Source organism: Dipodomys spectabilis, unplaced genomic scaffold (genome assembly GCF_019054845.1).
Source record: "Dipodomys spectabilis isolate Male_0828 unplaced genomic scaffold, ASM1905484v1 ptg000233l, whole genome shotgun sequence".
NCBI classification, from domain to species: Eukaryota; Metazoa; Chordata; class Mammalia; order Rodentia; family Heteromyidae; genus Dipodomys; species Dipodomys spectabilis.
This window is the reverse complement of record NW_024870910.1, coordinates 4,188,335-4,476,692: the sequence shown is the minus strand read 5'-3', so window position 1 is coordinate 4,476,692 and position 288,358 is coordinate 4,188,335. Positions and strand designations below refer to the sequence as shown.

The 288,358-nt window shown below is 43.9% G+C and overlaps 1 protein-coding gene and 2 long non-coding RNA genes across 4 annotated transcripts; 2 read left to right on the top strand and 1 right to left on the bottom strand.

Annotated features, from left to right (window-relative positions):
* Positions 1-65,757: 65,757 nt before the first annotated feature.
* On the top strand, positions 65,758-69,470 carry LOC122123989. The gene is made up of 2 exons (XR_006150478.1): positions 65,758-65,822; positions 69,299-69,470. It is a non-coding gene; the product is annotated as an uncharacterized LOC122123989 (long non-coding RNA).
* A 36,256-nt stretch (positions 69,471-105,726) lies between these two features.
* Positions 105,727-109,202, bottom strand: LOC122123991. The gene is made up of 3 exons (XR_006150479.1): positions 108,937-109,202; positions 108,086-108,199; positions 105,727-106,906 (listed from the first exon to the last, which is right to left on the bottom strand). It is a non-coding gene; the product is annotated as an uncharacterized LOC122123991 (long non-coding RNA).
* Positions 108,833-245,210, top strand: Mctp2 (multiple C2 and transmembrane domain containing 2). 2 transcript variants are annotated; one of them, XM_042698563.1, is made up of 23 exons: positions 108,833-108,897; positions 129,197-129,705; positions 135,477-135,536; positions 136,784-136,892; positions 147,262-147,404; positions 148,064-148,140; positions 148,617-148,728; positions 152,674-152,709; positions 162,910-163,074; positions 165,381-165,511; positions 170,627-170,813; positions 173,588-173,681; positions 182,204-182,306; positions 184,662-184,764; positions 193,457-193,558; positions 193,956-194,030; positions 196,189-196,308; positions 215,795-215,917; positions 216,614-216,655; positions 227,896-228,005; positions 234,726-234,835; positions 241,190-241,287; positions 243,698-245,210. In XM_042698563.1, the coding sequence occupies exons 2-23, from the start codon at positions 129,256-129,258 to the stop codon at positions 243,764-243,766; spliced, it is 2,619 nt and encodes an 872-aa protein (XP_042554497.1). In that variant the 5' UTR covers positions 108,833-108,897; positions 129,197-129,255; the 3' UTR covers positions 243,767-245,210. The 2 variants fall into 2 exon arrangements, with proteins under 2 accessions (XP_042554497.1, XP_042554498.1); XM_042698564.1 differs by lacking the exons at positions 108,833-108,897; positions 129,197-129,705; positions 135,477-135,536; ... (3 more) ...; positions 148,617-148,728; positions 152,674-152,709 and having other exon boundaries at positions 162,989-163,074; positions 165,446-165,511.
* The last annotated feature ends 43,148 nt before the right edge of the window (positions 245,211-288,358 follow it).

Below are 288,358 nucleotides of genomic sequence, written 5' to 3'. Positions count from 1 at the left end.
ATCTTTCAACATAAAACCACCTAAGGACACAATCAATGAGTTCTGCCGAGTGGGTTTAATCCATTGCCCATTAATATTAGGCTCCACCAGGGTTTCTTCTTCTTGGCAATGCTAATATTGAAGTAAAATAGAATACTTCTTGGTTGTGAAGAAGCGGTGTACAGCGCCACTCGATATTTATCAGCTTCCTTAGATTCTACCTATTGTACATCAAGACCTTCTCTCCCATTGTGGCAACCCCAAATGTGACCAAAATGTTGGGGAGGAAGAGGGCAGGTGAAGTTGTGCTCTTGGTTGAAACAGCTGCCTTAAGCATTTATCTTTGTATGATGGGCTGCGATTGCACAGATCTTTTTTTTTTTTTGTCGGTCATGGAACTTGAACTCTGGACCTGGGCACTGTCCTTCAACTCTTCAGCTCAAGGTTAGTGCTCTACCACTTGAGCCACAGTACCACTTCCAGCTTTTTCTGTTTCTGTGGTGTTAAGGAATTGAACCCAGGGCCTCATGCAAGTGACGCAAGCACTCTACACTGAGCCACCTTCCCAGCCCGCGATAGTATACATCTTTAACCTTAGAAATTAGTCAGAAATCTCAACATCTGATGTATAGTTTCTCAGGGAGAAAAAAAAATATTTTCTAGACCCTAATTTATAATTCCATTAAAGATTCCAGGGCATATAGCATGAGATTACATCATCTGTTTTGTTTGGTTTAGCTGATGATTTAAGGGGAAAAGCAAAGCAATCTGGGTATACATGAGCAAGATAGAGAGGGGTATTTTTCCTAACACAATTAGAACGGAGGGGGGGGAGATGGCAGGCCATTAGATTGAAGAATGCCTTGTTTAACATGCGCTTGGCATAACATAGCCAGCAGGTTGCAAATTAGGGGATGTAGATTTTCATTAGCACGTCTGCCTAATGTACTTCTTGCGTTGAAAGACCCAGATTGGAGGTTTGATGGGAAGTATGCAAATTGGTGCTATAACTCAGGGCTTAACACAGTCAACCTTGAATTTTTATTGCGGTTCTTTAGTTAAAGCACATTTTCTATGTCATTTGCTTTTTTTCCCCATTGTTTTTGTTTTTCTAGTGTATCTGTATCATGGTACTCCCATAGGCTATTAAATTAGTATGAAAAGTATCTCAGTCTTCCCAGAGCTGGAGTCAGCAGAGATAGGAGGCTGGGCTCCCTCTCTCTCTCTCTCTCTCTCTCTCTGGTTGGTCGTGAGGCTTGAACTCTGGGCCTGGGCGCTGTTCCTCAGCAATTCAACTCAAGGCGAGCACTCTACCACTTGAGCCACAGCGCCACTTCCAGTTTTCTAGTGGTTTTTATTGGAGATAAGAGTCTTACTGACTTTCCTGCCCGGGCTGGCTTTGAACTGTGATTCTCGGATCTCAGCCTCCTAAGTGGCTAGGATTACAGGCGTGAGCCACTGGTCCCCGGCTAGGCTGGGTTTTCTCTAGCCCAGGCTACTGAGATGCCTGGGAAGATGACAGGATTGGTTTCCTCATTTGCCAAAACGGAGTGTGGTTTGTGCTCATTTTTCACTACTGACTTGAACCTCCCTGACTTTTCCATTGTAAACCAGTCTCTGGGTACTGGTGGCTCATGCCTGTAATCCCAGCTACCTACGAGGCTGAGATCTGAAGATCTCGGTTTGAATGGAGCTCAGGCAAAAAAGTCGATGAGGCTTTTATCTCCAATAAACCACTCAAAAAACGATGATGACGACGATGATGACAACAACAACAACAACAGAAACAAACCCAGAAATGGAGCTGTGGCTCAACTGGTAGAGCACTAGCCTTGAGCAAAAAGAAGTTCAGGGACAGTGTCCAGGCCCCAAGTTCAAGCCCTAGGATCAGTCATACACACACACACACACACCACACACACACACACACACACACACACACACACACACACACACACACACACACGTGATCATTTTAAAGATTTTAAGCAATTAAATTTAGCACTGCCTTTCCCCCCCACCCCCAACATACTCCTTTTGTCTTTTATTTGTGCCAGTAGAATTCCTCCTTGGAATCTATAGGGAATTGCTTTCATAAAAGCCCCACATATACCCAGATCTGTGTGCTCAAGAACTTATATAAAGTGGTCTGCTATTTGCATTTTACCTATGCACATCTTTCCATACACTTTAAGCCATCTCTAGATTACTGATCATACTCAATGCAATAGGAATGTGATGTTATCATTAGGCTACTGTTTAGGAAATAATAATATGATAAGCATCTGTACTTACATACTCAGCATTAAGTGTACATTAAAAAAAATACCTTCCATTCTGGGTTAATGGAGTCTGTGTTTGTAGAGACCCATGGGTATGGGAAGGCCGTCTCCCCTGGTTCAAATCCTCGCTCAGTCTGGCAGAGGAAAGGTGTACTTAATTTCTAATAAGGAGCTATACTCAAAACATGTACATTTGATGGGGTCTGACCAGTTTGAACAGATGGCAGCACAAACCCAGCATTAAATATTAGAAAACATCTCTTGTCCTTGGAACTAACCCTTGGGTTGCCAAACCTTTGGAAAGCCAAGGAGGAGTCCACAGGAGCTGATGAATGGCTCTGGCAGGGTCTGGAGTCATTAGAGGATGCAGACCCTGTAGGTGGGTTCAGGTAGAAGATTTGCCACTGGAATGGTAGTGATTCAATAGCTTCACCGGCAGACTGTGGACTCTGGTGCCTGGTGAAGTCCCACTTGCCTGGGACAAGATTCAAGTCAAAATAGTATTTATTGGTCCAACAAATAGGGTCATTGTGGTGCCTCATTGAATTTCTGCAGCCCAAGTACACAACATAATATTGTCCCACACCCCAGCATCACTGCGGCTTAGCTGATATTATCATCTGGCTATTTTTTTCCTTAATCTCTTTTGTGTGTGCTAGATATCACGTTGAGATCTAATGTCTCTTACCCCCTACACCATTCCTTTGTCGTCTTTAAGGAATGGCGAAGAACCGTGAGCTACTACAATACTAAATCACAAGCTTCAACTCTACAAAGGAAACCAGTCTTCTCCTTCGGCAGGCCTGGTCTATTCCCAGGGTAGGGTGGAAGAGCAGGCCGGAGTGAAGGAGGGCATGCTGGGAGGGTGAGGGGCTCCGTCTCCCAGCTGCTCTTATGATGAGAAAATAATTACTTAATGGCCGGGCAATTTGTAAAGCAGCTGCTGGTGGTTTAGAGACCCAGCTGTTCCAAAAAGACAAAGAAATCGGGCCTTTGCTTTTCCCTATCCCATGGTAGACAAATCAGCAATGTCATTTCAAAATAAACTCCTTGCAAGAGGTTTTCTTAAGAGTCCCTGGATGAGGAAGGGGCTGAAGGTGGAAGTTTTCTAGTCTGCATTTTAGAAATCAGCTGCTCTCTCCTCTTTCTGGCCACTGCGTTGAGCGGAAGAAAAAGTTCTGTTTTTCAGTGGCCTGGCCTGGGCAAGCTAGGCGTCTGGTGCGTGCAGGAGAAGATGCTGGTTGGAGTAGACATGAGGTGCCTGTTTAATATGTGTTTGTGAGCAGTAAGCTGAGCGAGAGGCTCTGCACAGTTTTCATCCTCAGCTCTACTATGGGTAAAGATCTCGATCGTCTCCATGGCGCGGATGAACAAAACCAGAGAAAGTTCAACCGCTGTGGATGTCCGGAATCAAGCTGAAATGCTGGCACAGGGCAGGAGGGAAACAGATCTGGAGCTTGGCTGCTTGTCTCCTGGATTTGTCAGTATCTGATGTTGGCCAAGTGACCACCTTTCTACCTTGTAGACTGTATGTGGGAATTCGGTGCACTACTATTAACTTTTCTGGCTTTTTAAAAGCCAGAACAGAGCTTTCGCTCATATACTACAGCTCCCACCACTAAAAACAACATGGATTCTCAGGAAAAATAAAAAATCAGTCCATCTGGCTGTATGAACACTGTCTTAAACATCAAAGCAGGACCAGTATTACCTCTGGAGAATGCATATCCTACCAAAGCAGGAAAATTGAGGGGACGGGGTAGGGTTAGGATGGGTGGAGGAGAATGATAGAAGAGGCGATTTTTGATCCAGATGCATTGTTACCAACTGGCATGTTGAATGGCGAGCTTTTTGCACAACTACTTAAAGGTAATAAAAGTATAATTAAAAGAGAGAAGGAAACATGAATCACGAAGGATGAGCTTCTGACTGCTTTCAAGAAGGCAATCACCGAACAGCCTTTATTCTCTTCTCTCCTCTGAGTATTAACTCCTGAGTTCTCAATGGCTGGAACGTGGCCTGTGCTATTGCCTGCCTTCTGAGAAGTGGCAGGCTCCATCTTTCACTGAATACCCCCCTCCCACCCCACCCCTGGAAGGAAGGAAATAAAAACCTAATCTCATCATCTCCAGATTGAACAAGATCTGCTATGCTACAAATCTGTTTAGCCGACGGGCTGCTCTCCCGACCAGCTGTCTAAATATTACCTAGCTCTAAAACCTACCTTTCTTATACTTCTTCCAGCGAATCTCCCAGAGCCTTACGGGCACCCTTTTTATCTTCTCCTTTCCAGACTTCCGAAGTTCTTTGCACCTGCACCCTTTTGGGATTTGCTTGGACTGTCTTGTGTCGTCCTCCCATTCATTCTAACACAACTTGTGTTCGCTGAGAATTCTAGAAACTAGGCTAGGAATCTCTGTGTTCACTGAGGAGTGTTGCATGCTGAAGGATCAGTAACTAATGAATAGACGCTACGCTCAGTTTTCAGATTCTGGCGTTGGTGTTTCTGTGGCGAGGATTACTTCTCCCTCAAAAATCCTCATTTGTTAACGTGATGGAGGCAATGTGAAGTCACGCCATACTGGCAGTCAGCAAGCTTCCGTTTTCGTCTTGGCCTCTCCTATTATTCCAGGTGTGATCTCAGTGTCTTCATCTACAAAACGTGAGCAGTGACACCACCCCAGAGGTTAGGAGATTAAGTGAACCATACAATTAATAAAACAAAACGCTAAAAGTTGATTAATAGCCAATGCTATTTTTTTCTATCTTGTTCTATTCTATCATAATCATAATTGAAGAGATCCAAGTTCCCATCCCAACTGAGAGGGAATCTGGCACCAATGGCTCATGCCTATAGTCTTGGCTACTCAGGAGACAGATGTGAGGATCCAAGTTCAAAGCCAGCCTGGGTAGAAATGTCTGTCTGTGAGACTCTTCTCTCTAATTAACTACCAAGAAGCTAGAACAGGAGCGGTAGCTCAAGTGATAGAGTGCTATCCTTGAACAAAATCAAGCTCAGAGACAGTGCCCAGGCCCTGAGTTTAAGCCCCAGGACCAGCACAAGAAAATACTGTTTTTATGTGCATTATTCTATATTCATAAGTATTTAGAGAAGCAGGCAATTTGTAGTTTATCTACACTATTGTTGGATATATTGTTGCCAAGAATTCACATAGTTTGTTTGGACTTACCTAGGAATTGGTAGCTGTCCCTTTGGCTTGCAAAACGTAGAAGTTATTGATATCTTCGCATGTTTAATCCATTCATGGTCAAGGGCAAAATATAAACATATCTGGACTCTGAGCTGAGTTTGCAGGATCTTCTGAAAATATCACGCAAGTAGGGTTGCATTTGATACCTTTCTAAGAATTTACTCCCTTTCTTGCTTAGATTGCTGGAGAACAGAAGCCGGCGACTTGTGCCAGTCAACTTGTTATCTTTCTCCTGACAAAAAAACAGATCAGCATTTTCTTTAATAGTGTACTCTTTTCGATGATCGGGAACATCAGCATTTTACAAGGGAAAAAAAATTAAAATTCACCATTTGGAAATGAAATCCATGCAGCAACATCTGGAAACGCAGAAGCTTCCCAGTGAAGGTCTGATGTCTAGAGTCACTGCACCTCCCGAAGGTCACCTGATATTTGAAATGACTTCCTTCCACCATGCTGTCTTGTTCACCTTCCCACCACTTGCTGGGGACTCAGCTTGGAAAATCAACAGAAATAGACATGGATGGTCAAATCCTTAGCTTTTAGTGGATATTTTGAGTGGTGGGGTGGGGAATATTTTGAGTTCAAGATGAATTGCAGGTCCATGAGTCAAAGCCAACACATCTTGGCTCTTTTTATTTCTCGACTAAACTCCACATTCAGAAGTATTTATGTAGAGTCTTTCCCGGGAGCCAAGTCCTGGGGTGGAGATGGATGATTCAGATGAGCATCTGTGTATTCCCTCTGGGTGGAGCATTTCCTTGAACAAAGTCCTCCCGGTTCCTCCTCAGAGTTGGGCTTCATGCAAGTCTGTCTTCACCCAGTCCCTTGAATCTGTGCATGCACAGCACATGACTCCTTAGACGTGTGTGCATTAGGAACTGATTTTTCCTCATAAACTTAATCACAGCTGGCGAGATTTTTATTCAGGAAGAGCACCCAAGAGCACTCAAAATGCTATTTTTAAAACCAAAGATCTTGCAAGGAATTATGTTCATTAATGTTACTTTTTTCAGTGAGTGAGTTGGGATTTATTTTTTTGTGTGTGGGGGGGAGACCTCAGTATGCAAATCACACAGCTTAATGCAATTAATCCTTCTGTGCTCCCAAATTAGATGAACTTCCCTGCCTGGCTAGCTAAGTGTCCTGATGAAAGGCACTCCGAGGTTCATGTAGTTCATTAGTGATTATTTCTGAGGTCGAAGGCAGGTCCGTGTTCCGCTTGGATGTCTAGATGACCTAAAAGAATTATACTTCAATTTCTTCTAGAACGAATGCAGTGTTCATCGTCAGGATTAATCTGTTCACTTTCTTACTAAGGAGAGTTTCTTTTGAGATCGTGGGGGCACAAGCTGTTTGGTAGATACGTCTGCCCTTCCAGGGTATGTACACGTTGTAAGGCAAGAACTGTGCGTCATGTGGAATCATGGGGAGTTTGCTACCAAACTTTACCTCTCCCCTAGGAAGGGCTGCTTGTCTTCTTCTGATTGTGAATACCAAAAGACTTCCTACTGAGAGACAACCTTCAGTTAGAAGGAAGCTCAAAGGTATCTCACAGAGTCCTATTGGATTCCGCAGAGAGAAAACTTCACACATGCAGCAGGGAGCTTGAGCATATAAAATTCAAGCCTTTGGAGTGTTGATGGGACCCAGCTGCCAATGCGACATTCCAAGCTTTTGGCTCTAACATTTAGACTGCATACTGCAGAATGAAGGGCAAAAGCCCAGGGCCTGGGTAGAGACCTCAGGCACTCAAAGAAGCCCAGGGAGGAAAAATTCAGAGGTCAGATTTGGACTGAATGCAAGGTACAAATGCATGGCACTTTCTCAGTATATGATCATCATATTTGTCAACCAGCCAACAAACCAAAAAACCCCTCATGTATGAATGAACTTCTAGAGATGAGGTGATAGTGTTCTGGTTAGTGTATAGTTTGGAACTGATTTTTTAAAAAACTCATATGGAGCCTTCCGACTGTGCTATAACCCTTCCCACTGCTATAACCGATCCATAGGTGCAGAATTGTAGAATGAAATTAAACAATTCTCAGGCAAACAATAGCTTTTTAAAAGTATTTTTAGTTAATATTGGGCCAATGTATCTCTTGTCCCTAGAAGATACTGAAGTCCGATTAATGTTGTGAGAGGAAGGTCAGGGAAGGGAAGTCACTGCAGGCAAGAGCTTTTGACGGCTTGAAAGCACTCAATGCCTCATTTTAAACAAGCAGAGTTTCTTTCTGGAAGGATTTAAACCATATTATATAAGTGGCAATTACTGGCTTCCCACAAATTACAAATCACTCTAGAAAGCGCAATCTCTCTGAAGTACTTTGTTGACTGATTCACCAGATTGCACTTCATTGTTCTTTAGAAGACAAAAACTACACTGTTTTGGTGTGTGTGTGTGTGTGTGTATGTGTGTGTGTATGTGTGTGTGTTGGAGCTTGAACTCAGAGACTCAAACTCTCCCTTAGCTTTTTATGCTCAAGGCTCATGGTGCTCTACCACTTGAGCTGCAGCACCACTTCCAGCTTTTTTTCTTTTTGCTTATGTGGTGCTGAGGAATTGAACCAGGGCCTCATGCATGCAAGGCAAGCACTCTACCACTGAGCCACCTGCCCAGCCCTCAGTTTTTTTAAATAATAGTGAATAAAAGACTCAGAGCAATGAGAAGACCTATTTGTAGTAGTAAACTTTGGCTCACTTGCCATTCCTGAGTCAAAATGATTTTGTTGCAATGATAAAGAGGAAGCTAGGAAGGGGAGAGGAGACGCAGCTGAAGACCACAAAGCCTTTCACTTGAACTTCTGAAGAGAATCTATGTGACTCAGCCGGGGAGTTTTTCTGTTAAAGACTCTGAGCCTTTGGAAAGACTGCAAGAGAAAAGGTGTTTTCTAAAGGCAAGGGTGGTTTGATCCACCCTTGCACAGCAGCGGACTATCACATCAGCGTTCAAGTGGAAGCTGAGTATGATGGGATAGGCAGCCTCCTCCAGTGGAGGACCCTGCTGGTGGCAGCCAGCCAGACACCTATGTGGGCATGGTGCTGGGCTCATGAGTGTGGCTAATGGCAAGGATGATTTTTTTACTTGAATAACCATGGCAACCATTGAGAAAACAAACAACAAATGATGGTGATGATAAAAGGAGAAAAGAATGTAACCTAGTTGCAACTACTAGGGGAGTCAATTGGGGAGGAGGGTTCTTAAAAAGCTAAAAGGAAACCTACAAGATGCATCTGCATGTTTTTGCAGCCAGGGTCCCCCATAACAGATGACTGCATAAAGAAAAGAGGATGTGTGTCTGCACACATACACATGAACACAAATGTATGTATGTATGTGTGTGTATATATATATGGTATATGTACATGTATATGTAAATATGGTATGTATATATGATATATGCACATGCAAAACATGACTCAGCCATAAAAAAGAATAATATGATGTTGAAGACCATCATGAGTCAGAAAAGTATTTTCAGGCATCTGTGGAATCTAGACTTAGAAGATAAACACACACTCTCTCTCTCACACACACACACATTTATAAAATATAAATGTCACTATGGAAAGGGAGGGAAAGAGAGATGGAGGATGGATAATATTGACATGCTTGGTGTCTATGTATGAAGATATCATAAGTAAACTCACTGAAAGTGGGACTGGGAAAGAGAAAGTCATAGATGGGGTTAATCTGACAAAATTAAAATATACGCATGTGTGAATTAACTTGGGGAAATGCCTTTGCACAATTCATATGCACGGAAATAAAAGAGAACCACTGGTAAGCCAAATGGGCCATGTATGCTGCAGAGGTGGAGGGGTCAGGAGGAGGGTGAATGTGGTTGAAGTGTGTTACATGCATGTGTGAAAATAGAACAATGAAGCTTGCTGAAAATATCCTAAGAAAGAGGAAGAGGGATAAAGGAGAGCGATAGGTGGGGTGAGTTTAATGGGTGAACATGGAATGCAAGCACGGAACTATCTTGATGAACCCCTTGTATAACTACTAGATGCTAATAAATACCTTTTAAAAGTGAAATTGAAGCCGGGTGCCAGTGGCTGTAATCCTGGCTACTCAAGAGGCTGAGTTCTGAGGATGGCGGTTTAAAGCCAGCACAGGCAAGAAAGGCTGTGAGACTCTTATCTCCAATCATCCAGTAGAAACTGGAAAATTGGAAGTGGCGCTGTGGCTCAAGTGGTAGAGTGTTCACCTTGAGCTGAAGACCGCAGGGATAGCACCCAAGCCCAGAATTCAAGCCCCACGACCGACACACACACACACACACACACACACACACACACACACACATACAAAAGTGAAATTTACATTGAGGACCAGTAATGACACTTTGATATTTATTTCCTGTTTCTAAAATTTGAATCTGAGTGAATTGTCCTCATTTCTGATATCATAAAGTGACAGATTCCTAAAATAATCATCCCATCTTAAAAAAAAAAAATTGAGATCCGAACCCAGATCGGGTATCTTCCTAAATCCTACATTAGCAGGTAGAAATTCAAATGACTAGTGATATATCACCATTCAAAGAAAAATTGTGGGTAAATAAGGAACAGTGATAAGGTAGCAGTCCAAAGATAAGACAGGCTAGAAAAGAATCATACAGAGTTTCAACAATGTACTGTTAATTAGGTCTGCTATTTACATCTAATGTGGGGTTTCCCCGGTGGTGACATTCATAGACCACTAATTAACCTGTGCGGCAAATTCATTCCACTGGCTGCCCTGGCTCAGCCGATCAAGACCAGCTTACTATATGCTGAGCTGGAAGAAGATGCTAATTCTTATTTAGATTTAATTGCAGTTCAGAGGTCCACAATTATCTTCTCTATGGAAACATCGTATGGCTTCGATATTACTGTAAACGTGTGCCTATAATTATGTACAGAATTTGTCTTGCAGAAGTTGTAACCCAGGCATTATGCCTATAATTAGAAAGAAACATATAAGCAAATTGGAAAAATGGGTTGGTAGTCTGCTAGGGCCCTTATACTATGAGGATCTGTATGGAGCAGTGAGCAGGAACTCGGTAGCCATCAACACCTCTTGGACTGCTGTCCACTGTGAAACATAATTAGGAAGCACGGAAGCAAGGTGAAAATTATGATAGAGTGTGAAAGCTTATCACAATTGCTTTTCCGGGACTTGAGTGGAATCATTGGGAATCCCACAGGCATCTCAAATTCAGCTCTTCTGAAATCGAACCCCTTATCTACTTCCTGCCCTGCAGTACCTGCCTCTTCGCTTGTCTTTTCCATTACAGATGATAGCTAGGTATTCTAGAATCCGCTGCAGCCATTTGCTATTGGACTCCATCTCCCCAACAGGAGGTGTAAGTCTAATCTGTTGTTCCTATGCCACGCCTCTCTCCGCTCTGTGATGCCCCTGGAGTTCTGACTTCATTGTTGCTGTGGGTTGGGTTCCACAGGAGTATATGAATAGTTCTGCCTCCCTTTGGCCTCTCTCCTCTGCCACCCAACTGCACTTGTCCAGGTAAGAGCATCTCTAATCACGCTACTCCACTGATCAGTGCAATTGAACATGTCTTCTTGCTCTTCTAAAGCAGTTAGGCTGGCACACCGAGTGCATCTTAGATTTGGATTAGGTGCCAGCTGCCTGCTGTCCTGTTCTGCTCCTCTATTTGGTGGCCATCTCCGTGGCTTACTGAGCATGGAATGCAATGGGCTTCTTACTTCCCTTCGGTCTGGCAACAGCATGGACGCCCTCTAAAGTCAGTGGCTGAAAGCTACTGTATTTTGCTCATGGTTGTGTGGGTTGGGGATTGAGGAATGGTTCAACCAGGTGCTCACTGAGAGGAACAGAATCAGGGAAGGTGGAGGAAATTGGTTGCAGGTGGCCTGCCTCTTCACTCGGAGCTCCTTGATGGCTCTCCCTGTTTGTGGAACTGCTCATTCACCAGGGTTCTGCACTTGAGTTAGCTTCTTGAAATATGGCTAACTAAAGTATGCGTCACTTCTTCCAGGAGGGCTGTGTCTCAGGAGGCCAGCACTGGAAACATCTGGGATATTGAAGCATTAAGACAAGAGAGCATCTTTCTACCACAGTCTACAGTGGAGCTTCTCAGATGGAAGAGCCTGAAGAAATAATAGGCTCTACCTTTTGATGCACATATGGGCAATGTCATGTTGAGGAAGAGAACACCTTATCCTTTGGATATCATCTCTTCTGCATTTGGGCCATTCTGTCTTTCGTGAAATGCTATTCTTTCTATTCTTTGCAGCAGCTGCTAGGCTTTTAAAGCAGAACTTTAAGATCGCTTACTCAGTTTGGGATTCTGTAGGAAATACAGTGATCTTCCCCCATACAATACTCTTTATTAAATGATGGTTCAGGTATCTTTTAATCTAGAGTGGAACAGCGTTGTCTGTTTAGTGATGAGTGTATCTCTCTTGCCAGAATGTAAAAACGAGGTCATGGACTATTTATTGCAGAATCCCTCTTGAATAGCATGGAGCCTGGGATGTAGTTGATGTCAAGGGCATGTGTTATTGATCTTGAGACTGGCTGAAGGGGTGAATAAGTGGTCCTATTCATATTTACAGAGATGTCTGGTCTACTTCCCGTGACAACTGTAGTATCTTGTGATTCTCAGATTCCAAGATGATCACAACGACCTCTGTCTCCTGGAATACATTCTGTGAGGATCTAGCAGTATTCCTAGAGGAAGAGCAAAACCCAGGGGTGGCCAGGCTGGTGAGGCAGTCTTCGTAAGCCCACTTTAGCCCCAAGGAGCTGGGAAGCAGCTTGATTCAATGAAGGAGGTCATATTTGCTGGAGTTCATCCGCTGGAAAGCGTTTGGATTTTTGGAAGGCTCTACATCAGAACGGTGTCTGGGCGCTTTCTTACAAGGAACTCTTCACAATCACATGTTCCAAAATGCAGTTTACTCAGTGACAAGTGATCAAAGCCAGCTAACACAGCAGCAGCACAAAGACTGGAAGGAAATCAAAAAGAAGGAACAGAGGAACTTGAAGGACAGAAAACATACACATGCACACACACACACACACACACACACACACACACACACACACACACAGAATAGACATCATAATTAAAATAGTCAAAATAATTAGGATCAGATACGTTTGATGCAAATGTTAAAAACCTTATGGAATAATGATCTCTATAAAGAAGACTCTAGTGTCCAAATGTAGGGATTCTAAGAGAGATGATTAATCTTGCAGAAGCATACAAAAGGTAAACTGAAAAAAATTTTGAAAAATTTGGGAAAATAAAACAATGACAGAAATCAAGACAGAGTTGCAAAACATTTAAGAAAAGAGAGAGAGAGAGAGAGAGAGAGAGAGAGCAAACACGGTGAAAGACACAACTAAAGACGCCCAAGATAGAAATGAGAAGTCAAATGGAAATATGGGACATAAAAAGTGTAGTGTTTAGAAGGAAAGTAATAAATAGACTATCCAGTACAGGGCCACAGCTTTCCGAATCTCATATTCATGTCATTTAAGTCCTTGAAGAAGAATAAAGCCAAACTATAAATAAGGCATATAAGTAAATACAGAATTCAGAATGATTTCCTGCCGCATAAAAACTATGAACCTTTGCATTGAAAAGACACAAAATACATCAGGAAGTAATGGTAGATACCAATGTAATATTTAATATTATAAATATATGCTGGTGATATTAGTAACCTGCTCAATAAAAGGAAAAAACCCTCATTGGCAAATAAGACAAGAGGACAGAGCCACTTCCAAGAGGAAACCAAGCTCAAGCTCATTTTATTTTTATCTTAAGCACTACTCCTTGAGAGAGAATTGTGGAGAGAATTCCTTGAGAAAAGGAGATGTGAAGTAAGGATTTCATATCCAGCTAAGGACTTTTGTGCAGATAGTTCACATTTTTTTTGTTAGTTGTGGGGCTTGAACTCAGGGACTAGAAGGTATTCCTGAGCTCTTTTGCTCAAGGCTAATACTCTACCACAGCACCACTTCTGGCTTCCTGATAGTTCATTGGAGATAAGAGTCTCAGACTTTCCTGCTTGGGGGTGGGGTGTGTGGGGGAGCTGGTTTGAACTGTGATCCTCTAATCTCAGCCTCCTGAGTAGCTAAGATTCACAGGTGTGATCTACTGGTGCCAGGCTCACTTCACAATTTTGAATGTGGGAAAATCTTGAAATATTAATTAGCCATTGGTTCTTTATTGATGAAACAAAGGGGAAATGAACTTTAATAAACAAAGAAATAACTAGAGAAATAAGCACACAGATGTGAGAGGCAGCTATTACATAGAAATACATTTTAGTGGAAAAGTTAGATTACAAAGAGACATACGCCAACGTCACAGGACAGAATGTGTATGTGGAAGCCCTCCTTAATGGAGAAATGACCTAACACACACAAACTGACAGCGGAGGAAGGAGAGAAGTAGACTGAGTTTACTGGTTGCCTTGAAAATTCCCGAAGGCCCAGAAATCATGTATTTGACACTGATAGATCACCTAAGGGAAAAATCAGTACATGTAGGTACATAAACTTAACCCGAAGGAAGGTATTTTGTTGACTATACTCTCTGACAGAGGTAGAAAATTATATCGTTCATAACAACCAACTAACAATTACTAGCTAAAGAAACAAAAATAGTAGTAAGAGTTTATTGAATTTATGTTTGTTTGGTGGTCTTTCAAATTTTTGTGATTGTTCAGAACCAAGCAAAAATATAGGATATCTAAATATCTTAGTGAAAAAGGTAGATCTGATTGAAATTTATCAGACTTTGTGCAATAAGAAAGATCATTCCTTGCCGACAGATTATAGAGAGAAAAAAATTGCTACATGTGAAGTCACTAAGAAAGCCACTGTGAATACTAATAAATATGTCAGTGTTATTTGTTAACCAGTCAATAAAACTCTAATATTAATTGCAATCAGCGAACAAGTGCTTTCCCAGCGTGGATAATCATAAATTATTTCTTCAAAAACTCTCAGTACTAATGAAAATAAGCATTGCATAATTTCGGCTTGTCCAGAAAACTACAAAAATCAAAACAGTGTGTAAAATGTCACAGGAACTCAGATAAAATTTCATCACCACTAAATCTAAGACTTCATTTAACACTTGCTGAAAGTAGTTAGGAAAAAGAATAACAAAATCGAAATATTAAATGTTAGAGGCCAGTCTTAAGGAAAGCTGGTCATCTACAGGTTGACTTATTAAATTATTTGCTAACCAATGAAGACAAAAAGAACACACACACACACACACACACACACACACACACACACACACACACACTATAGGAGAAGCGTGAGAAATTACAGAAGAAAGTTGTTGGATACCAGCTCTGTATGAATCCACTTGTGTGTATCAGAAAAAGAGTATCACGGACTTATGAGGAATGACCTCAGAGTGTCCTTGTTGGTACCCAGGAAGACATTTTTTACATTGACCCAAAGGTTTTTATTACCCCCACATTGAATCTTATAGTCATTATTATACCTTACATGAATTTGGTTGGAAGATTGGGGCAAAATGAAGAATTCTTCTTCTACATCAATGACAAGCCCTCAGCCAATAATGTGCTTTAGAGATCAGATATTATATATACGCACATTTATATATGCACACATATATGTATATGTATATTTGCAGAAAAATCATATGCAATCCGAAAAAGCCAGAGACTCAGAATTATAGGGGGAAATTCCAGCCTCCCCCCACCCCAGCCAATTAACCAACAATAAGTGCTGGCAAGAATGGCCTAGTTTTAAGAACACCAAGACGCTCTCCAGGAAAGGCATTTTCCACCTCTCTTTCTACTCAGTGACTCTCAGAGCCTATCCCAAAGCTCCCCATTTTCCTCCAGGTGAGTGTTGGCATGGAAGGACGGAGCAAGGTGCCCAGAGGAGGAGCAGCGAATCCTTCATTTGCTCACATGGCTCCTTCTATTAACACTGGGTGACAAATGCACCCTGTTATTTGCATTCATGTCGGCTTTCTCGTGTTATTTTGTGCTAATGGATTGGGATTTTGGAGCCTTCCTGGTTGGCAATATTCTTGAGGGCTGGGCGTGGGGGTGGGGGTGGTGTGCACCCGCATCTTTACACTCATAAAAAGAAGCGAACTCACGTTTCTGCCTTCTGTTCCAAGGGAAGAGTTACCTCTCTCAAGTGAGCTTCTGATGTGCACTGCCCTGGTGGGATTTCTCAGTAAATAGCAATTAGCGGTGATGATGGATGCTAATACGTTTTGAAAATAAACCCAGAAGGCCAGCCGAACACGTAGGAGGATGGAAACTCTCTATAGGAGAAGGATCGACGCACACCACACACGGGTAGTTCTCCTCTGGGAAAACAAACAGCCACATGCCAAATAGTCAGGTATGAATCAGTATAGACAGACAGACAGATTCAAATTTGGGTTAATAATAAAAGTTGAAACCTGAGAAATTATTTTTTAACTTGGAGCAGGGCATGTACAAAGCACTAAATTCGATCACTCTGGCATGCACGCAGACAGACAGACACACGCACACAGACTCTTTTTAGCCTTTGACTGTTGATTTCTCCTGCTATCTAGACATCTGCCTGCTGCAGAGGGATGTATAGGGTTGTAAGGAAGGCTAAGGCATTTGGCGTCGGACACGGTTTGACTCCTGGCTAGGCCCCTTTGCGTGTGGATCCTCGAGCTACAGGGAACATCCTATGAGATAACAGAAGCTGAACAATGGCCCGGCACGTGTTGAGTGCTTGTTATATTTGTTGGCCTTGTATAGGCTCTATACAAAAACAAAAAGAAGCAGCATCTAACCAGAAAGTCGCCAGATAATTCTCACATCACCGTGGCTTGCTGATGAACCGTGTCTCGTTGAAACATTCTCAGTGTCCAACTCCAAAATAAAACGAAGCAAGGTCAGCTGAAGAGAAAGAAGAGTCAAAGCACCAGCAGCTACCATGCACTGTCTACGGGAATTGTGTGTGTGCCCGTGTGGGGTGCAGACACACAAAACCCCAGCTTGCTTTAGAAATGGGCATGCCTACCATTGATTAACACTGCTGGAATTCAACGGGCCAGCAGGTGTTTGTGTTACTAGCTTTTTTTTTTTTCTAATCAGGTTGTGGGTGTACCCATGTTCATAAGAAGGATGGGTCTCTCTTTAAGAAGAAAACAGACTTACGTCAGCGCCATTTCCACCATCTTTGGCACTAGGCTCACTGGTGAGATGACTGGCATAGGGAAGGCTGGCTCTGTGCAGGGCGGATTCCTGTGCACCTAAGACCCCAGGGCACGGCTCCCATTCATCTCCCCGGGGCCCCATGCACAGGAGTAGCTGCTGGTGGAGAAGGCTTTCTGGAGCGGTCCCCAGCCCTACCATCCAGCAACCCGCTTTGTCTTGGCTTCTCATCAGCTGTCTTCCCTGAAAAAAAGAGATCATGCCCGATCTCTCCATGAGACTCGGGACTTGGCAGGGCAGCCTCCTTCGGGAGACCTGATCATTCAGACAGTTGCTTAATTGGTGTGATGATGTGTGTCTGCACTGAGCACCAAACACCATAATTACGCCGTGAACTTCAGAGACGAGCTCCATGCAGTGGAAGTCAGCTTTCTAGGTATTTGCTTGTGTCACGGGGCTGAGTGTTGCTCACTTGTTTTAATCCCCTGAGGGGAGGTTGGAGTAATGGCAGATTTGGGAGCTTGGTGACCTGTTTGTAGCTCACTTTCTGCCACTCATTGGCAGAAGTGTAATTTGGGACATGATCCATGAACTCTGTGGCTTAGTTCTCCTTTCTGATAAATCAGTGTGATTATATTTCTGTCACCAATTAAAATATATTAGTTATGTATTATAGGAAATGTTATGTTCTAGGAAGTGCAAGAAAATATTTGCATAGTTCTTACCTGGAATGCTCATTTGTATAATACTTGGATTGGCTTGCTAGATTGTGTGAATAAAACCACTGATAGAATTGGGCGCTGGTGGATAACGCTTGTAATCCTAGCTACGAAGAAGGCTGAGATCTGAGGATCCAAGCTTGAAGCCAGCCTGGGCAGGAAACTCTGTGTGACTCTATCTCCAATAAATACTGGATGTGGCTTAAGTGGTAGAGGCTTTACCTTGAGCAAAGGAAGCCCAGGGATAGCTCCCAGGCAGGCTCAGAGCTTAAGCCCTAGGACCAGCAACAAACAAAACAAACCATCAACAAACAATAAAAGCAGATAAATGGTGGTGTGAATGTTCTTAAGATTTTTTTTCCCTTGCTAAGATTTCTGAATTTAGATCTCGTAATATTTAATTCTCAATAATGAGGACATTGGGTCTCCCAAATCTGGACTCCTTCTGTCTTGGTTAGTGAGGATAAAACCAAGTGAATTCTGTTCTCTGGAGAGAATTACTTAGTACTAATTTTACAATATTTTGTACAATTTACTTTTCAAGGATGGTCCTTCCCTATAGATTTGCTAAAAGAATAGCCTCTGTTTTCTCTTAAAAACACACTGACATTGTCCTGAGAGCAATTATGGCAGAAACATCAGTCTCTCTCCCTCTCTGTGAAAATCAAAGTCTACTTGATCAGAGAAGAGAAATATTCTCTGAAGTCTCATGTAATCCAACCCCACAGAAAACCCTGGGCAGGCGGACTGATGGCACTAAGAAATAGATGGCTCTTCCCTTTCCCTAACCCTACATTCTTGAAGTAGGCAGACACAGACACAGACACACAGACACACACACACACACACACACACACAGACACACACAAACACACAGACACACAGACACACACGGTGTATGGGAATGAGCTGCTAGCTGCTAGATTGAAAATTTAAAAAAAAGAGAGAGAGAGAAGGGCTTGCCCAAAGAATATTTGCTTTTCCAACATGTGAAAACACCTATTAATGCAACTCACAGAATTCACAGTGCTCTCAAAAGGCTTTGCGATCTAGGAGGGTAAAGAGGCCTCGATTCATTATGGATTTTTAAATTCCCAGCACAGTCGCCATCAACAGCCGGAGGAGCTGAAGGGACCTTCAGGACATGTGTTTGGGTAACAGGATCGTTAATGCAAAGCTTGCTGAGTTTGTGCTGACGGGTGGCAGACCTGAGGTTCTCTAAATCCAGTCTGAGAGGAATCTACCCGGGGAGTTCTCTGCAGTGGTCAGGTGACTTAGCATGGAGGAGAAAGGACCACATGCTTCTGTCTTCTTCCATTTCCTTCATGGAGATTCTATTCACAAAGCTGCCTTGCAGCTTGTTATTTTTGCATCATGACCCAAGGAACAAATTCTCCCTCCTCTATCCCCATCCTCTTTTCGGATCCCGGAATCCCAATGGAATAAGCAAAACCCTGTATATCTGCAGATTACATATTACCTTTATAATAGGGAACAGGAGATAAATTTCTTTGTCTGGATGAAGGCATGTGTAGTTTCTTTTGTTCGTTTGTTTTTCATAGCACTTATTTCTGGATATAAGACACTTAGAAGGCACTTCCTGTTGATAACCTTAGAATTCCCACTTTCCTCACCGTGCAATAATGCTTCTATAATCACATCTTGTAAAAACTGTTTCTTTATTGGCTTAATCAAAATGGAAAAGAAAAAATGAAATGCGGTTCAGATTTCACCTTGCCCCAACTGAACGGCCTGAGACCCGGATGTGAGTCAGGCCTACGCTAAGCCTGGTAGCCACCCAGCCAGATCTACTGGATTTAGCCATGGAGAGCTTTGACCTTGAGATTCACTGGTGTTGAGCCATCACGTGTCTCTTACTACATGCAGAAACCTGACTCTATCCAGGCTCAATGACTTGATTCATTTCTATTTAAATAGAAGCTTACTTTGGAGAAGCTGATCTTTTCTTTATTTTATTTTTTCTTCTTCAGCTGTCTTGGCAACATCAGATTCCAAGCTGGAGAGGAAGTATGTGAGTCAGAGGTAGAGTAAAATAGCTTTTCTGGTGCTGTTCCCGGGCCTCTGAGGAGGAGGACCATTTCTCCTGGAGCTTTCTGCAGATCTTCGGCAAATGGCTCCCAGAGATCCAGAGGATGAGTCTAGTGGCATCCAACCAAAGCTATCCTCTTGTCCTGACCTTGACTGCCTTTCAAAGAACGTGACCCACCAGTGCAGGACCTGTCTCTTCAGCATCCGTGTGCAGGAAGTGAGGCCCTGTGGGACTGGCATGAACGGGGACAAAGCGTCGTAACTCGGCAAGGAGACTGGATTTGAACCTACACCCCATCATTAAGAGAAATGGGGCACGTCCCCACCCCATGTTCAAAATCTAAGTCTTGCATTCTGAAAGCACCTTCACTGATTCAAAGAGAGGCCTTACTATTTCGTCTTCCCACAGCCTTCTAGCTTTAGACTACGAATTAGCATAGCACAGAGAGAACATTCTGCTTCGTTTGAAACAGTTTGCTGAAATGTACATTATTCCCCTGGTTTTCCTGAACAAGCTCCACTGGGGGCTGGATAGGGCAGGGGGGTGGCTACATCCTCGGCTTTCCCCAGCTCTCTAGGTAATTTATAACTGCGAGAGAAAACGGTGTTTTTCTGTATTTGAGGTGGCCGCCCTCCTGGGAAGATGCATGGCCCTGCTTTCCGATGTGATTCACGTAATAGATAGATGTAAAGGCCCGCCTGTGGAAGGGAGGCCGCTAGATCAGGGGGCGGCTGTCTAGTAGCCTCTGTTTCGATTCAGAAGCCGTTCCTGACACGTGACTGCAGCTCTGCAGCCATTTCTCAAGGCCTCGTTCATTTGGCCCATCAGAAAGAGCCTGTCTGAGCTCCGTGTCTCTCGACGGGCAGAACCGGGCTGTAATAGATCAGGGCCCTGGCTTATCTCGGTGCTAAATTGGCTTCTGCAGCCGAGTAACACCTGGGGAGGAAGAAGTGACTGGACCCGTCTGTGCCTCAGTTTCTTCATCTGGGAAAGTAAAGCAGGATGACCTCGGGTGTTTAGTAAGAGTTCAGTAAAAGCTGAGCCCACACCAGCTTTGGAAGAGAAATTCTGAAGACACACTTCCTTCAAGGAAAAGTGTGCTGGGACCCTCTGCCTTCCACACAGGCTGGGATTCCCATCCACCCTTGCGCTCATCCGGGTCCTCACGAGTCCATTTGAACTCACTGTCTGACAGAATCAAACGGATTCCAAGTGATGACCTTCTCAGAACTCAATGGCGCCGAACCACTTCCCCACAAAAAAAGATACAAAATCCTCTGTCCAGATGCTTTTCTGGGGTTCAGCTTTGAGGCTAAGAGGTGTCTTCACTTCCCAGAACAAAAAAAAAGAGAAAGAGAACTAATAAGTATTGGTTCTCTAGCTACACACTGGCCTTTGGGAGGAGGGATCACATCTTGCAACTTTTTCTTTTTCTTTTGTCAGTCATGGGGCTTGAACTCTGGGTCTAGGTGCTGTCCCTGAGCTCTTCAGCTCAAGGAGAGCGCTCTACCACTTGAGCCATAGCATCACTTCCAGTTTTCTGGTGGTTCATTGGAGATAAGAGTCTCACAGTCTTTCCTACCCAGGCTGGCTCTGAACCACAATCCTCAGGTCTCAGCCTTCTGAGTAGCTTGGATGACAGGCATGAGCTATTTGTGCCCAGCAACATCTTGCAACTTTGATGCCCTTAGATGGCCTGTAAATTCACACAGTGACTTCTCTCTCTTCCCCACTCTCTGGTCCAGTCCATTGAAAACCCATATCGCTTTCCAAGGTTCTTGGCAAAGATCCTGCCAGTAGAGTTTAGTAGGACAACCAGCCTTCTCCATCCATGTTGGATCCAGTTCGGGGCAGAGGCAGGAGGGGAGAGGAGAGGCGCTCACAGGACCATTGCTGTCTCCAAAAAAAGAAATCTTCTTCTCAAACATCCTCTCTAACTTCTTCAGTGTTTCATGGGTTCACACTGGATTAGGAAAACAGGAGGAGCCCACCAAATATCGTGTAACTTCTTCTACCTTATACATTTTGAAACTTCAACACTGGGTGTGTGTGTGTGTGTGTGTGTGTGTGTGTGTGTGTGTGTGTGTGTGTGTGATGTCTTGGTGTCTGGTGGAGATATAACTTTTTTTAACACCATGGAAATGCGTACAACTCTCTGGGCAATTTCACTGTTTGCTCCAACTCTTTATTTGAGAGCCAAAGTCTGCCAAGGGTCCCATTCCCATTGGAACTCTCGGGGTTTCTTCACCATGTGTGGGTGAATCAGTAGGTGGCTCCATGTTTCAGCCACCATTCACAGAGCACCGTCCAGAGATGAAGCGTTCAGATACCGCCGTGGGGATCCACTGGGCTCAAAGGATGACGTGAAATGATGACACTGAATTCCAGTCCAGGCTTCTACATTTAAGCAGATGGCCAGGCACCCAGGAAGCCTTGACTGATTCGCAGGGATTAGCGGTCCCGCCCTTGGTGTAGGGGAATGCACACATCCCATGGCTTTATGCATCTGCTAGATGACAGAGCCGAGGTGTTGCATTACAGGATCTGGTGTAGACCCACGTACCAGTTCTCCCCTTCCCCTTGCCCATCACCTCTGAAGTCCCTTGGATGCTACCTGTACAGGCGGCCATTGCCTTGGGAGGGAGAACAGGGAACAGAATTCCTGAGCTTCTCCTGTTCCTGCAACCTGGCACCTCGGGGAACCTGAAGGAGGCCACCCTCTGGTCTCATCTCAGAATGGCTCTTCTAACCCACAAGACCCGAAGAAACATCTCCCGTGGGCAAGCACGGGGCCACGGAGAAAAATATGTGGAATAATTACACCACTTCTGGTCCATTTGTAGTGGGGTTTGGGCTTCCAAGAACCCCTGAACCGAGACTGAGTCCCTTGACTGTGACATCATAACAGGTCCTGTAGCCGCATGGTATACCATGTTCCACTTTATTCAGATTTGGTCTTAGATCTGGTTTGGCCTCCACCTGGAGGTTGGATAAGTACTGTCATGAGAAGTAGAATAAAATCGATGGCTTAAAAGCCCCAAACCAAGATGGAGCCCATGCTGCTGTTAGACCCTTCCGGTAATACCAACCTGTGTGACGGATGGAAATTCAACTCATAGACTCTTTTAAAGGCTTGGCTTGTGTCCCCAAGAATTCATGCATGGGGAAACTTAATCCTCAGTGTTATAGTCTAATGGCATTTGAAGATGGGGGACTCTTGTGAGGGGGTGTTCAGAGCTGGTGTGACTGGCTTGATGGACTGATGGGCAATCAAGGAAGCGGCTTTGCTACCATGACAGGTTGTCTCCTGCATAATGGCATTATTTCTTCTTAAGGTTCTCTAGCCTATGGAACTTTAAGAAACTTCTTTTCTTTCTACATCACCAAGTCTTTGATACTCCATTGTAACTACAGAAAGATGGAGTAGATCAGAGGCTTCTAACCAGAAAAATCTTATTATTATCTTTATTTTTACTTCAAGATCTTCTAGGTCTTGCTTCATTCACCCATGTGTTGACTGTAGGAATTAAGATTTCAGAGGGATAGAATAACAAAGCTTTGACTAACATCTCTTGGAAACACAAGGCCCCCCTGCCCACCTAACTCCTTCCTTCCTTTTTCCTTCCTTATTTCTTTCTTTCCTTCCTTCCTTCCTTCTTTCCTTCTCTTCAACAATGGTCTTTGCTCAACCTGTCTCTCTCCCTAAGGGACTCTTCAGCAACTAGGAAATTACAATTTGAGCATCGTCCAATTCAAGCTGTAGTCATTTCACTCAGTTTAAAGTCTTTCCATCATTACATGTTATAATTATGTCACCCCATGCTATATAATTCAAATTAGATGGTGATTACATGCCATATATTAACATTAATCGTGCAACTAGACATAACCATATGTTTATGTGTGGATTTAATTACTATCTTTAAAAAAATCCCATCAAAGAATATGTATGTGACATGTTCGTAAAGGAGAAAAGTAGGAAGCATATTCTGATAAATATATGCAATTAAGCATATGGAGGGAATGTAAATAACTAGAAAAGTCTTTTTGATTAGCATTTGTTTACTTCTCCTGGCTTTGTGCTTTTGTTTGGGGGAAAAATCACATTGCAATATTATGAAAGTCTGTGGTAATCAAGCGGATCAGACAGGATCACATCAGCGGCCCATGATTCCTTTCCAGCACGAGCTCACACGCACATACGTTTGTGAGGATATGTAGTTAGAGCAACTCACAGAAATCTAGCTCTGCATATTCATAGGATCTCTCATGACTACAGATATTTTGGCATGCATTGCTTAGTGATCATCACGTATGCTGTCAATGGTGTCACAGAGCAGTGACTCTGAAATAAGATTGTTGTGAAGTTGGAAGGAGCTTGGTTCCATCCTCTAGCTTTGTGATTTTGAACCTGGGGCTTCACTTATTTGTGCTTCAGTAATGTCGTCTGTGGAACGACACAGTGTCCACATTGTAAGGTCACTGGGGAAGCTCAGTGTGTGGTTTACACTAAGAGGACTTAGGAGAGGGACACTCAAGGAGCTTGTTAGAGAGCAAATGTTGTTTTTGTGTCTGTAGCAGGTTGGACTCTCTCCCCCTCTGTTACCACGAGGAAGCAGTGTGCCCGTAGCCCAGTTCTGCTACTACAGCAACGTTGAGATAAGAATTTTTGTGTGCATAACTTTTCCTCTTTCGCTGGAGCTTCCAGGAGAAAATTGTCAGTTAAACTAAAGGATACAACCATACCAATCTCGTTTAATGTCTACCTCTCTGCTCAGTTACCTCTTATTGCCACATAAAAGATATTGCACCGAACAGAAAAATGTCTCACAGCAGTGAACTCTACTCAACATATGGTGAAACTTTATCCCTGTAAGTCAATTTGTAGTTTCTTTCTATTTCCAGTCCAGGTGAATCCTGTAATTACATTTTCTACCCCGTGTGAGGTGACATGAGTGGTATTTCCATGAAGAGCGAGTTATCACTCATTATTATGATCCGTGTATAACATTCATTTCATTCTTCACTAGAAGCTGCCGTAGTGTAGACTTCAGCCCGATACCAATTGTCCCGATCAGAGATCAGACAGCTGAGTGACACATGGCTGTGGGCATCGACCTTTCTGGAATGCCCAGATCCAATCCTGTGGGGCGATGATTGTTTATCTGCCCGTGTATAAAAGGTAATTCCTTTTGACACTCCATTTGTACTGTTGTCAACTCCGATCATGCTACAATCTTCCTTCTTCTTCTGTGTGTGGGGAAAATGTGTGACTGTCCCCCGCCTGGGCAGTGTGCAGATTTTTGGGGAGGTGTGGTCAAAAATAACAAGCACATTTGGTGGTACGAACTCTGCCCCTGTTGCCATCCCAGCACTGCGAGTCTGTGCCCCAGGACCCGTGGCCTCTTCTAACTGGAGAGTCCATCAGGAAAGGGTGCTCAGGCCTATGAAGGTACTGCTTAAAGCTCTAAAAATCACAGCCACACTCCAAAGAGGCAGTATGGGTTTTTGACATGAGCCTCTTGGAGGGACTTGGGGAAGTGACAGATCACGGTTGTACATAGATCATTCCACATGTAAAAAAAAAAAATCAAGTTGTTACCATGGGCTCCTAGAGAAATGTGTTTTCATACAGCAATTAAGATGCACCCTTCTAAGCTGAACACACCTAGGGTGGAACCCCGACTCCACCACTAAGTATGGGCAAAAGGATGGCAAGATGGTTGAGTGCTACCCACACTATTTTCCCATCTGTGGAATGGCTCAGCTGACCTCATGAGATACTCTAACAGCAGGGCTTGGATGTGAGCTAATCCCCAGGTTTATAGGTTAGCTATTAAAGGTCCCCCGCAAAAAGACATGCCTTGGGGGCTCAGTTTATAACTTGTGGTATTACTGGGAGGTGTTAGGACCCTAAAGAGCTGGGGCCTAGGGGAAGTTTGGAAGGATGAAAAGTGAGTTGGGAGCCCAACCCTCTTCTTTCCCCCTCTTTCCTCTCCCCATCAGTCCCCTCCCCTTCCCTCTCTTCCCGTTCCCTCTTCTCCTTTCTCTCTGGTTCTGGCTGCAGGGCCACTGGTCAGAGTTGTGCTGTTTGGATTGAAAGTGATGAATCGTGTGGTTTCACAAAGACACCGCAACTGAGCCAATGCTGTTTTAGCCAAGGAGCAAGGGCTCCATGTAAGATGATAATGACATCAACATATCCATAGAACTTTTGATCTTCAAGCCTTTTTAAAGACATTAGCAAATTAATTTTCCCAGAACTCACAGGACGCAGGTAATTACTTTAATAGTGGGAGAGAGTGAATGTGAGAATATATTGACCTGCAAATGCTACCCAAGGAAGCTATGTAGCTAGAGCTGTGGCTAGCACTCCATCCATTCCTTGTCTCTTCTAGTTCACCATTGCATCCATCACAGGACACTCAAGGTTCCTCGGATCGTGATGATGAGAATTAATCTCACTAGCACTTATTGGAAATGTTTGTGACCCCGAAAAGTCTTTAGAGTTCTGATCAAGATATGTTTTCTGATATTAAACACCATGACCTACCAAAGCAACTGAGGAGGTATATAGAGAAATCATTGGGTCAAGAAGAGAGCCAAAAGAACCTGTAGCATCTTGCCACAATGCTGGCCTGAAGAGGGACCAGCGTATGTCCAAAGGAAATGGAACTGACTCAAAGAGATTGAAGCAGGTTGAGTTTAGGATAGGAGGAACATGAAATGAAATAGTGAAGAGATAGAAAAGAAGAAAGGTGTATGGGTACTGATATGTTAAAAAAAAAAGAAAGAGAGAGAAAAGAGTTCTTTATAAAGGTTGTAAGCTAATAAAGTTGAGGGGAAAAATGATCAAATTGAATAGTAAGACTTTATTGGGAGACCATAGTATTCACATGGAGTCAAAATATTACTCCCTAGATTACTTTTCAATTAAATTCAGAAAAGATATCATTGAGTTCATATGGGCTGCTGTAACAAAACACAAGAGACTGGGTGGTTTGAGAACACCAGAACTTTGTCTCTCAAAAAGATGGACAGGAGGAAGTCCACTATCAAAGCAAATAGAGATCTGTTTTTCCAGGAAGGGCTGCTCTTTGGTTCCTGGAAGTCTTTCTCACTTGGTATGGTTTGGTGGTCTTTTGTTTTGTTTTGTCTTTTCGGTGGTGGGGCCTGAACTCTGGGCCTGGGCGCAGTCCCTCAGCTCTTCAGCTCCAGGCTAGCGCTCTACCACTTGAGCTACAGCGCCACTTCTGGCTTTTTCTGCTTATGTGGTGCTGAGGAATCGAACCCAGAGCCTCATGTGTACGAGGCAAGAGGTTTGGAGGTTTTGCACTCACTGGAATTCTTTCTTCCTCACGGTGGAGTCATTTCCCAAGGGTCTCATCTCTTAATGCCATCACCTTGGGAATTAGGAGTCACTTTAGGGTGTAAGGACACATAGGCATAATGAAAAGAAAGTTTTAAAATAACAATAGATACTTAGCAGCTGAATATTCAGGCTCTTGCTATCAATAGAAATTGGTTAGCTTTTTGTTTTTCCAGAATAATTTCACTCCTCACCCTGTTCTGTCTGAACATAATCAATTAGCTCAAACTTCCTCTTTTTCCTGGATGGGAATATCACTCATTCCTGGGCTCATATTACTGTAGTCATTTCCTCCAAATCTTTCTCATGTCAAGATAGAAATTCCTCCCTCAGGCCACACCAATAAACACTATACAATTCTCTCCCTTGCCAGGAAGTACCTTCTCTTAATCTCCCATAGGTTTAGGGACAGACTGTAATAGAAAGCAGACTTATTCTTCTAGATAAATATAATACTCCTCAGATATTTCTTAAAAAGAATCAGACATGTGGGTATCTGACACAACATCTAATGTTACATATTCTGTACGATTTATGTAAATATTTCAGCATATGCTTTCTACCCACAAGAAAAAAAAATACAATAATTTACACAGTAAAAACAATGCCCTAGCCACGGGCACTCATGACTGATATTTGTCATCGATTACAGTCCTTCACAATTTAATAACTATGGATGGCTATTCTGACAAGTAAGGCGTCTGAAGTAAAAATGGCGAGAAGAGTTATTAGCCATATGTACAATTTTCTTTGTGAGTTTCTTTTTCCTTTTTGTCTTGATACCTGCAAAACAGAATAGTGAATAAAATTAAGAGACATTGGCATATTGATTCCTGGATAAAAGCTAACATAATGTATCTATTATTCAAAGGACTACCTTTACAGATGGTAGAGCGCAAGCAAGCAAGCAAGCCACGTAAATGTGCGGCCCAGAGTTCTCAGTGCTGGGGGAAATAATAATAATAATAATAATACATTATATACACACATTTTATACATGCATTTATATAAATATACGTATGTATATATACATAAAATCTCCACACTTCTGTCCCCAGACCTTACTAGGGTAAATGTTCTTCTGTTTTGTCTATCCCTATATGAGTAACTATAAATCCACAAACGTAAATGTGTGTGTTCATGTACATATTTACACACTTGCACACACATTGCGTCTGATTTTTTTCCACTTGTCATAAATCAGGAGCCCTTTAGATTTTGATATCATTACAAATTTTCCAAAGCATTGACTTCTAATGGATGTTGAAATTTCTCAAACAGATGGATGATCATGTGCTCATGAATCCCACAGGGATGGTCGACTTTATTAGTTTCTATTTTAATCTAAACTGTATTACACACATCCTTAGGTACATGCCTTAATTATTTCTTTAGGACAAATTCCATTAAGGGAAAATTGCCAGGTCAAAAATGATGTAAGTCTTTAAAGATATTATATTATATATTATATATAAATACATTATGTATTCTTACATTGCTCTCTAGAAATACATGGAAAGTCTCAGTTGTGTCTCCTACATTGGATAACAGTGTCATTCCTAGAAGCTGGCTACTTGTAGATTTTTCACATCCCTTTGGAGTTTATGTGCTTGGAATACATATTTTACAGCCTTCATAAATTGCTCTTTACTGTTGAATATTTTTTTAATCTCATTTTTCAAGATGGGCACTCTAATTTGACATTTTTACTTTAGCAAATGTTTGCAAATTGTACTTTTGTTGTTGTTTTTGTCAGTCCTGGGGCTTGAGCTCAACACCTGGGTACTGTCCTAGAGATTTTTTTTTCACTCAAAGCTAGTGTTCTGTCACTTGAGCCATGTCTGGCTTTTTAGAATTTAATTGGCGATAAGAGTCTCACATGTTTTATTGCCCAGGCTGGCTTTGAATCCTGATCCTCAAATCTCAGCTTCCTGAGTGGCTAGGCTTATAAACATAAGCCATTGGTGCCTAGCTTGTACTTTTTATGCAAGAAACTTCAGCCCTAACATGAAGAGTGCTCTTAGAAATACATATGATTTTCATAGGCCATTAGTAATCAGTTGTTTTAAGAGCAGTTTAACATCTTGGATTTAAGAGGAGAGAGGAAAAAAATTAAAAGAGATAATGATGCAGAATTCCTCCTGTTAGCATTTCATTCTCTTTAACAACGAATTGGCAATTAAAGAATTTTTCTTTATTTTTCCCTCTCTTATCCTCAGCATCTTCCATTTATGCATGTGATTGCCTTTTAAATTCCTTTTATCTTTAAGATTTAATAAATGAATCCTATTAAGTACTACATTTACACATCAGTTACTATTTCAGGAAAGGATTATTATTTTTTTAATCTAGCAGAGTTTTGAATAAAACCTAGATTTCTGGGAATGTACTGGATTTTCCAGACAATATTCTGTGTTCTCACTGACCCTGTTTTAGCCTCCTCTGATTGGATCCAAAGGCCAGGTCATGACAAGCCAGTGTCTTAATTTACAACGTTGAATTTCCGCTCCTTCTCTCCTGGGTCTCATTTCTCACAAACAATTCCTTCAGCTGCATAGTACTGACTGAGAGAGCTGCCCTGGGTAATGGAAAGACCCAAGGCAAGACTGGCTGGCTGCCTGGCGTAAGGAACCATCCTGGACCACTCCGCTCTGCTCCACCCCAGATCCCAGCTGTGGCATCATGGCACTATCCCTTAGTGAGGACCTGTGAGAATGTTCCACACCTCTCAGCAACCAGCCCAGACAAATACTTGATTTACCAAGTAAGGCTTATGTGTTTATATTTCAAAGGCACACATACATAATCAACACATTTTAAATTCATGATGTTAGGGTGGAAGGAAGAAGGAAAGGAGGGAAGGAGAAGAGAAGAAAGGAAAGAGAAGGGGATAAAAGGAGAAGGAGAAAGGGAAGAGAATAAGGAAGGAAGGAAAGAGAAGGGGAGAAAGGGAAAGGGAAGAGAATAAGGAAGGAAGTTAGGGAGGAAGTCAGAAGGAAAGAAGAAGAGAGGGAGGGAAGAAAGAAGAAGGGTAAAAGGAAAGAAGGAAGAAGGGAAGTGAACAAGAACAGGAATGAAAGAAGGAAGGAAGGAAGGAAGGAAGAAAGGAAGGAGAGTTTCTAAATTATACAATTCCTCTGGAGATCAAGTCACTTCTGAAAAGCATGGACCACCTTTTAGTATGACAGAATAATCTCAGTTTTTCCCCCATTAAGATTATTTTAACTTAAATTTTCAATTCAAAAATTAAAAAAATATCATTTAGTTATTTTGAGCCATTCTTGGCCTTACTTTATCTCAATCTTAACACCCTCTCCTTAACAAAATATCTCTATGTTTATTTACTTTTTTTTTCTTAGCTTCTGCTGTCCAGTTATTTCTCCTTAGGAAGTTCCTGATCATTTTCGGATGAGATACAAACAAAAGTCTTAATGTCATCATGCAGTAGATTCACCTTGAGACCCAGACAGATCTGGGTGTGACCTGCACACCCACCCCAACTCCATCTGACCAACTGAGTAGCCAGGAACAGATTCTTTGCTCTGGGCCTCAGTCTTTCCTTGTGCTTCAACAACAAACAAGAGCGACTTACCTGGTAGGGTTAGGAGGGCACAATTAACAGGGAGAGGGCAGAGCATTGCGTGCCGCCCAGAGACAGGTTTCAATTGCTAGTGGATACTAACATTAGAGCTCAGGGATCAAAATCCAGTCACTGGAGGATGAAAAGGTCGGATTGCCCTCCATTTTGGAAAGCTCCAAACATTCTTACGGGCTCAAGGCCAGTCTGATTTCTGCACTGGAAGAACTGTTGTTAGCTTGCAAAAGGCAAGGGCTACAGGAATGGTTCAGATGCTGGTAAAGATGTCCCAGGAGGGTGCTCGTCCGTTTCCGTCCTTACCATCTGAGGTTCTGAGCTAAAGACAGTTGGGTGATGTCAGCAAACAGCACGCCCTGCTGCAGATCACAAAGAGCTCTGGCCTGGGCTCCCTGAGCTCCTAACTCCACCTCCTCCAGCGGACATTACTACCTTTGCTTCAACAACCAGAATGGCCCTCTATGCGCATGTGCTTGTTAGTCTGTATGGCAGCCCTTCTCAGGTTAGTGTGGGTTCAAATGCCACACGCAGGGTTCACAGACTTAGACCTGGGGAGACCCCGAGGGAAGAGGACACACGGAGTGATGATGGTCCCACGGGGATCGTCTCCATCCCTAACTGACTGTGTGACCTGGAATAAGTTACCTGACCTTTCTGTGCATTTGTGTCTCCTCTGTGAACCATGGAGGTGGATGTGTTTGCTTTGCCCATTGATAAGGATGACAGAGTTTTGCAGAGCTACCGATGGTGGATTTGTTGGGTTTGATCAGCGTGGGGCTGATTGTGAGGCTTATTTTGTGGTGGATTTTTCAAACACCATCAGTCTTTGGATCCTGACCTCTAACACACCCCTCAGGACAATGGGGGCCTTTTCAAGGTCATTCATTCCAGCCTTGATCAGCGCCGGTGAGAGACGCTGGCTTGGCAAGCCTGCACACAATTCCTAGTGTCCAGGGAACATGGCAGTCCTAAGGTCAACTTTTTTTTGTTGTTGTAGGTCGTGGGGCTTGAACTCTGGGCCTGGGTTCTGTCCCTCGGCTCTTCAGCTCAATGCTAGCACTCTACCACTTGAACCACAGCCCCACTTCTGGTTTTCTGGTCGTTAATTGGAGACAAGAGTTTCATGGCTTTTCCTGCCTGGGATGGCTTTGAACCACAATCCTCAGATCTCAGCCTCCTGAGTAGCTAGGATGACAGGCGTGAGCCACCAGCACCTGGCTTTGGGCAGGAACTTTGATTACCCCTTTTTATTCATCCATTGCTACACACCCTGGGCTGAACTCACATTGGTTACACCCTAGAAGAGAATCAGGCTGGAATGATACCAGGATCTTCTCATTGGAAGCAATGGTGAGTTACTACTAGAAGTGAATAATCTTAGGTTTTCAGGTTTCAGACTGCAAGTGTATTGTTTTTCACCATCTTTGGGGAAATCACGAGGTCGTTTTCAGAAGGCTAGCCGCAGCTAGTTTTCTAAGTTGAAAACCAATCGTTCCATTTAATTGCAAATGATTAGGGATAGCTGGGTGTGTCCAGCTGTGTGCTGCTAACCTCAGCCTTTTCTTTCCTGAGCTCATTATTATTTGTTAATGATTTTCTTGGCCACAAAACTCATAAAATTCCCTTGAGTTACTTCCTTTTTTTGTCTTTTCTGGAACTCTTAGGACGTGTATTCCATTTGTTCAACATCTGCGTGGGACAGCATCTGGAGTCTGAGGAAATTCCACCGCTGAGAGTATGACGTGTAAATGAAATTACTTTTTCATGCACTTCAGAAGAGATTCAAGAGCATCTTTCTGACCATACAAACCCTTTTGTTCTCCGGCAGCAAGTGGTTCTCATTAAAAATGTCATCCCTCAGCCCCCCCCCCCCCACCCTAATAAATTACCCATTGCCCTTGCAGCTGGCCCATTGTTTTCATGATTTTATGCACATGCGAATTCTCACAGGGAACAGAAAGCTAGAGAAAAAAAAAACACCCGGGACCTTCTTTCTCCATTCTGTGTGTGCACAACATGCCTTTCTTCACCCTTTGTTTTTGAGTGAAAACTTTCCTTTTATGGGATCCTTCCATTCTTCCAATCTTCACCGATTGGACAGTCTCCAACAGATCATGCCGGTTGTGGTCCCCCCTTAGCCCCCGTTTAGATATGAATGGTGAAAGCTTGTACCCAAGGAATCCAACGAATGCTAAAAAGCGGTATTTGATTTTTAGAGTATATTCTAATGGCTTTTTTTTTTTTTTTGGCAAGAAAATACCTAACCAGTCGTCATTTTCTTCTTTAAGTATATATAGTTTTAGGGATGAAAAAGAATAAGGAGGTGAACCAGAAACAGAGGATAGGAAGTGCGTGTGTGTGTGTGTGTGTGTGTGTGTGTGTGTGTGTGTGTGTGTGTGTGTGTGTGTGTGATTGAGTGACTCGTGAATTAACTTGCAAGGGACACAAAAGCATTCGAATCATCTCAAGGACATTCTAGTCAAGCTAGGACCCCAGAACAGAGGTATGAGAAAATTATATATTTGGTTTTGAATCTCTCTGGTCAAAAAACTACCTTCAACTGTGAAGAGTTCATCTTTTATAAATAGCTGGATTTCATACTCCCCCAGCCCCCCTCCTCTTCGAGGCATTGCTAACACATCTCCACTGGACTAAATGGAGCTCTTTATAGCCAGACTTATTTTCTTTCCTTCCTTACAGGACATGAAAAAAAAAGAAAAAAGAAAAAGAAAAAAAGGAAGCAGGGCCTGTCTTGCAGAGAGAAGAGGAGGTTCTGGCACCCGGCTTGCTCTGTACTAAGAGCTCTTTGGGCATCTCTAGGCTTCCTCGGAGTTACTTAGAGCCTAGAAAGGAAGGGAACTGGATGGCACTGGCCATGCTGGGTGCCTGGGCCCATTGTGCATGCATGCATGTTTCTAGAATTTTCTTCACCAAACACAAACATAAGCCACCATTGACATTTGCCCTGTGGAGTAAAAAAAAAGAAAGAAAGAAACATAGATTCTGGAGGCTATGGATGTGCTCTGAGATGTGTCGGGTTTCTGGGTTTCTGATGGAAGAGATCCCAGAAGTCACCCCCCACCCCACCCCGCCATGACAGTCACCGAGGAGCTGGACAGGGATTATTCCAATCCAGCAACCATTTACGGAGGGTCTCACTAAAGCTTACACACATTCAGGCTGGCTCTTTCCAACTCCTATCTCTGCCCTGAAGGTCTGAGGCCTCCATGTGGAATGACGTTTTCCAACGCTTGCCCATGTTTCTGATCTCTGTAACTGAGATGTCGATGCACGGATCCAAGTTTCCAGGGGAGGCAATCATAGCGTTTCTGGTCATACCTAGACCATGGAAAAGAAGAGAGGCAAGATGTCTCTGAGAAATCCCTTTCTTTGTTCTGTTGTTTTCCTCTGTTCTTTTTCTTCCACAAATCCTGAGCACATACCAATAAGCAGGACCATTGTAGGTGGTAGGGATACAGCAAGGAGCAAGACAAAGAATCTGCCCAATACTCTTCCCATGTGGGCATAGAGATCAGTAATAAATACACAGCTAATAGCAAACAAATGCTAAAATTTACTTGTCTCTAGATGCCCCTTCACCATTAGATTTACCATTCAAAGTGACCTCATGAATCAACTGGATAATAAAGACATTGCCATCACAGGCCAAGAAAGCCATTCATTTACCTCTCATCTGGTTAAGAATGTAGATAGTTATTTGCTCTCTGGGACCAGGTGTTTGATTATTTATTTATATCTACTGGCTGGGGTTGGTTTAGGTAAGGTGGTTATGATGAAGTCTCTTCTCTCCCTTTCTGGGATGGATGACTCAACCTACGTGTGTCTTACAACCTTTTAGACACACTTCCCTTTATCAGCTTTAAAGGAAGCATTTCCAGTGGGTGCTGGTGGCTCTAGCTATTCATGAAGCTGACAGCTGAGGATCAAAGTTAGGAGCCAAACTGGGACAGACAAACCTGAGAGTCGCTGATCTCCAATGGCCCAGCAAAATGCTGAAAGTGGAGGTGTGGCTCAGGTGGTAGAGTGCCAACTTTGAGCAAAAACAAAGCAAAACAAAAAACTAAAGGAGAGTGTGAGGCTGAACTCAAAAATAAATGTTGCATATCTGTTGAATGAAGTTAAGTGGGTTTTTTTGAGTTTTAAAACAGAGTTTCAGGGATTGAAGTAAGTTAATTTGTATTTGAATCCCTGAGAAGGCACCAAAGAATATGAAGACACACATATTTATTTAACAATTAAAAAAAAAACAAACTTCTTTCTGGGATGGGTGGGGGTTCACAGAGCACATTTTGGAAGCACTAGATTAGGAAACAACTTCAAATTTGAGGTAACCAAGTTCTTCCTTTCCTCTGTGGTGTAGTTTCTTATACCAAAGGACATGAACATTATACTTAGCTAGATTTGGGTTAAAGTTTCAGCTCAGTTACCAGGCAGGCTCACTTGGGCACATTCTTTAATAGCACCAGGCCCTGTCTAGTTCATCTACAGAGAGAGGGTAACAATCATTTTTATTTCTTGGCCTGTTGTGGGGTTTGAACTCTGGGCCTGGGCACCCTTCCTCAGCTCTTCAGCTCACATTTAGCCCTCTGCCACTTGAGCTGCAGCACCCCTTCTGGCTTCCTGGTGGGTCATTGGAGATAAGAGTCTCACGGGCTCTTTGGTCAATGACAATTACTTCCTGCCCTCTATTGGAGCCTTTGTCTCCTCTCCCTGAATGACTGAGGACAACTTCCACTTTCGACAGATAACACTTGTCAATGGCCCTCATCCAAGAATACACTCACAGTATGATTTGCAGAACACAGGGCGTAATGATTCTCATATATCATAGAGACTGCAAAGTTTATTATGCCCCGTCCCATATTGACACTGCCCCATTTGCATCTCCATTTGCTCTGTGAGAAGTTGCTTACTTCAAGGCACCTCTCCTTGATGCCTCCCCCCCCATTCTTTCACCTGCATTCTTGAGCCCATCTAGCCACACACTCCAACCCCACAATCCTGAGTTTGAGATGTCATGAGGCAGGGGTGTGAAACTAGCTGATTTCATCCCTCTGTGTTCAGTGAGCCTTGGCATCAATGGAGTGTAGCTGTGGGGTCACGACAAGAGGATCAACTAGGCCTTTTGTGGAACAAATCTCATTTCTACTCTACCCCGGTATCATTGATCAAACAACTTTGAGACTTCAGCTTCACGGAGGCCCAGTGGCTCATACCTCTAATCCTAGAGACTAAGGAGGTTGAGACTGGAGGACTGGGGTTCAAGGGCATACTAGGCAGAAAACTTTGTGAGACTCCATCTCCAAAATAAACAGCAAAAAGCAGGGCTGGAAAAGAAGATCAAGTGGGAGGACACCAGCCAAGCAAGCAAACTCAGCAAGCACGAGACTCTGGGTTCAAATGCCAGTACAAGGGACCTTAGCTTCTCCTATGACAGGAGGCTGTCATAGGAGAGAAGGCCTATTTTCTTAGAATATTGTCTCCACATTTAAGTTTCATGCTGATTTTATGAAAACATATAACAGCATTTCTTACAATTGAAGTCCTTCCTTTCTTCTTTCCTTCTTTCCTTCCGTCCTTCCTTCCTTCCTTTCTTCCTTCCTTCCTGGAAGGGGTTAAGAGGTAGGAAATGATAAGAAGGAGATAAAAGCAAAAGTAAAAAGATGTACATACAGGCTGGGCACCAATGGCTCACACTTGAGAATGGTTCAAGGCCAACCCACATAGAAAAGTTGGTGAATTGTCATCCAGCTAAGAACTAGGCTTGGCAGTATGGACCTACCATCCCAAAGATGATGAGGAAGACTAAAATAGATCATAGTCCCAACAGGAATGGAGATCTTATCTCAAAAGGTAAAAATATATAAATAGATAAATAACCAGAGCAAAAACGGGCTGGAGGTGTGGCTCAGTGCTAAGAGTACCTGGTTAAGTTCAAAGCTTAAGTCCTGAGCTCAAATCCAAGTACTGCCAACAAAAAAAGAAAGAAGGAGAAAGAAAGAGAGAGAGAGAAAGAAAGAAAGAAAAGAAGAAAAAAAGAAAGAAGGAAGAAAGAGAAATCAAGATGGCTCGGTTTGTGATGGAGTTAGGCCCCAGCAAATTTACTGTTAGTGAAATGAAAATATTATAAGTTAAAATCACCCCTGGACCTATGGAATGTGGAGACTGAACAGCGCAGTTTGTCAGGCATGGTGTCCTGGTTGTTTTCTTGTCCTCATTGGCTGATTCTCTATTGCTAGCTTGGGGCGGATGAGGGGTGGGGACAGGAGTCAAAACTCAAAATCTGCTTTATTACTGAACACGTGCAGCTTTTACACTACTGCCAAATCACAGATTCTAAGTCCAACCATTGGTAATCAGGGGCTATCTCTACCAGCTAATTCGAGGGACTGTCAATCAACCTTGATCTTCCTTCTTGGGCAACAAAGAATCATGGACATGGACATCTTCACGGAGAACATCAAGGTTAAGGCATTTGATCTCTACCTAGCTCGGGAGCCAAAACGTTGATGAATGAGTCACTATTGAATTCATCTGGGTGGAAGTGAACTTTCTGATCTGTTTATCTTACGTCAACGAAGGTAATCAGAGTCTGCCTTTATGTCAGAATCATGTGGTGATGTGCAGATGTTTTAAGCAGGTGACAGATGGGAAGCTTTCCCAAGGTAAGCTGAAGACCCCAAAAGGGTAACCAACATTGTAAGCTGTGAGTCTGGGAGCTCCCAAAGGTATCTTCATGAGGTTTGATAGGGTTTCCTCCCCTTCACAGTCCTGAGACACACATACCATTCATCCACAGGTAAGGAGAAGGAGGCACAGAAAGGCTAAGCCATGGGGCTGGGAAGGTGGCTCAGTGGTAGAGCGCTTGCCTTGCATGCCTGAGGCCCTGGGTTCAATTCCTTAGCACCACATAAGCAAAAAGAAAAAAAAAGCTAGGCCATTTTCTCAGGGTCACAGAACAAGTGATGGGCTATCTGCAAATCTGGTTCTCTCTGCATAGACTCAAACTCTAGGCCCTGAGCAACTTGGGCTCTGTTTTTTACCCATCTTGGAGCTGTTGGCTGCCCCTGGCTTATTTCTCTCAGGACATCTCTCATGCAGCCCTTCAAATTCCTCTGTGTTCTCTTTTAAGGGGAGATTACTTCTTGACTGTGTTTCCAAGCACCTAGATAATCCGTGAAAGTAGCTCAAGCCCATGGAGAAGCTGTAAGAGCTGGCCTCTTCTCAGAAATGAAGTCTTGCTATGAATGGAGATACAGACTCCTTTCCAATGACCCTCCATCTCCCTCTCTCTCTTTCTTCCTCCTCCCCCTACTCTCCTCTCCCTCTCCCTTCCTCTGTTTCCCTCTCTTCTTACCTCTCTCTCTCTCTCTCTCTCTCTCTCTCTCTCTCTCACACACACACACACACACACACAGGTTCTCTTGCTCTCATATTATATATCTCCTACTTGTCTCAAAAACATGGAGATTATTTTTATATTATGGTTTTTTTTGAGACAAAAGAGATGGAGGGCAGAAGAAGAGAAGAAGCAGGAGGGACTTGATTTCTTTTGGTGATTAGCTGGGCTACCCATGCATATAAAACAGGACCAGTTGGTGGGGGGACGGGGAGGGGAAGGCTAATTTTTCCTGGCCTACAATTCAACTTAAAGGATAATTTCTAAGATAGATCTCTTCTCTCCATGTTAATGTGAACCATGTGCCTCTGATTAATAGTAACATATGAGGGGAGAGGAGGTGAGAGAGGGGAGTGGGAGAGAGGGAGAAGAAGGGAGAGAGAGAAAGAGTCTGAGACTGATTTTTATTTTTATTTTTTGCTGCTACCTAGCTAGGAACAATAATAATTCAAAAAATATACATAAAAATCCATCACCATTCACAAAAGACTCACTTACAGTATTTACCTTCTGATCAATAGAATGAGAAATATTTTTGTTTTTTTTATTTATGAACATTTTGGTACATTTGTGTGACCCCTTTTCTCTACACTAATATCTGTTATTTTCCTCCTCTTAGTAATAAGATTTCAATGTAGGTTGGGATATTAATGGATGGAAAAGTTGCCTGTGTTCTTATTATGCAAGTCATTTAATTTTTACTAAAGCCCTTACAAGCCAAGCAATAGCCAGTAAGCCAGATATTTTGACAATATCTTTGGGAAATGTGAGCATGTGGTCTATTTGAACAAGCTGTATTTCTGCTTTTGTTTCCCTGGCTATCTGTGGTTTCTCAATTCCTTGCAAACTGAATCTTGCCCAGTGTGCAGGGCTATGCATTCCTGATTAGGCCCTAACAAGATTTAGGCTCAAAGCACCTCACCAAACAGCCAATTACACAAGAGGCTTAACATATCCACTTACACGCTCCGACCTGCCTTGCCTACTCGGAGAGCAATGACACTGTGTGTCTGTAAGCAAGACCCTTGACAATGCTCTGCTTGGTTTTGTCATCCCTCAGCTCCCAAGAACAGTGATTCGATGATTCTATTCCAGATGGGAAGTGAGTATATTCACAGACAGTGATTAACCTCCACTGAAACATTGGTACATTTGGGCTGTGCTAACTATGATTATGATTCCTGGCTTATTGTCTGAGTTGATTATCGGTATGACTTCCAATTGTAAAAATTCTTTATTTTTCCTGTCAGCCATGGGACTAGAACTCTGGGCCTGGCTGCTGTCCCTGAGCTCTTCGGCTCAAGGCAAGTGCTCTACCACTTTGAGCCATAGCACCATTTCTGGTTTTCTGGTGGCTCATTGGAGATAAGAGCCTCACAGACTTTCCTGCCCCGGCCTGGTTTTGAATTGTGATTCTCAGATCTCAGCCTCCTGAGTAGTTAGGATGACAGGTGTGGGCCACCAGATGGAATGGATCGGCAGCTCAGGGTTAGATTTTGGACTTCACTAGGGAGAGTCAAAGGAAACTAAGCAGACATCGTCTCCCAGTCTTCATGGTGCATTAATGACCACATAGCTGTACTAGGTAGGTGAGACAAATTTGTTGGTTCTAATGAGGTGACCAGGGTCACCATGGGTCGTAAGGAAATTATACAATAATTAAAGCCACGAATATACATTAAAACTCCATCAAATGATCATCTGGATGATAACATGTAGACAACAATCATCTAGATAATATTACATAGCGAAACAACAGCCAACAAGGGTATTTAGAGTAGGCTCAGGCAATTGGTGCTATAGAATGATTCTGAGCAGAACGAATGCTACCAGGTTTGGGGGAGAACGACCTACCATTATTTCACGTGTTCTCAGGCATCTCTCCTTCACGGAGGGCTAGCATTTACCAATAAAAGTATCGAAGTTCCTCAGTGGAAGACCTCTTATCTCCTTTGAATTAAAATGTTAAATATTATCAAAGGTAGAGTAGATGAGCCGTGCACCAGTGGCTCACACCTGTCATCCTAGCTACTCGGTAGGCTGAGATCTGAGGGTTGTGGTTTGAAGCCAGCCTGGGTGGAAAAGTCCTTGTGAGACTCTTATCTCCAATGTCCCACCAGAAAATTGGAAGTGGAGCTGTGGCTCAAAGTGCTGGTGCACTAGCCTTGAGCAAAAGAGCTCAGGGACAGCACCCAGGCCCTGAGTTCAAGCCTCATGGCCAAAAAAGAGAGGTAGATCATAAAAGACATGGAGCTAAAGAGAAAAAAAGAAAGGGAGAGAGAGAGAGAAGCATCTTAGCCAAAGAACATTAGGAATAAATCTTTAGAGTAGAACCAGCATGGACCCCATTTCAAGTGCAGTAACATTTTGGGTCAGTCACGCAGAAAGATAACGGGATGAGACCACAACAGCCTACCAGGACAGCAGACGTGGATAATGGCGTCCAGGCATTGGATGGTTCTATTGAAGTTTATGCCAGGAAGCAGTCAGGAATCCTTTGTAGCACATGATAGGAGGAGAGATTGAGTCAGAGCCATGGCTTACGAGAATTGGTTAGTCACAAAACAGCATGTGAAGGAGAACAGGGAAGGAATCAGGTCAGCAAGGAAACTAACAAGTGTCTGCTGGTCAGGGAAGCATGCCAAGTCTGGATGTGATCTCTGGACACAGAAAGCACATGCGTTAGCAAACACCCGGATGACTTTGTGTACTAGGAAGCGTGGGATTGCCAGCGGTCTCCACAGAAAACAGGATCTGGGGGACGAGGTTGGAAGAGGGTCTCTGGGCCTCTGGCAGAGCCATGCTGCTTTGGGGAGAGAAGTCCTGCAGCAGGAGAGAAAATCCAGGCAAAGCTCACGTGCGACAGTTCGTGGCACATTCTGTGTCTGTACTCTCAAGATTCAATGAAATAATTCTTCATCTCAATTTATCTTTTTGCTAAGGTGTTTTGGCACTTTGCAAATATACTATAGGCCCCCCTACCCCGATTTGATTCACTTCAAGCTCAACTATCACTTGATATCGATTTATGTCACTTCATTAAGGATTTCAGGTCATGGGTGACTTCAAGAGTTTTAGCTTTTATCCAAGACAAGGGTCAGAAGAATGGTACTGACCACTCTTGGTGGCTGTGCAGTGACTAACTGGTAACCCAAAATCGTCTTTGAGATTCTTCTAGTCATGGATCCTGAGGATAACATTCAAATTCTGACAGAGTTGAAGCTGACAGTTTCACCGCTGTCAGGAACTTACACTGCTACAACTTTTCAGGCACTATATCAAAAGCATTAAAAAAAAAGTATCCACACCTTATTATATTGAGGGTAGTTTTCTAAGTATGCACAGTATTATTCTAATTATTCCAGTCAATAATTACATACATAAGTTAAAAATATCTGTAGAAGTACTAAGATGTTCATGGCAACCTATTCCTAATCATCACCACCACCAGCACCACCACCATCATCATCATCATCATCATCATCATCATCATCATCGTCATTGTCATCATCATCATCAAAAGTTCTAGGCTAGGTGCCAGCAGCTCACACTTGTGATCCCAGCTACTTAGGAAGTGAAGATCATGAGGATCATGGCTCTAAGCCAGCCTCAGCAGAAAATGTCACTAGACTTCATCACTAAAACAACCAGCACAAAGTCTAGTTGGCAACATGGCTCAAATAGTAAACGCCAGCTGTGAGCAAGAAAGCTGAGAGAGTGCAAGGCCTCTGAGTTCAAACCCTATTACCAGAAAAGGAAGAGGGGAAAGGAGGGAAAGAGGAAGCAAGGAAGGAAGGAAGGAAGGAAGGAAGGAAGCAAGGAAGGAAGGAAGGAAGGAAGGAAGCAAGGAAGGAAGGAAGGAAGGAAGGAAGGGAGGGAGGGAGAAAGAAAAAAGAGAAAGAGAGGGAAGAAGGGAGGGAGGAAAGAAAGAAGAAAGAAAGGAAAGATGGAGGGAAGGAAAGTAGGAAGGAAGGAAAGAAGGAAGGAAGGAAAGAAGGAAGGAAGGAAAGAAGGAAGGAAGGTAGGCAGGCTAACCTGGAGATATTTTTTGAAATTCCTGTCTCTTTCTTCTTCCCCAAAGGTGCCATTTCAGACTATTAGGTTTTTTTTTTTGTTGTTGTTGTTGTTTGTTTGTTTGTTATCATTGTCACTGTACTTCTTGGCTTGGGTTTTAATATTTTATTTCCTTTCTAATTCAAAAATTTTACCAAAAAAAGATCTTTACTCTTGATAAGGGACTGTGGTTTGCAAATCACTATTCGATTATATTTGGACCAAGAGTTTTTTAAAGCCCTAATAACGCCATCATCTGACAACAAAATGAAGTTTCAGAGGAGGATCAAGGCAACAGAGAAGTCCCGGGGAGACCTGTGGGTGTCAGCTCCCCATTAGCTCTTCAAGCCAGTTGGATTGAAAGCTCTCAGTCAGATGCTCATACTGGCATCTCAGCTCCTGCCCACTGCCTGGCATCAAGCTTGGTCCATTGTGATAACGTAGGCCGAGAGAGAAAGTCCCAACCTGCCCTGTCTAAACTCCCCTGCTGGTTCCAACCTGCCCTGCTCGGTCCTGCCTACTCTGCGCAGATGTGTTTGGGGAAGGCTTTGCATAGCTTGCGGGGCTCTGCCTGCCAGATTATAGCTGCCTAAGGTGGAGGGGACCGTTCCAGGCCTCCTGTTTATGATTCCCAACTCTGCTGACTTTGGCCAGCCAGGGTGCGATCCACACCCAGCTGGAGAGCTTATTGCCTGGAGAAGGCCTCTCTCGACCCATCAACCTTGACCTGAAAGAGTGGGTTCTGGCACCATGAGCTAATTTCCATTTTAAAACTCAAATTCAAGACACACTTCTACTTCTGGTGGAGAATTTAGGGAACCTATATGCTAAGATCAGGCATTATATCATGTGATAGCCTAGAAATTCAGGAAATACAAATTATCCGGGGTAGATCACCTTAGGTCATTGGCCTGCAGTGTCTTTAACCCCTTTCTAGAGAAATCTACTGCTTTGAAGGTGAGGTGGGGGGAGATCTACTGATACTGACACAAAGAATTCTTTAATGGAAATGACAAGGGTGAAATGGTCATATAAAGAATACAGAAGAAATGTTAGAACTGAAGAGCCCGTAGAGGTTGAAAGGCCTGTTGAAAATCTAGGGAATAAGTGAAAAATGCTCTCCAAGGTTGGTCTTTATGGGATTCTAGAACAAAGATGACTTCTTATTTTTGACATTTGTGGGTACAGAAGGAGGAAGAATCATATACAAAGGGTGAGAATCTGGATGTCTACCCACTCCTCAGAGCAGACAAATAAACTTGAGACGCTGCTGCGTCTTTAAAATGCTGTCGTTGACAAGAACGGCTCCCGAGATCAAGCTGTCAAAATATTAATGGGATGTAAGAACGACATAAGGACACCATCAGATACAGAAGTGACACCTTCCATATGTCCCTGTGGAGGAGCCTACTTTGTATGCCTCTACAGTCGAAGAGGAAAGCAGGAAGGACAGAGAAGTGAAAAGAAGACAACAGCAGCTCCGCCATGGAGCCATCTTTAAGAAATTATGGTATGCCCGCCCTACATCATCTACATCATCACTAGCCAGCAGAGAAGCCAGCACTCCATGGCTAGTACCCGGATATGCTTTTGATTTCATTTAACTTGAATTTGGAGTATTGGTGGGTGAAGGAACTATTGTATGTTTCCCACTCTGAATTATTTGATAAGAGGGGATATTAAGGAATGGGATCTGGGGATAGGGAGGGGGAATAAAAAGGACACAGAGTGTGTGTGGGGGGTTGGTGGTGAACACTATCAGGGTACATTATTGGCATGTATGAACATGTCACGACGATTTCCATTATTTTGTGCAATGAACACACAGTAATAAAAAATCTCTATGTTATTTTTCCTATGTTTCTGATTAGCCTGAAATAAATAGACTCTGCCAAAACCACCATAATTAGGTGTGTTGCAAGGTAGATGTATTTCTAACACTTTAACTTCTTTTTTAAAGAAAGATCTAATCAGTGAGACAGTCTTTTTTAATTGTGAAGACCTGAATAGCAATCTTCCCCGATGATCCCCATCAAATAGAAGGTTTGAGAGAGGAGTTTCTCGTAGAGGGAGCATACTGCAAGAGATAGCCATGGGGGCTTTGGCCATATTGTCTTCCCCCTTGCTTCTTGGATCCATTAATCAAGTGCCGTTGGTAGGGCCTTTCTCCTGAAGCAGGTCCGTGAAAGCCTGGGGTTTCCTGGATCCTCACTTCCCCTCCTTGTGCTCCTCAAAAGTCTTCTTCTTCAACAGGTTTTCCCATGATACTTCTTTGCAGGTGCTGCTCTAAAGACCTTTCCTGTTTGTCTTTCATTAAATGGCCTCCTATGTCCTCCAGATCCTTCCAGAAAGTCCTTGGGTTGATGAGACTCTTCCAAGATGGAGTAAGACACCCTTCTCCCACCCCAAGAGGGCGCTGTGTTTGTCCCTTCTGCTTGCCCTCAGCCTGTCTTCCCATCTGCTCGCTTGACTCCACCTCCCACTGGACTCTACCTCCAATGACTCTGTTTCATTGTTTTAGTCTTAGGATCCAGGACGTAGAGATCTCTCCAAACTGTTGAACAAAGGCAGTAAAATACGCACATGTACTTATTCTTAGAAGATCTATGCCCTGTTATTTACAGCTCTCACATTCCCTGGTCGTTGGGTATGTCCATGTGCTGCTCAAGTGTCACAGTGCCCACAGCCCAACCCAGACGTGGAATCCACAGCTCTGACACAGTGAGGAGATATTATTAGGTCTCCTCGAATTTTAAAAATAGACAATAAAACAATAGACCTTACTTTCTTTAGTTAAATGTCCTGACATCAGATACTCTGCCCTTTATTATAACCTCCGCTATGTTAAAGCAGTAACTCATAGAGACACCCCCCCCCCCCCCGCCTTCCCATCTCTGCCACTGAAATGTTCTGGAAACTTCTTTTCATAAAGATGCTCAGCGAGCATATTACCCAAGCAAATGGATCTTTTTAAATTATTTGCCCATATAAACTAGCATTATTATTATTATTTCATAGGAGATAAAGGAAGAATCTGCCCCAAAGATTGAGAGCTATTAGCATTCCAGGCTGATCTGTTTCCCACAGAGACTGCTCCTCCAGTATTTTTGCAAAATAACGCCCACAACAGCCTGTGTATTGTGCAGTTGGCACCGATGTTTTGAAACTAGGCAGGCCTTGTAGACTGTTTAGTTTCTGGCAGGATTTATGTTTTTGGCTGGCTGCCATTGTGAAATGTGTTTAGTTTTAACTGACAGGCCTGGACAACACCACAGGTCATAGGTAAGGCTGGCTAATGGAAGCAAGGTGGGGGGAAATCACCCCCTTGCTGGTTTTCTTTTTACTCTCTTTACCTCCACGGGATGGGCTAATCCCCAGCACCTCTAATAATAATAATAATAATAATAATAATAATAATAATAATAATAATTCTGATGTCCTACCTGATTCTCTTCAGTAAGTACATCCCACTTGTTGATGAGACTCTTAACAGTGGACCTACGGGGAGAATGATCACAGAAGTGATCAAATATAACAATGGGAAATAAAACCTCAGGGCCTGGTGTGTGAAGAAGAGGGTTATTAAGAGAACTGCCAACACCACCTGTGGCTTCGATGTGGGAGTCCTGGTGTCACTGGGCCATCAGAAGGTTGTTTTTTTTTTTAATTTATGCCCCCAAGGAGGATTTGCAACCAACCACCTCATGACTACTTGTTTCCTTCAGTTCAGTGAAAACGATTGAGCTTTTCCTGCACTGTCTCCACCAGCATCTGTACATAGGGCAGGTTGGGAAAGCGAGCATTCCCTAGTGAGGAGTGGGGTTCTAGCATTCTGAGCCCCAGAGGGTCTTTGTGGGGTCATCCACTGGGGTGTGGGATGGGAGAGACATGCCATCAAGGCATTCTTCCCTGGGACATGGGAATGGCCTCACGGACAACATCAAGGCCAAGGGTCACCCACCAAGTATTACCAACACATCTAATCATGAGCAGAGGACAATTAGTGACAGGAATCATTTGAGAATTGTAAGTATGTTGGAGATCTTCATCTTCATATTGTCTGAGATCAAAGTAACTGGGAGGTGAATAACATAGGTGTTTCACAAAACAGCAAGTTTTGTCTACGTATTTTTTTTTTATTACTTGTTACTCAACAGTAGATTTAGCCTGATAGAAGATATTCAATACTTAAGTTAAACAAATAAATGACTGGATTAAAAGTATGTTTTAGAGGGTACTTACAATGGGGAAAATTTTAAAACATCTGAATTGAACTCTACCAAACACAATCATTGCTCTGATAATCAGTTGAGAACGTGTACCAGAGAGATGGATATAATTTTAGTTGGGGCATTATGAATTACCTCTTTACATTCTGTTGACGTGCAATATAAAGAAGACACAGGGTTTAAATGCATTGGCTAACCTGATAGATATTATTGGATAGATGATGGGTGATTGATGAATAGAACACACTGTGTTATTTTTTTCCTCTTTAGGAGTTAAGAACTGGAAAGGCGTGCTAGCAGGGGACGACTTTGGATACAAAAAAAGAAGAAGAAGAAGAAGAAGAAATCTCTGAAGCCGCGCAGCCTAGAAGCAACATGTGAAAGCGAGCTGGAATGGGGGAGGACTTGGCTCTGTTTTCAGGAGCGAAGGAGGCCATCCGCCCAGAAAGCACTGTACTTACACTGAATAAGGGCTGATTGGCCGCGACTGAATTTTGGCCATGGCTTCTGCTCACGTATACTGAGTCAATGAGGTTCTCCGGATGATGGGGGATTGTATCCCACGTATTCATCTAAGTCCTTCGTTTTCTGGAGAGGCAGGGATAGGAGATGGAATTCATAATGCCCTGGGTGCTGGCAGGGCCACTCCAGGCGAATTTTCCAGGAGCGGTGTGGCTCCCTTTGCCTCCGTCAGCTGGTCTTCAGTTGGCTCTATGAGTTCATCGGCTTCAGACTTTAAATTGGCACAGACGCATTGTGCAGATGGAGCTGTCACATCGACCCGCCTGGAACTAATTAAAACCTGGAATAGTTTAGATCAGTAGGAGGAAGTATGGCCCGCTCTGCAGGGCGGGTGGCAGGCGGGCTGAGCGAGCGAGGGACTTGACCCCGCCCCGGGAGACCAGTCCGCTGCCAGCCGCCTGACCTTAGGTAGCCCCAAGCGGGCTGGGGTGTGTCCTGGTATACTTGACAGCTCCTGCCAACCTGACAGGTAACAGAGCCTTCTTGTGGGAAGGGGAGAGGAGGGGGGGGGACTTGGTGTTTAGAAAATGCTCTCCTTAAACATAAATTAATTAATGAATTCATGAATATCTTCCCAGCAGCACCATGTTTTAGGAAGATCAACTTTGCCAAGCATGTTAGCTTTCAGAGCAAAGACACATCCAAGCGACTGAAAGCCTGTGAAAAGCATTCACAACAAGGGGGAAATTCCCTCCTGGGGGCTGTGTCCAGCTCCATCTCCCCCCATCCTCCACGCCCGCTGGGCACCATCCATCCACCCTACCCGTACCTCCTGTCCTCTAGCTCTCCTACCCCGACAGCTCCCCCTCCACACACACACACCCCTGCCCGGCGCCCCTTTGCTGGTTCTACGTGTTGACTCCCACTCGGAGAGGCACACTCAACTTCACACCTTGCCCTAAGGCCCTCACCACGGTTGGTCCCGAACTAGAGTTCCCATCCAGGTTTGGGGGACTCCAACGCCTGTCCTCAGCCTTAGCCATCTAAGCTCAGAGTCGACAGTTGTGAATTCCAAGAAATTCTCGTCGCAGAAGACGAAGTTCACGATCGGAGCCGTTTATCAGAGATGAGGGGCATCCAGGGCGGTCAACATCCTGGCTCAACGAGACGGCGGTCCTTCTTCACAGCTCTTCCGCTTGTGGAACTGCAGCCGTTCAATGGCCCCCTGCTCTTCTTGGTCGCAAGAGTCTCATAACTACCACTGTGCTCTGTCCTAGGATGTGTGATTACTGGAAATGCCCCATCAGGTGAAATCCTGGGGTGTTTATCCTTTTGTGGCTTTCGTGCTGCCTGGCATTATGTCTTCAGCATTCTTTTGCCTTGGTTGGGTACTGGAGGCTCATGCCTGTAACTCCTAGCTACTTGGGAGGCTGAGATCTGAGGATCATGGATCTAAGCCAGCCCAGGCTGGAAAGCTCATGAGACTCTTATGAACCAGAAAAGTAGGACTGACTCAAGGTGGTTGTGTACCAGCCTTGAGTGAAAAAACCAAGTGACAACCCTGAGTTTAAGCGCGCTCTCTCTCTCTCTCTCTCTCACACACACACACACACACACACACTTTCATATTGTAGCATGTGTCGGAATGTCCTTTCTTTTTAAGACTGAAAAGTATTCCATGACACATGTATGCCATATTTGATTTATCTCTTCATCTGTCAATTATAGGAACATTTGGTGTGATGCCATCTGTAGGCTCTTTTGGATAATACTGCTGTGAGTTTGGTATGCAAATATCTCTTCCAAGCCACGATTCCTATTTGAGGAATCTGAGTTACAGAGCCATCAAACAATTTACCTCAGGTCCTCTGGTATGAAGAGATAAAAGCAGGACTTCAATCCGAGGGGCTTTCCCTCCAGAATTGTCCCCATTTTCATCTCTCTGTGATCCAATCTGTCCAAAGGGCCAACGCTTTTTCCAAGGTAAGGGGTTGTGTGTTGTAGTGCTGGGGTGTGAATGTTTGCGCTGATGAAATCTTTTATCGTCTCAGTATTGACTTTTCCAAATTCCAACCTTCATGCTAAATTACACACCATTCCAAAAAAAAGGTCAGGATTAGATTAGCTTCATAGTAAGTATAATTTTTTTAAAGGAACCAGTAATTTGATGCTTTGTATGTATAAATCACTGCAGTGGTCAGATAAATATACACACTCTAAGCCAAAGCAGTACTGTGCCTAATTTTTATTTTTTTATTAAAAAAATTTTTTTTTGTCAGTTGTGGGGCTTGAACTCTGGGCCTGGGCACTGTCCCTCAGCTCTTCAGCTCAAAGTGAGCACTCTACCACTTGAGCCACAGTACCAATTCTGGTTTTTCTGGTGGTTTATTGGAGCTAAGAGTCTCAGGGACTTTCCTGCCCGGGCTGGCTTTGAACTGTGATCCTCAGATCTCAGCCCCCTGAGTAGCTAGGATGACAGGTGTGAGCCACTGGCACCTGGCCCATGCCTCATTCTGAACAGCCATTTTGTTCCTTGGCAGACTCATATCAATTGTTATTGCAACACTCATACTCTACCATCTGTACAATCAACCCTCATATGTTTTACCTTATCAAATACACACTGGCAACTCCCATTTTATAGATTACGACTCAAACTCCAAATGAAATAGCAAGCTAGGGTGCTGGTAGCTCAAACCTGTAATCCTACCTGCTTAGGAGCCTGAGATCTGAGGACCATGGTTCAAAGATACTCTGTGCGGGTAAGTTCATAAGACTCTTAACTCCACTTGACTAACGCAAAGCCAGAAGTGGAGCTGTGGTTCAAGTGATAGATCAACCAGTCTTGAGGGGGAAAAGAATCCCCAAGGGATAGCACCCAGGTCTTCAGTTTATGCCTCAAGAAAATGAATAGCAGATTTTAATCTATCTTATGTTTTTTGGGGGTGAAGGGGAGGGAAACTGCTTTTAAGTCCTATCCACTGTGTACTCTGGACCCCACTCAGTGAATCTGATTTAAAAAAGAGAAAAAGAAAAAGAAAACGTTGGCCCACAAGTTGCTCTGAACTTTAGTGACATGACTTTTCAGAAAATCTTGAAGGATCTCTAATGCCTAAATAGGAGGCATTTGTAGAAGCCCTTGAGGGAAAGATGCTTAAGGAAATTGATTTATGAGTGACCTTTTTTTCCAAAGATAATATGCATTTCATGTCTGGTGAGATGTCACACATGCAACTGTCGAGTACAGCTGCGACTCTGAATGTGCCAGGCTTTTGTGACAGGGTCTCGTCTGGGGAGTTTGTTCAGCAACTCTGGCTCCTTTTCAAAACCTTTCCCATGTCTCAGCCTCCAACTCAACTCTTCATCCCGGAAAAGTCTGGGTCTCGTTCCAGCTGCAGGGCTGTGGTTTATTTTGGGCGGTGAAGGGAGGAATTAGTCATACCTGCTCTTCTGTTAGAGTGTAGTGGGAGGATTGTGACCAGGGTAAAGATGATGGTAGTTTATCGGGCTGATGACTTGTGGGGTTCATAACATGGGCTTCCTCGCTCCCCTGAATTTCCTTCCCTCTGAGTCACTCTGCAATACTAAGGGAGAGGTGAGGTCCCATTTCCAACAATGGACCTCCTTGTACTTGGCTTTCAGCATTGCAATAATTCTATATTGTGTAAGGAGAGATGAAGTCACTCCCAGGGCAGCTCACAAAAAAGCGGGCACATAAAAATGACCAGGACCACCCAAAGAATGGCCAATCAATACTATTGACCACGAAGAGGGAAGCATTCTTTCTCCTGGTCCTAAAGTATGACCGAGCCAGCAGGCCTGACCTTGGGGTAAAAGGGATTTCTTAGACTCCGGGGGTGACGAGGAAGCTGGTGGACCTTTAGTCAGGCTGGTTATTTACAGCCTCAGTGTGTCTGACCCTGGAACCCGTAAATGCTGCTGCAGACACAAAGCACATAGAGAGCTCCGATCTCCCTTAGACAATGTGCTTTTGTAAGCGAGCCTCGGTGTCGACCTTTTCAGTGACTTTGGTGAGACGTGGTGCAGCCTGGGCGCTCCCTGCCATTGGGTGGCGGACGACGATTTCACCAAGACCCAACTTTAAGAAGAAATTCCAGACGTGCAAATCGACGGCCTTTGCCAGACCTGTGGAATAAGCATCCTGCTTATTCCGGCCCAACCAAGCGAGCAGCTCAAAGCCGATGGTGTGAATTGTTAGTGCTGTGATTCCAGAGGCCAAGGCTGTCCACTAGAAATGGAAGGTGAGCCAGGTGCTGGTGGCTCACACCTATCATACTAGCAGGAGGCTGAGATCTGAGGATCGAGGTTTGAAGCCAGCCCAGGCAGGAAAGTCCATGAGACTCTTATTGCCAATTAATCAGCAAAAAAGTGGGGGTAGAGCTGAGACGCAGGTGGTAGAGTGCTCAGACTTGAGAAAAACAACAGCAATAACAAGGAAAAAAAGTCCTCAGGGACACGTAGACCCTGAGTTCAAGCTTGGGCTGGTGTATACACACATACTCTCTCTCACACACACATATACACACACACATTCTCTCTCTCTCTCTCTCTCTCTCACACACACACACACACACACACACATTCTCTGTTAGGAAGAAGCAATCATCAGTTTCAAAGGGAACATTTGTCTCTGGAGAACAAGTCTTGAAGAACTAGGGATTCAGGACTCCAGAACGTAGAGACAGTCTACAGTCAGAAAGTCAAACTTCAAGTTTTGTTTTTGTTTTGCCAGTCTTGGGGCTTGAACTCAGCGCCTGGGCACTGTCCCTGAACACTTCTCTGTGCTCAAGGCTAACGCTCTACCACATGATCCACACCACCACTTCTGGCTTTTTCTGTGTTATGTGGTACTGAGGAATTGAACCCAGGGCTTCATGCATGCTAGGCAAGCACTCTACCACCACTGAGCCACCTTCCTGGCTCCCAAACTTCAAGTTTTGAAAGATAAGTTATACTGTCCAAAGGAGGGAGACGACCTTTTTCTTCTCTTCCTCCTCCTCCACTTCTTCCTTCTTCTTTTCTGGTGCTAGGGATCAAAACCAGGGCCTCCTGAAACCCTAGCAAAATGCTCCGCGCCTGAGCCACACTCCTAACCCCCCATCTTCTTATTCTCTGGGCCTCCATATTGCCTCTGAGAATCAGTAGCGTGAGTGTAGTGTTTTTCTAGTACGTGGACGGGGTTAGAGAACAGAACATGGAGGCCAGAAGTCCTTTCTTCACTGCACAAGCAGGAAGCTGGCCTTCTTTTTCACGTGTTTGGCTCTGCAGCTGCAAAACACCATGCTGTTTATGACTCGGAGGAAACAAAGAACGATTCACATTGCAATTGTTAAGCCCCGCTCTGTATCTTTGGTTTCTCGGTGGCGTTTAGCTTAGAAGGCTTCTTTTAAGAATTGTGGCTATTGTCCATATTTGTTATTAAACAACGCTTGCTCCAACCTGTCTCTGTGTGCAACTTTCCACACAGCTAGTGCTAGATGGGTCAAGGAGAATCTATTTAAACCCAGCAGACAAGAGTGATTTCAAGCTCTTGTGTTACTGGTAATCCCGTCTGTATATTTACTGTTGAACTCACAGATGACGTGGAAGGATGCAGAGAAGAGCAGAAATGAGGAACACTGAAGCCTGATGATGGCTATCATTTATCAAATCAAATATTAGGCTTCAGACACAGCACCGTGAACTTTTCAATGTCTACTGTTTCACTTAGAATCCACAGTAAGGCGACGAGGAATATATTCTGAGTCTTAGTTCGCAGAAGCCGTTTCCTTCTGATTCACACATTTTATAAATGGTAACAAATCAGGATTCAAACCCAAGATCAACAGATTCTAAAGTTGGCGCTCTCACTGATCCTAAGGCTCAGATGATCAAAAGCAGAATTGGCAGTCTGAATAGCTTTGGGATGAATTCATCACAGAGACTGGTCAATAAAGAAAGAGCTATACTAGAAGATATACACAAATCAGAAAATACTTTCCCTCTATTCTCTTTCCAGAAAATTGATGGAAAACAAGAAGAGAACATTGTGATATTATGAAAAAGAAGACAAGAAGACCTAGGTCAGGGAAGGATATAGAAAAGTTTAAGATCATCTAGAGAAGGAGGAGGAGGAAGAGGGGGAGAAGGAGGAAGAAAGAACTAAAAAGAAGAAAAACCTTATTTTGCTTATGCTAAGAATCATGAGGGGATGTGGTTTGTACTTTCTCAAATAGTCCCAGCTTACCACAGCTTACATTATCACCAGACTGATTTAAAGCCAGCCTATGCTTAGAAGTCATTTCGATGCTAACTACACAATCTGCTCAATATCCAACAAGTCTCACTCTAGTTACCAAATAAACAATCCCAAGGCCTAGCTGTGAAGGTTAATTTTATGTCATCGGGAATTTATTTTAACTTGCTTTTATTCATGAGTGCTTTCTCAGTTTTGCAACTGTGTCAGGACAAATGTTTCCTATCAGGCTAGGAGATGGGGCATAAATGGAATTCAGAATAATTTAAAAACGCATCTCTGGGGATAAAAATTATTTATAATTCATGCACTTTTGCCTAGGGAATAAATTCTGATAACTATTTGAAGAGAGTATATTGGACTTCCATTGGGCTGTATTTTTTTTAACCCACCTTCATACAGTACCATCAACACGGTGGCCAGGTATGTTCCTGTAACTTATCCGTCATTCATGTCACTTCTACCAGGTATCTCATTTCTATACATCGAATGACTTTGCAGCCACTGTGTGGATTGGCTGTTGAGATCCATTCCACTGTCTGACCTACATACATGTGGGAAGAAGTGGGGAGAAGTGGGAGAACTCAATACACCATTGAACAGCCATCCACCGTTGAAGGACATGGAGCAATGGGTTCATGCTCCCTCATCTGTCTTCGTTGCACCATTGAGGTCAAAAGCAGATGGATATACCCTTGACCTTCTGTCTAACTAGAGGATGGGTTTGAATTGCATTTATTCTATTTGCTTCATTGCATGGACTCTACTGAGTCCCATCGCTAATTGTTCTTAATTGTTATCAGCTCGCTACCACATTCTTCCATTAGCTTTTCTCTCCTCTTCCCTCCTCTTCCTCTTCGAGTTTTATTTCTTATGACAAAGTACTTGTCCTTGTAAGTACTTTTTATACACTTCGAAGGTACACCCAAGGTAAAATGAGATTGTTACTTTTTCATTTGAAATACCCTCTGCCTTCAGTTTCTTTTGCGAATGTTGCATTGTGCATATTTTAAGCAATGTTTTAGACATTTTATTTTGATTGGAAATGTGTCCAAAATACTTGCTACCCCTTATGCAAGTTAATTTTGCATGGGCTACAATAGATCAAAATTTGGCAATGGCTGATCTAGCAGGAAAAGCATGAAAGGTTGGTTTACACGTGGTTTTGTGTTTCATGTATCCACTGTTTCACAGATTGTGAAATTCCTTGGAGGTATGCATGACACACTTAGTCCTGCTTAGGATTTAGTTGACTTTTGTGATAACCAAACTCATCTACATATCTTGCTTGGGCAGATGGCATCTCTTGAAATAACTTATATGCAACACTCATCAGAACGCCTCAATAAAAACATTGTGTCATCTCTCTCTACAACATGCTCAAGGAGATCAAAGATGGGAAATCATTTGATTTTTAAACTTTACTCTTTATAAGAATGTCAGAAGGAGTTGGTTTGAATAGCAGACCCTCAGCCACATCTCTCAGAGACAGAATCTGAGTTAGCAGGTAAAAGATGAGTCAAAAGGGAGGCATCTTCAGTCACCTACCAAGAAATCAAGGAGGCTGTGGCACTTGGATCACACTTGGGAACCGTTGATTTTCAAACGTGGAAGTTCACCTTGCAGTCAAACCACTCCCTGTGCAGTTTAGAAAGATGATCTCGACCATGCTCTTTCTGTTCTTTGCCATTGTTGACAGAATCACTTAGACTAGGAAATCCAAAGCAACCCTAAGTCCTCAAAGCAGAGGGAACTGAACGTAGGAGACTGGTTACAGGTATAACACATGTGGAGCTCTGATGTCAAATAGGGAGCGATGAGGAAATGTGGGAATTAGTGACACGGCACTGAATTTATTCTAAAGAACTGTTCATCACAATGGGAAGAAGAGTGGAGAAACATCCACTGCACCAGGGGCAGTGGAACAGGAACACAAAAGCTCTTCCTTTCCAAATGCCTCCCTTTGGCTGAGCATACTTGGAATCTATGTGTGAGGAAGGCCTGGGAGAGGCAGCCGGGAGATGTCCCCTCCCCCCTCTACCCAGGCATCAAGGCAGACCCTGGGAAAGGCAAGGGATGCTATGGCGTAAACAGGTGTAGGCCCAGCACAGGTGCCCTAAGCCCAAGTCCAGGTACCGTGCACATCCACGACACTGCGTTTCCTTGGAAACAATCTCTGCACGTCATCCTACTAGACACTTGCTGCCCACTTGACTTACCCAAACAAACACAGATGGGGCAGTGATGCTCAGAGAAACACTGTAGTCATCCGAGATCCTAGATCTGAGAGGATTAGGTAGAGTTTGAGATTTTCACCATAGGAATGGGAATACCACCACATCCCCAGGGAAATTCACCTCACTGGCATGGGGAACTTGGTCATGGCACCTAGCAACTCAGACCTGCTGAACTGGGTGAGTCCAAAGAGGAAGAATCCTGGCCAGAAACTGCACTAGACTCCACAAAAGAGCCTAAGTGATTTCCAAATGAGCCTGTTGCAAGCTCTTAGTACTGAACTCATACAGCACAACGCAGGCCCTTACAGGCAAGATAATTTACCATGCTGAAACAGACTGGAGCCCTGCTGCAGAGCCTGCAAGATGGGAACGAATAGATCCGGATGTTTCTAAAGCTCTAGACAAGCCTCAAGCCGCTCTGGCTTTCTTTCACTCTGAATGCTGATTTTGCTTCCAGAGATAAACTTCTGTGTTCCTAATTTACCATAGGAAGTAAGGATATTTGTGAAATGACACAATACTCAACAGGGGGAGAAAAAAATCTGGAAATCTGCAGGGACAAGCCTGTCTGGAAGTTTTTCAACAGATGCATTCTACTTGATAGGGAGTTTCCTTTTTTTTTTTAAAAAAAATTATGAATGTGTTTCCTTTGCCTTCTCTACCATGCATTTCTTCTCTCGCCTCCTTCCAACTGAGAAAATTAGCATGTGATTTATTTTCCTTCCTAGAATTCCTCCCCTGTGGGCCTCGATGATTGGCAACAGGTGCTGCTCTGAACACCCGGTAGAAATATTTAAAATCTACATCACCCAGCCTCCACTAGACTAGTGGGGTGGAAATTAAGCTATAGTAGCGACTGCTCAGCTCCTCAAATTAAAATAAAAAAGTCTCCTTCAACCTGACCCAGCTGGCAATGTACCTGTTATACTAGCTCTTCCTTCCCTTCTCCCTCTAAAATCTACTGAAAATGAGAGGAAAGCTCGTGCAATGGAACACCTTAGTAAAAGCTTAGCTTGCCTAGGTACCACGGGCTTGTATTCCAAGTGATGGAAGCCAGCAATGGGTGCATTCCGTCTTGCATTGTCCACCCAAGGAGCCTGGTTCTTATTTTAAGAGACCAAGAAGTCACGTGTATAGCACACCATGCATAGCACAATGGACACAGGATAGTCTTGGAGGTTCCCAGGAGGGCTGCTAGGGTGTGAGTCTGAACACTGTGATCAAATAGCTTCTACTATCATGTATGTGTGTGTGTGTGTGTGTGTGTGTGTGTGTGTGTGTACTTTTTGGTGGTTAATTGGAGGTAAGAGTCTCATGGACTTTCCTGCTTGAGCTGGCTTGGAACTATGGTCCTCAGATTTTAGCCTTCGGCGTAGCTAGGATGGCAGACGTGAGGCCCAGGTGCCCGGCTAGCCTCCATCATTTTGAAATGGAAGGCTCTTGGCTTCCTCTTCTCCCCACTGGATATTCAAATGCATAGGGCTCACTCATGCCCACTACACATTCACATCCACAACCTCTACTGAATCAAAGCATGGACACCTTGTCTTTGTTGTATTATCAATATTCATTAACATTATGAATATCATATTTAATTTTTAGACTATATTTAAGGAAATAAATTATTAATATAGCCACCAATCTAATAATTCGATGATTAATATTATATTAATATCTACCTCGCCTTTTGAAAGCAATGTCAGCCTCCCGCCCTCAGCCTCCTTTCTTCCCATGCATTCACCCCACCAGTCCCTGTGACTTGCTTAGGAAGTGCCACGTACTGTGTTACCTGGTCCCATGCCTGTCCCCAGGGGCCCTGCTAGCCCTCTGGAGAAAATGTTTGAAAACCTAGAGCCTACGCAGGACAAACAAGTCAAAGCATATTTCATCGCCAGGATTATTTGTGTGCTGGCAGAAGACAAACACAGTGGATCATTTCACCTAAAACAAATCCCAGAGCCACAGAGTTTTGCATAAAAACTTCAGGATTTACATGAATCCCCTGGAGTCTCTCTAGCGAGAGACGCCAGATTAAAAACAGCTGCCTTTAAAAATAGAAGAAAACTTGAGAGTGAGATTCCATGGCAGGAGAATGAAGGATACTCTCATTAGAGGACTTGCGTAAGCCTCGGTGAGCATAAGTTACAGACGTGCTCACATCCTGGTGCTCTCAGGACGTGCTGAGACAGTCATGTTAGCTCCAGATTAGGAGGCCTTCCTTCGTCACACATGCAAAGCATGCAACGTGTCTCAGGGCTCTTTAAGGTTGGGAGTCACCTGGGGTGAAATGTCTCAAAACTCCAAAAAGATTTGCAGCTGGGCGCTGGTGGCTCATGCCTGTCATCCTAGCTCCTCAGGAGGCTGCGATCTGAAGCTCGTGGTTCAAAGCCAGCAGGAAAGCCTGTGAGACTCCTATCTTCAATTAAGCACCCCCAAAAACCTGAAGTGGAGCTGTGGCTCAAGTGGTAGAATGCTAGCCTTGAGCAAAAACAAAAACAAAAGCAAAATCTCAGGAACAGCACCCAGGCCCTGAATTTAAACAACAATGAAAGATTTTTCAGGTGTGTGTGCCTTTGTGTATGAGTGTGTGCATACCTATGTGAACACACAAACTCCCACACCCACACAGCACAGGCCAGACTGTGGGAGTTTGAGAGCAACAAAGGCATTATCCAAGCAAGAGATTCATACTCATTCATCCTCTAAGTAGTAAGTCGGAGTTGAAGCTCAGTCTTTTAAGGAGACAATGAGTCTACATGTGTTCTTACATCACGCTTGTCTGCCTTGGAAGGAATGAAGCCTCCAGAAACTCTGTTGGAAGGGAGAAGAGGCTAAGAGTTAGACAAAAGTGGTTCGCTGTGCAAAAATCTTTATTCTCCAAATAGTTGTGGATCCTACAATTAATCCACCTGACATACTTATATGTATGTGATTGCAGCAATATAAAGGACAGGCTTAATCAAAAAATTTTATAAATCAGCCAAGTTTTTAGTAAATAGTTAAGGACATATGGAAATTCAAATGGTAAGTGTAACAACACCTGAAAATAAAGTATAAAAAAAATCATATATGTTGGAAATGAACTGTACAACTTAGAGGGAGTGGTTGGGGAGGGGAAAATGGGAGAAAAATGAGGGAGAGGGTAACAAATTTGACAAGAAACGTACTCACTGCCTTTCATATGTAACTGTAACCCCTCTACATCACCTTGACAATAAAATTTTTAAAAAAATCTTGACAAGTCTAAGACAAAGAGGCAAAGGCTTCATAAAGGAAGAGGAATAGGGGAAAACATAGGATTTGTTTTGCAACAGCTAACATCTGACTTGGAATAATTTCAGAAATAGAGAACATATATAATAGGAGGAAAGTATTGAAGAGATTATGGACGATGCATTTCCTAGGGTTGAAGCACTGATTCTCCAGTGTGAGTCAACTTTATATCCAGCACAAGAGAGAGAGAGAGAGAGAATACATTCAGGCACACCACCCCCAAAGAACTTCATCTTACAACTTACAAGCTCAGGATGAGGGTAGAAAGTGATAAGAATGAAACAGCAAATGTATCCAAGAGCCAGGGAGCAAAGAGAGTTTGAGAAACACACAAACCCCACAGATGGGCAAGAATGAATGATTGAATGCATGAGTGATGTCTTCTGTGTTTGAGGCCTGAAAATTTTCCATTACAAAAAAAAAAAAAAAGTCTTGTAAAAAGCACATCTCTCTGTGTTGCGTAAACCCAAAAGTCCGTGTGCTACTCACCAAGTGGATCCACGTGTTTATGAGTAACAGATATGATTCATGAACTTATTAAAGGAACTGGCTTCTTCCAACACAAGAAGCTTAGCCATAAAGTGTGCATCTGCTTTTCTCTTCCTCAAGAGGCGCAGGATCCAAACAGCCCTTTGAATAATGGGGGAGCCAATCTCCCTCGCTCGACGTTTGAGGAGTAGCAATGACAGCTATTGAAGATGGAGGGTTGGTCAGCCATCCGAGAAAATGCACTTGTGGAGGTCTCTTCGGGTCGCTGTGGTAGAGACATCAAGATTGGGAATTTGACTTGTGAGGACTGATCACGCTGGAGATAGCACCATGATTTCCAGCTTGTGTTAGGGGAGGTCCCAGCCCCCAGTGACCACAAGAGGGGACAATGAAGAGGCATTACAGTCTAGTACAGTCAGACCTCATTTACATAGACATCATGCAGGGACAGGCTGAATGTAAGCGTCTTGGTCATCTGGAGAGGGTGTCCAGGAGCTAAGCATTGTGGGTAGCAAGGACAACTACCCTCACCGTTTCCATAGAGCTTTCATTCCCGTGGACGCGCCGGGAAGGCTCACTGGTTGGGACTCTGTTTTGGTTTCTTCTGATTTGTTTGGACTCCTCATTTTTGTGGTTGGTCTTGGTTTGTTTGTTCACCAGTTGTGGTCCTTCTTCCACAGAGCCGTGATGAACTTAACGGGTGATTATCTCAACACACCGAGTCTGCTTCTCTTCAGAGTGCTGTTTATCTCAAGTTGTGGAGAGGGATTTATACCAAATTCAAAGAGGCTCAGAGGGCTCAGCAAGACGGATTGCCAGGCTCAACTTTTGCCTTTGTCTTTCCTGCTGCTCTCAAGAGCCTTTGTCCAATCCTGGACATTGGCTTCCAGAGGGGTTGAATCTCAGTAGTCCAAACACATACACTACCTTCACACTCCTCAACATGGCTCTCGAGGGCACTGTGACAATCTCATGGTGCCATAAAAAGTCCAGGCGATATTGACTGTGGTTGTTTTCTATCCTAGAGGGATTCTCTTGGGTGATTGACACCCCCTAAAAGGGTCTCAGTCATTCAAGCACACTCTAGGACCCTCTGTTCCTTCTGAGTTTGTGACTCTGATACTTTTCTACACATTCAGATGGAGAGAGAGGTAAGAAACATGTATTGTTGTCAGTAAGGTACAGTGTTTTATTCCTCTCTTTCCTCCTTCCTTCTTTCTCTCCCTCTCCCTCCCTCCCTTCTTCCTTCCTTCCTTCTTTCTCTCTCCCCCCCTCCTCCTTCTCCTCTTCCTCCTCCTCCTCTTCCTTATGGACCTACAAGGTAAGCTGCTGGTGGTTATCTGGTTGCTGGTGGGGTTAGGTGTCAACCTGACCAGATGAAGGAAACTCTAACACCCTAGCAAGGCACCACTTGTGGTACTAGTGTGTGGATGGCAGTATTTCCAGAGAAAAATGGCAGTGAGTTAGTAGACTGAGTAGAGAAGAAGTGCCTTCAACATGAGCAGGGTTCATCCAAACAGCTGAGGTTTCAGATAGGGAGGAGGAGGGGGAAAGAGGGAGAAAGGGAGAGGGAGAGAGGGAGAGAAGGAGACAGGGAGAGCGGGGAAAGAGGGAGGAAATGGGAGAGAGGGAGACAGGAAGAGAGGGAGTGAAAGGGGCAGAAGGAAACAAGGAGAAAGAGAAAGAGGGAGAAAAAGGGAAAGAGGGAGACAGGGATAGAGAGAGAGAAAGGAGAGAGGGAGAGCAGGATCCTATAAACACTGGGGATGTGAAGTCTGAGGTCTCTGGGAGAAATGAGGAGTAGAAATTCGGGTGCTACAAGGGCCTAGCTGATAGTATATCATAGGGCTGTGTTATAGTCAAGACCATCAGGGTCAAATCGGCTCTAGGAAGCTTTTAGCATACATGATAGGCACAGAGAGAGAGAGAGACAGAGAGACATAGACAGACAGAGACACAGACAGAGACAGAGAGAGACAGAGACAGACAGAGAGAGAGACAGAGAGAGAATCAGAAAAAAAACCATCCAAAAAGAACCATCTAGTGAAGGTGTAGGAAAATCGAGAAGGAATGATGTCATGAAAGGCCAATCGTGCTAAATACAAATTTATGTTTGAGGCTTCTAAAATATACATTCCCACAGGGGTCTCTCTGGGAGGCAAAACTTTGTAGCCCCTGGGATAGAATGTCAAGGTTTATTTCTACAGAAACAAACTGTGAAGGAAACCCATCAGCTCAGTAGACCGCACACCTGTGTTTTCTGAAATCCTTCTCTCAAGGGAACAGTGAGTCAGAAATTTTGAATTTAACGCTTCGTTTTGCATCCCCCTGAGTACCGGTGGGGCCACAGACACAGCCATTTCCTGTAACCCACACAGCCATTTCCTGTAACCTCAGACTATAGATCCAGTTCGTACCTCACTCTGGTCACCTTTCCACACACAGACACTGCTGTCCTCCCACCACAGAACAAATGATCTGAACGGAACAAGCAGGTGAGTGAGAGGGAATAGTGAACTTCAATAGTAAGCTTTGCCTTTAGGGGCAAAGTGTCTATTCACGTACTGCAAAGAAGACACAACAAGGGTTCAAGAATCACTCATCTTTTCTTCACATTCAAACTGTCGAGAAAGGAAGATTACTCTATGTGAATAAAGACCATTAAGGTGTGGCTAGAACACAGAAACATGGGGATAATTCATAGTTCATTCCTTTCTGAGTTTCAGATCATTTTCTCACAAGTGTCCAGACAATGGCTTATTTAGTGTTGGAGAAAGAAGAAAAAGAAAAGGAAGCACACACACGCACACACACACACACACACACACACACACACACACACATCTACTTGAAAAGCAATGATTCTTTCACTTGCTATTTTACTTGAAGTACCATTCTGAGTAAAAGCACCAAAGGGACATCAGAATTCAGTGAATTAAACAAAATAGAGGCTCATTTCCCCCTCTCATTTCTGTGAAAGAGACCAGAGCTGAGACTTATCAAGAGTTGAATGTGGGCTTTTTATTATCAACCTGTGGCTTTCCTGTCAGAACCCAGTGTGGCTACTTAGCTTTATTCCCTTTATTCACCAAAACCAAGGAAGAATGAGATCAAGTGAAAAATATACCTTTGAACGGAATGATATGAAAATTATACCCATCACTTCTTTTTTTATTGGTGATAACTTGGTCACCTACCTAGCTGCAAGGGAGGCTGGAAAGGTAGAATTAACTCCAGAAAGCCAAATGTACAGACAGACATGCCCTGTGAGTTTTTATTTTTATTTTTTGGCAAGGGTGGGGGGAGAAACTTCTGTTTTAACAGCAAGATCAGGAGAATAAATTTTAGAGAAAAATTGACAGCATGAGCTCTAATGTCCATGGCTGCTTTCTTCTTCTTTTTCTTCTTCTTCTCCCCCTCCTCCCCCTCCCCCTCCCCTCCCCTCCCCCTCCTCCTCCTCCTCTTCCTCCTCCTCCTCTTCTTCTTCTTCTTCTTCTTCTTCTTCTTCTTCTTCTTCTTCTTCTTCTTCTTCTTCTTCTTCTTCTTCTTCTTCTTCTTCTTCTTCTTCTTCTCTTCTTCTTCTTCTTCTTCTTCTTCTTCTTCTTCTTCTTCTTCTTCTTCTTCTTTTTCTCTTCCTACTTGTCAGTCACAGGCTTGAACTCAGAGCCTGGGTGCTGTAGCTCTTTTGCTCAAGGCTCTACCACAGTACCACTTTCAGTTTTCTGGTGGTTCATTGGAGATAAGAGTCTCACAGACTTTCCTGCCTGGGCTGGCTTTGAATTAAGACCCTCAGATATCAGCCTCCTGAGTAGCTAGGGCCACAGGTGTGAGCTGCCAGCACCCAGCTTTCTTCTTCTATCTTGAGGTAGTGTACAAAGGGGTTTCAAATCAATGTGTCAGTTTATAAGTATGATGCATCTGATCAACCCCATTCTGACTGCCTATGCTGCTTTAAAATTCATTGCAAGAATGTAAACATATTTAGGAAAATCCATGATTCCTGTTCACCCTGAACCCTGCTACCAGTCAGGCTCATAAAAATAGAGTTTGTTATATGTGGAAAAACTCTGGTTAAAGGGTGGAGATATTCGTGGGAATTGCTCAGAACAGAAAAGTCCAATTTTCTGAGAAGAAATACATGAAACCTATGATTTGAATTTTTCTCACATTGGTGACTTCCAGATCTCTGGGCAAGGTCATAGCCATGGAGGGGCAAGGAGAAGGAGGTCACATGATTTTAGATTTATTTGCATTTGCCCTCATGAGAAAATTTAGCTTTAGTTGCTTAAGACTATTGTGTATTATCTTGTGGTGGCAAGCCTCCAGGGTAGTTCCTGCTTGTTTTCTTCTTCTCAAATACCACCTCTACCATGCATCAACCCTTGCTGGAGAATGCAGCAGTCAACAGCTTCCTTTTCTACGTTGTGGACAAGACTGTCACCAGACATACAAAAGGGTTATAGTTACCTAAATCAGGTAAAGAGTACATTTCTCTTTGGACAATGTCATTCCATTTGTTTTTATGGTGGTGCTGGTAGTGGTACTATAGTGTTCAAACTCAGGGCCTTGCATTCTTGCCCTGATTTTCTGCTCAAAGCTGGCTCTCTACCATTTGAACTTTACCACCACTCCTGGTTTTTTACTGGTGAATTGGAGAGAAGAGTCTTGGGGACTTTTCTGCCCTGCTGGCTTCAAACTGTGATCCTCCATTCTCAGTTCCCTGAATGGCTAGGTTTCAAATGTGAGTCTCCAGGAACCATCTGTCTTAGTAATTATTTTTTAATTCAGGTAGGTTTAAGAGTGTATAGCACTGAATAGGTTACAACTGTTCAACTGTGCAGATCCTACAATGGCATCTGAGACTTCACAGAGCCCTCAGAATTTATTCTCCGTGTTAATCCACTTTAGCCTTGGACTCTAATTTTTGATGAGTTTTACTGAAAGATTGACTCTTCTTTGTTCCTTCCCATCGATCAACTGCCTTACAACCTTGGATGTCTATTCATATGTATAACAAGCCAATAGGCAGAATATTGGCACTCAAAATATCTGCCTCTCAGTGCCTGGAACCTATGGGTATGTTCCCTGACATGACTGAGAGGATTTAAGGTTGCACAGGGAATTAAAATTCCTGGATTATCCTGGTGGCCTCAATGTTCTTGGAATCATGGGGGTTCTTAATAGGAGAAGAGGAAAGCAGAGGAAAGAACAGCATCGAGGAAGTACTTGGCTCAACATCACTGGCTCAGTAAAGAGAAGAACGAGGCCACAAGCCAAGGACTATGGGTGGGCCTCTTACAATTGGATGAAGAAAGGAGATGAATTTTCCCCTAGAGCCTTCACAGAGAACATGGACCTGTTGAAAGTTTTTTTTTTGTTTTTTTTGCCACATGAAACCCATTTTTGGACTTCAACCTCCAGAATTGCAAGGTAGTATAAATTAGTGCTCTGTTGAGCCATGCTTGTGTTGTTACACCAGTAATTGGAAAGCAAAACCAACTATGGTATCTTAAGCCTATAAAGTATAAATCTTTAACTGAGAATCATATGCAGGCTCACCTCTGAGCATGGCATGTATTGAAGTCAGTTTTGAATTATGTTTAGAAATGAGTACAAAGTCAGTCACTAGTTTACTAGTAAGTGCTCCCTTAAAACTAGGGGATCCCCCAAAGTTGAGATGAGATGAGTTAGAGGGCAAGCTCCAGTTGGCTTAAATACTCAGATAAATAACACCAGTAATCCTGTATTAATGTGTCCGTTTTCACGTTATAAGTTTTTACTTGTGAATACAGCCTTGGGCTTCACTGCTTGAATACGTTCTAAGAAAGGTAAAGCAACAACAAAAAGATGATTTCTTCTAAGTGTGATATTCTAGAAATTAATGAATTGACTAGGGAACCTAGGAGATGTGTACATCAACAAAAGTCTTCCCAAAGTTAATCTTCTTTCAGAAGAAGCCATTGCATAAATAGATTTTTTTGAGACATTCTACCTTTTGATATACTTTATCTATCTGTACTATTAAAAGCAAAGTAGAAAAGTTAATAGCACTTAAAAAATTCTCAGCTATTGAAAAGATGAGACCAGGTGTAGTAACACTTGTGTGTAGTCTGAACTACTTTCGGGAGGAGATGGCAGAATCGAGATTCAAAGACAGTGTGCGTAATAGCTATTGAGGCCATTCCCTCATGCCTACAAATTGAGCTGGGCAGGTCATAGGTTGGGGGATTGGGGTCTGAAGCTGGTTAAAAACAGGAGACCCTATGTGAATAGTAACTAAAGCAAAGAAGGGTTGGGTGTGTGGCTCAAGGGGTCAAGGGCCTGCCTTGCAAATATGAGTTCCTAAGTACAAATTCCAGTACTACCAAAAAACAAAAAAATAAAAGCAAGCAGAATTTCTTATGCTTGGATGGATTTCTTTTTGCTTTTTATTTGATCTCTTCTAAAAGCTTAAACAAAAACAGTAAGTAAAATACCTGGCTCATGCCTGTAATCCTAACTACCCAGGAGACTGAGATCTAAAAATCGTGGTTCAGAGCCAGCCTGGGCAGGAAAGTCCATGAAACTCTTATCTCCAAAGAACCACCAGAAAATTGGAAGTGGTGCTGTGGCCCAAAGTGGTAGCATGGTAACCTTGAGCTGAAAGAACTCAGGGACAGTGCCCAGGCTCAGAGTTCAATCCCCACACCTGACAAAAAAAACAAAAAGAAAAGAAAAAAAGAAAGAAAAAGAAAAAGACCTGGTAAAACATACATGTAAGTGGGATCATTTAGCCTACAATGTCAGAAGTAACAGCAAGGCAAGAGGAAAAGGGTGTGGCAAAGACGGGATACCCAGGCACCGGCTTCTTTGCCATCCAGGACGTTATGCATACGGTGCATATGCCTTTAAATTGTATTATGCTGATAGCTGTTCAGGGGGCATGGGCCACTTTTGCTTACCTTCCAGTCTCCCATGTGCAAGCTCCGGTGATGGTGAGAAACAGCAATAATCGCGATTTTTCTTTTACAATGGTGAGTGCTTCCAGACGCGTGTCGACTTCCATAGGAGGGGATGGTCACTGCGATGCTTTGGTTTCTCGTCTGGAAATCCAATTTAAAGTGGCAGATGGAAAAGGAGGGGGGAGGGGAGTTAGTTATTCAATCTTCTGTCTTCCCAAGGCCTTTGGTTTACTACCTCTCCCTTGGACAGTTAATAATACTTGACATTTTTAGAGCTGCCTTTTAAACAAAGACCCAGAAGGCTTAAAGCAGTGTGTTAGGGGAATGAGCTCACACACCAGGTGCAGGATACGGAACAGCAAGCCCTTCCCGGTGGAATGCAGCAGCTGGACCACAGCTGGTGGGGTATTGGCACAGGACAAAGGCCCAGAGCAAGAGGTATAAAGGAGATGGGGGCCCAGCTGAGACTTCCGGAGTGATGGAGGGTGGTGGCATGAAAGGTCGCTAGGTAGGATGTTAGTCTTAGGAAACATTCAGATAATCTTGTGGAGGGCAGAAAGAGACCCTTCATGATTTAGGATAGCCAATCATCAATCTTCCTGATCAGCCCTGACCTATCAGAAGAGCAAAGCTTGAAGACTGATGGTGTCAACCTTTCTGTTAGCCAATCATTAGTCTTCCTAATCAGCCCTGACCTATCAGAAGAGCAAAGCTTGAAGACTGGTGGCATCAGCCTTTCTGTTAACCAATCATTAGTCTTCCTAACCAGCCCTGACCTATCAGAAGAGCAAAGCTTGAAGATTGGTGGCGTCAGCCTTTCTGTTAACCAATCATTAGTCTTCCTAACCAGCCCTGACCTATCAGAAGAACAAAGCTTGATGACTGGGGGCATCAGCCTTTCTGTTAGCCAATGATTAGTCTTCTTAATCAGCCCTGACCTATCAGAAGAGCAGATTTGTCTGTCCACCATCCAACCTGACATCCTTGGTGCCTGCTTCTCGCAGGAGGACTCCAGCTGCAGAATCCTATCTGTGACCTTCAGAACAGGCTTGGGTGGTTGGAGAACAGGGTGGGGTCCTGGCAGCAGGCTAGTGCACTGGTCTGTGCCACTGTGGAGGTTCAGGCAGGAAGTTTAGGGGAAGATTGCTCTGTTAGCTTCTTTTCCAGGAAATGCATTTGTCTTCCTCCCTTCACCTACTTCAGGACTATAAGGTACGTGGAGGAGGCAGGCAGCATTTCCACCCACATTGAGTGTGTTAGTTGCAAACTCTCTCCTCTGTAAATTCAAGGCAAGGTCAAGCAAGCTGAGCATTCTGGGTCTCATTTTTATTCCCAGTTTCTAATCCCAGTAAAGCTAGAGACCACAGCAAAACATATGCACCTGCTAAGCATGGGTCATCACGTAGATCTTGACACATTTACCCATCCACCCATGCAAATCACACTTACACGCATAGCCACGCATAAGCTGACACACTTGCACATGCATGCTCACATATATACAACCAAACTCAGGAGATCTCTCTCTCTCTCTCTCTCTCACACACACACACACACACACACTCACTCACACACACACTCTGCCTCACTCCAACACCAACATACATTCCTCAACTAGTCACATTCCCCCAATGGAAGGGAGATTTCTCCAGCAGGCCACTGTGAAACACCTGTTGTTGGTGGTGACCCAGGGTGGCCATGGAACAAATAACCAATCCAGCTGCTGCCCTGGGGCTCCATCCAATTAGAAACAACGTCACATTGAAGGAAGTAAGATTTAGAGATTGGAAAAAAAAAAGCCTCATCCATCTGGGCATAAAGACTTGACACGGTGGAGGAGTCCCACAGAGGAGGCGCCCAGACTCAGTGCTCCTTTCTCAGTTTCCTGTCCCAGTCTCCCAAGGGAACTTGTGGCCAAGGAGGCGATTAAAACCAGCTTGGGCCTAATTAGGGTGAAACCACTGCCCTACCTCTCTTTCCAAATAGGTTTCTTCCAATTAAATTTCTCTCTCAAGGAAAGGTGGCTGGGCTGTTCCTAGAAGGGAGGAATTAAAAAAAAAAAATGAATGACATATGGCCACAGTCTTCCAGATCATTCCATTCTGCGAAGGCCCCACAGCTCTCTGAGTGAGATGTGGTGGGGTCTGAGCCTCCCCCGCCCCCCAGCATCTCGTTCCCCAGGGGACGGGCCAGGCCTGCTTCCAGATGGTCCCACAGAGCCAGGTGGGAGACGCAGAGCATGGAAAACTGCAACTCTCACATGTTTCATAGTTTAATGTATTATTCATTCTAACTTTGGTGAGCAAAGAATCTAAGTGGATTAAATAGAAAAAAACCAAAACCTAATGGATATAATTTAAGAGGAAGAAAAAAAAATATGTAAGACGAGAGACGAAATCCACTACGCATGGGGCTGGTAGAGATGGAGAAACGAGCCACTAATTATGTCCCCGCTCCGGTCTTCCTGGCAGTCCGTTGCTTTGCACGTGGCTCCCAAGGACAGTTGTCAGAATGCCCGGGAGGAGAAGCAGAGCTAGGAGAGCCCAGAACGATGCAGGTCAGGTCGTAGGTTTGGTGACTTGAAGTGGGCCATGTTGGATTCTTCATATTATAATAATTGGCAGAGCTTCGTTCATCCCCAGCTGTGTGGGAAGGGGGTGGCTACTCGTCGGTCTTGATCAGCAGAGCACTGGAGAGTTAGCCACTCATCTCTTATCCTAAGTTCTCAGTTTCTCTCAGGGACTAACTAGGATTCCTTAATCCCATTAAAATGTCCTTATTTCCATAGTTTCTCTCCTCAAATATATTTTTGTTTGGTAAATCCTGAAATAGCTGCTCTAACTTAAAAGAAAGGCCCATCCCCCTAAGTATGTGTGAACCTTATCGATGAATAGCATTTGTCACCTATTAGCTGTAAGAGTGTGCCAGGATTGTTCTTTTCAAAAAAATTTTTAAATGAATATATCTTCCTATTTGGTAGGTAAGAGTTTTCCCAGATACATCCAAAGTCAGATACCTTAGCTTAGTTCCTAGATTTAGATATTAGGGCTCTTTTTCCCCTCCCTCTTTCTCTGTTTAGGGTAAATGACAATCCCATTGGTGATAAGCAATATCACCATGCATATGAATGAGTCCATGCAAAGAATAAGAAAGCAACAGGGCACTATGCCTGCCATCCTAGCTATGCAGGAGGATGAAGTCTGAGGATTGCAATTCAAAGGCTGTCCAGGCAGGAAAGTCTATGAAACCCTTACCTCAAAATTAACCAACGGAGAAATTCAGAAGTGCAGCTGTGGATCAAGTGGTAGAGCATGAGCTGTGAGCATAAAAGCTCAGACACAGTGCCCAGGCCCTGAGTTCAAGCCCTAGGAGTGGCAAAAGGGGAAAAAAAGGAAGAAAGAAAGGAAGAAAGAATGGAAGGAAGGAAGGAAGGAAGGAAGGAAGGAAGGAAGGAAGGAAGGAGGAAAGGATAAAAGCAACCAATCAAGCAAACAAGCAATTTAAAATTTGATGTCAGAATCTTACTTTTTTTTTTTTTATTTTCCCAGTTCTGGGGATTGAACCCAAGGCCTGATGCACACTTAGCAAGCATTCCACCACTGAGCTACAGCATCCATTCAGAGCCCTAAATTCTTTTCTGGTGACTTGCAACCCTTTCTCTCATCCATTAGTCATAAATGCGTGTGTTTCCCCGAATAAAGAGGAACATTTCCAAAGCAATCTGTTCTGTCAAACTTTTCTTTCTTTTAAGTCAGATGATAAAGTGCTGTGTAAAGTGTCTGCTAGGATTCAGACAATCAGAACAGAGATATTTCTCAATGGAAAAAACATAAATTATTGTTTAATTTGTTGAGTGTGCTCTTTACCAGGTATCATGCAAGCTAGTACAGGGGTTTGAACCCAAGGCCTCACACATATCTCTAGACTTGCAATGGTTCTTTGGGAGATAGAGTCCTGCAGACTTTTCTGCCTGGGTTGGCTTTGAACTGTGATCCTCTGGAACTCATTCTCTTGAATAGCCAGGATTATAGGCATGAGCTTTTGTACCAGTGTCCTTACTTAATACTTAAAGTCATACTGTGAGGCTGAGGATAACTGCTTTACAAATGAAGAAGTAAAATTCCTCAGGGACAACCCCACAGTTGGTAAGTGTCCATCTCTTGTGCGTTTGCTATTTTCATAAGCGCATGCTATTTATATCAATTGTATTATCCACTCATGTACCTGTCAAATTATGGATGGCACCAGATCGATACTATTCCTAGGTAGAAAACAAACAGAAAAAATATTATTGATACCAAAAGTCAGCGAATATTGATCCACAGGGAAGGCTGCATAGATCTGTGAAGGAAACAGATCTTTAAAAAAAAATCCCAGTTCTTTCTGGCTTGGTAAAGCCTCAATTGACTGCTTTTTCTAACAGTTGTCTTTAAGAATGAGTAAGACGAGAACAAGGTGAACATACAACATTACTCAAACTCTCGATAGAAACTCTTTGGGGAGAATAACAGTATTGACCGAGATGATCTTACTGAAGAAAAAAAAAGAAAGGGGGATGGGGGGCTTTCTTCATGAAATAGTAAAGGGCTGAACTTTGAAAGTATTCGGGCATCTACGAAACACAATAATCAATGAAAATGTGTTTGTTTTCAACTCCTGGACTTGCTGAAGTTGAAAAAACAGGAGTTCTTCCATCAGCAGAGTATTGGAATCACACAGGCATTCTTTCCCCTATGGCCCTTGGGTGCCCATGATTCTCAGCTTACAAGCACAAAGCAAAGCCACCTGAAAACCCACGGTTGCAAATCTCTTGGCTTCCATGCACCAAGTAAGGAAAGTGGCCCTCAGCTCCTACTTCCTTTGGAACAGACAGAGTTTGAGGTGGGAAAGTTCACGTTCAAGGTTAGCAAGTATTAGACTCTCATGTGGCGGGGGGTGGGGTCTGCCTAAAATACTCTTGACTTACAGGGTCAGAACTTGGCAATCTGCAGTCCTTTTACTTTTCTTTTCTTCCCATATACCTACACCGAATGGTCGCTGAAGGATACTCTGGCGGGGGGGCGGGGGGGGGGGGGAACCACAGGTCTGTTTTGTTCTTGCACTACAATTAATAAATTTCTCTCTCTCTCTCTCTCTATATATATATATATATATATATACATATATATGTATATATATATATATATATATATATACATATATATTTCCAGTCCTGCTTCCTCATGAAGATTGAAGATCGGATGATTGGGAGCAAATCCTGACTCCTGGTTTGCTTTTGCATAAGTCCCACTGGATAGCGAGGTGTTTTTCTTTATGCTAAGAATCTGCTGGCCACCAGTTCACGGGTCCTGTATGTACTCCAGAAAGTTTAAGTCTTCTTGCTGCTGCATGGACTCCTGGGGTGTATAATGAGGAAGAGTAGAACTCTGCCTCTAAGCCCGGGCTAGTTCTGGCAGCAGGTGCTGAGTAAGAAATCACGGGCAGACTTACCATGCCTTGAGATGCTCCTAAATGTAGGTCTTAAGGTTAGCACGCTTAGCAGTTTTGGTCCATGAGATTTGAGAAGGTAGAGAACTGTCTTACTAAGTTGGCTTCTTAAAAATAACACCAAATTTGCCAACAGAAGAGTGTAGTGAATGAGTACCTTTTCGTCCATTCCAATGCCTTGTTTTAATAAATATTTGTTCTTGTTTGCTGCCTTTCTTTAAAACCAGTTTTTTTTTTCTTTCTTTTTTTAAAAATCTATTCTATGGGATTGTTTGCAGTCCTCATATGCTTTTGGTATAAGTCTTTTGTCTGGTGCTGTTTTGTCAGGAACAAAGGGTGGCAAGCAGTGCAATTCGGCTTGCACTTCCATTAGTAGCAGTATGGGTTCTTAGTATCACTCGATCTTTTTTACATCTAACGTCTCAGTCTGTAGCCTAGCTTCCTACACATCAAAACCTGAGTTTTATAGTCCCATAATTGGTAATTCTCCCCACCTACTCTCTTACAGGAGTAATGGTAGGTATTTATTTGCATATAAATAATGTTGGAGTCTTTCAGGCATGGTGCTTCTTCTCTGTAAAAAGAACCTTTCTAAAGTTCAATGCAACAAAGAAGCGATCTGCGCTCCTCACGCATTCATTTCCTTATTCAGGAAAGTATTTTTACACAGAGCCTCACAGATGGGCTCTCAGTGGAACCTAGATTTATGGGTGCCGGAGATCTAAAACAATGGCAGACATCAGCTGACTCATTCGTGTTGGATCATCTTTGCTTGTTAGTTGGAAGGGAAGAGATAATCAGTAAACTTGAAGACAGACCAGCAGACTTTACCAGCTGTAAGTACAGAATTTAAAGGGAGAAAGGAAATAGAAATGATTCTACAAATTTGGTATGAAGGACTAGATTCAACTTGTCACAAACTCACTTCTGGCTTCTGGGTCAATCTTCGGAAATCAGGATATTTCTTTTAAGAAAACAGACACATGGATGATGCAAAAATGTGAAATGTAAAATACCCAGATTCCTCAAGGGGACCAAAGTAACATTCTGTCTATGTCCACCCCTGGCAGCAATGTTGATTCCACTTGGTAACCTTTTCCTAAAGCATTTTTAATCTAAGCCTCCCTTTGGTGAAGAAAAAATAGAGAGATTCCATTCTCTTCTAACAGCAAATTTTTATTTGGAAGTGGTATAGATGACATCTTTATTAGTCCAATCCTGCTGCTGTGTTCTGATCTTAATAGCCAACACATTATTCAACTTCCATTTTGATTCATTTGTTTCTTTCCCTCGTTATATGAATTAGTCAAAGTCTTTGGGATGATAGTGATCCAAATCCAGGGACACTACGACTTCACATCCAGTACCTCTGAGAGGTACTATTCAAGAGACAGGGAACAAAAAGGAGGTATTAGTAAGGTCTCCCTCTCAGCAGCTAAGCTGGGAGTAGTGACATAGGCCTATCATCACAGCTACGTTACTAGTGTTGAATAGGAGGATGGCAGTCCAGGCTGGCATAGGAAAAACCTGGAGACTCTTATCAGAAAAGTAAATAAGCAACTTTGGTGGGCTTAGTGATTCAAGTTGTGGAACTCCTGACCAGCAAGTGTGAGGCCTTGAGTTCAGCCCCCAGTACCTTCAAAAAAGGAGACATCAGTTAGGAGCGTTGTGTTGGCTTCCATAGACACTACGCTAAGATGTTGTATTCCATGCTACCTTTTATGGATTTCCTATACCTTGTGCAAATCACTATAGTCTTTTCACTAAGGTCTCTGAACAACTTCCCACTTCAATGTGACATTACTTTTATGCCAGTATTTGATTAAATCTTTGTTGTTGTTGTTGGTCATGGAGTGTGAACTCAGGGCCTGGGCATTGTCCTTGAGCTCTTTCGTTCTACCACTTTGAGCCACAATGCCACTTCTAGTTTTCTGGTGGTTCACTGGAGATATGTGTCTCATGGACTTTCTTGCCCTGCCTGCTTTGAACTCCACTCCTCAGATCTCAGTTTCCTGAGTAGCTAGGATTATAGCACCCAGCTGGTTAAAACTCTTGAAATGAATGTCACAGACATTCATGTCAGGTTAGAAATATCTACAATTTAAATACAGAAGCCATAGATGGTACAAGTAAAAGAAAAGAAAGTAGCTCATGAGTATCTAATATAATAAAAATCCATGTCGGACTTTTCCCTTATAAATATTTCTGAGATATAAATAAACCAAAGAAAGTATTCCAGGTCTAACATCATTCGTATTGATTGAAATCTCAAAGAATGGTGTGTGTGGGGGGAGAATTTATTGCATAGATAAATAAATTAATTCACTAAAGAAAATGTATGATTCAAATTTACAACATGAACACATTGTGTTAAATACAATTAGCAACAGATCCCTTTCATATTAAAATACTACTTTTTGATATGCCACTAAAATGGGCAGTTGGTCTATATAAACTCAGGTGGTAAATGATCATCTGTTGTTGTTTTTTGGGCTGACACCAGGACGCTTTTGCTCATTGGCTAGCACCCTACCCACTGAGCCACGCCTCCAATCCCATTTCCTTCGACAGGTGTTTGCTGGTGCTCGATTGGTACTCTGTAGCACATGACTTATGAATTAGTCCTATGTCCTCCAGTTCAGGTGATAAGGATGGAGACATTTGTATAGACAGCACACAGGCATTTGATTTCACCACCACTACATATTTCTTTTTTACAAATGACTCTGATATTTAGAGTCCCAGCTAAGTGAACTTCTGTTTCTATTGCACGCTCTTTCGTGGTGAGTTCAATTTACATACTTGAGTCAATTGAGTGGTGTTTATATCCCAGCCATTTCTACTAAACATTCAGCAAAGACAATGGCCAGAACCATAACCAGGACTGGCATGAGGCACTGGTTGCTAAGCCTGTCCATTTCTTGTAAGTATAAAGAAGAAGACATTGATGAAGTTCGTTGGGACGAGTCCAATAAGAACTTCACCACAACACCCCCCCCCCACACACTCAAGGGAATGGTGGATGCTGTGTCCACTGCAGTTACATGAGATGCATTTAGAAAGTCCTGCTCTTGATCACCAATCTCGGGGTCTTGGCTGTCACCCCACAAAAAAAGCCAAACCAAAGTAGGAACTTGTTCTTTCCAGTGCTATTTTGTCCCCTCCTGAGGTAGCTGAATAAACTCTCCTTATTTCTCATTATTTCCATCCCAGGTACAAATCTCGGGTCCTTGTGACTAGCCAGACTTTTTGCCTTGAGTTTGTATCTGCGGTCTGTAGAGAAAAAAAACAACAACAACCAACTGCAACTTTAATTTTTAATTAAGACTTTAATGATATTATATATATTATATATAGTATTTATATACAATGATATATTATATAGGATTATATATATACAATGATATACTATACATATCATTACACTATATATATATATTGATATGGGGCACATTCCATAGGACATATATATATATATATATATATATACACATATATATACCTCCTATATATAATTGGATATAGCATATACACACTCACACATACACAGGGCTTTGATGTCATCTATTCACATGGGATGTGAAATCTCTCAGACTGGCCACCGGCACCCAATGCCCAGAGAATGTTCCCCATTGGGTGTGTAACCACTGGAAGCACAGATATAGAATGGTAATAAATAGACTAGCTACTCTAGTAAGCCACCCCTAGGAGTAGTTGGGGCTCAATTCATTTCTCCATTACCCGTGACACCTGAGGAATCTCTCCACAGTATGGCGCTTACCCTGCAGAGAATCCATCTTGCTCAGTGCTCAACAAAACACAACCCTCTGGGCAGGGCAGAAACAGAACTCCTGCTGTTGTTGGTGAATATGCCAAATCGACAAGAAATCCTGAGGATTTCTTCTGTCCCCCTGGTGGGCGGGTGAACGGACGTCGGTTTATTGCTGATGCTGGCAGACAGAGACAACCTCTCCTCATTCTTCCTTGAAGTCGCTTGCTCGTGGTTACCCCACTGTTGCAATAAGACATGATTAGCGTGGCTTTGTGCACAGACTCAGCATCTTCTCCTTGTCCCATGAGCCATACTTGAGAGTCAGAGGAGAAAAGTGACTTGGAGAGAGTGCATGGTAGAAGAGGTGGGTGTTCTCTCCATCGCTGGAAAGGACTCATTTCTCTTTCCCTCACCCTGTCTGGGGTAACATTTTCCCGGAGAGCAAAAACTCTTCAGAGATACTGTGTTGACAAATGGCTGCTCTCGACAGATACGTTGAAAAAACTCTTGCCCCATCTGTGTGTGCTTTGAAGAAATTTGGTTAACCTAAACCCTTTGAGGGGGCTGGGAGGGTGGCTCAGTGGTAGCGTGTTTGCCTTGCATGCATGAGGCCCTGGGTTCGATTCTTCAGCACCACATAAGCAGAAGAAAGCTGGAAGTGGCGCTGTAGCTCAAGTGGTAGAGCGCTAGCCTTGGGCTGAAGAGCTGAGGGACAGCACCCAGGCCCAGAGTTCAAAAAACAAAAACAAAAACCTTTGAGAAGTCAAACAATAACAGAAATCTGCTCAGCTCTACCTAAACTGGTATCATCCAGACTTTTGTTGATTTAAACAAACAAAAAACACCCACACATGTGGGCAGAGGAGTTACGTATTTGTATTTACAATCTCTAAACCTACTCTGGGAACTGCTAGGATTTCATCAGGCTAATGAGACTCTAAGAACCCAGAAATGGATGTCTCCTCCTCTCTAACTACTGAGCTTGAATAACTTCTCACTTAACTTCCTGTGAAATAGCAGAAAGACAGACTTCCTTCCGTCATTCTAGGCCCCAATGCAAAAATCCCATTTTCCCACACACAGCCTTACAAAAATTATTAGCCTGACTCTTTCCCTTTCAAATGGTAGGTTTCTTTATGCGATGAACATTCATTCCCAGTGGGTTCCAACAGTGTGTAACAAATCCAAACTCAATTGTCACACTTGTTCTGCATTTCATTTCTATCTAAGACAAAGTGCGGAAGTCGACTTGGCACTATTTCATTATCTCATTTGCATTATTTAATGTATTAACGTATTGAATTCACGTCGCTTAATTTCTATTCTCATGGCTTTGGGAGAAAGGAAAGGGGCAATCCGTTTGCTGGTTGGTACAGACCGAGGAGATGCCAAAACGGGTGAATTTCATGAAGGATGCTGAACAATGAGAAACACAAAATTGTGTCACTGGTTCCAAAACAAATAAGCTAATTTATGAAACAAAGAGTTAGGATATGTGTAGGACAGTTAGGAAGTTCTCCATTTGGTTCGACATTTGAAGGTATTTTCAAGGTAGCAGTGGAGAGGGGAGGTAAAGAATTCTCCTTGAATGCAGGCGTTGGACGCAAACAACGTGCAGTGTCTAAGAATTATGGAGCCAGATGTTGAAGGGCACACTAAGAAAAAGGAAGGAAATGGAATTGTAACCCTTTGTGTGGAAAGGGAGGCTGCAGACCATCTCTGTAGAGTCCTTTCATCATCATTAGACGTGACCAGAGTTTGAGAGTGGAGGAATCAGAAGATAGAGTAGCCAATCACAAAAGTGCTGTGATTGCAGAAAGGTTTGGAGGAAAGGTACCCTCCCTCAACTTAATTGCATTGATTTCCATTAGCAGGCTTGCATGCAAGTGCAGCCAAGAGACAGACAGACAGAGACAGAGAAAGAAAGACAAAGATCTGGACAGAGAGAGATAGGGAGAGACATACAGAGAGACACACACACAGAGACAGAGACACAGGGACAGAGAGCGACAGACAGACAGAGAGAGAGAGATCAGTGGGAATCGAGAGTAATTTATCCAAGGAAACTTTTTCTGGAATGGTAATTCTGCAACTTCCTGTTGTAATCCTGTATTCTTTGTGAATAAAGCAAAAGACTCCATTTTAGAATTTCCTTTTGGAAATTCCTCCCTGAGACAGGGAGCATTGCCACGGTGTGTGGAATGTCTGACACACACCACACACACACCACACACACCACACACACACACACACACACACACACACACACACACACACACACACACACACTGGATTGATGGTATGATGCACACCACCCTGACACTGAGTCAATTGTATGATGCACTACCTACCTCATAATGAATTGATGGTACCATGTACACTACCTTAACACTGAATTGTAGGTGTGAGGCTCTCCCGCACAGCTTACTGCGGGGAGATGTTGAACTAGAGAGAGAGAGAGCAAAGGCCAGTGACCACTCAGGGGACTATGTCACTTGTCATCAAACAGGAGAGGTGGCATGAGGTGGTAGCAGCGGAGGCCAGGGGAGGCCGAGGGGGAATTCTTCATTACAGAGGGCGTTTGATATCTCCCACCTTCCTGGGTACCGTAGGTGTCTCCGTATCAGGCTAAAGGCTGAGGAGGAGGTCACTGCCTCTTGGGATCCATTGCTTAGGGTTTGATGGAACTTTCACCCTGCTTGTTGACCCGCCAGTACACTAGCTTGAGATTTGTAATGAAGGCCGCAACTCTTAACCTAATCCAGTTTCTTTCAAGGAACTTCTAGCGATGATGTCACCTGAGACAGGGCGGATCCCTCCAGCCTTCCCTCATCTGGAGAGGAGTAGGTGGAGTCTTAACTGCTTCCATTCACTCCCGACAGACACTGCTGGGAGGATGAAATCACGTGTAGGCTGTAAGAAGGCCAGGTCAGCAGGTGTCAGGGAGAGAACTCATAAACCACCAACCGTCCAGCTGCCAAGGCCCCAGATAGCTCTGTCCACATTCCCCAGAAACCCTGGCCATGGAATAGCACAGTGTGTGTGTGTGTGTGTGTGTGTGTGTGTGTGTGTGTGTGGGTGAGTGGGTGTGGGTGTGGGTGTGTCTGTGTGTTTCTCATTTCTCTGAAGAATTCACTAGTTTGCAAAACAATCCGTCAAAGAATACCACAATTCAGACAATGGAGTCTGAATTCATACTTACAGCCAGCCCACATTCTCAACCATGGGAAAGAGTCTGGGACGGAATCCTGCTTTTAAGACCGCCTGCTAGCAGGCTAGAGGTTTCACAGATGCGGAGAGAAAAACAGAAGATGCCTAGGTCAAAGAATAGTGTGTTATTACAGCAACAGAGCCAGGTTGTTTGCATGGGTTCCCCTTTCCTGCTGTATTGGGGAGCGCGCTGCTGCTATGATAATACATCTTGCACGTGTCACTCACTTCTCTCGCTCCTGGTTTCAGAAGTTTCTATTTCCAGTTGATCCTGTTGCCTTGGGTTTGTGACCAGTCAGTGCAGAATGGTGGCAGGTGGGGGAGAGGAAGAGAGAGAGAGAAGGAGAGGGAGAGGGAGGAAAAGGGGAAGGGGAGGGAGGGGAGAATGGAAAGGGGGAGAGGGAGGAAGGGAGGCGATGGGGAGGAGAAAGAGGAGAGGGAGAGGGAAAGAGCAAGAGAGTGAGACAGTGAGGGAACGAGAGGAAGGAGGCACCTCATGGTAGCCAGGAAGCCAAGAGACAGACAGGAAGGGGTTAATATCGCTATGCCATTAAAGATATTCCTCCAATGGCCTAACTTCCTTTCATGAAGCTCCGCCTCTTAAAGGCTCCCACCCCTCCCAACAGTGCCATCAGCCTCCATGCCTTCAACACATGGGCCTTTGGGAAACACTTGGGATCCCAGTCATAACACCCACAAGGATATGCAGCACACTGCGAATGGGACCAGAAGGCTGCTTGCACACAGGGTGGCTTGTGTGACCCAAAGTCTTTGGTAGTGGGGTGTGATCAAGTCTGTCCTTTGTTCTGGAGAGAAGGGGGGGAGAGGGAGAGAGGGAGAGAGAGAGCCTCTTTCTTCAAGTCCTGCATACAGCGCCAACATCCTTGAAGGGGATATTTCTACTTGTGCAATGCACAGATGTACAAGAGACCCATGGAAGGGTGGTCTCCCAACAGTGCTTATTGCCTAACTGTCTGCAAGTCTCTTCCTTTCTGGATCTCACATTCCATATTTGAAGAGGTTAAACTGGATTGAATCTACGATCACTTGGTGGCAATGTGATAATGCTTTTCTTCCTTTGTTTTTTTTTTTTCCTTTTAAAGCACAGTTTTGTGAAGCCCCAGCTTTGCAAGGTCAAATAACCTCAGAAGGTCATGCTTACACCCAAATCACCACTGACAGTAGGCATTTCAAATGCAGGTATGTGCACATGATCACACACACACACACACACACACACACACACACACACACACACAACCTCGCACATGCTCAAAAAGGGTAGCAGCCAGCACCTCGGCAAGAGGGATATAGCATCTCCAATTTTTTTGATGGAATGAAAAGCAAGCTGTAGTAGAAACAATACCTATATCCTGCTTCTTTACCATCTCCAGTGAATCAGAAATACATTAAAAAAACATAATTCAGAGCCACGTCAGACAGCTGGTGATTGTTATCTTGCTTGAGAATTTACTTAATCTTCTCTCCTGGCTTTCATTGGGAGCTCCCTCATTCTGGGAGGGAAATGCTTTGTGGGAGCGAAGTCCTGCTGACCTTTGCAAAAGAAGGCGGGGCATCTGGCCAAGACACGGTACACCTGGGACAAGTCACCTTGGTCATCTGCCAGCCTCAACCACAAAGTGCTCACAATGGTGGCTCAGAGATCGCTCCGCTCCTGGAGGCCATGTGAACCTGCTGACACAGGCTTTCAAGGGTCACCTTCTGTATCTACATTCCCACCACAAAGTCAAAAGTGCCACGGTCCCGACCCCTTTGGGTAGGAGAATTTTCTAGCTCCGCACAGATATCATCAAGGTCTGACTCATCTCTCCCCCAAGAAGATCCCACAGTGGTACCATGGAGACCTGGAGATATTTCGGGCCGGCCCAGCTCACTCTAATCTTGCCCTGAGCTGGGCTCAAACCCAACGACTAATCAAGCCTGGTTTCCATCATGTAGCTTTTTAATCTTATTTTTTTGCCAGTCCCAGGCTTGAACTCAGGGCCTGGGTGCTGTCCCTGAGCCTCTTTGTATTTAAGCCTAATGCTCTACCACGTGAGCCATAGCACCACATCTGGCTTTTTTTTCTCAGGAGTCTGTTGGAGATGAGAGGCTTACAGACTTTTCTGCTCAGGCTGGCTTTGAGTCTTGATCCTCAGATCTCAGCCTCCTGAGTAGCTGAGATGACCTGCAAAGCTGTCCTGTGGCTTTACCTCCATGTTGATGTGGTCAGGTAGATGTTCTCTGGGCATCTCCACGCTGACTCTCAAGTGTTTTCAGGTCTCTCTCTCTCTCTCTCTCTACTGTGCTTTTTCTCCTAACAAGACTTCTGTGTTTTTGTCCCCAGGATGGCTGATGGTTATCACCTCTTAGTCCCTGAGCACCAGAGCTAACATATGCAATCTAAAACAAAGCAGAACCCCATGATAGTCTTCTCTAAATCGTGCATTGTGCAAACTACACAACCATAACAGGATACATTCTCGCCACTGACTATAACTACTTTGCACACTTTTGTTTCTACCAAGCCTCCTGGCCACGTTATAAAAATATTACCTAAATTAACACAGAGAGCAAGCAGTGCCCTTGAATTCCTCAACAAGTCACAACTACTGGGTCACGAAGTGAAGGCCTGTACTTAGACATTTGCAAATTTTCGAATGCTATCAACCCGTGTCCAGTGAAGAATGAACAGCAACGCAGCTAAAGCAGAAGCAAGTCGAGCACCCTGTCCATGATCAGTCTTTCCTTCTGTCTTCTGTAGCTCATCCTCGGAGGAAGCAACCATCACCAGGGGCTCTTAAATCATTTGGAGTGCCTGGCTTTTTCCTGGACTGGACGGAGGAACCCAGCATGCTCTTGATACCTTCTTCCCATCCAGTCCACAAGCCCCTCCCGCTGTACCCCACGATCGATGTCCCTGTTCCCCATCTCCCAGGCTGTGCCTTATTCAACATCTACTTTGTGGCCCTGATCTGAGATTATAGGCCGGGCTTGCTTTGGGGGATGGGTGGGTGGGTCTCACTAACTGTTTTGCCCTGATTGGCCTCTCAAATCTCTCTCGAGTCCCAAGTGGCTGAGAATACAGTCAGTCCATGCACTACGCCCACCCAGTCCTCATCCACTTCCAGAAGTGATTTGGGTGCCAATTGTACAGCTCATCTTCATTTCACCTCAACTACCCCCACGCAATATTCCTTTTCTAAAACAACAACAAATCCCATAGCAGGGGTTTATGGTGTATTTCCATCCAAAAGTTTTTGAGCCTCAAAAATGCTAAAGGTGAGAAACAAACCTTAAAGGAACAATGTCAACTCTTGTGTTGACACTGTGTGTTCTTCCTGCCCCTCCCCCCCACCCCCCCACCCACCCCGATTTTTTATTTTGTTCATTCCCTGAGAGAGGACTCGGAGCTCTCCGCCTTCTCCCGAGTGGCCTGAGCTACAGGCTGGGCCTCTGAGCGCCTCTCGGGTTACAAGTTTTGAACCTCAGGTGAATGCTGCTGCCTTTGATCTGTCTTCTCGTTCATCCAGCCGTGTGGGGATTGTGTTCTGTCTTCTCTTCCCGTCCCTTGACAAACTCCTTCACACATTATTTCCAGAGACAAATATTTTGAAAGTGAAGAACAAAAGGGGTTGCTAAATATGAGCTTTCAAAGGCTCCCGGTCACATGATGTCTGCCTGGCTTACCTCCTCGGCAGGTCGACAGACAGAATGGTGTTTGTTCCTGAACACACTCGGGGGGCGGGGGGGGACCGAGGAGAAATATGCAGCGAGGAGGACTGGTCTCTGTGGGTGAACACATCATATCGCCGCCCGATGTCCGCAAAGCAGAAAACTGAGAAGTGGAGAAAGAATCATACGTGAACTTTGAGAAAGGGAAATGTCACATAGACCCAAGTCCCAACTTCCCTTGTTTTTAAGAGAAGAACATTCTCTCAGGGCCTAAGATCAGAATCTCCAAAAGGAGAGAATTATTACATTTACCTGATTCTCCAAGCATGAAACGATAGGCCAGGGTGAGTTAAAATGGTCCTTTCGTTTAAGTGAGCTAATGATGGATACACTGTAAACCACTAGCTGCTTCGGTTCAGCCCTTCTTGAAATGGGGTAAAAATTTGACTTCAGAAGCGTTCAGGAATTGTACACAGTAGCTCAAGTACGTAATCCAAGCTACTTGGGAAGCCGGGATAGGGAGGACCATGGTTTGCCGCCATTTGGGGCAGAAACGCCCCTGACGTTCCTAGCCAACCCTTAACAGGACACAGTGGCAAGATGGCTGTCACCTTGAGTTTGGGAGGATCACAGTGCCAAGCCAACGGGAAGAGAAAACTCTACAAGACTTCATCTCTACCAAGCTGGGGGGTGGTTGTGGGTGTGCATGCCTGTGATCTTGGAAAACTCCGTTCCTCAATCAGTGAAAAGCAGGGTTAGGGGTGTGGTTCAGTGGTAGAGCACCAGCCTAACAGGCAGGAGACTCTTTCTGTGTGGCTGGTATCATTTACTATCCCCGTATTACAGATGAGGAAACTAAGACACCTTGCATGTAACTTACATAACTCACGTAAGATGCCCAAGGAGAAGAATCAGTGATGGCCTTCAAGTCAATCAACAATGCAAGTAGCATCCACCCATTTTACACACAGTGAGATGCCTCTAACTTCCTTCTGTTTGCTTTGTTTGTTGTTGTTGTTGTTTTTCTTTTGGAAGTACTTGTGAAAATTGCCTAACTCTGAGAGTTTCATTTTGTCGTGAGAATAATTTTTTAAAATTTCAGAATGTTATATCCTTCTCGTGAGTCTCATTGCTATGATGTTCTAAAAGCATAATAAAGATTCTAGTTCCACTGGGAGAGGCAGAAGGAAGAGATGGCATTGTTCAGATAGAAATGTACTCATCATCCGTCTTATGAAATGGTAACCCCACTTTTGTAATACCAATATTTTTTTTCAAAAATCTATTTCCAATGAACTTTTTTTTTTTTGCCAGTCCTGGGGTTTGAACTCAGGGCCTGGGCATTGTCCCTGAGCTCCTTCTTGTTCAAGGTTAGCGCTCTACCACTTGAGTCTACAGCACCATTTCCAGCTTTTTCCTGTGATCAGTTGGAGATAAGAGTCACATGGACTTTCCTGCCTGTGCTGGCTTAGAGCTATGATCCGCAGGTCTCAGACTCCTGGGTAGTGAGGATGATGGGTGTGAGCCAGTAGCTCTTGGCTTCGATGAACGTTTTGGTGAAGCATATCAGATAAATGGAGAGATGCAGAAAGCACAAACCTCTGTGGTTGGACTGCAAGAGGTTTGCCAGATTCTCACAAGATTCCTTGGCTGACCTTTGAACTTCATTATCTGTATGAATATATATTATATACACACACACACATTTTATACAGGCATACATATATGTATATGCGTACACACATATGTGATCTATAGGCTTCATCCGAGTTTGGTCATTTGGCTGCAGCTTATTTATCTTCCTTAATGTATGGCATGCATAGTATAATTGAACATTTCATTTTACTGCTGTTGATGGATATCTGAGTTCTTTCCAGTCCTGGAAATGGCTTTCGACATTAGGAAGCCTCTGGACATGCCTTTTGGGCTGCTGTGCATATGTTCTGCAGGGATCCTATACAGGAAAGGCAATGCTGGGTCGTAGCAGGGTCTGCACACTGCACAGGTTCAAGCTTAGAAAGCACTGACTTCTGTTCCTAGGAGAAGTTCAGAATAATAGTTGGTCTTGTTCCCTATCTTTGTGAATATGGGCTGCTGTCCTTTTCCTTTTAGCCATTCTCGTTTATTTATAGTGGGTTTCATTTCATGGTTGCTTTTTATTTCTTTACTTATTTGTTTATCACGTCCCTTAAACATTCTTGTTGGACACCCAGATATTGACTTTTGAGAAGAGCCTGTTCAAATTCTTTGTACTTTGTTTTTGTTGGCTCCTGTCTTTTCCTAATTGCTTAATAATAGTCTTCTTGACAATCTGCTAGCAATCCTACTTATTTTATAGACTTCGGTGTTTTTGCCTCGCTTACTTTCTTTCAGGGTGTTCTTTTCATTATGTCATTCTCTCCTCGGCGAGCTTATTTTCCTATTATTTCAGTGTTAAAACTAGTGGTTGCAGTGCGTATCCTTGACATATTATTATGGCTTCTTATAAAATTAGTACATATCCCGTTTTGCGGACAATTTAAGTGAACTATAATTATGGAGCAAAACGCCAATGCCTTAAATGTTGGCAGTATAAGATTTTTCAGAGACTAGAGGGTAAAGAGATAAAGAGAGAATGGGGAAAGAGATGTGTATTAATTTCTTCATATTTCATAGCAGAGAATCTGTAAGTGCAGACTGTAGGCAATAAAGCAAGAAACAGAGGCTTGTCTGTAGGGTTTTAAATCATAAAGGCAGCCACTAGAACAGCAGAAGTGCATATTTGTCTCTCATGGTTTGCATTATGAAATCTGAGCTGCTTTTCACATATGGAGAATTCCAACCTGGTGAGTCCAGACGAATAGAAAAGACCCCTCCCCACGATAAATGACGAAAAGGCACGTGCTATTTTCCTGCTATGACTTTGGTATGGGGGGGTCTGATGAGGGAGAATTTCTCCATCCTGGCTACCTATTAAAATTACGGGAGTGGCTTTTATTTGGGTGCTAGTGGCTCATGCCTGTCATCCTAGCTACTCAGGAGGCTGAGATCTGAGGATCGCTGGTTTGAAGCCAACCTGGGCAGGGAAGTCTGTGAGACTCTTATCTCCAATGAACCACCAGAAAGCCAGAAGTGGAGTTGTGGTTCAAGTGGTAGACCACTCACCTTGAGCAGAAAAAACTCTAGGCCCTGAGTTCAAGTCCTAGGACAGCAGCAGTAGTAGCAGGTGGAAGAGGAGGAGGAGGAGGAGGAGGAGGAGGAGGAGGAGGAGGAGGAGGAGGAGGAGGAGGAGGAGGAGGAGGAGGAGGAGGAGGAGGAGGAGGAGACAGTAGCAGTTCAGGTGCGGGCCACAGTCTGAAGCCAGATGTGCTGTGCTTGTTGCAGGTGGTGACTCCCAATGGTCACAACCACCAAGTCACTAGACCACCTTAGGACATAATGAAGTGTAAGAGGGGCGAGGAACTCTTCATTTGGGCCTCGTACCAACTGGGAAGGGGATGAGAGCTATGCTTCCTTGTCTCCGCCGTTCTGAATCCATGTCCTCTGCGCCCAGGCCTTCTCTCTGGAAGTCATTGGGCTGCCATCTTGGAATCCAAGAAGGCCTTGGGGCACCTGTCTGAGATCCATGGCTCCGTGGTGACAAGGCCCCATGGAGCAGTCCTGAGACAGCGGGCCATTCTGCCGCCTCCGACCCCACCTCTCACCACCTGGGACCCCACGGGGGGACTTGAAACTGTTTTCACTGTGCACAGTTTTCTCACCTTCTGCCCCCCAATTCTCCCTATTCAACAGAAGACGGGTGAAGATGTATCCAAGTGCTGCCTTCCCATGGCTGCCCCAGAAGCAACGTCCTTTCTTTCTCTGCCCTTCATCCTGTGTCTGTATTTGTCCGTCGGCTAGTCTTGACACGGATGACTCCTGGAGTCGGAGCTTGCTGCCTACAGCTCCACTTCTGAGATGGATTTTCAACTAGTAATACCTACCAGCTCCCTCCCTCCGACCTTGAATCATTTGGTTTGCATATTTACCTCACCTCCATGTCTTTTTGTCTTGCAAAGAAAAAAAAAAAAGACTGTACACAATGTCGTGACTCTGTGGTAGACAGGAGGAAGGGTTATGGGGGGAGGAGAGGGCCGGACTGGCTTTTTAGTAGCTCATAAAGTGCTTAAATAGTGTTTGAGGTCTCCTCTTCCTGCCCATAGGAGTGTGCTTTGCTTTCGTATTCAGGAGAAGAAAATGACAAATTTCCAATATAGACAAATTGACGTGAGTCACCTAGACATATTATGGCAATTATTATTTATGAAAATACTTCTTTGGCACAGTAGAAGCATGATTCCCCTGCCTGGAAAGCCAAAGAAAATAGTCCAAGGAGATGTGTTAGCACTATTTAAAACTTCAAATGGTCGCCAGACTTCTTGCGAGGATGTGCGTGAGGAAAAACAATATTGTGATATAATTGTGTGCGGAACAAGTATTCCAACGTGCTTCTTCTCTCGAGAGAAAACACAAAGGACAGAATGTTACCCCTCTGGATACCTCCCCCCACTTAGCCCTTTCTGAACTTTCCAGCCCAACTCCAGCCCTTCTTCTGAACGTTTCTGGAAACCTACTTGCTGCCAGTAGCCGGGCAAAGGTTGACTTTCCCTTTATAGTTTGTGTTTTGTTGGTCCTGCTGTCGATGATGAATCCGTTGCCAATATTGGAGCATGGACCGTCTCCATAAAAAGGAGTCCAGGTCTCCTTCAAAACCTAGAGTCATGAAGAGCTCAGTCCATAGTCTTACGTGGCGGGGTGAAGAAGGGAAGCTGCTGATCTGTTTCCCCGAGACCTTGAACCCCCAGACCTTGAACCCTGAAGTCTGGGGCTTTGACCCAGCCTTCAGGACCTCTCAAAACCTTTCCAAAGGATGAGCAGTGATGGTATTCTACCCTCGAACCCAGCCATGGAGATCTCCCACTTTTTGTGAAACCCAAGCTGTGAAAAAAGAAAAAGTTCCTTTCATAAAGAAACCCCTGAGGTGGTACCGGTTTATCTGGAGCAGTGAAAACCACAGAACTCCTAAGAAGGTAAAGCTTGCTTTGGAATCAATGGACGGACGGGAGGCTTTCCAACAGGCTGAACCTGATGTCCAGAACTCAGAAGAACGGGCAATGACTGCCGTCTGGTGGCCATGCCAGGCAGCGCGTCCGCAGTGTCATTTCATGAGGTCATGTTGCCATCGTCTGGCTGGTCCTGGGAACTGCATAGTGAGTTATTTAAAAAAAACAAACTCCAAGACCTGGAGCACCTATCTAGCAAGCACGAGACCCCGAGTGCAAATCCCAACGCAGTTTTCAGCCAGTTTGAGTGTTGCTCCTCTACTAAATCCTATTGTCAGAGCAAGTCCAAGTGGAGTCCTCTAAATCTTGGAATTCTTAGGCCACAGAGGAACTTCAGTGAACATGTTTCGGTCCTTTCCCTGAACGGATACAACCTTCTTTCCACCTCTACCCTCATACTTGGACTTGTGGAGCGTGAAATACAATCGTGTGCAATATAATAAAGAACTCTAACGAGTTGACATCTTCCGTGTGGCATCAGCTTCCTGGAGTATGATTGGAACTTCCTAAATGTGTCAGCTAAGTGGTATAAGTTTAAGTTTCTTGGTACGTTTTCCTTCTCTGCCTCCCTCCAAACTGGGAGTCATGAAGGAGCTTGTAGAAAGAGCCTCAGGCACAGTTTAAAGTTCCCCCAGGGAACCCATAGGAGTTTTGGCTTGGTGTTCGTCCTCAATAAATATTTCAATTGGTTTGACATTGTCCATGTTTACTTCATTCATGCTATTAACCATTCACACATATTTGATTCTGCTCCTCATGGATGTCATCCTGCGTAACAAGTGTCATCTGTCATTTAGTGTCCCCATTTCCTGACAATGATGACAATGCTTGCCAGAGTTTCCAAACAAGCACAGCGTGCGACGATTGCACTGGGATCCTATACCATGATCCAGCCACGGATTCTCAGATAGCAGCTCTTCAGTGCCATCTGTATGGAAGTCACAGCCAAATGACTCGGAAACTCATTGGATGTGCAAGGCTGCTAGCCCCAGGCTTACAATTCTGACCTGGAAGACCTGGAGACAGAGCTTTGCGATCAGCCTTCACCGGCCTTCCCTGTGCTCGGGAGGCAAGCCCTGAGCTACTTATGCGGCAGAGCACAGGCCAAGCTCTCGCTTGGCTTTTCTCGCTCAAGGCTGGCACTCTAGCCCTTGAGCCTCAGCTCCACTTGCACCCGTTGGGTGGGCTCATTGGAGATGAGAGCGTCTTGGATCTGTCTATCCAGGCTGGCTTTGAAACACGATCCTCAGATCCAGTAGCTAGGATTCCAGGTGTGAGACACGACATCTTACATCTTACATTCTTTCACTCCTTCTTTTACCCTCCTTCTTTTACTGGATCTGTTTTCTGGGCTGTGACGTTCACATGTGTTTCTCCAGAAATGCAGATTCCTGAATCTGCCTTCCCCACATCTTTAGTAACACAAACAAGAAGAAACTGGAATGCGCTAAAAGGTCTTTCCTCCAAAGATAAGGTGGAGGATGAGGATGACAGCGTTTCCTCTGGGAGGCAAGGCTTGGCGATGAGATTGCTCGTTCCTTTCAGTCATGCGTAATGTCCGTCGGCTTCTCCCTGTGAGAGCCCAGTGTTTGCAGAGACTGCGTACATCAGAGTCAATCCCTCCTACCAGTCTGTACGCAGCCTTCCGTGGCTCATCAAACTTGAGGTGTAAGAGTTTCTATTAAGGCTGGTAAGTCATGCCTATAATCCTAGCTACTCAGGAGGCTGAGATTCTGAAGCCAGCCCAGGTGAGACTCTTGTCTCCAATAAAGCACCAAAAAGCTGTGGTTCAAGTGGTAGAGCCTTAACCTTGAGTGAAAAGCTAATGGGCAGTGCCTAGGCCTTGAGTTCAAGCCCCAGGATCAGCATGCATGCACACACACACACACACACACACACACACACACACACACACACACACACACACACACACAAGTTCCTATCAGATTATGGTCCAGTACACTCTGCTTCACACTTGGCCAGCCACTTTTCTCTATCTTCAATCTGCATCTATAGATTGAACCAATCAAGGATGGAAAATATTGGATGACAAAATTGCCCATCTACACGGAACTTTTTTAAGTTTTCTTGTCATTGGTCCCTAAACAATGCAACATAACAACTATTTATATAGTATTTACGTTGCATTCATTATTAGAAGTAGTCTAGAGACGGTTTAAAGTATGCAACCGTCATGATATTTATAAGGGCCTAGAACATTCCCATAATTTGGGTGTCTGAGAACGTGGGTCTTGAAATGGATTCTCCTTGAATACTGAGTAGCTCTCTGCATGTGTCCCTCTGTCCAGCATTCAGAATGGCAGTTTATCCGTGATCCCTTGGCCTCTGTGGAGTTGAAGAAGAATTGTTCATTTTGAGCTTTTATTCTGTTGGGAGGAAGTGAGCTGCGTTTTCTAAGATGGTGTCGGCACTGAAATCAGAAGTGGCATTTTCTCCTCCTCAGTCAGTTCTAAAGGCTTTCTAAATTATCTTCCTTTTTTTGCTTCTCCTAGAGTTGATACAGAAAAATGTAGTTTAGTTTCCAAATAAATGAAACTCTTCAAATTATTTTTTTCTGTTATGATTGCTAATTCAATTCCATTGTGACCAAATCATACACGCTGTACATCTCGAACCCTTTTAAGGGGATTGAGGCTGGGTTTATGGTCCCAGATGTAATGGGCTTTACTGACTGGTCTATGTGCATTGAGATGAATGTAGATGAGTTGTGCATTTTTTGTTGTTTTTTTGGCTGAAATGTTTTATAAATTAGCTCAAATGACAGTATTGTTCATCCTTCATTCCTTACTGATTTTCTGTCTACCTGTCCTATTCAATTACTGAGTGGGTTGGCAGAGAGAGAAGAGAGAGAAAGAGAGAGAGAGAGAGAGAGAGAGAAAGAGAGAGAGTAATTATAGCATTATCCCCCCCCCCCATAGTTGGACCAGTTTTCACTTGATCTTAAAGCTCTCTTTATTTAGTACCTAAACTAACTGTGAAAGTTTTAGCAGTGAGGCCTAACAGGGTGAAAGTAGGGAGAAATGTCGTCTGCCTCCCATTAGGAGTTGGGAGGTAAAGGGTCCTGTTGTTTGTTTTTGATGAGTTGACCTCTACCATTATGAAATGACTTTCTTTATTCCTGTGTTTTGTTGTTGTTGTAGTTTTTGCTGGTCATAGGGCTTGAACTCTGGGCCTGGGCGCTGTCCCTCAGCTCTTCGGCTCAAGGTGAGTGCTCTACCACTTGAGCCACAGAATCACTCTCCATCTTCTGGTAGTTTATTAGAAATAAGAGTCTCATGGTCTTTCCTTTCTGGGCTGGCTTTGAACTGTGATCCTCAGATCTCAGCCTCCTGAGTGGCTAGTATTACAGGTATGAGCCACCGCCACCAGGCTAGCTCCTGGGTTTTTTTTTTTTTTTTTTAAATAGAGTTTGAAATCTGATTTTTTTCATGTCACTGTATCTGTTGCTGAACAAACTGGAGAGTTCTGTTTGTATAGCTTTATTGGTATATATCAATTGCCATTGTAATTTATTAGTATATATTCATTGTCGAGTAATTGTATTAAGGGCGATATTTCACAAATGGCTTACAACGTACCTTTTATGTGTGTATGGTGGTCCTGGGACTTGAATTCGGGGGGCACTGTTCCTGTGCACTACCTCTTGGGCCACAGCTTTTTGTTGGTTAATTGGAGATAAGAGTCTCACAACATTACCTGGCTTTGAACCAGGATCCTCAGATCTCAGCCTCCTGAGTAGCTAGGAGGACAGGCGGGAGCCACCGGTGTCTTTGAGCACATTTATCACCACTATTATTCTTCGTTCCTTGCACTGGAAGTTCTTTGCACAGATTTCCTGACAAGCTCTTGGCTCAGAAGGTACTTCAAGGAAATCCCTCTTGAACCTTAAGTTGCTAGAAGTTAGAATCTGGCTTCCATGGTGATTTTCTTCTTCCTGCCTTGATGTTGTAACATTGTCTAGAGACAGGAGAGGAAAGGAAAAGTCTTAGAGGGAACTTTGAGCCCACTTAGGATTGAATACTCAATGAACCTCAGATCACTTCCCGTCATCCAGAGACAAACTGAATATGAAAGGAATAATCCAAGAAACCTGAAAGTGTGGAATATTTCTTTTACTGCAACCAATGCATATTGTTCTTCCTTCCAACTTTTCTACTATAAGAACTCACAAGTATAACACCTGTTTATCTCTAGCCTTTTAAACAACAATTGGTAGCTGTGTAGGTGCATTCTGGGGGAAGAATTACCAATAAGTTTGACTGACATCTTATCCCAAATAACCTCTTTTCATTCAACCTACAGCTTGGTAGGAAAGTACACAATTGTTGAGAAGCTGTGTTGAAGCCCTGTCATTAAAAGTTTAGCTCGTAGATGAACCTGTAGCTTCCCTACCCCCGAACAACTAAGATAAATGGCTCTCTGGTCTAATTGTCCAATTGTACTTTAATACATGCTCCCAAATTTGACTATGATCTATGTGTTAGGGTGTTCCCTGCTTTGTTAATGGTAGAGAAAATGCATTTAGCTGGAGACCGTAGGTGGGAAAGAAGAATGTATTCTCATTTTGCAACATTTATTTCCTCATCCATGTAATCTGCTGGGGGATGTACGGAGAGAGCTTGTACATCAAATGCAGTCAATAAAAGCACATTGATAGTCCATTATTGTTTGACAGACTCTGGTGAGGACTTCCTCACAGAACAAGGCCCGCTCCGTGCTGTTTTCCCGTCTACCTTTGCAACAGCATCGAAATGATACATTAGAAATGGATCTATTTATCTTCCAGCTAATCCCAAATGGGGGAAACAAAGTGCTTGACACCAATTTTAAGCTTTTCTTCTTTTCCTCTCCTAATCATTTATCGCGGAAGAGAAATAGCCCAACAAAAATGGATTTTTTTCCTACTACCTGCTCAGGAAACCCTGGGTGTATTTCGCTTATTCTCCATCCCCCTGCAAACATGTCTCCACGAAGATTAATATTAAACTCAGCCTGAGGCTGAGCAATGACAAATCCCCCTCAATTTCCCTACAGATCTTTTTATTGTTTTTTTTTTTCCTACTAAGTTGAAAATTTGAAGCTTGTCCTCAAAGTACACGCAGTAGAAAAAAAATACATCTACCGGTGGCTGTAAATCAAATCTTCTTGATCTCTGATGGTTCGCTAACACAATTTGGCACTTTGATGTGTTGTTGGATCTTTTATCCTGTAACATGTTTTGCAAAATTCAGACTGCTCATTGTCGAAGTCTAGTCTATTGTCTCTAAAAGAGAGATAGGTCTTGTCAAAGGGGGTGTCTAGGGGAGGGCTGAAGATGAATGGAGAGAGCAAAGGTGGGAGAATGTAGCCAGAATATTAATGTGCATATGTGGCCATGAAACAAGGTAATTTGAGGGGAGGGGAGGGGTGAAGAGAGGTGGGAAAGAACGATGGAAAGGGGTGACATTGACCGAGTGCATTGTACCCACAAACTGACACGCTGGATTGAAAATCCTTTGCACAACTACTTAAATAAATAAAAAGTAAGTTTTAGAAGATGGCAGGGGGAAGAAAAGAAAACAAAGACGGAAGTAAACTTTGGTGGATTGGTTGTGTCCATATTTTGGGGTTTATCAGTAAAATAGTCATTAGCTTTAGATAAAATCATTATGTCACTTTTTAAAACTCCTCTTACTTTTGGTGAAGATTCAACATGATGGTTTGATGAGCTGTACCTCTGCTTTTAGGAACAACAAGTTTTCTCTTTGTCATAAATCCTGATTATTCTGTAATTCTAGCTCTTCAGAAGGCTGAGATCTGAGAATTGTGGCTCAAAGCCAACCCAGGCAGGAAAGGTCATGAGACTTTTATCTTCAATAAACTACCAAAAAGCTGGAAATGGAGGTGTGGCTCATGTAGTAGAGCACTAGCCTTGAGCAAAGTTTAGGAACAGCACCCAGGCCCTGAATGCGAGCCCCAGGACTGGCACCAAAAATAAAAGAAAAAGAAAAAGGAAAAGAAAGAAAGAAAAGACAAATAGGCCATGTGCTTATGGCTCACGCCTGCAATCCTAGCTACTTAGGAGGCTGAGATCTAAAGATCACGGTTCAAAGCCAGACCAAGCAGGAAACTCCATGAGACTATCTCTCATGAACCTCCAAGAAACCAGAAGTGGAGCTATAGCTCCCGTGGTAGAGTGCTAGCCTTGAGCATAAGAGCTACGGGACAGTGCCCAGGCCTTGAGTTCAAACCCCATGACCACCACCACCACCACCACCACCACCACCAAACCCCTCCAGAATGCCGGAGAACAGAAGGAAATTAGCATGGGGTCTGGGTGAAGTGAGGTTCTAATGTCTCCATTTCTTCCCCAGCTATTTGTCCCAACATGATCCTCAGAAACGCAGGGAAGGCTACTGAGAACCCTTATGGCAGCCCCAGGGACCAGCTTCGATTTCTCCGCCTGGGAACTTGAACCATACCATTGCCTATCATTTAAGAAGAGGACAGCTCCAGGGGCGTTCACTCTGCTGACTCGAAAGCTTGCACCTTAGAACCAGCCACCCCGCACCCCTGCAGAGAGAGAGCAAGCGCCAGTCTAGACTGCTGATATCCCATGGTAGTCATTAGAGAAACTGCCCTGGAATGTGGGCTTTATTTTATCCTGTGATCGCGAGGGAGAGCTATGAACAGTATGAGGGCCTCAGACGGTATTACCATGATCATGGCCATTTTCCATTCCATTTGCGTCCAACTGCCTCAAATACTGGAAAAGCAGGCTTACTTAAAGGGCTGAGACCTCTACACATCCCCGTTTATCAGGAATAAGACAGGAACCAAGCTGGGTTGTTTGAAAAGCACAGGGAAAACGGCACGGTTTGGTAGCAGGGGGGTGGGAATTATAGTATTTAAAAGATTGCTGGATTCTTTTCTTAAGACCTTGCACATCCAACTAGGTGCATTCAAAATACACGTCCCTATAGATGGCATTAGAACCTTCCAGTCTTTGATCAGCATTGAGAAAACTTCTCAGCAGCAGTTTTCATAAATTCCAGGGACTAATCTGTACCCAGGACGTTGGGAGATTCAATTGCTCATCCAGAGCCTGAACGACGCGCTTGACCGAGTGCTTTGAAACACAGACCAGCTGGGACTCAAGACTCTAATGTGGAAATGGTCATAGTTACCATTCGTAGAGTCCTTCCATACGCAAGGATTGCATTAGGGTTTGATACATGAGTTCACTTAACTCTCACTAAATCCTGAAAGTAGTATTCCACATGAAGAAATAAAGGAATAGTATCCCACAGAAAGAAATAGACAACTTGCCAAAAATCACAGAGCTAGAAAGTGACAGACAGCCAAAAATTTCAGGCTCTAAGTAACAGCTGATTCTTTTTTTCACCCAGCTCAAGGAGTGTCTTTTCCATCCGTCCATAATTACGGTATGTGCTAAATAAACCATGATGAGTCCAACAGGACTGGTATTACCGTGGAGGGAAATCTCTGCTGAACTCACACGAAGATTTCGAGGCATATATTCAGATTCCAGAGTTGAAAAGGGAGGGGTGCTGTTTTAAATTTAAAAACAAATTCTCTTTACAACCTGTCTGTGTAGGAGTATGATGCATCTTGATTAATGCCACCCCTGCTACCATTCTTCTCTCCCAAGTTCACCCCCCCTCCCCTCAAGTTACCTGGCTCCATTTTCACATATAGACACTGAATATTAGTGAGTATTATTCGCCCATCCTTCCTCTCACCGTTTGCCTATCCTCCTCCTCTTGAATTCTTCCCCCTGCCCACAACATATAGCTTCAGTGTCTGGGCATGCATTTTGTTAAGCGGCGAGTTTGTTAAACTATAAGTTACACTTTTAACAAAGCGTTAAACCGTGGAGTTACCCCATTGCAATGCTCCCCTGAGTTGATTTTTACAACGCTATTTGAAAACAGTCATTGAAAACCTAGGGTTAAAGGCAAACAACACATCTATCCCATCAAAGGCCTATCTTGACTCAGAGTCTGCTGACATCTTGCACTCTCTAGCGGAGAGAATTCGGAGTGGCTCACCCCTCATCTCAGTAGCCGCCTCCAGGTGGCAGTGCAGGACACCAGATGTGGCCTTTGGCCTCAGGGAGAAAGTTTCTGAGGTTCTTGGAGAAACTTGTGTTCCCTTTTATGATTAGTCCCGGCATCCCCACCCCCTCCCGCCCTGGGCTGGTTCAAACCTCAGTGTCCATCTTTTCGGTGCTAGTTTTTTCTCCACCATTTTCTTCTCTCTGAGGTCTCCTTCCTCCTTGCTAACCATCTTATCTCCCCAGAGCCCCCAAATTGGAAACCGGTAGACTTGGAGCAGAAATAAATGCATTCTTTTTTTTTGTTTTGATCATACTTCAAAGCAGACTAGCTGAAGGGGAGGAAGTGGCCGTCAGGATGATTTGGAGGGCATGGATAGGTCTAGGAAAGATGGCGGAGGAAAATGGAAAGGGGTCACATGACTCAAGGTGCCTTGTACTCATAGATTGACATCGGGCATTGAAACCCCTGTGCACAGCCACTTAAAACTCGACACACAAATAATCCAACGTGTCAATTTACAAGTGTAATAAATACAATTCAATTTTGTGTAGTGTTATATCATCCAAATTGATGTAATACTTATTACATATAATTCAAAATTTTAATACTTTTTATATAAATATTACTCTCCACCCAACAATACCAGACTATCCACTCTTGTTTTATTATTACTGGCTGTGGGGCTTGAACTCAGGGCCCGGGCGCTGTCCTTGAGCTCTTTTTGCTCAAGGCTAGCACTCCAGCACTTTAACCCACAGTGCTACTTCTGGTGGTTACTCGGACCTAAGAGTCTCACAGATGTTCCTGTCCAGGCTGGCTTTGAACCATGATCCTCAGATCTCAGCCTCCTGAGTAGCTAGGATGACAGGCGTGAGCCACGGGCGCCCGGCTCTTTGACATTTTTGGTGGAGAGCTGTATGACCTCTTTAAGTCTCAGTGTATTATCAACCAAAAAGGAGTCGTAATAATACTCTGTGCACTGAGTTGCTAGAGAGTCTGTCAATACTGTGAAGTGCTGGGCCTGGTGACAGAAGAGCATTACTTGTCATGATTGTAATTCCTGCTACCACCGGCCTCTTCATCCTCATCAAACGAGCGTAAATGATCAGCGAGTACCCTGGCTGGAAGGGATGAACAGTCAGTGGAAACATCTTCCATGGAGGTGCAATGCCTTCCCGTCCCCTGGCGCTTCCTTCCCTGAGCTTCACTGAGGCCTGTGTCCACAACAGCCGGCCAAACACCACATGTATTTCATTTCCTCCAGAACCATCGTTTTCTGTGGGACAGTAAGTGCCTGGCCGTGTTTCTCTTCTAAGCACGTTAGTACAGTCCATTTTAAACCACCGAGTACAGACGCCGGTTTAAAAAAAATCATTTTCTCTGCTCTTTATCCCTTCCCACACACCTAAAAATAAGAGTTTTATTTTATATGGTAAGATCTATGCATACAGAGCTTTTTTTTTTTTTTAAGAACCATTTTGAGACAGGTCTGACTATCTAGCCCAGGTTGTCCTTGAACTCAGAGTTTCTCTGCCTTAAGCTCCTGGGTGCTGGGATTACAAGAGTCAGCTACCTACCATGCCTAGCTCATCAGAGACTCTTTTTTTAACTCCTTAAAGTCTGGACTATTTACAAAGAGCATCCACTTACATAAACAAAGAGGGAAAAAAATTAAAAAGAGAGTGCTATTATAGTCAGTGTATTCTGCATGTGCATTAGGAGGTTGATTTGAAGTGCAGTGATCTTTCATCCTGGTTAAAAGAAACTTGCGCAAAACCCCACCACAGCCTCTGAGAGCCTGGTCGGAGCCTGCATCTCTGCCCCACAGCGGGGTCCCCCTTCATTTCCAAACTTCTGAGGACTTGCGTCATTACAAGGGGCCTGGTGAGCTCCTGTCCTGTCCTGTCCTGTCCCGGGACACGCTTGCACTTACTATACTAGATGCTGGAGCTGAGGGCGTGACTTAGCTGAACTTTGTATGTGTGTGTGTATGTGCGTGTAAATTCCCGGAGGCCAGTGTGTTCTTCTTGCGGTGGCCTGCACAGTTACAAAACCTAAGTGCCACTTAATAATAAGGGCGGTGGTTTGACTTGTCTTTTCCTGTTTGGAAAAGGACGTGGCTCCTGGAGAGCGAGCCAGGTTACTGACTCATGACTGAAGGACGGTTGGAGGGCAGAGCCGAGGACAAAAGCCACTTCTAACTCACATCTCTCTTCTTCCTGTCGCTTGCTGGGGGCATGATTCAAATGGTAGATCTTGCTTGACAAGCTAAGGCCAGTTCAAACACCAGAAACACACACACACACGTGCAAGCACACACATGCACACACAGGGCTAAACTGCCTGTCTCCACTCTCAGGCAAATCCCAAAAAAAAATCGCAGTGGATTATGCTGTGCAAAGCTGGGCATCACCAGCATCATTGATGATGTCAAGTAATAAAGCTCCTTTACCTCCCAGAATGAGATCCATGCTGGCCGGTGTGCTGGAAGATCATCCCAGGCTGAGAGACATATTACAGGGAATCTGGGCAGTCCTGTTCCAAACCTCAAGCGTGAAGAGGGAAGAGTGAGAAAGACACCCTCGCAAACGAGAAGAGACCGTGAGCATATCTACATGCTAACTACATGAGACGCTTTCTTCAGGACTGGAGCCTGAGACACAAAGAAAGGGCACGAGTGGGAAAAAGTGGTGAAATCCCAACAATGTCTACTGGCTGATGAGGACCAAGCCTTCTTCAACAAAAGGAGAATACTGGAGCGACACAGTGTTTGCATCGTTGTGTTCGTGATCCAGGGTTCAACTTCCCACCAAAGCTGGGGACAAGTGAGTCTAATTACCTAACAAGTAATGCCAGCTTCCAAAACGTAAGAAAATCATGATTAGAAAAAGAGAAGCCCCCCTCCATCTAGGTTGTGTAAAGAACGGTCGCAGCAAAGAAGTCACATTGGGTAATTTTTTCCACATGGCCATTATTTAAACAAATGTTTATTAGAATGCACGGTGTATAAATAGTATGTCTATGTCTGTCCCCACATATTACATCCTGATTTATGAGGCACAGACCTGCCCTTGAACAGAGAAAATTGTCTTTAGACTCAGGTATACACATAAATAAATATCAGCTTTCCAACTTCAGAGCAGAATAACTTGGAAGACTGTGATATCTCTATAAGTTGCAGTGTGTGTGTGTGTGTGTGTGTGTGTGTGTGTGTGTGTGAACTCAGGCCCTGGGCACTGTCCCTGAGCTTGTTTTGCTCAAGGCTAGTACTTGATCACTTAAGCCACAGCTCTACTTCTGGCTTTTTGGTGGTTAATTGGAGGTAAGAGTCTCATAGACTTTCCTGTCTGGGCTGGCTTCAAAACATGGTCCTCAGATCTCAGCCTCTTGAGTAATTAGGATGACAGGCGTGAGCCACCAGTGCTCACCCTCAGATCTTTTTACATTGAGGTGGAGAGAACATTTATTTCATGTCTCCACGGAAAAACACATTGTCTATATACGCCAGTGAATATGATATAACCTTTCTTTGCCCTTGAGCTACTTTACAAAATGGTAAAATTTAGATAAGTAACAGCAATTCAAAATCATTCTTACACATAAATATGCAAACCATCTTGGTCCATCACTGAAAAAGGCAGCTTTGCATCTGTTGGCAAATTCACTTCAAAATTCAATGACTCCATCTAAATTTGTATTAGTTTTGCTTTTCCCTTCGAATGGATTTTAATAGTTAAAGGTTCCCTCTTGTTGATATTGAGGTTAGAAACCTCTGACAAATGTTCATTCGACTACTTTAGGGCTGTTATCATTGGCTTGTTTTTCTAGAAAATTACTTTTTAACCAGAACAGGCCTATTATTATATCTACCTTTGCATTTCCCAGGTGTGTCTCTATAGAAGATGTTTAAAGTGTTCACCCAATCAAAATAAAACTGAATTTTGATCATGTGGACAGCAGAGGTGAAATAAAAATCTTGTAACCTGAGGGGGGAAAAATGAGAAAAAAATGACTCAAAAGACACCAGGCTGCCCATGGAACCTCTTCCTACAGCCGCAGAAAGAGAGAGGAGTCTGCAGGCTCAGCAGTATTTGCCTGTGAGAGGCAGCTGTGGCTTTGACCATTAGAGCTCTATACCCAGCAGTACTGCGGGTGCCTGGTTTAGGAAGGAGTACAGCGGCTTCCTCCCTGGCTGTCCAGCCTAGAGCAGTCTTTGCATGAACAGGATGCTAGGAGCTGGGCGTCTTTCATGCGCACCTGCCCGGGCCACCAGCGTCGCCAGGAAGTTCCTGCCATCAGCACAGGAAAACTGTGCAGCACTGAAGACCAGCCCCAGCCTGAACCCCAGAACACACAACCAGCCTGACCTTGGCCCTGAGAATCAGGACCCTAAGAAGTCACATCAACCACTCAGTAGCTTGCAGTTGACAATGACTGGGGCGGGGATCGAAGTGGAGTCATAATCCGCTCAAGAGTCCTGACTAGATGACAGGGAATTTAGTTATTTGATTTCAGTAGAGGTCATGCGGCCCAAACTGCTTTCATTCATTACTGCTGTGTGCTCTGATCATCACTGAGTCCCATTGTCTCATTTTTGTGCCCTGGGGTCTAGGAGAACCTTAAGTCATTGAGAGGCTTTGCTGAAAGGCACGTGACAGTGTGGCACACAGACCCAGACAGGAGATGAAGCTTCTCGTGTCACATGACCCACATGGCCCTCTAAGGAAAGAGCTAGAAGTCACCATGGCATGCACAGGGGTTGTTATCATGAACTGGGGACCAATACACACAATCCTAGGCCTCTACAATTCTGTATGAACTTCTACCTGGACTGTAATTGTCCCATACTGCTGATCTCTGGAACATTATTATTTTTTTTATAGAAACTGATCATCATCTTCAACAAAGTGGGTAAAAAATAAAGGCAACGCTGATCTCAGGAGTAAGAGATGAGCATTGATGCACAAATTGAGAACATTTTGGCTCAGATACGTTAAAAAATATGTCCTATCTTCACACTGATGCTATAGTGAAGGTCTTGCTTCTAATTCATAAATAAAGTGGTTCAAGGTCACCAGGAAATAAGTGCCAGAGCTCAAGCTCACAGGCCACACCAGACTTGTTCTGTTAGTTTATTTTCTTACTGCTTTCTAAAAAAGGAAAGAAAGAAAGAAAGGAAGGAAGGAAGGAAGGGAAAGAGAGAGAGAGAAAGAAAGAAAGAAAGAAAGAGAAAGAAAGAAAGAAAGAAAGAAAGAAAGAAAGAAAGAAAGAAAGAAAGAAAGAAAGAAAGAAAGAAAGAAAGAAAGAAAGAAAGAAATTAGTTGTGCTAGTCCTGGGGCTTGAACTCAGGGTCCTAACGCTGTCCCTGAGCTTGTTTTCCCTCAAGGTTAGCATTCTATCACTTGTGCCAAAACAGCATTTCCGGCTTTATGGTGGTTAGTTGGAGATAAGAGTATCATGGATGTTTCTGCCCTGGCTGGCTTTGAACTGCCATCCTCAGATCTCAGCCTCCTGAGTAGCTAGGATGATAGGTGTGAGCCATCAGCACTAGGCACTGATTGCTTTTGTCCTTGTTTAGATCACCTTACTTCCCAGGATATATAAAAAAACAAACAAATAAAAAACAAAAAACAAAACCTTACATGAAGCTATAGAGACTCACTCAAGTTTGAAATTCCACTATGAAGAATATAGGATATATTAGGTAAACAGAGAAACTATCAACTAAAGCTTGCACAGTAACTTGCATGAAGACAAATGGACAAATAAAAATATGGATCTTACCTGAACGAGACTTTGCACGGCTGACTTTGTTTATTCCTCCAGTGGCCCAGGAAGCCATGGGGCCCTGTGGTATAGCAGGAGCCACTGAGCTGTATGGTGGATGAAGAAACGCACAATCAATCTAACTAATAGATACGCGTTACTCATCTGAGGACAGGAATGGATAGAAACCCATGAGTGATGTATTTATTTACACCCTGGTTCTGCTTCCAAATGAACAATGCTGAAGGGTACTTTGAGTCCTGTCTCTGATTTTGTGCCAGTCACCTGGGAAGGAGAAATTGTTCAATGACTTCATATCAGTAGATTCCTTCCCAAAATACGTGGCGGTCATTTTAACCTAAATGACAACAAGATCATGTCCTAGTATCTTGAGGGAGAAAAACTACATTCTTGGTACATTTCAAAGAGCATGAAAAGCAGCATCATGACTTGGAAGGTTTTGCTTGGTATTCCTGAGAACTGAAATGTGCCTGGCTGGTAGTCAAAAGATTGGCCAAAATGAGAGGAATGGGTCGCTAGCACTTTAAAAATCATTATGACTTGTGAGAAGACACAATTTGGTATAGAAGCAAAGATGTAGACAAATTTAGCTGCTGCTGGGCACCGGTGGCTCACACCTGTAATCCTAACCACTCAGGAGGCTGAGATCTGAGGATCACAGTTCAAAGCCAGCCCAGGCAGGAAAGTCCGTGAGACTCTTATGTCCAATAAACCACCAGAAAATTGGATGTGGTGCTGTGGCTCACGTGGTAGAGCGCTCACCTTGAGCTGAAGAGCTCAGTGCCCAGGCCCAAAGTTCAAGCCCCATGACTAGACCCATAAAGGTTTGTTCTCAGAGGGAAGAGACTATTTCTCATAAACCTTGTCTAAGGTGCTCACTGACCTGTCTTCAAGGGATCAAGTGTGATGTCATCACCCTCTGACTCTTCTTCATCATCATCATCATCATCATCACCAGTCTGATAATTTCAGGCATGTCAGAAAATAAAGGAGGCGCCGGGCGCTGGTGGCTCATGCCTGTCATCCTAGCTACTCAGGAGGCTGAGATCTGAGGATCGCTGTTCAAAGCCAGCCTGGGCAGGAGAGACTGTGAGACTCCTATCTCCAATAAACCACCAGAAAACCAGAAGTGGCACTGTAGCTCAAGTGGCAGAGCGCTCGCCTTGAGCTGAAGAGCTGAGGGACAGCGCCCAGGCCCAGAGTTCAAGCCCCATGACCGACAAAAAAAAAAAAAAAAAAAGAAAATAAAGGAGGCAAACCTAACTTTAGCCTCAGTTTACTGCCTGGAGAATTTTCAGGATAGAAGTCAAGGGTGGGAAGACCAAACAAAGCCCACTGGTTTCTGTGAGTAAAAGAATGATTTGGCAGGCCTCCGGAGACAGGGAAGAGTTGAGAGACATACAGGAGTCTTCTCTCATTTCCCTCTCCTCCCTGCCTCTCCTCCCCAATTTCTTCTCTGCCATATTACAGCCACACACTGTATAAACTTTTGATTGTATTGGTCCCATGATCATGGCTGCTGAGAGCCAGACTATTTCCGTTGACTTATTTTTGTCTGTCTCATTTGTCTTCACGCTTCCTGATCACCTGTCTAGAGTAGTTTTTCCTTGCCAATTTAAATTCCATTTTGCTCCCTCTCAAGGTTTATTGATCACCCACTTTTTCCCTTTTAATTCCCACCCAGTTGATAGCCAGTCACACTTCTCATGGTGCTGTGAATTCGGCCCTGTGTTCTTCCGCATCTTATCTATTAAGTGCAGGAAGCGGGGAAGTGTATGGTTTTGTGAGTCCCGCCTTGACTACAACCATGATAAAACATCACAGCAACACAGAATAAAAATAGCCAACAGGACACTGTCTCCACACGTGTTTGAAATGCTGGCTTGTGTCATCTATTTCAAGCTCAAAGAAAAGTATTCTATCACACACACACACACATACTTGCACACACACATGTATACCACTAGTTCAAGATCACTCTCACATATAGCATGCACAGACAAAATAACCATGAGGTTGGGGATTTGTAACTCTCAAAAGAAGCGCTTACTTCTCATTGATGGAGAAGAAAGGTTGTTTGAAAGACATGAGGCATTATAGATAGAAATCTTAGCAAAGACCCCATCAGTCACTTAATCTGTTTGAGCACGTAGTTTGGATTTCCTTGTTATTTTGTGGTTTTGCTCAGCATATTTTAGCTGTGAATGTGCATGGCCAAAGCAGATACAGTTGAGTAAGTCTGGGAATGTTCAGATGAGAGATATAGAAGTAGAGCCATATGTTGCAAGGTCACTAAGCAAGGCATTTAGCTTCACTGCATACAGTTAGCAATGAGGAGACAGGTCAAAGCCTGCATTGAGGCTGAGTATAAGGGTCACTGTAAAAAGTTCAAAAGTGGAGCTGAGAAGGTGGCTCAGTGGTAGAGCGCTTGCCTTGCATGGATGAGGCCCTGGGTTTGATTCCTCAGCACCACATAGGCAGAAAAAGCCAGAAGTGGTGCTATGGCTCAAGCGGTAGAGCGCTAGCCTTGAACTGAAGAGCTGAGGGACAGCGCCCACTCCCAGAGTTCAAGCCCCATGACCAAAAGTAACTAAAATAAATAAAAAGTTCAAAAGTGACAACTGTGGATGTCTAACAGTGAGCTGGCCGAGACACTCTTCTTCCCTGAAATAATCTGCAGTATATTTTATGCTTGATTTCATAGTTTCTTTCTTCTTCATTATAAAATCAACTGAACAGGAAGTTAAAGCTAGGACATTATACTTTAAAAAGTTCCTCTAAGGAATGTACACTCTGTCCTACAGTTAGATATTTTCTACTGGGGGGAAAATTGAGTACCTATATTCTGGAAACTAAGAAATTAATGGAGTTAGAAGGTCAAATTTCTTTTGAGGTTTTTTTTTTTTTTTTTTTTTTTGGTACTAAGGCTTGAGCTCATGGTCTTGTATTCTTGCTTGGCTTTTTCACTCAAGACTGATTCTGTACCCCTTTGAGCCACACCTTCACTTCCAGGTTTTTTTTTTGCTGGTTACTTGAGAGATAAGAGGCACGGACTTTGCTGCTCAGGCTAGCTTTGAATCCCAGTCTTTAGATTTCAACCTCCTGAGTAGCTAGGATTACAGACATGAACCACCAGCACCCAGCCTTTAAATTTCATACTATTTTTTTCTTTTGGGGACCTAGATTTTTTTTTTCTTTTCAAGAAATGACAACAGTAGTTACTATAAAGCTGCACACTCAAAATCAGTAAAGCAGGTAATTGTGTACCCAGCTAGCTTGAAAATACTGCTATTATGCACTTGATATGACACCTGACCATTTCACAATCATTCATTAGTGATTCTGTACTTTCTTTCCCAGGTCATCATTATAGCCAGTAATTGGTGGCTGGATGAATTAACCTTACAAAAATGACAGGTCCCATATACCATCACAACCACCATAGACCGTATCAAGTTCTGCAGTTTGTCAACGCCTTCATCTTCAAGTGTAGTCACTATTTCTTCCTGTGTGTCTGCATTTTAATTGAATACACAGTTAGGGAAATAGTGCTAGGCAAGTCTGACTTCATTCCTTAACTCCATCTTCACCTGCTCATTGGGGCTGAGTGCCCTGGTGGTGTACGCAGAGTGTTATACCTGAAGACCCTGTTTCCTATGCACCTGGCTGCCTAGAGTCCCCAATCCTGATTTCCTTGTGTATTTTCTCCCTGGTATCCTGAACTTGACTCTGCACCCTTCCTTCTGGTCCCTGCAGCGGCTTCTTCACTCTTAACTTCCGATCTTCCCAGCTCTGTGTCTCACAGCATGGCCCTCAGTTCCTACGAGAACATTTGTTAACATATCTCTCCTCCAAGGGTTTTCTTTCCATAGTTCTGAGCTGATCATGGAGCGTGGTGCGTTGTTCACAGGGGTGGGGGCGGTAGTACACAAATGCATCATCTGGTTTCTGGCTGGTAGCACAGGTTTATCAACGTGTGGATTTGAATGTCTTCCTGTGGACGTGTCCGTGGTGACTGGAGACCATCTCTGTCTTTTTTGCATGAACCACAGTTGAGCTTAGCTCTTGTGGGCACCCTCATGGGAGGTTCTGGCTGGAAGTGCGGTGTTGGCTAGGTGGGTGAGTGTGGAAGTCGACAACTGCATTGTTTATTACAGAGAATGGTTTGCTGTCCCCATATTCAAGCCCTAAAAACTACCCTCACTTCATCTCAGATTTAGGGAAATAAAGCTCTGGTGCCCAATGTCCAAGTAAGCATTTCGGATTACTCATCAGAAGTAGGCCAAGCTCAGCCTTCTCCGGGTCCAATTAGAGAGAGAAACAAATTCAGTGGTGCTGTTTGTATAACTCCTGGGATGTGCTCTAACCAGTTAGTGCAGGGAGTCTAGATTTCTGGTCCTGAGATCAATGGCCAGTCCTACTTTCAATAACTTAAATAGGCATATTTAAAAACCAAACAACAACAACAAGAACAGAGTAAAAAATGGCCACGACCAGCATTCCAAGTGCAAATTCAACGACCCATTTCTCAAGGTCAATTCTTTGAATGACCTTCACCATTGCCAACAGTGGATGATACACAGCAAACTCAAAGAGGGCCATAGCAATGCTGTGTGAGTTGCTGTCCAGTTCTCAGCTAACTGGTGGGTTTCAAGTCGTCAGACATAAAAATGTTGGTGCTGAGAGAGTAAGCATGGGACAGGCTCCTCTACCTGAAAAAAAAAAAAAAAGCACTCTTGCTTTTGTTTTACTTAACTGAAGAAACAGGGACTGAATCTCTTCAAGATGTATTTTCCATGTTTCTATTTATTTCAACCCTTAAAAACTTTTTCTTTAAACTTTATTTTTTGTTTATGTGCTACCAAGGAATCGAACCCAGGGCCTCATGCATGCTAGACAAGCACTCTACCACTAAGCCAAATTCTCAGCTTCCATATTTTGTAAATTTTATACATTCAAATTGTCACCTAGAAAAGGCAGAACGTCCTTAAAAATCTAACGGCACATCTTTCAATTAGTGAACTTTTTTTTTTCTAATCAGCTTGTATTAAATATGTCTAGGCAATTACAATTACTTTCCACATAGAATCATGATTAAGGCAGTGGAAAGTTGATGTTGGTTTCTGAAGAAAGACTTTACAGTAAGACTTAAATCTTATTATATAAGGACTTTTTATATAAATACTTTGACAAATACAGGCCATTTTCAATTAGAGCGCCTCCTTTGTTCAGATAAATGAAGCCTGCAGGTAAAAATAGAGATAGCCAGTGAGTGGTATTGCTGGCTCTAAATGTGATCTCTACACCTGCCATTAGAAAGAGGAAATGAAATAACAATTATAGAATAGAAAAATCGAGTCAAGCAAATAAAATAACAAAGACTATTTGCACTAATAATAAAAGGAATGCCATTTCTCGATATCATGTAACAAAGAAGTACATACACTCCCTTACCCCCACACTAAAACATCTGTTTTGCCTTGACTATTATTCCATTTGCTTCACATCCTGGTAAATGTCTCAATTGTTTTTCTAATTCTGTTTTTGTTGGCCTAGCATGGTGAGATGCGGTAATACAGGAAATGGGAATGGCGTTCGGTGCCAAGAGCTCGTAGCAATATTGACTGTGTCGGGAGAGCAGAGCAGGCCTCTCTCTCCGGCTATGAAGGGACTTCTCACGAGGTTTGCCCTCAGTCTTCCATTTGACCCTGGGCTGGATTGTCAGCACACTCAGCTTTGATAAGACGACTCAAGGAAGACTATTGTGGTCCCTCTGGACTGAGAAGTGTCAGAACTCTAGCACCTGTGCCATTACAGGTAGAATGCCCTCTTCTGAAGAAGACTGCTTTGAAAAGCCTCACATCCCAGATTCCAGGTGAGCGTAGCAGTTGAGGTCTGACTCACTTGCATGGCACTGTCTCCGTCAAACTGGGAGGGTGACATTGCTAGGACACCTCTGGTGAAGTGTGTCTGAAGGTCCGCAGGTGGTGTGGCTGAGACTGCGAAGTTGTCTGAGTCCCCAGATGAAGTGGAAGTTGTCTGAGTCCCCAGATGAAGTGACACCTGCACTTCACATGGAAAAGAACAGGAACTGTTATCAGAGTGCTGTTCAACCCTGTCCAGAGCATCCATTGGCTGAGATGTACAAGCAATTGTGTTTGAAAGCAGGAAATCTCTACTTCAACCATGACACCTGACCACAGGGCTATTTCTTGAGCTGCCAAATATCTTTCTGTTGCTGTGTATTATGAAGGCCAGAGAGAAAAGGCTGCCCAATATAAACTCAGGAGACTCTAATTTTTTAATTTTTACAAAGTTACAATGATAACATCACAGATCTGTGCCTATCAATGTAGCACTTGGTCTAAGACCTGTTTAAATGAAGAAATTCAATATGGCAACAGGATATTAAAAATGTCTCTGCTACCAGCTGGCTGTGAATGGCTCATGCTTGCAATCTTGGCTGCTCATGAGGATGAGCTCTGAGGATAACAGTTTGAAGCCAGCTGAGGTTTTCCCATGAGACTCTTACCTCCAATTAACCAGCAAAAAGCTAGACATGCAGGTGTGGTTCAAGTAGTAGAGTACCAGCCTAAAGTGAAAAGGCTAATTTAGAGCCTGAGGCCCTAAGTTTCAAGCCCAGTATTGGCATGCACACACACACACACACACACACACACACACACACACACACACACACACAGAGTTTCTCAGCTAAATATATGAATCGTGCTACTCTGGTTATATAGAAATTTCAATTAGGAGAAGCCAGAAAACTATTTTCTGGGTGCATACACACGGGAGGTAAGTATGTAATGTGTCTGGATGATGAAAGAGAAGTCACTCCACCACCAATTCAATCTAGGAGGGCGTGCAGCCTAGAGGGCAAAGGTAATCACGTGACTTACCTGTATCTTTAAGTACCTCACTTCCCGGCATGCCATTCCGGCCTCGTCTAATGATTTCGAAACACTGGTTTTTCTGCTTGTGGTTGAGCTGCCCAAACCACAGAACAGGAACCTCGCTGGGGCAAGACTTAGAGGCTAAGAAGGGGGGGGGGGGGAGATGGGAGCAGCTTTGTGTGTGGGTTCACTTCCTATTTTAAGTCATTTCTGGCTAATTTTACCAACTGTTCTTTCTCTTCTTTCTTTTTCCCTGGCTACTTCTGCTCTCTATGGGGAATGCTGAACCTCAGCCCACTGGAAATGCCCACCACTCCCCATGTGCTGGTCTGAGCCTCACCTGGCCTGGATTCCCGTGACCTTGTGATACCTATACCTTCGTGCAGCTGATTTCATGGCTTGGAGGCTGTTTCTTCATCTTTGGTCAGAAAGATGAGCAATGGTTCTGCAGATCCTGAAAGTTAAATAGAATCAACGTGTGAGGGGGAGGCAAGCAGGGAAACTGGTTCTCAGGTACCTTAGGCAAGCGGTAGCTAGTGTTATAAGGGGGATTTTGAAGACTCTTTTGCATCTTTTTTTTTTTTTCTGTTGCTGTTGTTGGTTTGTGTCAGTATTGGGCCTTGAAGTCAGGGCCTGGGAGCTGTTCCTGAGCATTTTTGGGTTTTTTGGTTCAAGGCTAGCATCCTATTTAAATCCCATCTAGTTACCAGGGAAAGCTGAAATTCAGTGGTTAGGTGAGCTGTTGCATTTGCATAATTAGTTGCTCAACTAGGATTTCATTTGTGCAATTACACTCACTAAACCCCTCTGGGTTTATAGACCTCCGTTTCCCAGACCGGCCTATAAAATATCTGTTCTGTCTCACCTCTGATTTAGCTCTTGTAAATAAGAAAAACAACAACAACAAAAGAGAGCAAAACCCCACACACATGACTCTCTTGAATCTAATTTCAACCCGAGTGAGGCCCTGGCTTTCCCCAAGGCCAGGATCTTACCCTATTGATCCCTAACCTGAGCGAAGGGGCCCAGCACAGCACACCCTGGGCTCGGGAAGAGACGGGAAAAGCCGGCGAGCCGTCGGGGAGACGCAGCAAACTGTGGTGAGACTCACAGCAGCAAGAAAAGAGCAGGAAAGAAAAAGACAGCGCCAGGGTAAGTCAGTCAGAACCACAGCATGGCGGTGACTACAACCTGTGTCTGTCTGTCTGTCTTTTCCTAAGTGAGCTCTTGGGGCAGCTTGGTGGGCACCCATGTCGGTCTCCTGTAGAGAGCCAGAGCCAAGGCGCAGTGATGTTGTCTGTCTGTCTGTCTATCGGTGCAGCTTGGACCGGCCGATTAGCTGGGGTCTCTGCCCAGGTTTCTCTGCCGACTGATCTTTTAGGGATCCAGCGGAGGGACGGACGCGATCGCCTCGGAGTGCGCGCATCCGGGGAGGCGGGTAGAGGAAGGCGCACACCTGCCAGTCACACGCACCCCTGTTGGGTTACTTGGTGTGTGTGTGTGTGTGTATTTTGGGCACACCCGGGCGGGGCGATCGCGCGATGCCCCTCCTCCCCCGGCCCCGCGCCCCCCTCGGCCGCCCAGCCCCGCCGGCTCCGGCTCCCGGTGCGCGCCGGGCTCGGTGGGGAGGCGGCTCCGCGGGCGGTGACGCGCGCTCGCCTCCGCCTCCTCCCCGCCCCTTCTTTAAGGCGGGGCCCCCAAGTGGGAACCACCTTGCGGGGTAGCCGGGGAAGTCCGGCCGCCCTGGCGATGTCCTGGCCATCCCGAGCGGCGGCCACCGCAGCGGCAGCACGTCCGGCCCGCGCGCCCCCCGCACCCCCCGCGCCCGCCGGCCACCGGCGCGCGGCAGCCGGGGACAGGTGAGGGCAGTGCGCCCGGCTCACCTGGCCGCGCGCCCCGGCGCCGGGGACGGGCGTTCTGCCGGGTGGGGTGGGGTTGGGGTGGAGGGGGTGCGGTGAGGTTGAGGGTCCAGGATGTGGGGGGGTGCGGGGATCGGAGCGGCTGACACCCCCCTCGGAGCCGGCTGGACCGAGTTGCGCGGAGAGCGGAGGCCGGGAGGGCTCGGGTTAGCTCTGGGTTTGGAAGGCCGACGGCCAAGGCTTGCCCCAGGGCCGGCTTCTTCCCGCGGAGAGCCGGGTTCCTGCACCTGGGCACCTGCGCACCTGGGCCGGATCCCATGCGTGCCCTCGGGGCAGGATGGCAGAGTTTCAGATCCCCTTCCCCGGGGCGCTGACGTTTGCTCAGTTACCCAACAGCAGAGAGAGCCTTCGAGCAAGCCTGGTCCCATGAAAGGGGTGTGTGTGTGGGGGGGGGGGGGGGTTCTGGGTTCCTGGGGTTCTCTGGGTGCCAGAGCTGTGGGAGGTGTGGACGACCCCGGGGCCTGCAGGATGTTGATTGAACTGGCTTTGCTCTGGCAGGTGGCACACTTACAGGTGCCCAAGGGGTCTTCCCCGGACCCTGTGGTCAGCTACAGTAGTTCGGGGAAACCGATTCTGGTTGCACACCTGTTAAGAGCAGAAGCGAGCACTGTGGAGCGCACAGGTGTTGGTAAGAGAGATTAGCCACGTCTTCCCTGCAGGTGGATGCTTAGAAGAGACTCCTGAGTCTATTTACTCACAGGACTCAAGTCTCTTAAAGGCACAGAAAATGCCATTTGCACAGTGGTCATTCGCCAGCCTGCTTATCCACAGCGACTGGAAAAATCAAAAGCCATCCTTAAGATCAAAGTTCTTCAGAATCTGCTATGGATGATCAAAGTAGATTTCTATACCCTCAGGAAAATGTCTCAGTGAAACCTGTTATTTTTCACAAAGTGGGGGGGGGGGGGAGGGAAGGTGCTTAAACCCATTAACGGACTGGGAGAGTAAGCTTAGCGGTTAGTTTGCTTAACTTGACGCTGGCCTGGGTTTTAGTCCCCTTTTCCCTTAAAGAAAAAATAACAAAAAGCCCAAATCAAGTCAACTTCCGTGCTCGGCATCTTGTCTTGGGGTGTAGAATAAGCACAATAGATAGTACTCATCTGTTTAGATGAGAAACGGAGGCAGAAAGCAATCTGGTAGATGCTAGTCAATGACGGATCATTGAGTTGGACAAAATGACTAGAAACTAGAACTCAATTTTATATTCATAGAATCTACTTGCAGGGGTTCAAGAAGTCTGTCATGAATAATGTGTACTTTAAAAAAAAAAACATTAAACTTAGGTGGTAAAATTGAAACCTAGCTGGAAAAGCAGATGAACAGCTGTTTTTAATTAAAGGCCTATAATGTACCTTAACCTATTTTAAGGGCCTACTGTATCCAAGTGGAACCAATGAAGAAAACTTTATGTACCTTTATAGAAAGTTTTGTGTGTGTGTGTTCAGGAAGAGCTGGTGTTTGTGTTATTTGTGTGCTTTCTCATATTCTGCTTTGACTTCTTCCCATAGCTGTGAGTGAACAGGGACCATGATTGTTACTTAGAAAGGACTGTGTTAGTGTATTCGTCCATAGTCTTACAGAAATCTACCTAACTTGGAAAGATGACATCTGCTTTTCCTTTAAATCTGTTTCAAGAGAGGCAAATGCCAGGGGGGCAGAATTGGCAACGATCCTAGAGTGACTAATGTGACTTTTAACCACTCAATGAACAATTTCTTAAAAGCACATGCAAATTAGATTCCCCCATCCAAATGATGATAAGCTATGGAATAAGAGTTCCTAGCACTCAGAATTTTAAAATGATAGTTCTTATCATGGAGAATGAGTAGCTTCCTTACACATACACACACACACACACGAAAAACCCCTTTCCTGGTAACTGCACACAAAACCAGAAAGCTTTTCTCTCATGTCCTAAGTTAACTGTTAAGGACTTGTACTTGTGTAGAAAGGATTAAGATGTTTTTCCTGAATCATGCTTGACATGATTATTTTCCCCTCTCCATCTTCATTTGGCAGTGACCCTGGTAAAATGTCATCAACCTTTATCACCATTTTACAAGCATCTAAAAGAGCCTCTGGAGGAGGTGTTTCTAAACGTGTGCTTGACTTGGTTCAAATGGTCTAAGGGAAGTAGAGTGACCATACATGATACACTGAAGACATTTCTAGAAATAAAAACAATACACAGGTCAGAAAAAAAAAACTCCCAAAGGTCAAAGCCAAGTGGGTATGGGTATATGAATGTGTGGATGAGAAGGTTTTGTGAGTTCTGGAAGGCAAAGAATTCGGGGACCCTTTTGAAGAAAATTAATACAAAACTTGGAATCCCAGCGAGAATTTATTTAAAACAAGGAGATTCTGAAATCTTATTGGGTAATTTACCACCCATGTTTATATAGCAAGACTTCCTGTTTTCTCCCTGGCTTCTGCTCTAAGGAAAGTTGGTATCTGCTGGTAGTTTGCCCATGAGGAGCCTAGAACTTGGAAAGAGGGACGAGGTGGTTGGTGGAGTGGTGGCTGTTCCGTGTCTGTCCAGGGAGCCTGGAAGACATCCAATGAAGGCTCAGATAGGATCTGTGAGACCTACCAGTGATACTGGTTGGTTCTTCAAGGTGGGCTTTGGTCCTTGGGTCTCCTGACTGTCAGTCCTCATTGAAGGTATTCTGTGTTTGGAGTCTGGAGGAAGGCCAGGTCCTACTTGCTCAGAGCTCTTCGTCTCTTGGAGTTGCTTTCATGGCTCACAAGCATGCACAGAGGTGTCTTGGGGGCTCCTAGATTTGGAAGGGGGGGTCCTGGGAAGGGCCTGCGGGGTGGGGAGAGGGCCCTGGAAAGCCCCTGGTATTCAGGCCTACCTGCTCTCCTCGTTGGTGTTGATGATGGGCCCCGGTTGGTGTTCCTACAGTGCCCGTCCAGACTGCAGTGCCTACAAACCCGGGTCTTGCTCATTAGAAGTGTGTGCACCCCAGCCCGCCCCCCCCCATCCCCGTCCCTGTCAGAGCCCTATGAGGGGAGTATGGGAGTCCATGGGTTAAGAAGCTGTGGGATGATCTGTACGTGCTCAAGGTTCGAGAATCACCATTGGTAGTGTAAGAGTGCTGCAAGGCCTAGGATCTTTCCTGTAGTTAAGGGAGGGGAGTGAAATTAATATTAACATCATCATCACCACACTGTAAGAACTATTGAGTATCTATAATCTGAACATCTGAAATTAGGAGGTAGGGCTGCAGAATCTGACACTTTTTCCTTCCCTCCCTCCCTCCTTCTTTCCTTTCTTTCTCTTTCTTTCTTTCTCCTCTTTCTTCCTTCCTCCCTCCCTCCCTCCTTCCCTCCCCTCCCTCCCTCCCTCTCTCTCTCTTTCTCTCTTTCTTTCTTTCTTTCTTTCTTTCTTTCTTTCTTTCTTTCTTTCTTTCTTTCTTTCTTTCTTTCTTTCTTTCTTTCTTTCTTTCTTTCTTTCTTTCTTTCTTTCTTTCTTTCTGCCAGTCCTGGAACTTGAACTCAGGGCTTGGGTGCTGTCCCTTGAACTCTTTTTTTTTTCCCCTCTCAAGGCTACCACTTGAGCCCACACCTCCACTTCCAGCTTTTTGGTGGTAAACTGGCGACAGGAGTCTCAGACTTTCCCTTCCTGGGCTGGCTTCTAATCACGATCCTTAGATCTCAGCCTCCTGAGCATCTAGGATGACAGGTGTGAGTCACTAGTGTCCGGTGAGTCTGACACACTTGGGATGCCAACCTGATACCCCAAGTAAAACAATCACCCACCAAGGACCCTTGCTTCACTGACAAAATTATCAAGAATACTGAATGGGGGGCTGGGAAGCTGGCTCAGTGGTAGAGCGCTTGCCTTGCATGTATGAGGCCCTGGGTTCCATTCCTCAGCACCACATAAGCAAAAAGAAAAAAGCTGGAAGTGGCGCTGTGGCTCAAGTGGTAGAGCGCTAGCCTTGAGCTGAAGACGTGAGGGACAGCGCCCAGGCCCAGAGTTCAGGCCCCACGACTGGACACCCCCCCCCCCAAAAAAAAAAGAATATTGAATGGAATTGCTTTTGGGCTACTTGTAAATGAAAAAAAGGCTTTCGTGTTAAGACTTGAGTCCCATCCTTAGGATATCTCATTGTACTTAGGCAAATGTTCAGAAATTTGAAAAAAAGATGAACTTTGAAACTTCTCTGTCTTAAAGCATGTTGGACTAATGGACACTGAGCTTGTATTATTGATAATCTGCTCCAGACAGGGTGTTAAAAATATGTATATTTCCTCTTCATCATGAGTTCTACCCGAAGATGAGATGGAGTTCTTACCATCTTGATTCAGATGTTAGCAAACAAACAAAAAGCCATAGTGGGCCCTCCTTCCCCCCTTCCTTGCTTATCTCTTTCTCTTCCTCTCCTCCTTCTCCCTCCCTCCCTCCCTCCCTCTCCTCCCTCCCTCCCTCCCTCCCTCTCCTTCCTCTCTCCCTCCCTCCCTCTCCTTCCTCTCTCCCTCCCTCCCCCTCCCTCCCTCCCTCCCTCCCTCCCTCCCTTCCTTCCTCCCTTCCTTCCTTTTCTTCCTCTCTCCTTTCTTCCTTCCTTCCTCCCTCCCTCCTTTCCTTCCTTCCTTCCTCCCTCCCTCCCTCCCTCCTTTCCTTCCTTCCTTCCTTCCTTCCTTCCTTCCTTCCTTCCTTCCTTCCTTCCTTCCTTCCTCTCTCCCTCCCTCCCTCCCTTCCTCTCTCCCTCCCTCCCTCCCTTCCTTCTTTCCTTCCTTCCTTGGTCTAGCTGTCATTTTGAGGAGGAAAGTTTTATTTTTGCTCACAATTACAGAGGATTCAGTCAGTGACTCCATTGTTTTCAAGTCTGTGTCAAGGTAGAGAATGTTGGCTTGAAGGATGTGGCCAGAGAAAGCTTCCTCACAGTAGCCAGGAAGTTAGAGAATGCCAAAAAGGAAAGGGAGGGGCCAGGGACAAGATGTATCCCTTAAAGGCATACCCCTATTGCTCTACTTTCTCCAACTAGGCCCTACCTCTTTTTTTTAATTCAAAATATTCTAAAAATTGTTATTATACAGGTGATGCACAGGGGTCACAGTGACACGGGTCAGGTCAAGAGTGCATTTCTTTTCGGGCAATGTCACCCTCCCCTTGCTCTCTGCCAGTCTTTCCATCCTGTCCCCGCCCACTAGTCGTTCAGCTCTTTTTCAACACAGTGTCTAGTGAGCACCATGGCTGTATACTGTTGTCCCTCCATTTCTGGGTGTCCCCCCTCGACTCTCAAAGACAGATAAACACCCTGGGATGGAAAGGGAAAACAAAACAAAAACCATCTCTTAGTTCCATTGCCTGAAGTTCATTTTCACAAGATGTGCTCGAAGGCCAGTTTCCTGGGTTAGAAAGAACGTTGCATTCCTTCAGGAGTGAATGCCTGGCAGGATTGTGGAGTACGGAGCTGTCTTCCCTGTAGCCATACGGGCTCACATGATTTTTGTGAATGGTTCTTACTTTGTTGGTCGAGCAAACTCCGGAACTACCTAGCTCCTCCTCTCCCGGCCTGTGTTTCCCCACGTAAGTAAGTAACGTCTGCTTTCTCCCTTGTCTTCCCTTGCGTCTGCCTCCGGGGGACTTCCTTCTCACCTGCCCGAGGGCTGGCTTGCAGTTCTGTCAGAGGAATCCTTGGGCATCCTTCAGCCTTTTGGGCCGGTCTGAACATGTCACATTTCTCTGATGTTCCTTTCATTCCCGTCAGTCCTAGGTCTGCTGGCAGAGGGACACGGGGCTTTAAGGAGGAATAAGAAAGAAGGGCCTCAGCAAGTTTTAATAAGTATTTAATGAGACACAGCAGGGCAGAGAACACACAGGTGGAGAATTGTCTTCAGCAGCAACTTCTTATGTGAAAAAAACCCAACAAAACCCATTTCAGCAGGTGGTTGTGGGCCATCTTTAATGTCTAGCTTGTGTCAATCAACAGGACACAAATCCAGGGCACTGTATCACTCATGGATTAGTTTTAATCTAAGTCGCTATTTCTTTTTTTGTCAGTTATGGGTGCTTGAACTCAGGGCCTGGGCACTGTCTCCTAAGCTCTTTTGCTCAAGACCGTTGCTCTACCATTTTGAGCCACAGCGCCACTTCTAGTTTTTCTGGTGGTTAACTGGAGATAGAGTCTCATGGATTTTCCTGCCTGGGCTGGTTTTGAACTGCAGTCCTCAGATCTCAGCCTCCTGAGTGGCTAGGATTATATATAGGTAGGAGCCATCAGTGCCCAGCTTCCCACCCACCCCCCTTTTAAAAAATAGATTCTTTTCCTCTTTCATTTAGTGAAAGAAGTCACTTGCTTTCTTTAGGGTGCAGGTCACACAGATTAAGCTGCTGTGTGATGCACCCCTGTTGTTGAAGCCTCTTAGCATCTTGTTAGTCATTCCAGTCCTGGCAGCTTCACCAGATAGCCGTCATCCCATCTTACCCAGGGCCACACCCGATGTCAGAGAAACCAGGAAATGAATGGTGTGAAGTCACCCAGTAGGTTGGCAGGCCAGCCTATACCTGCTTTACCTCCCCCACTTATTCTACTTCAAGTCATTTATGTTCCATTCATTCTCCTGTCTTGCACAAGACCCACAAGACTTGGGGGTCTCAAAGACTCAGGCCAAGGCATGCTGTACCCTCCTTCTGCCTGCTAGGTTTGTAAATGCTCCCAGGCTCAATGTAGAAGAGAACCTAGAGAAAATACTAAAATACTACAAAGATAGAGCCCTGGACTTTGGGATCCTGTTTACTGTCACATAGAGATGGACTGGTGGCCTGGAATCATTGATCCATTTATACACATTATCTCACATATATATGATCTATGTATATATGTATGTGTGTATATGTGTGTGTGAATATAACTGTATATCTCATCATGTCTTAGTTATATCTATTTGTGTCTGCCTCTCTATTCCCCCCCTCCCCTTCTTTCTCTCCTACCACTTTCAAACAGTTCACTGTTAGCTGGTGGTGAGTGCGTGAAGCACAGGGGCCTGGTGGAGGAAGCGGGCAGTCAGCTTGCATTAAATACCATCCGTCCTCCAGCGTTCACGTGAGGACAAGCTCACTGTGATTTATGTCATTAAGCCATGGAAGCTTCTGAACCTAAACAGGTGTTGACCTTTTAAAATCCAGAGAAAATTCTTATGGTGTTATTGATTAGATCTGAGTGCGTTTTATTTATTGTTTGTTTGTTTGTTTGTCCTTCTTGATGGGTCCATTAAGCGTTTGTGTGTATCCACCACCCGCTGTCTATCCAGACACATGGAATCCGGTGCGGCTGGCGTTCTAGTTTGTGGAGCCCCTGAAGCCGCTCCTAGCCCCAGGAGAGCTTCAAAGACATCTCCGGGGAGTCTTCCTGAGCCTCCACAGATGGCGGATCTGGGATTTCTCAGGAACACGTCAGCAGATGCTGAAGTTGAAGGCAGGGTTAGTTTCAGAGGAGATAACTGAGGCTTCCAGCTTCTTCTGGCCTTTGGGTCCCATGCACCTTTCCATGGGTCTTTGAGAAACATTGTCATCAGTGTTATTTATTCATTTATTTATTTTGTGCCAGTACTGGAACTTGCACTCAGGACCGGGGCACTGTCCCTTAGCTTATTTTTTTTTTGCTGGCTAATTGGAGATAAGAGCCTCCTGGACTTTCCTGCCTGGGCTGGCTTCAAACCTCTATCCTCAGACCTCTGTCTCCCCAGTGGTTGGGATGAAAGGCGTGAGCCATGGATACTTGGCTTGTCAGTTTTATTTATTTCATTCCAGCAGGAAGCCAAGTCATTTAGGATGTGTGGCGATTAATAACTGTTTCTGGTTAAGCTATGAGTACCAACTTGGTTAAAGCATTCTGGATGCATTGTTTGTGAAACTGTGTAGTTTCTGTGGTTGGTAGTGACAAACTGAATCTGGTCAGCCACAAAGCTAGGCTCTGACTTGCCAAGTGTCTCTTGGTTGTTAGTGAGTTCTGACTTAGTGCTAACCAAGCACTTGGCTTTATTGTTGCTCTTTCAGTCATATGAGAAAGTGGAGTCCGAAAAAGAGTCCAATGCGGCCTCCCTTTCCTGTGCATGCATATATTTATACTGTGGGCTGATATAAGAATAGATTTTTTTGCTTGGAGAAATGAACACTGAGAGACTTATTAGCTCTCTTTATGGAGCCAGTCTAGTCCAGACTGAGCCACAGTGTATAGTAATAATCGTTTCTCACACATCCCTTTAAAAATGGCACCGGGGTTCATTGGATGGGGGAGATGATAGGTCTATTTTATAGTCTTTAAAATGTCATTTTTTAAAAAAAGCCACAAACCATATGGGGGTAGTAAAAGAAAAAAAAACACTTGGAATTTATTTAACATTTTGAAAAAGTCTTTGGCACTTACTGTCTGATTTTTATCAACTTCTCTGAAGTCAGGGGACCTTGTACTGCTCTGGGGACTGAGATGCTTCAAGCAGACAAAAGTTTCCAGGTTTTCTTCTTTTTTTCTTCTCTCTCTTGGTTCTCCAGTTTTCCAAAAGCCCTGTCTACTGAGGTAGGCCCGGGCAAGACCACGGGAGAAACTTCCATCTAGGAAGTCATCAGCAGCTAGAATCCGGGGCGAGTGTTAATTTGGGATTCAGATAAATCTCAGTTCAAACATCATGTCTGCCATCTGGAGGACTTCAACGTCTCTCCAGCTCAGTCTTCTCACGGGGAGAAGGGAGAGGAGAATGCTTAGCTCAGGGGCTGTGAAGGTAGAGTAGTGATGTAGACCAAGGGCCTTGAAAAGCCCCGGGTCCTTCATGAATTCTTTTTCTTCTCGAGAAAGACTTAGTGAATCCTGGGTAAGAAGTAAATAAACTTAGGCACTTACCTGAATAGACCCAGATGATTGTTTCATATTCACAGCATTTTTAGTTCACTGAGAAAGATTTGTTCGGGTGTTTCTGACTAGCTCCCAAACCACTTCTTCGCTGGGCCTGTAGAAGATTGACTGGCAAATTTATGGGATGAAAAGGATGACAATCGGGAAAGTTCCTTGGGGAATTATCAGTTTCTGCTCTGAGATGCCAGGGCCTCTTCCCCGAGCTGACACGAATTATTGATGGAAACCGAGGTGAGGAAAGATCGATAGAGACCATTTTAGGAGGTGGATGGCTTTGTAATATTGATAACGGGCTTCTTTACCTTTTCATTTGAGAGCTGCTCTGATCCTGTGGAACACATAATGCCATTATAATGCTCCTAATGAGGGCTAGCTATGGTCCCAGGTGCTCAGTAGGCCCTGTGTGTATTTTCATTCAGAATGTCACATGATTTTTTTTTTTTTTGGCAAATATCCCTTTAATTCGAATCTCTGACAGGCTTAGAACTATATTTTTCGTGTAAACTATGTTTCACACCAGTGTAGGAAAGAGTCACTGATACGTATTTTAGAAAACCTAGAAGAGAAGACTTTGTGTAATCAGGGTAATTTTAGCCAGCTTTATTATGTTGATGAGGACTTGGGAAACTCAGGGCTATGGTACTTGCCTGTGGTCACAAGAGTCATTATTTATCATCTCTAAATTATGTACTCATTTGGAAATTTTGCAAATGTATCCAACATTAATTTTCTGGAGGTAGGTAATTATTTCATACATGGCTAAAATTGAGCTCAACACAACTCAGCCATACGAAGGTGAAGGAAGCACAGATTTAATTTTCTGATAGTTGTGGACATATATGAATAAATGAATTTAAACTGTGTCCTTTTTCCTATGAGGATAATTGTTAATTTTCCACTGGCAGCCTTAAATGATTAATGACCATTTATTTAGAAAAGAATGACCTTACAAGAGGAAATTTTTGAATTTTCATTTTGCTAGTAATGTAAACATTGTTGTTACATCATTCTGAACCTTGAAGTCTTTAGATGCATTTCATCAGCACTCATAAAAAACGGTGAACTATATTTGGGGAAATAAGTCAATAAATGTGACACTGGGCTCTTAGCAAAGGCAGGAATGATAAAAATCAGAAATTTTTAGAAGTTTTCTATTGGTAGATTATGCAATGTTCCTCTGTGTGTGTGTGTGTGTGTGTGTGTGTGTGTGTGTGTGTGTGTGTGTGTGTGTGTGTGTGTGTGTGTGTGTGTGTGTGTGTATGTGTATGTGTATGTATGTATGTGTGTGTGCCAGGCACATTGTGTCTACATGCATGCCAGTACCAAGGCTTGAACTCAAGTCCTGGGTGTTATCTCTTAGATTTTTCATTCAAAGCTACACTCTACTGCTTGAATCCCACCTCTACTTCTGGCTTTTTGCTAGTTAGCTGGAGATAAGAGTCGCAAGAACTTTCCTGACTATGCTGCCTTTGAACCTTGGTCCTCAGATCTCAGCCCTCTGAGTAGTTAGGATTATAGATGTGAACCATCAGCTCCTGGCCATCTCCCTCTTTTATAAATATTGGTAGATTCAATCAAACAGTTAATGTTACTAATTGATTTTATGCCTACACATTAATTTTCCTTGTGGAAAGATCAGCCTGGTTAGGGCAGAAATGATTTGAGCATATCTTTTTTCTTTTTTTTGTTCTGGTCCTGGGCTTGAACTCAGGGCCTGGGTACTGTCCCTGACCTTTTTTTTGCTCAGGGTTAGCAATCTACTATTTAAGACACATCTCCACATTGGGCTTTTTAATAAGAGTCTCATGGACTTTCTTGCTGGGGGCTGCCTTTGAACCTTAATCCTGAGATCTCAGTCTCATGAATAACTAAGATTATAGGCATTAACCACCGGTGCCAGGGCTCTGGCTGATTTTAAGCATATCTTTAAGAGAAGTTTTCTAAGTCTCAGACTTGATCAGCCTGGTGTCCTGGAGAGCTTAGCAGGAAGAAGTTGGAGGGCTTGATATAATTTCTATTATGAAATCCAGAGAGAAGACTTTCCTGTACCGTAGAGGCCTTAGCCCTCAGCAGCTATTTGGACATAATGGCCACATAGCCATGGGATGTATTTAAATACTAAAAATAACCCAGGAGGTGGTGGCTCACACCTGTAATCCCAGCTACTCAGGAGGTTGAGATCTCCAGGTCTGGGACCAAGCCAGCCTGAGAGGAAAAATAAAGGTCTCTAGTGAACCAGAAATGGAGGAGTGGCTTAAGGGAGAAAGCCCCAGCCTAGGGTGGGAAAAGCCTAGTAAGCTCTAGGCCCCATGACCCACCCCTGTACAGACTAAAAACAAACCAACAAAAAGGGATTAAGATCATTTTATTTGTACTTCTTAAGTAAAGATAAATTCCATTTAGATGAAAATCTCCAATTCCCTTTCCTGCTCTTGTCTAGGGAAGGGATTTCTGGCTGTTTGGTGAAAGGTCACGTAGGAAGGGGAGGGTCGCAGGGTTGGCTTTGAGGAGGGGCTGGGGGAAGCTGGAGTCGGAGTTGTGCTGGGTGCTGTGGGTAATGGCGTTGGCTGGTGGTGGATGTTAACATGCAGGGGGAATGTAGTGGAGTCGGAAGTTGATAGAAGACTGTCTCTTAAAGAAGGCACTGGAACAATGGCAGGCTCTCACATTCTTCGACAATTATGAATGATCTTAGGGAAATGTTCTCTGCTGAGCTTGATGCCTTCCTTGACCATCTTACTGTACGAAAAGTTTGTTTTTTTTAGTTAGAAATGGCTTTTCTTTTATCTTTTTCTTTGTTGGTGTGGGGCCTGAACTCTGGGCCTGGGCACTGTCCCTCAGCTCTTCAGCTCAAGGCTAACCCTCTACCACTTGAGCCACAGCGCCAGTTCCGGCTCTTTCTGCTTATGTGGTGCTGAGGAATCAAACCCAGGGCCTCATGCATGCAAGGCAAGAACTCTACCACTGAGCCACCTTCCCAGCCCAAGATAGCTTTTATTTTCTAAACTGTCTCCTGGAGAGACTTTTATCTTGTTATACCACTTTGTCATTCTGCCAACACACCCAGTTCGGGGGAAAAACTCTGTCTTATTGCACACCCTACACACCTTTCTTGTCTCAGTAAATTTAACTTTTATTGCTGATTGCTTAGCTTTGTCCTTAAGCTAGCTCTCTACACAATGGGGCCACTCTCACCGAGCAATGTGAGTCTGAGTAAATATTTGCCGATGTTATACGGTGTTGCCTAGCTTGCAGGGCTGTTAGGATGTCACCTGCACGTCAGGGGGCGGGCCTTCTTTGCCATTGGTCTCTCTTCTCTGAGTGTCAGTCTGGGAGAAGGAACTTTTCTTCTTCTTCTTTTTCTTGTTTTGGACTGTAGTAAGGTTTGAAACCCTTCTCCCCCCACCTCCCCGAGTTTGAACATGCTTGGCTTACTTGCTTGGCTAGCGTTGTACCACTTGAGTCATGTCTCCAGTCCAGCTTTTTTTTTTTTTTGCTGGTTCATTGGTGATAGAATCTTGCAGACTTTTCTGCCTGGGCTGGCTTTAAATGGAGATCCTGGAGTCTCAGCCTTCTGACTAGCCAGGATTTCAGGAGTGAATACCGAGAGAATGCTGAACATGAAATCTGTTTAGAAGGAAGAACTTTCTAGAGTGTATGCTAGAGTAAATGGAATTCCACCTTACCTCTTACATTTGGAATCTGTAATAGTTTAAAAGAATGACCTGTTAGCATTACAAAGAAAAGTTGTGCTGTACTTTTGAAAACACCATAGTTAATGTGTGTGTATATATATATATATATGTATGTATGTATACGTTCCTTTTTCTTCATGTGGGCCTTACATTATGCTCCAATCTCATGAGTGTCCTCATTGCTTATCAAAATGTCACAGCTCAATGAAGGCTTTGGCTAACTCAGGCTTTCCATGCTCACTTGATAGAGAATGGGCTGATTGGATGTTGTACAGTGGATTTCTGCTCTGATGAGTGGTAGTCTCTTAAAGAGAAGACACCCGTCTTTTTATATCTCCCCCCCCCCCAAGTCAAGATGGCCTGGGTCTGCTGGAAGGCAAACTGCACTGACTTTGAAAATGAAATTTCACAAAGGGGCTGGGGGCAGCGGGCAGTGTGGAGTCAACACTGCGAGAGGTAGTTTGCAAATGTTAGGGTAAACTGTGAGCTCCTTCTCGAAATGAATGTTTAATGCATTTCCCCCCCGGAGACAAAACAACCTTCTGCAGAGGTGAGAGCACTCTTTCCTGAACACCTTACTTGAATCACACTCCCACCCCCTCCCCTTCCTTTTAAAATAAGCATTATGTCTATTTTTGGGTGCGGGTGTCCTGGTTTGTGTTTTGCCGGTTACCTGATCCTTCTTGGGGAAAGAAGGGGCAGAGTTCTGAAAATAGTCATAGCCTAAAGGGTGAAACTCATTCTTTTTGTTTTTTATTTCCCTTTATTTTTAACTTCAGTACTATTTGGTTGTTTCTTTTTGTTTTGCATTTTTCAATAGATTAAAAGGTTGAATTGTTCAAGTCCTCTGAAGATTCTCTCTGCGTATTCCTTTGATCTTCCTTCCTTGTGGACACACCCGATATAAGTGTACATATGTACTTATAAATTATGTATGTGATCTGATGGGTACATATATTATTAAACAGAGATGAAAATAGAAATGGAGAGGACACGTTACAATGTGTCAGAAGGGAAGTTCTAGCATTTTCTTCCCGTGCATCCCCTTTGGCTATTCTAGATCTTCTCCTGTGGGGAGCCCCCAGCCCCCAGTTTAGCACAGGTAATGGGGTTTATAGGACGTGGATTTATTTTGTTTTTATTTTATGAGCCCTGTCCCTGAGCCTCTTTGTGCTCAAGGTGAGCACTCTACCATGTTGAGCCACAGTTCCACTTCTGGTTTCTCTGTGGTTAACAGGAGAGAAGAGTCACATGGGGACTTTTCTGCCCAGGCTGACTTTGAATCATGATCCTCAGATCTCAGCCTCCTGAGTAGCTAGGATTACACGTGTGAGACATCGGTGCCTAGCCAGGACCTGAATATAAAAACATCCTTAAGGGCTGGGAAGGTGGCTCAGTGGTAGAGCGCTTGTCTTGCATGCATGAGGCCCTGGGTTCGATTCCTCAGCACCACATAAGCAAAAAGAAAAAAGCCAGAAGTGGCGCTGTGGCTCAAATGGTAGAGTGCTAGCCTTGAGCTGAAGAGCTGAGGGACAGCGCCCAGGCCCAGAGTTCAGGCCCCATGACCGTACCCCCCAAAAAAAAATCATTAAAAGATTCTCTCTAAGGAGGCTGGGAGGAGAGTAATGTTTTGTAAAGGCCTAATCCTCTCCCTTTAGAGGTAAGGGGTCCAGCACAGTGCCTGGAGGGGGCGGAGGGTGGTCAGGGGGGTTGGTGGTGGTCAGGAAGCGGAGGTTGGTACTCTGTCTCTCTTTGCACTATTGTTTTATTTCTGCAGCAGTTCTATCTGGTCCAGAAACCTCTGACCCACAAATTCAATATTCAAAACCTTCTAAAAAAGAAAAGTATTTTATCTTCTTCTTTGTAAGCAAATTCCGATTTGACTTCTTTGATAGCTGTTTATGAGATATGTATCTCATTTAGTTGGAATCTTGTGTTTGATGATGGCTTGCTATGTATAGCATGCTGCCCTCCAAGAGGATGGAGGCATTGTGTAAGAGGATGCTTCATTCTAAACTCTTAAATTCTTCCTGGGGCTTGAACTCAGGAACTGGGAGCTGTCCCTTTGAGCCACAGCGTCACTTCGGGTTTTCAGGTGGTTAATTGGAGACAGGAGTCTCACAGACTTTCCTGCCCCTGCTGGCTTTGAACTGCAATCCTCAGATCTCAGCCTCCTGAGTTAGCTAGGATGACAGGCGTGAGCCACCGGTGCCCGGCTTAAATTCTGAATTTTGAAACACAGGTGGCCAATGGAAGGCTGACTTGTGAACTCTTGGAGACTGCCTTTCAGATTCTTGCTCTTAGACGGGTTGAATCTTTTACTGTTCCTCTGTTTGCCTTCTTCATCTGTTTCTTCTACCCATGATCACTTGCTTGATTATCTAACATGGCGGTCTTGGTGAGAGGTGGGGGGAAAGAAGAGGTGGGTGGAGGAAATAGGTAACAAGGGGAAATTTCTGCAAAGATACGCCATGTTCCTGGCTTTCCTCCAGCACCTCCCCTACTTTCTGCTTGCTGGAGGCCATGTGGTTCCAAGACCATGGCTTTCTGCTTCATCTGGGGCCCAAAGCAATGGATCCAACCAACCATAGACCGAAGTCTGTGAAGTTGAGAGCTAAAGTTAATCTTCACTCCTTTAAACTGTTTATGCCTTTCCATACTTGTCAGAGCAACAAGAACAACAGCAACAACAAAAAATGCTAACATGGTTGATTAGGAAATTGTATGTACTTCAGAACTTTGGGGGAAAAAAACATGGTCATTTCTTGTATGTGTTTGTCTATAGCTATTAGACATGTGCTTAAGTAGCTTTGGGAAATTAGCAAATTGACGTTTTATGTTCTTCCTCTGATGATTACTTTTAAGTATGTGGTTCCAGATATATTACCATATTACACCCTTCTATTCGGGATAATTTAGCTTACTTGGAAAGATTAAAAATAAATTATGGCTAGGCACTGGTGGGTCATGCCTTTCATCCTAGCTACTCAGGAGGCTGAGAGATGAGGATCATGGTTCAAAGCCAGCCTGGGCTGGAAAGTCTGTGAGATTTTTATCTCCAATTAACCATCAAAAAAATAAAAACCTGGAAGTAGTGCTGTGGCTCAAAGTGGTAGAGTGCTAGCCTTGAGTAAGCCCTGAGTTCAAGCCCCATGACAGACCCCCCCCCAAAAAAAAAAAGCTTAAGTATGTTGAAGTCTCAGAAAGCATTTTAGTACTATTAAAGACCTATAGTCTAATTGTACAGTTATCACTAAATACGCTGCTCTATTATATCCTTTGATATTTACAATGTTTGCGAACTGAGCTACATTTGAAAAGGAATGGTTCAAAGATGACAGCTTTAATCTGCGCAGCCTATGTGTATGTGTTTCCATGTTTCTTGGGCTGCTGTGTTTTAGCAATTTGCAGTGGGAGCCAGATGTTTTTAGGAGCTGTCTGGGCTGTTGCTGGACACAGATTGGCCTGGTTAAAGGTCAAGGTCTGTGTCCTGTGAATGTATTCTTAATTTTAACATTAATTGTGAATGCCAGTCTAACGAACAGTGCCAGATTTAGAGAAATAACCACAGTGTTGATTTCTACGACACTGTTATAATGGCATTTCTCAAGGCATGTTTCAAAAGGTTTGCATACTATTACTTAGCATTTGGAGGTCTGTGCAGGTAATTCCTTTCGGACGCAGTGAAAATTCTTATTTCTCCTTGACAGTGGGAAACGGAGTCCTGACTCAAGCCTTTGTGGTTGTAAACTTGTTAACTTAGCAAAAGAGGATGTGGGATGTGTATGGTCAGAGTGCCTGTCTAGGAAACGCAACTATAGTATTGGTTCTTAATTCATGGTATCTCCACCTTTGTGTGTTGTGCAGATGAGTGTTGCTGCTGACCACTTCCTCTATAAAACTTGCGTTCTTTGGTTTCTCTGTTTGGGGCTCTGTCATAAGGCACCATCACCCTTGTGTTTTTCTCCTCTTTTCTGTCTTCTGAGTTTCCTTCATGCATTGGATAAATGCATGAACTGGCCATGGACTGTCTGAGTTCTTTGACATTCATTCTATGTGTATTTTGCTTGCCTGTCATTGCCATTCCCAGACTTTGAGTTATCATCTCAGTGACAAAATATCTCCAGATCACATCTCTCTCTGTCTCCATATCTCTGTCTGTCTCTGTCTCTCTCACTCTCTCTCTCTCTGTCTTGCCAAGACTGAGTTTATGATAGCCTGTTAAAATCTAGACTTCTCAGTGAATGGCTCCAGTTCTCTCTGATTGGGCTGGAACCAGTTCTGACACCTGCAGTCTCATTCTCTTTATGGAGTCCCTCAACTCAACATCATTACAAATACATCATTACAGTCTCTTAATCTGTATCAGCTGTCTTTTACTGACAGAGCAAGAAGATGCTAGATCTAAACAAAAGAGCTTCAAACGATTGCTTTACATACATGCATACCCACATATGCCTTAATATTGGATAGAAATGCATGGGTATAATAACTACTGGGATGAAATAATTACATTTCAGATACTTCTAGCAGGGAAAGCCAGGGAGATGTACATAGACCTTGTATTTTTTTTTTTTTTTGGTCGTGGGGCCTGAACTCTGGGCCTGGGCGCTGTCCCTCAGCTCTTCAGCTCAAGGCTAGTGCTCTACCACTCGAGCCACAGCACCACTTCCAGTTTTTTCGGCTTATGTGGTGCTGAGCAATCGAACCCAGGGGTTCATGCATGCAAGGCAAGCACTCTACCAATGAGTCATCTTCCCAGCTCTTGTACATTGTCTCTGAGTTTTTATTTCATGAGGCATATTACCAATACCTGTATGGATTATATCCTTTTAAAATGTGTTTATGTAGATTCTGGAGAAAAAGATTCTGGAGAAAAAGGAACCAGTAAACCTGAGCATCAGGTAAACAACAGATATATAAATAAATATGTAAACATATACAGGGTTATATGCATAGATACATAAACATCTTATCTAAAGTATTGTGTATGTAGGGAAGAATTCCAATGATGAACTCTGTTGAACAACTAACTTAAAACAGTTAAATAAAAATGAATACCAGGAATCTAAGACATGTGGTGTGCATGTGGGGGGAGGTTAAGGGGAGAGAGGGCAGCAAATGGAGAGAGGAAGGATGGGTAAACACGGCCCTATGTCCTAGGTCAGAGAAAGTTATTATGAAGTAATGTATATGGGGGAAAGAAAAAGAAAACCCTGGGTAGTATATCAGCTCAAAGGCTTTTCACAATTATTTCCAGCAAGAGAAAAAATGAGGAGGTCGGAGATAAGACCCTCAAGCAGCATGGAAGACTACTTATTTAGCATTTATCCAATGTTTGCAAAACCCCTTAATGGATATGGTCTTGCAGGATTTGGGCTAACGATGCGGTCATAAAACTAGAGAGTTGATGTGGGCAGTGAAGTCTAATAACTGAGGTGGTGCTGAGTGACGTCCAAGCATTGATTTAATGTCTTCAAACACAAGGAGAGAACTGTGGGTGCTGAAGGAAATTACATTTATAATCTCAGAGGGTCAGCATGCACCGAGGACTGGCTGTGGAAAGATTCACAAGTGACAGTTGATGTTTATAAGATTTTCATCTTATTCCCTTCTGTATTTTTCCTCTATTTTCTTCATAGGATAAAGAGAAATTCCCCAAATCTATGTAGTTTAGGCCTATCTGCTTTGCCTGAATTGCAGATGGAGAAAAATGTTGTTAACCATTATCCTGGAAAGCCTGGGCTGTTCTCAAATTTGAATTTGATAATGAGATGCGAGAAAATGAATCAAGTTTCAGTTTCTCCTAAAGAAAAACCCTGGGTGGGGAGAGGGCACAGTTTGAATCAGAGTTCCTGACTGACTCAAAAGAGGTTTCTTTTAAACAATAGGTAGGTGCCATTCTGAAAGCCTCTTTCCTCCTTTGCGGTTCTAGCTCCGGTGTGGTGGTCCTGGTTCTATCAGACACTTGGGGCCCGCAGGTCAAACAACGCGCTGCTTTTCCATTAGCCAATTTCCACAAGTCAGCCGTGGAGGACTTTGCTGTGAAAATTCCATTTGGCTCTTTGGCATTAGGTGGTTTCCTGTCAAGAAGTTGTCTAGCTGCTGTTAGTAGTTTGGAGAAGAAGGAACACTTATTTTTATTTGTTAAATGAAAGCTGAAGTTGGTCAGAAAGGGGGTGGGCAGAATGAGCTGTTGCTCTTACTGTGGTGTTTGACAAAGCATGGACTACATTTTTGTTGGTCTGGGTGTTTAGTATATTTTTACTGTGTGTGTGTGTGTGTGTGTGTGTGCGCGCGTGCGCGCGCGACGATGTACGCGCGTGCCAGAATGGGTGCTTGAATTCGGGGCTTGGGCACTGTTCCTGAGCTTTTGTGCTCAAGGCCAGTGCTCTACCACTTGAGCCACAGTTCCATCTCTGGCTTGTCAGCGGTTCATTGGAGTTAAGAATCTCACAGTTTTTTTTGCCCTGGCTGGCTTTGAACTCTGATCCTCAGATCTTAACCTCCTGGGTAACTAGGAAGACAGGCACAATTCACCAGGACTCAGCTCATCCATCTGTCTGTCTGTCTGTCTGTCTGTCTGTCTATCTATCTATCACTTTTAATTGACACATAGTAATTGTGCACATTTATCGGGTACAATGTGACATTTCTAGACACTCTCCAATCTGTAATGGTTGGGGCATGGTGACTGGCATTCACACCCCATGTAGTTACTATTTCTTTAGCTTATTGTTTCTCAGCTATTTTCAGTGGCATAGACAATGAATCATTGTCAGCTACCCAGGCCCAACTCTGCTGGGATAGGTTTTTAACCCGTCGTCCATGGGGTGCTTAGGATGACTATCTAAGAACTGATGTCTTGCCCTTAACCGGAGCAGATCTGTTTGAATTCATTTTTACACGTGTCTGTTGCGGGAAGGAATGCTGGGTGTGTTTCTACCGCACCGACACTTACTCTCGCTCTGGTCCACAGGCGTCCTTGAAGTTCTCCCTGGAGGCTGCCTCTGTGGAGGAGTGGACCCCTGCTTCTCCATGGATCTGGATAAGTCGTCCGTCTGGGACTCCTTAAAACAGAAAACCAGGCCACTGTTACTCAACCTGAGCAAGAAGAAGGAGAAAAAGAGCCCCAGCAGGCCGCTCGACTTGAGGGCCAGGCATCGCCTGGACAGCCGCCTCAGCCTGTCTGTCCCCGACCTCCTGGAGGCCGAGGCCTTAGTCCCCGAAGGCCGGCCGTACGCGGGGCCGCAGTCCTCCTACACCTCCGTGCCCAACAGCCTGTCCACCGCCGGCATCCTGCCCAAGAGCAGCAGCAGCTCCCTGAAGCAATCGGAGGAGGAATTAGACTGGAGCCTGGAGGAAGCCAGTCATGTCCGCGGGGCAGAAACAGACGTGGAGGACATTCACGGGTCTCCTGTGGGGGCCGGGCGCTCCTCTGGCCAGGGTGTCTCAGAGCTGGAAGGAAATGCAGCCGGAGAGCTAGAGGTGAGACTCGGGGCTGGCCCCTTCCAGCCGCTGCTGCATTTTGTTTTGCTGTCTTCTTTCTACCATGTACATTCGTTGCCCTTGGAGCACATGGCTGGGAGCCTCTTCCTGTGGTTTTCCCGGAAGGGGAGAATGTGGTGTACAACAAGGGAAATTAATGTAATATTGATTGAATCTAGCATTCCATTCCTTGTACGGTTGACCTCTATGTGTTAGAAAACTATGACAAGCGACTTTTCTGGGATACTTTAAGGCATTAAGAAACCCCACTGAATGAGCTTTTCTTTTCCCTCCCTCCCTCCCTCCCTCTCTCCTCTCTTTCTCTCTCCTTCCTTCCTTCCTTCCTTCCTTCCTTCCTTCCTTCCTTCCTTCCTTCCTTCCTTCCTTCCTTCCTTCCTTCCTTCCTTCCTTCCTTCCTTTCTTTTTCTGTCTCCTGGCAAAGAAATCAAGAGCATAATCTTATCTCTAACTTTTAGGTTAAGTGTTCAATGTGTCTCTCCCCTTCCCCTCCCCTCCCCTCCCCTCCCTCCCTCCTTCTGTCCCTCCTTCTCTCCCTTCCTTCCTCTCTCCCTCCCTCCCTCCCTCCCTTCCTTCCTTCCTTCCTACCTACCTTCCTTCCTTCCTTCCCTCCCTCCCTCCTTTCTTCCTTTCCTTCCTTCTTTCCTACCTTCCCTCACTCCCTCCCTTCCTCTCTCCCTCCCTCCTCCCTTCCTCCCTCCCTCCTCCCTTCCCTCCCTTTCTCCTCCTTTCCCCTCCCTCCTTTCTCTTTCCCCTCTCCCTCTCCCACTCCCTCCCTCCCTCCCCCCCCCCCATGAATCCTAGGGCCTGATCTCAAGGTCTAGGTGCTGTCTCTGAGATTTTTTCTTTTCTCTTCCTCCTCCTTCCTTCTTTCTTTCTTTCTTCTCTCTTTCTCTTTCTTTCTCCCTTTTTCTCTCTCTCCTCCTCCTTTTCTTCCTTCTCCTCCTCTTCTTCCTCTTCCTTCCTCCTCTTTCCTCTTCTTCCTCCTTTCTCTTCCTCTTCCTTTCTCTTCTTCCTTCTTTCTCTGCCTCCTACTTTCTTCTTCTTCTTTTTCTCTCCAGGCTAGCATTCTACTATTTGAGCCACAGCTCCATTTCTGGCTTTTGTTTTAGTGGCTCATTGGAGATAAGTCTCACAGCCCTTCTGCCTGGGCTGGCTTTGAACTTTGGCCTTAGATCTCAGCCTCCTGAGTAGTTAGGATGCCAGGGGTGAGCCAGGGGTGGCCTCTGCTCCTCTTTCTGAGGAATGTAAGCAGGGGTCTCGCTGGGATGGCGGGATGGCTTAGGTCTTGCTGTGGTGCCTCTGTCTGCGTCTGTCTGCGTCTGTCCGCGTCTGTCCGAGTGTGGGCACTCATCTGTGGAGAACTTCCCTTGCATTCCTTGAGGGAAAAAAGATACCAGGTTTCCTGCCACCGCTCTTCTGGCTTGATGTTTCGCTTGGCAGCTGGAGCTGATGTGGACAAGATGAGTGATTTAGAGACGCTCCCTGGTGGGGCCTTTCCGGAAGGCCTGTGCAGTTCTAGTGACAACCACAGAGCTTCAGAGCGGTGGGCACAGAGCAGAGCTGTGACAACCTTAGACCCTTAGAGGCCGGGAACCCCCCTCCAGTTTAAGCTGAAAGGAAGGCAGGGAATCCCCCTCAGGCTGCGTCACTGGATGTGGTCTTGACCATTTCTATTTGACCTCAAACCTATGCCCCAACTTGGTGGCATCCAGTGGGCGGGGGGAGGGGGGAGCAGGTGTGGAAGCCAGAGCCAGGAGACTCTCACGGGCATCTTCCTGCCCCCTCCACCTCCTTCCTCCTGTCCCCTCCCAGCCAGCGGCTCCCTCCTGCTGCTGAGGAGCAGGGTTGTTTCCATCCCAAGGAGTAGCAGGCCATGGGTGTTCACAAAGTACAAGTGTCATGGTGGACAAGGGCCTGGGGAATGCTGGGTCACAATACTGCTGATAGACCAGAGTGGTCAGGAAAGGTCTCTGCTGAGAAGTCTTTTTTTATTATATAAAACAAGTACACATTTATAATCTATCTATCTATCTATCTATCTATCTATCTATCTATCTATCTATCTATGTTCTATCATCTACCAACTTACCTAATAACTACTATCTATCATCTGTCTATCTTATCCATCCGTCTATTCCCATCCATCCATGCATCCATTCTTTCCGTCCATCCCTCTATACACACATACATGTATGTTTTCTGGCCATGCTGGAAATTGAACCCAGGACTTTGCATGTGATAGGCAAGCTCTCTGTTCCTGTACTATACCCCAGCCCTGAGAAGATAATCCTTACAGAAAGCGGCCATGGCTCAGGCCTGTCATCCCAGCTACTTAGGAGGCTGAGATCTGTGGATGGTGGTTGGAAGCCAACCTAGGGCAGTTAAGTCCCTGAGACTCTTATCTCCCATGAACCACCAGTAAAACCAGAAATGGAGCTGGGGCTCAAGTGGTAGAGTGCAAGCCTTGAGGAGTTCGGGGACAGTGTCCAGGCCCTGAGTTCAAGCCAATGACTGACAAAATAAAAGAGTGAAGGAGCAGGCTGTGTGCGTGCCTGAGCAGGCTGTGTGTGTGCCTGAGCAGGCTGTGTGCGTGCCTGAGCAGGCTGTGTGTGTGCCTGAGCAGGCTGTGTGTGTGCCTGAGCAGGCTGTGTGCACAGAGGCCTCTGCCTAGCAGCCGTGGCCGAGTGATTGGGTTCTTTCTTTCCAGCAGAGCAAGGAAGCTGTGGCTGGAGAGGGGGCCAGGGGGGAAGGAGGGAGCCGTGGTAGAGGGCTGAGGGCCCCAAAGGGAGCCTGCAGGCTGGGCTTTCCCATCCCGCCAGGCAAGCCTCCGGAGGGGGCCAGGTACGTGGGGGAGGGGAGGGCTGGAAGGAGTCAGCGGCCTTCATGTGTGCTCTGCCCCCCCCCACAGACAGGGGGCTGGCAGCCAGGATGGGGGGGAGGGCGTGGTGCGGGCAGAGGGGCTGGGGGTGGAAAGGGAGATGTGAAGAAACACATCCAGCCTACTGCCACATAGCCCAGCCTTGTTCATCTGTCACTTGGACGCCATCTTTCAGACAGGGCCGCTCTCCTGGGGTGCCTCACCCGTGTATGGGAATGCTGGCGTCTGTTGGGCATGGAGGTCACCGTAGGTTTGTCCGGTGGCTGTTTGGTGGTCAGCGCGTCATCCTCCGATCCGCTGTGTTTATGCGATCGTTTCCTTAATGCTGTAGGCCCTTGGTGACTCCTGGAGTCTTACGCGTCCATCCTCTCAGAAGCTTAGGCTGGTTTACAGACTTAAATAACGAATGTATCCCGGTGGGCTCACCCCCCCCCCCCGCCCCCACACTGTGCACTTTAATGGCGTGGTTTTCCAAGGAAGTCATCTTTTCGGCAACCGCTTATGCCTTGTGTAGCTTCTTGGAGTGCGGGTGTGCATCTTTGGCTGAAAGTGTGCAGCACACTGAGATGGCTGGGTAGTTTATCTTTCGGCTTCCTGTGTGTCCTTCGTGGGGAGTTCCTTTGCACAGCCCTGTGGCTGGGGGGGGGGGAGGAGATGTGACATTTGTTCAGGATCACACTGGCTGTACACACATGTTTATTCACGCCCATGTGTGGTTCTCAGAGTTCCTGGTGAAGAGACAAAAGGTCTCCCCTCCCTCTCCAAATAATCCGTGCCCATCACCTGATGGTCTGTAATTTTATTTATTTTCCGTTGTGGGAGAGCCATTGCTTAAAGGGAACGAACAGTTCTTTGTTACTGTTGCATACGCTGGGATGGAGTGAAACAAATGAAGCCCAGCAAAAAGCCAGACAGACGCCACTTCAGTCAAAGACAGGGAGGAGGTGTGTGAGGATCGAGAGTCCCCAGGCCAGCGTGTTTTATAATGCCCGGCTCTGAAGCCTTGTAGATCACTGGCTAAATCATTGCTTATATTGAGATTTATTTGCGTTGAGATCTGAAGTTATTTGTCTTTTTCCCAATGATGTATTTGAAAGGGTTTGCTTAAAAAACACATTAGAATGGATACACAGTGGTTAAAAAAACTTCCCCGGTTTTCTTACATAATGGAATATTACTCAGCTGCTAAAAAGGGGTGATCTAGACAACGGCTTGGATGATTTCAGAGGCGCACACTGAGGGGAAGATGCCAGTCCCAACAGCTGACATACTGTTCAATCGTGTTAACAAGCGGCTGTAGAAAAGATGAAGACCGGAGGTTTCCATGGCTTAGGAATTGGGGAAAGATTTTACCATAGCGTGTGTGTGTGTGTGTGTGTGTGTGTGTGTGTGTGTGTGTGTGTGTGTGTGTGTGTGTGTGTGTGTGTGTGTGTGTGTGTGTGTGTGTGTGTGTGTGTGTGTGTGTGTGTGTGTGTGTGTGTGTGTGAATAAGATCAAGGTTATTCAAATCTATGCATTTGGTCAAAACACATGCCACAGTCAGGATGTGGCTCATGCTTGTAATCCTTAGCTACTTGAGAAGAAGAGATGGTGAGGGTTTCTATCCAAGGCTAGCTTGGGCAGAAAAAAAAAAAGAGAGAGACCATCTCAATCAACAGAGAGACCCAGTGGTCTGTGCCTGTTAGCTAGTTCCCCAGCAGCCCAACACAGGTGGATTATTTTATACTTGGTATAATAATTATATAGCAAGAGCCCATCCGAAAGATCACCAATAGAAAATCAGCACTATGATTTGTTCCAGCACAAAAATAAACAAAAACAAAGATAAAAAGTGTGATATGCTCACACACAGACAAACACATCCATTTTTACTGGGTATTAATTTGCCTTACAGTGAGCTTGCAAGCAATGTGGCCAGCCATTCTTATGGAGAACATAAAAATAATCACGGAATGCCTAGCATCCTAGCTACTCAGGAGACTGACACCTGAGGATTGTGGTTCAAAGCCAGCCTGGGCAGGAAAGTCCATGAGACTTTTCTCTCCAATGAACCACCAGAAACCAGAAGTGGCGCTGTGGTTCAAAGTGGTAGAGTGCCAGCCTTGAGCTGAAGATCTCAGGGACAGAGTCCAGGCCCTGAGTTCAAGCCCCACATACTGGATTAAAAAGGAAGTGATCCCCCAACCCCATATTGGAAAACGGATCTCTCACTTTGTTAGAGAAGATTTCATTCCAGAAGAGATAAGATGGTGCGCGTCCTACTCTGTGGGAAATTTGAGGCTCTATGCAACACCCCTAGAGGAAATGTTCAAGGCCTCGTGTCTCCCAGCGGCTGTTGCTGGTCTGTGTGTGCATATGGGACACTTTGCTGTTCTTTACGGGACTTGCGTCCCCTTGCTCGGTGAAGCTACCTATGGTGTGTGTCCGTTACAGCGGCTGTGAGATCTAGAACTTTGAAGTCCTGTGGCTTTTCTGTGGGCCACACCGGCCAATGTGAGGTGTTCCCGCCAAGTTTCCTCGTGGCATTTCCCTAGATTCCCAGAGGGATCTGTATCAGGGACAGGCAAATATCATCCTGCCAAAGGGGGAGAACCGGGACAGACATCCAGATCCCTTCGTCTCTTTTTTTTTTTTTGGTCAGTCCTGGGCCCTGAACTCTGGGCCTGGTTGCTGTCCCTCAGCTCTTCAGCTCAAGGCTAGCACTCTACCACTTGAGCCACAGCGCCACTTCCGGGTTTTTTTCTGCTTATGTGGTACAGAGGAATCGAACCCAGGGCCTCATGCATGCGAGGCAATCGCTCTACCACTGAGCCACCTTCCCAGATCCTTCCACTTCCCCTCTCAACAGCCGGCTTTTTGTTTTCCTTTGCAGAAGCTGCGTGGTGGTGGCGATCTCCAGGCTCCTGCGGCATTGCGAACTTCCGAAGAGTCTGTGAGTGTCCTTCCCGAAGCACTAACACCAGAGCGGGTGCTGTGGACACTTGCCCTCAGTCCTTTGGATTTCTTTGCCTCTTTTTTATTTTTTATTTTATTTTTTTGTAGGTCATAGGGCTTGAACTCTGGGCTTGGGCACTGTCCCTCAGCTCTTCAGCTCAAGGCGCGCGCTCTACCACTTGAGCCACAGCGCCACTTCCAGTTTTCTAGTGGTTTATTGGAGATAAGAGTCTTACGGGCTTTTCTACCTGGGCTGGCTTTGAACCTCGATCCTCAGATCTCAGCCTCCTGAGTAGCTGGGATGACAGGCGTGAGCCACCAGCGCCCAGCTAGATTTATTTTTTAAATTTCTAACAGATGGCCCAGTACAGCCACCTGCCACAATGAGTGGCCCACAGGTTTCAGTGTCCCGAGATGAACTCGGGGCCTAGTGATTGGGTCAGGCTGGACCAGACTCTACTAAAAATACCTAGCATCCACGCAGGGGTGTGAGGTGAAGGAAGCAGAGCCGACAGCCAAGGCTAAGAGGGGTGGTGGTGGTGGTGTGCTGGCCGCAGGGCCGGTCGATTGAGTGTCTAATGAGTGGATGAGCTCTGTTTGTCCTTCTCTGTGAAGAAAGACACAGATTTGCAGCGGCTCAAATGCGTCCGTCCACTGGATTCATAGGAAAGATAGGCAAAAATGGGCCGGGAGTTCGGCATGAGAGCCCCTGGGTGATGATGAATTCATGGAGATGGGGGAGACCTGGGAAGCCCCAGGCAGACAGAGGACCCTGTGTGGACGCAGTGAGGAGCGTGTATCTCATGGACCGGAGCCACTGAGGGTTTCCCCCACGGAAACTACCCCACGTGGAGCAGTGGGTATTCCCCATGGGTAGTGGGGAGATGTGGGGAGGAAGAGGGCGATGTGTGCTTTCCGGGAGTGCCAGGGCTTCCGTATTTGGCAGGAACCAGCGCTGTAGCGAATCCCTGCATGTGGCTGTATGATGCGTTTTGCAAGCTCGTGGTCGGTGAGAGGCTGCGGAAGCTAGCCTGGCACGCATCCAACCACTGGACAGTTGATCCTGCAAAGATGTGATCACGTTTGCCTTTGGTATCTGCGTTGTACCCCACTGGGGAGAGAGATACAGAGGAGTTGGTTAGAAAGCTAGTGTCAGGGGGCCGTGACACTTCGGTGTGAGTTGGAGGTGTCGCTTGTACATTTAGGCCCAGGACCTGATGGAAATGCTTGTTTTATTCTCTGCAGATGCTCAGGGAAGCCGGGGATGGCCTGAGCAACCTCCCCAGCCCCTTCGCCTACCTCCTCACCATCCATCTGAAGGAAGGCCGGAACTTGGTGGTGCGGGACCGCTGTGGTAAGCAGTCTGCTTGGGTCCCAGCCCTGGGCTTTGCAGCCCGCACCCTTCTTGTGGTGTGGCTATTTTGCTGGGAAGGCTGTGAGCTGATCATTTCCATCTCGGCAGTGGTCAGGACCTGGGGAGCATTTGTGGTAATCATACTTATAGTCACACAAGAGGCTGTGTGTCTAGCACATAATAACAGCTCAAGAAAGTGTTTGCCTGTCAGGGAGATAGAAGTACCGATGGATGGAAAGCGCTGTAAGCCGCCTATTTTAGCTGCCAAAAAATCCCATCCTGTTTCTTCTCTTAGCTGTTATGTGTCCCTCAGCTCTGCAGCTCAAGGCTAGCGCTCTCCTACTTGAGGCACAGCTCCACTTCCAGTGTTTTCTGTTTATGTGGTGTTGAAGAATCGAACCCGGGGCCTCATGCACGCGAGGCAAGCACCCTATCACGGAGCCACCTTCCCAGGCCTTGAATTCCTTTCGAAAGAATGGACTTCTGAATTCTTCTGGACTGTAGAGTTCTTCTGATCTTCCCTCTCCCCCAATCCTCCTCCCCTCTCTCCTTCCCTCTCCTCTCCTCTCCTTTCTCCTCCCATCTCCCTTCCTCTCCCCTCTTCTCCCTTACTAGGACCCTGACTTAGTTTGTGGGGGGGGGAGGAGGGAATTGCTGCTGAGCTGGTGGAGTTCATTCTAGCAGCCCTGGGTTCTAGGCCGCATTGAAACCCTGTGTATTTCCTTCAAGTTGGCCAACTACAGGATAGCAGTTCCTTGGTTGGCAATTGAAAGACTATCACGGTGTTCGTGCCCTCTGGTGGTCACGTTTTAGTATTGCAGAAAGGAAAACAAACCAATTGATGTGCATGATTAACATTTCTAGGACCATTAAAAAAAATCTCTCTGCAAGTGTGGGTGAGGATGGTGATCTTTTTTGTGCATGGTCGTTTGCCCAGGAAACAGCTCACTCTTTCTGCATTTCCAACACATGTAGATAATGACATTTGTTTAGTATGCAATTTCCTCTACAAATGACAGGAAGAAAAATATGACATTAGATAAGACATTTTCATGCTTGAATGACTTAGAGAGGGGTTTAAATATGTCCCAGTAAGAAGAAGATTCTGCCACATTCTTAGGTATCAATTACCAGATTGTTACAAAGGTAGCTCCGTGTAAGGCACTTTGGACTACAGGTCTGTTTTGCTATTTAGTAGGCTGATTTGTATGATTATATCATTTTTATGGTAGCAATTTTGCTTTATAAAGAAAGGTAGCTGGGTGCTGGTGGCTCACGCCTGTAATCCTAGCTACCCAGGAGGCTGAGGTCTGAGGATTGTGGTTTGAAAACAGCCTGGCAGGAAAGTCTGTGAGACTCCTAATCTTTCATAAACTACTCAGATAAAGCCAGAAGTGATGCCATGGTTAAGGAAAAGATTTCACAAATATATGGAGACAAACATGAGAAAAGCAGATGGGGAGAAAAACATAACAGTAGGTAATTCTTAGAAGTTTGAGTGGAACGCACATGTAATGATGTGATTTTTTTTTTTTCTATTTGGGCAATAACCGAACTTTGAACTTAGGAGCCTGGCTTTTGTTTGGCAAGCATTCTACCTACCAGGCCTTCAGCCCTGATTGCTTGTAGGTTACTGTCTGATAAGGTCCTGTATTCTAGTCTCAGACCAGCCTCAGACCTTGATTCTCCTACTTGAAGTATCTTGCCTATCTGGGACTACAGAGTGTACCACCATGCCCACCCCAGATCTGACTCTTGTAATTCTATCTTCATTTTCTAAAGCAAAATATCACCTCGGTTTGATATTGCTGAATTATACCTGTGCTTATCCCTCTAATGTTTTGAGTTGAAAGATTGTGGTTTAAAACCAGTTGACAGGAAATGACTAGAGCAATATGCTGAACTAGAGGCAATGGCTCAGGTGGTAGAGTGCCAGCGTAGCAAGCAGGATAAGCAAGTGAAAGCTCTTGACTTCATGACTCTGCATTTCTCTCCTTCCTTCCTTCCTTCCTTCCTTCCTTCCTTCCTTCCTTCCTTCCTTCCTTCCTTCCTTCCTTCCTTCCTTCCTTCCTTCCTTCCTTCCTTCCTTCCTTCCTTCCCTCCCTCCCTCCCTCCCTCCCTCCCTCCCTCCCTTCCTCCATTACATTCTTAAATGTGTGCACTTGTACTTAATTTCCTTTTCTGAATATCCCAGTCACCCATTGCTTTCGCTATTATTTTCTGGTTGCATGCACATAACTATTTTCTATGTTTTTCTTTAAATTAGTTTACAGCTTTTTTTTGCTGTTGCAAAGAACTTACAATGCTAGGGGCTGGGAAAGTGGCTCAGTGGTAGAGCGCTTGCCTTGCATGCATGAGGCCCTGGGTTCGACTCCTCAGCACCACATAAGCAAAAAGAAAAAAAGCCGGAAGTGGCGCTGTGGCTCAAGTGGTAGAGTGCTAGCCTTGAGCTGAAGAGCTGAGGGACAGCGCCCAGGCCCAGAGTTCAGGCCCCACGAATGGACCCCCCCCCCCTCCAAAAAAAGGACTTACAATGCTATTCTGGAGCTATTCTTCGTGTATGGGTATGTGTGTGTATCTGTGTGTGTCCTGGGGCTTGAACTCAGGGCCTAGTCACTGTCCCTGAGCCACTTTGTGCAAGAATTTACTACTTGAGGTACACCAGCATTTTTGCTGGTTTATTGAGGATAAGAGTCTCATGGAGGGGAGCGTGGGGGGAGGGCTGGGAAGGTGGCTCAGTGGTAGAGCCCTTGCCTCCCATGCCTGAAGCCCTGGGTTCGATTCCTCAGTACCACATACACAGAAAAAGCCAGATGTGGTGCTGTGGCTCAAGTGGTAGAGTACTAGCCTTGAACAAAAGAAGCTCAGGGACAGTGCCCAGGCTCTGAGTTCAAGCCCCAGGACTGGCAAAAAATAAAAACAAATAAAAAGAGTCTCATGGACTTTCTTTCTCTGGCTGTCTTTAAAACATGACCCTCAGATCTCAGCCTCCTGAGTAGCTAGGATGACAGGCCTGAGCCCCATCACCCGCCTCCTCCCCTCCCCCGCCCCCACTCCTCCGAGTCATACAGGCTTATTCTCCCAGGTGGTTTTATATTTCTCTTTTACTTCTTCAGTCTAAAATTTATTTCTCACACAGATTAGGAACTTTTTTTATCAAACTGGCTTCCTTTAAGAGACCAAAATATCTCTTTCCCTAATGATGTGGGTGCTCGTTTTGAATTGCGTATTCAAATGTAATACATATTGATGTTTGCTCTCCTGTCCCGGGCCTAGTGCTATGACAGTATCAAAGGCACTGACAGGTCAGGGCCGCTTTCACCTTGCAAACTTGGGACTGACTTCTCCCTAGTACTGACTGTGACCGCCAGATGGCACTAAGTCACTGGTGGGCTCAAGTGGGAGCCTGGGCTGGTGGGGGGTGGGGGGGGGGGAGGGGGAGGGAGAGGTGGTCACACTTTAAAGATGAGATGCAAATGCACATCCAGCACTTGCTGAGACTAAAGCAAACCCAGGCCGCTGGGTTTTGTGCCTTTTGTTTTGTTTGTTTTGCTTTTTGGTCTCAGTATTATATATTATCATCAGTTTTTTTTTTTGGTGGTGGAGGGGAAGGCTCCACAAAGTCATGAGCAGATTAAAATGTCTTGGTGCTTCTCGCTTGCCATTATTCAGACCCTAGCGTTTTGATTTATGTTAAAAACCCGACCATTTAAGTTTTATTATCTATACGATTATTAAAATTTAAACTTACATAATTAAAATACTGTAGATAGATATCCCCTCCCCAAGCGACTATTAGGCCCCCCCCCCCACCTTTTTTGGTGCTGGTTCTGGAGCTTGAAGTCAGGGCCTAGGTTGCTATCTTACGTTCAAGGCTAGTGCTCTACCACGTAAGCCACACCTCCACTTTTGGTGTGTTGGTTCATTGGAGATAAGAATCTCACAGATTTTCCTGCCCAGGCTGGCTTTGAACTGCAATCCTCTGATCTCAGCCTCCTAAGTAGCTAGGATTACAGGCATGAGCCACTGGTAACTGGCTTAAGCATAAATCTTAAGTCCAGTGAAATAGACTCCAGCCTGTAGGGAAAAGATCATGCAGGGCAGAAAGTTTTATGTAAGTTATATACAATTTTATATAAGTATCTGTTACACAAGTTACAGCTATACATTTATAATAAATTTAGGAGTGGACGTTTTTCCCCCTCTTTTGCTGGTACCAGAGTTTGCGCATGGGACCTGGTGCTCTTGCTTGGCTTGCTTGCTCAGCTGGGGCTCTACCACTTGAGTCATGCCTCTGGCCCAGCCTTTTGCTGGTTATTTTGGAGATGCCACATAGCAAAGTGCAAATAGCAAGGCTAGTCGAAGACTGGACCATCAGAGACACATGGTTCTGAGATTGGTAGCTGAAACAGCTCAGCTGAAACCAGTTTCTAACAGCCTAGCTGCCCAGAAAGGCTGAATCAAAGAACACAGCATCTTCAGTGAGGAACTGTTGATTTTGAGAACTTAGAGAGGCTTATTTAGAAAGCTAGTTCCTCCTGGGGAAACAAAAATATTTTAAATAGTTTCCCCCCGCTAAAATTTGCACAGAATCCTAGCAAGAAGTACCTAGGATAAAAAATGCTTTTCCAAGCTGGGTGCTGGTGGTTCACGTCCCTCATCCGAGGTACTCAGGAGGCTGAGATCTAAGGATCAAAGTTTAAAGCCAGCCCAGGCAGGAAAGTCTGTGAGACTCTTAGCTCTAATAAACCACCAGAAAACTGGAAGTGGTGCTGTAGCTCAAGTGGTAGAGTGCTAGCCTTGAGCTGAAGAGCTGAGGGACAGCGCCCAGGCCCTGAGTTCAAGCCCCACAACTGACAAAAAAAAAAAAAGTTTTTCCTACCACTTTTCATAAAGGTGATAGAAGTGTCATGTCTTTAAGATGGCAACAAAGAAACATTATAGAGACGAATTCAATCCTGGATGTTAAAGTAGATGAATATAAGACTGCGTATGTGGTTATATGCTCTCCTTTGATTTTCCTTTTTTAAAAAAGCTTACTTGAGCACTACCACTACAAACAGGCATTCTAACTAAGAGACCAGAGCCGTGTGCCAGCTCTTCTGCTCTTGAGGTCAACCTTGGAGATTGGTAGTTTTTCATCTGCCCGGTAGAAATAGAACGGCATAAGAAAAGGGAGCGAAGAAGGAATCGGTGGTGGATTTTGTGGCCTTGGACTCCCAGGTTCATTCATTCATTCATTCATTTATTACCTGTCTATAATCTAGCATGTGTCTACACGCATCTTTCTTGAACTATGTTTGCATGAGTGAAAAATGGCGTGTATGATACCCCCAGAAGTATGCTTTCTTTGAATCCTTTTTTTTTTTCAATTACCTGTAAGAAGTTGTGCAAAGGAGTTGACATTCAGCCAAGCGGTGTACGCATACGGTGTGTCTTGATCAATGCCACCTCTTTTAGCATTCCCCACCTGCCCCTTCCTTCACTTGTCTTAATTTTTTATAGGCTGTGCATTGAATTTTTTTCCCATTTAATAAAGCGGTTTACGTACACAAGCCATCTCGATGGTCGCCATTTTCACCCCCCTTCCGCCCAGCCCTTCTCTTATTTTCCTTTTGTGGTATATACAATGAATTCTTGATTTTTCTCCCCGTCCTCCCCCCAAGCCCCACACCCCCTCTTGTGGGAACTCATTTCCTGGGACTTACTTTGTTTTCTATATTAATTTTTTTTAAAAAGGCAGTGAGAAACTTTTAAACTGATTATTTTAGTAGCTCCTTGTGTCCTGCTGCATTTCTGAGCAGTCTTCTGTATTTGGTCACACTAAGTATGTGTTTCAAGCAAGGATGTAGCAGTCACTGCTTCTCTGGCTGGCTTTCGCTCCTGGTGCTGGGAGCATGCTTCTTGAGACCCCCCAGCAGGTATTTCTTACTGCCTGGATTGGCTTTCTCTTTGCCCTTCAATGCTCTCCGGCTTTATCATCTCGGCCAGCAGACTTTTTCCCCCTCTCCTTAATCTCATTTTTGTTCTTTATTCGATGTTACAAGCTGTCTCCAGACTCATCTTTGTAAAGGTTGTTTCTGATCATTTTCTCCCCTGTTCATCAGTGAGCCCAATTTTCACTCATTCTTCATGCTAAAATAATTCCAGCCGGACTAACGAGTTAAGTGTTAAAAAACAGCAACAAAGACAAATCAATGGAAAGAAACATGGCTAAATTGATTTAAAAGCTTACAGTGAGAAAATTGCTTCTATACCTGGGCATTTAATTACAAAGCCAAAAATAGAGTAGTTACACAAGGAAGCTTGTATTTTCAAATCTATCGCATCTGTCTGTCTGCTTGTCTATCTATCTATCTATCTATCTGTATCTAATCCACCCATCTAATTATCTATCATTTATCTGTCTAATCCATCTATCTAAGCCATCATCCAACTATACAATTATCATTTATCTATCTAATATATCTTTCTAATTTGTCCATCCATCTATCTAATTATCTATCTGTCATTTAATTTATCTAATCCATCCATCTATCCATCTATCCCTCTATCTAATCTCTCCATCCATCTGTCATTTCTCTAATCCATCCATCTATCCCTCTATCATTTATCTATCTAATCTCTCTATCCATCCTTCTAATTATGTATATATATATAATATATCCATTTGTATATATAGATATATCTGATAAGTATTTATATATGTAATATGTATATATGATATGCATATGTACCTAATATATAGAATGCATATATTTGATAAGTATATGTATACACGTGTATACATAATATATACATGTATACACATGTATATACATGTGTATAGATAATCTGATATATCTATGTCTACAGATAGATGGATTTTTTTTTTTTTTGTCAGTCGTGGGGCTTGAACTCTGGGCTTGGGCACTGTCCTTGTGCTATTCAGCTCAAGGCAAGCGCTCTACCGCTTGAGCCACAGCACCACTTCCGGTTTTCTAGCAGTTTATTGGAGATAAGAGTCTCACAAACTTTCCTGCCTGGGCTGGCTTTGAACCGAGATCTTCAGATCTCAGCCTCCTGAGTAGCTAGGATTACAGGCGTGAGCCACCGGCGCCCGACTAGATGGATGTTTTCTAATGTAATCTACACTCAATGAAGTCAGATTGTGTGATAACCTTTGGAAAAGCTGGGCAGGAGGGATGGGCTTAGGATAGTTATAATGGGGTGTGTAGACAAGGTAGAGGTTCACAGGACACATCTACGGGATTGTGCTGCACATGCACATGATTAAGAAGACAAAATCCCTTGCAAGAGTACGGGGTGTGGTCTGTTCCTGTGGAGCTTACTACTTCTGCTGGGGAGGACAAGCCAGGGATCAGGAGACAAAACACCCGTGTCTCTCCTGGAATGCCCAGAGAGCACCCTGTGCACCCCGTGTGCCCCCCGTGTGGCTCCATGGGCCCCTAAGTGCATGGATGCATGTACACACACGTATGTCTATACACACTCATGTACATGCGGTGTATATACACACGACTGCATGTACATGCATGGGAACGTGTCCACGCCTGTGCATACACCCGTGTCTTAAGTATGTTCAGGTGTGCACCATGCACACACACGTATGCATATATGATGGACATGTGTGTCTAGGAATACGCGTGTGTACGTGGTAGGAAGGTTGCGCATATTCATCGTACACCTTCTCACAGTTTAAATCCTTCGCAGATTCTAACAGCAGCGCAGAGCGAATGCGTCTGCAGCCGCCGTGCGGGTGGGCCCCGTTCACGATGGCATGGCCCCTCTGAGGGAACTCCTCGCTTGCCCAGGGCAGACACAACTGACACAGGCTGCCCGTTTGTCCGTCTGCAATTGCTCGGCTCTGTGGCATCATCTAGAGGCTGCGGTGTGCAGACACAGGGGAGACATGGCTGTGGGGAGATTCCTCGAACCATCTTGAGACTCTGAGTGAGAGGTTCTGAGTGTCTAACTGGGCAGATCTGGCGGAGGCCCCAGGACGGAGTCCCTGGGATGGAGGCTGCATCCCCGGGCTTCAGGCCTCTTCCTTCTCCACCTGGAGTCTCATTGTGGATGAAGCGCCCGTCTTCGGGGTGGAAGTCCACCCATTCAGGTGTCATCTCGTCAGGCGGAGAGGCTGGGGGGTGGGGGGCGGCTGCCTTTCTGGGAAGCTGACCCCTTTCAGAACCTGCCTAGTTGACATGTCACTTACGCGACAACGAGTCACTTAGGCTCAAGGAGTGAAAATCACCAAATGCTCCCTGCCTTTCTCCAATATATTTTTTTTTCCCCCTCCTAACAATTAACGCTGCACTAACTTGACACCCTCTTCCCTTGTTTGCCTTTGTCAACCCCCGGTCCTTTTCTTCTATTAATTCCAGACATTAATATTTTCTTTTATGCAACTGCCGCCATTCACCCGTGAAACAGTTTGAACATTATGTAGCTGTCAAGAGGTCTGGGATTACCCAGTATGCTTTGCCTGTGAGAAACTGACACCACGGGCCGAGTTTTGAGATGTTTATTTTGAGAGTAGGCTGACAAGCATGAAAGCCTGATCCCCGAGTGGCAGCTTCATTTAATTAAAGGCCTCTTTTTATTATAGTTTTCCCCTACTTTCACATATATATATATATATATATATATATATATATATACACACATATATATATCAGGATGATCGTTAACGTCTGACTTGCCAGAGGTATTTTCCTGTGGTGTTAAAGAAAGGAGGAAGTGGACAGACGCCTTGCTCACTACTGAGAATTCTACGGGTGTCTACGAATGCATTTATTTTTAACTGTGCCTCACACAAACACTGCTCAATATGGTGTGTGTGTGTCCAGGTTTCAAATAACCCAAATGTTGGGCTCGGCTACCCAACTTAAAAAGTGATAGTTGAATGTGTGTATTTGTATGTGTGTATGTGAACTTTAATGTCCTTGTTTAGAGTTCATATCCTTGGCTCTATTGGAACAAGGGTGGATCAACAGTTGTGGCTTGTTGAGTCTCTTAATTCTATTAATTACCTATCAAACAGGGCTGCTTTGATTTCGCATCATGGGAAACTTCCCTGAATTTATTTGCAGCCATTTTTAGACCATAGAAGCCAAAGGAAGAACTCGGTGAAACAACCATTACCCAACCACCACCACCACGGTAAACAAAACAAAACACCTCAACTATTCAGGGAATTCAGTCTGGGGGTCTTCATGGCTTGGTACGTGTCACGTGACTGCCTTTCCACATACTCATCTCCGATGCTGCTGCATTGGCTCTCACGGTGGGTTTCGCGGGCGTGGTTGGGTATACCAGGGGATAGAACCCTGTACCCTGCATCCTCGTGAGCACTGCTCTGTTTCAGAATTAACTGTGTCCTCATGTCCTCTTCTCCTTTGTGCTGTTTTTGTTTCTCAATCATTATAAAATGATGCACACGTGTGCATGTAACAAAGGCACAGCACATCATCCATGCATTTATGTTTTGCACGCTGTTATTATTAATAATAATAAAACCTCCTCAATCGATCTGCGAGAAACACTGTGGAGGACCGTCTTCAGTCATCTCTTTCCGCCCTGGGCCGGTTGGAGGGGAGGAGAGGTCGTCACTCACTCTGTTGTTGGCATCCACTCCAAAGCTCTCCGGGAGATGCGAGATGCGGGGGGCAGGTCCGGCGCTGTCAGCTTGGGAGGCCGGCGGAGGGCTGGGCAGGCTTGGAGCTCCGCAGGCCGCCGGATGGGGGGAGAAACAATGGCTGCTGCTCGTGTGGCAGGTGCAGGGGACCAGGGGAGAATGGCCAGGCTCTGTCGACTTAATCTCTGTGCCCTCAGTGCCACGCTCTGTCGTCTGCTGGCCGGTCCTTTGAGCGTGTGGCTGCCGAGTGGCTTTGTGTATTGTGATTGTATTTCCGAGGGTGGGGGCTCTGTTGGGCGGGCCAGCTGCAGAAGGTTTGCAGATTCACTTGCTCTGCTTTTCGGTGGGCCTCTGGCTGTTCCTTGGGGAGAGGGGCTTGCGTCTCCATCTCCCCAGGACTCTTGACACTTGAGTTGATGCCTTGAATTTTTGTGGGTAGCAGAGAGATGACAGACCCGCATGGGGCCAAATGGGGGAAACAAAACAAGAAAACCCTCAAAGGGCCCATTCATATTCTAGTAAAGGTAAAAAGAGAGAGAAAAGGAATTAATAATTTACTCCTGAATTATTTCATTCCCTCTTTCTCTCCTCCACCAGAGGGGCCTTCGAGGTCTGAGCAGGGAGACCTGGCTGCGTTCGGCACCGTGTCCTGAGCCCCAGCCCTGAACAGATTATGTCTACTTAAAAACTCTTGTTCTCTCTCCCTCTCTGTCTCTCCTTTTCCTTTGAAAGGCACGAGTGATCCCTATGTGAAATTTAAGCTGAATGGGAAGACCCTGTACAAAAGCAAAGTCATCTATAAGAACCTGAACCCAGTATGGGATGAAATCGTTGTGCTGCCAATTCAGAGCCTCGATCAGAAGCTGCGGGTGAAGGTAATCACGGATGGCTGGGGGAAAAAAAAAAATCCTAAGATCTTCTCTGGGGTTTCTTACGCCTTCTTGGAAGCCAGTCGGTCACTGTCGATTCTTCATATAGTCTCCTGATGGATAGTGTCTATAAGTCAATGGGATAGACTGAGTGTGAAATCCTATCTCCACTGACCGTATGTAAACGTGGGAGGATTGTTACTAGCAGCAAGTAATGACACCGTACAGAAACCTTTGCCTGTGAGGATCACTTTATACCTCAGAGCGCTTCAAGCTCCCCGGCGATTGCTCCAACATCTGGGCTCAAAGAGCAGGAGTTGGGTTCGAGAAGGGGGTCCCGCTGTAGAATGCTTAGCAAATTTCTGTTTCCTAAGACCTGCTTCCCATAAGGAGAGGTGCTAACTTAGAATGAGATCTCATTCAAACGACAGGAAGTGATCGGTTTTCAATGTATACCCCTCCTCCATCCCCGCCCCCCCCAATGAGTAAGGCTGGATACATTTCTTCTTTCTATAGGGTTGGTTTACGTTTCTCTGTAAGTGGATGGTACAAATTATTGTCAGGTGTGAAGGAGAGATTTTTTTTAAAGGATCCTTGCTGTTCATTTGAGAAACTGTGGGTTTGTGCACATGCCTACACATTCCTGACCTCTCTGTGCTCTGTAGGTGTACGATCGAGACTTAACCACCTCCGACTTCATGGGCTCTGCTTTCGTTGTTCTCCGTGATCTCCAACTTAACAGGTGTGTTAATTAATTAATTTATACTACTTAATGAGAACTGGCGGTCCTCACGCGTGACACTTGGCAGAGAGCAACCCAAATGAAAGACTGGTGTTATTGTTAGATTCTGCTCGTTGCAGATGACAAATCTAGTTTTTCAGACATTAAACCTTTTATAACACACCTGGAAATACGTGCTGGGGTTTTCATTGTTAAACATTCAGGCTCATTCACTTAAGACCAATAGTTTATCTTTTATTTGGGCCACATGGTCTTGCAGATGAGTTAGGTGGCTATTGGATCAGATGATACCAAACCAAGTTTTCTGCCCTGACAGTGGTTGGTTTCTTTTCACTGAATCTGGGCCTCTCGTGTAGCATTGGCGTTTTGATCCTTCACAAGAGATAGGAGACTTTTTACCCTAAGCTATCTATGGTGCCAAAAGACTAGTCGGTGTTAAAATGATCATTATTTTTGTATTTGCCTTTCGCTTACAGAACGACTGAGCATATTTTAAAACTGGAAGATCCAAACAGCTTAGAAGATGACATGGGAGTGGTTGTGTTAAACCTGAACCTTGTTGTGAAGCAGGGGGATTTCAAGAGACATGTGAGCAGAAAACTCTTACTCTTTTTAAGCTCGCGCCTGTGATTTCCATTTGATTATTGGGCTATTGACATTTTTATAATTATTTTTAGGAGGAAACAAACACTTTTCTTTATAAACTTAAGGAACCCATCTGTGGTTACCGACGTGTCATTTGAATGACTGACAGGAAAGCACATTAAAGAATTATCTCTAACTTGGCTAGAGATGTGATTAGTATTACTGTAATTAAAACTCAGATGTGATTCATATGTTGCTTACAGTTGCTTGCCTGAACTATATGGTCACTCATTTTCAAGAGTTCTGTTTAGTAATTTTTTGGGGTGTGTGTCCTAGATAAACTTTAAAAAAAATCTCATTTTCATTTACGAATACGTTTTAAATATTATAAATCATTTGCAGCATTCTGAATTTTCCTTCCTTTCTCTTACCTACTAAGTTTTCCATTTTGGGGATAGTTTGGTGAGGAGAAACATTTTAGTATTCTCTGTTCTCCTTCATGGAAGTTTTTCGTGAGTACCCAGCCTTCTGAAGATGTTTGTTACATCCAAAGAGCCACCCGATTCTATCAGGACACAAAGGAGACTGTTCTCAGGAACATATAGATGACTGTAAACCACAATTTCCCTTTATGTTTTGGGATTATACGTTTTTAATCCTACACACTAAAATAAGAACAAAAATGTGCCTTATTATAACTTACTTGAAAGGCATTTTTTTCTCATTTTGCTGGAGAAAGAATAAAATGTGTTTCTGTCTTGCCTGGGTGGAATTCACTGTGAACAATCTGACACTTGTGTGTGAGTTAGGTTTCAACAGACAAGAGCCAGACAAGGAGAATAATCTCCATAGAACATACCAACACTGAGAGCTATAATTTGTGAGTTGTAATTTGAACATCAACAGTGGTTTGCTAGCAAATACACAGAAGGTGGGCTTCAAAAAGTAGAACTGTGTTGCCCCCTTTTAATTATTAGTGCCAACTAAACATTTGTGTTTTAATTTGGATTTCCTGATGGTAAGTTTGCTCAACAGAGAGAACAAATCTCTGCTGATCACTTTTTTTTTGTTTTAAAGAAGTACCCCATACTTAGGATGTCAGTGAATCTGGTATTTTGATGTTATGATGTCTGAAATTGATATTGAAAATAAGCAATTTTTGAGCTGGAAGCTAGCTTAAAATAACCCAAGATACAAATAACCAATGTATTCTCAAATGTTCCTGTGTATTTAAGTGGTGTTTGTAAAGTTACATCATTTCCTGCACGAACACATTGACATATTTAAATGACTACTTTGTGGATTTTTCTGTAGTCTATTAGAGCAGTCATCTTGCCATTTAAATACATTTAAATTGGTCCCCAAATTTAGAGAGGCCAAGTAAGTGGGATTTTAGATTTACTTGATTTCAAATTGCAGAGTGATTAATGCTAGATACACCTTGGATTGGGTGTTTGTAAAGCAACTCAATTTTTTTTTTCAAGTTCAAAGTCCATGGGTAGTTCCTGCTTTACTGTGTTTGGCTCTTCTTATATTTAACCCTCCCCTCCCCAGCCTGTCTTCTATGTTGAAGAATTGGTTAGACAGTGTGCTCACTCATGTGGTTTCTTGTCTGGTGGAGGTCTGGTGTACAACCTATTTATTTTGTATATTTCTATGGAGACCGTATACAAAACCCTGGCTCTTCTCGATGGCAGCTTGCCTTTTTCTCTTTATATATTGGTCAGAGTATCGCTTAGGAATACTCACATAATAATTTATTCTGAGCCATATGTGGCTTTTCTACTTCAATCGCATGTGATGGGCCCTTGGAGTGTCGTAGATAGGAGAAAACATTTGTTCTTTTCATCAAGTGAAGTTCATATTTCAAGGTACTTTTATATTGAGGTTTTTAAATGGAAAGGACTAGCCCTTGGGACCAGTGGGCCATAGATAACTAGGTACCTTTGATACGTTTCTATTTCGATTCCAGTTTCGATGGAGGGACTTCAGCAGGGATCCTCAGTTTTGTCTCCACTTATTTTTTCTTTCCATCAACCATGAAGTTAGTGATCGTTGCTACAGAACCAAACAGAACCAATCTGTCCGCCCCCCCCCCCCCCCCCCCCCCCCCCCCCCCCCCCCCCGCACACACACACAAGAAAAACCTTCACACCTACAACTTGTCCCGAGTTTACCCTCCTGGGTAGAGATCGAGATCTAGGTAACACAGGTGAGAACTGGAATCTTCCGATCAGGTGCTAAAACATTTGTTGGAAGGCTGACAAATACTTTTTTTTTTTCCTGAGTAAATAGAAGAATGCAATGAAAAGAATTTTTTTTTTTGTCAGCCCGCCAAGAGTTAATCAAGTCTACACCTTTCTCTGAACCTCTCAGCTCATTTTCCTTGGGTGAGGAAGGAAGATAAGGAGAGTATTTGTTTCCTAGTGCTATGGAGAAGATCGGGATGAAGAGGTGTGGTGCTTCTAATGACGTAGAGACATTCAGTGTGGTAATGTGTAGCGAAGGGTAAGCCAGGAAGGGAAGTCATTTTTCTATGGATATTCTTTAATAATAATCCATTTTGATTATTATCACACAAAAAAGCAAAGAATTCTATGTGAGTAGGATTTAAATAGCTTCATCCTCTTGCAAGATGCTAATTAATTTTGGCATTTGGGTTGGGTGAAAATACGTGATACCACACTGAGAAAATACCAGCTGGAAGAACTGATTTTACTATCCTGGTGGTAGTTTCTAGAACTCTTTGTCACATGTTAAATGTTGATTTCTTCCTTGTTTCACCAGGGGAGGTGTTCTGAACAAAGAATATTTTCAAGTCATTTCTGTACCAACGTTTCTAGTTCTTGGGCAATGGAATCGGAGTGAATTTATCCTAAAGACCATTTATTTCTGGTGTCTCATCTCCAGGGATGGCATATGGACAAATTGATAGGCCAGTTAACTGATAAGGATTATTTTTTTTTCCTTCAGTCCAGTCGTAAATGTGGTCTTCTCCGTTAGGCTTATAACTGAGTTAGCATATTCCAAATTTATCCAGTGAGCTGGTTGAGCAGCCTAAGTAGAGCCTTGAAACAGAGAATGCTCACCGGAGTAAGAAGATGGTTTTGCAGTGAGAACATTTTAATTTTAAATCCTTTTTGTACCAGTCCTGGGATTTAAACTCAGGGTCTCCCTGTTTCCCTTGACTTGACTGGTGCTCTTTGAGCCACACCACCACTCCAATTTTTTGCTGCTTAATGGGAGATAAGACTCTCATGGAATTTCTGCCCTGGCTGGCTTTGAACCATGATCCTTAGATCCTCCTCAGGAGCTAGGATGACAGATGTGAGCCACCAGCTGCCAGGTTTTAATTTTAATTGTAGTTGTGGCTCAGCGGGCTCAGCATGTCTAATTAAGGATGAGGGAAGAACCACGTGGAAAATATTTTTCTTCTCTTACTCAGGGCTGTACTAACTTATTTTTCTTAATTAGGAAATAATGACTTCACATATTTTCCTGTTATTTTGAATATTGTGTATTAGCTTATGAAATTTAATCGAATAGTATTTGCTGTTTTCTGGGAATATGGAAACTTACACATGAACTAACATCAGTCATAAGTGTTTTCACATAGGAGAAACCTGATTTTCCACTTTTTTTTAAAAAAAAGAGAAAATGGTACCAGTTTCAATGTCATTTCAATAATACCTTTAGGAACAGAACAGTATCCATTTGCTATGGGCTGGGTAGACTAAACACTGGAAGAAAATTAGGTAGCCCAAACGTACAAATGGGAATTTTAGCATTCGTACTTTCTTGCTTAAATGTGCTTTGTTCATAGCATCAGAATTTGAATGCCAACCATAGCACATAAATTATAGCCTATAACACAGTACAATCACTTTATTAATGAGTTTTCTCTGTTCCTTTGTTACCGTCTTGATTATCCAATGGTGCCGAACTTAGCGGTGGTCGCATCGGAAGCAGATAAGTGCCAACAAGGTGAGTATATCTGTGTTTTCCTTTCCATACTGTGGCTGAAACTTCATCTTTGTAGCAAAGAGAAATGTATACATATTGGACATCACTCAACCTTTACTTGTCATGGTATTTGTTGTCTCTTAACATATAAGAAGGCAACAATTTTCCTTTAAAATTTCATTTAATAATGGGCCTGGCCAGATAGTTGAACTCATTGCTTGTTGGAATGGTAACATTTCATATGTACCAGACATGTTTGAATTGTATATATCCTTGAGCTTGGATTATGAAGCATATAACGTGGTTAGATTTATTCCTTTAGGAAGTTATTTACCGTCAAATTTAAAAACTACCATCAGTATTATTGGGGCAATGTACAGATTAAGAGGAAGGAATGTGAGGTAAGAAGCTATTACTCTTTGCGGAAGAATATCCCAAATTATTTCTTCGTGAGATGATGGCTGTTTTGTTTTACTTTGTTATTAATGTCAAGCAGTTACACAGTGGCTATACGTTAGTGCTTAGGTATTCTAAGAGGACATTCTGCATGGAATAGTTTGATCAAGTTATTTAGTGTGTGAATTATCACGTAGGAGACCAAGTGCGAAGATTATTAGAAAAGTAAACGAAAGCCCTCTGACTTCATTTAGCTACTTTTGAAAGAGAAATTATTAGGAAAATAATTCTAATTAAACGGCTTACATCCAGGTCTACTGCCATGATGATGATGATGATGGTGGTGGTGGTGGTGGTGGTGGTGGTGGTGGTGGTGGTGGTGGTGGTGGTGGTGGTGGTGGTGGTGGTGGTGGTGGTGGTGGTGGTGGTGGTGGTGGTGGTGGTGGTGGTGGTGGTGGTGGTGGTGGTGGTGGTGGTGTGTGTGTGTGTGTGTGTGTGTGTGTGTGTGTGTGTGTGTGTGTGTGTGTGTGTGTGTGTGTGTGTGTGTGTGTGTGTGTGACAGGCAGAGGCTTTTCTCATAATCAAGTTGTACTTATAGATGTGCACATGTGGTGAGATCTTTAACTTCTAACAGAATGCCTCCTCTATAAAATAACTAGTTTACAATTAGGATACCTTCAGATCAAAGTGTGTGTGTGTGTACACGTGTGTGTATGTGTGTGTGTTTGAGGGAGAGCAAGCAGGAGAGGAAGAAGGTGTGAAGATAGGAGAAGGAGAAACAAGGCTGGGTTAGGATCCCTTTTGGTTTGGGAGGTAGAAGGAGAAACCTTTCTCCCACGTAACTGAAATACAGCCACGCTTTGCATTTGAACACTTCCAAGTACCTGTGACCAAGGGAAGTTGCTACCCTGCCAGTTTGTTAGAAATAAACCTGAGAGCGCCTAAGTGGTTGTGTGTGCCCTGTCTCAAAGCTCCTCCAGCTCTGTCTTACTCCTGGGCAGTCACTAGAGGGTGGAAGAGGCCCGTGTCTCACGGCGAACGAGGTCCAGCGCCGGCCTGCCCCTTTCCAGTCTGCAACCACCCAGGGCAGTAAACCTTCCCAGAATGCTTTGGTGAAACCTGACAAAGCAGTATTTCCTCCTTTATTGATTCTGCTAGTGCACTAAAACATTGGTACTGTACATCAATAACCAGCTTTAGTTAGGGAGCTCTGGTGTGTGGAAGAACATAAAAGACTGGAGAGAAAAATTGCGAGCTTGGGGAATATTGGAGTCTAGGGAGGACCGGAGAGGTTATGGAAGAATGGCCAAAGGAGTGAGGAGGGATGGGGAAAAAAATGTTGACGGCTTGGAGAAAGATATCAAAAATATGGAAGGGAACAGAGGATCTAGAGAGCCGTGTGTGTGTGTGTGCGTGTGTGCGCGCACAGTGTCTTAAAACTGAGCTGTATTCCTCTCTCTCTTTTCTCTCTCTCCCTCTCTCCCCCCTTCTTTCCCTTTCAGAAATATAGAAGGGAATGGAGGATCTAGAGAGCAATATGTGTGTGTGTGTATGGATATGTATATATGTGTATGTCTTGAAACTGAGCTGTATTCCTCTCTCTTACTCTTTCTTTCTCTCCCCCTCTCTTCCTCTCCCCTTTCTCTCTCCTTCTCCCTCTTCCTTTCCCTTTTTATCCCAAGTCATACTGATTTCTGAACTTTTGACTTCTGCGTACAGGGGTTTAAAGGTATTATTAATGTCACCGACTACTCTATATTTAGTAAACTTATGAATGATAAGAATTCATTGACAGCTACTCAAGTTCTTTGAAACATGTAAGGTATACCCTGGGGAACACTTAGGAACTCTGTCCAGAGTTTCTGCTTCTGAGAGTGTGCAGTTTGAAACAGAGATGTGGAGGAATTGCTGATTTGTCTTATGAAAATAGACACACAGACGCTATTAGAGACATTGTCGTTAACTCTGTGTATACTGGCTAGCTTACCTGATGACATGTTTATGCTAGAAGTATCATTTTCTTTTAGGCTTCACGTATTATAGTTCATAGTGGGTAATGTCTTGACATGTATGAAAAACTTCATGTTCTAATATGGTGTACAGCCTGTAAAGTATCATTAACATGCCCACCTCAATCTGTTTCTTGTAATATCTTCATTTAGACAATTGTGTCTCTTCCTCTAATTTCCTAATTTTTGGATCAAATGTACCTGCGTGGTATAGATTGTGTGTGTGTGTGTGTGTGTGTGTGTGTGTGTGTGTTTAAACTTCTTCCAAACCATATCCTTACTGTTTTGCCCTTAGCTTTTGATAGTAAATATATATACATACATACATATATATATATATATATATATATCCATATATATATATATATATATCTCCTTCTAAAATAGGTATGCATTCCATGCAAAAACCTTTTGAAATGAGCATTTAAAGAAGTAATTAGCGGTTTGATTCAATAGGACCTGGATTGCCATGTAATTCCTTTATGGATTTCTGGTAGGTTTTCTGTCAGCTGCCCCTTCTTTCAAGCAGCATGAGAGGAGAAGGGAAGGAAGAAATCACTGAAACAGAATTCACTGACTGGACTCAGAAACTTAGCACGCGCGCGCACACACACACACACACACACACACACACACACACACACACACACACACACACACACACACACACACACACACACACACACACACACACACACACACACACACACACACACACACACACACACACACACACACTCCGTCTCTTGGTCTATAGCAGAGCTATGTCTGAACACAATGATTTTTTTAGATAGAGATTTCCATCCCTTACAGAGATGAAGTACACAGTTTGACATAGCCCCCCCCCCCTTTTTTTCAGCCCACTGGTTCATGCATTTATATGTCCTCTCTCTAAGAGAGGACATTCCCGAGTGTATAACTTTATTATTTAGGGTGGAATTAATGGATGGTGCCAATTCTTTTAGACTATTTGGCTTCCTGTTCTCTTATTCCATTGTCTGTTACTGCAGAAGCTCATGTCTGCAGGCTGCATTTTCTTTAATTTTTATTTTATTTTATTTTTGTCAGTTGTGGGGCTTGAAGTCTAGGCCTGGGCACTGTCCCTCAGCTCTTCAGCTCAAGGCCAGTGCTCTACTACTTGAGCCACAGCACCACTTCTGGCTTTTTCTGTTTATGTGGTGCTGAGGAATCGAACCCAGAGCCTCATGCATGAGGTGCAAGCACTCTACCACTGAGCCACCTTCCCAGCCCATCAGGGCTGCATTTTCTAGCTCCCTTGACCAGCAGGTTTCATATCTATCTATCTATGTATCTATCTATCTATCTATCTGCTATTATCTATCATCTTCATCATATCTCCCTACCTATCTGCTATCTATTATCTAGCATTGATCTCTATCATCTAATATCTATTATCTGTCTGCTATCTACCTACAAATCAATTAATCTATCTGATAATCTGGCGCCTATTATCTACCAATTAATCACTTTATCTGATAATCTACCATCTCTTATCTATTATCATCCAGCAGCTGCTATCTATTATATATCTGCTATCTGTCTATATCTATATCTATATCTATTATATATCTGTCATCTATTTATCTATCTGTGTATCTATCATCTATCTATTCTCTGTCTATTATCTACCATCTATCATCTATCTGTCATCATCTGTCTCCATCCATCTAACTTTAATGCGGGTAGAATGACCTTTTCGGTTTTCCCTTCTCTCTGAAAGGAGCCTGTAGTCCATCTCTTGTCTGGCCAGAAATCTATCTGAACCTTTTGGACTAGACACACTCTTCTTCAGCCGTTCATCCGATCGCCCCTCTGAGTGATGTGAGACTTAGACTTGCTCAGAGATCCCCCCCTGGAGTGTAGTCTGAACTGACAGACTGATAAGAGAGATGAGAAGTAAAGAGACAGAGATATTTGTAGGTGCAGGGGGGACCCTTTCCCCTGGCCTTGCAGGTTGGTGGGGCTTGTAAGAACCAAAGTTAGCGTCATCCTGGGTCTAGACTCTTTTGCATTGTAAGTCAAAGCCAAGACAGAAAAAAAGTAGAAAAGACTAGATCTGACATACAGACTGCCAGGACAGTGTGTGCACATATGCGTGCACATGCTCATGCACACAATCAAGAAATATTGGATGATAAGAGCTTCCTATAGATTAGGACAAAGAGATAAGCTTGTGGACTTAAACACCTTTTATTAATTTATTTTGTAACAGTAGGTAAGAACGGAGAATGATTTTTCAACTCTGAGAGCTCTTTGGGTATTTATAGACCTCATCTATTTACTTAATCTTTTTGTTCTCTTCATTCGGTTGTTTTACAAATTTTTAGGTGGGAAACTCGAGAGACAATATGCTTTTTTAATTGCAAAAAGATTCTAGGTAAAATAGCTTAAAAAAAAATAAATCATGATCTTGTTTGTAGAAATTCTTCCTCTTTTATTTTCTTTCTTGTTTTGGACCTGTGATAGTTTTCATCTACACAGACACATCTTACCTTCCATCCATATGTGGTAAATCTGAGGAGGCTGATGTTTGATGATCCTTAGGCAAAAGGGGTCTGCGTGGCTGTAGCATCCGTGCTTGCAGGATTTTCTTCAGATGATATAAAAGAGCTGCCAAGGGGAATCTAGTCTGGAAGTCGGGGTCCCTGCAAGTGTGGGCCTTCTTAGTGTCACCTGCAAAAGCTGCCGGTGACAGAGAGCCATTTCACGTGTTGAAAGGGCCTTGCAAGGAGTATTTTGTAAAACTTTTTGAGTAGATGGATGTTTTCCCCATCATGTTTTTTGGGGGGTGGGGTTGGGAACAGTGGTCAGCATGGATGAATCGTACACTCTATTGCTTTTCTTACCAAGCTGATGAATTTTTTCTTTTTTTTTTTGCGGATTTGTCACCATAACATCAAAGAAATGATCGATGCCAGTCCAAAGAGAATGCACGGGAAGCATGATTCTATACTTCCGTCACCCGGGTGATAGGAAGGGTCTATGTGCACGAGTTGGCACTTCATGGATGTGCAGATCATTCATGGTTTTGTCCCCCGGTCCCCGGTCCCCTGTCCCTCCCTCGCTCTCCTCTCCCCTTCCCTCAGCTCTCATCTTTCCTCCCCTTGGCTCCTCCCCTCCTCCTCCTCTCCATTTTGGAGCCTCTTGGATGAGCTGGCCATCACAGGCAGTTCTGGAGCTCGACCTGGCTCACTGTGACCTTGGTTTGGATTCTGACTCCTTGTCCCCTCTCATAATCTTGCTTGACTTGTCCCCTCTCTGCCCTGCTTCCCGGGCTCAGGAGAGAGAGCAGACAGAGAGTTGCCCTCACTTCCTGGGTTTCTGTGGAAGCTGCCTCCAGGACCCTGGGTCCTGGGATCTCAATGCTGGGATCTCCTTAGCATGTCCTCTCCAAGGAACTCCTTAAAATACAGCCGTGTGGCTCTCAGAATCGAGGCGAACTCATGGCTTTGAAGGTCTATTCCTGGATCAAAACCTTCTGTGGAGACTGAGGTGACTCTGGGCGCCCCCCCCCCCCCCCTGCATTTGAAGTCAGAGGACGTGCTATGGTGTGCTCTCCCACTACCCCTTCCTTCTCATGTCCTAGAAATACTTATTTCCCAGGCTCTCTCGCTTTTGCAGTAACCAGTATGGCCAACCGCTGAATATCATACCTTGGCTTCCACAAATGAATAACCACGGCACCGGCCTTCCGTGGAAATGGTTCTGTCCTTTCAAGAAGAATGGGTGTGGATCTGATAGGGTTGGGGTCCCAGGCAGAGAGAGCAGATGAATGAATCAACATAGAAATAGTAAAAGGTGCTGATCCTTGGGGGGCGGGGGAAGAAGGGAGGGAAGGAGGATAATATAAAAACCCTGATGTGCTGTATTTGATCTGTTCTGTCTGTGGAGGAATTAGGGTCAGGCCCCAGGTGACTCTGCTGCATCTGCTGGTGTTTCCTTCAGTTCAGGTGGGCTGGGTCCTTTCTTTCTTGCCTATCTCCTCCCTGGGCTGCATTAAGATGACAAATTTCACTTATGGGCTAGGGCATGGGACATGAAAGCCTGAGCTATTCCAGCTAACTGAGTGAGTGCAGATGAGCTGATTTATCGTGGGGTGGAAAGGAAGAGTGTTTGAAGAACAAATAGATGTTGTTAGCCTGACTCTGCCACAGAAAGGCGCATAGAAGGTCTGAACTCCACCTCCAACCTCCGACTCCTTTGCCTCATTACCCCTCTTGAGGGTGGAACTGAAACATTCAAGTAATTAAGGAACTTCCTTAAAGCACACACATAGGCGCACGCACACACAGACCCACACACCCACAGTATGTGGCAGGCAGATGAACTTCAATTTTGGAGCCATTTTAGTAGTCATATTATCAATATTGTACTACTACTACTTGTAGTATTATATACATGCTTTATTATTTAGGGTGAGATAAATAGAAGGCATGTCTCGTGTCTTTTTCTGTCTGTGAACTCTATAATAGATCATTCTCTTACCCTGCCTTTGAGAAAGGGAGGGCAGGAAAAAAAAAAAAAAAAAAAACCAAACCCATCACCACCAACAACTTGAATAGCAAGAAAGCAAGTCCATCAGATCAAACACGACTGCGCTAAATACTAAAATGTTCAAAGTCCGACAGAGATAGATAAAGGCTTTGATGGAAAGTGGATATTTCCCAGGGACATTACAAGCAATAATCCAGATGTTCGGGTGTAATGCAACGAGTGTCCGCGGATAGAGCAGGCGTCCCTGCCAAGTAGCCCCCGATGCAGGCCTCCGCCCTGCCCTCCCATGCTGGTCTGCCATATGGAACCCATCTCCAGGCCCCCTTAATAACCGGCTTTGGATTCCATCTCCACAGAACTCATGGAGCTTAAGTGGGACCGTTTTATGGACAAGTTAGATAGAAGCCTTTCCAAGATAAACATCCAATTTGAAATTAGGACATACCAAGCCACAAAATTATTTTAGGCCAATATTTCATGGAAGCGCTCCCATTTTTCTTTGGCGATTGCCAGACTGTAGGGTGCCCTTTGATCCTTTGTGGACATCCACCCCCTCCCGCCCCCCTTTTTATTTTGTGAAAAGGGTTTTGAAATAGTTGCAGTGTTTGGGGAGGACGCTTTATCTGTCGGAACTTTGAAGCATGGCGGTGGGACAGGTCGTGCTTTAGCTTGTGGGTTGACAAGTCGAACTTTTAAGAAGAAGAAGAAAAAGGAATCACAACAGGATATATGAATCAAAATCTCATTTTTGTTTGGAAGGTAGAACTTTGCAGACCTTGCCCTTGATCAGCTATAAAATGTATGAAGTTTACCTCCTGCTTCTCCATTACTGAGCTTCAGACCTGTGCGCTCAAGCGTGGGCTGTGTATGCAGATATTGTGTTGTTGTCAGCAAATACAAAAAGTTGCTTTTTTTAACCATTTCATAAACTTTTATTATTATTATTTTTCCCTTCCCATCTCCCCCCCTTCATCCCCCCTCCCCCCTGCCAAAGTTGTAAAGTTCATTTTTTGACATAAAGACTTGTACGTATCATTGATGCAGTGGGTCCACCTGTATCCTTATTTAAATGATTTGTTTTTTTCCCTTCCCCTCCACAAATTTCACAAACTTTTATTATATTCTACCTGGAGACGAACTGCAAATAATTTTTCCCCCTGTCCACACATTTTTTGCAAATAAGTTTTAAGAAAGCATTATTCGTCAGGGATAGGGATGGTAGCTCGGTGGTAGAGAGCTTGCCTAGCATGGGTGAGGTCATGGGTTCTATCCCAGCCTCCTAAGAAAGTGAAATAAGGTAAAATTAATTTTTTTCAAAAACCATTATTCATGTTTACTAGAGGAGACTCCCCCCCCCCACCACCACTTTTTTAAATTACTTCTTTGTCTATTTATATGCAGCGTTCTGTCTTGGAACCTCTAAATGTGTTCCCTCCCTCTTGTTTCATTCTGTTCCTTTTTCTGCATGTGAGTGTGTGTGTGTGTGTGTGTGTGTATGTGAGAGAGAGAGAGGGAGAGAGGGAGAGAGAGAGAGAGAGAGAGGGAGAGAGGGAGAGAGAGTTGTTTCCCAAGGAAAGCAGTGTGGATAAAGGTTTAGGACCATATATGTAGTTTCCATACATGTAGTTCATTAAAGGCTTTCATGATGAATCACAGAAAAGTAAGGATCTCATAAAATGATCAACAACCCGCCTGGTCTGGTACTGTCAAATCGTCCGCAGAGAGTGGAGGAAGGATATTGGGGGGATGAGGTAAGTGGGTGTGTAATTAATACAGTCCCCCGGAACCAGGTGTTGTGATAAATTGTGACTAACTGGTGTCTGAGCAAATGGATGTGTAAATGATTTGGAAGATAGAGTATATATAGACTATCTAGTGTTGGAAATTCACGGCCTTACTGTGACGCCTGACGCCATTGATATTCTCCAGTCCATTTATTTCTCCTTCCAATAATAAATAATAATAAAAAAAAGTCTGTCCTGCGCCATTCCACTCATGGAATGGAGGATGGAAATGAATCCTGCCAGGTAACTCAGCTCGCGGCTCAGGTAGGGACTCTCGCTCAATCCAAACCTAAGAAAAGACATCACTGAGGTCACTGGCGGGGGGGGGGGGGGGGGGGGGGCGGGGGGGGGGTATCTCCAGAGTATTTAGTGGCACTCAAGAAGTCGATTAATTTTTGTTGTTGTTGTTGAGTGTGATTGGGGTATGATGATTATATAAAAACAAAAACCAGTTTTACTTTTAGATCTTTCAGCTAACACAATAGAGTGAAGAGCTAAGATTGGTAAGATAGGGAGTCTGATAAGTACAGAGAGATTTATTCTAATAATCCTTTCAACCATTGGGTGTGTCTTACAAATACTACAGAGGCTCGAGGTGTGGCTCATCCCAAGAGCACCTGGATAGCAAGCCCAAGGCCTTGAGTTCAAACCCAAGTACTGCCAAAAAAAGAAGATAAAATATTGCATAAGGAAGATTAAAAATACAGTTGGCTATCATCACCTTAACAATAGGAGGTGCTCGCCTACTTGTGCCTATTGTGTTTAGCTCATCTATATCTTTATATGTGAATATGTATATGTAAATACATAAATGTATACGTATACAAATAGGCAAATATACATATTGATGCATATATACATATATATATAATTACAAACACTCATACCGATGCACATAGTTGAGTGACTGTAGATTAATAACTCCGAAAAGTAAATAATAGCTGACTGAATTGCTCCTGGGTCCTAGAAGTTCTGATGAATGTTTAGACTTCCCTCTTCCCGCTCCTCCTCCGTCCATCTTGTCCCACCGCAGAGCTCATTTTGCGAGCACATTTTTTTTTTTTTACAAGGCGAATGTGGCCTTGTGAATCGCGTTATGGAATCGAGATTTTTTTTTTAAACTCATCAGATAAGGGGTGGGGGATAAAGTCCTCCTTGGGATGACTTAACTGCCCCAGGAGCACTTATGGAAGAGCAACCGCCTTGCTCTTCCCTCCCTATTTCCCAGAAGGCCTTCCTTTGCTTCCCAGGAAGAAAACAGCCCAAGGCCCGCTTTGGGGGATGAACTCGCGAAGAGTCCCTCTGGGTGGGAGTAGGCCTCTGTTGTATTGTTCAGTGCTCAGTACCTGAGAAGCAGGTCCTGCAGAGGTGACCCGAGTTTGCAGAGCCAATGAGAAACACAAACTTCCCACTGAGCGAGGGAGTGGTTTTAGGGTTGCACAGGAATGCCTGTGCTCAGGGAGGGTCACGGGAGGAGGGCGGCCAGCTCACCTGTCATCTCTTCTGTCTTGCTTTAGTCCTCTTTCATCCGCAACCTGCGCCTCTCAGAGTCCTTGAAAAAGAACCAACTCTGGAATGGGATCCTCAGTATCACTCTGTTGGAAGGAAGGAATCTCTCAGGAGGACACATGACTGAGGTGTTTGTTCAGTTCAGACTGGGAGATCAGAGGTATAAGAGCAAGGTAAGCTCTACTTCTGGGAAAGAACACATTTCCAGAATTAAGGAAAGAAAAAAGTCGTAAAACATGGTTTTATTACCCCCCCCCCCCCAAATCCTAAATTTTATGAGAATGGAACCTTTAGCTTTCCTGAAGCATATTAACTAGCGTCCTGGAAAACATAGATGATTGTGTCGGATGCATTCAATTAATCCGAGGATTGCTTTGGCTGCTTAGGCGAATTGATTGTAAGACACCCAGAGGCAGAGCAAGTTTTACGGAACCAGTGTTAAATGCGTGGTCTATTATTATTTTTTCCATCTCGGAAATGAGCAAAGTTAAACTTCACAGAATGCAGAAAAAAGGATTCTTAAATGTTTCTCAAAATCCAACAAGGGTAAAATAGCATACTGCTTGATATCTAAATGGGAACATTGGAGATCATTGAAAACCTTTTCAAAACTGTAAACCCCACCCTGTGGCTCTTACTTGCTAATCTCAACACCAAAAATAGTTAGCAGAAATAGTTAACAATTTGTTTAAAAAAATAAACTCAGGTATTAAGAATAACAGCCATTTAAAATGTCCTTAACTAGGTAAGACATCTTATGCTGCCAATTCAAATTCCATTTCTTTTTTAAATCATAATGATGGGATGTGATTTTCTTTCAAAACAGCAATCTTCATTAGTTTTGCATCACTGTCAGACAAAGAATATTTCCTATGTTTTATGAATTAAAAGAGCCAGAGTATTTGGAAGTTATGTCACTTGCTAAAACCCACAGAGATTTAGGTTGGGGGGTGGGTGGGGAAAGATGTCTGCTCACGATTTCTTGCATCGTGGGACCAGTGCAGATGATCCAGGCAACTCTGAGTGTTAGTTAGGGAGGTTTGAGGTGTTGCTGGTCCTGATGTATTTTCCGAACCCAAATCAAAGTTACAAATGTTGTCCTCCAACCCAAAAGATGAATAGAGAAATGAGGGACACATTGAAAACTAGTTTACAAAAAAAAAAAAAAAAGTCTTTAAAACAAGAGAAAGAAAGGGAACTGCACCTGAGCTGTGCAGATTATTTGTTTAAGAAGGTTCTTGTAGGGGCCCCCTTGCTGGGAATGCATGCGGCATGAACACATCTCCTCTGAAATTCCTGCAGCCAGCCAACATCAGGCTAAGGATGTATGGGAACTTGTATTCAGCAAAAACACTATTTGGCTGTTTGGACTAAGGTGGAGGGTAGATAAACTGAAACCTAGTATGTTCTTCTGTGGAGAATGTTGCTTTTAATTCTCCTTTGCTGGCTTTTCAATCCTGTGATCTGATACGTTAAACTCGATGTGAAAACTAGCTTAAGTGACTTCTGTGAGGTCTGTGTTGCTAAGCGTTCATCCTGGATGCTTCAAGCTCACAAGGATATTTTAACTCTTGAGCCACAAGCTGGATCTTTATCAATAAAAGATCAACGAAAACACGGCCAGCCGGTGAAGCAAACGCAAGCCATGTCTAATGGGATTTTTCACATTTCACATCACTCCTGTTCATTTTTAAATACGGCTGCAGTGGAATTTCTACGCCCCTCCCCCCCCCCCCCCCCCAGCCACTGTAGTGTCTGGATTCCATTGCTTTTGGATTTAAAAATAGGCAGTGATGTAGACGTTATAGCTTTCTCCTTTAATGCATTTGACAGATGTTAATTAAGACCCCCAAACTGTTAATTTATATATTTCTGAAGTCAACACTCCGCGTATTTGCCAACAAGAATGTTATTTGAATTTGATTAAGCAATTTGTTTATCTTCCTTAAGAAAGAGCAGTTACAAACTGTCTTATCTGTATCTCTATATATTTACATACATATATCTATATAGATGATGCATAGAGACATATCTATATAGATAAATAGGTATCAATATGGATAGATTCATGCGTGTGTAAATATATATACACACATATCCATGTCTCGATAGATGCAAGGTGTATGGTTATTGCTGTTACAGTATTCTTTTGAACTTGGTCAGTAAATTACTGGGTCTCGCTGGGTGTGGGGGCTCACACTGTAATCCCTAGCCCTCAGAAGGCTGGGGCTTGAGGATTGACCGTTTGAGGCCAGCCATCCTGAAAGCCTGTCTTAGGAAAATAAATGAAAGACATCAATACCTGGCTGGATGGGAGAGGCCGCTAACTGAGGTCTCATTCATCCCACCTTACTTAAGGGGGACATCCCCTTGCCCCGGGGGTCCTCCTGCCCGGTAGAGTGATTTCTGTTGCTGTGTAGCTGCTGTGGCCGCCAGTGGCGTCTGAAGAAAGTAAACGATCTGACTGCATGTTTTCTAGACACTGTGTAAGAATGCAAACCCGCAGTGGCAGGAACAGTTTGACTTTCACTACTTCTCTGACAGGATGGGCATTTTGGACATTGAAGTGTGGGGCAAAGACGGTAAAAAGCATGAGGAGCGCATGGGCACGTGAGTTTCCCCCTCCCATCCCCCGCTTCTCAGTGTCTGCCCGGTGGGGGTGGGGGTGGGGGGGAGACTACTGCTCACCCCTATCCTATGATCTGGGCTGAGGGGACTCTGAAATCAGGCCTATGGCCAGAGTGATCAGAATTTCATCAGTAGATACTATGCAGTCTTGAAAAAACAGTTGTTTAAAAGCAGAAGAGGGGCTGGGCAGGTGGCTCAGTGGTAGAGCGCTTGCCTTGCATGCAGGAGGCCCTGGGTTCGATTCCTCAGCACCACATAAGCAGAAAAAGCCAGAAGTGGTGCTGTGGCTCAAGTGGTAGAGTGCTTGCCTTGAGCTGAAGAGCTGAGGGACAGCGCCCAGGTCCTGAGTTCAAGCCCCACGACCGACCATTCCCCACCGCCCCCCAAAAAAAGCAGAAGAGAAGACAGGAAGATAGGGTCCCCTATTTCCACAGGAGGTGGGTTTGAGAATCAGGGTTCCAGCAGCTGTTTTGGGATGATTGGTGAAGAAGCTCAATTTCTTTTGAATACTGCACATGGAGAATAAATAGTCAGCGCGGAGTCTTATTTTTGCATAATGGACATTGAGTTCCCCTTTGAGTCTTGCTTCTACTTTGTGCAGGGAAATGTTTCTTTTTACTTTCACGCTGTGGTGCTAAATAAGTCCTTGCTAAACTTAACAGACACAGAGTGAGGAGGGAGAGAGAACAAATCACTCATCACCTGCAGCTCATTGATCGGACAGTGAGGCCCAAGAAGAGAAAAAGATTTCAGGGGGAGAACTAGCATGAGGTCCAGTGCGTAGACTGTTTTTGTTTTTCCTGTCAAGTTCTTAGCTCGGTCTGTGGAAGTCCGTGTTAGTCCTTCCTGCTGTCTTCTCTCAGTAGATCGTTTTTGAGCGAGTTGGAAAGGGATGGAAGTACCCACAGAACATTCTATTGTTTCTCAATGAATGCACCCTCTTGCAGGGCACTGTCTGATTGCAGGGTTATTTCAGCAAGCCTGACTCGCGCGCGCGCACCGATGCCAGTAACTTCCCCTGGCATGTGGAAAATACCTCCACGCGTGCAACACACCGCCTGCGTGCATCCCGTCCCACATGTCCAAAAGCTCCTAGTCATCCTACGCTGTCCTAGCCCTGGTGCCCTGAGCACCATGCTTTGCACCCGCTCCTCCTCTGCAGGCAGCAGTGGCTGCTTTGTTCCCAGCGTCCCCGGGCTAGGTGGTGCACAGGCCAGCACCCTGAGCCACACATCCTTCCAGGCTCAAGGAGCTGACACCCGGGGTCAGTGTTCCACGGTCCTTGCCCGTCGGCGACTAGTCTGACCTTGCTGGCCACTGTTCACTTACATGCAGAAGTGAGACATCTCAGCCGCCTCCCTGCAGCTTGGGCTCTGTGACATATCCGGGCCCCGAACATGGCAACAACCAGGGGGGACAAGGATCCTGGGCTGGCCGGGGAATGGGGAGAAGTTAGGCCACGCAAGGTGCTCTGTGTCCCCAAGTGCCATCTGCACCGTGGGAACCCATCCCCCGGGGGCAAGTGGCCCTCAGATGATTTCAGTCTGTGCATCCATCCCTGTGTCTGTCATGGGGCATTGGTTGTGCAGTGTCCATCACTGGACAGGAAGCTCTTTCCTCAATGAAAAGTTGGGTTGCTTCACAGAGACCAGGGAGAACAGAAGTTGCCCCATTACAATCTAGTGGGTATTATTATTATTGTTACTATTATTATTATTTGTCTCCTGTGGGACTTGAACTCTGGGCATAGGCGCTGTCCCTCAGCTCTTCAGCTCAAGGCGAGTGCTCTACCGCTTGAGCCACAGTTCCACTTCCAGTTTTCTGGTGGTTCATGGGACATAAGAGTCTCTCCAGCTTTCCTTCCCCGTGGCTGTGTAGTTAGGATGACAGGCACAAGCCACCAGCACCCGGCTTATTATTAATTTTTGAGATGCATTGATGATTTAGCTATTTCCTGTTTGTAACTGAGAAGTGGACTTTGATCTCTGGCTCTTCTTTCCTTCTTCTTCATGTGTTGCTTTTTTTTTTTTTTTAAGTATCTTTTCCCTTTGTTTCCTCTCCTGTTGGTGTGGAAAATAGCGGGAGCATCTCTTGGGGGCTGACTTCACGTCCGCTCTTTGCAGGAAAGTTTAGTTGGAGAGAAACCTGTCCTCACCAGAAGCACAGCTGCTCGGATTTGAAGGTGTTGCTGGACAGGCTACTCACAGTTCTTTCTTGATTGCTTTTTTCATCTTTCCCTTCATTCTCAGGCTTTGGATATTTTATGTTCTTAAGTATTTTATATTTAGGAATTTTATGTCCTGGCTGTTGTCTGAATACCTCTTTCTTTCTTTCCTTCTTTCCTTCCTTCCTTCTTTCTTTCTTTCTCTCTCTCTCTTCCTTCTTTCTTTCTTTCTCCTTTTCGCATCAGAAGATTTTCCAACAATGAAACAAGTGACAACTGTCTCCTGAGGTCCTGTCTCATATTTGACCTTGAATAAGTCATTAAAGCCTCCTGGGGGTGAGGTGGATTTTTTTTTCAGAGCAAAGCTTCCCACTGTAGGCACTTTGACACGAAGGTAGAACAAATCTCCAGGACAGTGAGCCCCAGAGTCTCCTCTCTGGTTGTACAAGGGGTTCACCACCAGCTTGAACCTGCTAAGTGACAGTGGCTGTTGACGTTGTCTATGGCGAGTGCTCTTGTTGGTAATTTGGGGGTATTTTTCTAGAAGGCAACTGTAGAAAACCCCTTACTCTGACAATTTTCAAGTCTGCAATTTAAATAATGAAGTATGGCTACTAAAACCCACTATTTAAAAAAAAATACTATGACCTACCCCTGTGAGCCACAGCTCTACTTCTGACATTTTGGTGGTTAATTGGAGATAAGAGTCTCATGGACTTTCCTGTCCAGGCTAGCTTTGAACTTCAATTCTCTGGTCTCTGCCTCCTGAGTAGCTAATGTTATAGACATGAGCTACCTACCTACCTACCTATACCTGACTTGGGTCTAGACTTAACCCACTCTCAAGATTTATTTTTTTAATAAAGTGTAGAACTCTTGAGTATCTACGAATATAGAGTATTCCATTGTGTGCTGTTTCAAAGAAATCCTATTCTCTTAAATGGGTACTTCTTCATTTCAGGCTGATTTTAGAGATGAACTTCTGATGGAATGTTCTTAGACTTCATCTAGTCAAGAAAGGTTGAGAAGAAGAATCCACGAGCCCATTTTGGCCTGCCTCTTGGTCACCTCTCAGTGCCAGATGGTGTCTTATAAAGCGGCTGTGACATTCTCCACATTTATTAGTGGCTTTCCGGCAGTGAAAAATCAGGGCCGGTGTATTTTCTCTGGACAAATTGGCACCCAGGATCATTGATCTGCTTTTACAGCCAGGCTTGGCACGTTTACTGTTTACTTCTGTTTCCCTGGTTCTTTAGCCTCTGAGATGTTCAGCTTTTAAAACTCTCACACTCTCTCCTGCCCCTTTGCGTGGAAGTTAAAAGCTGAACCAGTCTGTAATATAAAACATAGAGTTATGGTAATGAATACGAGGTTAAAAGCCCGTGGTCGGCAAGGAAAACTTGAACAGGTTTGGCTGATGGAGACGGTAAAATTATGTGTTGAATTAGAAACATTAAAAGGCCACAGAATTAATGGTGAAAGACAAGCGCAGGAGGTCAGAAACAATCCAAAATCAGCACATTCACTGCCTGTGGTGGAGAGAGAAAAGGTTTAATATGTCTGCTCTAGAAAAAGAAGAAAGAAAAGGAGTCATTTATTCCCTATTTCCTTTCGGTGTGTAGAACACTCTGGGGTTCTCAGCCTGGGAGGACTACATTTATTTCAGCTGTTTTTCTAATGTAAGGGAAGAAGCAAAAGAGTGGCTAGACAACACTGACGTTATAACTGCATGTGTTTCCTGATTCACGAGGATCTATTTGTATGTGCAGCTTCGTTTATTCAGGAAGTAGAGGCCACGTTGTGTAGTGGAGCTGCTGGGGTGTCATTGGATCGGGTGCGGATAAGGTTGCTTTCTGGGGTACTATGTTTGGGGCTGCTGCACATAGCAGGCAGTACCGCAGAGTGAGGGCTGTGCCTCCCAGTGTGGGAGAAATCCTGAAGGAGGAGGATTTCAGTGGTGCCAGAAGACTGGCTGTTAAGAAACGAAGGTGGCTCAGTGGTAGAGTGCTTGCCTCGCATGCATGAAGCCCTGGGTTCGATTCCACCTACACAGAAAAATCTGGAAGTGGTGCTGTGGTTCAAGTGGTAGAGTGCTAGTGCTAGTCTTGAGCAAAAGAAGCTCAGGGACAGCACCCAGGCCCCGAGTTCAAGCCCCAGCATTGGCAAAAAGAAAATAAAAAGCAGCAGAAAGCGTGTGGATGGAGGAGAACCTTTCTTGGCTTGGTGAGGAAATGGGATCAGTTAGCAATACTTCGTGCTCCATTTGTCCAGGAAAAACCCACTGGGGCACCCAGCCTGCTCAGAAAATACTTTAAATGTTGCTTTAAATAAAAACTCACCAGCTGGCATTAACACTCCCCGAGACTTTCCTGGTCCTTTTGTAGCTCTAACTTGGCAGAGACCTCTCTCTGTTCTCTTCTCATTTACTAAGCCCCTGATGTTGTCTTCTCTTTGATTTGTTTTTACTTCTTTCTCTCCTTAATTTTATTTGTTTGTTTTGTTTTTTTTTTTGCCAGTCTTGGAGCTTGAACTCAGGGCCTGGGCACTGTCTCTAAGCTCTTTTGCTCAAGGCTGGCGCTCTACCACTTGAGCTATACTTCCAGCTTTTTTTTTTTTTTCAAAAGTGGTTAATTGGAAATAAGAGTCACATAGACTTTCCTGCCCAGGCTGGCTTTGAACCATGATCCTCAGATGTCAGCCTCCTGGGTAGCTAGGATGTCAGGCATGAGCCACCCATACCCAGCATCCTTTCCTTCATTTTAGGACAATACTAGCTGTGAGTGCAGATCCTGGACCGCAGCAGCCTCTGTGTCCCTCCACTGTCCAATAAAACTGATCGAAGGCAGAGCTGGGGTTGGGGCTGGGCTTCAAGGGCTTCACCGTGGCCTGAAGTAACCCATTTCTCTTTCCCTGAATTCTTTTTCTTTTCCTAGGTGTAAAGTGGATATCTCTGCCTTCCCGTTGAAACAGGGCAACTGCTTGGAACTACCCTTAGACAGCTGCCCGGGGTCTCTCCTCATGTTGATCACACTTACGCCCTGTGTGGGGGTCTCCATCTCAGATCTGTGTGTCTGCCCCTTAGAAGACCCCAGTGAGCGGAAGCAGATTTGCCAGCGCTATGTGAGTGCTTTGCCACATCATTTACCCTCCTGTCCCCCGCCCCTCCCCACACCACGTCTGTTCCCTGAAAAACTGCATCCAGGGAGATCTTTGTCCCAAGTTTAATGGTGCATCTCATAAAACAAGGTGTCAGACCGCGCTAGGGGTTAATGCATTAGTTTGAAGGTGAAAGGAATATGCCTAGGCTATTTAAAGAGAAGAAAAAAAAATACTGTGTAGTATCGCCTTTAGGAAGTATTTAGCTTTTAGGAAGATCAGTGACATCTTCACGGCATCCACTCCTGCATGTAGAAAGAGGAATTTTAATAGAAGCTAAACAAAAGTAACTTCCTTAACTCTTTAATGTCTACATTGCTCTGCGTACAGAGGGGGGTGCACGAGTCTTAGTTGAGTTGGAGGGAGGCATGCAGTACAATGGATGTTGTTTGTTACTTCTGTTCCCAGGGGGGCGGGCACTGAGTGATGGGTGATTTTTTTCTTTTCCCCTATGCTATGTCCTGGACCACAAACCACTCCTCAGTGGTAGAGCAAAAGGCTTTGCCTTCTCTGTTTATTCTAGTTTTCTGGCTTTTCTAGGTGCCTTTTTTTGCATTCTGGGTTTTTTTTTTTTGTCTCCTGTGCAAATCGATACGTGTCTGCCATCCCTGCAAAACATGTTATAAGCAAGCTACAGGAGCGAAACAAAGATGGATCCCTATTCAATGGCTGTATCTTTCTGTGCTTCCCGGAGCCGTGGCGTATTGATCAGTTGAATAATTCTCTGTCTTCAGGGGTGCAAATCCTAGCTCCATGTCTCATTTTCAGCCCAGAATCTACATGTCAGGTTGACGTAGTGTGGAGTTTGGACAGAATTTACTATTGACATTCTCTCTGATGACTCATTTCCTTAACTAGGAAACGAAAGTTTGAAGGTGAAAATGGAAACTTACCCCTTCCTCCCCCCCAGCTTTCCCACGAATAAGTAGAGAAATGGATGAAATCCATGCGACTTGTTTTGTATTTATAAAGTAACAGTAGTCATGGTAGCCACGAATAATGCCTCAGGGTATGAGGAGTAATCTTTGTAAATGGTTTGAAACACAAAGTGGGTTTGTACACACACACACACACACACACACACACACACACACACACACACACACACACACACACACACACACACACACGCCTGAATGTTGTCGTACACACACATACACACACACACACACACAAATCAGGGCCTGAATGTTGTCGCTGAGCTTTTATGCTCAAGGCTAGCAACTACCATGGGAGCTACAGCTCCATTTCCAGTTTCTTTGGATATTTCCCCTCTGGCTGGCTTTGAATTATGATCCTCAGATCTCAGCCTCCCAAGTAGCTAGGATGATAGGCACAAGCCCCTGGTGCTCAGCAGTTAGTGTTTGTTAAGGGAACATGCTGGTCAAAAATGTCCTAAAGGACCCTGGATTTGTTTGTTAGCTAGGTTGTAAAAATAGATGATATGTTGTGTGTGTGTACACCCCTACCAGGCTTTGAACTCAGGGTCTTATGCTTTCACAGGGCTTTTGTGTTCATGGCCATTTTAGTCACACTTCTATTCTCCATCTTGCTGGTTCTTTGGGGGATGGAGTCTCACGGACTTCTGTGTCTTTCCTGCCTCTGAATTGCAATCCTCAGATCAATGCCTCCTGCATACCTAGGCTTATAGTCATGAGCAATTGGTGCCCAGCAATAATCAATACTCTTTCTAAGACGTTTATCTCTAAATTATTAAATCATTTTGTTCTAGTCCTTTCATGTTAGCTTAGAAATTACATAATTGATTCATTTAGGCTGAACATACGAAGGAGAAACAATGTTTGAAAGGTCTTAGGGCCGGGTGCCTGTGGTTTACACTTATAATCCCATCTACTCAGGAGTCTGAGATCTGAGGATCCAGGTTCAGAGCCATTAACCACCAAAAAGCTGGAAGTAGAGCTGTGGCTCAAGTGGTAGAACACCCTAGCCTTGAACAAACAACCTCAAGGACAGCACCCAGGCCCTGAGTTCATTTCCCAGGAGTGACACACACACACACACACACACACACACACACACACACACACACACACACACACACACACACACACACACACACACACACACACACACACACACACACACACACACACATACACACACGGTACATGAATGCTAAAATGTCTAAAGACTCGGCTAAAACATTAAAAAACAAATTCACTACTTGTAACCCTCAACTCTTTCCATGGGTAATCTCTACGTCGGGCCTCTGTTTAGTCCTCTGGTCTCCATAAAGTTGATCCTAACTAGATCAGAATAATGTTGCCTTTGAGGCAACATTTAAAAGTTGAATTAAAGAGAAAAAGAAGGGAACGAGTGTAATTCTACCCACACATTTTCCCGGTGGGGTATCTCAGCTAACACCAGGGGGCGATGTGAAAAGCAGATTGCAGGCGCTTCTAATTTGTTTATTTTGAGGTTGCAGTTAATTAATTCTCAGTCAGTTTGCTTTTTAATCTGGCTGTTAGAAATGTCGACGTGTCCTGTTGGCTGGCATAATGTGTGTGTGTGTGTGTGTGTGTGTGTGTGTGTGTGTGTATGTATGTAGGTGTGTGTATGCATATATATATATATTGTATATGCAGATTCCATACATACGTGGCTAGGAATTTCACAAGGAAGGGAAGGCAAACCTACACTGTCCTTCCTGTGTGATTTGCGGGTGTTTGTGGTATCTTAGGGCGCTGTCCTCAACCTGTGGCTTTTCTCTCCCGCAGGCTTTGCAGAATTCCCTGAAGGACACAAAGGATGTTGGCATTTTGCAGGTGAAGGTTCTAAAAGCTGTGGACCTCCTAGCAGCAGATTTTTCAGGTACAGAACAACAGCAGCAGAATCCACAACTTCCCAGCGTCTAGAAAAGGAAAGGAAACGGGAAGCAGATTCAAAGATAATGCTTTGGGTCAAGTTGGAAGAGAATACATTTTTAAGGATTGTGGCTGAAACCCCTGGAAAAATGATCGTTTAATATTCATTAATGCATTGCACCTGCTGTGGACATTTTTCCCTAATTCCCCTCTCTTTGTAGTTGCGTCTTCTGAAGATATTAGCTGTTTTCACAAGGGCCTTTGACACTTAAGGCAACTATTTTCCCATGTGCCTTTGACATTTGTGGGTTTCACACACATATTTAGGGTTATCTAGTAACTTTCAAGGATGAACTATTTTGTCTTCTAAGTGCTTTGGTACAGCTTTGTGTTGAATCTGTATCGTTACCGCCTCAGGAAATGTTTTAAGGCCTCTAAGAGAACTTCCTTATTATGCCTTGAGCAGTATTTGTAAGAAAAAAAAAACAAACCCCAAAAACCTTCTTCTGTAGTTGGAGATTTTTGATCTCAAGGAACTAGCACTAATGTATTCAAAGTATTTTTTAAAGCTTTATTTACAACAATATCCACATGTGGATATTATAACCTAATTTATTTTACCCATGGTATCAGTATTGATGTACATCAGTTACTTATGGCTAATGTATCATCTGCAAATAGGTCTTTGACAACCAAATGGTAGAAGAATTTGAAACAAACAAAACCAAAAATAACCAAATAAGAAAATAATGAAAACCAACCAAACAACAAACAACAAACAAGCAAACAAAAAGTCTTAGCAAAATCCATAATATTCGGCAAATCTTGTTTATGGGGGAATGGGTATGGGGGAGAATGGTTGTTTTGTTTTCATTCAACGTATTCACAAGATCATTTTGGAGTGAAAAATCAAAGGGTTCAAATATGGGAAAAAAAGGAAAGAACTGCTTAAAAATGAAATAAAACTGTGTAGTTTGACTAAATGATCTTGTATTTTACTATCTCTGGATTATTTATGAGAAAATTAATGATTCTTCTGATTTGCTAAATATGTCTTTATTCCAGAAGTACTTTTGGGTTTTAGAATCCAGTTTCACCTGCTATGTTTCTTATAAGCATCAAGCTTCTGTGTGAACTTTCTAATGAGCTCTCGTCTAGAAAGGCCTAATCCACACAGTCGCAATCTAACTTTTGGTGGTTGCTGTGCTAGAGTCAGAATCTCTGTTGGTCTTTCTGTGTCTTTCTCTTTGTGTGTGCCAGTAGAGAGGGACTTAAACAAGCTTGGCTCTATCACTTGAGCCTCTGGCATTTTTGGTGACCTCCCACCTCTGGCATTTTTGGTGACCAATTGGAGATAAGCGTCTCAAGGACTTTCCTACTCAGGTTGGCCTCAAACCGTGATTCTCAGATCTCAGTCACTTGACTAGCTAGGGCTACAGCTGTAAGCCATGGGCCCCGGCTGAGACAGGGTTCTCTGTTGCCCGGGCTGACCTCAAACTGGTGTGATCCTTCTGTTTCAGTCTTCCAGCTGCTGGTGTAACAACCGGTGCCATCATGCCCACCAAAATGGGGAGAAAAAGAAATGTGGGTGGAAAAGAGAAGTCATATGAAAACGAGGTGGCAGTATGGATATAGTGAATACTCCTAAGTGGCCAGCAGCCATGACATACAATAGGAACTCAAGTCTGATTGCCATGATCCTTAGTGTTATCCATTGCTTTGGTCTGCAGTACAATGAAAAACCAACCAAAGCCTTTGCTCCCTGGAGGATCAGAAGAGATACAATTGACAGTGCCAGGAACATTTGAGAAATAAGTAACTGCTTATCCTTGATGGAGAGGTGGAGGGCAATCTGTGTCTTCCATGTAGATGAGAAATTTCACCCAACCACGCGAGGACCAGAAGGGGTTGTGCCACTAGGAGGTGCTCTTGGCACGTTTAAAATGCAGGCTCAAGCTCTTCTGGCTTTAGCTCAGCTTCCCATTCATTCTGCAATTGCATGAATCCATGCGTCTGATGGACCAGGATGGAGAGAGGCCCCCAGACAAGGACTTCCTAGTTCTTTCAAACTGCCCTTGGCTCCCTGACATCTTCATAAGTATTTTGAGGGTTAAAACTTTAGGTAAACAGAACTAACATACCCATCAAATGATGCTCTCCTCATTCTTTTTTTTTTTTTTGCTTTTGTTTTTGGGTCTGGTCGTGGGGCCTGAACTCTGGGCCTGGGCGCTGTCCCTCAGCTCTTCAGCTCAAGGCTAGCGCTCTACCACTTGAGCCATAGCACCACTTCTGGCTTTTTTTTTTCTTCCTGCTTATGTGGTGCTGAGGAATCGAACCCAGGGCCTCATGTACGCAAGGCAAGCGCTCTACCACTGAGCCACCTTCCCAGCCCTCCTTCATTCTTTATTACATTTATTTTAGCGGAGTCTAGTGGGAGAGATGTGAAATTTCCAAGGATTTCTTTTTGCTGAATTATTGTGTATCATCTCCTTGATTTTTGGGAATACAAGCATCGCTCCCCTCTTCAGCTCTCCAATCACTATGTTTTTTGGCTTTATCATTGTTATTTTAAGTAGTTGTACAAAGGGGTTTTAAATTCTACAAGTCAGATTGTGAGCACAATGCATCTTAACCAATGTTACCCCTCCTCTCATTCCCCCATCTTTTTAGTCCCATCTCTACCTTCAAGTTACGTAGTTCAATTTTCACATGCTTTTAAAATCTACAGTTGCCGCTCATAAATACTTTGCTGTTTTTTTAAAATTCTGTTTCTCCTGCTAAAAATGAAAAAAAAAAAAAAGCTTTGTGTTAGGGGAATTATCATGCTAAACTAGTTTAATCCTTGTACTTTTTCTATTTTTGGCAATCTGGACTGCAGTCTTATGAATATAAAATAGTTTTGTGAGCTCATCAACTCTTATACATAAAAATGCTGTTCTTTGTAACTGGTGACCAAAACATGATAATCTCAGTGCACTGAAAACCCCCCAAAATACACGGCGGAATTTTATTTTTTCTGCTTAGAGTCTAAGACTGACTTTTGAGTTACTTCTGTGAAAGATTATCAGTAGCTTTGAGCTGTTTGGTAATTTCGTTCTGAGGCGTTAAGTCTGTTTGTGTCAGGAAAGAATTGCCTTGTGGTTATTGTTCGCTCGTAATTTTAGGCCACATGCCCGTTTTCTGGTTGATTTTCATTGTCTGTTTCTGAAAGTCCTACCTGTAGAGATACATCTTCTCTTAAAGACACCATATTTTCTAGGAGGAAAACATGGCCTGGGAGAGAATGGGCTGCTGCTGATGGAATGCTCTTACTTTTCCTGAGATCATTCTAGACAGCTGAGCCCAAATCAAGAACTTGTGAAAAACTATATAAATCCACGTTGGCAAGCCATCTGTTTTAACTGTCAGCCACAGAATAGGGGACCCTGGCCTGTGTAAAGTTGGGGTGGGGTGGGAGGGGGGATGTAAAAGATTGATCAGTTACAAGTTCATGATGTCTGGAGGAGAGGGAATGAAGTCTGTTCATTTGTGGCCTTCCGCAAATTAGCGTGAATCCCTTTGATCTTAGTGGCTGATTCTTCGTTACATCCCAGTGTATTTCAGCACATATTTCTTCTGTGATGGGCTCTGGGTCTTTGACGTCACACCTGTGGACTGAATAATGACCGAGCAGTGACTCTCTAAATGTAATGATATTCATCAGGTCAGGGTCGCGGGGTGGGGACTCTCACCCGAGGGTGCCTGACTGTTTGTATTGAAAGTGGAGTTTGAGCGGATAGCTCAAGGCTGAGAGGGCGTTGGCACAGCGGAGAGCAGGGAAGAGCATTTTGTAACAGGGGAACAGAATGTTCCAAGCAAGCCTGCAATTTACCACCCAAAAGGTGGACGCAGGGGTGTGGCTCAAATGATAGAATGGGGGACCAGCCTTGAGCAAGAACCCCCCCAAAAACAACAACAAAAAGCTAAGGAATAGCACCAGGCCCTAAGTGCAAGCCCCATTGTAGCCCACAAACATGCACATACACACACACACATCTTGCTGTTCAAATGCATTTATTCAAGTGTTGAAAAATATTAAAACAAGGTCCTGAAACTCTTGTATCATGAGAATGGTTCACCAACAGCACAGCAACGTCAAGGTGGTTTGCATCATCTTGAATACAGGAGGTCATTTGGGTATCTGACAACAAAATAGGCAAGAGGAACCCCCCCCCCCCTCAAATCTCTGGGTACCCATCCACCTAGCACTCATCTCTCAGCATACGGGCGAGGAACAGTTGGTTGTTTTGATTTATTAGGGGAGCCTGTGACTCCCCAATATAAAGATTCATCCCTTCAATCTTACTCAGAGCCTGTCCCTCCCCCCCCAACCTTTCGAGAGAAAGGAATCAATCCATAAAGCGTCCATAAATTACTCCGTAAGTGTTTGAACGTCTTTCTTTTCTTCTTGCCGTCTCCCCCGCCGGTGTATGCCGTAATCTTAATAAAGGCAGCATTTTAATGAGCTTTGACGGAATTATCTCGGAGGGTCAGTGCGGCGGGTTCCTGGGGGGGCTGGTGACTGAAGTTTGCGGCGGGGACTGGGGGCCTCATTAGTTAGGACGGCGAAGCACCGGCTTGCTCAGGAGAGCCAGAGCCGCAGCAGGTGCCCACCTGTGCCTCCGCCCCGCCGGGCTGGGTCTGCCCTCCATGCAGTCACCCCGGGCCTTCATCAAAAGTGCCAGGCGGTGTCTCCAGAGCCAGGGCTGATGGCATGTCATGTCGGGGTCTCTGGAGGCGCCGTGTTGACACCTACTAATAGTCTGACACACGGTTAAGTAGCTGTCAAAGCCCAGGTGGCGGAATGGGGGCTGTCATACCTGAGCGGAGCCAGGAGCCAGTGTGCTCTTCACTTTCTCGGTGGGTGAGGCGACCGTGGCGTCTGGCTTTCGTTTGCTCTGCTCGCCCCCCCCCCCCCCCCCCCCCCCGCATCCAACCCAGCCCCTTGCTGCACAGAATGCACGGCCGCAGGCCCCGTCTTGGAAAGACCGCGACTCTCTGTGCACGATGGTGGATTTGTGTGCCCCTGTGTCTGCACCCTCCACTGTTTAAAAGGCTTGGTAGGGGGCTGGGAAGGTGGCTCAGTGGAAGAGCGCTTGCCTTGCAAGGCATGAGGCCCTGGGTTTGATTCCTCAGCATCACATAAACAGAAAAAGCTGGAAGTGGCGCTGTGGTTCAAGTGATAGAGCGCTAGCCTTGAGCTGAAGAGCTGAGGGACAGCGCCCAGGCCCAGAGGTCAGGCTCCACGACCACCACCACCACCAACAACAACAAAAGCTTTGTATGTTTTGGATAGTTAGGAAAAGCGATCAAGGCTACTCTGGTTACAGGTGCAAAAAAAGAAATCTCTTTCTGAGCTCCTACCAGGTGGGGTATAGGTAGTTGGCTAGGTGAGATACCATAGACTAACAAATCTGCCTAGAATTTGGAGAGCAGAATTCATACTGCAAGCGGGTAGAGTCAGACAGGTGGAGGGGTGTGATATTCTGGAGAAACAGTGGGGCGCATTAGACTTTCCTTAGGTTGGAATATTGGCCGAGTTTCTTGTTTCTTCTAATAGATAATCTATCATTCGTTCATTAGTTTGGGGTGTGTGTGTGAGTGTGTGTGTGTGCGTGTGTGCATGCATGCATGCATGCACGTGTATGCCAGTACTGGGGCTTGAACTCAGGGCCTGGTCACTGTACCTTAACTTTTTTTTTGCTCCAGGTTGGTGCTCTTCCACTTGAACTACAGCACCACTTCTGGCTTGTGCATGGACCTTCATGCCTGGGCTGGCTTTGAACCATGATCTTCAGATCTCAGCCTCCTGAGTAGGTAGGATTACTGGCATGTGTCACCAGTGTCTAGCTGAGAGTAAATTTTTTTGAGCCTGACTTCCAGCTTTTGTAGAGATTTGGAGAGCTAGATGACATTATTTCCATTAATTTATTTTCTGCAAAAATTTTGACAAGGATCCTGCCTTTTTATTCATTTTTCATCAGGATCGAGAAGTCTAACTGCTGTATTTATGCCCGTGGCTTGATCGTTGTGTAATGCTGAAGAATGGCACTGATGTAAAAGCCTGGGCTAGTCATCTGAGCGGAACAGCCACGAGTCAGGAGAGGAATCTCCTGTTTAACACTGACCCTCACCCACAATCTGCCCTTTGACATTAAAAAGAAACAAAATACAAGCTCCTGGAAGGCTCTCAGAATGTACAATACCTCAACACTCTTGGTTATTAGGAGGATTAAATGTAGCTTCGGTGCTCAGAACCGTGGGTCAGAGGTCAAGAGGTCTGGGTTCCCTGGACATTAGGCCCTGGCCTAGGACTTCAGGGCCATTTGTTGAAGAAGCACATCTCTTTATGTCCCCCAATTAATTTAGCACACAGCGCTTTACAAAGCACCCGTGTACCCTAGGGGCAGGTGGTCAGTTCATGTCCGATGGCCATTATGGAATGACAGAAGCTTTTTCCTGGCCATTCCAATTCTAGGTCCCTCTGCTAACTGTAACACGGGACAATTTTCACTTGGTAATTTCTGAGATCTAACTTGGATAGTGGGTTTCTCTCTCTCTCTCTCTCTGTATGTGTGTGTGTGTTCGTTTGTTCTTTGGAGCATATGGGAAATAAAGTTGGAGAAGAAGCAAGGGAGGAACATCATTTTTTAACATTAATTGACTGGTCTGTCCAAGTGTGCATGGTCTTCAAGAGTGGCCCGTGTGACCTTCTAATGTACTGAGTATGTAAGATTGCACATCTGACAGAGCTTTAATTCCAGAAGAGGTATTTCTGTGCTATTCTACACCTGAACATGGAATCCTATACGTTTCCACAGACTTCCAATTGGAGTAGTGTATGCATATGAACCTAAAGAGAATCTAAGCAGAAAGAAGAGATGACTGTCACAGAGTGCCTTTGTTTGTTTGTTTGCTGGTCCTGGGCTTGAACTCTGGGCCTGAGTACTGGCCTTGAGCTTTGTGCTCAAGGCTAGTACTCTACTACTCGAGCCACTTGTGGCTTTTTGTTGTTAATGGAAGATAAGAGTTTCACAGCCAGGTCTGGCTTTGAACCATGATCCTCAGGTCTCACCCTCCTGATTAGCTAGGGATTGGGATGTGAGCCATTGGCACCAGGTATTGGAATACCGTTTTTAATGACTACATCCTGTTGAGATGTTCTATACGCTTATGCATTGTGTAATGATTAAGTCAGGGTATTTCGCTGTCAGTTTTACAACTGTATGGTTTCTTTGTAGGTAGAACATTCAAAATAATTTCTTCAAGCCATTTTGAATGAGCCAAGACAATCTTTCTAAGGACAGCCAAGTTGTCATGAAGTAGAACGCAAGAACTTTTTCCTCCTGCCTCACTGTGATTTTGTATGCGTAGGCCAGACATTCTCAGATCTTACTTTCCTTCCCTCTCTGCTCTCCTGAAATCACTGTCCTGTTGACGTCCACGGGAACAGCTCTTTGATATATTCGGGTGACATCATGTTATGTGCTCTTCTGTGAGTGACTTATGTCCTCCAGACTCATCCATGTTATTAAAAATGCACAAGTACCAATCTTTTTTCCTGACTGAATAGTGGACCAAGGTGTAGGTGAACCTCATTTTCTTTGTCCTTCCATAAATTGATGAGCACATAGGTCGCATCCTTTTTTAAAATGTTAATTTTGTGCCTCTGGGGGTCAGTGCTCCAATAATCATGCGAAAGTGGGATTATCTTTCAACATACTGATCGTTTCCTTGGGTTGCATGCCTGACAGTGGTCTAGCTGGATTCCACAATCATCCCAGTGGTAATTTGTTGAGGAAGCTCCATTCCATTTTTTTTTCTATGATGGTATTCATTTGCATTCCTTCCAGAAATGGTTATAATCATCTCCACCTCCATTTCCACACCAACATTTGTGAATTTTTTTGCCTTTTTGAGGGGGAAGGGGAGATGGTACTGGGTTTGAACTCAAGGCCTCAAAGTCTTGCTCAGCTTGTTTTTTGTTTTTTTTATGCTGTTCAAGGCTGGTGCTCTACCACTTGAGCCATACCTGCACTTCCAGCTTTCTGCTTGTGAACTGGAGATAAGAGTCCCATGGATTATTTTTTTCCTGCCATGAGTCACTGGTGGGTGATGAACTTTTTGCCTTTTTGATAACAGCCATTCTGCCTTGTACTTGGTTTGCATTGTCCTGATGATATGTGATGCTGGTGCCCTCTCTCGTGAGACCTGGTGCTCACCTTGCTTTTAGAGTTACTTCTCAGGCTAGGTATCAGTCTGGGATCCTTTAAGATGCTCCTTCCTGGTTGGGTGTTTGTAGCTCCAGAATCCCTCACTGGCCCTCTACAGAGCTTGTGGGAAAAGGAACCTCACTTCCGTCTTTGGGCAAACACAAGTTCATTGTGGGAAAAGCGAATGGCCGCCTTTCACTTTGCTTGTGTCCTTTGGGAGGTCCATTTGTCTTTGAGCCAGTGTTCTCTGTCAATGTCTTCTTCATTCTCTTTCTAGGAAAGAGCGATCCTTTCTGCTTGCTGGAGTTGGGTAATGATCGGCTGCAGACACATACCATTTACAAGAACCTCAACCCGGAGTGGAACAAAGTCTTTACCTTGTAAGTGCCTTGGCCTCTGCTATTTGCAGGAGCAGCTTTATTTATTTATATTTTGTCTTTCAGTGGTTGTACGAAGGAGGTGCCATATAAGAAACCAGTTTAGGAACTCAGTGCATCTTCCTCGGTGCCATCCCTTCAACATTCTCGCCCTCCTTTGACCCATCTTTCCCTTACTATTTTCTTTCATCTTCTGTGTTTTTTTTGGCCTTTCCTTTTTTTTTTTTTGGTACTAGGGATCAAACCCAGGACATTGCAGATCCTAGACAAGTGCCCCTTACTTTTCTTCATTTTGTGGTCTAGACAATGAATTCTTTTTTCTTTTTGCCAGTCCTGGAGCTTGAATTCTGGGCCTGGGCACTGTCCCAGAGCTTCTTTTGCTCAAGGCTAGTGCTCTACCATAGAAGCCACAGTGATACTTCCAGTTTTTTTTTAAGTAGTTTCTTAATGATAGAGTTTCATGGACTTCTTGCCTGAGCTGGTTTCGAACCGTAACCCTCAGATATCTCAGCCTCCCAAGTAGCTTGGATTACAGGTGTGAGCCATCAGTATCTGGCTTTTACAGTTAATTCTTGACCTCATTTTCCCCCTTCCCCTCTTCATTTGTCTACCTCTCTCCCATTGGTCCCATTCCCTTCCCTTCTTGCATGTACCCATTTCCTCGTGTTGATTTTGTTGGGCTCTGACCTAATCTTTCTAAAAGATTATACTATTTGAGCTCTCTGTAGGGTCTGCTTTACGTCATTTAATTCAGTTGTACTCACTTGCGTGCTGCCCATTATTTATAGATTTATAGGCATATCCTATCCACCACAGACAAGGGAAAGCATGCAGCCCTTGCTGCTCTGTGTCTGGCTTACTTAATATAATTTTTTCCAAGTCTCTCCTTTTCCTTATGAATGGTACAACATTATTCTTTCTAATAGATAAGTAAAGTTCCATTGTGTGTTTACATTACATTTTCTCAATGCATTTGTCCATTGAAAAGGGCATCTGGGCAGATTCCATTTAATGTGTGGGGTAGTCTGGGTTCCTTAAGTGGAATGAAACTGCTAAATTTTTATGTACAGAGAGCCACTTTTATTATTATTTTTCCTTCCACAAAACTCTCATCTTTTTGTCGTATAGAGTATGATGTTGATAATAGAAAAGACTATTTGGAACTGCAGTGGCACATTAGAAGAGTAGTTTTGAAAAGTTGATCACTTAGGGATCACTAAGTTTACCTGTGAGTAGATGGAAACTCATCTATCTAGACTAATTCATTTCTGAGTTAATGAAAAGTTACAAATGGAGACCTGTCCTAAATTCGGGGAGCTTAGATGTTATGATAATACTTCAATGGGCAAAGCGTTATGTTCTGCTACCGCTGCCATCGTTGGGAAAATACAGGTTATCTGTGAACCCTTAGACTCCTCATGCCTTCCTCTATTCTCACTTATCCCGGTGACCTTTTCCTTATAGCCGTGCCCCTTGTACTCCATCAAACTAGGCCATGTAGGAGACTTAGATGGATTCAAGGTTCAGAGATTGCATTAGCTTGCAAGGCCCCTGACTATCAAGGGAGGGCTTTTGGATTTGGCGGGTTGATGCTACCGTCAGGTCCCCCCTTCCCCCAAAGGCTGGGTAAAATGCTCAGGCTGTGCCAACAAATTTAAGTTTGTTTCAAATGCGGCTGATTGTATTCGTAGTGTTTCCCAAGGGCATGGGAGAAGGGAATCTGTGTTGTTAACCGAGGTCTACCAGATGCCTGGTGTAAGAGTTTCCTGTTTTCTGAGTGTACTGCCAGTGGTCCGTGACGCCAGTGTTCATTCCCACTGGGGGTCTGGCTTCTGGTCCATATAAAGAAAAAATTATTCTTAAATATGCATGGTGGGGTGTTTTGTATTTCCACCATGGGAGATTAAAAAGAAAGGATGTCAGCACAGAGTGAGTTTTACCACTTTGCCGTTTCAAATGAGAAGCCTTCATTAATTGAAAGAAATAGGGTCTTTTCACTTTTCTTTGACATTGCTTTCTCTTTTACCTCCTTGTTCTTTTTTTTAAACATCTCTCCTTTTCATTCTTAATTCCTGTTTCTTTAACAATCTCAGCCATGATTGCATGCCCATTAGAAAATGTCACAGTAAAAAGTTGCCTCTTTTTTTTTGCAATGGATGTCTGAATTGTGTATGATGGAAGGTTTGGGAATACAGTCAGTTTGATTTAATTTTTGGAATTTAATTAAATGGTAGTTTTATACTCAGAGGACACACAGGCTTAATTAGCGAATCTGTGTTTTTAGACCTTCATGGAACAGACTTCATGTGTGTGTGTGTGTGTGTGTTTGTGTGTAACACTTGATATTTCTTATTTCAGTCCAATTAAAGATATCCATGATGTTCTGGAAGTGACCGTGCTTGATGAAGATGGAGATAAGCCCCCTGATTTTCTTGGAAAAGTTGCCATTCCTTTGCTATCTGTAAGTTCTTGCTGTTAATCAACCATTCGTGACTCATTTTAGAGCCAACCAGTTTCGCAGGTCGAGTTGCTTTATCTTTCTCAGAGTGTGTTTTGGGGGGGGGGGGCGGGAAATTCCTGCTAGCTGTTTTCAGAAACTGCTGTTTATTTCTCTCCTTTTATTTCAGATGTAAGCAGACATACTCTTTTCTGTGTTTGCCTAGTACTGACTTAGCCAATCCAAACATTTTGACCAGTCTTTCAATTCATTCTGTCTTTCATTCCTTTCTATTGGATTTCAAGGAATTCTCTCTCTCTCTCTCTCCATATCTTAAGGCCAAACACACATGTATTTTAAAACACATTTTTAAAAATGATGAATTGCTGGTGAACACACATTTGTTCTTTGTTCAGCTACCCCAAAGTTTCATTTATCTTTTGGGTAGTGATTTTATTTTCAAACTCACAAGATACTTCGTGTGGAAGAAAGTACAGGGGTCTCACTTGGAGAAGGAAGAGGATTTACTGTGTTCAGTGAGGGGGAAGCCAAGAGGAAAACTGAATAAAAAAAATACTTATCAAGTACCTCAGAGAAAGCATTCGCCATCTCCTTTCCAGGAGTAAAGGGGAGAGGTGGGGACTGAATTTATTATTTAATTGGACACTAGAAGAATGTGGCTTGAACTCTTCTAAAGGAGTGAATTTCAGCTTCTCATCCGGCCATTAAACACAATTTGTTGTAGAGTTGTTATGCCTTCATCAGCCAGTAAGACTTTATTTCTTCCCTAAGACTTATTCCTCCCTCCCCTCCCCCAAAGCTATTTGCGTATTTTCATGGATGGAGCTCTTTGTAATTTAACCACGGGATGGATCTAGCTCCGGCACTGTTTACGGAAGAGGGGGCTGCGTGGTACCTCTTAATATCTCTTCGCCGGCTTTTGATCGCTTGGTTAATTTCTCCCCAAGTTCTCATATCCCTGATGTTACCCCGCTAGCCTGCCTGGAGCATCTGTTCCCTTCTACCACCCGCTCCTGCCAAATGCTCTGAGCCTCTGGTGCTGGGCTCCGGGACTCAGAGAGAAGACATGGTAATTTGGGATTTCCTCCCCCTGCCTTTTTTTTTATTATTACATACGCTGTCAGTTATTCCTGGAAGAACACATGTAACCAGAATATGGGGTTCACTTTTATAGAGGTCTAAAGGAGCAGAAGCATTCTTTTACAATTATTTCCTCCTCCTCCTCTTCCTCCCCTTCCTCTTCTTCCTCCTCCTCCTCTTCCTCCCCTTCCTCTTCTTCTTCCTCCTCCTCCTCTCTGACAGTTCTCCATGCACTTTTGTAGACAGGTCAATATTTATACAACATTTTCTTGCTAGGTGAATAGAATTCTTTGAATTAACTATATATGTAAAACAGGAAAGCATCATCTATTTTTTGTTTTTTGTTTTTTTTTGGTGGCAGTTCTGGGGTTTTGAACTCAAGGCCTGGACACTGTTCTTTAGCTTTTGTGCTCAAGGATGATGTTCTTTTTTTGGGGGTGGTTAATTGAAGATAAGAATCTCATGGACTTATTCTTTTTTTTTTTCTTTTTGGCTAGGGCTGGCTTTGAACTCAGCTACCTGAGTAGTTGCATCTTGAAACAATAACAGAGAGTCCTCTGCACGCACTCTGCCCCACAGAAGCTCAGAGTTCTCAGTGAACAGAGCATACACCTCTTGTCCTTCACCAGTAGAGGCTTTACTTAATTAACTTTATGGGGCGAATTTTCTAAAACAGTTTGCTCACAGTAAGTGTGGCACAAATCCTTATTTGCATTTCCAATGGGGCATTCAGCCACATGGGCTCACCTGTGCGGAGTTTTCTTTTTATTTTAATTTTTTGTCAGTTGTGGGACCTGAACTCAGGGCCTGGGCGCTGCCCCTCAGCTCTCCAGCTCAAGGCTGGCGCTCTACCACTTCAGCTATAGCACCCCTTGTGTTTTTTTTTCTGCTTATGTGGTACTGAAGAATCGAACCCAGGGCCTCATGCATGCAAGGCAAGCGCTCTACCAGGGAACCACCTTCCCAGTCCACCTGTGTGGAGTTTTTCCCTTACATGATCATGATTCGCAGAGTGATACGTGGTTTTTAGATGGTTGCAACAAAATTTTTGCCATTGAGGTAGATAATATTGGTATTCAATGCAATGTGAAGGGCAAACATTCTGTTACCACAGTTAGCGATCCAGAAGATAGTTGATCAGGGAATTCTTTATGTGAGTGAGCTTGAAGCCATGGTGGAGGCCAGGTACAAAGGGAGACCCATGTGATCATGTACTTATAACCACAATCAATAGGTTCATTGGCTTGGATTGTTTTAATTCTAAGTGTACACCTATCTCTTGGTCAACTACCCGCTTTGATACATATACTTCTTTCAGTATGGATGTCAAATACGCAAAGGATTAAAAATGTCACAGAGAAAATCATCAACTTTGTACAATTAATATATGCCAATAAATGTAGAGAGAAAATAGTCTCGACCTGGATCTCAGTGCGGGGCTGAAAATGGTCACTTTTCCACACAGACAATCCACATTCCTCATCTCCTACTCATGGTCCAACACGTCCACTGAAAGAAATAAAAGACGATCAGTAAAATTTTCCATCTGCTCTAGAACCTGAGAAAGAATACCTTAAACATGTTGGAGGTGTCAGGACCCTACTCAGGACGTGGAATGGGTCTCTGGCTCTCCTTCTCCTACCTAGCTGGGATTATAGGCATATGCCACCACCGTCTGGTCAGGCTGTGATTGTTCCTGAAAACCCCAATGTTTGTCAGTCCAAATTCTAGAATGTGTTTGTCAGCAGCAAACATCCCCATGGGCCACTTGACAGCTACTAGATTTCTAGGCCTGAGGTTCTAGAATTTTCTTTCACTATCTAAGCAATTTCTAGACAAAGTAGTGGCAAGGTTTAGACAATAAGCTGTCAATATGATGTAGGTGTATTCATGCAGATAGAAAATAGAACATACTTTGCTCAGATACCCATTGGGTAACTCCTCAGATTCTAGGAAGGGCCACTTTACACTGTGGTTGCACTACTATAAAAAGAGAATTTAATAACAAGAGAAACAAATGTGGAACTACTTGATGGGGAATATATCCCAAGTATCTAACGTGGATATTGAAATTTACAATGAAAGACTTCTTGAAAAAATTGACAATTAAATACTATACGTATAACCTAGGGAAAAAGCCAAAGTTTTGTTCACGGGAAATTCGTAACTTGAATGGCTTTATCATTAAACAAACATAAATGTTGAAAATTAATTAAGGGCTTCACCAAAAGAAACAACCATGAATAAAATAAAGTAGGAAGGAATTTGTGAAAGTCTTGGTGGATAGCTCAACAGTAGAGTATTTGTCCGATATGCACAAAACCCTGGGTTCACATCCCAGCATTGGAAAAGAACATAAACCCAAGGAGCACAGAGAAATGAAAAGAAAAATGAAAAGAGCAGTAGTAACACAGAAAACAATGGATAGAATCAAGCACTCCATGTATTAGTTCCTTCCCTCTTCAAAGAGCCAGTGAAATGGACAAGCCATTCATTACAAGGTTAATCTGAAGAGACGAAAATATGTAAATTAAGAGTGCACCTTTAAATCTACAAGTAAACATACTGGTGTGCAAGTGGTTACAAATGAATTACCTAAAGTAGAATAGACTCTATGTGGGGCTCCAGGAACATACTTTTCTTTAGAAAGACTAAGTCAAAGCCTAAACCAATTACTTTTTTTCCTCCTCTTTATATTTTATAGTTCTAGGGATTGAATTAAAGACCTCAACACACTTGGTAGGCAGAGGCTCTACCTTGTGAGCCTAGCCTCTAACCCTTTTTGCTCTAGCTTGCTTATTTTTTGTCAGCTGGGATCTCTGTTTTTTTACTCTGGCCAGCATTAGACTTTGATCTGTCCACCTCTGCTTCCTGAGTAGCTGGGATGGTAGGATGTGGTATGACTTCTGTTTTTTTTTGTGTGTATTTTGTTGTTTGTCGGTTGTGGAGCTTGAACTCTGGGCCTGGGCGCTGTCCCTCAGCTCTTCAGGTCAAGGCAGGTGCTCTACCTCTTGAGCTACAATGCCATTTCCAGTTTTCTAGTGGTATACTGGAGATAAAGAGTCTCACAGGGGCTGGGAAGGTGGCTCAGTGGTAGAGCGCTTGCCTTGCATTCATGAGGCCGTAGGTTCCATTCCTCAGCACCACATAAGCAGAAAAAGCTGGAAGTACCACTATGGCTCAAGTGGTAGAGCACTAGTCTTGAGCTGAAGAGCTGAGGGACAGTGCCCAGGCCGAGTTCAGGCCCCATGACCGACAAAGAGAAAAAAAAAAAGAATCTCATGAACTTTCTGACCTGGGCTAACTTTGAACCATGATTCTCAGATCTCAGCCTCCTGAGTAGCTAGGATGACAGGCATGAGCCACTGGCTCCTGGCTGGTTGGTTTTTGAGTTAGGATCTTAACTGACTTTGCCTGGGAAGGTCTTGAACCACAAGTTCCTCCTCTTCCGGCTTCCCAAGTGGCTGAGATTACAGGTCTATACCACTCAGCTTGGTTTAATGTTTTTTCTTTTTTAAGATATTAAAAAGTTCCTGCATTTACAGTTTGTTTCAGGAGGGTTAATATTTACTTATACAGAATAAACATCGAATGGTTCAACGGTGACCACAGTTTAAACTTTCAACCTAGACTACCTTCTCAGCAACTTCTCCTTCGGCCCCCACGCCCTGAACCATTGCTTAGAAAGAAGACTTCCTGAAGGTCCTTTTTTCACTGGCTAATGATGCCAGCAATTGACTGTTACTTTGCTCCTGAGCAAAAGCTTTCTGATGAGTCATAGTGTGTCGGAAAATGACAGAAAGGTCCTGGAAATGCTTATTTTTCTGCTGATGAGAATGGCTCTTCCTGTGTCATTGCTCTGTGGAGCTGCTTTTGCTCATGGTGTCTTTTAGGAGCATGTGCTGCTTTTCTGCACAGAGGTGAATATGAAGATAAGGGTCTTTGAGTGACTTAGAGTTTACTTTGTGAAACTCAGTTTAGGATTTTATTGAAGACCATTATTCTTCAGTAAAATGACCTCTTTCCAGATCTCAGCCCAGAAGGAATTTCCAAGTGAATGGAGAATCTTCCCTTAGGGATGAGTTACATACTCTGTCACTTTTCTTTTTAAGTCTGTAGATGGGGACATCTCAGCGTTAACTTGTGGTAAAGTTTTAAGCAGCTCTCATTTCTAGGATGAAGGTATACATGAGTCATGACTCCTTAAAATAGTCTTTTGACTAGGGTTATATGTTTCTCATTTAGTAGATGTTTGAAACCATACACTGTGAGAGATGACATTGAAGCTTCTTAAAAAATTCAGATGTATGTTTTTAAAAAATTATCTTTAGGTAGTTGTACAGAGGGGTTATACTTTGATCTATCTGCTTTTGGGTACAATGCATTTTGATTAAGAGCAACCCTTCCATTGTTTTAAGTATAAATGGGAAACCTGGCTTTAGGCAGGTGTGTGGCTCAATTTAATTTCCTAGCCTGGATATGCTCTCATGGAGGAGATTGGCAAGTGCACATGCATTCTGGTGTTTCTATGTTGGAAGTTGAATCCTATGGAGTGGGCAGAAATGAAAAGATAATTTCTTCTGTTACTATGCTAGTGTTTACGTATGTTGTTACATAGTCATCTCCTCTTCCTCCTCTTCGTCCTCCTCCTCCTTTTTTTTGGTGTGTCATGGGGCCTGAACTCTGGGCCTGGGCGCGGTCCCTCAGCTCTTCAGCTCAAGGCTAGCGCTCTACCACTTGAGCCACAGCGCCACTTCTGGCCTTTTCTGCTTAAGTGGTGCTGAAGAATCAAACCCAGGGCCTCATGTGTGTGAGGCAAGCACTCTACCACTGAACCACCTTCCCAGCTCCCATCTACCTGTTTTTAACCCACGTGCATTTCTAACAGATTTATGCTTTCTCTTCTTCAAACCTGTTACCACTTTCCAAGCAACATTTTTAGATAATGGCTTTAAAAAACAAAAAATCGACAAGAGTTGTCAAAAGAATCAAGAATTTGTTCCTTATTTGTATTTTGAATATTGTATAGCAGTAAAAAAGTGAGACATACACCCCTATATAAATATATATATATATATATATATATAAATTAGCAAATCATATTGGTAGATCCAAAATAAAGTTGTAAAATTCACTCAGTTTATTACTTTGGTAAAAGAAAATTTTAAGCAGTTTTTGTCAGAGCTATTTTAAGAGCATGAAGTTTCAATAAAAATAAAAGATATGAACCAAATTCCTATCTTAAGTTCTGCTAAGGGGAAGGGCTGTATAGTTTGGGAGTGTCAAAAGGGATTTAAGTTTATCTTGTTGGTAATTTTCAAACTCAGACAGTATGTTTTAAGTGCTAAGCACGAACAGCTTAATTGTACCTCTGGCTTTGATGATGGCTTTCATGTTCCTAGGTGGATTCTGGTCTTTGCGGACACAATGGAAGGGACATTGAGTAACAGGATATGGCCATTGACCAAATTAAAAAAAAGGAAAAAAAAATCTCCTTTTGCTATAACATATTTCTTTTTATACGGATACCTCTGGTTCTTCCGTTGACCTTCCCTGTTCCTTAAGCAATCATGGAAATTTTAAGATAGCCTTACAATGAGTGAGGCTTGAAACAAATACAATTGGGCTGACTTCAGCGTGGCCAAGTGACATTCCATTTCTGTATTTATTTCTTTCAACTTTAACACCCACCATTTATTAAGTGAGGCTGTGTATCGGAGCGGAAACTCCAGATCCTGTTTGGACACCGTGGAGGAAGGAAACCCGGTCTTTATAGGGGGCAGCCCTTTCCTCCCAGTCACTGGCCAGGAAAACCATCTTTCTGTATAAAAGCTATTCAATCAGAGAGAGGTGGGGTGACTTGGGGAAGGAAGATACCTCTCCCTTGTAATGTTCAATTACTGCTTCCCCCTGTGCCAGATTCACCTCATTTCCCTCACTGTTTATAAGAACACTTGTGTGAAGGCTTGTAATGACACCAATAGTCACTTAAAATATGGCTCAGATTTCATGCCCTTGAGTTTCCTAAGTTAAATGATTGATCATTACAATCCCTTGTGGGACACACAGTCAACCCGAATTTGCCATGGCTCTCTTAGAGTTAACAGCATACTGCTTAAAATCCAGAATATTTTTATCTGTCTCTGCCTGTCTGCCTGTCTGCCTGTCTGTCTGCCTGTCTGTCTGTCTGTCTGTCTGTCTGTCTGCCTGTCTGTCTGTCTGCCTGCCTGCCTGCCTGCCTGCCTGCCTGTCTGCCTGCCTGTCTGCCTGTCTGCCTGTCTGTCTGTCTGTCTGTCTGCCTGTCTGCCTGTCTGTCTGTCTGTCTACCTGCCTGCCTGCCTGCCTGCCTGCCTGCCTGTCTGTCTGTCTGCCTGCCTGCCTGTCTGCCTGCCTGCCTGCCTGCCTGCCTGCCTGCCTGCCTGCCTGCCTGCCTGCCTGTTTTATCTACATATTTACATATGTATGTATGCATCTATCTGTCTGTCCATCCATCCCATTCCCATGTATCAAGATGTATGACTCTTACCAAATCTGAACATGATTAAAGCTAGCTAATGAAGTTGGCCTTTTGTGGAAGCTGACTACTTTCTAAAATAATGCAGGAGTTGTTTTTCATAGATGTAAGCTGTGTCTACAGGTAGCTTAGTGATTGAGGAAGAGAGGGGGTAGAGGTAGTACAGGTAGAGAGCAGACGTTGGAAGGACTTGTGGGTTAGGAAGGTTTACTGGCCCTTTGGGCAGTTTTGAATGATTTTGACCTCAACTTGAGCTAAATTGATTGACTTATTTGCTGTGCATTGTTTCTGAGTGAGAGAAACGCCGATCCCTTTATTTAAAAAAAAAAAGGTTCCTTTTTTGTCCAACATATTTTAATGCTCTATTTGGGGAATAATGTTAAACTTAGAAACGGCAGAGTGTCCTCAGTAACCTTTCGGCTACCTTCTCCTCCTGTGAGCATCTTAACTTTACCATGATGCATTTGTCAAAGCCTCTGTCGGGGAAGTGTTATTAATAAACTCAACTTTGGTCTTTGTTTGGATTTTTGTAGCTTTTGCACTAATGTCCTTTGCGGCGTCAGGGTCTAATTCAGAACACCACATGGCATTTACACATCTCGTTTCCCATGTCTCTTCTGATTTATGACAGTTTCCTAGTCCGTGATTTCCCTTCTCACCCCCTGGCCTTGTCAATCTGGAGGAAGATTGGCCAGAGTTTAAGCTATCATTTTTGAGAATGTGGAAATGTATAACCTCTGAGATGTTGGAAGGAAAAACAAACAAACACTTGCGTAGTTTAATTTGTACCAATCAACACACCTGTTAATTTATCTTCCTAGCAGATAAAGGACTCTAGCACTAAACATTGATTTAGGATGGATATTTGTTTCATCAGGAATCATTCTACATTCTCTACCTTGTCAAAGTTAGCTTTGGTTATTCCATTTCAGTGACAAAGTTTATACCAGAAACTGGGGTATGGGGGTGTGTATATGTGGGGCGGGGTGGGGGGTAGATTGCCTGCCTAAAAACACTAGGCCCTGAGTTCAAAGGTATTACCATCCCAACCAGTAGACAAGAGTTGCTTTAATATCGATTCCATCTTTTTGGTTTGAACAGATTAGAGATGGACAACCGAATTGTTATGTATTGAAGAATAAAGATTTAGAACAAGCATTTAAAGGAACAATTTACTTAGAAATGGACCTCATATATAATCCAGTAAGTCTTACAACATCATACTTCCCATTTATTCCATAGCTAAAGACAACCCTAGCGTGTTTACTTGTAGATTTAGAGGCACATTTTAGTTAACCACCAAGGAGAGAAACCATGGGACCTGTGTTTCTTTGGATCCGGTTTACTTCACTTAATATAATTTTTTCCAAGCCTTTCCATTTCCTTACAAATGGAATGTGAACTGTACATCTTGTGGGTGGGGATGGGAGGGAAAAACTGGGAGAGAGAGAGAGAGGGAAGGGGAGACATGGTTCAAAAAGAGATGTACTTATTACTCATGTAACTGTAACCCCTCTGTATATCCTCTACAGTAACAATAATGTGTGTGTGTATATGTATGTGTATGAATTCTACCCTTTTTAACAATGATGTTTTCTAGGTCAAAGCAAGTCTGAGGACATTTACTCCCAGAGAAAAGCGCTTTGTTGAAGATAGCCGCAAGCTGTCAAAGAAGGTAGGTGTGGACACGAGAAGCAGGCTTGGCACCATAGTTCAGCACCTGGACCGAAGTCATCTGTTGTGCCTTGGCTTGTGCCTCTTCATCTCCCACCAACTCCTGTCTCCTCCCATATTCCTTCATCTCTCTACTTCTTTGTCATTGTCTCCATCCCAGGAGAGGGTTTTAGAGAGCTTGCTAAGACTCAAGGGGGCAGCGGCTCATGTCTGTAATCCTGGCTACTCAGGTGGTTGAGATCATAGTTCAAAGTCAGCCTGGGCAGAAAAGTCCATGAGGCTCTTCATCTCCAAGGAACCCAGCAAACAAGCTATCAGTGGAACAGTAGCTCAAGTGGTAGAGCTCTAGCCTTGAATGAATAAGCTAACTACGGACAGCACCAGGCCCTGAGTTCAAGCCCCAGGACCGGCACAAAAACAATCCACAACCCCAAAAACATAGCCATCGGGGAAAGAAGAAGCTATCAGCTTCTAGGATGTTCCTGAATCTTCTTCTAGATGACGTTTTCCATCGCAGAACATGAATGCTGTCCCGATTTCCTTGGTGGCCCTCCTGTGCTCACTCAACCTTTTAATCTCTGTGGGTCGCAGGAAGCTTTCCTCTCTGCTGATGGTAAAGAAAGGCTGCCCAGCGGGTTTGTGGGGGGGGGGGGGCTGTGGACCCCGGGTTCCCCAAACATAACTTTTACGTAGTCTAAATGTGGTCCCTGTTGACATTTTACCCCACAAGGAATTAACTCCCTCTTCCTGTCACCCTCAATTCCTCTCCGTTGAACAAAAAGTGAAGTTTCGGGACAGAAAGGGGACCTTTCACCTTATTTATCTATTTTTGGATTATGAGCTTGATCGCTTGGTTCAGAGTTCCACTCCCCCCTCCCCTTGTTTGAGACACACCCTAGCTTTGCGTTCTGTCCCCCCTGTCCTCTCGAGTTGTTTGGCAGAGGACAGCGTGTCCCCCTTTTCAGAGTGTTTATTACTTCCACCATTTCCTCTGCGGGGAGCAGCTGTGGACGACACAGAGCCACGGGCTATGAAAGCATCTTATCCTGTTGTTCCCTGGGGAACTTTTTGGGTGTGCTGGGCAAAGCCTGTGCCTGTCTTGGAAAGAGAAACATCCCCCGTGTTGAGAGCTGGTCTACCAGGGCCTTGAGTGTCATATTTATTTTGTGTAATCTGAGTTTTATTATTTATTATTATTGTTATGATTGCCTTTCTCTCCGCTTGAAAGTTAAAACCCGACTTAGGGTTGTTGGCTCATCTGCTTTGCAGACAAATTGAAATGAATCTGCCTACCACTGAGAGAGAAAGACATTTCCTTTGCAAAACAAGATCTCCTCCACGTGGGGTGTCTCTGGGCTCTGAGAGCAGCCAGGGATGGGGGATTGAAATCCCGGGGTGTGTCAGGACTCTCTCCCTGTGCTGCTTATTACTGAGCCTCACTAGATGTTCACAACAGTTGAAACGTTTGCTTAGGAGATAAATACTTCAAAGCGATTGGCTATATAGCAGTACTCCTCCCTCCCCCCAGGCCCTTAATTCTCACAGCTGCTTGTAAGAGGAGATGTAATATTAACCCAATTGGGTGAGAGAGGTTAAGAAAGTTGTCCAAGGTGGCACAGCTAGGAAGTGGCAGAATTGGAATCCCCTTCCCAAATGATATTTTCTCATAAACTTCTGGCCTAGAGCAGTTGTAGTAATTGCCAGTGTCTGCTATTAGTCCGGCCATTTGCTTCCAAACAAAATGCCAACCCTCAGTCCTATTTTTTTTAAACTGCTTTCATCTTATTATACTTCTGTATTTTTCTCTCTCAAGCTCTCTATTTCTTCCCTTTCTTTCTCTTTCCCTTCTCTCAAACTTTCTGTTTCTTTCTCTATCTCTTTTCTCTCTCTCTTCCTTCTATCTCCCCTACATATACAGTCCTACTCCAAAATGCCTGGTTGCAGTACTGAATATTACTAAACATTATTAAAACAGATGAACTTCAGAGTAATTGGATGTGCTTTTCCTTTGGGGATAATATTTTAAGCAGAGTTTTAGAAGTAGAGGAGTCTTCCCTTTGCTTATTCAATTGGTACCTCTGTAGGATATAATTTAAATGGCTAGTCTTCTTGATATAAAGGAACTATTTGGAATACTTTTTGTATTTTTTTTAAATCAGATTTTGTCGAGAGATGTAGACCGGGTAAAAAGACTCTCCTTGGCGATATGGAATACAATACAGTTCCTCAAAGGTTGTTTTCAGTGGGAATCCACGTTGCGAAGTACAATAGCATTCGTGGTAAGTTTCCTTTTATGTCCAAATTAATTGCTGTGTGTTCATCTCCATTGGTCTTTCTATGATATCTCCTGGCACAGGAGGTTATGAAGGAAGTTATCTTTCTCATGCTGTACTTACCCTTACCTAAGGGTGAAAGTTAACATGTGAAAATCTGGTCTTAACTCGAATCCTACTCAGACATTGTTTCGTGGCCAGCTTACGGCTGCTGGTATTTTAAAATAGCACCATCATTGTTCCGTTGCCAAGGCTGTAGCGTATTCTCATTTTTGATTATTTCCCTCCTTTGGGGTTGGCAATGGCCCACAATGTTTCAAAATGGTAGCTGAAAAAAAAAAAAAAATCACATGATTCGATTATACCTAAGTTGGCCCAGTTTAGGTTTTCTGGGAGTCACATGGATATGAAACACTCGCGTTTGCATCAAGCCATTTGGAGCTTAGCTGATGAGTACGTATTACAATTGGGCTGAATGTGGCAGTGGAGACCCCCACCTTCCTCTCACCAGCTCGTGCTTGTAGAGGTCACAAAACCACAGACTCAAAGCCACGAAAACCTGTCAGGGAGAGAGTATTGGAATCTTCACAGATGGCACAACGCCTTCATTTCACATCTCTGGGCTTTCCGTCTCATTTGAAAATGGACTTACCCTTTAATCAGATTGTAAATGACTTCCATGTCTCCCGAGGGTAAGGCGTGCATACTTGGTATTACATCATTAATCTATACAGAACAGAGATTACGGTAGGAGCTAGTCCGGTATGATGAATGAGTGAATCTAGGGCATAATTTCTGTGGGTGGCGTGGATCTACCTTCGTGTAGTCAGAATAGTGTCAGTGATTTTGTTTTCTCCTATCCTATGAGCCTGAAAAAAAATATTTCCTAGATGTGACTCAGTTAAAGGTCCCGCTCTCATTTTTTACACCATCAGTGTATTTGCTCCATAAAAGGCTATTGCTGTATCATTCTGCTATAGGAAACTGGGAGTTTGATATTTCTTCTACCATTTTGTTTGGTCATTTCAGGGCCTAGAGGAGCTATGTTGCCTGTGGGTCCATTTTCAGTCTCTCTCTCTTTCTCTCTTTCTCTCTTTCTCTCTTTCTCTCTTGCTCTTTTTGGTGTTTCTGGGGGTTGAATTCAGTCAGAGCCACATACTTGTTAGGCTGGCACTCTACCACTTGAGCCATGCTTCCAGTCTCTTTTTGTGTTGGTTATTTTCCTTGTAGTGTCTCACAATATGCCCCTGAGCTGGCCTGGGCTATAATCCTCCTATTTGTGGTTTCTAATTGATGCTAGAATAACAGGCCTCCTGCATTACCATTTCCAACCTGGTTGAGATGGAGTCTCACGAACTCTGTGTGTGTGTGTGTGTGTGTGTGTGTGTGTGTATGTACTTTTTTTTAATCTTTTAATCATTAGTTGTACAAAGGGATTCAGTTCCACAGGTCACTTTATGAGCATAGTAGTCTTGGTCCATGTCTGGCCCACCATCGTCTCCGCTGTCTCGGGAGTGGGGGAGATTATGAACTTTTGTGCTCGGGGTGGACGGCTTCAGATGACAGTCTCACCAATCTCTCACTCCAAGCAGCTGAGATTAGACTTGAGCCACGACGCAGAGCAGACTTTCTCTTTACTATCCTTCTTGCTGTCTAAGCTTCCTATTTGGCTGCAAGAATGAGGAATTTACTAACCACATCCTCCTTTGTGCTGGCATTTATTATCCATTTCCCTCTCCCAGCTCCTCTTCAGTGGGCTAGGCTTCTGTGCTTACCACCTCGGCCTCCCTTGGATTCCTCTTCAAAACTTCCCGCGTAATAATGCTCTGTGCGATTCTGGGCGAAAGGGGGAAATGTGAACACAACTTGTGGTTTCTTCCAGACTGCTGCCGTGAGGACCCGGGGGCTCCTCTTTCTCAAGTTCAGTTTCTGGCTCTGTGATTTTTTTTTTTAAAAGAAAAACAGGGATCTGTTGCCTTGGGTTTGGGGGTGGTGGTGGCTTAGGATTGGTGGTGGTGGGGGGGGTGGGTGGGAGATGACAGAAATGATTAATGAGCTGCCAGTCTGATCTCAAGAAAGATTAGAAGAAATGAATAGAAACAGTTTGTCCGGGAGAGAGGACTTCTAGACGGGCGGGAAGGCCGTCCTGGCAGGGTTCCACTTCTCTGCTGCTGTGTTCCGGGTGGGTCTCTCTGCTGGACATCACCTCCTAGCCCAGCCCTGGGCACGGCTGGCAGAGACAGCCTGTGTCTTCAGATGTCTAAGACCCACAGAAAGGGGGATACAGCTGCCGTTCTTTTCACTGGTGTTTATGAAACTGCCTGTGGACAGGGAGCTATTTCCCTCAGGGTATCATTGAGAAGGAAAAAGAAAAGAAAAAGCAGCTAGTTACAAACTCCATATAGTTCCGCGTCTGTATTGGAAAGATTTGCGCGGGGGGGGGGGGGGAGAGGGGTGAGATTACATCTGTATAAATAAATTTAGGCATCCCCCACCCCTTAATGCAACAGGATTACAATGACTTCCATTTCATTCACATTTCGTCCGCCTATGTCCCATCGGCATATATGTCCTGTGCCTACATTCTATACCTGAGTTAGAGTTGCCTGTGTTGTACGTTACAGGTCATCTGGAGCTAAAGGGCACAGCAGGGTGTGTGTCGCTAACATTGCACATCTGGGCGTGTGGGGGTCTGGGCGGAATGTCCTTGTACCCCTCCCCCACAGAGTCCTTGGGGTAACTGCGCACACAGAACCACAGCATGGGGAAGGCATCTTGAGTTTCATCTGAAACTTCACACTCCAGGGGCCCTAGCACGTTTGTGTTGCTCAAGCATGGAGCATCTCCCACAGGGATGCTGAGAGTTCTTAGCTCTGAGCTCACCAAGTGTGGGGTTTTACTAAAGGTTCCCCGTGATCATGTCAAAGCCATTTCTGCTATTTAAATCAAGAGGTTATAAAGAAAATACTTTTTGTTTTTGGAAAGGACCAAGTGAGAATTATTTTAGCTCTCTTCTAGTCTACTAATTTATTTATTACTTAATTTATTTATTTTTTGTCGGTTGTGGGACTTGAACTCTGGGCCTGGGCGCTGTCCCTCAGCTCTTCAGCTCAAGGCGAGCGCTCTACCACTTGAGCCACAGTGCCACTTCTGGTTTTCTTAGTGGTTTATTGCAGATTAGAGTCTCATGGACTTTCCTGCCTGGGCTGGCTTTGAAGTGAGATCCTCAGATCTCAGCCTCCTTACTAGCTGGGATTAGAGGTGTGAGCCACCAGTGCTGGGCTTTCCTTAGTTATTTCTTAATGACAAGATTCATTTGTTGTGTGGGATCATCCCTTTTTTCTTGTATGGCTTTTTTGTTTCGGCATAGCGGTCTGGTGGCGCTGCTGCTGGGGACGCCAGTCGCGATGGTACTGTGTCTGTGAGTCTCCAGTGTAAGGTGTCTTTCTGTAGAGCCTTGAATTTTCAGGTGAGGTGAGCCAGAAGTGGGCACGGAGACTCATCGATGAACCTGGGTCTCTTCTCTGCCTTCTCTGGAAGCATCTTGCATGTTCCACCCGCTTGCCTCTGCAAATGCAAGACATGACTCTCTGCTGTTCCGAAACCCGCTCTTCAGCCCACAATGGGTTAAGATGACCAAGTTCTGCCTGAGCTTCTTCTCCATCCATGGGGCGTGGGGGCAGAGGACACGTAGAAGGCTGGGTGTACCGGTGTGAAAGGAGTCACTGTGGCAAAGCTGGTCCCAGCGGGACTCTTCCAACCTCCGAAAGTACGGACAGGGTTGCCTGCCACCCTCGGGGCAGAAAGGAAGGGCTGAGTTCTTTTCTTCCTTTTCTGGGTGGCGAATGACTGTAAAATAGTCTGTTAGCTTCATGTGTGTGTGTTTATTTCCGGTTGATGCAGAACACAGCGCTGCCTTGGAGGGTCGTGTGTAGTCTAGGCCAGCAATGAACGTTCAGACTTCATGAAAGAAAAATGACACGTTCCTCTACGATGCCTTAGCCTGACGGGAACGCCCCGCTATCTTGTGGGAAGCCGTTGTGAAAAGTACAGTCAACGGCCTTGCGAGATCCAGGTCCTCATGATGTGATCAGAACGAGGTGGACAGAAATAAGAGAACCGATTTGTTAGGTCGCATAAACCTAGTCCTGTTCCACCATGAGCTTTGTCCTGGGAACCCATATGAGCGACACTCTCCTCAACCTGGATAGAGGAAATTCAGATCAAGTGAAGAGGTTATCATTGCTAAATTCATTGCTATTAGAAAAATAATTTTGCACTCTTTGGAGTAGACAAAAATCCCCTTTTTAGACTCATTTCCCTTCCCTTCCCTCCCTCCTTTCCTTCTTCCCTTCCTTTACCTCTCCCTCTTTCTCCTTTCTTCCTTTTCCCTCCTTCCTTTCCTTCTTTTCTTCCTTTCCCTCCATCCAGCCTTTCCTTCCATCCTTTATTCTTTCATCCTTTATTCTCTTCCTTCTCTCCCTTTCCCTTTTCCCTTTCCCTTTCCTCTTCCCTCCCCTTCCCTTCCCGTCTCTTTCCTCTAGACATATTTTTTTAACCCTGTGTTTTTATCTTTCCTGAAAGTTTCTTAAATACTTTTATGTAGTGCCTTTTTTTTAAAGCTTTACTAAAACTTATTTGAGGCCTTATCCATATATAATGGTTATCTTCCTCTCCTCTCCCCAAAGCCGCATTCTTGATGTTCTAAGTTGAAAGACAAATTAATACAACATGGCACTTTACTGCCAGTGGCCTAGCGCTGAGTGTCTTCGCGTAGTCTCGTGTGGGTAGATTTGTACATGTAAGCCACTTTTCGTACACAGACTCCTGCTTCTGCCCCAGCAGGCTTTGCAGCTCACCCATCTTCCCAGCTCAGGTTATTCCATTGGTTCAGATTCTAGCCCGAGCACTGTACTAACGTTAACTCATTCAGTTCTAACAGCAACATACCAATGCCTAATGATAGGTATTGTTTGCCCTCTTCTTTGTACATGGTAGAACAAGCCTCTCTAGGTGAAGGGACCTGTAGGAGCTCATATGTTTTTAAAAGAGACAGAGCTGGCACTGAAATCCGGGCCCACAGGATGGATGTATGGGTGATCTGTTCCTGATATCAGTGTGCCACTTTGCTGTGTACCAGACAATAACATGAGAGCCGTTATACCGATGACTTCAGGTGTGCGTTTAGTCAGTGCACCAGAGGGAAAGACTGCTCCAGGATGCTTTAGGAGCCCTACACAGTCTTTGGCTACGGAGAAACGATTCTCCATCACACTTACTTTAATTAGAGGTGACAGGATTTAAATGAAAGGAGCCGCAGGTGACCACATTTGCCTCCTCCCTCAGCAACCCCGCCTCCCCCAGCATCCAGGGGAGCAGCTCAGGCCTTGGCACAGGAATTCAGATGGAAAGTTCCAGAGCCTTGGCTTGAGGTGGATTCCCAATTTGGAATATGAGATTTCTCCCCGCTGCCCCTACTTTTTTTTTTTTTCCAGAGATTTCTCTTAGATGAGGTAGAAGAATTTTTAAGGATAAATAAAAATGCTGATTGTGTAAAACTAAGTGGGGATGATAGGAAAGGCAGTTAATGTTTTAAAGTTTTTTTTTCTTTAAGATTTCTAGGCTATTCTGTGTAAGAGAAAGGGTGGCGGAGGTGGTGGTGGTGGGGGAATGAGAGAACTCAGAACATCTTCCAATCCGATCCAAGAAATAGATGCCTGTTTCCAATGGGAGATTCTGTTCTATCTTCCCAGCCTCAGTCTGGATTAGTGTTTGATGGCGATGAAGATGAATCCATTTTCAAGAGATAGTGTTGCGTCTATTAATTGTCTAAAATCATAGGTATGGGCTTGACTTTTGGCTTTGCTTTGGTCTCATTTCGCCAGGATACATTTACAGCTCGCAACCCGCAAAGTTGCCTATTCACATTTCTAAAGAAGTGAATTTTTCATTTGATAAACTCAACAGATGGCATCATCAGGAGGTTATTTTAAATAGCAAAGATCTCCTGGTGCTTGTAAAACACGGCTACATTTATATGGTTTTTGTCTTTCCACCAGTGTTGTCAAACCCACACCTATTACATAGAAGGAGGCAAGCTGGCAGAGGCATTGATGGATTCCTCATTTTATTAAACTGTTAACTTGGACATTTGATGTTAAGCAGTCATCTCTATCTACTGTTGATCAACAGGCAACTTCATAAGGCTATGATTATTTTACATCTGTGATATTTTTTCCAAAAAAAATTTTGAGTGTAGGGAAATGAACTATTTATTCTTCAGTATTGACAGGGACGGTAATGTGCTATATAATTTAAGACATTAATCAGATGGTTCCAAGTCTCTACTCTTTTTTTTTTAACTGACAATCCTATATATACCATTTATACATTTCTTGGCTTTTAGAGATACTAACGTATCAAGAACTAGAAACACATTTCACTGTGAAATTAAAAATCAACCCTAGGATTAGAAGCGAGCAACCCTCCCTACACACACAGCAACTCCATAGGTGAGCGCTATCACGCAGAAAGAGGCAGAGGGCATTTTGAAAAGCAAAAGTTGTCCCAAGCACATTTTTGAGGGTGTTTTGGGGGAAAACTGGATCGGAGACCTCGAGGATGGTGTCTGCCCATGCAGCCTCTTGAGTTCAAAGAACATTTGGTGCTTTTGACTTTGTGCAAATGACAAATGGAGTCCCAGTGGCGTTCTGAGATGGGTGGGGATTCCCAGATAAAGCTGTTCAGGTGGCCTTTTGATGCTTTAGGTATTTGTGTGTCATGATTGTCAAAAATATTTAGTTTTGCTTGAAGGTCTAGCCTTGATTTGTTTATCAGCAACTGTATCTGCATTTGATTGCATTCTTTTGGTCTTCTTTTTGGTGCTGGGGAATCGAACCCAGGCAGTTCTCATAAGGATGAAAAAAAAAAACAAAAGGAAACCCCCGATTTTACGTGAGAGAATTTTTTAAGGTCTTTTAAACGTTCACATGCACATAAACACATGCCTGTAAGATATCTGTGCATGTTGCGTAGCTTGCTTAACCTAGTAGGCATTTTTCTTGGTTGCAACATCTGTAAGGTGACTTCCCACATCTTCTTTATTAGGGAAATCTCCGTACTATACTTCAGAAACTATTTTAAAGTGTTTTTTTTTTTAAATTAGTATTTTTCTGGAGTGAACAGTCCATCACTGCACATTGTGATTCTACTTTTTTTAACCACATAATTGCATCTTCTATCGACGATTCTCAGGCATTTGCTAATTATGGCATTTGATGGGATGACAGTCGTTGCATTCAAAGGCTTATCCATTGAGAAGGTAAACTGACACACTTACCTGTGTTAGCCTCTTCTCATAGGCATGTTTTCAGTCTTTGGATTAAGTTTGCAGACCGAAGCATAGACGCACAGGTGGAAATCACATGTCCTTCCGGAACATATCAACCTTAACTATAGAACACCACCACGTGGATTGCTATGGTCTGTGCTGAGCTACAAAAATCAGCCAAGGCCCACTCTTCCATCCTTCCCACTTAGGGTAAGCGGTGGTAGGGACACAGCAGGTATGGGATCGATGCTTCTTGGAAGAAGGCTAGAATTTGTGCACACCTATTGGTGGCTAAAATGTAGAAAATGACTTCACAACTTCAACTTCACCTTGCCGTGAGTGTCATTTTCCTGAGCCGACCTCCTCATCTGGATGGTGTTCGCAGCAAAATGACCAAAAGGTAGCCATCAGCAGGACTCTGGGAAGAGGAGGAAGGGAACCACACATTCATTACTGGGATCAACAAGTCTGTGAATTTGAAGCCAGGGGTGGGAAGGGAGGGGGCGGCAGGGGGGATATTTTATTTCTGACTTTTACAGAAAGGAATGCTTTTTCTCCTCTTCTATTTGTTTCAATCCAGGACACCTGAATGTGCAAACATTTTTGTGTGTTGCAAAAAATGGAAAGGAATATCTAGAAACAGGAAATAGTGGTGTGTGTGTGTGTGTGAGAGAGAGAGAGAGAGAGAGAGAGACAGAGAGACAGAGAGACAGAGAGACAGAGAGACAGAGAGAGACAGAGAGAGACAGAGACAGAGACAGAGAACAGTTATCACCATTCTCCATGTAGGTTTTGATCTGTGGGAGAGCCATGCTTTGTACTTGTATTTCTGGCTAATTTAGTATTGCCGCCTCCTCTCCCCTCCTCCCCCCTCCCTTCTTTTCAGTCTGAGCTTTGTTATTTGTTTCTAAGCTGTCATTTTTATTAGTCTCCCTGGCTGATCTTTTGGGAGTCTGCATCAGGTGGCATGTGTGCTCTCATTGTCTGCCTGGGCTTGGCAAACGAAGGGCCCTTTTATTGCTGTGTGATGTGGGCGTGCTTCCTGGGTAGCCTCTAATTAGACCCACTACAGGTGACAGTTACAAGAGAGCCCAGTAATCATTCTAGCTGCCTGATCTGATGTTTATGGAGTGCAACCTTCTTTGTGGTCTGGTTAGAGTTTACTACTGCGCACTTGCTACCTCTCCCTTTATCTGGAGTTTAGAGAGAGAGAGAGAGAGAGAGAGAGAGAGAGAGAATGTGTGTGTGTGTGTATGTATGGGGTTGGCTTTTTAAATAATGAATCTATTTGGGGAAAGATGCCTATTGGTATAAAATCCCAGATCTCAATGATACACCAAACAAATATAGTGTCAAATCCAAATCAGGTTCAAGGCATTGTCATTTGATAACTGACGGCCTGACAGCCTTCCTTCCTGAGATTCTCTCCTAACATGTGACTATAAATTTCTCTTGAGGCTTGGAAATGACCTTTACATTTCAGCCTAGGCTGTTGAGGTCAGAGGCTCTTCAGTGCTTGTTCAGGGTAGAAGAAACCAAGGGTTGCATTGTAGTGTTGTTTTCCTGAGTGTGGAGAAGAAAAGCATTCTCAACTGTGTTCTTTTTTTTTTTTTTTACATGTGACTTTAATCACCACAAATGTTTCCATGATTAGTTTTTGTTCATGAGTGTGAACATCTGTCTACACAGTCCATAGATCCTGTGTCCATAGATTATTTATTTATTTGTGTACTGGTACTGGGGCTTGAACCTAGGGCCCAGGCACTGTCCTTTAGCTTTTTCACACAAGGCTGGCTTTCTACCATTTGAACCATACCCCATTTCTGACTTTTCACTGGTTACTGGAGATCAGAATCTCTCAGATTTCTCTTCCTCGGCTGGCTTTGAACCTCAGTCCTCAGTTTTTTTTTGTCTCCTAAGTAGCTAGGATTATAGGTGAGAGCCACTGGTGCCTGGCTTTACTTTTTAAAGTACATTTTCTCTCAGATTTTAACATTTGGAAATATTTTGCAAGTCTGTGGCTTTGTTACCCAGAACAGCCTACTGTGGGGAATCATAGATCTGTAGTGTTACTGCACACCAGTGGCCCTTCTGTTAGAGCTCATGGGCCTTCTTCAAGACTTCCTGGCAACTATGATATCATCGCGACAATAGTAAAAACGACAACGATGATGATAACTTTTCCTTTGTGTTGGAAGGTGTTTTGATTTTGGTTTCTGCAAAAACTTGTCCTTCATTTGTAGATCCACACTAATCATTTTTGTAAACTAAATTTTGAAGCTGTCTGTGTTTGGGGGAAAAAGGAGAGGTAACCAAATACTCAGTGCATATTTACAAATGGTGACATTTTCCCTGCTCTGGATTCCTCTAGGAAAATTGTGAATATTTGCAATATATGCAATTGTGAATATTTGGTAAGCTATTCCAGGGGCAGTTTGTTTTTCTTGGAAACTGATAAAGTCCTTCTTGTAAGGAAAGTTCTCCATTGCAAATTTCAACCCCAGAATTCAACTTTGGAAAAAGGAAAAATTGATTGTGTGGCTCAGCTGTAAAACACTTCAAGCCACTAGGATCTCAGAGGTAATAGCTGCTGCTCTACTTGTGCACAGATTGTCCTGTAGGTGGCGAAAGAGACTCATAAATGATCAGAATCCCAAGGTGCATTTCTGGTGGATTATTTCTTGGGGATGTTAATTTCAGCAATTTGTTTTTTTTTTTTTAATTGATACGATCATCTACAAGTGGAAATTATTACATCTGTTTAATTTAGGAAAAATTCTCTGTAGAATATTTTTTCTTCTTCTGCGTCTTGTTTGATACTATTCTCTGATGGTCTTTCACATCCATCTTTGATAGAAGGGAGAAGATGAAAGATCTGATCAAGTTGGTACCTGTTTCATCTTCATCAAATCTTGTTAAGCCGTTTTTTTTGGCAGGAGGGGAGTTGGTTTTACTCGGAGCTAAAGTTTGAGATGTATGCCATGGAGGAGATTCAGCTTCTATGAAATGCTTTGGTTACTTAAACATTTGTGTGTGTGTGTGTGTGTGTGTGTGTGTGTGTGTGTGTGAGAGAGAGAGAGAGAGAGAGAGATCAAATTCAATCTAGTTGCTTTCAGAGAACATATTTTTTCTTTCCTTTTCTGGCTTAGGGTTAGTTTTAATGTGTTCTGAATCACAAATTCCTTCACGGGCATTACCCAACTAGAAAAGCACAACATAAATGAATAGTTTTAAAACATTAGACAATGCATTTTGGACAAAATCACAGTTTGATTTTTTTTAATTATTGCATTTTGGACATTAGGAATCATCAAAGAAAAGTTACAAACTTAAGTAGTTTGGGAGTTCTTTGTGGCCAAAGTTCGAAAGTCCTTAAATTGCTTTTTGGCATATAGATGCATATATATTCATTTGCCTTTTTTTTCCAAGTTTAAATTTGAAAAATGCCAACTCTGGAGTGATCTGCTTAAGCATAAAGTTAATTTCAGCTCTCCTATTTTCTTGAAGTCTCATTTAAAAAACCTTGCAGTGCACATTTTCTGAGGGGAACTGCCATGATTTCGAGGAAATGTAATTATTTTGGTTTAAATGCTTTAGGCTGTAGATGTGGAGCGTTATCAGCAGACAACTGTGATGGTGTTAAAAAACAAATTGTGTGTGTTTCAGCATTGTTTCACGCTTAAACATCTCACTTAGTATTATGGTAAAGTTCAAAACCAGTGAGATCTTGTATCCTCAACTGCTGAATTCTTATCTTCTTGTCATAGAAGAAGGGGAGAAAAAGATAAAGACAGAGACTGAAGAGAAGGAAGAGAAGTGAGACACAGAGAGAGACAGAATGAAAAGAAAGAGGGAGAGGGAGAGAGGGAGAAAAAGAGGGAGAGGAGGGAAGAGAGGGAAGGAGAAAAGATAGTAAATAGGAGAGGAGGAAAGGGAGAAATAAAATAAACCTCTGGCCTGCTTATATTCAGTTCCACCTGCTCTTCTAATTATCTATGAGGGAGAAGTCAGACGCCCTGAAAACCTATTTTGTAGATTTCCTATAAAGAATATTCAGTTCTCTGCTCTGTTAGCAGCTGACCAGAATCTAATCTATTAAAAAAAATATGGTAGTAAGCAGTTCTTGAAAATGTTTATAATAAATGGTAAAAGCCAAGCTTCTGCAGTAAGATTAGCGCCTGGAAAGGTTGTGTTCATCAGGAAATAGGTTATTACCTGACCAGTTGTCCTGCAGAGAGACCCACAGAGCAGATGAAGATTTAACAAGCTTGCAGGGTGAGAATTTTATTTGCCGTCCCCTTTTGCTTTTCCTTGGCAAATAACTTGGGCGTTGCTTATCACACAAGAAAGTTCTCTCGGTGGAGATAGGATGAAGTTTATCTTGGGAGCGAAGAAAAAGAAGAAGAAGCCTGGTGTGTTTTTTTTGGGGGGGGTTGAGGGTTGACCTTCATTTCTGCCTTAGGATCACCAATGACTTAAGAATATTAATGAGACACAATGCACTTGAACAGAAGACACTTGGTTGCTTGGTGGGGGTGGGGGAGGGAAGGGAGAGGAGAAAAAATTCCCATCATCATCATCATCATCATCATCATCATCATCATCATCATCAATCACCAGCACAAAAATGCCCCCGTGCTGATGATGACGGTGACATTCGAGCTTTGCAGTGAGCTCAGTCCAGCTGTGCTGGTGGACAGGCAGCAGTGCTCCCGCGTGAATGATACCCCCGGTAAGACACGCAATGTGACGAACAGATCAAGTCCACGGCTAAAGAGCCTTGGGGAAGCATTATATGTCTGGGGTCTGACGATCTATTGTCCGGGAGTTCAGCCCTGTGTTAATGCACTCTGCGAAGATTACACTTCTTCTCTAATTGCTTATGTACTTCCTTCATGGATTTCACCGGTCAGCAAAGGTGCTGCTTCCGGCCAGGTTTTGTCTTCTGCCTGCATTTGCAGGTTAACTGGCTTTCCGGGGAGACCACTAGATCAGGATCCCTTACTTGGCTGGGACAGCTGGTGGGCAGAGAGCAAGGAGAGGAGAGATGTGATTTCCAGCTCTCTAAATGTTCTGCATGCCAACGGAGGTGTTTGCACAGGGAACTCCCAGCACCTCTGTGCTCAGGAGGAGGGCTGGAGTCAGGGTGGCCTCCCCCCCCTCCCCCCCACCGTGTCGCTCTGGCTTCTGATTGGATAGCTGTCACGGTCTTTTGCTCAGGTGCCATTTGGAGTTTGGATTATTTCAGGTAAACATGTGGAGAATGGTGCTGCCCTGCAAACCAACACACACACACACATCACCATACGCAATGCATTCACACCACCATTTACACACACACACACACAAACCACGTACATATTACTCATACGTGTGCCCGTGCAAACTCACTCCACACACATACTGCACACACCCCACTGTGTACTTCCACTACACACTGTGTACTACACACATATCACCCCCTGTTCACCACACACGCTGTTCTTAAAGGATTAGCTTGGCTTGGACGTAGGCTTGGCAGACCCACGCATTAGTCCCAGGCCTCCTTGCTCATTTCTCACACAACACACACGCACATGTTGTGGAAATGCTCTGTTCTCTGCACGTGGGCACGTTTCCCACTCTTTTGCTGAATCTGGGTGCTGTAGGCAGCAAAATGATCAGATGCTCTAATTCTCTAATGTTGCTCTGATTCTTTCTCAGTGGTTTCTAGATGACGCTGAAAAAGCGAAATGGCCAGTTCTTTTACAATAGCAGTTTGGGGGGGGGGGGTAGAGGTGTTTGGAAGAGAAGATGAGGTTGTTACACCCATAACCCGTGTGGCCCCAGGATTTGTGTGTGTGTGTGTGTGGGGGCACAGGTCGCGTCCTAACCACACCAGCTATGGTTGCATTATAGAGGAGAGAATCCAAGAATGCCTCTTAGACACACACCACCTACAAACACAAATCGTCGATGTGGCCTGGATTTTGCAATATCCTATTTATGTAGCTTTCCAAAGAGGCCCTGGAGAATTCCTTATAATTCAAGATGGTAGTCTGAGTGAAGAGAAACAGAAGGATTTTTATTTTATTTTATTTTTAAAGAACTCCTTGCTTGTCCCACCGGATTGCCACACTTTTGGGCTGACGGCGATGTATTTTACTCCTCCTGAATAAAGCTGTCAGTGGCTGTGTTATATGTGTCTCTTGAAGACTCCGAACAGATGATGGAAACAATTGCTAGAGGGAGAAAAACACATTCGAATATATCTATATATCTATATATATCTCCCACACATATCTCCTCCTGTGTCTTTCTCTAGAATCTTCCAGCCCTGAGTCTGTATGGACCAAGTCCCTTGCACTTCTCTTATTGTGTGTTAGTTCACACTGTGGGTAGATTACACTGAATGTTTCATCTGTATATAAAAATTAAAAATTCAAACAAAAATCTGGCCCCCATGAAGAACAGGCCCACTGGGCATATGGTTCATTATGCATATTCGTTTAATTACTACAACACCCGCCGTGGCTTTTTTGCCCTCGCTCACTTTCCACTTGCAGAGCCGGATTCCTCCAGTTGTACAGACCTGGGAGCCCTGAATCCGGCTCTGTGGGAGGAAAAGAAAAGAGGGAAAAAAGGGCCTTGGAGGAGAGGATGCAGTTCCCCAACAGGAGGCAGAATGCTCAGTATTGAAGGGATGATAGCACCCTGGTTTTGCTCCTTTCCCTTTCCAGGACTGCTTGCTCTGAGTAGCTCATGCGCCTGAGGAACAGGAAAGTAGTCGTGGAAGACTGAGAGTCACGTGATGCTTTCAAGCGTCCCTTCTCTGGCCCGCTCGTGTCTCTTGATGAAGCTGTCTGAAGTTTTATTGGGTGGGAAGAATGCTGCAAGTGTGACTTTAATTGATTTCTTAGGTGGCACAGGTGATGATGCTTTAGACATTCCTTTGCCCTTGATGCCACTCCTAATTTGAGGCTGTGCATATATAATAGCTTTATTAAAATCAACCATCTCTTGGCTTTGCTGTTATCTGAACATCTGTTAAAGGACCTCCTGAAATATTTTCATTTTGTGTGTGGAAGCTTCAGCAAACCAGGAATACTTCCTACTCTTGCTATTGGAGTTGGTATTTCTTTTTTAAAATCCTTTACTTGGGCAAATTTCAAAAGATCTTTTCAGGATTGTTGCTTGGGTTGGTTTTAATTTTTTTTTTAAACACATTCATTGACTGGATACAATTTTTTTTTTTGTGGTTGTTGGGTTGTTGATGTGAACTTCCATTCGGCTGTGCGAAAGCTCGTGGGAGTGTATTTGAACATGTGTGCCCATGTGCTTCAAGACTGGATTTTGGATTTCTCCTTGATTAGCAGTGATGTTTCAGCTTTGAAGGGAAACTGTGTTTTCCTGATCAGAATAATTCAAGCATTCTAAAAGCACCTGCAAGAGAAAAGGACGATCCAGGTCTTGACATCATTTCTGTCCTCAGTGCCAAGGATGTCGGGGGTGGGGGTGGGGTTCTGCTACACGCGCCATTTTGGTTTTTCACTTGAGTCAATGCTCATTGGGGGAACCACAAGAGATTCTTGGTAAGATTCCTAATGGGATGGAACTATGCTTGTAAAATAGTATCACTCAAGAATGGCTAGTGCAGGGAGCGGTCCCCTCATACAGCTCCATCCTCTGTTGGGAGTGGGTTGAATTTATCCAGAACTATTGCACACTTCCCGTGACCTTACTACCATATTGCCTCTTTTGTGGTAGAGATGAAGCTTGAAGTGGAGTGACTTAATACAATAATTTGCTTCATTTTACCATGTGCTCTTGCTAACACACGGGATTTCCACCACAGATAGTCACTTTTTTTTCTTCTTGACCTCCTCTGATATGGATCCTGGGTACAATAAATGAAGGTGTAGGGGCACAGAACTACCTCTCTTTAATCAGCACAGAGAAGATGCTGATGGCTGGGAAAGACATCTTTACCAAAGCCAGACTCTCAACCGCCCAATTTCCACCTTCTGTGAAAATGCGTAATGAGAAATTTATTATCTGATTCTGGATCTGAAACGATGATTGTTACAGAGGAAGAAGGTGATAGTCACGGCATATCAGATGTGTTTACTTCCTTTCTCTTCTTCTCTTTCATGTAGTGCTTTGCTACTTTGGAAACTAGTTACTCTGCCTTTATGAGTGGTGTGAGAATTTTTTTATTAGGCCATAGGTGATTGTTGGGCTTTTTACCATTTCCATAAAATCATCAAGAAATGTAACGTGTAGAGTGGCCAGAAGTGCGATGACAGCATTAAAGTGATGGGATTTTAATAAATGCCTCACATTTAAAGGAGAAGAAAATAGGAAGAGAAGACTATTTAATAAGACACACAGGTATAAAAATAGGTTAGAAGCCTTTCTTTCTATTTAAAAAAAAACCCATTAGGACATTAAAAAGGGGAAATAAAAAGTTAATAAGAAAATCTCTAGGAGAAGCCACTTGAAGACATCCAACTTCTATTTGATATTAAGATCACAGTTATCCATATACATGATCCTCTGATATATATTTTATGATAAATACCTTAATATGCATGGAATTATATATGACATGCATTATATCTATAGGAGATATGCTGTATGATATGTAATGCATATATACTAAGATTCTTGTATATATATGATTGATGACCTTAGTATATTTAGGATCATATATTTATGATTGTGTAATACACATGCATATAGCTTGAAATTTATATGCATTATTTAGTTGCAGAAGATCATAAACATCCAATCTACATGTCTGTTTAAAAAACTACAAGGCACAAACTACTGTTTGGGCTTATTTCTATCCCAAACTAGAACTAATTGATGAAAGTTTGAATAAATACCATGAATCAACCAGGTTATTATGTGTTGTGTAATTGTATTCAAGGCCAATCCATATAGAGCCTAGACACAGTACTTTTTTGAAGTGTGTAGAATTTACACTCAACAGATGTTTGAAGATTATTGATGAGTTATTGAGTCAGTAAACTTTCTGTATATCATGCAATCAAAGTGGAAAGTAGAGACTCTAGTGGGAATGTGGAGGTTTAAATAGAGGCGTAGCTTCCAAAATAGTCGAAACACGACCATTTCTCTCCACCGTACCCTCTCTGTACAGTTTTCTTGAGCCTAGTTCATGACAATAGTCTTATAAATGAAATATGGAACTTCTTTATGGTATTCTCCAGCCTTTCTCATTCTGTCTGCAGTACTGAGAATCAAACCTAGCACACTGCATGGACTAGGCAGTGCTACATCCTCAATAGAGTAACAGATTGTCAATACAAGGGTTAAAATAGTGAGAAATGAGCTGGTGTTGGTGGCTCATGCCTGTAATCCTAACTCATCAGGAGGCTGAGCTCTGAGAATCACAGTTTCAAGGCAGCCCAGGTAGAAAAGCGCGTGAAACTTTTATCTCCAATTAACTACTTCCACCCCCCCATCCCCCGCCATAAAAAACCCAGAGGTAGAGCTGTGGTTCAAGTGGTAGAGTGCTAGCCTTGAGCAAAAAAGCTCAGGGACAGTGCCCAGGCCCTGAACTGAAGCCCCAGGACTGGCATGCATGCGCATGCACGCATGCACACACACACACACACACACACACACACACACACACACGCACACACACACACACATGAAATGAAAAGAGAGAGAAACGTTTCCTCCTTTCTAGTCAGGAAATAGCTTAAAAGAGTCAAATTTCTGGTTCTTACCCATTTTAAAAATGTATTCCTTAATTATCTTTAGTTGTACAAAAGCTTTTTTTTTTTTTTTGCCAGTGGTGGGGCCTGAACTCTGGGCCTGGGCGCTGTCCCTCAGCTCTTTAGCTCAATGCTCTAGCACTTGAGCCACAGTGCCACTTCTGGCTTTTTCTTTTTGCTTATGTGGTGCTGAGGAATCGAACCCAGGGCCTCATGCATGTGAGGCAAGCGCCCTACCACTGAGCCACCTTCCCAGCCCAGGAAATAGATTTCTGTCCATCCGTCTGTCTGTCTGTCTTTCTGGTCCCCTAATACTTTTCATCATGGAAGAGAGAAGGAAAAACACATGATTGATTTATCAGGTGTTTAATTTCTGAGCACTGGCTATAATAACTTATTGGTGAATCTTTGGCAGTAGGAGGTTTGAATTCAGTCTCTCACTGTTGCTTGGCTGGTGCTCTACCATATCACCTTATCTCTAGCCTAGCTTTTTGCTGTTTCATTTGGATTTAGGAGTCTAGCAAACTGTTCTTCCCAGCCTGGCCTCGACCTGTGATCTCCCTTGGATCACAGCCTCTGCAGAGCTTTGATCACTGGTGTGAGCCACAGGCACCCAACAAATGATTGCTTTGTATGTGTAAGTTATAATCTATTTGAGGATAGATTGCAAGAAATGATTTTTTTGGGGGGGTCAGCTGTGGGGCTTGAACTCTGTGCCTGTGCACTGTCCCTGAGCTCTTCTGTTTAAGGCAAATGCTCTACCACTTGAGCCACAGTGCCACCTCTGGTTTTCCAGTGGTTCATTGGAAATAAGAGTCTCACAGACTTTCCTTCTACGGGCTGGCTTTGAACTGCGATCCTCAGATCTCAGCCTCCTGAGTAGCTAGGATGACAGGCATGAGCCACCAGTACCCAGCAAGAAATGTGTTTTTAAAAATATATTTATTTACATAGCAACCCAAATATAAGACAGCAAGAAATCTTAACAATAGTGACATATTGAAAACTTTTAAAAGTTTTCAGTAATAAAACAACATTGCTTTTGGACAGGAAGAGTCACTGTATTTAAATGCAATAATTGCCCTTGTTAGCGGGCATATATTAGTGGATATTTTAGACAGTTACAGCCAATATCTACGCATCTCCTTATTTCATCTTTTAGACTGCTTCTGAGCTCATGAGGAAGTTGAAGTTGCTCAGTTTTATTTTATTGCAAAGGTGGTGTGCAGAGGGGTTTCAGTTACGTATATAAGGTAATGAGTACATTTCTGTTGAATTGTGCTACCCCCTCCCTCGTTTTCTCCCATTTTCCTTCCCTGCTTGGGGTGCTCAGATTTGGAAGTAATTTGCCTAAGATTTCAGTCCTGCCACACGCTCGGCTCATCAAGGGTTCTCATTTATCCTAATTAGTGTGTTTCTTGGAGGTAGAGCTTGTCTGGTTTGCACACAATGCGTGCACTGACTCGGGTGTAGCATGGTGCTCTGAGAGCTGGGCTTGCGCTGGTCTTTGTATGCAGGAGACTTGCATTTCCCAGGCTGGTGGAGATCGGGCGCTAAGTTCCTTCTTGTCTCCTCTCCACAGGGCTTGACCATCCCCCACCTCCAGTGATGCAAACCTAAGGGGTGGAGTGGGAGGGCAAGTTCTAAGTATCTCCCTGAAAGTCTGGAAATTGGAATTTTGATGTTAAATATTGCTCATTTTAAACTTGGACAGCTGAGCTAAAAAAACGTCATCACCCTCTGTAGTTGAAGGCTTTGGTCTGTGTGGCCTAGTGCTTTGTAACCTTGGAATTTTCCCTGCTGCTTTCTCTGATTTGTGACACACAGAAGTCCAGAAGAAAAAAATAATGAGTAGGGTTGACAAAGAAATAGATTTTGTTTTTTTGGGGGGGTCTGGTTGTGGGGCCTGAACTCTGGGCCTGGGCGCTGTCCCTCAGCTCTTCAGCTCAAGGCTAGCGCTCTACCACTTGAGCCATAGCGCCACTTCTGGCTTTTTTCTTTTCGCTTATGTGGTGTTGAGGAATCGAACCCAGGGCCTCATGCATGTAAGGCAAGCGCTCTACCATTGAGCCACCTTCCCAGCCCAGGAAATAGATTTCTGTCTGTCTGTCCGTCAGACTGTCCTTCTGTCCATCCGTCCATCTATTGGTCTGTCTGTCTAGTCTATCAATCTTTGTGCCACTCCTGGGGCTTGAACTCAGGGCCTGGGTGCTGTCCCTTAGCCTTTTTCAGTCAAGACTAGTGCTTTACCACTTGAGCCGGTGTTCCACTTCCAGCTTTTTGGTGGTTAGTTGGAGATAAGGGTCTAAGACTGCAAATCACGGTTCTCAGATCTCAGCCCTCTGAGTAGCTAGGATTCCAGGTTCCAGCCACCGGCACCCGGCTCTCTTGCTGTTTTATTATCCAACATGTCTGACGTTATTTGTCTTCCAATCAGGTGTTTTTGGTCACGGTCTGGAATTTTGAACTCTATATGATCCCCCTGGCATTACTCCTGCTTTTTGTCTACAATTTCATCGGACCCATGAAAGGAAAGGTCAACAGTACACAGGATAGCCAGGTAAGCAGAGATTCATACAGTACTGGTGTTTGTCTTGCATCAACCACCACCACCACCACCACCACCACCACCATCATCACCATCACCATCACCACGTTGCTCAAATGTTGTTTGAGCCATGAGGAACATCCCCAAATACATTCCTGACACCTGCTCATTAACACTGGAGCCTGGGCTGTTCTTCTCTCCTTAGGCCTTTCAACACAGGAGCCCGAGGAAACTCATAAAGGCACAGGAAAGCCTGTGACTTAATTTGATTATTTGCAGCCCAATGTGTTTTCTACTGTCTAATGGGAGGTGTGGTCTCAAAGAGAAAAGTCACTGTGACCACAAACTTGGCACAAATGGAAGAGTACAGCTTCTGGCCCTCACAGAGCGAGAAAAACTGGTCTTAGACGGTAGAGGTTAGCGATGCTTTCCTTCAGCTGCACACCTGCAGAGGGCGCTCACCTCATAGCTTTGTTGAGAGTTCACAGTTTTTATGTAGATTGTACTTCTTGTTTACGGTCTTGCCACCGTGTCCCTGAACTTTAAACGTGTGATTACACGAGAGGGTTATAGCGGACCTTAAATAGGCCAATGTTTAAGCCCGTAGAAAGAAGTTAAGCAGGTGCATGAGCTTCATTTGCCTCGTGTAACTGGCAGTCAATCTGTACTAATGAATTGTGGGTGTGGGGGGCGGGTGTCTCTTTTCAGGACAGCACAGACCTAGAGGAGGAGGAAGACGATGATGATAAGGTACGTGAACTCGTCCTGAGAGAGCTGGAAAAGGGCATTCATGCTGGCAGCAGAGCTATACAGAGTGCACAGCATAGTAAGACTGTTTGAAATCCATACGTTCTGGATATGTAGGATGGAATAGCTCGAGATAGGCTTGGAGAGCTGGAGGGTGAATGCAATCAAGGCATGTGGGGGCAGACATAGAGGGGTCAGGCTGACACCTCCCGGCACCGTTGTTCAACTAGTTGATGCAAATAAAACGGTGGGGGAAAGAACCTCACCAAAACGATATAAAACAGCATAGAATAATTGTACCCTAAGTTTGCCTCCTTATCCAACTATGATAGTAGTAGCATTTGTCTTACAGATCTTACCAGTTTTATCTCTTTCAATTGATAGCTCCTAATTGTGTATCTTTCTGGAAGACTGTGTAAAAGTCTGTGCGCTTTTCTAGGACTGTCAAGAGTAGGGTGGTGAGAAGGGGTAGAGCAAGAAATGTGTCCTGAAAAGCATACCAAGAAGCTTGTGGCTGGATGTAAGCCCAGATCAGGCCTCCCCTTTGTAGATAAAAGGCAGCCCAGGGGAAGTCGGGAGAAAGGCAGGGAGATCGCCGCTCCGTGGGGCTGTGCGCGCGCTACGGTGCGGTCAACCCACTTCCGAGCCTGTCACTCGTCCAGCTGTTGCTGGCAGTGTTTGCAGCTCCATGTCTTGTGTACATCTGTCCCTTTTCTCCTCCTGGGACAGTCTCTCAAATCTGCTGCTTTTGTTGTCATTACACTCGCAGACAAACCTTCTGGAAGAAAATGGGGGGGGGGAATAGCAGAATGCCAAGTGAGATATTTCTAAGCTTCCTGGGTTTGCAGTCCCTTAAGAAACCAAAAACCAAAAAACAAAACCTGTGGATCTATGGGGCTGGCGTGAGTCGCAGGGAGAAGGCTGGGGGGAGGGGGAGGGAAGGGACTGAAAGGCGAACCGTAAGAGCTAGCATGCCAGCAAATCCTCATGCAATAAAATTTCCATCCATGTCATCGAGGGCCTTAAAAATTAATTAAGTACACCAGATGGTTTTTTTTTTTTTGCCCATTTGAAGAAAATGGGTGGATTACAATGTAAATCCTATTTGCTGTGCTCCAGATGACCATCACTGGCCAAATGATGAAACCAAGTTACATAGTTACAAAGAAATCTACCTTTTCCAGGATAGAGGTCCCATCCAATGCAACCTGCTCTCTGAGGAACTAGTAGGAATGGTTTCTGGATGATAAAATCTTCGAATCTCAATGGTCATGGCTACGCCAAGTGCATACCCAGAGATATTCACAGAGAAAATGCTGAGTGCCAGTGAACTTGTTGTCCACTCATTGGGAGGGTACCAATCACAAGTCTGGATCTTCTTGTCCTTTGGACTGACTTGTTATTCAGCCCCCTCCAAGGATGTGACAGATCCTCCTGAATGCCTCATAAACCTCAGGAAACACTCACTGATTTATTCTAAAGAGTACAACTCTGGGCCCAGCCAGATGGCCTTGGTGGTCAGGGGAAGGTAGGAAGTGGGAGTGTGCCCTTCCTCCAGGCCCAGTACCAACCTGAACACAACCTTGTACTGTTTGGCTTGTTTGTGGCTGTGTAGGAAGGCAAGGATGGTTCAATCACCACCTTCCTGATATCTCTCAGCCTCCAGCCATCTCCTTTTTCCGGAAGTCTAGGGTTTGTCTGCCAGTCAGGTGTGTCTCTGGTCACATGGCCGGTCTCCCTGCCAACCAGTTTTTCCCCCCCATCATTAATGGCTCTTCTAAAATCCAGTTCATGGGATTTTATTCCTAATGGGACTCTTAACAGGAAGAAGAGGAGGATTATGGCAGTCTTTGGTGTGCTTGACACTGGACTAAATCAGGGAGACAGGATCTATTAATTAGCTTTAATGGCTCAGATGTGGGTCTCATGTTGACTCATCCTGGTTGATAAAGCTTTTACTAGATTCAGTGCCTCAGATAGACTAATTCCAGGCACAAAAACATTGCTTGGGGAATCAAGTGATACTTCCAGCTCAGCAACACATGTCACAGTCCATTCTTCAGTGCTTTTGAGTGAGGAGGAGGGGCTGGCACATGGGATCCGGTAGCAATAGCAAAATCCAGTTGTCCCAGAACTTACTGAGACTATAAAGTGTTGGGCATTTGTTTCCTACCCGTTCCTTTTCACTGGTACAACGTCATTCTAAAAAACATTTTTTTGAGAGCCTGCTCTGTATGGCATGCATGAAAAAACATGAATGTGAAGGTGCCGAGCCAGGAGACTCTCTTGAGTTTCCTCTCTAAATTTGTGAAGGAAATGTGTTCTGAGAGCTGTAATGCAACAAGGTCTGCTAATCTTCCAGAGGAAGGTATTTCAAAAAGGACAGGCACTGGTGGCTCACACTTGTCATCCTGGCTATTTAGAAGGAGGCTGGATCTGAGGATCTTGGTTTGAAGCCAGTTCAGACAGTAAAGTCTGTGAGATTATTATCTCCAATTAACCACCAAAAATTTAGACATGGGATTGTGGGTCAAGTAGTAGAGTGTCAGCCTTGGGCAAGCATGCTAAAGGACAGGACTCAGACCCTGCATTCATGTCCTAGAACTGGCACTAAACGAAGTAAATAAAAGCAAGAGAATTTGAGGAGATGAATTAGTAGCTTCTGCTACTACAGTCACTAACTTGGAAGGTTAATTCAGACATTATAGTGTAATACATTTTTTTCACTTGTTTTGCCAGTACTGGGATTTGAATCAAAGCTCACTTTGCTTGTGTCCTACTACTTGAACCACACCTCCCATTCAGCTTTTCTGTTGGTTACTTTGGAAGTGAAGTCCCAGAGACTTTTCTGTCTGGCCTTTCTTTGAACTGTGATCCTCTTATTCTCAGTCTCTTGACTAGCTAGGAATACAGGTGAGAATTCCTGGTGCCTGGCCATAAATTTTACTTTATTTTTTAAAAACAAACAACCCCAAAGGCATCATTAACTTAAAGTGAGGTGCAAAAAAAATCATGATTTCAACTGCAAAAGTTTCTCTTTCCCTTTCTTCATTCTAGAGTGATTTTAGGCATGGAGGATAAAACCAAACAGAACAAAACATACTTCGTGCAACTCTTTTTCACTCGGGCAATTCCAAGAGCTTTTGGAGCTTTGGCCATGAGCCCAGGACACAAACCAAATATACATTTCTTATTATATCACAAAAAATCACACTAGGCAAACTTCTACTTTTTTTTATACCAAAGCTCAGAAGTGAGAGATTTATCTCTTTTGGCCCAAGTTGGTTTAAATGAGCTGCTCCTGGTTGAAGGTCCCATCCCCCATTTTGAGAAAGTTGTGACCCAATATCTTTGGGCTATCTGATAAAGGAGTATTTTCAAAGGCAACAAAATCAGGCCATAGATGTGTGTGTGTGTGTGTGTGTGTGTGTGTGTGTGTGTGTGTGTGTGTGCGTGCGTGTGTGTGCGCGTGTGTGCGCGTGTGTGCGCGTGTGTGCATGTGCCGGTTCTTGGGCTTGAACTCAAGGGCTGGGCACTGTCCCTGAGTCTCTTTGTATTCAAGGCTAGTACTCTACTACTTGAGCCAGAGCGCCACTTTCTGAGTAGTTTATTGGAGATAAGAGTCTCTGGGACTTTCCTGCCAAGATTGACTTTGAACTGTGAACCTCAGATCTCAGCCTTCTGAGTAGCTAGGATTACAGGTACCCAGATGATGAGACCATTTCTAAGATGTTTTCATTCAAGTATTCTAAGATGACTTTTTATAGCCATTGCATTACCATTATTATTATTATTATTACTATTATTTTACTATACTTGAGTCCTCAATGTTGCATTTCCCTGCAATATCTAGCTGGAGGTAATTGAAACTCTTAAGTTTGACTCCTCTTTCTGCCCCTTCTGCTGACTGCACCTTCCTAGGAAGTTGGCCTTGATGCTCCCTTCTCTTTTGAGAGTTGCAGAACTAGATTTAGCTCAGCCTGAAGTTCAAAGTCAAGACTGCTGGAGGGTGCATTCCCTAGAGAGAGCTACACATCATTCTGTCTCAGTGTGTAGTAGCCTGCTCCACTTCAAGTGCTCATCCTAGGCCTGTGCCCAGAGTGACTGGTGATTCTTCACGCCGGCGTTCTGTCTGGAGGTGTTCTCCACACTGGGTGCTTCTCATGCCTCATGTTAGACAAGACAGACCTTGCTCCTGGGATGTGTAACACATCCGTGCCAGGAGGGACTGTTTACGAGTGATAAACACACGGCCATTCCAGGCACAACTGGAGAAGAAGAGAAACTCCTTTCTATCCCCAAACAATTCATCTTGACGGTGACACTCCTTAATTGCTAGCTCCTCTTCTATCTAGTACCATCCCAGAAGTCTCTGCAAGATGAAAGGCTGCCTCTCCCTGCCCCTCTCCCATCCCTTCTTGTGTCTGTCTCTGAAGCACAGAACAGAACGCAGTCTGGGGTCTGTCACACATTTACTGTCTGGAACAGAGATGGTTGTAAAATGACATCAGTTAGAGCTTCTTGTTCCTTCTCGTTGCAGAAAGCACATGATGGTAATGTGTGTTCGAAAAACCACAATTTTGTCTTTTCTTTCATGAACTTTTAGTGATGGCATAAAAGTTTTGGGTAACTAGATTTTTTTTTTTTTACTTTTGAGAGATGAAACATTCAGACTCACCTTTGAAGAGAGGAAATCCTTCTTTCTTACACCTGATGGCCCATGTAAGAAATTGCTTGTTATAAGTATAGTTCGCTAGGGACCTCAGAACAAACAGATAATGGGTAAGTTCAGCCACCAGCAATCGGTTGACATTTCCTATTTGTATTAGATTCCATATGTGGAATCCTTCCGTGTGGGCCTTATTTGTACGGATGGATTACAATGAAAATTGCATTAATTTTCTACACAGTAAAGGTCAGTAATTGAAGCATGAACCAAGAAACTATTGTGTAGGATGCTGTATCTCTCACTTGGGAAAGGTCAGACAAGACAATAATATCTTGTTTTCATTGCGGAAGGTAGACATAAATACCTGCATTAGAGTTTCTTTTTTTCTAGCATGACAATCACTTACATGGAATATTTTACCATGTACTGTTAACATCAGGAAGAAGGAATCACAAGGCTGTGTAGTAAAAGAGAAAAAAAATCACCTACTTACTTCTGGCAGGGAAAATAAATTCTACTCTGGAGCCTGTATTGTGGCCTGGATTGTTTTGGTTTGTTTGTTTGTTTGAAACTGGGCTACCAAAGGACTTCAACCATCATCAGTGAGGTCGTTAGTGCCTGGATAGGGTTTATGAAAAAAGGAATTCTTCTCTATCTATTATGGATTGAAAAAGAAATCAAAACAGACACAGAGATTTTCTTTTAAGAAACATTGACATTGTTGTTGATTGATGGATATTTTATAATAAAAAGATGCAAATGGGTATTGGATGTATTTCGTACTTTCACAACTTAGATGTTAAAGTACATCTTAAGCCATGGGTTTCAGTATTCAAAATGTCTCTCCACCATCCTCCTGATTGATTAGTGTTCATCTATCCATCTGTGTGTCCATCTGTCCATATGTCCATCCGTCCGCCCATCCATGTCCATCCATCCATCCACCAACCCATCCATCCATGCATACATCCATCAGTCTGTCTATCTATCTATCATCTATCTTCTAGTTTTGGATGTCTCTCCATCAATTAACTTTTCATCTTTTGGATGAAGTGTTTAGGTCCTCCATGGAGATTCCTTTTATTTTCTAGGACCAATCATCACCTGTTGGTAAGTACCAGTGTGGCGCCTGGTATTACGAACAGATAGAGCAGTGTGGAGGCCCTTAGCAATGATGATGATTCAACATCCAAAGCCTGTGTGTTCATTTTCCAAAATAAAGGAACTACCTGAGAAAGAAATGCTCTTTAGAAAGAGTATAGACATCTCCTTCCACCTTTATTCAAATACTCTGTAAGGGAAGAAGGAGGAAGAAAGAGGAAGAAAGAGATAGAGCCGGAGACAGAAGACAGAGACAAAGACAGACTGTCCAATCATAAAGACTCATAGGAAAAAAAAATCTTAAGGTATTTCTCGGTGTATTAAGCTCTGAGATTCCCAAAGAACAAGTTTAATCGCATTTATGAGAAATGATGTGTTGTGCTCTTTGTTGTGACAGATGATGAAGTTTTCTTGCATTAAATGCTGCCTTGTTTCTAATCATAATTCCTGAAGTTTTCAAGTTACAGGATTTTACTATGGAGTGGAATAGAGAATAGACCAAATGCCTTTTCATTGTCCAAAGATCACATTTTTTTTGCATCTCTCTTGTGGGTGACTAAAAATAATGGGAAGATTTGAGGCTTAAAAATTTTGCATCCAATTCTTTTGGAAGTTGTGGGTGTTCTGGGATGAGTAGAACTTCATTTTTTTTTTTTTTTTTTTTTTTTTTTTTTTTTTTTTTTTGGGTCCGGTCGTGGGGCCTGAACTCTGGGCCTGGGCGCTGTCCCTCAGCTCTTCAGCTCAAGGCTAGCGCTCTACCACTTGAGCCACAGTGCCACTTCCGGCTTTTTTCTTTTTGCTTATGTGGTGCTGGGGAATCGAACCCAGGGCCTCGAGCATGCAAGACAAGTGCTCTACCACTGAGCCACCTTCCCAGCCCAGAACTTCATTTTTAAGAGTGTTGGGAGAATATTTTTTTTCCCTTACCCCGGTCAGTTTTCAGGGATATCTCTTTGGTTTGGCTCAGATAATTAATAGAGGAATGAGAGTTTTTCTAAATCAGAACATGCAGGAAAGATTTAAAGTAACATACCGATTATATAATTAATTCTCAGTTGAAAATTCATTTTGATGGTGTTAATTCTCTCCCAGAGGTTCAAAGCTAGTTTATTGCACCTACAGTGTTCGACTTGCTGGAAACACAGGGGAGAAAACGAGGCTCTGAGGAAGGAAGGGCTTGCCTTCTGATTTATTCTTTATGGCCTTTGTTTTTTGTGTTTTTTGTGTTTGTTTTTTTAACAAACAGCAGCTATGCTATGCTGTGGGCACTTTATTTATCTTTAATGCGGCTGTTTATAAAACTTAGTCCAAAAGACTTGATCCATTTGATGTCTTCTAGAAAAGGAGATAATTTATAGAAAGGTGATCTACCTTGCGTTCATCTTTATCTGATTGCTATTTCGAGTTACAAATTTAGTTCGTTTTTGCAGTCAGTGCTATTTTGTCCCCCCCTTTTGGTATTTTTTTTAAGGGAATTTTATGAGATGTGAATGGTGGACTTCTTCAGGTTTTTGAATAAGTAAAATCCTCTTCTTTTTCAAATGGAAAAAAAAAAACCCAGTGGAAATCGATGTCTAATCCCCACCATGGTGTCCACTTGCACAACCTGACCAGTGACCATCTCTACTGTTTGATTGCATACATATAAATCATGAGCCTGCATGAGAAAAGGGAAATGCAAACACAGGCACAGGGCGCACCAGGCGACTTTCTCCGTGACTCATTCCCTTCCTCGGCCTTTCTGGCAGCTGCCGCAGATGTAATGTCGTGTTTGCTAAACTATGTTACCACCACACTCCCCGGTTCAATCTGAAATGTGTAAATAAAAGCAGCGTGGTGCAGGGAGCTGCCAAATGATCTTTCCTGCAACTCGGGGTGACATGAGTAGACTTGTCCCGAAGATCATTTCTTTGGAGACTTAAATTAAACCATTATTCTTTCAACCAGACAGAAGGCAGCCCTTCTTTGTCCTTTTCCCCCCTCTTCTTGAAGGGGAAGTGCTTATGTTTAGGAAACACCTGGAGAGTAATCCAGGTTGTTAATAAATGTATCTGATAGGGTTTCATGTTCTGGGGCTCAAGAAATGGTTAAAGCTTTCTCTGGGTAGGATCTGTTTGGGTATGTTTCCCAAGGGTTTGACTGCTAGGAACTGGGTCCCCAGTGTGACAGTGAGCAGGAGACTCATGGAAGGGAATTGGGCCACGATGAACCACCCGGGGAAAGTGAGTGATGCTAGCCCTGTGGAATGAGTGGTTGCTAGACTGGTTGTTATAACGCAAGGGCATGCCACGTTCTTGGTCCCTGCTGTGCAAGGCCCACGCTGGTGGTAAGCTCAGTCATCCAAATCATCGTCCAAATAAACCTCTTTACTGGGCACAACAGCAAGCCTCCCAGACTTTGCTATAGCCCCACAAGTGGTCTAATACAAGTTCAAAGCCACTAGATCACAGGGCCTTATAAATCATAGTCCTTATTTTGACCCATCAGTGTAAGCTGGGTTACTTTTGACCCTCTTATACACATGTGGGCCTTATTCTTGCCCTACACACATCCATTTGTTCAACAAGCATCTCGAGTACCGAGGAGGAGGTACCGGCATGAGTTGTTGGTGCTGCTGATAACCAGGTCAGATAGCGCAGTCTGGCTTTATCTGCTGGTCCATCAGTTCAAGTGGGGACATAGGGTAGCAGAATGGGAAGGTTGTGGAGAAAATGAACGAAAATATAAATAGCATCCTCCTCTAGGACAGAAGCTACCATGTCTTGCAACATACACACAGACGGTATCCAAAGGCATCTAGGCATTTCAGAGAACAGAAACGATTGCAGTCTTAATCCTCAGATAGGCTCAGATGGACAGTTCTTCTTCTCATCTATCAGTGGCAAAGTCTTGTGTAGGACTTCTCCTGAGTGGGGAGGAATACAGGCATGAGCCACCGGCGCCTGGCTTGAAAAGTATTGCTTAATGATGATCTACAGTGGAGTCAATTAAGGTGTCAATTTAATGACCATTTAGTGTAGCTCTGAAGATGATTAAGAACAATTTTGTGAAGTATTACAAGTGAAAAGGTGACATTAGAAATTATATTGTTAAAATAATCCTGGCATGGGATTAGAGACAGATTGGACTAAAATGCCACTAGGTGTCATTTAAACTGTTCACATGGCCATCGTGACCAGTTTGTCATTTTAATGTGCACAATTTAGGTTTCTGTTTTGCTTTGAAATAATGGGCTTAAGAAAATGAAATGGAATAATAGAGTTCCACCAATATGATAAAACCAAGTTGTTTTATTAAAACAAAAATTACATGCAGTTGATTACTTTCTTAAGAGTAAATGGAACTGGATGATGAATTATTATTATTTTTTACCCTGGATTATAGTAAGGCCCTTTTAGCCTAGTCTTTGGATTCCAAATATTGAAACTAAAGCATCAAATTCATTAAAAATGAAAAGGACTTTGTCAAAATCATTTATTGGTCTGGTCTTACTAATTCACGAATCCTCTTTTTACAACCAAGTCTGCGGTATTTGGTTGTTGCATAGGCAAAAATAAAAAAAATTAAAAAATCAGGCAATTAAAATAGGAAGTTTTTTTTTTTTTATTAAATTGAACCACATGGAAATTTGAGCCATTTTTCCAAGAAATTGTTTTGACCTAAATGAGTTTCTGTAGAAAAGAGGAAACCACTTTTGCCCTTTGGGTCAAATTCCCCAGTGCTTTCAAATGTGCCTTTTCTAAACCCGGGCACTTACGGAGGAGACAGAGATGGGTTTTCATCATTGTGTTCATGAATAGATGTCAGCAGTTGGCTGAACATAAATGAGGTCGGTCTGGCTGCATATCTAATTTTTAATACAAACTGCTTAGGCGAATTATAGTAAGGGAGGGGAGGAAAAAAAAGAATTTAAAACTAGGATAAAAATGCAAGTGTCTTGCAAGTTTGCTATTGCGAGAAGGAATGATGAGCCTCATTTTTTTCTTCCTATATTAACTGGTTGGTAGGGGAAAATCAAAGGAGGAGGCAACACTGCTCGATAAAAAAATGTACTCATTACCTTACTCATGTAACTAACCCCTCTGTACAGTATTTTTACAATAAAAAGTGTTAAAAACAAGAAATACAGAATAAATGGCTATGTAAGAGAACAGACTAGCTGGGAAGAAGTCCCTCAAGCCATTGTAGACCCCAGTACTTCAAGAGAGAAGGTAATAATACTACGTTCTAGCCTGGCCTTTGTCTTTGGTCTGTTTTACCCTTAGCCTCAGAAACAAGGGCAGATAAAAGAAGGGAAGCTAGTGCTTTTTGATATCATCACCCAATTTGTGCTGTTATTGACTATCGCTCAAGGGCGGTGGGTAGTGTTCCATTTCATGATTCCAGTTTAATGAAGCCAAAAACATAAGATGAATATCATGATTTTTTCCCCCTCTTGATGCACTGGGAATATGATAGGACTCACTTCCTAAACTTAGAAGCATTTGCTTATTAGCCTCCTGTAAGTTAAACCCAAGTAAACTTCTCATTAAGAAAGACCATATCTGGAGTTGAGACTTGAACCTTATCTGGAGCTGAGACTTGAACCTGAGTAGCGATGAGCCAAAGAGGGGCAGGAGCGATGAGATTATCTCACCCCAAGTACGGTGTGGCTCGAGGAGACGTTAGGAGATTTTCACAGAAGAGAAGAAATTAGGGAATTTTCTTTCCTTGGCCATTTGCCTAATGTCTAGATTATGTTGGTAACGTTCGGTTTATGTACCATGGTACAAGCACATTTAAAGTCTGTATATACAAGTTGGGGAGGATGCGCTTAGAAAACAGAAATCCATCGCCATCGAAGAATTACAAACCGAGGAAGATGAGCTTCTAATTGCTCACGCTATCATGAACACATGGACGACTCTCCAATGTCCCTGCACAAATGATGTGGGAGGCCGGGGTCCAGGGCCATGCATGATCCAGTTGCTTCAAGCAGGGTCTTTTGGTATTTGCCCAACAAAGAGGAATGACTGGAATGTTCTTCAGACCTGCCAATGGCTGGCCACATGATATAAAATGGCAGCAGTTTGAGTAAGAAACCTCAGTGTGAAGGAGCGTGTTATGTGTATCTCCAACATATCCTTGCGGTGGGAGCAGTACTGCAGGACTGCAAGAGAAGACGGTTCTTGAGATGGCATTGAGAAGAAGGGCAAGCACGGAGTCCACTTGGCTTAGACCCTGTGGAATTCTGCAGGGGAAGGTCCAGGCCACTCAGGCCCAGAAGCGAAGCCCCTGGTTTCTAGGGGTTTTGACCTGTCACCACCTGGTAGCTGGGGTAGAACGGAGGCAGCTGGTGATAATAAAGCAACAAGTTGTGATACATTGGACACTTAAAACTCTGTTGGTTAAATTCTGATACCATTGCCTGAGTTCTGGAGAGGCACAATAAAATATGCATTGGCTACGTTAAATCTCGCTTCTGTCTCCCCAGGAATCTGAGAAAAAGGGGTTCATTGAGAGACTCTATATGGTCCAGGATATTGTCTCCACTGTCCAAAACATCTTGGAGGAAGTAGCATCTTTTGGAGAAAGAATTAAAAAGTAAGTCGTTGTCGGTGCATGATGTGGGGTAGAAAGTAGATCAGGGATGGTGGAAGGAGGGGACCAAGAGGCCAGAGGAGTTACAACGCAAATGAAAGCAGGAGCATCATACCAGCCTGCTTTGATGTGGGTTGGCTTGTGTGTTGGGCTTGTCAGCTTCACGGTTGGGTGTCCCCTTGGAATTGGGGTGACCATATGGCTCAGTGTACGTGAATTGTCCCAGGGTGACTATTAATAGTGTCCACTTTCATTCTCCATCATGCCCTGGTTTGGGTGATAGATTCTGGGATGTAAAAATAGGTTACCCTCTTCCTCAAGGATGCCCTCAGAGAGCCTTTCTCATGGGCATCCCAAATTGCAATGAGTGTCGGGCGTGAAATCTTTCTCTGGGTGATCTGAGAAGGGGACACACAGCTTGCTGCACCCCTGGATGGATGCCTGGGCCTTGATTCACCATGTACAGGGGTCTCAGCATGGCAGTTGGACAGGTCGTGCCTTGTAGACAAGACTTATCCTTATATAAGCCATGTGGTCCGTGACACATACAACTCTGTCCATCGGAGGGCAGAAGCTGTCAGCTGGTATGTAGTTAGACATAGAAAAACCCAAACAAACAACAAAACCAAATCAAACCAGGAGAGCCTTGACTCAAATCCAACCCAAGAGAGTTCTTTCTCCAGGAGACCAGATGCTGGAGGAAGTCTGATTAGTACAGAGAGGTTAATAGGGGGGAGAGGGAGAGAGAGAGAGAAGAAAAAATGAACACTACGATTTCTCAATATCCCTGAGGACAAGATCACAGCTGGCAAAGAAGGGGTGAATGAGGGCTCTAGTCAATGGGGGCCCTTTGTCCAGGGGAGGGGATTGAACAGCCCCCTGACATAGGGAGTGGACAGTGGCAGTGTCTGGAGATGAGGTTTATCATTCAGAGTCTTGAGTGGAAGGAAAAGCCCCTTCATACAGAAGGGAGAAGGGTAAGAGGAGGCTCTGAAGTGGGGGCAAGGCCCAGGAAGGAAGATCATGTGGTGTGTGTGTGGGGGGGGGGACACGGTCCCCATTCTTCCGCCTCTCTAAAACACAACTGTGCCTGTTGTATGGTGGATAATGTTAAAGGAAATGGGTCTGAGGAGAAAAGAGGGCAGCGTGATTAAAAGAGGCTCCCAGCGTTTAAGAGTGCTTTCTGAGGGGGCAGCTGTGCCCGGTGCAGCTGTGGCGGCCATGGCGGAGATGTGTTTTCAGCCACGAACAGAGAGTCCTGTTGTGCCCAGCTGCTCCTATTAATTCTCTGGCCATGCATGATCGCGGTGACCTTAACGTCCCCGCTGCCCATTCAAGTGGGACTTCGTGTGTCATCCGGTTGGAATTCTATTGTAATTCAGTGCTTAAGAACTAGGAAAACTTTTACCCTAAGTTTTGGCAACTAACAGTCTCACATAAAACTCTTGGAGCAAGTTTCATGGCTACGGATATGGGGGGGGGGGAAGCTCCAATGGCGCTATATTGACAGGGAATACATGATGTCTTCTTTTATTCCTTCCTGTACTTTGTGTAAGTACCTCTTCGAATGTGATACAGATGTCAAATGTACGTATCACATAAGGACTCAATGCTCGAGACGTCAGGTAGGCCAGGTAAGATCGGCAACGTACTGGTGTATGTTCTGGTCTGATGGAGTAATGGCTCCAGCCACGGTGTCCTTGAGTGGCTACAGAAATCTCCAAGGAGGAAGGAGAGAACAAGATTCACATGGATCTAGGAGAACAGGGAAATCACGCCAGCACAGGTTTCAGGGCTCCATGTAGAAATCACATTCAAATGGGATGAAGCTAACCCGCCCCAACCCGGAAGGGAAGTGGAGATTGCCTGGGCAAGGAAGATGGGCAAGCGGGTTACAAGCACATCGAGAGCAGGGGAGGGAGAGGATCATGCGTTTGGTCTCATCTGAGAATCACCTGTTGGAAAGAGCAATCATGAAGATAGAAAGACCCAGGAGGCATCTGGGGTCTAGGGCTCAGGTGTAAGGAGAGTTTACAACCTCATGTGAGAACTGTGAATGAAAGCACACGCAGGGACAATATTACAATATTACAACAGACAAGTCCAAAGTGGGGTGGTGGAATTTGTCTCTATCTATCTATCTTCTATCTATCTATCTATCTATCTATCTATCTATCTATCTATCTATCTATCTATCTATCTATCTATCTATCTATCTATCTATCTATCTATCTACCTACCTACCTACCTACCTACCTACCTACCTACCTACCTACCTACCTATCTATCTATCTATCTATCTATCTATCTATCTTTCTTTCTATCTATCCATCCATCCGTCTGTTTCCATCCATCATCAGTTATCTGTCTGTCTCTTTGTGTCTGTGTGAGGAATTCAGAAGACTTCATTTGTCCCTGCCTAGGAGTCAAGGAAAGGAATCACCACATTGGCCCAACCATGAAAACAATGAGGGCAGACAGGTTGGAGAGGAGGTAGGCACTGCTTTTGGGATGTGTGCACCATCATTAAGTAATTAATTAATGCCAATTGTATCTTTTTGTACACTTTGGTGAGCCTATGTGGTTGAATGAATGAAGGAGGAACTCAATATTCCCCGGTCCCCTCCCCCCAATTTGTTTCATGTCTCCTTAAAATGTGTGGAGCTCCCATGGGAGGAAAATTGATGAGCCTGTGAATTGTTTTTAATATATAAATGGTTTGATTGGAAGATGGGAAAGATTGGACTCTGCCAAGAATTCTGGCTTGTAATAATTTTATATTCATTCATTTAGCGAGAGCTAGTCTCTGATTCCTATTTTGATTTCTTTCTTGGTCCCAGAATACATTATTTAATTTCTTATCACTTTAGGGATTTTCTACATCTGGTTTTCTACTTTTCCTGTTCGTCCCTTAATTTCTTTATGTTCAGAAAATACTGACTTACCAATGGCCTACTTCTATAAATTTCCCCTCTGATGTTGGCAAGTGAAAGATTGGGTGTATGTTTGTGCATATTTTTTCAACAGGGTCTGTTGTATGTGTATTGTTCATGTTTTGAGTTTTGGTCGGCTGGTTCTCTTAGACATTTGTTAAAATCTTCTGTGACTGGGAATTTGTCTATCCTTGTGGATTGGTTAGTTTTTGTTTTCTATGTATTTGAAGTAAAGTTATCAGTTCTTAGTGTGTTAAAACTCTTCTTCTCCTGGTGAGTTGGGTTATTGGCCAATGTGAAGTAGCCTAATTAGTAATAGGCTGAAATTTTAAGTGTCCTTAAGCCTTTTTGTACTCAAGGCTAGCGCTCTACCACTTGAAACACCATTTCTAGCTTTTCCTGAGGAGTCTTTTTCTAAGAGACTGATGGACTTCCCTTGCCCGGGCTGGCTTTGAACCTGTATCCTTAGATCTCAGCTTCCTGAGCAGCGAGGATGACAGGCATGACTCACCTTGCCCTGCCTGTCATTTAACTTTCAGGTGTGTGATTTCCTCTGATTGCCAGGAGTTGAAATACTCTTCTGCTATTCATTTAGTTGTCGCTCCTCATTTAGCAGCATAATTTCCCGAAGTCTAACGTTAACTGCTGATTCCACTTCCTCATCAGTGTGGGACTCTTCATCTCAGTTCTGGGAGCCTGAACTTCTCTGGTGTCTTTCATGTTTGCGTTTCGTGGGTGATGCCTTCCCGAGTGTTTGCCATGGACGATCTTGTACTGTGTGTGTTTCTATAGCATTGAGACATTTCACTCTATAGTTGGATTTCTAAAGATGGTCATTTTCCTTTGTCAGCATTCTACTTTCTTTTTAAATCTTCTTGGTCGTCTCTTTGTTATCTCTTCCTTAGTGATAGTATTACTTTTCATTCTCCACTTTTATCACTTCTACCATTTCAGGTTAGTTCTCAATACTGGAAATCTTTTTTTATTTTGGAACTTCCTCTCTATTATTTCTTGTGCTGGTTCTTATTTGTGGTACTGTGTGTGTGTGTGTGTGTGTGTGTGTGTGTGTGTGTGTGTGTGTGTGTGTGTGTGTTTGCATTATACGTAATTGGGAAATCATATTTCTTGGGTTTTGTTCTGGGATTATACTGTCTGGTTTGATAGTGAATATTACTAGAGAGGATTTTAAACAGTTACCATGGGCAGCTACCAACACGAGATCCTCTTTTATTTTTAATCCTAATGCTTTGTGAAACTTTTCCATCTGCGTTGGTGGCCCAACTTTGGTTGGTCACCTTACCTAGTGTCAAGGTCCTGGCCAGCATGGTTGTGTCCACTTTTGCATAGTTCTTCCTCCTCTTTTCATTTATCCTCTGCATCTCATGCTTTACGCGGAGTCTGTACGCTTCAGGCCAGGGTGGCAATCTGTTTGGCTCTTTATCTTGTATCCCCGTGGACCACACAGGAAGCAAATAAACTCAGCATTCCAGTATTTCACAGGAATTATCAGAGTAAAACTAGACCTTGGCTCACCTCCCCCCACCTCTACCCCCGACCCGAGTCTTTGTGCTCATCTTATTGTCACACTCTTATTATTTTCTTATTTTCATGTCAGCCTAGTGTTGGCCTCATTTCCTTTTCTTCTTCCTTTTCTTTCCAAAATGAGCTAAGATGTGGTTTACCTTGTATTTTACTTTCTTAAGGTATAATAGTATTATACCTTAAGGAAACCGTAATGCAATCATAATGCATACTTTTTTCTCAATCTAATTTTATACATTTATGCTAGCTTTACTTGTCTTCAAATTCCTACCTGATTTGCTTTGTTCTCATATTTATGCTAACTTGGCACAGGATCAAGGAAAAATTTAGTGTAGCTAACACTTAGTCCAGATAGTACTGTTGATGGCACATAGATGTCTGTGTCCTAGATACTGGGATAAGAGATTTGATAAAATATCAAAGATTTTCTATCTCTAGAAGATGTTGTTTTTTGCATATGTGAAACGTGAGTAAAACACCGAGAGCTTGGTGCAATATTGGTGCTTATGCTTCTGGTTAAGGAATGTTTGAACAGAAAAATTTCAAATTATAACATACTAAGTTAGTAATCTGCCAGGGTGAAAAATAAAAGAGTGGATTTGTATCCAGGATCTCCCGTTATGTTTGCACTTAAAAAAAAAAAAGCAAAAAAGCTAATGCCGTTGAATATTTGTCTTGATATTTTATTATAGCTGGTAGGAGTCCATTATAAACATAATCAAACACAGCCAATGAAGCAGTGTCTCCGACCACATTCTGTACCTTCTTCCTCTTCAATCATAGCTAGTTAGCATTAAGTATCTTTCAGAGGTTTGCTCGGGATGAAACCTGTAAGTACAGAATTTATACATGTAGAAATTCAGTGATATAGCTATAATTATTTACATATTATATGTCATTATTAATGTATTGAATTATTTATATATTATATAGAATTATTTATATATAGCATGCAAGTATATATTACATGTGATTTTAATGTTATGTAACATATGTAATTATATATTATATGCAATTGTTCACTACATATTACAAATATACTTATATGTATATTTTTCACTATTTCTACCTTGAACATCCATTTTGTGGTTTTGGGTGCGTGGATAGTCTTTGTTTTCATAGCTTTCCACACCCATGCATTATTGCAGAGTATAAATCTAGCTTTTCATTGCCTTGGATATTTTGTAGAGGGATTTCTTCGTGAGGTTATTTTCTTCGTAAGTGCTGCTGTTGTGAGCTGCACCGATGGACATTCATGGGGCTTGTCTGGGGTTGTGACGTGACTAGGGATCGCTGCAAGTTTGATGCTTTGCCACCCCAGGTGGCTGGAGCAAATGTGAAGCCCACCTATAATCAGACACATCTTTCGAACTTACCCCCGCCCCCAATCTTTTGTTACGAGTTTTACTCTGAAAAGGTGAGGGTGGGCTGGTTCTACATAGGTGTATCAAAATCGTCAATAAAGAAATGGAGGAAACACTTCAATGAGCGGTAGGCTTGTAATCGTTTGACCAAATCCAGAAACTGACAAGGAAACATAAAGATGAATTTGATCATGTAAGAAGATGTATCTTTATTTTTTAAATTATGAACAAGATAAAGACAAAGCTTACTAAATAGAAAAAAAAAAGTGAGCTAAAATAAAACATAAAATCATGACAGAGCACTGATTTCTTTACTATCCAAAGAGGTACTTTAAAACACTAAGAACAAAGCCAAGAAAACAGTGTCAGAGAAAACACACAAGTAGGAAACTCCTTTCCTCCGGTTGAGAGTATACAGTGTGCCAGATCTTGAACTCACTACTAAAATAGAAGACTACGCTCAACTCTAGCAAATTTACCTGTGATAGAAGTGTTACTACATCCTTTGTTTTTCCAGGTAGAAGCATATAGATCAAACTAATGCTTACTTGTCTACATGTGTGGTAGAATTGGAGTTTTCTACTTACTTCTTTGACCAAAATAAGTCTTCTGTTAGGAACTTCTGATTCCCGGAAAGCAAAATCAGTGCTGTTCTAACAAGTAGAATGGCTACTGGGCGATGTTCTTTCTCCTCATTAATGGGTCTCAAATCATACAGTGGAGTTTGATCTTGACAATCCTTTATGAAAGGACATGTAAGTCCATGGCTTCAAGAAGCTTGGCCAATAGACTTGGCTTTACTACCCGTGCAAAATACACCTGCCAGGGTGACTGTGGAAGTCTCTGGGCTTCAAGGAAATGACATCGATGTGGTTTGTCCACAGCACCTTTAACTGGACGGTCCCTTTCCTCTCGATGCTGGCCTGCCTGGTCCTTGCCATCATTACTGTCATCTTGTACTTCGTTCCTCTGCGTTACATCGTTTTAATCTGGGGTAAGTTTGCCTTGGCCTTCCTGCTAGCAGGCAGTTCGAGGTAAGAACCAATTACTCAACTCTTAAAGTACAACTGTGAACTTTTAAATGTGCTCTCGTTGGCAATTAAACACGAGACCAAAGGGAAACATTTGGGGAAGAAAATCTTCCAGGACCTCCCCGGAAAGCCCAGTTGCATGAATGATCTGTATAGATATTTATGGCGCCTTTGCATCACTGTGATCAAATAAAAACACGCGACTGCGCAGACCATTTCCCTCCCGGTTTTCCCCAGTCATAAATCCTCTGGAACAATACATCGCTGCGGCCGGTAACTTTCCAGAAACGCGGAGGCCCGCCCTGCAAGCACACACCTGCATCTTGCCCCTGTGCATGCTGTAAAAGATTTAGTTGCCCACCAGGTTGCTCGTATTACTTCATCTCTTTGGGAGACGATAATAACTAACTCACGCCATACTCAAATCCAGAAGGAATGGGTGAGGGGGTAGACTTTCTGTGACTACTTGAGCGATGTGAGGAACGGAAGGCAACTGATAATGGCTGGGGGAAATGGTGTTCCTATATAAAGTTTAGTTGCTTAGAAGTAAAGGAAACACAAAGCTGGGGGCCGTGACCCACAGAGTAGGTAGAGTTGTGTGCCCAGCAAACAAATGCAAGGCTTGTGAGTTCAAACTCCAGTACTAACAAAAATGGGGAAGGGAGGGAGGGAAAGAAAGAAGACCACAATGGCCGTCTTGTAATACACTTCAGAACTTGATTTCATCACCTTGCTGTGGGATGAAATAGAAGCAAGCTCTGCGATTTTGCCCGTTGAGGGGTGGGATCTGGGTTGACTGACAGGAGGTGTCTGACCTGTTTGTTGAGAAGTTGATACAGCCTTTATCTGTGGCTGTGTGGTTTCCGTTCTCCCAACTTCTGGGCATCTTCTCAGGTAAAGACGTGCAGGAAGTTGACTTAGGTGAGAGGCTGCTTGGACATGCATTCACCTGGGGCAGTAGCGGAGGACCTACAATTGCTTGGTTAAAAAAAAAATCTACCATTCTTGTAGAACCATGAACATCTCTAGATATAGAACTCTGGTGAGATGTGGAAGTCAACACTAGACATTCAGGAATGGAGACAGAGATAGATGGGGGAGGGAGGGAGGGAGAGAGAGAGTTATGGGATAAGTATGACAATTCATATCACTATAGGACAAGAAAGATGTTGAGAGACTATAATCCAATCGTTCCTATGTTGTTTAATGTTTTAGTAAGTCCAGGTAAAGAAGAAGCAACATTCTAGCCCTCTCTTCATGGGTCCGAGTCCTCTCCTAGTCATGCTAAGATTTGTTTAGTTGGCAACAATGCTAACACTGTGGTCCTGAGGGAGGAACTGTGAGCTTCCTTGGTGGCCCACTGATTATGCAGGCATCTTTTGGCCAAAGTCTTTAGCTGAAGACTTCATATACTAAATCTTAATGTACATTGACTGAATAATCTCCCCCCCCCCCCCCGTAAGAATTAGTTTCCAAATCCAATTATAGACCACATTTAAACCTCAAAATTTTCTGTTTGATCCTACCCAGGTGTGATTCCTTTGATGTGTTTTGTTCATTTTCAAGTTCATGTAAGTTGACTGTCACAGTTGGCTTGCAAACATGGGACATGCTTGGTTCCGTGCATCTTTTTCTCCATAGAGAAGGCTGATACACCAGTTTTTTTTTTACGACCCACTGTGGATACCCAAACATCACCCCAAAACCAGAAGCTCCCATCCAGTAAATAAATGGCACCGACTCTACACATAACCTGTATATATCCTGGCATCAATCTCTATGAATACGATGTAATTGTTACACTGTATTGCTTAGGTAATAGTGACAAGGAAAAAAAAATCCCTGTACATGTTCTATATAGACATGATGTTTGCTAATACTTTCGATCTATGGCTTGTGGAATCCAAGGATGTGACCCCTGTAGGCACCTCCTGTGTTGGTCTGTCCCAATTTAATTGCCAAACCTGGGATGCCTCCTTCTTCCTATTTACCCAAATCACTCGATTGCTGATCTTATCCTCCAAGATCTTGGCAGGTTTCCAACAAAAACAACAACAAAACAACTCTATGCATTTACTTAATGAAACACTGATTCCATTTACGGATAAAACTGGAGTTTATTATGCTCTCTCGTGGGCCAAAACATTGAGTTTTATACTCTAGTTCTAGGTTCCACACAGAAGCTCATAGTTTCCTGATGAGCTTACTAGTCAGAAGTTATTGCCTGGCTCATCATGGAAAACCTGTGAGCTCACCCTGGAATATGTTCTGTAGTTTTATTAGGACTTTTGTCTTTTCCCCAGCCAATTTGTTATTTATGTGTATGAAGGTTCTAATGCTTTCTCTTTTTTTAATCTTTATGAAGACATAAGTTAACTGTTTTAACTCCTAAAGTAGACAAAGAGCCCAAAATTTGCTAGGTTATTTTTTTTTTCCTCCAGAGAATAGAATACATCTGCACATAGGTTTTAGATTCCCACATTCTCCATAAGCATCAGGAAAGTAGTTGGGTCATCGGGAAATTATCTTGCTGTGAATGGTTGCTAACAATTTGTGTACTGCAACGCCAGCATATGAGCTCACCTGGAAGATGGAGTGCGCGATAACTTAGGATGGGGCGGTGGTAATGAAAGCGAGGTTTAGCGTTTGAGATGCCAGTACACTATACAGTCTCTATCCTTGGTAGCTCTACCTTGGGCTTTGGGCATGCTCAGAAGACACTCTACCCAAGGTTTCCTGTATATAAGAGACTTCCTCCCAACCACCCTTTTCCTTCTATTCTGTTCTTTGGAGTTGCTTTTCCTGTATCTAGAACTCTTGTGTGGGAGGTTTTTTATTTTCTTTTCTTTTTGTCAGTGGTAGGGCTTGAACTCTGGGCCTGGGTGCTGTCCCTCAGCTCTTCAGCTCCAGGCTAGCACTCTACCACTTGAGCTACAGTGCCACTTCTGGTTTTCTGAGCGGTTTATTGGAGATAAGAGTCTCCCAGCCTTTCCTGCCCAGCCCAGGCTTCCTGAGTAGCTAGGATTATAGGCATGAGCCACCATGCCTGGCTAGAGATTTTTTTTTTTAACTGACAAATAGGTGTTCAATCAAGTTACCAAAGTTTTCCTTAGGAAACATCTACTGGAATTTAGAGACTTATTTGAAAGCCTTATTTCCAGAAGAGCTGAACTCATAAACTGCTTTGTTGAGTGGCAACTCCTTTGTACAACTACTTAAAGAAAATTTTAAAGAATGATAAAAATAAAATATACTACTGAAAAGGAAGTTTATGATTAAAACAGTCAAGAAAGCATTATTTTGAAAAAAATTTTAAAAAAAGATTCCAGGACTTCTCCCACCCCCCCCCCCTTCTTCATACACACTCAGATAACCATTGCTCAGTTGGATTTGAGTTTGCTAGGAGGGTATAAATTCCCTGAGCTAAAATGTAGGATCCACAACTCATTTACCTTTGACTCTCCAGTTGATAACATAATCTCTCTTATAGGAAAAACATTCAGGGTTTTCCAAAAGAATATGCAGGCTCTTCTGCCCCACTGAAAGTTATTATACTCAGGGCCACTTGCTACTTACCTGTACAAGTGCCTGATAATAAAGTGATGATTTGTTTTTCTTTCCTATGAGAGCGTTCCAGTCTGCCTCATCGATCATTTGGTCTATGATCTAGGGCCATTAATGGTTCTTTTCTTGTCTCCCCCCCCCCCAATCTTATCCCTTGTCTTTTTCTGTTTTCTTCTTGGCTGTAAAAACAAGAAGAAAATTGAAAAAACAACAACGACAATGACAGTGGGCATGCTGATGTCTACAGCTTGGCTGTGATTGCATATCTAACAGCGCAAAACCTCTTTATCCTGTATGTCATGGGACATTTCCAGACTACAGATTACAGAATCCTCTCGCCTGTGGGATCCGGTGATATTGTATCAACCCTGGAAACAACATAGGGCAACACTTTTATGATAAAGATTTCATTTGTACTAGATACCAGGTGGAAAATGAACTATACCACTTGTGGGCCAGGGAAAACCTAGGAGAGAGAAGGGAAAGGGTTCAAAATTGGCATCAAAAGAAATGTATTCTTTATTTGACTCACGTAACTGTAACTTACGTAACTATAGGCATCACCTCTACAATAACAATAAAATGTATTTATGTAAAAAAGAAAAAGATTTCATTTGTGGGATAACAAGAGACAGAGGAGGGTTAAGTATTTTGCCTGAAACCACACAGCTAATACATTATCAAGCTGGATCTGGGGCTCGGGTTTTCCTGCTCCATAACCTTGGTTACATTGTCCCATCCCCTTTTACCATGACCCAGGAGTTATGATCTGCTCACACTTGATCTTCCATAACAGATAATATGGTAGAATCACTCAAATAGTCATGACTGAGAGACCTTAAAAAAATAAGGTGTACTTTTGAAGCATGGGATCTGAATGCCTTGTAATTTTTATTCAAAGTTTCCCCCCCCCCCCCAAATGTAGACAGTTCTAGTGCATTGTGGACTACTTCTGCCTTTATTGGTGCATTTGAGCTACTGTGCAGGTTTATAATCTTCTCAGTGACTAAGAATGCAGTGTTTTGATCGGCTGTGATATTATCCCTGCCTTGCTGTTCATTGTAAAGACTCCAGATGCGCGCACTATATATAATTAACAATGGGAGATATATCTTTTCTCAATACGTCTTTGTTTCCCTTCATCATTCTGCCTTGTCTGTTTTCTTTTGCCAAAAAGCCCATGCTACAATTAAATGTCTTTAGAATAACACAGCAAGAGTATTTTGGTTTAAAAGGAACTCTGGGGTGGGGGGTAGTTAGAAATATGAGGCTTGCAAGTCAGGGTAGAGGGAAGAAAGGCAGAGCACAGCTTTGACGATGGAAAGATGATCGTTTGCAGAGAACTTTTCCCCCTGGCCACCATTTACCCATGAACAATGGCTGCCCCCCATTTGCAAAGCAGATGCAAATCTGACCCCCCAAAAGAAAAGAACCAGGGACTGGCATTGTGTTAGGTATAATGCTGTGCAGGAAGTCTAGTCTTTAGATGAAAGCAAAGTCATATTTATTGAACAAAAGAAAACATCAAACCTTGTGTGTGTGTGGTGTGTGTGTGTGTGAGTGCGCACGTATGTGTGTTGGGAACTGTTGAACTTAACATTTAGAGCACACCTACGTGAAGAATTCATTCAGCATCATTGAGGTTGACAGGGCTTCGGATACGATCCTTGTTAAGCACTCTGTGGCAAAACTTCAGAAGGCCACCGAATCTTTCTGCTTCTAAAACTCAACAGGAAAAAAAAGAAGTTGCCTTTTTTTTTTAAAGGACTATTGTTCATGAACTGGATAGCAGGCATGCAGCCCTGAGGAACATGGTAGATACTCAAGCATGATTGAGAGGAAGTCTCTCCTCTTATGGGAGAGAGCTTGGGAGATGTGCTCAGGGCATGCCCAAAGTTACAGCAACCCAAGACAGAAGCTTACAGTATACATTGATGTCTTCAATGCTGGACTCCCCCCTTCTCATTACCCTTGGCTGGTCTTCAGTTGGCACACCTTCCACCGCCCAGCAGCTAAACCCACATGCTGGCGTTGCATTCTATACATTAAAGTTAGCTACCATAGTCAGATCATTTTCCAATAATAACTTTCCTTTTTTCACAGTTTCCTGCAGCAAAGTACAATCGACATGTCAAGTTCTGTTCTGGAGAGGGAGGGGGGAAAGAGAGAGAGAGACAGACAGAGACAGACAGAGACAGACAGACAGACAGAGATCCTGTGAAAATAAGTTGGAAGTAGAGACTAGGGGCGGGGGATTGTTGCAGTTTGTGTTTGAGAAGGAAAACTCTCGCCTTCCGCTCCCCCAGTCACATTGGGTCCACAGGCTCCAAGCAGAGACTTGTTTTGGGTAATGAAGGCCTTTTCCCCTCTGGGACGTTTGTGTTCATAGATGAGGAGGCTGTTAATCAGCCATCTTCCAAAAGTGAAAAAAAAGAAAAAGAAGCCAATGAGCTCCCCAGTTGTAGTGTGTTTCTTGCTGCCGCACTGCTGGGATTGTAATGGGCTTTTTCACAGCTGAAGAGGAGAGAGCCCCTCTTCTACCATTCCCCACTCGCTCCCCCCCCTCCCCAGTTTCTTTCCTTCACGGAAAAAAAAAATCTTTGTGAGTGATTTCAAATGACAGATGTGCATGACTTGCAATCTCGTCATTGTTTTCACACTAATTTTTACTTGTGAATGCTGCCCCCCACCCGCCCATCGGCAAAGTCTTTTAAAGATAGATATATTCGAGGGCTTCTGTGTTTTCGTTCCAGGCATAAATAAATTTACGAAGAAGCTTCGAAATCCCTATTCGATCGACAATAATGAGCTACTAGACTTTCTCTCCAGGGTACCATCGGATGTTCAAAAGGTACGTAGTCAATGGTTGTAGTCCATGGTTGTCACTAACAGGGGCCTGCTAGCCTGGTGCTCCAGGGGTACAGGGCTTTTGCTTGTGTCATTGAGAACAAAGAGCCAGGAAAAAAAAAATCCCCAAAATGGAGACCTGGCTTACAGGGAGGTGCAAAACCACACAAATCCAAACACCTGGTGCCTAAAGCTTGAGAGGATGGTGAAAATTATCCCGGGAAAGAGGTACTTAGGAACGATTGGGAGCTCACACTGAGCTGCGGCCGTTGGAGTGGCTGGTTGGCGTTCCTCCCCGCTTCGATTGCTCGTCTCCCTAAAGAGGATAAGATGAGCTCAAGGACTGGAATCACATCAGATCCTCACGGGACGGGTGTTCCTTTCTGCTGCTTCCGGGTGGCAGGCATTTTCTGGGGAAGTATGAGGACAAGAGGATTATTATTATTATTATTTCTGCTTGTTTGCCCCCAGTTATTTCCCCTTTTCTCTCCTTGTTCCTTTAAAGACTTTAGGGATGCTGAGGGCGAAGTCCCTGGTTTTCTCTAATACATGTCGTGGAAATAACTTGAGATCAATCGCAAGTATTATTCACAGGGAACGGACGCTTAGTCCAGCAGTGTCTCATTTTTTGTGGATAACCAGGCTTACAAAGGCAGCGCAGCCCCAGAGAACAGCTTGAGCTGTGGTCCTGCAGATTTAGCCTACTCTCCGTGTAGAGGAAAGGAAGGCAGGGAGCTCTCTCTCTAATACTGAGTAGGTAGGTGGGAGACCGTGGTGTGAAATCATGACCATCAAAGGCACAGTTCCTTATTCTCAGAGAGAATCCCAAATCAAATATTGATTTTTTTTTTTTTTCCACTGTGAGGTCTCCTGGAACACAACCGGCCCCCTGATATCTCTGGGTGGATTTGAGATTCCTGGGGCCTCCAGTTCTCAGAATTCCTCTCCCTCTTAATTCCACGTTTTTGGAGATTAAAACTGACCGTGACGCTATTTTATCCCCCACTTTGGCCTTCATTTCCTGATACATTTCGCTGTTGAAATGCATCTTTTTCTTTCACATCGGTGTGACACAATTAAAGATGACCTGGACTCTGCTTTGTGGGAGATGATCATCATTTTTGTCCCTTAGACGGTCACCAAACACTAGAAGGAATAGTGGTGTTTTATTTTTAATCTTTGCATGTATCTGCTTTCGGCCTCTGGTAGCCTATCTCCTGATTGGGCAGAATGTCCTTGGGGACAGTTTGGCACAAATGCTAGAATGAGCCAGCCCATGGGGTCAGTCATACAATCGTTTCTACCAGTACCTGTCCCAGCCACACAGCTAAGTGGTGTGTTTGCATTGTCCCATCACTGGGGGGGGGGGGGGTGACACCCTGTGAGGTCCAGGCTGTATCCTCAGAGAAGAGAAGTTTCCATCAAGCCCCTTGCAGGACTGTCTATGCAGAGAGAAGAACCAGTCCTCTGGGAGTGGTCTTCCAGCGGGAGTTGGCTTGTGTACAGGGAGATTCAACAAAAAGAATGTTTGCAAGTGGCTCCTGGCCTGGTGAAGGGGGCATTCTTTTTTTTTTTGTTGGTTGTGAGGGCCTGAACTCTGGGCCTGGGCGCTGTCCCTCAGCTCTTCAGCTCAAGGCGAGCGCTCTACCACTTGAGCCACAGCGCCACTTGCGGCTTTTTCTGCTTATGTGGTGCAGAGGAATTGAACCCAGGGCCTCATGCATGCAAGGCAAGTGCTATATCACTGAGCCACCTTCCCAGCCCTCGAAGGGGGCATTCTAACAGCACCATGCCACAATGCCAAGGGCATCTCCCTGAGCCCCTGTGCCTGACTCAGATGTTTTAGCCATTGTATTGGAAGCGGAATTAATTTCTTTTAAAAGAGAACTTTATAGAAGTCTGGGGGCCCTGTATCAATTTCTGCCATTTCTTTCCCCTCTTAGGGAAAATAAATGACTCTAATTGGCTGAGATTTTAGGTTTATATATATATATTTTAGATGAATAAATCTCCCTAAGTTAAGTATGTCCTTGATGAAGATAAACATTCCCAAGAGGTGGTCATTAAACTTCCTTATGGTTGAAAATTGGCACAGTGCACGAAACTTAGATCATCTGGCCGTGCCCGGCGCAGGTAGAATTCCACGCATCTCATTAGGAAGGGAAGGGGAGAGAAAAAAAATATCTGCTTTTGATATTTTTGGGGGTTTCAAGAAATGATGCATGGCTTCTCAAATCCTTCCTGCAATTAATTCTCCCACCCCAGCCCGCCTGCCCCCAACCCATGTTCTTGGCGTTCAGAAAATGATTCATTACCTTTGACCCTTCCTCCCAGTGCCTTGGGGAGCCATTAACACACTCGGTGGTAAGCTAGGGTTACCTAACCGCTGGCTTCGCGTCTGCTTGTTTTCACAGGTGCAGTATGCAGAACTGAAACCCTGCGGCAGCCAGAGTCCCCTTAGGAAGAAGCGCAGCACTCTCTAGATTGTGTGCCCAACCAAACTGGCATCCGGACATGCGGCCCTGGGCTGTGTAGACCCCTCCCTGGATCCTGTCTTCTTCTTCTTTACATGCAGCCATCTCTACGCCTGGGTGTCTCAGATGCAGAGACCCAGCCACTCACCCAAAAGACCCCCCCCCCCCCAGGAGACAACATGGAGTCTGGATCAGAAGATGCTACCACAGCACAGTTTCCACTGGCTTGAAGAATGAACCCCTCCTCCCCTCCCCCCCCACCCCCCCGGGGAACAGCAGGAGACACACATGGGTTCCAGAATAATTCTGACTTCCACCCCCTCCGCCCCTCCCTCCAGCTGATTCTCATTACTGTCTTGTTCCCCGTTGGGTATGGTGGCATACAACTGTAATCTCAGCTTCCCCCCTCCCCTCTCTCCTCCCTCCCTCCCCCACACCCCAGCCAGGGGTGGAGGGGGGAGGCTGAAGCATATGGATGGAGAGTTCGGTATCAGCTTGGACTGTGTGGTGGATGCCAGGCCCGGCTGACTGAGCTACACGGCCACAGCCTCTCTCCAACACAATCTCTTCACCCTACCCCCATTCTTCTTGCAGGGTATCCCTCAAAGTTTCTTTCAATTTAGTGAGTCTGTGGTAACCATCATCTAGGCGGATAAATATATAACAGAAGAAGAAAAAACACATTTGTAATGCTTTCCGGAAGGAATCCTGGCCTTTTGAGGACCTGTGTGTTGCACAGCTGGGTGCCAGCCTGCACCTTGGTCCATTGCTGGCCTAGAGAGGGGTCCCGAGGGATCTGTTTTCAGCAAGGATTGTGTCACCTTCAAAATGCCAGAGCTCCTGCCTCAGCGTAACCACCGCTCTCCATAAACAGTGTGTCAGCCTGGAGTTAGGGAAAGGCCGGGCTGTTGCGTGGATGGGAGGAGGGGGTGAAAAAAATTAATTCTGAGAGTATTGAGATCGCTGCATGGAGAAGACTGAGAGAGCAGCTGCTGACTTAAATATATCACCATTTCGGTCGTGTTCTGGGCCTCTCTATCATTTTTTGCTTCTCTGTGGTCAAAATAAGCTATCTACAATACAAATTTGTCTCAGAGCCACACTTGTAAGAAAGATCCCACCCCGAAGTGTTCTTTTGCTTGTACCTAACTCCTGCACATATCCAGTTCCACCCACCAAACAAAAAAGCCTCGACTTTGTGCATATCTGGAATGTATACAAGGATCTACGTCCGAATGATATTTAATCTTCAATGACTGATGTTCATGCATATCTTAACGTGCAATTTTATATGTGTATGTATTGTAAAGAAAGGTTGAGGTAAAAAGACCTAATTTAATAGTGACTTTACTGTGTGTGTACGTGGTTTTTTTTTCCCTTTTGTCTCTGGGTTGTAATTTAATAATAATCAAACAAAATGTTTATGAGAAAAAGCCGACCATTCTAAACCTTATCTTGTGTCTGTTTCTTTGTTTCTTTCTTCATATTGTATCTTCGTAGGTTTCTTTCTGGTAGAGACAGATTTCTGCATGATTTGATTTGCTTCAAGTTATTGAAGCTGGCTGGAAAAGAGCTTTGCAGAGATTATAAGAGCCTCCGTAAGTCTCTTAGTTGTACGTACAATAGATACCCAAGAAACTCTTTTGTTGAACGAGTTACTCAATCTTCTGGGTAAACAATGCTTTCATTGTCTTGCTCCAAACTATCACCCAGCTTATCATCTGTCATTTTGTAAGGACCTAAGTCAGATATATTTTTTTAAGCTGACATGTGAGATCCGATTAGTCATTTGAATAAAAAACTTTCCAGGAGCAAAATAACCCCTTATTTTTTTTTTTTAAATGAAACTGCTACTTTATTGTTGTTCTTGTGCGACAGAATTTCAAAATGAAACAATTTTCCCCATGGGAAAGCAACCTTAGCTAGGACTTATTTCCTTCTTAGTCTAACTGGAATTCTCAGTGTTGAAAGTTTAGGGGGCGGGGGGCGGGAACCAAAGACCGGCTGTGAGGGATGGAGGAGCTAAATGGAATCAACCTTAATAGACATTAGATGAAAACAATTAATTGATTAAAGGGACATTCCACATTCAAAGTTGCAAGGGACCTGTCAGATGAATGGAAACCCAGTGGTTCCTGGCATCCTGGGGGATATGCCCAAAGCCAAAGTCACTACCCATCCTTGTAATTAATCCCTTCTCCCTCTCCTGTGGAGAAAAGAGCTATATTCCATTTACTCAGAGTTTTTTCTTATCATTTAGAGAACTTTCACAGTGTCACCTAAAGGAAGCACTTTATGATTTCTCTTTGGCATATTCCAGTTCCCCACCTCCCTTGCTCTTGAGCTCACAGGCCAGTAGTGAATAAAATGCAGGTGTCTTGAATGACCGGAAGGTGTGATGGTATGTATCTGTGTCCCAGCTATGAGGGTGAAGTAGAAGGGAGGATCCTGGTATTAGGCCAGCCAGTGGAGAGTCTATCAAGAAACTATGGATAGCACCATGGGCTAGTGCTGTGACTTGAGCCATTGAGAATTTAGCAAGGCCATGACTTCCATCATCAGTAGAAAGGATGGCATTTGGGCATTACAGAATCCAACAGATTCGCATTGCAGCATGCTGTTTACAGTTCTGATCATTATTCTTTTTTCTCAAAAATTGACTAGGTGATTCTAAGATCATATGGAAATACAAGAGTGTTAAGAACAGCCCAAGCAATATTGCATCAAGTGAACATTAGCAGATCTCAAGATCTATGATAAAGGTATGATAACTGAGACCATGGGGATATTGGTACAAAAATAGTCTAAACCATCAAAGGAGGAGGAAAAGCGGGAAGTAATGGACTTTCATGTGTATTTGGCAACATGTAGCTTAAGTTGTTTCAAAATTGACATATTTGCAGGGATGGGGACGAAAACTTTTTGGAAAATGCTAGTGAGATACTTTAGTATTCATAGGGATAAAATAAAAACATTGATACCTGCCTTACCCCATAGACAAATATGGATTCCTTGTAATAACCGATCCAAAGTAGAAAAAGATTTCAGAAACAAAAACAAGATTTTCATATATGTGTGACAAGCAAGGACATCAAACTAGAAATAAATTTAGTAAAATATGTATCTTCTAAGTAGAGAATAAAATACAAAGCAACAAGATGGAAATTATATAGGGAAATGAAGTAAGATGCCCCTAAATAGCCAACAGGTGACAGAAGAAAGCTAAAGATAAAATTAAAAAAAAAAATCTTGAGATAAAGACAAACCCTGCTATGAAACTTCAGACTGGGTAAATGAATTGGTTTGAAGAAACTTCTCTCTGATTTGGGCCATGACTGAACTGATAGATAATAACAGATCCTGGTATCCATTCACTTTTATTATGTTGTAATCACCATGTCAGGATTGGGGAAACCATGAAGCTAGGAACTGCATAATAGTAGAAATACCATTTATGCTGTGATTTGCAGTCTTGGATCTTTGCTCAACACTGAACACGGGTCTGGATTTCTTTCTGACTCTGGCTTGTCTTGTTTGTTAGAGAACTGCGCAGAACTCGGTCTGGTACAGAGGTGTTAGGTGTGCACACTGGGAATGCGTGTGCACGCCTCAGCACCCCCACCCTTGGCCAGGCTAATGAGATAGGGTCACCTAAGGAATTCCTCCTGGTTTAATAGGTTTGTCAGAGGGTTGCAGAGGACTCTCTGAAAGGTGAGTTACCAGGGTGGACATAAGCTTTACATTCCATGACCTGACAAAACTCCTCCCGCCAGACAGCATCTTTTAGGATATACATTGAGCTGGGCTCAGATTTGTAGAGAACTCTTTTAATGCTGGATGGAAAGTTAGCTTCTTGGCTTTGTAACCTTCGGACACTTAAACTCACCACGACTTGGTCTTCTGAGCCTAATATGTGGGGAGAGAGTGCATATGTGTGTGTGTGTGCACACATGCACGTGTGCATAAAATGTAGCATTTTTTGCACATATACAAAGGTGTGAAGAGGAGGGAGTGATAATGTTCATTGTTTAAGCACATTGGGAAGTGCAAGCCATGTCTGTATCATCTGTCTTCGTCAGTCAGTGTGGCTTACTAGAAACCCAAGTGCCAATTTAAGATAATCGATATTCCTTAACATAAACTCCGGATTACCTGAGAAATGCATGATTCTCTAGACTTCTGCCTTCGTTTCCTGCATCATTAACAAAGGCTGTCATTTAGCTCTTGTGTATTTGAGATCAGGATGTCACTGTCCAATTCAACTCCAGTGTTCCTTGTTACCCTGTTCACTTTCTCACACCTGGGCTATTCTTCCTTTACCCCGGTGGCCCATATCTCTGGGTTAGGGGAGCTTGTGTCTTTCTGTTCTTGATTTTTCTCCCTGAATATACTGAAGAACACATATTAATGTCTTTAAGACTCCCTTGAAATTAGGCGTAACAAACTGGTATTTAGGTGGCAAGATTCAACAACAAAAGAGGAAGTCGACTGATTAAACATGGGAAAAGACATTTTTTTTTTCTTCCCAGACCACAGACAAATGGTCAACATGGGGAAAAAAATCTGTTCCACATTGCTAACCCTCAGGGAAATGGGAACCCAACCAGTCAGATATCAATTGACACCTATTAGGAGGCTTTTATGACAAAGTCAATAGATACTTTGTTCTGGCAAGGATGTAGAGAGAAGGGAACCCTCATACATTGTTCTTGGCAGGCAAATTATGTGAATGGACACAGCCATTGTGCAAAACATCATGTAGGTTACCTCATGGTTTCAAATAGCACTTCTGTATAACTGAGCAGTCTCACTTCTGGGCATAAATCTAGAAGTCAGTCTAAGTGAAATGAGCTTATGGAAGACATATCTAATCTCCCATCTTGATTGCTGCTCATTTTAATAATAAGGTGTGGAGGACAGTAGAGAAAGTTACATCTCTAGCACAGGAGCATTAAAACAACATACCTTTCTGCTAGCAGATAAAGGGATAAATGGAGGACTACTCAGCATTGAAAAGAAACAAATTCTGTCACATGAATAAACATGAGTAAACCTGTAGAACATTAAGTGAAATAAACCACATGCAGGAATCAAGATATGGCATAATTGCATTTTTAGGTGGAATATGGAAAGGACAAACACGGTCAGAGTATAGAAGCATAATTTGTGTGTGTGTGAGAGTGTGTGTGAGTGCATGTGTGTATGTGTGTGCTAACTCTGGGACTTGAACTCGGGGCCCGAGTACTGTCCCTGAGTTTCTTTTGCTCAAAGCTAATGCTCTACCACTTGAGCCACAGCTCTACTTCTGGTTTTTTTGGTGCTTACTTGGAGGTAAGAATCTCATGGGCTTTCCTGCCTGGGTTGGCTTTGAATCCTGATCCTGGTATCTCAGCCTTCCAGTAGCTAAGATGACAGGAATGAGCCACGGGGCAGTATTCATGGGTGTGTAGGGTCAGTAGTGTAAGGGGTAGATGCTGGCTAAATGATATGCAGGATTTCAGGCATAGTTTGAATAAATTCTGGAGACATAATGGAGAGCATGGTGTCTATAGTTAATAATAAAGTGTATTTTTTTAGATCAGCGAAGAAAATAGTTTTGCTTGTTTGTGGTACTGGGAATAAGTCCAGGACCTCACACCAAACAGGTAAGCATTCTACCATTGAGCTACATCACCCTCCCAAGAAGAAGGTGGATCTTAATTATTCTCACCCTAGCACATGCGCAAAAGTCAACGGAGTGAAATCATGGATACATTATTTAACCTTATTGTAGTAACAATGTCCTAATGTGTGTATCACAGTATTATCTTGCTTATCAATATGCACAACTTCTGTCATTTATGCTTCCTGCTGAAAAAAAAATAACTGTACAGCTGTGTTAAGTAGTTCTGTCATTATCCTCAATATGTGACTGTGGACTCTAGGGCTCAGATAGTCAAAGGAATTGTCCCAGGGCATACAGAAGTAAGTAACTGAGCAGTGCTTCAAACCCAACTAGTCTGGCTTCGTGCCTCAACTCGTTTGAGAAACGACACTGCCGTAAGAGGAGGTTTCCAGCTTGACGAGTGTCTGACAGTATGCCTTGGTGTAAACTCTTTGCAGCTCTCCCCCTTTTCGACAACATGCCTTTGTTGTTGGCAGACTCCGCCCTAGTCTCCTCCTGAACATTTCCTTTTCAGTACTAATTCTTCCCATTCTGTTCATCTGCACTCATCCCCATGACTCCTCTCCACAGCGTCTCTTTCTTCTTTCTCATAATTTGCACGGGTTTATTCTTTCTTTTTTTTAATAGCATTTTACCATTCTTTCTGTCACACAGACTTTGGACTGGCCTTGAACCATGTTCCCCACCCCCCTGCTTCTCAGCCTCCCAATATCAGGGGTGGGGGAGGGGGCAGGGAGGTACAGATGAACTTGAAGCACAGATGCTGGGCTACCTTCTTTGTCTTTTAAAGATCTCCCAGCTTTGTGGGAAAGTTCCCGGCAACTTTATGTCTCAGGTTCTCAGGCAAAATGTAAACTCTCTCCTTATTACCTAAACTCACACCAGTGCCTTCAGTTCTTAGACATTTCAGGCCACTGAATCTCGTTATTCATGAGGAAAGCGCCGGAAGTGTTAGGTGGAAACTTCAGGAAGAGTCAATGTCACCTCTTCGCCTATATTGCTCCGTATATTTCTTTCTTCCTTTCTTCTGTCTGTCTCTCTCTCTCTCTCTCTCTTTTTTTTGGTATTCACCATGCATTGTTAACAGTGATTGTCATGTAATTAAATCACCGCTCATCACGAGAGCCTGTTTTTATGCTGAGATAAGCATCCAAAGCTGGCTGCAGGACCCCTGGATCAATAGAGATGTTCCCAGTAGGATTACAAAGGGGCTGGGGTTGAACAGGGCACTAGAATTAATTAGGAATGATTTCTCTTTTTCTTCCTACTTTCAATATACTTTAATTGTTTTTTCCATTTTCAATGGGCTCTATACCAACCCCCCACCTTTTTAAAAATTCTACACTGACAGATAACTCCTGTACAGAGATCTGTAGCCACTGAATTTGCCCATCACTTCCATTTTTTTGTAAATCATAGCCTCCAACTCTAACTTCACTAAACACCAGTGATCCGAGGGTTTCATACCTTTCCAAGGAACTTTAGAAGTAGGGGCAATGCTGTGATTTTGGAGACCTATGCCAGCGTTAAAACTTAACCTTTTGGCCCGGTACTGGTGGCTCATGCCTGTAATCCTAGCTACTTAGGAGAACTGAGATATAAGAATCATGCATGGTTTGGAAGCCAGCCTGGGTGGAAAAGTCCATGAAATAGTATATCTCAGTTGAACACTGAAAAGCTGGAAGTGAAGCTGTGGCTTCAGTGGTAGTGTACTAGACGAGTAAAATAAAGTTCAAGGACAGGGCCCAGGCCCCGAGTTCAAGCCCCAGGACTGGCACAAAAACAACAACAATATGACAACAACAACAACACGACCAAAATCCAACCTTTCAATTGTAGTCTTGTTTTGGGGTAAGGGTTGTTTGTTTTATTTTAGTGGGCAAGTCCTTGAAGGTTGTAGACAAATCTGCCTGTTCTAAAATATAAAGAAACCTGGATCAAACTGAAATGTAAAAAGGCAGTGTCCGGAGTGGAAGCAGCATAGATCCTAAGTGAGAGGGATAAGCATGGGGCTCGGCAGACAACATGGTAGCACCTGGGTGTCGATGTACATCTGGCTAGCAGGGCCTGGCCACTTCAGGAAACTCATAGGTGCTCAGGCTAGGTCGGAGTCAGTGCTGAGTCTCAATGCTGGGTTCCTTTTCCTTTCCAGGCCATTTTTGAACAAATCTAATTATTTTCCCCTTCATTTTATCACTTGTATCAGGAGCATTCAACTTTACCTTGATTTTCTGGCCTCAGTTGTTTTTGGAGAGAGAGAGAGAGAGAGAGGGAGAAGTTCACAGTATTAAGGGCAGGGTTATACCCAACAGATCAAAGAGTCATACATAATCTTTCTTCATTTTTAAGTTTACAAATCTCTTAGGGTGTGTGTGTGTGTGTGTGTGTGTGTGTGTGTGTGTGTGTGTGTGTGTGTGTGTCTGTGTGTGTGTCTGTGTGTCTGTGTGTCTGTGTGTTGTGCTGGGGCTTTTACAATGGCATTTTTTTTAAAAAAATGTATATTTAGATGATTTCCTCTGTCTGTGAAATATCATTCCCCATTCCCTATCAGCCTAGGAATTGGTTATTTGTACCACATCACCAAGAATGTAAAATTTTATGTGTGTAACTTAGTCTGGACAAAGCATCCTGTTTCTCAATGCTGGTACAGTTGTTAATCATTGTCAGAAACTTAGCTGCAAGCTCACTTGTGATGGTCCAGGCTAAAGCATCCTAATATGATCAAACCCTTGGCTCTTGTGGTTGGATCAGCATAAGCACATAGCTCAACCAGCACCAGAATCCTTCCTGGGTGTCACGTACAGACATTGAAGAGAATGCCCTGCTTTCGTCTCAGTCTAGAAGGCAAGAAGCAGCAACTTCTTGCTGTCAAGCGTACAAAATCACCATGCAGAACAAAATTAACCTGGGTCTGAAACAAGAACCATTCCTAGACATCCCGGTTAAGCTGACCCAGTAATCTCCCTTTCAACATAATTTACATTGTGTTGGGTGCCTGTCACTGAAATAGAAATTCCAATTAACACATTTGATAAAGTGCTTTCTTCTACCAAGTTACATACAGGTCTTAGATGATAGAAAGCCATGAATGTTTATTTTTATTTGCTGAATATTACTAGTTCTTCTCTTTTTGTGTGTTTTTAAACATGCCCGAATTTGACCATTTTCTTTTGTTTTGCAGTCACTTTTTAATATATTTAGAATACTAGCTTTTTTGTTGTCTATGTACCAGATATTTTCCCTCCCATAGGTTTGTCATTTGTCTTCTGATTCAACAGGTTTCCTTAGCAGGCAACTGTTTGCCCTTTTTGCATTCTGCCTTTTAATAGAATGATGATTGCTCTAAAACAAAAAAAAAACTAGAGTTTTTAACCTCACAATGAATGGACAAGCATTTTCAGAGAAAAAGCTTGAAAGAATTAGTGGCTGTAAAAAAGGATTGATTAATTGAATGAAGAGGCACTACATTCCTTGAGGGAAGTACTTAATGACAAACTTAATTTTGGTTAATATTCACCAGGGGGCTTATGAAATGATAGGTATTCCCTAGATGGCGCTTCATGTGTGTGGCTTTGATTTCTGCTACTACAGCAGGGTATCCGAGGCTGAGACGTGTGTAAAGACATAGGTTATGTAACTTACAAGGTCTTGGAGGCTGACAAATAGTGTATGTGTGGAGAAGAGACCTAAGCTGATGATGATGGTGACGGTGATGGTGATGATAGTGATGGTGCTTTAGCAATGGGATACGAGGGTAAAAAAGAGCTCTAAGGACACTACATTTGTGGCGTGTGTGTGTGTGTGTGTGTATGTGTGTGTGCAGCATAAAACCCACCAGTAGCTGGAAAAGAGGGGTGGAGAAAGGGAGAGAGGAGAGGAGCAGGAATACGGTGGAGGAAGTGGATTAGTTCAAAGTGCACCCCAGGCCTATATGGAAATAACTCAGAGGTAAGCCCACGGAGTGCTGGGGGATGCAGCCTTCTAGAGTGGCAGCAAGTGGGCGTGGCAAACACCTTCTGTCTACATCGCAGCGTGGATAATGAGGCCCCAGTGGACGCCAGGTGGGGGAAACCACCCAGAGATCAGCAATGAGGGATCTGGGGCCTAAGTTGGCCTTTCCTCATTCCCTCCCTCCCCCCCCCCCCCCCCGCGCCTCTCAACCATCACACGCTGGGGTCACACTTTCCACCCGCTGAACTGGGCGTTCCACACCAAAACCCAGATGGCATGTAGTCACCATGGACTCTCCAAGCAACCCTAAGTGGCAGTGGTATCATACACATCGGAACGGGCTACTTCAGTAACGGAAGGGCAGAGGGACACCCAGTAGAGGAAGAGTAATGGGAAGGAGGGCTGGAGCAGTTCGCTTGGTATAGCACTCACTCAGCCACTGCAAGGTCTTGTACTTAACTCCCAGCACTGGGCTACCACACAAAAATGAGTGGGGAAAAAAGGGAAGGAAGGAAGGAAGGAAGGAAAGAAAGCAAGGAAGGAAGGGAGGGAGGAAGGGAGGAAGGGAGGAAGGAAGGAAGGAAAGAAAGCAAGGAAGGAAGGAAGGAAGGAAGGAAAGAAAGCAAGGAAGGAAGGAAGGAAGGAAAGAAAGCAAGGAAGGGAGGGAGGGAGGAAGGGAGGAAGGAAGGAAGGAAGGAAGGAAGAAAGGAAGGAAGGAAGGGAGGGAGGAAAAACATTTCAAATAAAATGGTGAGAGAGCATTTTCTAACAAATGAATCATATGGGGCCATGAACTGGGAGTATTTTGTATGCTTTGTTCCTGATGTCCAGATCAATGAATAAACAATACTCACATGATTCTCTATGTGACAAGACAGGAGTTTATATGGTTTGTTTTAGCTTTAGTTTTTTAGCGTCAGTACTAGGGCTTGAACTTGGGGGACTGGGTGCTGTCCTTTAGTGTTATTGTTTTTTTGCTTTTTCTGCTCAAGGCTGGTGCTCTACTACTTAAGTCATACCTCCACGTCCACCTTTGTGCTGGTTAATTGGCGATAGAGTCTCATGGACTTTTCTGCCAGAGCTGGCTTCGAATGGTGCTCCTTGGATCTCAGCCCTTCGAGTGGCTGACAGGTGTGAGCCACCAGCCCACTACCACCCCTCCCATATTTCATAATTTTATTTCTATACTTTCTGCACATTTTGTGGGAGAAAGTTAGCTCCACATCTGTTATCTTGAATAGCTGGTTCCTTCCTGCTAGAGTTTTGACTGTGGATGTATATACACACTTGGAGGGGAGAACAAAAATTAAACTTAGGAGCCATCTTACCAGGGAGAGAGATCTCCTACCCCTGGGCCTCTTCAATGAAGGTGTAAGAGGCATAAACATCCAACTTCGTTATCTGCAGTTAAAAGGACCTCCCTCCTCTCCACGATGAGCTGCTGCCTGAACAGAACCGTTTCTGGGACCGGCGGCAGGTGCCTGGCAAGTGCAAGGCACTCCCTGAGAAGCCCGTCGGCCGCGTGTCGCTGTCAGGAGCTTTTAGAAATAACACCCTCCTCTGAGGAAGTCAGAATAGCAACAGGAAAATAAGTAAAACCTATTATAAAACAGTTGTCCGAGAACTTGGGCACGGCGCGGGGGTAGAGATCGATACGCTGTGAAGGTTAAATCTATTTTCACACTGTGTTCTATTTCACAGTTTAATGGTGTTTTAATGTGTCTGTCACCAACTCCCTTCATGTTAGGCAGGTAGATCCTTTATAAAGGAGAAAGAACCCGGCTTTTCATGCTCCAGCGTAACATCTTATTTACCAGCTGCGATCTGACACTTTTCTCTTCCAGAGCGACAGCAGGTCTGGCTTGGCCTCCCCGCCTCCCCGTCCCCCACCTACCCCCAGCCCCTCCGGCTTTCTTTCTCTCTTCTCTTTCTTACTCCTAATTTTGCAGGAGGCAACATATGGGCCCTCTGAGTGACTCTTAGATATCTTTCTGAAAAGCTCTCTAGGATAGATACCTGTATCAAAGACCAAGCTGACTAAAGCATGTCTGACCCCGACACCCTCTGCCCTTGCTTGGCGTCTTTCATTCTGTGGAATATCTCCAGCTAGTTCATATATATATATATATATATATATATATATATATATATATATATGAAAGAAATCACTGCTGTCCCCTGTCTCCTGCAGGCTCCCCGCTCCACCAACAGATCTGTGTCTTGCTTTTTACACTTGGGTGTCTATACTGTGCACATCACGACAGGGAGTGAGATCTTCTTGCACGCTCTCTCTCTGTCTCTCTGTCTCTCTGTCTCTGTCTCTGCTCTCTCTCCCCCACACCACCCCCCATTTGGGGAAATGTCCTGGTTATTTATTTTCCCCAGAGAATAGCATTTTGTTTATAGCTCTGCACCCTTGAAAGCCCGTAGGAAGGTGACCAACGTGTTCATTTCCTCCTGTAGCCACCATGAATCTAAGTCAGGAGGTGCAAAACCATCCAGGTTTGTTTCCCCCTGGAACTGGAAGCTAGATGTCCAGAGCCAAGGCATCGGTCGGGACAGGCTTTCTCCGTGCAGTTCTCTGCATTTCTCTGAGCTTCTGGCGTTGCTGCCACCTCCAGTTTTTCTTGGCTGGCAGATCGTCCTTCTGATCTGTCTCCTATCACTGTGTGGGTCTCTTCTACAGGTCATCAGCCCACCTTGCTCCAATACGGCTTCATCACGACGGCTTGCATCTACAACGACTGTCCAACGCTGGCTCTTTTCTGACATTATTTTAAAAAATGAATTGTGATGATTTAATTGTACATCAACTTGATTGGGCCACGGCTCCCAGATACAGATCAAACATTCTGTGCATTTCTGTGAAGATATTTTTAGCCTCAGTGAAGTAAGTCCATGGCTGGACCCGATCATGTCACTTGAAACATCTTCCTATTACAAGGACTTCCCTGACTCAAACTGGAAGGAATTCTGTCAGCAGAAAGACTTCAGTTTTGAAATGTAACATCAGTTCTTCCTGAGTCTCCAATCCAAGGGACCACCACGTTTGGGCTTGCCAGCCTCCATAACCGTGTAAGCCAACTCAAGCAGCTTTCTTCCCCAACACTCACTCCTTAGTCTCTAGAAAAACACTGGAGAAATAAACCAGGTGCTGGTGTCTCATGCCTGTCATCCTAGCAACTCAGGAGACTAAGATCTGAGGATCACAGTTCAAAGCTAGCCCAGGCAGGAAAATCCATGAGATGCCAATCTCTAACTACTGAAAAAAAATTGCCAGAAGTGGAGTTGTAGTTCAAGTGGTAGAGTACTAGCCTTGAGAGAGGAAGAAAATGAAAAAGAAAAGCTCAGAGACACAGCACCCCGGCTTTGAGTTCAAACCCCAGGACCAGAATAAAATCGATCAAACAACTGTCAAAAACTGACAGTCACAGGTTTGTGTTTAAACTCCCATTCCAGTATGAGGTTTCTTAACACTTGTTAAAAGTGAACTGGGAGGAATCAATGCCCCCTTTCCCCCCACCCCCAATTTTTGTTTTAATGGCAAGTTCATGTTAACTCCTGACATGTTCTAAATGATCCTTTCTCCCAGAAATCAAGACACTTTTTTTTTTTTTTATCACCATTTAGCACTTTCTCAGTCAGGTTATGAACCAGCTGCCTATAGAGCAGAAATATGACTATCCAATTAATATTTTGGAAGCTATGACAGATTATTCTAACCTCCTGGCTTAGCAGTCTGTTCCGAGTGTCTGATCGTACAGGAAGTGGGATAAACTTGGGGCAGGTCAGTTCGTGGGGTGTCCAGCAGCAGGGCCAGAGGTTATATGGTGAGCTCTGTACATCACAGAAGGCTACAGCAGGGGAATTTGCATTTTGAATTATGAATATTTAAACAGGCTTATTAAAACCATGTCCACAGAGAGCAAAAATGCATTTGCTTTTAAAACAATTAAAAAATATAAAGGCCAGGGTAGAACAGTTATAACAAATGCATAAAATCTGGAGTCGGAAGAGGCAGACTGAATTCCCAGCTCTGGTGCTTCTTAGCAAAGGGGCACCAGGAAATCAATTTGAACTCTCCAAGTTTTACTCTAGCCCCTGATGCTTGCATTAATCTTTATTCTTTTGTCAACTATCAATAGGAAGCATATCATCGTTGGAGCCAGACTGTCTAGATTTCAATCGTGGCTCTGCCCATGATTGGCTGTCAGTGCAGGTAAGTTAGCTTGTGACTCAGTTTGCCCTACTGCAAATTGAGACAACACCAATAATTATAACAAGTGCTTTTTGCTATTTGAGCGCACTGGTTCATCTATGTGGAAGACAGGATGTTTGTTTTTAGTATAATACGTCACTGATGTGAAGTAGTGAAGGGGTAGAAGGAAAAGCAGTAGTGTTTAAGGTAGTCAACAATGAAGGAATCAGCCAAGCCCTGGTAGTTCACATCTAATTGAGATGTCTTCTGCCATTTGTAACTACTTTTATTCAATCAACACTAGTTAGACTCAGTTTATGAGTGAGATTGTGTGGTACCTCTTTTTCAGTGCTGGAGTCAGTTTGCCTAAAATATTATCCTCTAGATCCACACATTTACCATTATAATTGAGAAGATTTCATGCTTCTGTGTGGCTAGAGATAGGTGCCATTTTGGTTATATCCACTCATCCACGGATGGACATCGAGCTTGTTTCCAAATTTTGGCTCTTGTGAATAGCATCATCATAGACAGGAGTTTGGGCGTCCTTTCCGTGTGCTGATTCATTGCCTTTCGGTTCATGCTCACTAGAGGAGTTTCTGGGTTCTGTCATCAGTCTATCTTTAGTTTTTTGTAAAAGAAATTACTCTTCAAAGGGAGAATAGTTGAACTCTACCGTTTCCATCAGTAGCTTGCATCATCCCCAAGGGAAGCGGAATGTTGTTCCATTTCTCTTGAGACTGTGAAATTACCCATGGTGCCCCCGCTCCTCCATGTGGGAAGAACCACCGCCCCCTCTTGTAGCCATGAGGTCAACACACAGCTCAGAACTGTAGAATCAGACTCCGTAAACAGAAGGTTCTCTGTCAAGTACTTAGGCAATTTCTGTATTTTATTTTTTAAAGAAGCATATCCAGGAATATATACATCATAGGCCGGCTCCCATCTGCAAAGAAAAATATAAAAAAAAATACTTGTGTAGCACAGGACTCATGGTTCCTGATGCTTGCATTGCACAATCTACTTTAGATTCTAAAGTCTCCCAAAGTTCTTAGAGGCCACATCAAGGTCAAGGAGATTTTAGTTGCTTTTCTACTTAATCAACCTTTAGCCTAGAAAATACCTATTTCCCCTAGCTTCACGTGTTTGCCTTTTCCTAAACTAAAGCTCTTGCTTTAAATATCTTTTCATTGAGCCATTTCCTGATGACCCACCTTAAGTTACCTCTACTCTCAGTCATTCTCTATACTACCCTAATTAATTGTCTTCAATAGATACCACTTAACCTTTGTCATTTATTAACTTTTATATTTAATAGATGGCATTCCATTACTATATATAAATGCTCTGTATGCACAAGGACCTTCTCTTTGCTCTTCTAGCCCTGTGTCTAACGTAATGCCTCACTTGTAACAAACATTATATGAAAAATCATAGAATGAATAAAAACGGCTAAATAATGATCTGTTTGGGGCTGAAGGCACAGCTCAAGTGGTCGAGGCTTTTCATGCCAAATGCAAAGCCCTTAGCTAAAAGATTCTGTGTTCTACTTGTCCAGAATGAGCAGTAAAAGATGCCAAATGCATTGGAGGGGGGGGGAGAAAAGACAAATTCTTTATAAAACCCTATACCCTGGCATAATTGTTTCTGAAAATTATTTAAAAAAAAAAGAAGCTGTGGATTTCAACAGAATTACTGGCCATCCTAGTGAAGAAGAATGGCTCATGGAACTATTGCTGAGAAACTATTAGATCTCTCTACCAGCAAACCTTTTGTCTGATGATTGAGTCCTTTATTATTATGGTGTTTCTGCCCTTTCTTACTTCTGGCTCACTGAAGACAGGGATCGTGCATTCTTCCGTGTTTATAATCCTCATCTGAGGCTTGCCTTTTTGTTGAACACACAAGTCAGCCTCTCACTCCTCCATATGTGTTTCCATGCCCACGCCGAGTCGGCTGCCTTCCTCAGCCTGTCATTAACCTTCACAGTGGAGAGCTGAGCAGAAGAGTGTCAAGAGGCCAGTGCGGTAGAACTGGTGGGATCATTGTGTCCCTTCCCTCAGAAGCTGGCTCAGGGATCTGGGAATATGGAGAAAGCAGACTCAATCTGTTCGAGTCACATCGTTGCCTCCGACCTGGGGTCAGGTTCTACACGCAGAACTTGCTTTGTGAGGTATGGGTCACGCTATGAAAGAAGCGAAGAGAGCTCCTTAGTTGTTATGACCTTGAACAGGTCTTGATTAAGTTACTCCCCAAGAGTACCAGTTAGGTGAGTGGAGAACTGAAAGGACCAGAACTTCTGGTCAATATCACGTGTTTCAAGAAAGCTCTTAGGAAGAATCCTAGCTGCGGGTGACTTGAGATGGGACCCCGCTGGCATGAGCTGAGGGCTATGCATGGAGCTGAACTCGAAGGTGTGTACTTCAGGTCTGTTATCAATAGATGCAGACTGGAACCTAATGGACACAGACACCCCACAGAAGGTAGTCAGAGCCTGTTGCCTATTCAGCTGGTGAGTAGATTCATCTTCATGTCGTGTCAGGAACCAAGACTTTTCTCACAGAAGATTTCTCTTTCTCTGGGAACATTTGCCATGCCTTCTGTCTCTCCCTTTCCATTTCTCTACTGTCCCACCCTTCACTTCTTCTTTCTGTTTTCCTGAAATTAAACACGTGTCTTCCTGGAAATTTAAAAGGAGCATTTTTTGTTTTTCAGAGATCATCAACTCTATCTTGACCGTCTTGGGAATTCTGAGACGGCCTCTTCAAGGTTAAGGTGGGATTTGAATTCTATGTGTTACACATTTAACAAGTGACTCTGTATGACTAATGAGCACAAATCCATCTTAATTTTTTTTGGTAAATTTAGGAATTGAATAACCAAGATGATTTTAGCATCCTCCTTCATTTTTAAAAATAAATTCGATTTTATGTGACACACACGCACGGGCCCATTTTCCTTTCAAGACTTCTGGTGAGGGATGAGCATAAATAATTGCTGTTTATAGTCCGTGCTGCAATTGACATCATCACATGGCTTTCAGACACAGAACTGAAATGTTATTTGTGAGAAAGAGGAGCTGAAAATTGAAGATGGCCAAACATGATAATTATAAATGTTATTTTTAAATCTACAGGACAATGAGATATGATGAGATGTAGACCTTCTCTCGTGCACTTTGAAGACTCACTGAAGGCTTAGCTTTGTCATATTCACAATGGATTAGCATCGGTTTGAGAATGTTCTCGAGGGACACTCTTTCATCTGGAAAATACAGCTACTGACTTGCTGTATCCCCTTAGCTCTTCTAGTTAAAGGCAGCAAAGGTAGCAGACGGGTTAGAAGAAGACTTTTAGTCTTTTTCTTTTAGAGTTTGGTGACATTAGTAGTGATTGCATGGCTAAAGTTCCATCACAGGCTGACTTTGTTAAAAACCAATTAATGTGCATATGAGGGACGGTGAATTTTGATTCTTGTGTATGCCCTGGATCAAGACAGAGATTATATACCGAAGAAGGCAGGTGTGGGTGTTGCTTTATTAAGCTATTTGCTTCTTTTGGCAGGAAAGTTTTTCTGTGGTCTGGGAGCGTTTATCTTTGCTCCACCAATACATTTTGGCCAAAGAGTTAATATCTCAGAAGGTTGAACTTGTTCCCACTCTTGAGTTGGAACATTTAGTGTGACACTTACGATAGTATGCTCCTTATGACAACAATGCTATTATTATACTTATACCCATAATGTATTTGCTTATGTGTATTTGCAATAGTGTATTGCTTATAGATGGCCCTTCCTGTGTGTGTCCGTTGAAGAAAGAGGCCATGGTGATCTGTAGTCAATGGTAACACAGCGGCGTGGCTGTACCCACGATAGGGTGGCTATCCAATCTGAAAAGTAATGATTCAGGCTACGTTTGGCATCAAGAACAGAGCTTAATTTGTTAATACCTCATAGAGGTGAGGGTAGTTGTTAAAAGGATTCCGTTTTTTTTTTTTTTTTAAGGTGGCATTTGCTCTCTGAGATTTAGCTTTTGGATATCAAATTTTAGCTTTTGGCATACCCAGTTTCTCTGATGGTTGTGACGGAGTGTGCGTAGAAGTGTGGGATTAAAGGCAAAGAGGGAGGTAGGAGATACCAATGCCCTGGGCTCCTCCACACTCAGCTGTTTCTCCATCTACTTCCTATCTCCTTTTTCTCCTCTCCAAACTAACCAGAGATCAGATTTAAGTACCACCAGGTTTGCAGTCACCTATCTCCTATTTCTCCAAAATGGAGTCACAACTGCAAAGATGGAGCTAAAATGCACGAATCTCACTGTGGATGTCCTCACTTTGACTTTGTTGACTAGTGAGTATGGACTCAGAAGTAACAAGGAATGCCTACATTAGGACCGTGGCAGGCATAAGGGCAGACCTAACAGATATCTTCAGCGGGTGTTCTAAAACGAGATGACAACCATATAGTACGATTCATTCCCACCCCACAAAAGAAATTCCCCCAATAAAACATCCTCAGGATGGTCTTTTAGAATGCAGTTTTACTCAGGTGAGCATAAGCCCAACAGCATTTGCTTCCTACAAGTAGGATAGCTAGATACCAATGGCTATAAACAGTGTCAGCTATGGAAGCCTGGAGTGGCTCTTGCTTTGTTCTTTGAAGAGAACCTTCCTTGTCAAAGATGGCGATCCTTCTGAACATGTACGGTAGAATCAGGGAGATGCGGCCCCTCATCCATAGGAGGCAGATGGACTCGGTGAAACCCTTCATTAATCACTGACCCGTGTGCCGAGAGAGAGGAGCGTTAGGTGGGCAGAAAAATCCAAGCCACTATTTGTGCAGCTCGCTGGCAAGTTCTGTCATCAGCTGCCTTGGTTTATGGCCTCTGGAATCCCAGGGTGTGTTAAGTGTATTCTTCTGAGGGCTTTGAATATCTCCTTGGCAAAGAAAAAGATGAGTATTCCCGTCCTTTTAGATAACAAACAAGAGGGAAAAAAATTATAAATCGATCTCTAAAGTGTGAGAAAGGCCCAAGAGAAGCCTGCTTGCTGCTCTAAGTTCATTTTTCCAGTAAGATCCTAATGTCTGCCTAGTGTTTATTGAGTCTGGGCTGTCTGTCCCCACAGAGAGGCCTGCTGTCCAGTGGATTCCGGCCCAGCATAATCCTGGATTCTAATTAAAGTGCTTTGCAAGTCCTCTTATCTGACAGGAGCACACAGCAAATGATAAAGTGACGAGGTGCCGCCGCTCTGAAATGAGACCCTTTGTTTCAACCCCAGCCTTTCACTCCTCCGGTTGCAACTCGACTGTGTGTCGCACAAGGGAAACCTGGACAATCCTATCCTGAGCTCCAGCAGACACCGCAGTGGCTGCTCCTCAAACACTTCCTCTCCCCGGTCCCTTCTGCTCAAGGCGGGAAGGGAAGCACTTGAAGGACTGACCCATGGAACCATTGTATGAACACGGCCGCGTGGCTCAGATAAGCAGCATCTTTATTAATTTCACAGACACTCAAGCAGTGGAGAGTGACTTCTGACTACTTGATGACAAACGGGCAGATGATCACATCGTGAGTGTCGCCATTCACAAATTTAACTGTCTGGCATGATTCTCTCCTCACCCCCCCCCCCACCCCCCCCCGCCCCCATCAAGAATAGTCTCACCCAGTAGAGTGGACTTAGAGAAGGTTTATGTTTCTTTTCTTTTCTTTTCCTTCCTTTCTTCCTTCCTTCCTTCCTTCCTTCCTTCCTTCCTTCCTTCCTTCCTTCCTTCCTTCCTTCCTTCCTTCCTTCCTTCCTTCCTTCTTTCTTTCTTTCTTTCTTTCTTTCTTTCTTTCTTTCTTTCTTTCTTTCTTTCTTTCTTCCTTTGAAAGACATAGAATTACAGGAACAGGGGATTAGTACAAATAGCTCAAAAGTGGATGGTTTCAGTGACCGAAATAATACTGAGGATTATATGTTGCCACATTCAACTTTTCTGAAGAGAATTTTAAAGGACATAAAGGTGAAGCGACTTGCTCCAGGGCACAGAAGCAATTAGAGGTTTGGGACAAGGACGTCAAAATACTATTCTATTCCTACAATGCATTGACTTTTTCTGACTTTTTCTTTCCGTTGCTGAGGGTCAAAGCTAGGGACTTGAGCATCCAAAGGTTCTCTGCCTCAGCTACATTCCCAACTCCTACATTGACCTCAGTGCCTTGGGTGTACTGAAATAGAGCAAAGGAAAGCATGGGTGGGCATTGGATGCATGGCAACCAATCATCCCATCTTGATAAGCAATTGCCTTACTCTAATGTTTGTTTGGCTTCAATGCAAACTTTACATGCTTTTTCTCTTAGGAAATAAGCATTTGAATTTGAGCAAGGAAGGTTACTAGAGTATTCATTTACAGTTTTCAGACTTGAATTTAGGGCTCTGGGTACAATTATCCTGAAAAAAAAAACAAAGAAACCAATAAACAAAACTTTGGCCAATTGGATTTATGGCCTACACGGAGGGAGCTTTAGCTTGTCACAAGTCACTTGATTCTTCTGCTGGTCATTATCTTATCTATAAAAGGAAGATTGGAAGAAATTGAGCTCTTTGAGGTTTACTGGCTGTGTGGGAGAGGTTGGAATCCTCATTAACACGATTGTAGAAAGTTAGGATGGTGAATAACTATGACCAGCTTAGACTTTCAATCCCAGGTAGCTAGCTAGAGAAACATTAACGTGGATTCACCTGCTCTCGGTTCTTTGCATCCCTTCTGAAACCCTTCTACTTGGTTGAAACAAGCACAAGCAACTTGAAGAATTAAATGCCATTCTAGCTTAACTACTTAAAGACTAATCATTGGTAATGTGTTTCTCTTTAGTCCAAAGGGGAGGTTGTAGGTTGTGTGTAGTGTGGGGTTGGCCTTAAAACCTTGATGTTTCTCCCTGCTGAATAGTTAAGATGATTGTCCCATCCACTGAGATGAATGGCCCTTAGACCCAGGGAACCTGGTACAAGTTCAGAGACTGAGTCAGCGAGACAGGTCAGCCTCTAATTTATTAGGCTATTCATGCCTAGAGTTCTGAGCTGTGATATAAGATGCCATGGACCACCACCAGGTGGCAAACACAAAAGCACAAGACACACAGAGACACCCCAGAGAGGCATTTCAGTCTTGGTGTCATGCCAACCCAACTGTCAGACTTTGGAGCCTTTATGGAAGATTCAGGCTTCACCTTCCAGACTTCTTGGAGAGGCCTCTGGCCATTGCGGAACAGAGACAAGTCCAGCCCACAGAATCCCTGGGGCTAGCACAACGGCTAAGAAGCAAAAAGAAAATGAATGGCTATGTAACTTTTTAGTGGTTTGTCATAGTGATTGACCTGAAGAGGCCCTTAAGGATATAAAAAAGATTAATTTAGTCCTCCTGCTAAAGAGACCGGACCTTGTGTGTGCAATAATGAGCCATAACCACCTGGGGTGTGCAATGAAGAAATCACAAGGGTCTGGTAGCAGGGAGATGTGGTTCCTGACCCCACTCATGACCTTGACTTCGACCCTTCACTGTTGTGATGTACCAGGAGAGGAATTGAGTCTTTCCAGCGTGGGGTAGTTTCTTTCATCGTGAGCTTCCAAGATCCTTGCCTTCTACCCAGTTAATCCTGCAAGCAACCGTGTCAATAATGTGCAATGTCTAGAACACTAAAGCCATCCTATCCGTCTTCAGCCTGCTTGGATGCCTAACTGAACTGCGGAGAGAGTAGAGGTTCTGACAGCAGGCTGAGCCTTGGCAGGGACTGGGAATCTGCTTTGTGGCGAAGGCAGTGCTCACCACTCTCTTTTTTCCTCCGAGGGGAAATGACCTCCGTAGAATCACACATAGAGAAACGGAATTTCGATATTGTATACCAAGTGGTATATCCTGCCACTCACGTTTCAAAAACCAACACTTAGTCGCTATCTTAGCTGAAATAGAGACTTTTCTCTTACAGGAAAGTGGATGGCTTTATCCTTAGCCTTCCAGAACCTGGGAGGTTTTGGTTGCAAATCCAGTTGTGCAAATGAAGTCCATACTGGAATCTGGGTCTCGCTTGTTCAGTGTGGTAACACGCGTCATGGAGAAAACTCTCAATCAGTATAAATATTTGGAGTTTGCTGCGCAAAGGGAAGGTTAGGTGATGGTTCTAATGTTGGAGAGCGTGGGGTCGGGGCTAAACTCAAATACATATAGTGGAGCTGATTCATAATGCCACATCACAGGTTGATCTTGAGGATTCCCATGTTTTTCCTCTAAGTGGTAAGGTGTTCTCATACATTGTGTTGAAGTCTTCCGCCTGTAGGGATTGTTGGTGTGTATGTCCCCCCTTCAACCCTGTATCTTTGAACAAGTTTCTTGGAGCAGCTAGAACGAAGGCCTCCTGTCATTTTACATAACGTGACATTGAAATACATTTTTTTAATGTGCTGGCATTTAACATGCCACAAAATTTCGATTATTTCGCATTCATTTGAGTACTCTTGTGTTATTACAGCTGTGAGCAAATCCTGACAAAGAGGTGCATTTCTTTCTTCTGTTCCTCCATAATGGCTTTTTTTTTGGCCACATCTCTGGACTGTAACCATGGTGATCTTCCACATCCATCAGAAGACCTCTTGTTATTTCCCTCCTGTAGATGAAAAACAACGTGTTATAAATACTAAAAGTTTTTAAAGGCAGTTTTTTCACTACTTTTAATTTTTTTTAAGTTCTAAATGTGGGAGGATCAACTGTGGGGAATATTAAGTTGCATGGCTTGAGGTATCTCATTGATATGTTAAAGGGCAAGTTCTCTATACAGAGTCTTTCTATGGGGGGGAAAAAAAACCAACCAGAACTTAGAACCAATGCTTTCAGGAAGAAGGAGCTGTTATCATCTGTGGAGGGGGAGGGAGGAGGAAAGGAAAGAAAAGGTTTAGTCTTTTCTAAATTTGACTTGTGACAAACCAGGCCTTGTTCGAGCTTCTGAATGTGGGAGATCATCACTATATTGGAACGGTTTGGTTGATATTGTGACTGGCTCCTTCACTCTGGGTTTGGAATCTAAAGCCAGCATTCCAGGTTCCACTGTCGGTGGTCATCCTCCATTCTGCACTTTCCCTTCCTCTTCTTGAGTGCTTCTGTTTCATCTTACCGGGTGCCGTGTGAAGTTTCGGGCACGATTAACACAGAATTTCCCTTCGTTTGTGCAAGAACCCACTATGGCTGGTCTTGGGGAGTCTGCTCCGTTAGCATGCCCAAACCAGAAGTCAACAGTGAGCTCCATTTGAAGCTACTTCCCAGCCATCCTGCTATTTCACCAAGATGAAGGGAAGGCAAGGTCAACTTTCCATCTGTCTTAGCTTTCGTGTGTGTGTGTGTGTGTGTGTGTGTGTGTGTGTGTGTGTGTGTGTCTGAGCCTGGCTTACTTAACACACTTAACACTTCCCTTTTGCCGAGGGATACCACCAGTTAGACTGCCTCGAGAACTGCCCTGGTGACCGCACCTTCACACTTGATCATCCATTCTACCCTAACTCCAAGAAAGACCACATTCCTTGGTACTGAGTGATAGAGGACTTCATTATGCCTGGGGGCTTATCATTTAGTTCATGCCAACTTTTCCATCCTTTTCAAGTGGCTCTGAGTTAGGTAACTCTGATGGGCACTATTGCATTTGGGCGACCATGGTTCTTACTTCACAAGGATTACTCTTACCTCGCTTTAAGTCAGACACAAAGGAGGTTAGATCTCTTCACAATGCTAAATCCTCTGAATCCCCCATAAGATCTAACTAGTTCTCAAGGCCAAGTGTTCTAACCCAGCTTGCTGGGGACCTAATTTGGGAAATGCATTCAGTCTTAAGTGGATAACGGTGACCAACTTTCAGTGGTTCCTGAGTATCTTCCTGAGAGCATTAAGATTAATCTAGGCTCAAGGGGAAGGGGGGGAGGTCTGATTGCTCTAATAGTTGCTAGAAACTTCCCAGACCTGCCTCTCCTGTTACAGCTCCAAACAGCTTTCCTCTGGATAAAGACTTAAAAACCACACGATTGGATCAGCAAGTCACAGGGACACTTTGAAACTCCCTGGCTCCGAATGTCTCTAAAGCCAGAGAGACAGCTCATAAAACTCAGCCTGGCTTTCTTACAGAACACAATTTTGTGTCCCGGCCTAGACCACTTGGAAACACATATTGGACACCTAGTGTTTTATTTTAATTTAAGTCTCCCCCTTCTTTTTTGGTTTCTGGCCACCGCACGGCAGAAGACGCAGGGGCATGGAGTGAGGCTTAAGCCACTGAAGGCAGCCTTGGCTTTTCCCTTCCCTGCGTGCCCAGAGAAACCACGCGGAGCGAGGCGTGCATTTGCAGGTAGAGAGTCTGTAAGATTGTATTCTAAAATTAAAAAAATTTAATTAGAAGGCAGCATCTGTGAACCTTTTGCTGGAAGCCACTATTTTTTTTTTCCCTGATAAATTATCTCAGCTCTGTGGCCCTTATTTCCCTACTCACCATGTCCTGGATTATACAAAGCAATCTTTTCTTTCCCTTGCCATCTACCTGTAGCAGTCATGTGGAGATTTTTTTTTTTCTGCTGCTGCTTAATGTTTAACATGCTACCGATGCCTCCTGGAAGACATTGAATGATATTTAATTTAGAGCCACCTCTTCCTTCGGAGGTTCTTCTGCCCTCTTTTCCTCTTGATCCTTTATTTCCAGAAACAGTGTGCATCCAAGCTGGGTGTGGGCCTCTGAGGATGCCATTGGCTCCTTGATCCCCATCCGAGGCTCTCCTCTGTGGTTGGAAGCCGTGATTACCCACCGCGGCAGCCAATTTGGGGAGCCACAGGTAACGACAGTTTTATTCCACGTGGGACCCATTTGATCAGATATGAAATAAAATAAATCCTGCTTAGTTATGAGGGTCCTATGGTGTTTATTCTTCCCTTTGATGAGCTGTGCTAGGTAGGAGTTGAATGGGGGTGAACTCTACTACAGCTCCCTCCACCAGCTCATTATACCGCCGGACCCTGGGGAGTGCTGCAGATCTGGGCAGACCAATAATTTCCTGTCCGGGAGTTTCGCCGAAGGTTGGAGGGTTGACGGGAAGACCTGGTAGTTGTGTGGGAACAGAAAGCAGGGTGAGGAGTTGGATGTGGACATCCACTGGGATGGAGTCAATGCATGCATTGGACACAGAGCGGGGAAGAAGAGAGAAAGCACTGAGGGAGTTTTGAGAACCAGGCTTCAGAGAGGGTGAACCATCAGCAGCCATGGAAAGCAGCAGAGCCAATGATATGGCAGAGGCTGGGCCGTGAGTCTTGCAAACTTAAAGGTGTGGATGGAATGAGGAGCCTGCAGATATAGGGGAGTCCTCGATCACTCAGCACATAGGGCTAAGTGTGAAGGTGTGGTCTTCGGGCCGGTCCCTAATCCAGTATGGCTGGTGGTGACCTCATGCCAAAGGCAAGCGTGATCCTGTTGGGTGAAGTAAGCCAGGCTCAGAGAGACAAATGGCGTGTGTTTTCTCCCAAAATGTGGAGGCTAGATCTAACATACACATATGCACGCAACAAATAACACGGCTCAAGGGTGAAAATACTTAGGGGAGGAGTTCAAAGGTGAGCAACGAATGTACTGTTCATCCAAATGAATACCAGGAAGGAACAACATGGTTGGTGGGGTAGGGAGAAAGGGAGGGCCCAGGAATGTAGGAAGAGGAAGCAAATGTAGTCATTATATTCAATATATATGTAAAAACAAATGAAGTATGTAACTTGAGCGTTGAGATGGGAGGATGGGGGAGAATGAAGGAAGGGTGACATTGTAATCCCTTAAAGAATTGTAATCCCTTTGTACAACTGCCCAATGATGATAATGAAAATAAAACATATTAATAAAAGGACACATGGACACAGCAACAGGCACAGGGGGAAGAAAACGTGGATCTGAATGCAGAGATAGACTTGTTCTACCTAGAAGACAAGGAATACTAGAAATTGCTGAAATACCACCTGTGTGAGAAAAGAGGCAGAATAGATTGAATAGATTTTTTTCCCCCTTAGAGTTCTCCAAAGGAACTAAACATCCTGACCGACCCCCCCACCCCCTGGTGCCAGGCCTTTGGATCTGGGAGAAGATACATTGCATTATTTGACCCATAGCGTTTGGTACTTTGTTATGACAGCCCTAGCACACTTGGAAAGCAAGCATCATCCTCACCAGGCAAAGGTGGCTTGTCTCCCAACATCCAATTCCACTTCTCCTCAGTATTTAGACACTTGATGGGCTACAAGGCCCCCTCATGGAATATCTATAGTTTTCATCTCCCTTGCGGCTAGCTGGTCATGGCCCAATAGCAGTAATAGAAATAGAGAGGAGCTGAGAGTTTCAAAAGGCTTTGACAAAGATGGGGGAAGGGAAGTTTTATCTCTCTCTCTCTCTCTCTCTCTCTCTCTCTCTCTCTCTCTCTCTTATAGTTGCTTGACCCTGGGTAGGTACGGCAGAGCATCATGCCAATGGAGGGTAGGCCTGCTGGGATGGAGTGGAGAGAAACACACAGGAAGTGACCAGGGACAAGATGCTCTCTGAAGGCACGCCCCCCCCCCCCCCACCACCGTGACTTGCTTTCTCTAGCTATGTGCCAGGTCCTAAAATTCCCCAACATTTCCCAAATAACTCTACTACCAGCTGGAGCTCAAGCCTTCATCACAGGAGCTTGTGTGAGACTATTGTAGGTTTATTTTCCTTTTTAAATGATCTTCCAAGTTAATTGTAGAAAGGGGTTTTGATTCGACATGTCCCCCATTACGAGTACCACGCATCTTGATCAATGTCACGTATCATGGGCAAGCCGTGAATGATCAACCCTATACCGCTTTCCTACTGCTCTCCTCCATTTTCCACGGTATGGATGAGATCTAAAGGCCTACAAATGGTTGTTTAAGGCCTGTTAATTCTCACCAGGGTTGTGATGTATTTTTCCCTCCTCAGATTCAAGGAGGTGATGGGTGATCACAAGAATTAGTGGTTGGAGGAAGCTTAAACCCCAGTGAAGGAAGAGAAGAGCTAATCTGAGTAAAGGGGTTTATGAGTTTGTGCTCCCTTCCCCTGAGCAGGTAAAGTTCCCTTAGCCAGGCCCTGTCAACAGAGTGGGGCTCTACTGGGTCCAGGTGGGGTTGGATGGGGTGCTTGCCGTGTGTGACTCAGCAGTGGGTGATGGATACCTTTCACAGGGAAAGGACAGGGAATCTCTCCGATCTGCTGCAGTGATTTGACCACCTGGTGCTTTCCTGTCCTTATTCTATCATTTATGGTGGTTGCACAATGCTCACCACGGGGTCTAGGCGACCCTCACTGATCAACTAAAACACAGGGGTTTGCCCATCCTCAACGACTTGACCATCTGCCATTTCTACGTGGCAAGTGTCACTCTGCCTTCTTGCTTTTTTTTTCCCTCTCCTAATCCTACCATCATTGTGTTATTGATAAAGGGGAGGAAAACGCTGAGTTCACTGTGAGATGGGAACTTCGAGAGGCCTTCAGCCCCCTTCCTCCTCCAGCCCTTGACTTCATGTGTAAGTGTGTGTTGGGATGGCTGTTAAATTCCACTCTGCTTGTTATCTCCCGCTGTCAATATCTTTCGGTGTACACACAGATCTTCAGTTTTGGGGAATTGTTTCAGGACGTTTGAGGCGAGTTCCATCCATTTTCCAGCTTGCGTTCACCACATAGCAACTCATTTTGCCCTTCTTGACTGACCTAATCCTTCACAGAACACAAACAAGTGTTCCTCCCTCTCTCCGGAAACATCCAATTCTTCTCCCTTTGTGCGCACTTGTGACGGTATTATAACCTTATTGTGTTCTACTTAGTGCTATTTATCGAGGAGACCCTAATGACTGGTGTATGGAAAATACGAAATAAATGATGTGGCTTTATTTTTTCCAAAGACAACTGGGGCCCCATTTATGTCAAAGGGAACATAATGAATAGGGATTTATTCCTCCATTAGCTTCTTAGGTTTGCTTGTCTTTCAGAGTCATTTAAATTGAAATGGAAGACAAATCCTTATGTGATTGTTCGTCAACCCAGTGCTATTTATTTTGTGTAAGTTGGTGTGGGATCTAAGTGCACTCTTGTTAAAAGGCGATTTAATGTCACATGGAGGGCCTATTAATTTTTTCGGTAAATTGCCAACATGTCTGGCCAATCGCATATACTTCACACGGAAAGTCTATCCTTCTAGAAGTCTGCTCCATTCTTTGTGGTAATGGTGCCATGCTTTATGTTCTGTTAAAGATTGTAAAGCACCGCCCTTGTTATCAGAAGTTTGGAGATGATTCACAAGGCAAATCGTGGTTCTGCTAGAAAAAGGTCAATACATGATACAACATTTTTATTTATGTATTTTGGCCATAGGTAGAGCAGGGGAGGATTTTAGCCTCTTCTCCATTTATTGGTTTTCACAATGAAAATGTGATCTTGAAATGGCATTTTAGCCAATCATTGGTAAAGAGGCATTACCTATATACTGTTGAAACAGAGCCTGGTCCTGGCCATTTCTCCTTTGGGAGCCTAAAGGACGATGTTTAGTTCATGGTCCAACAATATTCAGGTGTTTATTTTCTACAAGGCTAAAGGAAGTGAATGGGGGTGGGGTGAGGAGGAGACATTCAGAACAGGAGGGAATGGAAAGAGAGAAGATGGCTGGGGGGGGGGGAGGGGAGGCGGGGGTTTGCAACTGTTTTGATTTAGGCACACAGTCTTCCTCAGAGAAGTTCTGTTCTGATTGAAGGGATGGGAGGAGTCGGTTGAGGAGGGGAAGATGAAAGGGGTGATATGAATCAAGATTGTCTTGTCCAATGGTAACCCCTTGGTGCAACCACGGGTAATAAAATCATGATTAACTTGATTTTTAAAAAGAAGTTCTATTCTTATCACCCGTATAAATTACCCAGGGCCATCTTGTATAGAGTCAATTCACTGTAGATAACAATCACATCTACAAAATAACATTCATCCTAACACCTAGGAATGTTGGATTAAAGGACTTAAGACTACAGCCTAACCATAATATATAATATAATTTTTATTGTACTTATCGGATTAAAAATGAGAAATACGTAGCTTCTAAATATTAACTGATCTATTATATATGCCTATTAATTGTACAAAGTGATTTCATATGATTTCCATCTATGAATACATGTAATCATAGTCACTCGTGTTACTCTTACTGTTCCTTTTTCTAAGAGTTTTAATGGGTTTTACTAGTTATTTTCATAAACACATGGAATTTACTTCGACTGATCTGCTATTCCTGTGTTAAATGTCACTGTGTTGTAAAGTCTTAATACACTGCAAGATAATACATCGCGATATAATACAATGCTGTGAAAAGTAAAAGAGGAATTTCTCTAGAACAAAACCATTCTGTAATCCGCAATGTTTCTCTTTCTTTCCCCTAAAATATCTAAGGGGGGGTGTGGATCTCCCATCCCCAATTCTTCTTCTTCATTCCATCTCTTTCTCTCTCTTTTTAATTTCCTGGGGGTGGTCACAATTCTCCAATGTCAGGCCAGCCTCACAGGGAGGAAAGCTGCCCCCCAAATAAATGTGTGAGCCAGCAAGAAGAGATGAACAAAAGCACAGCGTGTCACAGTCAGAGGTTTGTCTACCACCGAGGAGAGCCTGGAAATGCCTGGGCCACGGCCACGCTGATCTCCTGAGCACTTATTCTGAGTGAACACTGGCTCTCAGCGCTCTACACTGCAACAGGGCTCTTGGGCCACGGAATTCCTGCTTGGGCACAGACCACACCAGGCTCAGCTCATGGAAGGATTAGTGGGCAGGCCCTGGCCGCAGGGACGAATTGCAGTGTTTTACATTTCTAAATCAAACTTGTCCCGAACTCATGGCCTCCTAAATCTGCATGTGGGAAATCTACGTATGTACATAGATGCTGACAGGCTTTGAGGTGTAGCCCCTTTCCTAAAATGGCATCAGAAAAGGGTGAGCTACTTCTCCAAACTGGCCAAACATGGAATGGGGTCTCTTGAAGGAATGAATGGCTCACGTAAGGAATCATTCCTCCTGCGATGTTCCAAAACTCAAAGCTATTGCTCGAATTCAAGACGGCCCTGGAAATGTCCTCCTGATGCTGGTCGATGGTCTCTCTCATTCAGCGAGGGGAAGAGAAACAGGCAGAGGAACAGAAGCCACGGTTGGAAGTAAACAGGAAGGTTTTACCCCGGGGGTAGAACATGGGTTTTGTTTAGGGCTGCGGTCTGGAACAGAAATCACGCTGCTCTGGTGTTCTGTCAGAGAGGAGTTGCCCCTCCATCTCTGCTGAGCCTTGGCAAGCGAGGCTGGAAAGAAGCTTCCAGAGCAGCTGGCATCCCTCGTCTGGGTCCCTGGGTGAGGTGTAATAACAGGCGGAGGCCTCATGGACAGCAGGTGAGCACAGGTGGGCAGGGGTGGGAGTGGGCCCATTGTGGCCTGGAGGTTGAAGGAAACAGACCGGCTTCCGGGGGCTCCCTCAAAAATAACGGGAGGGCATTTGGCGGGCTATTAAGGCTAGAGCAATCAGGCCTGCAAGAGCCCGCGTGCCATAATTCAGTCATTAAAAGTAAATGTGAGAGAACTTTATATATTAAACCAAATGCTTATTCAACAGGGACTGTGGACTAAAAACATTTTCAGATATGAAAAGGATATAAAAGCTTCATTTTATGGAGAGATAAGGTCTGGGTAATAGATCCATCATCCCGTTTATAGAAGAATACATTTCTCAGGGTGATAAAATGGAAGACAGTCTTCATTTTCTTTTTTACTGATTTTTTTTTTGAGATACTTCATGATCAATTATTCTGTTTTCCAAAGTAGGTTCTAGAGCACCTAAGCAAGGTTTCTGAAGAAGGCTGGTTATGAGCATAACTGAAAATCTACCTCTAGGTTCAAGGCCAATTCCTAGGCCTTGAACTCAGGGCTTGGGTGCTGTCTCTGAGCTTTTGTGCTCAAGGATAGTGCTTTATCACTTCAGCTGCAGCTCTACTTCTGACTTTTTGATGGTTAATTGGAGATAAAAAAAAAAATCTCATGGACTTTCCTGCTTGTGCTGGCTTCACACTGTGATCCTCAGATTTTAGCCTCCCAAGTAACTAGGATTATAGTCTTGAGCCACTGGTGTTCAGCAGGACTTTCTTTTTTAAGAGCTCATACTATAGAATAATTTTATTTTCCTTCTGAAGCTATTTAAAGAGAATCAGGCACATCATATAAAGTTGACTCCTATTTAAGATATATCATGTATTTCTGTAGTTAAAACTAAAAACGGATGATGGTAAGGGGAACTTACTGTATTTCTCTTGAAGGAAAATAACTTCAGGTGACATGGTAGTTATGAGGACAAGGTATATGTTCATTAAATTGGCTATGAAGTTATGGGAGAGAAACAAACTTCACACTCAAAATCCAGATTTTAAAATATATTTAGTTAATATGGAAAAAAAAGCATTTTTCTTTTTAGCTCAACGGTGTGGGTGGTCAGAATCTTTTACTGTTCTTATTTCTTTGGTCACTTTGACAGCTAAATTATTAGGAAGTATGATAAGAACATGTTTTCCTAGTCAAAAAGGTGAATTTCTCTCTCTCTCTCTCTCTAAAATAAACTTATATTGAGGTTTAACTAATTTATTGAAAAATCTGAGGGAAAAACCCAGTTTTTATACATTTTCTTTTTTAAAAATTATTTTATTGTAAAGGTGCTGTACAGACGGGTTACAGTTACATGAGGAAGGTAATGAGTACATTTATTTTTATTTTTATTTTTTTATTGTGAAAATACTGTACAGAGGGGCTACAATTACATGGGCAAGATAACGAGTTCATTTCTTCCCAAGCATTGTTGCCTCCTCTTTGTTTCCCCTTCTGATCCCTTCCCATCCTCCCCCCACCTCCCATGAGTACATTTCTTGTGGAGCATTGTTACCCCTTCCTTTGTTTTCCCTCTATCCTTTCTCCCCCCCACCTCCCTCATTCCTCTCACCTGAAGTTGTAAAGTGACCTCTGAGTGGGAGGAAAGGTTTTCAACTGTTATTTCTAAAAAAAATCATCTCCTGGTAGAGATTCCTTTATTTCTTCCAAGGGTTTTCTTTAAAAAAAAATATTGTAATGGTGATGTACAGAGGAGTTACAATTATATAAGTAAGGTAAAGAGTACTTTTATTTTTGAACAGTGTTACCCCCTCTCTTGTTTTCTTCCATTTCCCCCCTTCCCCCCCCCCCCCCCCGGCTCTCCATTTCTTTCATTTGCACAAGATGAATCCGACAGAACAGCTTGCAGGCTTAGTAACAAATGGAGCTTGATTAACATGGGCAAACTGTAACACCAGAACCATTGTACAGCAATGGGGAAATTCAAGAGCAGAGCTGCTCTGGTACACAATTCAGCTCTCAAAACGACCACTTGAGTATCTTGACGGAAGATGGAATTGGGTTGATTTACACACCTGAAGAACAGAGCAAGTCACAAACTGGTCACAAATATCCAATTCACTCATGGCATGGTCAGTAGCCGGTCCTAAGTCTGTTCATTATGGTTGTGAAAGCAGTGGAAGTAGCTGGTGGTGAGACGTGTTGGCATGATCCAGTTATTCCCGGTGCATTGGCATCGTCTGGTTATTCCTGCACTAGCCTTACCACAGCTGCAAATGGCAAGACTACTAGTTGGGTATTTCCATTTTCTTACATGGGAATAATCACAGGGAGCAAAACTCACCTGAGACAATGTTACTTCAGTACTTCCCATACAAATGTAAAGACCCAGATGAACCAGAAACTCGGGTACACTCTGGCTGTTACCACCTTCCCCAGGTACCTAGAGGAACCCCATCTTTCAGCCATTCAGGTATCAGAAAGCGGAAACAGACCTTGAGTTACAATGGAGGTTCATTCATTCTGTGAAATCAATGAGATAAATATGGGTTAGACATGGAATGCGCCCAAACAAGCAGAAACATGTAAGCATGATCCAGAAACCCTAAAGATGGGCTTAAAAAATGTGTCAGCACTAGTTGTGTCTGACATTTAAACATGCTGCAGAAGCTGTGTCCTTCACCATGAGGGAAATAAACACCCAGTCCAGGAGTTTTACAAAGCTCCAGGGGGAACTCATGGGGAAAAAGTTATCTCAACACGTTACTGCCTCATACCAAACAGGCAGATGGTCAGTTGGAGAACCACCATCAGCCTGAAATACAAAATGGTGGCTGCTTCACATCAACCTCCAAACCACTTGCAAGAAACTCTTCTGTGGCCCAACTGCTGGAAACGATCCAAGCCACAGAATTCTGGGAATTACAGTCTCATTCGAACGACACACCCGAGCCTAACTCCCTTCTCTTCCCTTCGCCTCTCCCTTCCCTCCATCCCTAATAAAAACATCTCCACACCAACCTGGTGCACTGAAAACCTGTCGCAGGGAGACTCTGATGGTGCAAAGAAACCTCGTTTCCATGTAGTTACAAAATTTCATCTGCTATTTACATGGCATCCCTCTCTGCTTACCCTGAGTTGACCACTGGACACATCCTGGGAGAGGAGAGAGACAGCCAGAGTACCAGAGTCTCCTAGCCCTGCCTCACCCCTACGAACAACCTTTTACACAGAGAAACATGCCATGAAGGGAGTCGATGAGTTTGAGTCTACTAACCAGAGCTGAGCATCAGATTCTGTTGCTAAGAGACAGGAGTGCAAAGATGGTACCTTCAACCAGAAAGGATTGACGAGGGTTTTGGGGGGGCGGGGGTGAGCTACTCCTGAAGAACATAAAATGTGTGATTTTCCTTCCCACTTTGGTCTCAAGGTCCTTGCTGAAGGTGGTTAGGTGTGTCGTTCAGGTGAGCTATAGTAAAAAGTTGGAACAACAATGTTCGAAGTAGAAAGAAAAAAAACAGATCCTTTACTTACAGATTGCAGAGAGACTTGTGTGGAGCTGGGAGGACTCCAGGCCTGTGAGGAGTTGAGGGAGGATGGAGATCAGCTAGCAAGTGAGGCACAGGAGAAGATCAGGGAGCCTTTGTAACCTCTGGGCTTGGCTGGTTTATAGAAGACACCTAGGAAGGGGGACAAAAATAAAAATCAAAACAACTTGCTGATAAGATTCACATGTTGACCATTAGATTTTAGGATCAGCAGCTGCGGAATAAGCTCGTGGTTACAAACAGCTCAGCTCAGATCTCTCAAATGAGGGTCAAGGCAGCAGCTGTCATAAACATGTTTATGAGAAGATTTCAGAGATCCAGTAGAAGAGCTGCCCAGTGAGTCTGCAGGGCACGTTTTCCTGCACCTATGAGTGAGTGATTTATGAGAAAAGACTTGGCACTACAGGCCCTGGTGGAGCCTTTGAATGCCCTCTCTACCTGCAGGAAGATCTGGACATGGTTTGGCTTTCCTCTCTTCCAAGGAGAGGAGGTTATGGATAGCTCACAGACACATCTATCTTGGAACCTACCAGGGAAGAAATGCATCTCAGTCGGGAGCTGAGACTCTGAACAAGGTGAACTGTGAACTGAGTAGAAGATGTTCCTTCCCACCTGCTTACTCCGGAAAGAAGGTAAGTTGGGTTGCCTGTATGGGTGTTTGGAAAGGAAAGAATTTAAGTGAGTTGAAAGCAAAATAGCAGGAACATAGGTGCTAGGTTGTTTTGGAGTGAGAGAATCTGTTTACACGGGAAACAATATTGTGAGAGCCAACTAGTTCCTTTTGAGCCAGATTGAATTTAGCTTCTGGTACTTGTGTTTGAGTAGGGATTGCTCGCTACTGAAGTCCTCCTGACCTAGTTTGCTTGCATCATACATATAATTGGCCAAGGAAGGTAATTTCTTTCCTCTGCAGATCATCAATATTACTGAAAAGTAAAATTGCCGAGGTCGGATAGCTTTCAACTGGCGGCTCTGGGATCAGAACTTAGGCCTCTCTGAGGCTCGAAGCCACAATACCTTCCTGGGTTGCAGTCTATTTTGTTTTAGTTGTTATTATTTCAGTGAATAAGGCTCTGCTTAGACTCATGTAGTTCCACAAATAAGACTGAAGACTTGTGTAGGCTTTATGCAGAAATGTGACTATTTGCTCCATGTGCATGCATGTCATTGTGGCTGCCTTCTCCCTCCCTCCTTCTCCATCTTCATTTTCCCAGAGCTCCCTCTTGTCCCCACATCCCAGTCCAGACTCATTTCTATGAGACTGGATGGGGAAAGGGGAAGAGCAAAGGATGGAGCAGAGAGGGAGAGATGACTCTGATGATGATGCATTGGTCTATTATGAGTAGAAGTGTTAAAATGGAATGCCCTGGTACAATGAATTGATGCTAAGAATAAAGGCGTGTTTGGGTAATGTGCAGCTGCGTTTTGAAGGAAAACAACAACAACAACAGAGTAAATATAGCCAGGCTCATGATAAAAACTAAAGGTGTATAATAGCTGCATCTTATATGCACGTGACTTTTAAGATTTTACAGAGTGTTGGCATATGCAGTGCCTGATGAGTCATTCAAATCTCCTAAGCTTGCAACAGGATCATTACACACAGGTCATGTTAAGGGGCCTGAGAGATGGGTGTCAGCGGCTCACACTTGTAATCCTAGCTACTCAAGAGGCTGAGATCTGAGGATCAAAGTTCAAAACCCACTCCGGCTATTCATTAGTCTCTTATCTCCAATTAACTACCAAAAAACCAGATGTAAAGCTCTGACTCAAATGGTAGAGCATCAGCCTTTAGTAAAAACAAAAAAACAGTTAAGGGACAGGCCCTAGGCCCCGAATTCAAGCTTTGGTACTGGCCAAATAGTAATAATAGTATTTTTTCCTAATGCATTTTGAGGTTATTCTATGTGTGATTTGCTAAAATCTGCTTGGTCACTTAAACATTTCCCTTTCAAGGAAAGATTATTTCCTCCCTCTTGTCTCCTCCTCTGAGAACCCTTTATGCATCCTATATAACCATTGACTGAATGTTAAGCTCAGTCACAATAAATGGATGAATAAATATGTTGACTTTAGTGTACCATTAAATAAACCCCCTATCACCATGTGGAGCTCTTAAGTACATGAAATTCATACTTTTTAAAAGTCCTTATGTAGTTTTTTTTAAAAATCATTTGAGTCCTTTTGTTTCCAAATTCAAACTGTGTGGCGTCCTGTCTCTCTTGCTACCCGCTGGGGCTCTGGCTAGGATGTGATTCTGATGCACACAGGTCTCTAGAGAAGGGAAGGATGATCCTGAGATTTGTGTTTGCTGAGCTGAAGATCAGGACAGTTGCATGAGGCAGAGGGAAACCACTGAGGCCGCCGGCAGGAGCTAGGACAATTGTCTGACTTGTGGATATTACTGGCAGCGAAGCCGCGAGTGAAGAGCAGAGGCAGGATGGGGGTGGTGGAGGGGTGGGGGAGAAATCTGCACAAAGAGTCCAAGTTGTCTAATTCTGCTCCACGACCAAGCTCGGTTTCTGAGATCAAGGTTAAAAAAAATAAAATGGAGGGGAAAAATACTCGTATTTTTATCCAGTGGTATGACACTCATACATGTGATTTTGATTTAAAAATATCCGTGAGAAAGACAACATTTTTAAAGACGTACTGTCTCAATCCCCTCCGAATTAATATCAGCAAGGAGGGTAATGCGCAAATAGTCTGCACTTTAGCATTAATAAAATTAAATGGGAATTTGATTATGTGCAGCGACAGCTACACATCGTGTTCTCGAGCATAACTTTTGCAAATCTGTTAATTCCACTGGTGATTAGATATGTGTGGTTTGAACATATCTTTCTGCCCTTTGAAATCTAGCACAGTCAAGATGTTAGATTGTAAGTTATTTCTTGGTTATTAAGAGACATTTCAATCCTCATCTTTAATCAACTGAAGATTCACAGGATGGCATTGATGTGCACAATGGTGTGTGTGTGTGCGTGCATGCGTGTGCACGGATGTATGTGTGCACGCGTGTGTGTTGGGCCTATGAAACTAATGAGCTGTCACTCTGGCCTCTCCGGATGTATCCTCTGGTACATGTTGTGTATGTTATTTGTGAGGATTTTGTGTTGAGTTTCAGTTATTGGAAAGAGGGGAGGGGCACGGGAAAAGCACTTAGCTTCTCTGAGTCCTGGCTGCAAACCCTCCAACATGGCCCCTGCGGGTCAGAGTTCAGAAGGGAAGATAGAAGGGAAGGCAAGCCAGGTGGTAGATAACGCCTGGCTGCCCTTTGATGCTTGGGTTAAACTGCTGTCTGTGCTGCTCAATCTGGTAGGCCAAGTTCCAGAGAGGGAGAGCTGTCAATCATCTGTCAGCATGTCAAGGAATGGACTTCATTGCAGGAAGTGCACAGCCCAGGCCTGCCTCCTACCCTGCGTACGTTCCCAGCCACCTCTGTCTGCTGTCCACAGCCCAGGGAGTTTGTGAGTCACGGAAGAACCAATGGTTCTCTGGGTCTCATAGCAAGGAGGGAGGGAAGGTGTACAAGATATTGTGTCCCCAACATTCACATAGGTATCAGAGCTCAGAGGACACAGTGCTTTCTTTCCCCACTTCCCCCCTCTCCCTGCCCCTCCAAAAGTGGCTGGCACTAAGAAAGACCCCACTGTTTCAGGACTGAAGTAAGTGTTGACTTTGACCGAGGATGGAAGGGAGGGGAGGGAGGAGAGAAGGGAAGAAAAGACACGGCGTTCATTGGTTAGATGTCACTAGAACGCACACAAAGGAGAAAGAAAGCGTTTGCCTGCAAACTAAAAGGACACACAGAGAGACTGTGACACACAAACCACACAGCAGGAAAGGAAACCAGACAGAAAGAGGGGCAGAGAGAAAAAGAAACAGCTGGAACTGGACAGAGCGAGACATGGAGAGACCTGTTCACTTTTCTCCCACTCTAAAGCCTGGATCCTAAAGGGAAAAGCAGAGAAACTGAGTCAAACCCCACTGATATTTGCCTGAGGCTTCTTAAGATCTCAGCCCAGGCCCTGATGACCTTATATCCTATCCTGTAGGACCAGTTCTGAAGCCATTTTGCTGTTAATGTGTCGTGAATCATTAGCCACATTTTTTTGGCGGGGGGTAGGGGGTGGGGGGTGGGGGGTGGGGGGAGGATTGCCAATCTGAGGTTTGAACTCAGGGCCCGGGCGCTGTCCCCGAGCTATTTTTTTCTTTTTCTTTCAAGGCAGATGGTTTACCACTTGAGCCATACCTCCACCTGTAGCTTTTTTTGGTAGTTCATTAGAGATAAGAGTCTCCCAGCATTTCCTGCCCAGGGTTGGCTTCGAATGGGAATCCTCAGATCTCAGCCTCCCGAGTAGCTAGGATTACAAGTAGGAGCCACTGGTGCCTGATCCACTTTTTTTTTTTTTTAAAGTAGGGTGAGGTGGGGAGAACCTCCAGAATCTCTCACAATATTTGTTCAAACATGACACTTAGCAGGCCAAAGACACCTTCCTCATCCTGGCCATATTGTCTTTTCCGCCATCCCGCATCCCGGGACTTTCTCTGATGCTGTGTTTAAACTTGGATAGGAGAGTTGTGGCCTGGCCCTGACACAGTGTACTTTTGGTTTCCTTCTGGAATGTGGGAAATCATAATTCAGTAGGTGGTGCTGTCTGCCTTTGAGTCAGACACACCATCTGCCTGGACCTGAACTAGGGGAGCCCAGGGACTGGAGAGATTGCTTGTTTTATTAAAGGTGACTTGTAAATGCCACCATAACATAAACAAATGCGTGCTGTGTTACTAATAAGATATTTAGGTCCAGATGCAGCCGAATGGGACAATTTTCTCTGCTCTTCTTGAGTGTTTTGCTTATGTACCACAAGCATCTACTTATTCATCCTCTTCTCCAGGCCACAAGCATGTATTTTGCTGCTCTTCTGGGCACTGGAGTATCTGGAATTCTTTCTGAGATTTTTGTTCAGAGGAGCAGAGAATATACAAAATATGATCTCTGAGATTTAAAACCTTCCAAGGATATTAGTACAATATATCAGTAAAGTTCCTATCATATCTTGGATGCTCGGTACATGAAATACATGTTCTCTTCCCCCTTATAATCTTTTTTTAAGAATGTCCACTTTGAGCTGTTCGAAAATGGAGACTTTGAAGTCGGCAGTGACTTGCATAGCTCTTATGTGGCTAATGGAATTTGAGGACAAGTTTGTGATCTTAAACTCTGTTTATTTTCTATTGCCAAAAAAAATAGGACTAGGACCAGAAGAAGCTCAGAGGTCACTGATATAAAAAATGTTAAGGGGGGCTGGGATGTAGCTCAGTGGCAAAGCGCTTGCCTAGCAAGTGCAACGTCCTGGGTTCGATCCCCAGTACCAAAAAAAAAAAAAAAAAAGAAAAAAATGATAAGGACTCATCCACTGTCATCCTGATAAAATATCAGCCCGGGATGTGCTAGTGTGTACGAGTTAAGAATGGAGACCACCCACCCTGCCCACAGCATTTCATTCTGGGCTTAGAACTCTAATGCTGCCTTTATGTAGCTGTGTAACTTGGCACAACATACTTAGCCCACCTGAATCTCAGTTTCTTGATCTGTGAAATGGAGCAGCAGGAGGGTCACAGAGTTAATTGAGAGAGCAAATGATCATGCTGAATAGTAAGTGCTTGGAATGCTAATGCACGTACACATTAAGGCACTTTTATGATTGTACTAAAATGATTCCATGGAAAGAAATCCCTTTTAGATTTAGCCAGGTGGAAGTTTGGGAGGGAAAGAAGAAGTTGCTCTTCGTGGAGTAATCTTGAGGCTAGCTTTGAACGAGATCTTCATGGGATTGGAGAGCTTTGACGAGCGGAGGTAATGATTTCTGTAGCCCTTATTTTAGGTCAGGTGCTCTGCTAAGTCTCGTATGTGAATTTTCATGATTAATCCTTCCCGTACTCTTCTCATCACTTTAAGCTGAGTCCGTGTCCTTTCTGCCCTAGATGATTTTGCTGACCAGTGACCAGACAGAGATTGAGGCTTTGGTCTCCCTTTTCACAAAGTGTGTACTTTTCAATCCTGTGCAGCAGTGAGGTATGGAGCAAAAGCAGCGCCATTCCCTGCGTCCTGATAGCCCTGTCCTCTTTAGAACACAATGAAAAATTCATTTTAGTAACATGTGATCACCTGCTGAGAAGAGCAAAAGAAAAGACTGGAGGGCTGAAGTGGGCCAGAACTTGAACTTGAAAGGTCTCTGAGACCAGGCTGGAAAGTTTGACTATTAGTTGGTATTGAATGGGGAACAGTTACAATTTGGGGATTTAGAGTTCCAAGGACTTTTTCTTTTAACCAGATGCATTTATATGATAATTGGAAAAAGGAGGTCGAATGACCTGTAGTTTAGTCACACTTATATTTTAGAAATGGACAGTTTAGGATTAAACCCTTCCATTATGTTGTATTATTGAAATTATAGGGTTATTTGTATCTCCTTTAGAAGAGGCTGTTTGGAATTTTAGATGAGGGAAGGGAAAAAAAGAGTTGTAGCGAAAGGAAGAATTTTAAAGTGTCATTTGGTCGTATTGAGTTACTTCTCTTTGGAGTACCATTTTCACCTCTTTCATTAATTCAAATGCAGGTGCCACCTAGGGAAGCATTTTGAAAAAAAAAATTTTTAAAGGCAGCCATCCATTCTTCAACGATAGCAGGAGTTAGGCCTTTTCTATGGAGCCCAAAGAAAATTGTACTCTGAACATGGAATTTAACTAACTGGGAGACCTGATTATTATCCAGAAAGATTCTTGGGCAGTGATTTCTCTTGAATACTTACAAGCCTTCACCATTTCACAACCCCCATCTCACAGACCATAGTAAGAAATAATGGATCTCGGCTCCTGTTTTAAAATGATTATTTGCTGCTCTAAATTAATATTATCGATACGAGGGGCAAGGTCAGCAAAACGGCAGGACTTAGGCAGCCATTCCCCTTGTTTATCCACCAAGCATGCTTGGGGAAGAGAACTCCTCTTTTAGAGCCCTTGTGGTTTATTTATTGTTTTAATGAGCCTTTTCTGAGTAACCACAGACCCATTATGACCCAGCTACACCACAAGAAAAGGAAGTTCCCGTAATTCTCCTCCTCGCTCATCTTTTCAAGTTGCTGGAAGTCTCTTCCTCCGGCTGGCGTGCTCCACGGGCTTCCGGAGTTTGCTGGATCTTTGTTCTTATCGTTGATACCCTCCTGTCTCCTTACCCTCCCTCTCCCCCTTCCTTTTTCCTCCAGACTCCAGGGCCTTAAGTAGCCAGCCAAAAGGTGAAAGGGAGCTGCAGAGGAATAACACTTCAAAAGCTGGAACCATCCCAAAGAAAAATGCTGTTCAGGAAGAGACAGCAAGCGAGAGGCGGGGTATCCCCCCCCCCCCCCCCCCCGTCTCCTCCTGCCCTTTGTGAGTCTTAGATAGAGCCTGAAACATTTCATGTCACTTTCCCCTGGAGTCCATGGTTATTAAGAAAGTGCCAATATTTATATTTAAGAGAAATAGCAGCCGAGCGAGCACGAGTGTGTGTGACATGGTATGACATTCTACGGTGGGATTTCATGCACGGGGGAGAGGATTTATTCTTGGATTAAGAGGATAGGACAGGCTATCCAGAAATAGAGGACAAGTGTTCAGGCTCATCAAGGTCCGGCCACGAGGCTTGCTCTGCCATCAGGTGACTTTTTTTGGTAAATGACTTTTCCCATTGCCAAACTCGGGGTTCATGTGGTATGACAGACTTTCCAGTTTGCTTTGGTACTTCCTGTGACGTGGCAAATAAAAGACCAGCTCTGGAGTTTTAGGAACTTGAACTTGTATCCCTGTATTGCTATTCTCCAGTGGCACAATATGGTTCCAAGCTGATAATTTCTCTGTGTCTCAATTTCCTCTGTGTGCCCAGAAGTGAGAATAATAAAGATGATAGAAGTATTGTGCTGAAATGGAACAATATATGTACAGCACCAGGCCCAGTAGGGCTTCATACTAACTGCTCTCTCCTCCTCCTCTTCCTTCTCCTCTCCTCTCCTTTTCTTTCTCCTTTCTCCTTCTCCTTCTGCTCCTCTTCCTCTTCTGTTCCTACTGCTTTTCTTTTTTTTCTTTTCTTTTTCTTTTTTTTTTTTTTTGGGGTCCAGTCGTGGGGCCTGAACGCTGGGCCTGGGCGCTGTCCCTCAGCTCTTCAGCTCAAGGCTAGCGCTCTACCACTTGAGCTACAGCACCACTTCGGCTTTTTTCTTTTTGCTTATGTGGTGATGAGGAATTGAACCCAGGGCCTCAAGCATGCAAGGCAAGTGCTCTACCACTGAGCCACCTTCCCAGCGCTTCCTACTGCTTTTCTTTTCACCTTTCTCCTCTTTCTCTTCCTCACTCTCTTCCTCTGTGGTTCCCTTCCTTTTATTTTTTATCATTGTCTTCCTCCTCCTTTCTCCTTCTCTTTTTTAATTCCTTCCCTTTTCTCCTCTTCTTTCTCTTTGTCTTCCTCTTCTGTCTCCTCTTTTCCTTCTTTCTTCTTCCTCCTCCTCCTCTTTCGGCTCCTCCTACTCCTCCTGCTCTTTTTTTCCCCTCCCCTCTGGCTTTTACATAACTTTAGGAACTGTGGAACACAGAGGCTAATTCCTGACCTGGATTTAGCCAGACCTGATCTAGTTTAGGGTGGTCAGGTGCACAGACTTTTCAAGGAGAGGATGGGAGTCTGAATAGGAGGACTGCGGTGCTGGGCTGGTTCCCGGGTGATTTCTCCATCCTTAGAGGTCCGGTCATGTTCACTCTCCTTTCCCTGGGCACACAGGGTGGGTGGGGGCTAAGAGAACAGAGAGCCATGTACTCCTGAAATACCATGATATGAGATACACAGCAGACATAGGGCATTGGTCCAATAGTAACCTAGGATCTAGGCCACTAGACAGTAGGACTTTTCAGGAAAAAAAAAATATATATAGGAAAGGTAGCTTTACACCAATCTGATTCAGAAAAGTAAAACAAGGCGCCATCTTTGATCATCTTCTCTCTTTCTATAAGTGTTTATCGTAACCCCTGCCCCACAACTCCCTTGGCACATACTTCCTCTTTCTATATGATTACCAGGTACAATGGGTTAGGGCCTGTCTTGAGGGCCTCTGCTCTATTTACAAAGACCCTATTTCCAAATAAGGCCACCGTCTGAAGTGCTGATATGTAGTCTTCCAGGGCAACTCTTTAGGGGAATACAGTTCAGTTCACAGGGGCTGGGGGGCTCAGCTTTTCAGGGACCAATGATATCCGCTGCTTATCTCTTCTGAAGACTTGTTTGGGAAAACAAAAAGCTACTGCGTCACTGGGAAACTCAGTGACTTTGTGGAGGAAGACGTGAGGAGAGGAAGCCGAGCGTCTCCGTGCAAGAGCCTCCTTGGTTCTCTCTCTCACCTGGACTGTCTCGGGAGTGAATGCCCGGACCCTCTGTTGGTGCTACCCCGACGGAGCCACGCACAGTAGACCAGGGCTGCGACCGACAGTCCTGACCCAGACCGCGTAGCTGTCAGCACGAAATAAAACAGAACACATCTGTTTCTGTTTGGAGCCCACTAAATGACATGACGATGGATAACTATCACTCTATCCTTAAAAGCCAAGGCAAAACAGGTTCGTGGCCCGTGGTAAGTGGTGAGAAAGAGAAGCCGGGGGGCCCCCGGGGGAGGATAAAGAAGGCAGCCAAGCTGGCCGTGTCCTGGTTTGTTTTATTACTAAGTAAATGCTCATGTGGACGGATCAATGCTAGGTGCTTTACCAATTTGGCGTTCTCAGCAGCAGGCGCTCGCTCCCGCCTAGCCGCCTCCCCGAAACACATCTCACTGGAGGACGCCTCCCCTCCCTTTGCATCTCTGTTTCCTTTTGGGAGGTGGTGAGGGTAGGGGAACCTCCTAAATGGGGCGATGCTGGCGCCCAGCTTAAGTGAACTCCATTTACTTTCACCTCCTTCATAATGGCACAGAAAATGGAGCATAAAAGTAAACCCCAGAAGGTTAAGTGCTTCGCACTCTACGTAGGGGGGAGGGCAATGATCCGAGGGCCGGTCAGGATGAATGGGGAAAGGGGAACGCACGTGCAGGTCGTGGGCTCTTCCAGCACCCTCCTTTATGGCTCTTCAAACGCAGCTACGTGACAGGGGAATGGATATGAAAGGGAAATTGCACAGCGGGCAGGCAAGGGTGGCCTCTGTGACAGGAGTCCCTATAAAATCAGATGAGAGAGAGAGAGAGGGAAAGAGACAGAGACAGACAGACAGACTGACTCAGCAGACCAGAGCCGAACTGTCTTGTCAGCAGCGACACCTGCGGCCCACACTGTTCACATCCGAGGCTGAGGTGAGGAAAGGGTAGCCGTGGACTTCGCCAGGTCTCGCAGCCTCATTTTCAATGTCTCCAGGGACGAGCTGGTGGGAGGCGGGGTGTTTCACGCGATCCTGGGCTGGAGATCACGGTGGAGTTTGAAACCTGGCATCTCAGGTGGATGCCCTGTATAGAGGAGAACTGCTTTAGAGGTGCCTGGCATTGCTGCCGGCATTGAGGCCAAGGGGGAGAAATCCCCTGCATTGCAGGAAATAGCAAGCATATTCAAGTCACGCACACGCACGCACAGCACACACACACACATACACATGCACAGACACGCACACGCATGCACACGCACGCACACGCACGCACACGCACACACGCATGCACGCACAAACATGCACGCACACGCACGCACACACACGCACACACACATGCTTAGATCGCAATAAATGGCCAGGGTGGAGCGTTCAAACTGTCGA

What these genes read in the sequence shown, in the direction of transcription:
- Mctp2 (XM_042698563.1), top strand. Translation starts at nt 129,256, where the DNA reads ATGGATCTGGATAAGTCGTCCGTCTGGGACTCCTTAAAACAGAAAACC. An exon ending in GGTGGTGCGGGACCGCTGTG is followed by an intron (nt 136,893 to 147,261) that starts GTAAGCAGTCTG and finishes TTCCTTTGAAAG; the next exon opens with GCACGAGTGATCCCTATGTG. An exon ending in TTGCCATTCCTTTGCTATCT is followed by an intron (nt 184,765 to 193,456) that starts GTAAGTTCTTGC and finishes TGGTTTGAACAG; the next exon opens with ATTAGAGATGGACAACCGAA.